Source organism: Tubulanus polymorphus, chromosome 6 (genome assembly GCF_964204645.1).
Source record: "Tubulanus polymorphus chromosome 6, tnTubPoly1.2, whole genome shotgun sequence".
In the NCBI taxonomy this organism is placed as follows: Eukaryota; Metazoa; Nemertea; class Palaeonemertea; order Tubulaniformes; family Tubulanidae; genus Tubulanus; species Tubulanus polymorphus.
In genome coordinates, this window is record NC_134030.1 from 6,437,660 (window position 1) to 6,668,439 (window position 230,780).

General features: G+C 37.7%; 28 protein-coding genes, 2 long non-coding RNA genes and 1 other non-coding gene across 45 annotated transcripts; 18 read left to right on the forward strand and 13 right to left on the reverse strand.

Moving 5' to 3' along the window:
* Window positions 1-447: 447 nt before the first annotated feature.
* Trnal-uaa (transfer RNA leucine (anticodon UAA)) lies at window positions 448-530 on the forward strand. Its single transcript has one exon. It is a non-coding gene; the product is annotated as a tRNA-Leu (tRNA).
* Window positions 531-17,519: 16,989 nt separating this feature from the next.
* Window positions 17,520-20,664, reverse strand: LOC141907389 (uncharacterized). The gene has a single exon (XM_074797011.1). It carries the CDS (start codon window positions 20,471-20,473, stop codon window positions 18,896-18,898), a length of 1,578 nt encoding a protein of 525 aa, XP_074653112.1. The 5' UTR covers window positions 20,474-20,664; the 3' UTR covers window positions 17,520-18,895.
* On the reverse strand, window positions 20,541-27,131 carry LOC141907388 (uncharacterized). Its single transcript, XM_074797010.1, has 6 exons — window positions 25,910-27,131; window positions 24,407-24,507; window positions 24,001-24,093; window positions 23,374-23,835; window positions 22,261-22,380; window positions 20,541-20,677 (listed from the first exon to the last, which is right to left on the reverse strand). The coding sequence occupies exons 1-5, from the start codon at window positions 27,063-27,065 to the stop codon at window positions 22,294-22,296; spliced, it is 1,899 nt and encodes a 632-aa protein (XP_074653111.1). The 5' UTR covers window positions 27,066-27,131; the 3' UTR covers window positions 20,541-20,677; window positions 22,261-22,293.
* Window positions 27,132-30,700: 3,569 nt separating this feature from the next.
* Window positions 30,701-31,775, forward strand: LOC141907279 (UDP-glucuronosyltransferase 2A3-like). Its single transcript, XM_074796881.1, has 2 exons — window positions 30,701-30,706; window positions 30,810-31,775. The coding sequence occupies exons 1-2, from the start codon at window positions 30,701-30,703 to the stop codon at window positions 31,773-31,775; spliced, it is 972 nt and encodes a 323-aa protein (XP_074652982.1).
* Window positions 31,776-32,310: 535 nt separating this feature from the next.
* LOC141907280 (uncharacterized) lies at window positions 32,311-32,970 on the forward strand. The gene has a single exon (XM_074796882.1). It carries the CDS (start codon window positions 32,311-32,313, stop codon window positions 32,968-32,970), a length of 660 nt encoding a protein of 219 aa, XP_074652983.1.
* Window positions 32,971-34,632: 1,662 nt separating this feature from the next.
* On the forward strand, window positions 34,633-35,292 carry LOC141907282 (putative G-protein coupled receptor 139). The gene has a single exon (XM_074796885.1). It carries the CDS (start codon window positions 34,633-34,635, stop codon window positions 35,290-35,292), a length of 660 nt encoding a protein of 219 aa, XP_074652986.1.
* Window positions 35,293-43,212: 7,920 nt separating this feature from the next.
* LOC141907283 (zinc metalloproteinase nas-4-like) lies at window positions 43,213-45,158 on the forward strand. Its single transcript, XM_074796886.1, has 9 exons — window positions 43,213-43,229; window positions 43,424-43,499; window positions 43,569-43,613; window positions 43,773-43,886; window positions 44,115-44,201; window positions 44,366-44,515; window positions 44,608-44,722; window positions 44,794-44,909; window positions 45,043-45,158. The coding sequence occupies exons 2-9, from the start codon at window positions 43,424-43,426 to the stop codon at window positions 45,156-45,158; spliced, it is 819 nt and encodes a 272-aa protein (XP_074652987.1). The 5' UTR covers window positions 43,213-43,229.
* A 94-nt stretch (window positions 45,159-45,252) lies between these two features.
* Window positions 45,253-47,247, forward strand: LOC141907676 (uncharacterized). 2 transcript variants are annotated; one of them, XM_074797399.1, is made up of 7 exons: window positions 45,253-45,460; window positions 45,649-45,813; window positions 45,897-46,067; window positions 46,149-46,184; window positions 46,355-46,501; window positions 46,746-47,008; window positions 47,127-47,247. In XM_074797399.1, exons 1-7 carry the CDS (start codon window positions 45,316-45,318, stop codon window positions 47,220-47,222), a joined length of 1,023 nt encoding a protein of 340 aa, XP_074653500.1. In that variant the 5' UTR covers window positions 45,253-45,315; the 3' UTR covers window positions 47,223-47,247. The 2 variants fall into 2 exon arrangements, with proteins under 2 accessions (XP_074653500.1, XP_074653501.1); XM_074797400.1 differs by having other exon boundaries at window positions 46,358-46,501.
* Window positions 47,248-47,528: 281 nt separating this feature from the next.
* On the reverse strand, window positions 47,529-49,736 carry LOC141907412 (mitochondrial substrate carrier family protein S-like). Its single transcript, XM_074797043.1, has 2 exons — window positions 49,705-49,736; window positions 47,529-49,211 (listed from the first exon to the last, which is right to left on the reverse strand). Exon 2 carries the CDS (start codon window positions 49,195-49,197, stop codon window positions 48,346-48,348), a length of 852 nt encoding a protein of 283 aa, XP_074653144.1. The 5' UTR covers window positions 49,198-49,211; window positions 49,705-49,736; the 3' UTR covers window positions 47,529-48,345.
* A 106-nt stretch (window positions 49,737-49,842) lies between these two features.
* LOC141907061 (large ribosomal subunit protein bL17m-like) lies at window positions 49,843-51,253 on the forward strand. Its single transcript, XM_074796626.1, has 5 exons — window positions 49,843-49,940; window positions 50,214-50,415; window positions 50,542-50,613; window positions 50,710-50,848; window positions 50,928-51,253. The coding sequence occupies exons 2-5, from the start codon at window positions 50,218-50,220 to the stop codon at window positions 51,149-51,151; spliced, it is 633 nt and encodes a 210-aa protein (XP_074652727.1). The 5' UTR covers window positions 49,843-49,940; window positions 50,214-50,217; the 3' UTR covers window positions 51,152-51,253.
* LOC141907062 (large ribosomal subunit protein mL41-like) lies at window positions 51,254-52,354 on the reverse strand. Its single transcript, XM_074796627.1, has 3 exons — window positions 52,096-52,354; window positions 51,600-51,706; window positions 51,254-51,471 (listed from the first exon to the last, which is right to left on the reverse strand). The coding sequence occupies exons 1-3, from the start codon at window positions 52,286-52,288 to the stop codon at window positions 51,286-51,288; spliced, it is 486 nt and encodes a 161-aa protein (XP_074652728.1). The 5' UTR covers window positions 52,289-52,354; the 3' UTR covers window positions 51,254-51,285.
* A 292-nt stretch (window positions 52,355-52,646) lies between these two features.
* LOC141906849 (serine/threonine-protein kinase SIK3-like) lies at window positions 52,647-77,017 on the forward strand. 3 transcript variants are annotated; one of them, XM_074796286.1, is made up of 15 exons: window positions 52,647-52,782; window positions 56,979-57,159; window positions 64,393-64,554; window positions 65,742-65,866; window positions 66,224-66,347; window positions 66,607-66,842; window positions 67,452-67,653; window positions 67,742-67,845; window positions 68,175-68,463; window positions 68,797-68,912; window positions 69,994-70,044; window positions 71,825-71,931; window positions 72,285-72,412; window positions 72,709-72,911; window positions 73,173-77,017. In XM_074796286.1, the coding sequence occupies exons 1-15, from the start codon at window positions 52,651-52,653 to the stop codon at window positions 74,946-74,948; spliced, it is 3,936 nt and encodes a 1,311-aa protein (XP_074652387.1). In that variant the 5' UTR covers window positions 52,647-52,650; the 3' UTR covers window positions 74,949-77,017. The 3 variants fall into 3 exon arrangements, with proteins under 3 accessions (XP_074652387.1, XP_074652389.1, XP_074652388.1); XM_074796288.1 differs by having other exon boundaries at window positions 73,452-77,017; XM_074796287.1 differs by lacking the exon at window positions 69,994-70,044.
* Window positions 71,035-77,062, reverse strand: LOC141906850 (uncharacterized). The gene is made up of 5 exons (XR_012619427.1): window positions 76,982-77,062; window positions 72,723-72,797; window positions 72,262-72,527; window positions 71,721-71,900; window positions 71,035-71,608 (listed from the first exon to the last, which is right to left on the reverse strand). It is a non-coding gene; the product is annotated as an uncharacterized LOC141906850 (long non-coding RNA).
* Window positions 77,063-79,111: 2,049 nt separating this feature from the next.
* On the forward strand, window positions 79,112-82,029 carry LOC141907532 (HIG1 domain family member 1A, mitochondrial-like). Of its 2 annotated transcripts, none has more exons than XM_074797206.1 (3): window positions 79,112-79,298; window positions 79,677-79,788; window positions 80,035-82,029. In XM_074797206.1, the coding sequence occupies exons 2-3, from the start codon at window positions 79,701-79,703 to the stop codon at window positions 80,241-80,243; spliced, it is 297 nt and encodes a 98-aa protein (XP_074653307.1). In that variant the 5' UTR covers window positions 79,112-79,298; window positions 79,677-79,700; the 3' UTR covers window positions 80,244-82,029. The 2 variants fall into 2 exon arrangements, with proteins under 2 accessions (XP_074653307.1, XP_074653308.1); XM_074797207.1 differs by lacking the exon at window positions 79,112-79,298 and adding an exon at window positions 79,405-79,583.
* A 4,958-nt stretch (window positions 82,030-86,987) lies between these two features.
* On the reverse strand, window positions 86,988-102,675 carry LOC141907239 (serine/threonine-protein kinase DCLK3-like). Of its 3 annotated transcripts, XM_074796822.1 has the most exons (8): window positions 102,613-102,675; window positions 98,913-99,390; window positions 92,887-92,919; window positions 90,627-92,470; window positions 90,125-90,271; window positions 89,915-90,047; window positions 89,652-89,819; window positions 86,988-89,426 (listed from the first exon to the last, which is right to left on the reverse strand). In XM_074796822.1, exons 2-8 carry the CDS (start codon window positions 99,307-99,309, stop codon window positions 89,209-89,211), a joined length of 2,940 nt encoding a protein of 979 aa, XP_074652923.1. In that variant the 5' UTR covers window positions 99,310-99,390; window positions 102,613-102,675; the 3' UTR covers window positions 86,988-89,208. The 3 variants fall into 3 exon arrangements, with proteins under 3 accessions (XP_074652923.1, XP_074652924.1, XP_074652925.1); XM_074796823.1 differs by lacking the exon at window positions 92,887-92,919; XM_074796824.1 differs by lacking the exons at window positions 98,913-99,390; window positions 102,613-102,675 and adding an exon at window positions 94,456-94,489.
* Window positions 102,676-102,763: 88 nt separating this feature from the next.
* Window positions 102,764-103,967, forward strand: LOC141907313 (protein transport protein Sec61 subunit gamma). Its single transcript, XM_074796920.1, has 4 exons — window positions 102,764-102,858; window positions 103,219-103,319; window positions 103,431-103,533; window positions 103,807-103,967. Exons 2-4 carry the CDS (start codon window positions 103,226-103,228, stop codon window positions 103,814-103,816), a joined length of 207 nt encoding a protein of 68 aa, XP_074653021.1. The 5' UTR covers window positions 102,764-102,858; window positions 103,219-103,225; the 3' UTR covers window positions 103,817-103,967.
* A 526-nt stretch (window positions 103,968-104,493) lies between these two features.
* Window positions 104,494-107,852, forward strand: LOC141906927 (rRNA 2'-O-methyltransferase fibrillarin-like). The gene is made up of 8 exons (XM_074796423.1): window positions 104,494-104,568; window positions 104,846-104,926; window positions 105,200-105,444; window positions 106,013-106,183; window positions 106,373-106,505; window positions 106,595-106,707; window positions 107,357-107,502; window positions 107,589-107,852. The coding sequence occupies exons 1-8, from the start codon at window positions 104,556-104,558 to the stop codon at window positions 107,605-107,607; spliced, it is 921 nt and encodes a 306-aa protein (XP_074652524.1). The 5' UTR covers window positions 104,494-104,555; the 3' UTR covers window positions 107,608-107,852.
* A 348-nt stretch (window positions 107,853-108,200) lies between these two features.
* LOC141907364 (ATP synthase F(0) complex subunit g, mitochondrial-like) lies at window positions 108,201-110,059 on the reverse strand. Its single transcript, XM_074796981.1, has 3 exons — window positions 109,938-110,059; window positions 109,222-109,382; window positions 108,201-108,489 (listed from the first exon to the last, which is right to left on the reverse strand). Exons 1-3 carry the CDS (start codon window positions 109,999-110,001, stop codon window positions 108,361-108,363), a joined length of 354 nt encoding a protein of 117 aa, XP_074653082.1. The 5' UTR covers window positions 110,002-110,059; the 3' UTR covers window positions 108,201-108,360.
* A 2,208-nt stretch (window positions 110,060-112,267) lies between these two features.
* On the forward strand, window positions 112,268-114,988 carry LOC141907056 (lathosterol oxidase-like). The gene is made up of 4 exons (XM_074796606.1): window positions 112,268-112,375; window positions 112,707-112,944; window positions 113,042-113,171; window positions 113,665-114,988. Exons 2-4 carry the CDS (start codon window positions 112,735-112,737, stop codon window positions 114,174-114,176), a joined length of 852 nt encoding a protein of 283 aa, XP_074652707.1. The 5' UTR covers window positions 112,268-112,375; window positions 112,707-112,734; the 3' UTR covers window positions 114,177-114,988.
* A 486-nt stretch (window positions 114,989-115,474) lies between these two features.
* On the forward strand, window positions 115,475-133,591 carry LOC141906898 (uncharacterized). Of its 5 annotated transcripts, XR_012619432.1 has the most exons (11): window positions 115,475-115,613; window positions 116,930-117,313; window positions 117,817-118,164; window positions 118,799-119,062; window positions 122,796-122,849; window positions 125,999-126,025; window positions 128,638-128,770; window positions 129,062-129,131; window positions 130,430-130,505; window positions 131,331-131,541; window positions 132,091-132,212. XR_012619432.1 is itself a non-coding variant. In XM_074796361.1 (9 exons), the coding sequence occupies exons 1-9, from the start codon at window positions 115,565-115,567 to the stop codon at window positions 132,214-132,216; spliced, it is 1,455 nt and encodes a 484-aa protein (XP_074652462.1). In that variant the 5' UTR covers window positions 115,475-115,564; the 3' UTR covers window positions 132,217-133,591. The 5 variants fall into 5 exon arrangements, 3 of the variants coding, with proteins under 3 accessions (XP_074652462.1, XP_074652463.1, XP_074652464.1); XR_012619431.1 differs by having other exon boundaries at window positions 130,430-131,541; XM_074796361.1 differs by lacking the exons at window positions 130,430-130,505; window positions 131,331-131,541 and having other exon boundaries at window positions 132,091-133,591.
* Window positions 133,592-144,380: 10,789 nt separating this feature from the next.
* Window positions 144,381-177,359, reverse strand: LOC141907012 (kin of IRRE-like protein 2). 2 transcript variants are annotated; one of them, XM_074796549.1, is made up of 13 exons: window positions 177,119-177,359; window positions 169,034-169,339; window positions 164,910-165,188; window positions 164,217-164,372; window positions 163,789-163,908; window positions 163,313-163,600; window positions 162,598-162,897; window positions 161,946-162,209; window positions 150,122-150,266; window positions 149,849-150,033; window positions 148,865-148,963; window positions 148,093-148,119; window positions 144,381-147,689 (listed from the first exon to the last, which is right to left on the reverse strand). In XM_074796549.1, the coding sequence occupies exons 1-13, from the start codon at window positions 177,219-177,221 to the stop codon at window positions 147,574-147,576; spliced, it is 2,388 nt and encodes a 795-aa protein (XP_074652650.1). In that variant the 5' UTR covers window positions 177,222-177,359; the 3' UTR covers window positions 144,381-147,573. The 2 variants fall into 2 exon arrangements, with proteins under 2 accessions (XP_074652650.1, XP_074652651.1); XM_074796550.1 differs by lacking the exon at window positions 148,093-148,119.
* Window positions 159,342-177,486, forward strand: LOC141907013 (uncharacterized). Of its 2 annotated transcripts, none has more exons than XR_012619452.1 (4): window positions 159,342-159,626; window positions 161,616-161,751; window positions 172,060-172,188; window positions 177,348-177,486. It is a non-coding gene; the product is annotated as an uncharacterized LOC141907013 (long non-coding RNA). The 2 variants fall into 2 exon arrangements; XR_012619453.1 differs by lacking the exon at window positions 159,342-159,626 and adding an exon at window positions 161,344-161,485.
* Window positions 177,487-178,949: 1,463 nt separating this feature from the next.
* LOC141907285 (uncharacterized) lies at window positions 178,950-183,170 on the forward strand. Its single transcript, XM_074796888.1, has 4 exons — window positions 178,950-179,125; window positions 179,853-180,139; window positions 180,518-180,903; window positions 181,326-183,170. The coding sequence occupies exons 1-4, from the start codon at window positions 178,950-178,952 to the stop codon at window positions 183,168-183,170; spliced, it is 2,694 nt and encodes an 897-aa protein (XP_074652989.1).
* Window positions 183,171-184,201: 1,031 nt separating this feature from the next.
* Window positions 184,202-187,507, reverse strand: LOC141907191 (putative acyl-CoA dehydrogenase 6). Its single transcript, XM_074796768.1, has 9 exons — window positions 187,289-187,507; window positions 187,036-187,156; window positions 186,814-186,943; window positions 186,632-186,738; window positions 186,314-186,481; window positions 185,827-186,000; window positions 185,125-185,286; window positions 184,875-185,025; window positions 184,202-184,791 (listed from the first exon to the last, which is right to left on the reverse strand). Exons 1-9 carry the CDS (start codon window positions 187,466-187,468, stop codon window positions 184,680-184,682), a joined length of 1,305 nt encoding a protein of 434 aa, XP_074652869.1. The 5' UTR covers window positions 187,469-187,507; the 3' UTR covers window positions 184,202-184,679.
* A 7-nt stretch (window positions 187,508-187,514) lies between these two features.
* On the forward strand, window positions 187,515-191,635 carry LOC141907190 (coiled-coil domain-containing protein 13-like). The gene is made up of 17 exons (XM_074796767.1): window positions 187,515-187,776; window positions 187,884-187,958; window positions 188,063-188,168; window positions 188,249-188,391; window positions 188,472-188,552; window positions 188,643-188,759; window positions 188,889-188,993; window positions 189,079-189,261; window positions 189,409-189,485; window positions 189,562-189,661; window positions 189,744-189,950; window positions 190,047-190,171; window positions 190,270-190,359; window positions 190,444-190,569; window positions 190,648-190,766; window positions 191,164-191,269; window positions 191,381-191,635. Exons 1-17 carry the CDS (start codon window positions 187,588-187,590, stop codon window positions 191,541-191,543), a joined length of 2,112 nt encoding a protein of 703 aa, XP_074652868.1. The 5' UTR covers window positions 187,515-187,587; the 3' UTR covers window positions 191,544-191,635.
* A 553-nt stretch (window positions 191,636-192,188) lies between these two features.
* Window positions 192,189-200,394, reverse strand: LOC141906712 (structural maintenance of chromosomes protein 2-like). The gene is made up of 22 exons (XM_074796024.1): window positions 200,174-200,394; window positions 199,717-199,866; window positions 199,154-199,315; window positions 198,407-198,517; window positions 198,178-198,315; window positions 197,951-198,091; window positions 197,709-197,858; window positions 197,443-197,632; window positions 197,072-197,366; window positions 196,849-196,987; window positions 196,254-196,400; window positions 195,796-196,000; window positions 195,402-195,537; window positions 195,196-195,320; window positions 194,647-194,840; window positions 194,421-194,564; window positions 194,017-194,211; window positions 193,584-193,784; window positions 193,340-193,465; window positions 193,120-193,271; window positions 192,901-193,048; window positions 192,189-192,487 (listed from the first exon to the last, which is right to left on the reverse strand). Exons 1-22 carry the CDS (start codon window positions 200,339-200,341, stop codon window positions 192,305-192,307), a joined length of 3,600 nt encoding a protein of 1,199 aa, XP_074652125.1. The 5' UTR covers window positions 200,342-200,394; the 3' UTR covers window positions 192,189-192,304.
* Window positions 200,395-201,183: 789 nt separating this feature from the next.
* Window positions 201,184-202,197, forward strand: LOC141907179 (26S proteasome complex subunit SEM1-like). Its single transcript, XM_074796754.1, has 3 exons — window positions 201,184-201,335; window positions 201,460-201,556; window positions 201,637-202,197. Exons 1-3 carry the CDS (start codon window positions 201,239-201,241, stop codon window positions 201,683-201,685), a joined length of 243 nt encoding a protein of 80 aa, XP_074652855.1. The 5' UTR covers window positions 201,184-201,238; the 3' UTR covers window positions 201,686-202,197.
* Window positions 202,198-203,824: 1,627 nt separating this feature from the next.
* LOC141906963 (uncharacterized) lies at window positions 203,825-207,476 on the reverse strand. 3 transcript variants are annotated; one of them, XM_074796465.1, is made up of 5 exons: window positions 207,382-207,476; window positions 207,044-207,273; window positions 206,621-206,746; window positions 205,849-206,048; window positions 203,825-205,426 (listed from the first exon to the last, which is right to left on the reverse strand). In XM_074796465.1, exons 2-5 carry the CDS (start codon window positions 207,044-207,046, stop codon window positions 203,932-203,934), a joined length of 1,824 nt encoding a protein of 607 aa, XP_074652566.1. In that variant the 5' UTR covers window positions 207,047-207,273; window positions 207,382-207,476; the 3' UTR covers window positions 203,825-203,931. The 3 variants fall into 3 exon arrangements, with proteins under 3 accessions (XP_074652566.1, XP_074652567.1, XP_074652565.1); XM_074796466.1 differs by having other exon boundaries at window positions 207,037-207,273; XM_074796464.1 differs by lacking the exon at window positions 207,044-207,273 and having other exon boundaries at window positions 207,382-207,459.
* An 863-nt stretch (window positions 207,477-208,339) lies between these two features.
* Window positions 208,340-214,371, forward strand: LOC141907546 (nicastrin-like). The gene is made up of 15 exons (XM_074797227.1): window positions 208,340-208,475; window positions 208,874-208,972; window positions 209,427-209,550; window positions 209,689-209,816; window positions 210,124-210,426; window positions 210,503-210,612; window positions 210,847-211,005; window positions 211,086-211,304; window positions 211,377-211,543; window positions 211,944-212,136; window positions 212,368-212,464; window positions 212,547-212,698; window positions 212,979-213,102; window positions 213,190-213,293; window positions 213,603-214,371. The coding sequence occupies exons 1-15, from the start codon at window positions 208,355-208,357 to the stop codon at window positions 213,702-213,704; spliced, it is 2,202 nt and encodes a 733-aa protein (XP_074653328.1). The 5' UTR covers window positions 208,340-208,354; the 3' UTR covers window positions 213,705-214,371.
* A 755-nt stretch (window positions 214,372-215,126) lies between these two features.
* Window positions 215,127-218,698, reverse strand: LOC141907312 (uncharacterized). The gene is made up of 8 exons (XM_074796919.1): window positions 218,507-218,698; window positions 217,795-217,855; window positions 217,637-217,676; window positions 217,472-217,521; window positions 217,305-217,373; window positions 216,652-216,859; window positions 216,311-216,478; window positions 215,127-215,550 (listed from the first exon to the last, which is right to left on the reverse strand). Exons 1-8 carry the CDS (start codon window positions 218,647-218,649, stop codon window positions 215,174-215,176), a joined length of 1,116 nt encoding a protein of 371 aa, XP_074653020.1. The 5' UTR covers window positions 218,650-218,698; the 3' UTR covers window positions 215,127-215,173.
* Window positions 218,699-218,914: 216 nt separating this feature from the next.
* LOC141907358 (long-chain specific acyl-CoA dehydrogenase, mitochondrial-like) lies at window positions 218,915-223,443 on the reverse strand. Its single transcript, XM_074796971.1, has 9 exons — window positions 223,263-223,443; window positions 223,040-223,186; window positions 222,321-222,351; window positions 221,869-221,975; window positions 221,624-221,788; window positions 220,985-221,216; window positions 220,678-220,893; window positions 220,420-220,547; window positions 218,915-219,842 (listed from the first exon to the last, which is right to left on the reverse strand). Exons 1-9 carry the CDS (start codon window positions 223,349-223,351, stop codon window positions 219,668-219,670), a joined length of 1,290 nt encoding a protein of 429 aa, XP_074653072.1. The 5' UTR covers window positions 223,352-223,443; the 3' UTR covers window positions 218,915-219,667.
* Between the last annotated feature and the right edge of the window lie 7,337 nt (window positions 223,444-230,780).

Below are 230,780 nucleotides of genomic sequence, written 5' to 3' on the forward strand. Positions count from 1 at the left end.
GTGAACGTAATGTTTACTTAACTGTAAAATTACTTTTTAAAAATGAAGCTCGTGGCGTGTGCGCTCTTTGTGCAGGGTAAAGCCAAGTTAATGAGATTTGAACAAAGCGTCTTTTCGTTGATGGATGAAAATGTTGGATAAGATTTTCTGGGACGTCGAATTAACCGTAGGTATTAGGTTTTAAAGTCCGAACACAGTAGATGTGTCAGTCGTTACACTACGCTCCAAATAGTACAACCTAATCTGTGAAAGAAAAACAATTCTAGACCAACTGAGTGAAAGTTATAACCTAAATCTTTATAGATTGCCCGAAGATATGATAAGGGGGATTCCCTTACTAACAATAGATTATTGCAGTGAATGGGTGAATATATGAATAAATGCTTCTTCCTGGAAGTAGATGACATTGATTAACTTCAACAGATTTTGAAATCAGCACATATATCTACCAGGATGGCCGAGTGGTTAAGGCGTTGGACTTAAGTTCCAATGGACGAATGTCCGCGTGGGTTCGAACCCCACTCCTGGTATCAAACTTTTCTTTTCGAGCAACATTGAAGGCAAGAAGTCAGTTCTAGCTCTATCGAGCTAGCGAACCTTATCCTGATAAGATGAAAAATCGCCTCTGTAATGTAGTGTAAACGCTCTGGTAAACGAGACCGGTCAAGATTTACTGCCAGTGAGGATAGAACCAACGAAAATCAATCCTGCCTAATGTACGGTGAGCCTCTAATGGAAAAAATGACACCGCAGCCGCGAATATATCCGGTATATTTATACGTCCTTTCGCCAGAAACAAAGCCAATAATGTTGAGGCATGATTCCCGGGATTTCTGGTCACTGATACGTGATGAAATTTATGGTTCAACACGGTGCCAGCAAATCAACTGTAAACTCTCTAAAAGTTGACAGTCACTCGGGCTTTCGTTAGATAGTCGATTGCTGTACTCGACTTCTCCCCCTCCCCCTTACTTGATTTATCGTGTTCTGGTCGTGGTTTAAAACAAGGCACAGTAAACAAGACGATTCGTCACCATCATAAATGTTTATGAATGCCACCGGGTTTCACAGCTTCAAGGGAACAACAGAAAGTCTGAAACACAAACATCGGACGTCATATCCGTCCAAATGATCCTTCGTTGTTAGAATTGAGAGGTACAAAGTAGATTTTTATGCGGAATTTACGACGAATTGTATCGGATTCTGTAATCTTGAGTCTCGATTCGGGGCTTTAATGGAAATAACACAGCCAACATCATCAACGACTAAGATTCGATCTTGTCTCCTCGTCATCTTCGCTTTATACGAGATTTATTTACGTATTTAAAGTTTCGAAAATTGCCTTAGTCTAGTTCAATTCGCGGAAGCCACATCCGACGCTATAACGCGAGAAACGCGGTTTGCCTCGGGCTACGCATGCGGCCTGGCAGGCAGGAAACTCGTTCGTCACTCTATCGATGATTGCAAGTCTCGAACCATCGATTGTCGTAATTCAAAAAAATGTTTCACTCACTTATGCCTGTTACGAAGACAAGTTTACATCGTTTAGTTCCCATCAGAACAGATGTGGCGACAATCAATCGAATTTGCTCTTCTGTTGAACACAGATAAGCGGCAATATTTATTTAGATCGATAGCGAATAAATTGGCCAAGTTACTTTATGCCTCCAAACGGTGCGTTTCCTGGGTAGAAACGCTTAAATTCGTGCATATACTACATGAGGAAATAGCCACAAACTGAGAATGTTCCGCTAGGAAAGGTTTGATGTTCTTTCGTACAGTTTATAGGCGCGTTAATGACGCTGTTTGTCATTAGTTTTCCCAGTTAGGTTTAAGGAGCAATGTCCATCGATGCTCCGCGAGGAAATCGCCTCATCTCAACTGAACGATACCACCCTCGGGAGTATTATTCCATGATAATCGATATAATGAAGGTCAATGACCAATAGGTTGTTGGTTTTCAGAGAATAGCATGAGTTTCAAACTAGAAGCCGCTTCACTATGGTTGTGGAACTGACTCACTGCATGATGATGAAAACTAACGTGTATCATTTCTAATTCTCGCAAAAATTCTTATGTCATTTTTCTTGCTGTTGAATATTGCTGTAGTCACCAAAATATAATCTATGATATATATTTCGCTGTATAGCTGAATTTTGATAGCTTTGACCTTTAATGTTCAAAACATCCCAGTGGGTCACAAATTAAATCCCCTATACCTGTGGTAACTACAGGAAAAAATCGCATTGCAAAATTAACATTTATTGAAAAATCAATATTTTAGCTCCAGTCGTTGGTCCGGAAGGAGTACGCAGCATCTCCTCAAGTAAGGAAACATGGCTTACTAAATACAGTGAACGTGACGATCTATGGTGCGCTGTCACAAGCCACTTCCGGTGTAAATGGATTGTATTCAATAATGCGACAAAAAAACGTAAAGCGACTTGTTAGCTGACCTTGACATCAATATATTTCGTGTGCACATCACAATCGACCAAGAATAAGTTACCTTTCAATCGGATTTGGATCATGTCATCGCAAAAAAAGTATAAACTAAATTGTCGGAATTGTGCGGTTTTTTTAATGCTTCAATCAGAAACCTTTCAGAAATCCTGAAATAGCGATGCTTTATATTTTATTGGTTTTTGAAATTCAATCTTTCCCTGCAGGTTGATAGAGTTAACTTCCATCCGAAATTCAGTTGTCTATTATACTCATTATAGCCTAATTCATCTCAAGATGACAATTCGGCGCATTCGATATTTCGCGAAAACCATGAGTAACCATCCCGCGTGAAATGAAATGAAATGGCCTCCCTACCTTCGTGCGACTAACGAGACGGTCGTAAATTGAATTGAATGTCGAAAGAAATCAATAACGTCGTCTGCAGTTGGCGAATAAACGACTTTCAACAAACGAAAGAAATCGAAAAGCTCTGAAAAACTAGTGTGGAGAGAGACACAGGGAGGTATTCTAATTAAACAAGTCCGATTTACTGCTTGCTATATCTGCCGATAACCAGCGTGTCTCTATACTTGGAGAAATGCGGGTTACTTTCCTTCGATATTTATAAACCACGCATTTATCAACATTATTATCATACAATTAAATCAGAATCGGCTGGAATGGACGACTGGCATGCGATCTAAACATGTTTCTATGAGTGTAATGAACTAATCACGGTCGTAATTTGTTACCGACTAAGTTGAGTACGGGTAGTTTCTTCTCGCTGCTGGTTAGAGGGGAAGACGGCAATTCACAGTCTCATTTCATTTCGCCTTGCATAATATGCGATGTATTAAGTACTTACACAACGAGAGAGATATCGAAAATACAGACGATGTAAACTATGAAACAACCAGGCGACACGCTACAGCACCCGTGGAATAATACTTGAAGAGATGATGGGAGAAGTTTTCGAAATTCAGTTTAACGTTACCCCCTTTGATCACATACATTTTTTTCACGAAAAAACTCTTCCGCCGTTAGAGTGCATTTGTATATTTACGCTCCCTCGATTCAAATCGTTTGTTTTCTTTCCAACACCTGTAGAGTTATTGTGTTACGGAATAGAAGAAAAACCAAAGTGAGTGAAATTTCCTGAGTATTATTACTCCCTGAGTGTTCGGCGTATCGAAGCGAGAGATAATTCAAGGCGGATATTAAGGCTGCCGTCTATTTAAAAGCATTTGAGACAAACTCCAGCTGTCAGAATGAGATCGATCTGAGACAGTTACATCTCAAAGAACCCGACAAGCAACAGACGTTTTGATTGAAATACCACGCTCAATAAAAAATCAATGCCTAGTCATAATAAGTATGCTTGATTTACGTGACATACACACTTTGGTAAAAAAGTGAACTCTAAACTTATCGAAACCAATTGACACACAAACTATGCTACATATCATCTCAGTTTGATCCACTCTTTTTCTCGATGGGTTCATAAATCTACAGCAATCAACATTGATACAAATACAGAAATAGGGGCGGATCATGACTTTGACAGGAGCACAACGGAATAAAAAGGGCATATACTGAACATTTGTTTGGAAGTTTCATCGCATTTTCATACAATTTCCAGGTATCGAAGGCCATTTAAGAGAATATAAGCTGAATCTTGTGTTGCAGGCTGCTGTCTTCTAGTTGCGAGTAGAAAAAGTGCCCTGAGAAATATTTCCATTGTACTTTCAAAAGGGCACAGTAAAATTGGGACAGGAGCTCGTGCTCCTTGTACAGCCGTCTGGATCCGCGATCCGCCCAAGGACAAGCCTGCATCAATTAGACGTCCTCAAAAATGGAAGGCGAAAATCGCAAACAACAACGGAACGAAATAGACATCTTCAACGATCCTTTATTCGAAGCTGGAGTCCTTCGTAAATATTACATTCCCGTGCAGGTTTACTCTTATAAGCACTAGAATGTCTAGTGTGTAAATCGAATCTGTGAAAAAACTGTTGCTTGAAGAAAAAACCTGCTGTGACTTGTTCGAGATCATCAGCTTATTGCATTTCATTCTTTTAGACTAATTGCTTAGTCGGTCTGTCTGTACAATCGAACAATTTTAACGCTTTATCACAATCGGTAATACGTCATAGTATCCTGTCGCCGATGTCGCAAAATTACAAATGTTTTCCAGCATAATAATCTACTGCGCTATGTATTTCGACCAAACATTAGATTACAATAAAGTAAAAATGCACCAAACACCTGGTGGCTCGATGCGGTGAAAGTACCGGACATAATAGTTTCATAAACCTATATTCAATGGCTTTTATCAATATATTGGCGGGTTTTCCTCTCCTTAAAAAAAATATTTCATATCGTTAAAAGCAAATCAATACGCTAAAAACGGCTTCCACAGCGTGTTACACTGTATGATATATAGATATTGAACTATAATCAGTACGTAGCTACTTTTTTACTCCTTGCTTCATTATCCATTTTACGCATGATGAAATAATGTTACATCTTAAAATCGTAGAATTTATATATACATATTTATATATAATTTATGAATTTATTCTTCGCAGTTTTTAACAGTTTTATAGACAAGCTTTTTCATAGGCAGGCGGATAAACAAACGTGGGCTCAATCCGGTAAAATCGAAGTGAACGTTTCATACTCATTTGCGTTGCATCAGTATCGAAATAAAAGATATTGTAACAAAAAGATTTAGTATCCCAACATCTAACCATTAGAAAAGGTTTTCATTTTTATGAGTGTGTGTTTGCGTGTAAAAGGTGGAAACAGTCATTTATGAACATGTCAAAAACACAGTGAAATCGTACGAACCGTGTTCAAACGCCGAACGTTTGATGAACAGAAAGTTTCGATATTGGCTGTTAGTTTGGAATTCCACGTTTTCTCCATTGTATTGCGACTGAATAGCGTGTTTCGAGGAAGACAGTGAGATAGAGACATCACTCGGTGTATAACAAATGGTATATATCGGGTATAGTTACTATTGCCCGGGTAACCAAATAAATCATTGACATTCAGACTCTCGCGATGTTGGAGAAACCGTTCAAGTGGTCTACGAGAGCAGTGTTCATCATTTCAATAATTGAACTAATTTGAGTTGCTGAGAATCACTTAAACATCAAGTAAAGAGTACAATCTGACAGATCTACCACGAATTTTAGGATCTAGTCTTCTATAATAAGATAGAGTCACGCTTATTGATTTAGCTTCTTACAACTATGAATCAGTGATCTTTTTAAGAAAATTGTTCATGTACTTTATTCTTCACTGCGCGCTCAATTATTAGTTCTTTCTGTGTCTTTCTGCTACCACAACTCAAGTCGATCAAGCTTTTTTGAAATAGATAATCCGTTATTTACTAGACGTCACATATCCATCACGGAATGAAATATAGGTGCCCAAAGGAAGTCTCTTCGGCTTTAGAAATAATGCAATGATAAATAAAGAGTTATTTGTATCGTAAATAAAGACATCACCGGAAGCAATGTGGGCTGAGAAGAGTATATGTTTTGAATTTTCCGAGCTGATGAAAATGAACAAGAGAACTGACTTGAAAGTTTATTGACGAGAAATAGCATATATTGCTTAATCATTGTCGACAATGAATATGCAATACAGTAATAATTGAATTAATCGGCAACCAGATACATTGATGACGTGTCGCACATCCTCTCAGAAAAATCATTAGAATTTATCAAAAATAAAAGAGAGTTATGAAATATATCTAATTACCAAAATAAACGATAAAACTCACAACCGTAATTATTATTTTGAAACGCCAATATTGATGACGTAGTGCACAATGACTAACACAGAATCCCTTAAAAAGCATACTAGGAGTCAATGCATTATGAACATTATTCGGTTTTGACGGCGTCAAAAAGCGCATGTTCTCTCTCACTTTCACCGCAATTATCAAGTTCTATAAAGCATTTGATACAATTATCGAGTTTGATAAGATTAACAGATAGCGTCTTTGCGTAATTGGTATTCCACTGAGAGTTTTTCTCCTGCTGACAATTTAATTGAACAAGTTTCTATATAAATATTCAATTGATTTGACGGTGGCACGTCTTGTCTTGTTCGCTTCCGACGACGTGTAAAGAGCGGAGCGGTAGAGAGAGAGAGAGAGAGAGAGAGAGAGAGAGAGAGAGAGAGAGAGAGAGAGAGAGAGAGAGAGGGAGGGAGGGAGGGAGGGAGGGAGGGAGGGAGGGAGGGAGGGAGGGAGGGAGGGAGGGAGGGGAGGGGGAGGGAGGGAGAGGGGGGAGGGGAGGGAGGGGAGGGAGGGAGGGAGGGAGGGAGGGAGGGAGGGAGGGAGGGAGGGAGGGAGGGAGGGAGGGAGGGAGGAGAGAGAGAGAGAGAGAGAGAGAGAGAGAGAGAGAGAGAGAGAGAGAGAGAGAGAGAGAGAGAGAGAGAGAGAGAGAGAGAGAGAGAAAGAGAGAGGGAGGGAGGGAGGGACGGCCGAATCAACAATATCTCCATATGCATTATTTATTAGTAAGTGTAGTCGCGAATATCAGATGTAGACGTTAGAACTGAAATGCCGCATAGTAAAAACAAAAACCATTTTGAAACAGAGGTCGATTCAGTTGTATTTTCCTTTCTTGGTGAATTTCCACGTCAATTGCGTGGCATAATTCTGCCCCTTTTCGTGTTGACATTAGATTAATGATGCGTGGAAGAAATATTCTCAGTAACAGTTTTACCACTTTATTGAAAATTATCTTTTGGGAAATTAATTTCGGATGAATATCTGCAAAACACGTTCGCAATATCAGATTAATTCTCCTCATTAATTCAAACAGAATATCTGCGATGAGTATAACTTGCGTATCCTCATTTCATTTTCCAGATTAAAATTACAAATACAATGAGTTTATTGCTCCACAAAAAATTACATTTGCGTGGTGTACATCGCAATATGATTAATACTTGATTATATTACGTGCGTGCGTACTTGACGCGTTTGAAAACATAATAGCGAGCGTAAAGAAGTGGCTTTACGTCTGCGTAGGGGATGATAATACAAAATCAATATTAAATGACAGATTAACATTAAATGCGATATGTATAATTTTGTTCTTTATTGTACTGTATCTCGCTTGAGACATTCATAGACATATTGAAGTGCGCACTTACCGCGTGAATATCAGTAAGTTACACGAAACAACGATCAATTTTTAATTATCCAATACACGTGCATATTTTCTGGCGTGTAATGAGCTATTTGACAGTGCAAAATTCGTATTATCCATTAACTTGTTACCAGATAATTGCTCTTATCCGATACCGACGAGTAGACGACATTTAAAGTGGTTGCAATCAGTAGTTAGAACAAACACACGGCACGATATAATTTTTTTGCGATTTTTATGTAAAACCGAAGTAGCGTCGTCCTCCGTAGAGCTAATTATTTTGGTAATCAATCTATGGGTTATAGGTTCGAATCTTGGAGGCGGCTAGGTTTCCTGGTCGACGTTTTTGATCGTCTCTAATGCGTTGTTATACATGTCGTATCGATGGTTTCCTGTATGCTTTCAATACCATACTCATGAATGAAAAAGCGAATGTTTTATTCCAATTTCAGCCAGCAAAATTCGCCAATAATGACGAATTTGAATTTAATAAGACAAGCATTGAATTTGCAACTGGTGAAGGATGATTTCACGGAAAAGGTTGCTACGACATTGATGGTTTGTTCGGGGGATGGTAAGGGGGGGGGGGTTAAATTATGATTAATGTTAGTCATTTTAATCCAAAGTGGAGGCAATCGATCATGTACATTCGTTGACGAAGGGAGAAACTGGTGAAAACTGGCTGTCACGATATCATTGACAGCCTCCTCGCTTTTGAACCCCCGGTCTAAATGTCTAAATCCTGATTTGTAAGATCGTATATATACGTAAAATTCCATATGCGCACATATCACTATAAGTATTCGCCAATCGTAAGAGCCGCCATAAGCATAACTTCGTCCCGTCTGAGAATATGTCTCAAATGTATAAGTTTCTATCTATGCATTGTAATAATTCAACTTTATTTTACATATTCTTAACAAATCTCTATACAAAATTAGCGATAGGTTAACAATACATGTTCGAAAATACGTGAATGGTATTACCGGTTAAGCACATCGCATCGTGACGACATAGCACACCCTGGAGCCTACTTTCCTACCTGCGATTATGAAACACCTACACTGTACCTACGCGGCGCATTTAGCGTCATAAGAAATATATGAATAAAACTTGATTTTATCACTAATCTGGGAACTGTATTTCTCAGTCTTTCTTTCTACGTTTTATATTCAATTAATTGCAGCAATTACGCCAGACTGCTCTAATGACAATAATCTAGCTGGAAGGTTTTTTTGTGATATTTGTGCAGCGATTGCGCACGCAACAACAACCACTTTATGCTTGTTTTCGTGCAGCCGTCGAGACACGCGTCCCGAATAAAATGATGGATTTATGCGACGGAGTGGAACGTATTTCTAACTGTCTACCATATCACTAATAGACGATCGTGAACATAAAAAAGATGTAACTCATGGAGAAGTTAATGCACGAATTGCATATTTTTTTCGTAAAATAACAACAATAGTACAATAAAACAAAAGAAAAAATAGAACCTGAATATACGCTATGGGCTAGTTGTGGCGAAATCTATAGTAGTATAGGTTTCTATCTTGAGGAAAATGCGATTGTACCCTAGCAATAGTCGCCATCCGTCTAGTTCCTTTTTATCGATTGAAAAAAATACGTTCGCAAATGCACAACGAGAACAAAACTTCATAAACAGAGCAAACACTTACCTGCTGTATTTGCGTTTGCTGTTTAGTTTCGCGTAAATATCAAATATCCATCGGCATCTGAACGTCGGAGTATCTCAGTCACAATACCACCACTGCAGACGTCACGGCTACCGTCATGTATCCGAACTGATTCATACACGCGTAAAAATGGGCGGAATCGCATTCAACTTGTTGCAAAGCGGGTGGAATAGTTGAGGCGAATAGATAGAATGGGTATCCCGCTACGATAGAATTGCATCTGGTGTGATTTTGTATAATCTGATAAAACGTTCGACCGGTGCCACACGTCAGATTGATGATTAGATATATATATATATATTGAGTACGTTCACGTGTCGCCATCGTGCAAGAACAAGTCGTTTATTACGCAAGTATAGAAAAATGATGAGAAAAGAGAACGAGCCTTTATATCTTATTTAGTGCGTCCCTCATACACCCACCAAACCTGATGGGGGCGCAGCATAAGACTAGTTCAGATCGCATAAGATTCGACCTGATCTTCCGGCCGTAAGGAATCGGCAACCAGTCGCCGATTTTTCAATTGGAGAATTTCTGCGAAGTGTGAGTGTACTTAAGGTGTTTAAAATTGATCGCAGACCAGTCGTAAGCCAATCGGACGAGTTTTATTTCTTACGATTGGATCGGATCGGGACGGATCTTATGTGGCCGTAAGTGCAGACCGCTCGTTAAGTCGTGCGTAGCCGAATCAACAGCCACGTATATGATCGTGGATCTCACGTCACACGAGTCTTGGCTGAATCAGCGACTCGACCTCACAATGTGACATTACGTACGAACCGCAGACGATCGGGTCGCGTCTGAGTTCAGCCGTTCAAATCGGAAATCGGAGTACAAAACTTTTAATAAACGATCGAACTTTTTCCTCGTGGAATATATATATCACACCTCACCACATTAACGTGGTAACCTGGGGTAAAGCAACGTGTTACCCTTTTTGCCCACAGAAAATTTCTGTCACAAAATCGTAACGACAACAATTGGGGATCATTATCGAGACATTCTATGAAATGCCTGTTGACAGAGACGCCGCGCCGCCAGCGATATTTTCCCAGTGATGAATAATTCAGAAAATTGAAAGATAATTACAACATTTAATATCTAACAAACTACACAAACAAAGAACATACTATGATACATTCACCAACCTATCCTCATCAATTATCCTAATAGTAGTTACCCGAGGGATACTTTATTGAAGTTGATTTAGATGGCGCTCCATTTGAAGAACAGTTGCACCATTAAAAAACCAAAGATCTCAAGGGCCCTTGTAGGGACTATCGATAGATATTTCAAAAAGGATGCATTCAGTTTTGAAGTTACAATGGATACTTACAAAAAAAGTAAATTGACGCGCGCACCACAAAAACGAGCGCACCTTTAGGGTAAGATATTCGTTTTCGAAGATTTAAAGGTCTATAGCTCTCATTTTCAAGATAAAAAAGATATTTTCAATTTTCGTTTGAATGCTCATAACATCCTAACACGATAAAATGCATATCACTGAAGGTGTGAATACGAAGAGTGTCGTCCTAAAATGACGCCGGGTATCGTAAAATCGGGTATAAAGTCTAGATATAATCTAACAATCAACTGTGCCAGTCGACATCCTCTCGGGAAGCCGTTATTTCATGACAAATTTAACAGCCATTCGACTGAAAATGATTTATTGTTTTCTGAGATTCGTTATCGGATCTTCGGTTGACAAATAGAGCCGGAGATTTATCGAGGTGAAACCGAAAGATTGCAACATACGACATTCATATCGAGCCAATCATAACAAACTAAACACAAAGATTGTCACCGGGAAAAAAATTGGTTACTCGTCGCTTCGTCCCTCTGAAGTTGGGAATCGTTTGAATACCACGTTGCTGCAGTTTCGATGATGCGTCTACTGGTTCATCAATATGCGATGTTATTTCACGCAGTTTTAACTTCAAAATCGTGTTAAAACGTTTCAAGTCCTTTTCATTTGCGTACCTCGGTATATGTTTTACGGTTATAGATACATATTCGACAGACCCCACGAAAAACACGGCCTCAAATGATTCTTAAAACTTATAACTTCGTTAAACTCAAAGTAAATACAGTTGAATATAAAAATTGACGTTTTCGTTTTCATCGATTGAAAAGTTTTATAATAGTTTCAAAAGTGCGTTCGTTATTACAAAAGATCCTAATCATGATTTGTGTTAGTTTTAATGAGGGCTTTGATCGACAGCCTCATCTCTCGATAACGAATCTAGTCATCATTAAAGAAAGTTATCGAGGTTTTCAAGTTAGCAATTAATTTTTTCTTAAGCCGGTTCCTGGCGTAAATATTGCCCAACGACGTCTTCTAAAGGTCAAGGATGAGCCGAAACCTGTTAAAGATATAAGCGTCGTAAATATTGCCGATAAGAAAGAAGTCTGTTGTTGCGATGTGACGTTTTTCTCCTCTAGGTTTTGTCTAATCTGTTGTTGTCGTCGACAAACGCCGAAAGAAGTCCGTTAATGAGGTAAACTTGACGAACGTCAGAAAAACTCTTTCGACGCCGCTTTTTCGGCTACAAATAGCTATCTCACGCGATTCGCAATTGTTTGTATAGAACTGCCAAAGACACAATCCACGCAGAGAGATGTGCGTGTTTAAAAATTCCGACCCGGGGAAGGTTTCCATTAGCATGAAACATCCTTCCGGATACGTGATGACTGTGCGTTCAAAAGCATTTTGTCGGAGAAAAAACGCAAGCCAGCGTCCGATTGGGCTCATCTGTCATACGATGACGCTGGTTTCTTGGGAATTGCATTATTGTCGTATACAGATTGGTGACATTGTTCCGGCCGGTGACATGATACGTTGGAAGTTTTGGATGTCCTCTCAGTAGCTCGTCCGTAAAAAGTAAGGTTTTTTAACTATAGTGACGCCAGTCCTAACAATAATGAAATGAGATGAGACCGTCGCTAGTGACCGAAAAAATGCTGCAAAACAACCGACAAACTTTGATAAACTATATACGTTATCAAACCTAGTAATACGCCTATATAGAAATGACAGTCTCACGAAAATGTTAAGCTCAATCGTTATCAAGCCTTAGTCGAGTGAAACAATATACGACTCATCCGCGGTATATGTTTATATTACCCGATCATAGTTCTCATTGATGTACATGCTTAAGTGGTAGAAATATATCATGAAAGTAGTTTTTCTGGCGAGTTTCCGATCGGAAACTGAAAAAAGGCAACTTAACTTCTTCGAAGATCGGTTCAACTGAGGTTGAAGCACTTAAGCGTAATTACTAAAGTCAAGCATTGTCTCGCGTCCATACAGTACAGTTACATTTACTAATTGATGTTCAGCTACAACGAACACTTACCTAATGAAAAATACCAATCAAGCATACATGGCTAGATTTTCAAGAACTATTGAAGCCATCCATTTATTTTTCTTTAAAAGCTTTCATAACACGAAATGAAATTTTCAAATCGAAGGCGAAACACCGAAAAATGATAAAAATATTTTTGCACAAGGAGGACAATTGAAATGTAAACTGTTGACGTGCGATCTTGAAACATGACAACATTTATCTCGAAAGTTTTCCGGGTAAAAAAACTTGACCCTTTCTATATATATATATATATATATATATATATATATATATATATATATATATATATATATATATATATATATATATATATATATATATATATATATATATATATATATATATATATATATATATATATATATATATATATATATATATATATATATATATATATATATATATATATATATATATATATATATTGTACATATATATATATATATATATATATATATATATATATATATATATATATATATATATATATATATATATATATATATATGTACAATATATATATATATATATATATATATATATATATATATATATATATATATATATAAATATATATATATATATATTTATATATATATATATATATATATATTGTACATCAGATATCGTTGTACTAGATCACAGAAAGCAAGCGTGCAGTATCCGGAATCGCTAACAAATGGCCAAAAATTCTTCCAAGTTCGTGTGGCATCATGGATGAAGGGTAGATATTGGTTGCAAGCGAGGATTCGTCACCGAGTGGTTTTTTGGCACAGCAAACACTTCACTACTGATTAAACAAAAAATACCCTCACTCCGATCTTCCCTATCAATAACGTCTGATAAAAATCATGATGAATTCAATCGATGGTCACTACACGGATATTCAGAGATTGTTAACTGATCTCTGAGAGACAGGGTGCATAGGGATTCAGGAAGTTTCTCGTGTCATTTGCCCGCGAAATTCCGCCTGGATTTGTCACTAATGAACGCGTTTATTTCGATAACATTTCATCGACCTATTTCGTGATGAAAAAAACGAAAATCTCGCGAGAAGTTTGATCTCGTTTGAAAGACTACTTTTTAGATTGATACCGTATTACCCAGCGGGGATTCAGATTGACAAACGGGGGTTTAGATTCACTGTTAATCTACGATTCGAAAATAACTTCAAAAGTATTGTAATCGTATATCTCAGAAGGGGTTCCTTTGATCGGTCAAAAGTGAATGCACGGGTGTCTCCGATAAGCCTACAGTTTCGTGTTTCCTATATAAAGCGGATTATGACGATGCCCTTATTCTGACTGCAGGAGTGGTGGCCAGTCAAGGAGCGTTTGGGTGAAAAAGATACATATGATGTACACAAAATGATTTTGTGCTTGATTACAACGTTGGCTTTCTGGCGAACCATCGAATATTCACTTGCGCTGAAACTGAGAAAAATCTATTTAAAATTTTGAACTGTTTTGGTCGCTCTCGTTTCCAATATCACGTTCATTTATCTCGGATATCAAGTGATTGCAAGCTGATTTAGGTCCCTTATAAGCGTATCGAAAAAGCAAATACCAAAAATGATAGTTACCAATAATTTTGAACTTAAAAAACAGGGTTCCATTCGAAAATCATTTTAGATGAAGTGACTATATACGACGCAAATTCGAAAAAAGAATATCAGCGATTGTCATGACGGTTTGCCACGAACTGATTCCCCGCACTCGACGAATGATAGTATGCCTATATCTGGTATTTGGCGGTTCGCCAAAATGGATTTTCTTTAAGTATTATATATGTGTGTATCATATATGATGATCCTCGATAAACGATGTTCAAAAATATACCAAAGTTCTACAAGTTCACAGAGCTCGCGCGGTTTGTAGCTAGTTAACTTCGAATAAGCTGAAGGTCGATGCATTTGTCAAATGTCTAGAAATGAGCGATTTTATTACTTTAATGCGATCGTATTATTTGCATATACCGCGGTATGGCATATGGCCTTCATCAATTCTCGCATTAAGGCGCTAAAATATCTTACGTCAATACACGAAAAACGATTTTCTTGCAAATGACGTTGTCTTCGGCTTCTGGTGATAAATGACATCATCGTCAAATATCTAGCTGCACTCCGAGCTCGCACTAATGTAACGAATAAAAAATCACCATACATAGTATGAAAGGAATAAATTTGAATTGATTTGAATGTCTTTCGCGGAGTCTATTTCACTCCGTCGGAAATCAAAATCGGTATTTCCCTAGTTCGCTGAAACGACTTTTTGTGGCGTATAAAATTCCGCGCTTTTAACACCGCGAGTTATCGGAAATTTCTTTTCAGACACTCAGGGAAACGAATAATGGGTGTCCAGAAATGAAATGAACGACCGCCCGAACGTAATAAATGGAAAATCATTTTTCGTGTTGTCAGTTTTATATAACGCTTGATAATTTTCGAGGGATGAAACGAGAACAACGAACGGAGTAAAGTGCGTAAAAGGAGACCGAGTTCTAGATTTGTTCGATGAAGATGTGAATTATTATTCGTTTTTGATTAACCGATATTATACCTCAAGCGGTTTTATTATTATTTATAAGGCAGCCACGCAGCAGCTGTCAAGTCTACTCCTAAACACCGTGCCGTCGTGGTAGTGGTATGCGTACCATCGAAAAAAATGATAATAAATCGTACACAATTTATCAAGTACAGCAATCATAGCCCGATTCAAAGAGGTTGAACGATATTTGGCGATGATGGTGTTTATTTGGTGGCTTTTGACTCGAATGAATCGACGGCAATTCTGAAATCGATGAACGACTATACACGCACGTCGTCGGCCAGACAAACATCATCAAACTGATCTTTTATTCACGAGTCTGGACGCACCGCACTATTATTTCATATCGGTCGCTGATTCGCGGGATGAGGATGCGAGCGACCGCGATTCTCGCTGAACACTCGAGCAGCCTATGTGTCCTGTAAGATAACGATGGTCTGAGAATGGTCTGAGAACATCGTATCTATATAACAAGTGGTTGCAGCTGATATAGTAATTTTCAGTGTAAACGAGATTTTAATGGCGTTACCATGTATATTTGTCAGTTAAATGTAACTAAATAATGATTGTGAAAATGGGTCCTGGTTCCAGTTCCATGAAAAAGTTTAGGCTTAGTTTTTTGAATTTATTCTTGTCCTCATTGACGAAGTAACCAACAACAAATGAACCAGAATTGTTAGTTTAACTGAACCTTGAAATTCACGTACCATAAAATGAGGTATGATAACAGAGGCTGCATCAAACAAACGTTTAGCAACTGTTCCTACGTGGTAACAACCGTAACTAGCGGGGTTCGAACCTTCTATACCTAAACGGCCGTTCTATTCCTAAACGGCTGTAAGACAACTATAAACGACCTTGAGCTAGAACGTCTATTGATTTCCGTCGGTCTGGTTATTAATCATACTGTTCATTATTTCATCTTTCGCTAGCGCGTTCGATGATGTGTGAAGAGAATTAGAGTGTTGTTTTCAGCTCGAACAAAAAAAAACACCGATATCTATACATCATTGTGTCACCCGGGACGTACATCCGATTAGTCGAAGACAATTGGACGATGAATATAGCTGTTGAAGACAAGATTATAAATCTAATCCTTTGAAAACAATACAACTTTCATCTCCACACTCTTAATAAACCCATCTGTCAGATTTTCTGAGATGAAACTTGTTGGAGGCTGTCTTGGCGACGTTGTTGGCGACGGCGATTCGTTAGTTAATTCGCTTGATGTCTCATGCGAATTAACTTAAGAATTGCCGTCATCTTTTTTGAATAAATAGATCATATTTTTTGTTGACAATGGAAAAGTTACTTTAAATAAACAACAGGAAGTATTTTACAAAGAATGAACGAAAAACATATTCCTATCATCGATATGATTTAAGAAAGTACTGTTACATCAAAATGCAAAGCGAGTGAAAGAGAAATTGATTGTGTTAATGGCATTTCGAGGTCAAACCGTGCTAAACGAAAACAGTCGAGAAATTTTAACATTCCCGAGGGCGTCATTCGCGTTGTCGAGTGACTAAATAAACACGATGTGATTTAGAACGGGCTTCCGAGAACTGCTTAAAGAGAATAGCGTGGCCATTTTGTCACCTGGCAGTCGGGCAGTGGGTGGTATTCGAAAAATCTCCAATGATGACGTCCTCACGGCGGAAGATGGAAGTTACGGAAGCCATCAGTTGTCTGCAGATATCGGAAAAATGGCAGCTACAGATTTATACGAGCCGAATCGTTCTATGCGAGTACATCATATTGATTAGGATAATGGGTTACCATCTTGTGCATCCGTCGGCGAAAAAAACGAATAAATAGATAGAAGAGTAGAGGAGGACAGCAGATGTGGAATTGCTATATGTATTAGGGGACCAATTGCACAGATCCCATTTACTTATACATAGATAGATAGATTGCTGGTATACATTAGAGCGCGTAAGAAGATTTATCCTGTCTGAGCTGTCAGTATTGACAGAATTAATTTCCGACACTCATGCCTTTTGTTGTTAAATGGTCGACTAAACTACGACGATATGTTCTTGCTCGTGTTGTGTCACAAATAATTCATATTTCCACAGGTGATGCGATACCGGTATCTTAAAGCCACACCTCTTCAAGCGGATGCATACCTATCATATTCAGAGAATCCAGCATTTGTCTTACAGTCGTTCGGAAGTAGTGTATTTCTCATAGCGAACCGGCGAGCAACGGAAAATAACGTTAATCACTTTAGATAGTTTATTCGTCAGTTTCCCAGATTTTAATTCATTAAGAAAGTTAAGAATACATAACATTACAAATAAACGGAACGGCGCCGTCAAACATGCTGTATTATACGACATATATCGTATATGTATATAAAATAGGCGCTACTTTGCAATAATAGCTAGATATATGTATAAAACCCAGTTTGAGCAAAATTGTAATATGTACTCATCAATGAGGTGGTATCTCATTCACTTCTCGAAATATCATATATAATACTTTTAGTTTTGATATACTGATATGCATTGCTTAACAAATTATCCATCACCCTTCAAAAATAAACCATATAAGTCCCGCCGATCAGAGGATATAGAAGACCCTAAGCTAAGCTACTCTCTCTGACATAGTCTCATCTTCCCTGTGTCTGATCTAAAAAAGAAACAGGGATTCGTACCTATACACGCTACTCATCCTAGATCCAGCAAACCTATTGCGAAACTTAGTCACTGAGGCCGAGGATGAGCCCACGGATAAGACGTCGAAAATATATATACCCTAATATTTCAATACTATATGAAGGGCAAATCTTTATTACTCTATATACTTTAAAACAATAACCATATGAATAGACTTTAAGTAAACAACTTTTACATTTAAAAAAACATCTAAGGCACGCTACCAATGGAACAAAATAACAGATATGTTGGTGGTGGCTGGCATGAAACTATAGTCAGATTCAAACCAATTTAAAGCAACCAATTGCAACTACTGACTAGTTATATACATAGTTATCACAGATTTGTTTAAAGCTACGAGAGAATAAATCACTATTCTCACTAAGCGAAAGGACTAGGAATAGCTTGAGAAAAACTCTGATAAACATATGCTAATAGTAACAAACACCCATACAATCTCCTACCAGGTATAGATAGATGGCAGTGACTTCCATCCTCCCTCGGTGGGGATTCGAACCTGATGGCATTCGAGCCTCGATAGTTTCCGTATAACGAATCTATGCCAAGGGAGGATGTTATTTTTCAAGCATATTCGAAAGTGGCTTACAACCGACGCTACAACCAATGAATCTATTCACCGTGGAATGTCTAAGGTGTAAGATTTGAAATGTAGTAGAATATGGACTGCCTACAAGACAAGAAGCTTGCGGAATATTACAAATATTAGATTGAAATTGATATTATTGCCATAAATTCTAACAAATAGTATACAGACATGCAGCTTGTTTCATTATGATATGAAACTTCAAAATCAGCATTTCAATTCGTGATGCTATAAGTGACACACTCTGTTCGCATGACATTGAATTAAGCAAATAAACATACATCATTTTAAACGATCTCAAATGAACACTCTGAAAGTCGTTGAAATTGTCGTCTATTGAAGTGACACAACATTAAGTGGCTAGTGATATGATAACTTAAAATATCTAGAATTGATATGCGTTAAATCTTTGGTAGCTGAAGATGTTTTGATTGTTCTCTTGACGGTTGTCTGGATGGTCCACGTGATGGCTGCACTCTGGATGGCGCTCGAGACGAAATTTCCACTTCTTCGTCGTAATACTTCTTCTGAATGTCTTCCCACCATTTTTTCCGTTTGAACCAACCGAGGTTCTCTTTGCCGGCGTATTCTTTCTCTTTAAACACGTAACCGAAACTGGGCTTATAACCGATGTTATCCAACGAGTGGATTTGTCCTTCGCTTTCCCAATGAAGTTTCTCGTCTAAGATTCTGACGTCACCGCCGTGAGGTCTGTACCCCACGTTGTCTAACGAGCGCACTTTAGCGTCGGCTTTCCAATGCAGAGATTCGTTATAAACTTTGACGTCACCACCGTGTGGTTTATAATTACGATTTTCCAGAGAGCCTACTCGCGATGAGGCATCCCACACCCGTTTTTCGTCCAATATCGCGACGTTACCCCCTTGGGGTACGTAACCGACATTAGCGAAAGAATCAACTTTCGATTTCGCTCGCCAATTTGGTTTATCATCGAATATTTGTACATTTCCGCCAGTGGGTTTATGATTTTTATTTTCTAAAGAGCCGACACGAGGAGAAGCCAGCCATTTTGGTTTGTCATCTAGAATGGCTATGTTTCCACCATGCGGTTTATAGTTGATGTTTTCTAAGGAATTAACTTTTGATTTCGGATCCCAGTGTAATTTCTCGTCATAAATACTAACGTTACCGCCGGACGGAGTATACATATAGTTTTCTAAAGACCCCACTCTCGGAGTGGCCGTCCATTGCTGCCTTTCATCCAGGATTCTAACATTTCCACCCTGAGGTTTATGGTGTACGTTATCAAACGAACCGACCTTAGCATTTGCGTTCCATCTGACATCCTCGTCATAGATCTTAACGTTTCCGCCTGCCGGTTTATGTCCAACCTTTTCTAAGGACCCGACTTTAGGTTTCGTATTCCATTCTAACTTTTCGTCATAGATTCGCACGTTACCACCGGTTGGTTTGTGGTTTGCGTTCGCGAGCGATTGAACTTTAGGTCTGGCGTTCCACCTTACATCTTCATCGTAGATTTTCACGTTACCGCCGGCCGGTTTATATCTAACGTTATCCAAAGATCGGATTTTCGACGTTGTGTTCCATTGCGGTTTCTCGTCCAGAATATGGACGTTACCGCCACGCGGTGTATACTTAGAATTTTCCAAAGAGCCTACTTTCGACTGCGCGTTCCAACGAAGCTTTTCGTCGTAAACGTCGACGTTACCGCCTCGTGGGGTATAGTTAGCATTTTCCAGTGAACCGATCTTTGCGCCAGTGTTCCATTGTGGTTTTTCGTCCAGAATTCGTACATCACCTCCACCCGGCTTGTAATGGGCATTATCTAGCGAGCCTACTTTCGCCCGAGCTCGAAGTCGGTCGCTAAAAAGCGGCACGTAGGCTTGGCCTCCGCTGGGCTTGTGATAGAAATGTTCAGTACTGTCGTCATGTCGAATTTGTCTACGACTTGTGTTTGGTGATAAAAGTTGGGTGTTCTGGTTGTTCGTTTCAGCCATTTACACCGGGTATCTCAACAGATTTACGATAAGAAACAATTTTATTTTACGGAAACGGTCAAAATGTCTTTGCAAGAAATCCAACGACCTTGAAGGTGGTAAGCGTTTTCGCGCATACGGTGGTTATTGAGATATGATAATTTTCGAATTTATATTCCAGTAGCTGTCACAAAGGATTTCCTTCAGCAACGAAATGATTTCTAACTAAAAAAGAAAATACAGTTCATTACATGAGCCAATATTTGAAGATTATCGACACATTAAGGTCGTTTTACTCTAGCAACGTTTTCGAGAATCGTGCCCCTTTTGAAGAGCGAATACAGTTCGGGAATTCAGTTTTTTAAACTTATAATCTATCATCCACGTCAGAATGTGGCTATTCTACTAGAGCTTGGGAATTTGATGAAAGCAATATACATGTATTGAGCGGTTTACGACTATAGAGTCATATTCCACACCACACGCGTATCAACATACTCATAGATTGGTGTTTCATTTCATCAAATCAACTATAATGCATTTAGAGATACCATCTGATTAACAACCTATATCAAAGACTACTACTGACCGCAACACTACATACCTTGTCAGGTATAATTTACTTACAAACCATCGTGCGAAGGATTATTCATTTCACGGATTATGAAATTATTTCATGAATAGTTGTCGTTAAGTAAACGAATCCACTTAATGACTAAATAGAAAATTCGGTGAACGCTAGCTTATATTGGTATTTCAGTAATCCAGTAGTAGTCCCCTGCGTAACGTAGAAAGCCTGCTGAATAAACGCCAACACGACTTTCATGACAACGAGCGCTAAGCATATTTAAACTGGTATGGCATTAGATTCGCTCTGTTATCAAAAGCTACCGGTAAATTACATACAATCCGTAGTTTGTTTATATCAGTGAAGTTCTTACACATATGAATGCGGTCACGGCAGATCCTACGAGCGAACGATTTCAAAATCTCAGAATTTATTTCTTAATATGATTTCGTGTATACAAATTCATCAAATTGGAAGGCGGTACGATCAAGGGTAACTGGCTTCTTTTCAAAAGTCTCTTTGGTTTATTTGAGTTATAATCAAAATCATTAAAGTACCTATATCAAAAAGGCTGTTGAATCTTGAATAACAGCTTTAGATTTCGGTTCAAATTCTAGATTAATTCCGATTAAAGAACAAAGTTTTGGTTGATTGAAGAGGGTTTTAATGGTTGTTAGCCCTTCTGGAATTCGTATAATCTACTCAATTACAAATGAAAGGCCAACAACAAAAGCCCCGGTTCATTGTGGTTCACAAGTTTTAGCGCCCTGTGATTTCTCCAGATACAATACTGTAATTCCAGTTTTTTTCACTTTACAATATGAATGCACCTGCTTTAGCAGACACATACGCAAATATAACCAATTCAATAACAAACGATATTACGCCGTATTTCTCTTTCGAATTTCCTATTCGTATCGATTATTCATACGAATATTAAAATCATTGAAATATTCTACTGAATTTTACAATCTAAATACATAACACTTTCTGAAATTGTAATAGCTCAAAGGACTCGATTTATTTCTAACACGGTAACTGAATTGATTCGGCACGTATCTATGGAACACATCCAGTCTATAGTTAGTCTAAACGGTACTTAATCATATGTATATGTATTTATTTCAAAGTCCGTCAAAGATATCTCGGCAAGCAATTTCACACTAGTACCAACCTAAACACTAAGACATAATCTATTATCCATTTTATTTTATTCTAACGCATTTATTTAGAAACGTACCTGTTAATAATTGGAAGCAAAGGTGCGGAGAATTTATTCATGCTGTTGTATTTTGTCCGCGAGGTCGTCGTCAGGGTGCTCAGTAACGCTCTGTTCCCTGCCACTGTCTTCGAAGTTAACCTATACAAAACAAGCGTTAGCTTCCGTCATTAACGGCAAATATACACACAACAACCCCTATTCACTCATTATTATACAAACACGTCACTAATAATGCCTTTTCATGTCAGAAAGTTCATATTTTTCCGCTTAAGTGGAGTTTAACATTTCAAGTACATCGAAATAACGCACGTTCTACTTTCAGAAAGACAATATGTTGTAATTATCGGCATGGCAAAAGATCTGGTTTAGAAGATGAATTGTCTAGTCATCATGTCAAGAGGTTGTTTCAAATAAGTAGTTTTAATCTTATACTGGTGTTATGAAACGAATGGTTTCATATTATCTTGAATCTCGAAAATATTGAAATACATTTATTTCCCTGTAAACAAACATGGAATTAGCCAACAACGCACAGCTAAATAACCAGAAACTCCGCACTAAAACATAACAACATGACACCACAGGGAGCAAACGAAGCAATAATAGACTTACCAGGAGGAAAATATCAAGTCCTAAAGACTGATTCGATAGAACCAGCAGTGTGTGTAAGAAGATTAATGTTTTCCGAAAGAATGAAATTGTTGAAATTCTAACGCTGAAACGTGTCTGAATGTCGATTGGAAACGTAGCTCGCTCCGTATTTACTGCATTGATTAAACAGGGGATAGTAATGGAATGAGCGCCCCGTGGGTTCATATTCATGTATTGATTAGAAAACACAGCACGACTAGGATACATATACACATACGTTAATTACATTAGTTACTGATTTTCCTGTAATGAAATTAATTAATTTCTTCCTCGTGTTTATCTAATAGTTTCATCTCGTATAGTTTTAGAAACGTGCCCTTACGATCCGACTGATAGTGTTGTAATTGGAAATTCATCATATGGTTGTTCGAATTTGATTTGTCATTTTGAGTATGGTGATCATAACTAACGCACGTAATTCTGATGTAAAGGATAATAGCAATTTGAACGAATTCAAGGCTTGTAAACACTGCGTTTTACCTGTTCGTCAGCTGCATCTGCGGTTGTCTCAGTATCTGTAGTTATGATTTCGTTTCGTTCCTGGTCTACGTTATCATTAATGTTACCGGTATTTGATGATATCGCATCTTTTGTCGATGTATCGACCGGTGTTACTGCTGCAGAACCAGTCTCGCTATCCTTCTTATCAATCGATTGTTCAGTCTTTGTATCATCAATAGCTTGTCCGATATCCTCGGTTACTGCGACATCATTGCTATCTTTCGTAGCATTAGATCCTTTTCTGCCGTGTGGCCTATTTCCTTTTCCGTTTTTTGGTGCAGAACGGTTCTGATCTTGTTTTGAAGTTGTAGATTTTTGGTCGTCAGATGGCGTTTCGATAGATCCACCGTTTTCTGCTAATTGACGTTTCTTTTGAGTGTGTTTCATTAACGCCGCTACCTTAGATACGGCATTCCACTTTAATCTGTGATGTACTACAAACTGAAAACAAACGACAAACTCTTATGTAAAATCTTTTTAAAAAATGTAGAAATAATAGCTATTGTGCCCCCACCAAGTGGTGTAATGAAAAGAAGATTCTTTCAAGGAAATCTGAAAATCTTATGCCATATATATTGCACATGATTTGTGTTGGAGACTATATACCTTCTTTTCTTCACGTTTAGGTTTATATCCAACATTCTGCAGGGAATTCACTCTTGCATCGGATTTCCATTCTACCTTGTGGTTCTCGACGTACTTGTAAAGAGAATACACATGGAAGGGGGATAAAGCAACACAACGATAAACTGGTATTCAAGCCAACAACATAAAAACAAGATGTGTCAAACTATATCTATAAGCGAAAGAAATTATCGTCTTTGCGGGAGCAGCAGCTTGCCATCATTCAGATGAAAGTACAAAACTAGGAACGAGTTCCTCAGAGGATGTATAATGGTACCCGCTACCATAATATATATTCATCGTACGACCTTTGAGCAACTGGACCTAGGTTGAGGTTGTTAATTCTAAAAGCAAAGCGTAATTGAGCCATTTTAGAAAATATGGTAACCTTTTTATCCTTCCTTATGGGAACAAAGTCAGCCTTTGCCCACGGTGTACTACGATTATCCAAACTGATCGAAGAACGCTTTAGCACTGGTTTTGGAGCTGCTGTAATAATGAAAAACAGTTTTACTACTAAACATGTGGAGGGAACACGTGGGAGTGGTACGGTATATACGATAGTAAGTTAAAACAGATCAAGTCAGCATAAAAACTACGACGCAGTATATGTATGTATATGAAAATAGAATCGATGTGTCTAATCTGTTTTGCTAATGATATATGATCTGAATAATATATGACCGGTCACAGGTGCATCAGACTACGTATCATTGCGTGACATTTTGATGACGTTTTTTTTCATTTTATTTCATCTATTTGACAAACTTATATGATCATTTATAATACAAAAACAACAGGTTATAACGTTATAACATAAGTTTGTCTGGGGATTTTGCTCCGAAAAGCAACACGTGTTCATAGGAAGTGACCCCAGGAAGGGATAAAGTTTATACGTAATGAATTCAAATAGATTTATATGCAGCAATACGACAATAAGTCATTCGAGGATTTCATTACTTGTTTTTGTCGAAATTAACGTGATTCATCAGAACGGATTGTGTGATCCACTCCCTGATTGATTTATTCGACGGAAATTCTAATATTTACATAGTACACATGTACATGTTTGATTGGGTCTATTGATTTGAAAAATAGAATAATCATACATTACAAACCGAATACACAGAACAGATGTTAGCATTATTGTTATATTATAGCAATAGTTCGTACAATGAGTAGCGAACGAACTGTTTGTGGTTAAATGGATGCTGTGCAAGTTAGGAATTTTGTATGAAACACCATAAGCAAATTCATAGATTGATTGCTAGCTCCGTGACGATGATTTCACACTACATTTGCTTCTGCAATCGCTTCAGGGTGACTTTAAAACATCCCAAGCTTGACATGAAATATTTGGCGCACAATTCGGACTTTGGATCATATGCGGTTTATTGCACTGTAAAGTTCAATTTGAAATCCGATGTATTGCATAATCCAATTGAGACAAAATAATCGATTTACATTGAGTCAGTGAGATCCACATATTCATGATTTGAATATTTAGTAAAACAGACCATAAAAACACATTGTATTGCCCCAGCTGGGAAATTAACACATAATATACAATTTATAGTCTGCGAAATATACTACATGGAGTATTAGTACATTATATATTTTACTAGCCCTGTTGCATCGTATTATCCTTATCATCAATGAAAGGTCTGATAAGATAACCGCGTTAACAATTATCCAAAACTAGTATGCGAAAACCTGGTGCTTTCAGCCCATTCGAGCTGACAGTTGGTAACATCGCAGTGCACATTTGTCTTTCATTGTCAATTAAACTGCACCAATGAAAAGTTATTTCTTGAATTTCTTGAATATTTTCAGTTGCCCGAATCTCCTGTAAAATCCTCCACCAATAACTGTTCAAATATTTATCACTTACCGGATCTTTTGTTGACAGGTTGTAATCGCTTTGTTGGTGCTGGCGCACTACTTGGCTTATCCTTATGTCTAGGTACTGATCTACTATCATTCGCTTTATCAGCTGATGCCGTGTTCGTCTTTTGAATGGGAGTTTTGTCTGCTCTTTGAGCGTCGTGGCTCTGAGCTCTGCGAATTGGTGCTGGCTTCGTAGCTCTTACTACATCCATGGATGATTTTCGGGCCTGAACTTTAGTGGTATCCGCTCTTTTATTTGAGGATGGTTTAAGGGTTTTAGATGGTACCGGAGGCGGTATTACACCTGTAGACGAATCCTGTCTCCGCCTGATTACCTTAGGAGGGGTATCTTCCTTGGGAGAAGAATCGTGGATTTTACTTGTATCCTTATCATTCTTCGTTGCAGTTTTTGATTTTGCAACAACTTTAGCTTTAGTGTCTTTGTTGATTTTATCCTTCGTAGTTTTATTCGTGGTATTGACTTGTTTTGGAGCAACCTGTTTGCCTGCTGGTCGATTTCTTATGTTACTTGATTTACCACGGTTTTGCGGTGCATCTTTACCATTGGTTTTAGTACCAATGTGCTCAGTTTCTTCTTTTGAGTCTGGAGTATCTACCAACTGTTTTAGAAAGTCCAAATTACTCTCTTGTGCATTCTCAATCGTTCCAACGGTAGTTCCATCCCTCCCACAGATTATATCCGATTTTCTACGCCTTTTCCGTAATGGAATATCGCAAACAATACTGCAACGCTTACTTAGTGTCAGCATTTCTTGTTTTTGATCGACGTACAGCCTTGAATTGCAGTTTTTCTCTTGTGATATAGGCCTGTTTTCAGCATCCAAACTGTCTTGGTCAAACCTTTCCACAGGGCCTTCCTCGATGGTAGAATTCTCTTTTTCAACAACATTTGAATTCAAATTATCTTGATTAACATTTTCAGTTGTAGAATTCAAACTATCGTGATCAAACTGCGAGCGTTCCTCTTCATTTTCTGATGGCAATATGGCATTACTCTTTTTATCAAAACTGTCCCCATCAAATTCAGTATTCGTTTTCTCAGCAAAGTGGTCTTCAGCATCACTTGATCTAATGTCCTTTTCAATATCGTTATTATCATCATCCATTGAAAATTCTTGACGTATATGGTCAAGCGTCATTTCGCAATTAAGATAGAAATCGTAAGTTGCTGGGTTGGCCTCTTCCACAACAGCGTCCACTTTCAAATCTCTGTTTTCCTCTTTTGTAGCATCTTTGTTATTTGACGGTTTGGGTTTACTTTGTTTGGATATTTTACTGATAGTTTCTGTCTTTACCTTAGATTTTTCTGTTGCTTTTTTAGTTTTTGCACCGGTGGATTTTGACATATTCGATTCCGATGTCGGCTTTAACGAGGAAGAGCTTTTGGAATTCGTTTCGGGCTTGCTTTTTTCGACAGACTGGCTTCCCGTTCTTGTACTTGCTAATTTAGTACTAACTGGTGTTGATAGTTTAATTGGATCGGATACTTGTTTCTTAAGATTCCGGCCCTTTGTTGTAGCATTACCTTTAGGTGCTTCTTCGGCAGTGACTGACTTCTGGTTAGTCTTTCTGGAAATCGGTTCTCCTTTCTTCGCGAGACTTTCTTTCCTTTCAGGCTTAGCTGGTGGTGTTGTAGTCACCGCACTTGTTACACCAGCTTTACCCTTTGACCTATCAATAGTCGGTTTTGTAGCACCATTCATTCTTGTCTGTCGTGACGTCTTAGTATCATCTAAAATGCTACCAACACTTGCATTTCTATCCGGTCTTTTCGGTTTAGTATAAACTGGTCGCTCCTCGGCCGAACGTTGCTTTGATAGGCTCGTTACTTTTTTCGAAATCTCACCTGGTGCAGATTTCTTCACGTGATTTTCCAGTTCTGTGTGCTTTTTATCATCTCCCAGATGATCTTTCTTCGGTTTAGACTTTGGTCGGAGATTATCAACGGATTCCAACTTGTCTTTGATGACCTCATCAGGGGCTTTACTCGCGGAAGACTTTTCATCGTTGGCAGATGTTTCACTTTCATTTATGTTTTCCGAATTCTGTTCCATATGGTTCCCTTCAGACGGACTCATCTTTTTAGCAATATGCTCCTCGTATTCATTCAGGTAACTCATAGTGATATCTGTTTGACAGCTAAATTCAACTTTTGAATCACTAGTGTCAGAAGATTTTAAAGTCCCATTAGCCTGCTTAGAAGGTTGATTCGTTTCTTCGACAATCTTTGCAGCGGGTTTGAGACCATTTTCCTGAATTTGGTTCGTAAGAACAACCTCCCTCAACAGTGACCACTTACGAGCTTTACGAGGGGGAGCAACTGGGGCATTATCTGTCGCTGTTTTTTCATCTGTAGCCTTGACTTCTAGTTCATTTTCTGTATCTTTGTTATTCTTCTCATCGTCAACAACGTCTTGACTTTTATTGATATCATCTTCTTTTTTAGTTTCATCTGTCGAAACCTTAAATGCTGCTTTGAATGCAGCCCAGCTAGATCGACGCCCCATTGACACTGCTGCCGGAGCCTTCTCACCCTCCTCAACTACGTTATCCCCATCAGCATTGATAGCAAGCCCCTTTTTCACTACGTCAACATCGGCCGATGGTTTGTCTACTTTACTGTCGTCATCTTTGTCACTTTTCTTTTTCCCATCAGCTGAAATCGCTTTCACTAATTTCGGACTTGCTTTCTTTTTATTAACTGCGGACGATTTGTTGTCCTTTTTAGACACATTCACAGGTTTTGCAGCCTTTGAATTCGACTTATTCACCGAATCACCTTTTCCTTCCAATACCCTTTGAGTTTCAAGCTCATCGATAAACCTTATTACGTCATCCCAATCTATACCTTCAATTTCATCGGTCTGTGTTTCCGCAAAAGGGCGGTAGACTTTACCTTTAACAGATTTGCTCAAAAGACGGGCAAAAAATCCCAACTTTGCTGCCATGTTCTTATATCATTTGATTTCCGCAGAATTAGTAAAATTTTCACACTGGTGCTACAAATCCTTTGTCTTCTTATTTTCGTCCGATTGCAAACGATCGTCAGTTGTAAGGGAAAGCTGGAGTTGAGCCATTGCGACTATTACCTTCCAGAACTTGAAATATATACTGTGATAGATATCGGATCGTTGAATTTCAGTAGTCCGTCTGAGCGATGGCATCGCAAAACACCAGCCAAACACGTTCGTGTTATTTCCGACAGTTATTACTAAAGTATCAAGCGATGGGTATCCAGGCGTTCTACAACTCTTGTTGCATCCAGCTGCTACGTGATGTACTGAACTTTGCAACCTGATACGATTATCCCAGAACAATAACGCTTTCACATCAAATTAAATTTTACTAGTGCAATGGATGTGTATGTACGTGATGCATGCATATACGGACGAAGCGTAGTGCTTACTGCTCTATATTTTTGCTTGATCAGACAGCAGATGTTCTGACTACCACTTCAGTAATACAGAAAAATATTCGTCATACAATTTACAATGTAAATTGCAGTGCTGATGTCGACTGAATCAATATAATGCCAGATGAATTTTATATGTTTTGCGATTGTTTGGTGCCTCGGATTTTTATAATCTTCGCACATAGCAAAATAAAATTATTCTTTATGTATGCCGTTCTTGAAGCCATCGATAAGAGTCGTTTATTGTTACACCTCGTTAATTAGACTACATGAAAATGCTCAACAAAACCGCTACAGGAACCAGATGAATGCATAGATGTAGGCTTCTTTATTGCATCCAGGCCAAGATTTTCCAGAAGTAAACATCTAACCACAATGAAGCAGGTTACGAAAATACTGTACATTTTGTCTTGCGATTGAATATAGCTTGACGAATTATGAATATTTTCCCTTTGCTTTGTATGCATGAACAAAATACAACTCAGAAGAATATTTTTAGCCCATTCATTGCAGGTTATCACACAATCGTCGCACAGCGAACTATGATTATCTTCAGTCGGACAAGTAAAATCTCATTACTATCGCGACCCATTATATACTGTATGTAGACGAGATATCAGTCTATTTGCTACGATACATATATACATACATGTCGACATATTTTGCTGAGCTCAGGCCAGAGGTAGGCTAAATCTATAAAATTCTTTTTAAGAGGTTAATATAACCAACGATCAAATTCGTCGTTGATAATTCAGTATTCTAACGCCAAAAAAAATCTAAATACATGAATCAACTCAGTTAATTCAGAAGTTATCGCTCTTTAGATTTGTATAGCTAGAGATTGTATTTAATCATGATCATTATCTCTGCTTATTAATTTTTCTCCCACAAAATTCTTAATATGCAACGTTTGTAATATTTTTTAGAAATGATATTTGCAATTTCAATCACTCTCTTGGTCGCCAGTTTAGAAGTTGTATCAGCGGGTAGAGTGTTACTTCTACCTTCAATATGGCCAAGTCACTTAATGGAAATGAAGCCTATTGCTGCTGCATTAACTCGACGAGGTCACCAGCCATTTATGATAATGCCAAGTACAGCCGTCCTGATTCCAGACTCGCTTAAGAAATCTGGCGTGAAATTTGTAAAGTATCATTCGACGAACGTAGACCCTTTCAACGACGAATACATGAAAAATAAGTCAACACAGGCTTATCTTGACTTTAAAATGGGAGAAAATGAGTTGTTACTTGATGTTGGTGGTAGGCAGTGTAACGACGTGGTTGGCAATATCGATTTATTATCAGATTTGTCGAAGTTAAAATTCGATCTGGTGCTCATCGATCCGTTCTTTCCATCGTTATGTTTGTATAAAGTAGCCGAGCAAATAGGTAAGCCGGTAGCTGCATTGACGTCACTTCCGTCTTGGCCGTGGTCTCCGGCATTCGCTAGATTGCCGTCTATATCACAGTCGTTTATATTCGGTGGAACAAACGACTGGGGTATTGTGAATCGTTTTATCAATGTTGCTGTCTACGTCGGCATTAGCTTCCAACCTTATCTTCACATTCGGAATCTAGAACTCCCACATCTGGCGACGAAACTTACAGACGTTTGGTTTATAGAAGCCGAGGAATTGTTAGATGCTGCCCGAGTTAGCGCCCCGAATGTTCGCTGGGTCGGTGGACTTACCGCACAGCCACCAGCGCCGTTACCAGAAAAATTGAATAAATTCGTTGAATCTGCTAGTGCTGGATTCTTACTGGTTGCATTTGGCTCGAAATTGTCGAATCTTGGAAAATCGATCAACGAAAAAATGGTGAAGGTTTTCGGTAAACTCAACCGAAAAGTGATCTGGAAAGTAAGATCTGGTTACGAAGGTATCGACAATTTGCCGGACAACGTGATGCCGTTATCGTGGGTTCCTCAGAACGACCTTTTAGGTCACGTAAATTGCCGGGCCGTGCTCCTACATTGCGGTAATAACGGCATGTACGAAGCCTTGTATCATGGTGTACCGATGATTGGTAATCCGGCTATCGGTGACCAACCATTCAATTGTAAGAGACTGAAAAACAAAGGATTCGGATTGACGATCGACGTAAGGACTGATGACGTCGACAAAATTTATAATACGATAAAAGAAGTTATCGATAATCCAATCTATCATAGAAATATAGAAAAAGCATCAGCAATTCGTAAATCGCGAATGGTTTCTCCTGTCGATGAAATAGTTCATACTATGGAACTAATGATGACGTACGGTACAAAACATTTGAAATTTCCACCCAGTGACCTAAACATCTTTCAGGTCATTCTTCTCGATGTTTTGTTTGTAGTTGCTTTTATCGTCATCTGCTTGATCTTCATCGTAAAATTTTTTTGTAAAAGATTGTGTTGCAAGAACAGTAAAATGATGAAGTTGAAGAAGAAATGAATGAAAATTTTATTAATGTTTTAAGAAAATAGAATATTTTTTCTCTTTCTCTTTTTATAAATATCAAAACACCAATTCAATTAAATGATGCATGCGCAGTGACGTGGACTAAAATCGGAGAAAATTAGGAATACAATAAAGTTTCAGAAGTCGGATTAAATCCACGGATGCGATTGGTTCGTGAATCTGATCAAATCCTATTCAGTTATGTTTATTAAACTTCTAACCGCTTTTTAGAAATATCAGATAACAAACCATGAATGATTCGGCACAGTATCGACTTCCTTTTTACACAACCATAGTCTTAGACACGCCTAAAGCTATATCCGAGACTATGAGATATTTCCAATTGATTGCGTTGCCTATAATAGCGGTAGCCGGAATTTTCGGAAATATTTGCAGTTTCCTAGTGATGGTTAGTCGTAGATTCCGTGTGTTTTCTTATTCTCAATACCTCGCTGCACTCGCCGTGTTTGACATGCTTACCTTGTTAGCTTACACGATGCCTTTTATCAACTACGTTACCTATCCCAACATGGTTATCACGTATTCTTCTGATTTGGCATGCGCCATTCATGAGTACATCGCGATGGTTAACGATGCTGTCAGCTCTTGGATGGTGATCATCATCACCGCTGAACGTTTTGCTATAGTCGTTTGGCCGTTCGCTGCCCGGACTATTGCGACGCCATCTTTTTCGCGAAAGGTCATCGTATTTTTCACCGTTGTTTTCTATTGTTATTACGCGTATTTATTCAAAGTTATGAAATACAACGTTCAAATGGATACGTGCGTTATGACACGATACGGAGGAGATCTACATTTTCAGTCCGCTACGATCTTGGTTGTATATCTACCTACCGTATCTATTTTAGCGTTCAACTTTTTTCTAGCTTTGATTTTACGCCGAAGCAACAAATTCGGTGACAGCGGAAGCAAAGCAGCCTCAACTCGCAAAGCGACGGTTATGGTAATGACAGTTTCAATATTGTTCGTAATTTTCACGTATCCCACGGCATCTTTTCTGATGATTTCGACGTACGTCCCGATTGATCAAGATATCATAATCATCTTGTCGGCGGTGACCGGTGCCGCGTATGCGATGAACAGTGCCATTAACTTCTACGTGTACTTACTAGCCGGGGACGAGGTGCGTAATTTCGTCAAAGAACGAATCATGAAATGGTGCAAATGATAAACTGGTCTCGGCTTAAATCTAAAAGTTTCAAATCATACGCGTCGTTCTGTGTTAAGTATAGTTTATTTCAATTAGATAGTCGAATGATTCATGAAGCAACAGGTTGAACATACTACATTAAGAGATGGACAATCACAAGAATATTGTGAGATAATTTCGTAGAAACGTTTCATTTTTCTGCGAGACAAAATGATTATTCGTAAAATATCGTTTCATACTACTGACACGCCCCGATCAGACATTCCTTGACCCTGAGTGGTTTCATCGGTTAATATTGGTGACAAGTAACACAGGTGATTTAGTTAGTCGATTCTTCTGTATCTATCGTCTGCACATAATTGCGATCATTGATCGACGTATTTTTCGAATGGCTTTATTATCATCAATTCAAGCATAATACGGTTTTACCATCTGTATAATTCGGTTTCATTGTTTGGTTTTGATGATTTTTAGTTTCAATAAATTCCATCGATCTGTCGTCGTATTCGTGTATGATGGAAAGATACGCTACGTATAATCGCTGATATTTCGTTTTTCATAGGACTAAAATATTCACAAGCTCATTGCTTATACCCCGGTGTCGTGTAAATTCATTCGCCAAAAGTGTTAAGAAGCCTTTCGAATTTTTACCGACAAGATTTATTTTGTAGTTTTCTTAATATCAAAATCTCAATATTGTTGATTTACGGTAACTGATAACCAAAATAAGAAGAATCTTTCACACGAACATCTCTTACCAACAAAAGATGTTTCGCACATTAAGCTTGTCAGTCTTGCGCAATTTATATCGGTCTTGAATCAATAAATGTAGAAAATCATACGCCTTTGTAACTATCAACTGAAACGTAATACTATTCTTTGAATCGTGGCTTCATTTTGTCTATGTTCTGCTTGAATGAATTCAAATTAAACCCGTCGATATTTCATTATATGTATAAGATTCACCCTATGTTTTTCTTTACATAATCATGGGTATCAAATTCTTATCAATTTGTGACAGTTCGAAGAAAGTTATCTTATTCTCCTGATTTCTAATTTCTAATATCAAGGATCTTCAAAATAAATCGGAAAATCATTTCTAAGATCAGGACTGGGTGTATTAAACTGGTACGATATTTTTTGAATACTCACTCCAGTTTCCGTAACCAAATGAATACATTTTCATCAAGTATAATAAAGATCAATCACGATAAATATTGATTTACAATTTATTTCTCCCCGTCTAATGGAATATATGGGAGTGTGACGAGTGATGCGTGAGCAGGATTTGAATCAAATTTGGAGAAAATTGAAAATACACGAAAGTTTCAGCAGTTTGAGTACATCGATGGGTGCAATAACATTGGGAACTGTCTTAGAAACATCATTGGTTAGAAAACCATGAACGAATCGGCAGTATATCGATTTCCTTTCTATGCAACCATTTTCTTGGACACACCCAAAACTATCTCCACAACAATGAGATATTTCCAAATGGTTGCATTGCCTATCATCGCAGTGGCTGGGATATTTGGAAATATTTGTAGTTTTTTAGTGATGGTTAGTCGTAGATTCCGTGTGTTTTCTTATTCTCAATACCTCGCTGCACTCGCCGTGTTCGACATGCTTACCTTGTTCTTTCACGCGATCCCTTTCGTTAACTACGTTACCTATCCTGACATGGCTGTGACGTATTCTTCTGATATAGCATGCGCCCTCCACGAATATATCGCGATGGTTAACGATGCAGCCAGTTCCTGGATGGTGATCATCATCACAGCCGAACGATTTGCTATTGTCGTTTGGCCGTTCGCTGCCCGGACCATCGCGACACCATCTTTTTCGCGGAAAGTTATCGTTATTTTCACCGTATTTTTTGCCTGTTATTTCTGTTATCTGTTCAAAGTAATCGCATACAACGTTGAAATGGACGCGTGCGTTATGACGCAATTCGGTGGAGATATGCATTTCCAGTCGGCTACGGTGACGGTCGTATATTTGCCTACTGTATTGGTGATAGCGTTAAACATACTTCTTGCTTTGATTCTGCGTCGAAGCAACAAATTCGGCGATGGTGGCAGCAAAGCGGCCTCCACTCGCAAAGCTACCGTTATGGTAATGACGGTCTCCATATTGTTTTTGATATTCACCTACCCAACGGCATCGGTTTTGTTAGTTTCAACGTACGTACCGATAAAGCGAAGTATACTTAATATCTTATCGGCGGTAACCGGTGCCGCGTATGCGATGAACAGTGCCATTAACTTCTACGTGTACTTACTAGCCGGGGACGAGGTGCGTAATTTCGTCAAAGAAAAACTAATGCAATGGTTCAAATAGCATTTCTAAAAAAACGTTCCCGTGACAGTCGCTTTGACTTATAATGCTATCACACCGATCAAATATTTTCACCGCGGACAACTAAACCATTCTCAAAATAATATTCAGTTATATATACGACAGTATTTCGTATCTACACTGCAATGGTACAATGAAGAACGTTACCGGAGATTTTTGGGAAGTTACCAACACTAGTCCAACATGGCTGCTGTTTTTCAATTATATAAGTTCTATGTAAAAGGTAAGAAGCTTCCATCTTGCGTTCTATATTTGTTCTGTATGTTGTTATTGGTAAAATCGGCAATGTATCTCGGATATGTTAGATACTCGCGTGGTTTCTGTGTATTAATGTAAGTTTTTGATATTTCCAGGATTTTTGCATGTATCAGTGTTGCTTTGTGAGCTGGACACCGATACAAGACTAATACAACAAAACCGCTGGAGATCTTTTCAAATAGAAAGTGGCCGTATTGTGTAATGGACTGATTTCAGGGATGATGGGTACGATTCGCCGTATTCACAAAATCTAAGTTCCTTACTACATATACTTTAACTACAGAGATAGTAACCAACTGAGTTAGTAAGCTTTTATGAATATGGCTTCAGATGCATAATCCCCAAAAGCACATCATTTTTCGTGACTATATCCGCCCGTTAAATTTCCAAATATATCTCTCATGTTTTACACACAGCTCTAGTTAACATAAACAGTACAGATCTGACGTTTTGTACTATATAACAAAAAAATAATTCTTTCATCTATATATGTTATGTAAAATGCAACGTGTGCATTTTTATCCTTTTAGATCGTAGCATTATATCAAATTGTGTAACAAAACCAAGTTTAAGAAAAAAATGCACATGTACCGATAATACGGTTAAGGTTCAGTTGTGAAAATGTGCATATCGATTAAAACAATTGCTGCACGAATTGTATCGAAAATCAGAAATACGGTCAGTAAAAAAATACGGTCATTTATCTATTAGGAATAACATTAGATTCCTAACCGTCTCAGAAATATTGGTTAACAAACCATGAACGACTCGGCCCAGTATCGACTTCCATTTTATACAACTATTTTCTTGGACACGTCCAGAACTATCTCTGAGATGATGAGATATTTCCAATTGGCCGCATTACCTATCATAGCAGTGGCCGGAGTTTTCGGAAATATCTGTAGTTTTCTAGTGATGGTTAGTCGTAAATTTCGTGTGTTTTCCTATTCTCAATACCTCGCTGCACTCGCCGTGTTTGACATGCTTACCTTGGTATCTTATACAATGCCATTTATCAACTACGTTACCTATCCTAAAATGGCTATCACCTATTCGTCTGATATAGCCTGCGCCCTCCACAAATATTATGGACTGGTTAACGATGCTATCAGCTCTTGGTTAGTGATCATCATCACCGCCGAACGATTTGCTATTGTCGTTTGGCCATTCGCGGCACGGACTATCGCGACGCCATCATTTTCACGAAAAGTCATCGTCTTTTTCACCGCATTTTTCTACTGTTATTACGCGTATTTGTTTGTAGTAATGAAATATAACGTTCAAATGGATTCGTGCGTCATGGCACAATTAGATGGAGATATACATATTCTACGGAAGCGATAAAGGGCCTCGAGTTGTCGCGTTCAAACTCGACAAGTCGCCATATTTATGTCGATATATCGCGATATATCGCGTCATGTCGACTTGAATATGTCGACATATCGTGACGTTTTCGCGACAAATTTCGCTTTTTTGCTCATTTTCCACGGGACAAGCCGTCATTTGAAGACATGTCTAAATGTAAGATGAGGACACCAGTAATATGACGACTGAGTTGTAAGTCGTCATGAATATGTCGACTTGTCGCGAGGAAAGTGGTCGAGAAAACGAAATATGTCGTCAAAACGTCACGATATATCGACATATTCATGTCGACTTGACGCGATATATCGCGGTATGTCGACATAAATATGGCGACTTGTCGAGTTGGAACGCGACATCTCGATGCCCTTTATCGCTTCCGTACTTATCGCTTCCGTAATATTTCCATCTTGAATCTTATTTAGTGAAAGGTGGTCTGATGAAAATTTAATCTTTGAGTTGTTCAATTCGATGATCTTTTTAACGATATTTCACTAGATACATTTCACAAATGTATTTCCTTATACAAACTGTAGTAAAAAGAATGTAAATGTCTGTAATCTTTCAGGATGGTACTTTTAGGACGATAAATGGCAGCTGGTAACTGTATCAATAGTTGACAACCTCTAGACCGATACCACGTGTATCATCGGGAGCAAAATTAATGAGAGTAATGACGTCACGAAAAAAGGAAATTTTACCAAGGCCTCTTTCAACCTAATAATCCATTTAGGATTCCCCAAAATCTCTGCGGGTGATTTGAGATAAATGAATGGATTCAAGATTTCAATTCTTACACCTGTGAATTTCAGATGTTTTGATGTATTTAACGGGAAAAAAAGAAAATATTTACCCGAAAGCTATTCCAAGCAAACCCACAAAGAATCTCTGGGTGATTTGAGATATCAAGTTTTGTGCCTTTTGATTTTAAGAAGTTTTGATTCAGTTTATGCATTCACAAAATTTCCGGGGGATTCTATATCTCTAATCGGGGATGGTGGTTGATTAATAGCAGTTTTCCGAATACAAATCTCCAACAACTGTCAAGAAGAGACCAAAAAGAAAGTAACTCCTGTACAGTGGTTTAAAATTCTTCATTCAATTTTTTTCATGAACGACGTGTGAGTATCGAAGCGTATCAAAATTGATCGAATGTTATTTTTGCCAGGTTGAATACAACCACTGGACGGTCTAACAGAAATGCATTAGATTTCAAACCACTGTCTTAGAAATATTGGTTAACAAACCATGAACGACTCGGCCCAGTATCGACTTCCATTTTATACAACCATATTCTTAGACACACCCAAAACTCTCTCACCGATTATGAGATATTTCCAATTGGCTGCGTTACCTTGCATAGCAGTGGCTGGAGTTTTCGGAAATATCTGTACTTTTCTAGTGATGGTTAGTCGTAAGTTCCGTGTGTTTTCCTATTCTCAATACCTCGCTGCACTCGCCGTGTTTGACATGCTTACCTTGGTATCTTACACGCTGCCTTTTATCAACTACGTTACCTATCCGAACATGGTTATCACGTATTCATCTGATATAGCCTGTGGATTGCATGAATATCTAGGACTGGTTAACGATGCTATCAGCTCTTGGTTAGTGATCATCATCACCGCCGAACGTTTTGCTATAGTCGTTTGGCCGTTCGCTGCGCGAACTATCGCGACGCCATCATTTTCGCGAAAGGTCGTCGTCTTTTTCATCATATTTTTTTACTGTTATTTCTGGTATTTATTCAAAGTAATGAAATACAACGTCAAAATGGATATGTGCGTTATGACGCGGTACGGAGGAGATTTGCATTATAAGTCAGCTACGATCTTGGTTGTATATGTACCAACCGTATCCATGATAGTGTTAAACTTTCTTTTGGCTTTGATTTTACGCCAAAGTAATAAATTCGGTGATGGGGGAAGTAAAACAGCCTCAACCCGCAAAGCAACCGTTATGGTAATGACAGTCTCCATACTATTTCTAATTTTTACATGCCCAACTGCATCTATTTTATTGGTCTCAACGTATGTTGTGATTAATCAGAAACATATGATAATCCTTTTAGCGGTGACCGGTGCTACTTATGCAATGAACAGTTCAATAAACTTTTACGTTTACCTTTTAGCCGGGGACGAAGTTCGCAACTTTGTCAAAGAGCAACTGCTTAAACGGTGGCGAAAATGATATTAATCCAGAAATACCTTTGTGGCCAGGTCCCTGAAATTAATTACCATGGTAGCTTAAATAATTACTATTGGCCAAGGACTCCTACTTAGCTTTCCGCAAAACTTCAGTATCTTGGGATTGTTTTAGATCAACTACAAGATGGTGTCATACAGCTGTACCGTCGTTACCGGTGGTGAGAAGGCGCGATTGAAAAGGTAAGCGTAAGATCGTATGGTTTGTCCTTAAAACTAATGACGTGAGTTTCTGTAATCTATCGGGTTATTTTCAGAGAAGGATGCGAGCTCGTCAACTTAATCCATAGGCGATACCCCGAAATGTTAGTGGATACTATTACCTGATGGAGATGTTCCTCAATATGGAAATATATATGGAAGCGGCAATCGTGATAAAAATGGAGCCAAAATAGATCTATCGAATAAACTACCGTATATTGAATCTAAATTCTGAGTACGGTTTTTAAGAACTTGATTAACTAATCACATTGAAATTGAATGAAAGCATCCTGTCTAGGGATACCACAAGAGAATTTGTTGCGTGTAATTATTTTTGTGAATCATGAATTGTACAAATACCATCCTTGTGATTGTAACATTGATTCTTTGTATATCATTTCCATTTACGAAAAAGATTTTCAATTCAATCTTTGCATTTCCTGAGATGAGATGGTCGGCTTCCTCGAATTAAACTGTAAAGAGTGCGATGGATGATTTGAGATAAATGAATAGATTTAAGATTTCAATTTTTACACCTGTGAATTTCAGAAGTTTTGATGCATTTTACGACAAAAAAAGTAAATATACCCGAAAGATTTTCAAAGCTAACCCAGTTTGACCTCAGGACAAATGTAATACGGTTTCGTTGCTCTAATCATAATCTACCGATTGAAACAAGAAGATATGAAAATATCCCCCGAAATGAACGACTTTGTACCAAATGTAACCTAGGGCAAATCGGCGACGAATACCATTTTATAATGGAGTGTACTTTTTTCGAAAGTTTAAGAAGTCGGTACATACCGCAACAAATAGTAACGTTTCCTAATATAAGAAAATTTATGAACCTTTTTACGTCAGAAAACCCAAACGTCCTAAGGAATCTTGCAGTTTTTATTAAAAAGGCACATAGCCTCATCTAGCCTCACCTCATCGCTGTTCCTGGTATACACGAACTTTTCAAAATAACTTTTCAATTGTAAATATAACTAGTTATTGTATGACTAGCAACTGTTATTGTATAACTGCAAACTGTTTATTTTGTATGTATCCTGTGCTCGCAAAAAATGTACAATTTTCTGGAGCAATAAATTTAAATCTAATCTAATCTAATCTAATCTGAGTTTCCCCAAAGAATCGCTGGGTGAATGAAGATATCAAGTTTTGTGTCTTTGATTTCCGGAATTTTGATTCAGTTTACAGGTCGGACAGGTTAATGCATTCACACAAATTCCCGGGGATTCTATATTTCTAGTCGGGGATAATGGTTGATTGATAGCAGAATTTCGAAAAATATCTCCAACAACGGTCAAAAAGAGACCAAAAATACAGTAACTCCTGTACAGTGGATTAAAATCGTCAATTCAAATTTTTTTCTGGGCGATGTGTGAGTAGTGGACCGTATCAAAATTGATCGAACGTTATTTCTGCCAGTTTAAATACAACCACAGGCTTAGTTAAAATGCATTAAATTTCATACAAATGCCTTGTAAATAGTTAACTAACCATGAACGACTCGGCACAGTATCGACTCCCATTTTTCACAACCATAGTCTTAGACACGCCTAAAGCTATCTCCGAGACTATGAGATATTTCCAATTGGTTGCGTTGCCTATAATAGCGGTGGCCGGAATTTTCGGAAATATTTGCAGTTTTCTAGTGATGGTTAGTCGTAAATTCCGTGTGTTTTCGTATTCGCAATACCTCGCTGCACTCGCCGTGTTTGACATGCTTACCTTGTTAGCTTACACGATGCCTTTTATCAACTACGTTACCTATCCCAATATCGCTATCACCTATTCATCTGATATAGTCTGTGGATTTCATGAATATGTGGGCCTGGCTAACGATGCTATCAGCTCTTGGTTAGTGGTCATCATTACCGCCGAACGATTTGCTATTGTCGTTTGGCCGTTCGCGGCACGGACTATCGCGACGCCATCTTTTTCGCGAAAGATCATCGTCATTCTCGTCGTATATTACTACTGCTATTTCTGGTATTTATTCAAAGAAATGAGATACAACATCAAAATGGATACGTGCGTTATGACGCGATACGGAGGAGATTTGCATTTCAAGTCCGCAACGATCTTGAATGTATATGTACCAACCGTATCCATGATAGTGTTAAACTTTCTTTTGGCTTTGATTTTACGCCGAAGCAACCAATTTGGTGACAGTGGAAGTAAAACAGCCTCAACCCGCAAAGCAACCGTTATGGTAATGACAGTCTCTATACTATTTTTAGTTTTTACATGCCCAACTGCATCTATTTTATTGGTCTCAACGTATGTTGTGATCAATCAGAAATATACGATTATCCTATTAGCAGTAGCTGGTGCCGCTTATGCAATGAACAGTGCCATAAACTTCTACGTTTACCTCTTAGCCGGGGACGAGGTTCGCAACTTTGTCAAAGAACAACTGCTTAAAAGGTGGCGCAAATGATATCAATCGAGAAATACCTTTGTGGTCAGCTCCCAGGAATTACCGTGGTTACTTGAATGATTACTAATCTGGCTAAGGGCTCCTACTGAGTTTTCCGCAAAATATCATTTTCTTAGCATTGTTTTAGATCACCTGCAAAATCATGCCATACAGCTGTGGCGAGAAGGTGCGATCGAAAAGGTCAGCGTAAAATCGTATGGCTATGTTAGTTAGTTACCTATCGTTGGTGGTAAGTTTTCATAATCGAATGGGCTTGTACGTGATAATATCCATTCGTGAAATTAAACCACAGACAGAGGTTACTGACTATGGCTATGTAATTTATCAAGTTATCTTTTCAGTAAAATGGAAGGGTGTGAGCTTGAAAACTTGATCCATAGGCGATGCCCCGAAATGTTAATGGATATTATTAGCTGATGGTGATGTTCCTCAATACGGAAGCTGCAATGATGGAGCCAAAATAGATTTATCGAATAGACTATCACTAATTGAATCTAAATTCTGAGTACGGTTTAAGAGTACTTGATTAACTTATCATACTGAAATTGAATGAAGGCATCCTGTCTAGAGATTCAATAAGAGAATTTGTTGCATGTCATTATTTTTGTGAATCATGAATTGTGCAAATACCGTCCTTGTGATTGTAACATTGATTCCTTGTACAATATTTCCATTTACGAAAAGGATTTTTAATTCTTTGCATTCCCCGAGATTGGATGGTCGCCTTCCTTGAATATAACCGTGAAGAGCGTCTCAAGGTTGCTGCAGTTTTAAAGATCCATATTTCACCTTGAAGAAAATCTAACAACTTACTGTGTCATGCTGACGTCGAGCGTAAGATTGTCTTATCGACTGTAAACTGTTGACGCATCGTTTGAATATCATATTTTTCAATAAATACGAATTATCCCCACTGAATGAATTCACACAAAACACAGCAGTATGAAAATAGATTTTTCATTAGCTCTCTGTGAAACATGTATATACGTACATTATTTTACAGCGATTTCATCTGCTTTTCACTTTTGTTTGTGAGACCCACCTGCATGTTCTTGTTTGACGATGAAAATTATTATGATACACGTAGCGTGAAAATAACGGCGATGAATTATGTACCGAACTGAACTTCCCTTAATGAAAAACAATGCTTTAGCAAACTCTTTATTATTCAGGATATTTCATTAGAACGAATTAAAATTTTGCATTCGAGTATTTTGAATACATTTGTTGACATTGGATGAATTTGAGGTTTTCGGATCGGTGGTCAAAAATAGCAATGAATAGTTGTTTCTAATTATCATCACTACAAAGCGTTACCAATGTGTTAGTCCATCTGCCCTATTGAAATTTACCAGGCGATTGTATATAAGGGGTCGTAAGATGATCGGTGTTATCCAGTGGATGTGATTTTTTCAACATAACCACAAGGTTTAGCTACAGACGAGGTTAGTAATTGTAAATAATTTTGTCTGCATGTTTCAATGAATGGAAGAAGTATCAAATACCCGAGCCAAAATGCAGCAGTAGGCCTAGGAGTAGGAAATAGTGAATAGAAAAGGCACAAATATAAAAAGCAGTTTTTAATTATAATTATCTACTCAAAAACGTACGTATATTTCAATTCTATTGCAATTTGCAGATGTGGACGATTCGAGCATTAGCCCTCGTGATTTTTATACAGTTTCTAATTCAACCATTCGAAGCTGTAACTACGAGTAAGTGCGAGTGAATTCCTTCTTCTACTTTTCGTCAACAATTCAACTAACCAATTTTTCTATTCGCAGGTGACATTGACGATGAATTCAATAAAGCAATTCAGAAACAAATGGGTAAGTTAATTCGTGTTATTCCAATTTATGACATTTCGCATTGAAACGCGCAATTACGATAATTACATACCTCGGTAGAAATGAATCGGTTTTGTAATTCCAATTTTGGGCATAAAACGTATAGGAATCCGTAAACTACTTCAAATGTTTTCTCTGTAGCGAAACGCGATGCGGATCCCGATATGAATGAACACGATCACATTCTGGCTATAAACGCAATCCACGCACAGCGACGAGCTAACGCAGATGATTTGATTAACAAAGTCAACGCCAGTAGGTTACTGATTACATAGCATATTCAAACTCGATTTGACTCCTCGCCTATGCAGGAAGTGTCTCTTACCTCTCCTGGCCTGTACCATAAAGTGTCTTGGTTAGGAACCGATGTTTCCATAATTCCATAGTTTCATTCCCTTCGAGATGAATATGCTCCTACGATGTTGCGTCGTCCCTAGTACTAATGGGGTAAATTCAAGACTAGCTTGTACGTTCTGTATTCAGAATCTGGTGTCACTGGTATGAGCGAAGGTGACATTGCTCCAGTTAAACGAAATAACGCAGACGATATCATTAATGAAGTGAACGAACGTAAGTTTTTTCATAACAATTACGCAAATTGATGGCCTTGGTAGGTCGATTTCAAATGACTCCAACTCGAAATTGTGGAGATCTGGATCCTAAAACACATTTTCTGAGCTATCACTTATATTACGACCATGCCCTATAATTATCAAATGTTTTCAATATTACAGATAAACCCCATCATACTAAATTATCAGAAGGTGATATTGTCACGGAGGAAGAACCCTCTACCTTGGAGAGGCGATCATCAGATGCTGACCGACGACGCCTGTGGAAATCACGAGTAGTACCGTATACCTTTGAGTATTCCATTAGCAGTCGTAAGTTCCTATGACTTTTTTCAAAGACAAAACAAATTGATACGCTTATTGATGTACTGATTACATGCATGATATGGAAACTGTTTTTGCAGAGAAAAGAGATGTCATAAAACAAGCGATGGCTGCCATTGAACGAGCTACATGTATTCGATACAGACCAAGACAAGGCAGTGATAAAAATTTCCTTAAGTTTTTCAGTGGAGACGGGTAAATCTAGTTTCTGAATCTTAGCTTCAACCTTTAAATGAATTTTTGTCTTAGTTCTTCCGATTTTTCAGGTGTTACTCATCTGTTGGAATGGTTTTTTGGAAATCGTACGAGGGTCAAAAAGTGTCTATAGGAGAGGGATGTCAGTATGTCGGAACAATCGTGCACGAAATGACACACGCTTTGGGTAAAGTATAAGAGTAGAATAAAATATTTGATCGTATTTCTCTTTAAAAGATACCACTTGATGATATCGAAAATTAAGCAATGAAAATATGTTCATTTCTATTGTACTCTGAATAGAAATTCTTGAATTTCAGGCTTTTACCACGAACAGAGTCGCTCGGATCGTGACAAATACGTCGAGATATTCTGGGAGAACATCGAAAAAAGTATCTATACCAAACAATCAATATATGTGCGAAATTCTGAATAGCCTTGTCAAACTTTTAAAGAATTAAATACTGGTAAATGATTTTAAATCGTTGAAATAAATTTCAGATGAGTTGATTGTATTTTCAGAACAACAACACAATTTCGACCTACACGCAAAATCTGAGTTACTCGGTTTGAACTATGATTTCGGCAGTGTGATGCATTACGGCAAAACGGCATTCTCTAAAAATGGCAAAGTGACGATTCAAGCTATCGGCAACCCCAACCAGAAGTTTGGACAACGCGATGGATTGAGCCCATTGGATATCGCTGGAATCAACAAACTTTACGATTGTTCGACAAGTAAGATTTGCTTAGTACTAAAAATTCGGAGTATCATTAGTTTTCGATGACTCGAATACGATGGTCGTATATACGACAGGATACTGACAATGATTCATTGCAATTTTCTTATCAACAAATAGAAGAATTGCCGCCCAACTTACATGCCTTGTAGAACATGTTTTATCTCTTTGAACTTTAATCCGAAGGTAGTAGAAATGGAATATCTCGATGGTCACCGTGGTCCTCATGCGTTGGAGCCGAAAACTGCCAAAAGCAGAGACAAAGATTCTGTTTCCACAATAGTTGCCCGAATGTCGACCAGTATGGCGTTGAAACCGAAAGAGCACGATGCTCAACAAACCAATGCCGAGGTGAGAGGCCAAGCCGTAATGAAATGATTATCCCAACTTTTTCCTCGGATAATACACGGATACGGTGGAAATATAAATTTCAGCATCGATCAATGGTCATTGGGGACGATGGAGTGGGTTTGGAGCCTGTGACTGCTCTGCCGGTACCAAGTCCAGAACAAGAAAATGTGATGATCCTAAACCTAGTAATGGAGGAGCACAATGTAGTGGATTAAGCAAGCAGAAAGTGTCGTGCAGGAATGAGTGTGGTGGCGGTAAGTGAAGTAATTCGTTTGGAATTAGAGTGATTCTTTATGGATTTGAACTTACAGCGAACTTCATTTTAAATTAAGCAGGAAATAGAGGTAGCGGCAACCGCGGTGGATCATCAGGTAATGATTGAAAATGATTGTTCATCATGTTTCAGGGGCTGATTTTATAGACCAGCTTACTGGGTTTATCAACCGAATTGATCCTTTGGTTAAGTTGAAATAAAGGTCTATGAAAACGCCCACAGACTTTCTACTGTCGTTAGAATCTTCGATGATATTTCATTTTTCAGCAGCAGGTGGTGTTTATGATACAAACTTCGAACGCGGTGTTGGTAAATGGAGAGATGTTGGTAGGATTCGCTGGATTCTGCAGCGAGGAGGAACGCCAACCAGCAACACTGGCCCGTCCAGTGACCATACTCTAGGAACGTCTTATGGTAAGCTATCCATAGTCTTCTACCAGCAGACTAAAGCGTTTTTATCAAAGTTATCGTAATTTGAGTTTTTTGATTTGACTCACCCCAAGTAGACGAACATGATATGACCTTTAGATCTCAAACACTAACTCGGTATCTCAAATTCTTCAGATTTGTCAAACTTGCGGGGTCTCATTTTCTTGCCCGGTTATACATGTATGTATATCATGCTGGAATACGATATTCGTTATTTTATCTTTCGTAGGTCGATACATATATATGGAAGCGTCTGGTAGACGTTACGGTGATCAGGCTATCTTAGAACTTACAAACTATTCATCGAGGAGCCAGAAATGTATGAAAGTTTACTTTTATATGTATGGCAGCGAAATGGGAAGTTTAAAGATTGCGTTTGAGAATAATGGCGGTTATAGAAGAAGACGTCAGGTAGTAATGTCAGTAGCCGGAAACAGGGGCCGTGGATGGCATTCGGTACAGATTGGAGTCCCACCATTACAGAATTATAAGGTAGGCTCTATTCTTTATCGAAACAGACTTTTGATTCAAAATAAACTTTATACATTATCCAAATTCAAACCGATATTACATTGATTAACGAACTACACCGACTGTCTCTTGTTTACAGATTGAATTGATCGCTACTAGAGGTTTCGGCTCAAAATCCGATATCGCTTTGGATGACATCAAATTTATGGAAGGACGTTGCCCTAATAAGAAATAGAATATTCAAATCAAATGTTTATGGGATAAATAAATACGTCTGTGTGGAATGAACAACTTTAGCTGTTTCTTAAGTTTATTTGCCTCAAGCTTTCATAACGTATAGTTTCGGTCTATAAACCCATCCACAGACAGCGAGATTGGTTCGTAACTCTTCTTCGCATCCTCCTTCGGCAGGTTCGAATACCGGCCTGGAGTAACGTTAGAGTAAAAGTAAGCGACGAAAATCTAAAGAGATGCGAGAATTAGATTGAGCAGCATTGAATCAACGATACCATTAATATAGGAAAATACGTATTTATTTTCGGATGTAACACAATTATCAATTGGTTTTTTTATAAAAAATATTCTTAGATACATGTATATCATTAAAACCGGTAAATAGTTCAACAACAACACAGCAAATATTAACATGAGGAAATATACGAAGAAAAAGACTCCCGTCAACCAGAGATATCACTGAGAATATTAATCAAGGAGATCGGAATGGCTAGACATAGACGAATAACAACATTATGACTATCGTTAGTGTGAAAGCACCACTAGTATAACCATAATATTTACAATCGAAATTTCGAATCAAGTTATAATCGTTTTTAACAACCATTTCAATCTGAACCCGACACAGCGGTTCAGTTGACGATACATTCTTTACATAAAATGAGTAAGAGTTTCTATTACTAAAACCATTGTCAGTTCTATGTTTTTAAAGCATGATAAAATACTAATATATTGTAAATACACGTAATTTGAAATACCATAAAGCCATGGAATGATGCAAGAAAATACATACAATACTTTCAAGAATATTTTCATGTAAATTCAGCTGCATCTCTCGTACAAAAACGCGATAGAACATCTCCCATGTGAGGAGTAGTGGTAAACAGTTTATAAGTATTGAGCAAAACAGGTAAAAAAAGTCCCTCTGTAACAGTTTTTCTCTCTTTGACATCATACCTTTACTACTTACTCTGACTAAAATAAAGTATACTGAAGTCAGAAAATCTACGGAGAGTTACCAAGGTCAATATCCAAAAATAAAGCTTTAAGGTTAAAACATTAGGTTATGGACCAGAACAATCACAAGCATTTGGTGCAAAATCGATGTAACGCCTACTTCAAAATTACGATTTTCTCAAGCCTAATTCAGACACTTTTTTCTGAGCTAACGTCATCACCACCATACTCGTACCATTAGCCATAAAACTTCGAATAGTACCAGGAGCTAGACCACGATACAACGCAAAAAACCCTCCTTTTTCGCGTATTACAAACTTCAATCTCTGAACGACGCTCATTTTCGAATCTCCATAATTTCCCTGAATTTGCGACTTCATGTATTCAAGCGGCCAAACCATCCACCAGGCGAGAGTCGCCGATACGCCTGATATCAAGAACGGACCGATTAACGGTTTTTTGAACTGTTCCGGGAAATGTCTTCTCCCGCTGTCGACTAGGATGAAATACGTTCCCATTAATCCTATCGTTCTCGCCCACGTCACCCCGAACCCAGTATACAGACCTCTCAGATGCCACGTTTGGTTCGTTTGTCGTCGGACCTTCGCGAATTCGAGCGGCGTTTCGATGATAGCCCGCGACGTGGCGGCGATAGCGCCACCTATGATTACGCGTAGCTGAAGCCCGAGTGTACCGGGTAATTCGTATTTGCCGAAGTCGTTATCGAGACCGGTGTAAATCGCTTCGAATACGGCGAATTGAGTCGATCGAAATATACCTGAACCGAACAGCGGAGGTATACATCCCCTGTATAGCCCGATAACACCCTGAGTACGCAAAGTCTTTAATAGAGTCTGCATCATTCCACCTTTATCGAAACCAGTTTGCGCTTGCATCTTAGTTTTTAACGTATCAAACGGGTGTCCTACACAAACACTCGTTGTACCATATAAAACGCCTACACTGAGTCCTATGATGCCTTCACGTATCCAGTGCGCCCGCTCTTCATTGTGCGTCATTTTTCAGTAATCACCTAAAAATTTCATAAATGAAATGAATTATTTGAATTACACACAATTCATATATAATTCGTCACATTCACAGGGAATCAACCATGGGGCCTGACACCTACTTGTAGTACATAGGATACTGGGGAAAAACTTTTTGTCAGTCAGGCCCGTGGAATCAACAAGTGAACCCATGATCTCGATAACTCTGGATATCTAAAGCAGTCATTGGCCTAAATATCATAGGCTTGATTTGTCTGCCCGTTAAGAAAAATTCCATAATTATTTCCTTAACCAGAAAATAATTCATAGAACTTGCCAGAATAAATTAATTTGACTTTGTGTTGGGACAGTACCAGTGGTTAATAGAATCAAATCAATTCTTTTCCCTTGGGGGACAAATCTTTAAAAACGTTAAATGTATATTCTCTGGGGTAAAAACTGTCAGTATTGTATAATGACCTGATCATTTTCAGCCGAAAACAAGCGTAGAAATAGAATTTTGTAAAATTGACTAACCTTAAATGTGCAATCAGATATTGACCGTCAAGTGCTGCCCCTATATATAACAATAGCGGTAAATATGTGAACTAATTCCACTGAAATCGATAAGCTACTGTGGCATGCGAGTAATAGGTTAGTTCACATATTCGCCGTCAACGATATGTATAGAGGCAGCACTTGACGGTAAAGATTACGCAGGTGCTAGGTATAGCATTACACTCGGAGGTTAAATCTGTGAAATTTACAAACATGTGAGTATAAATCATGAATATTTGGTTATACAACAAAATTAAAGTTTCCAGGTCATTTATAACCGATATAGACGCGGATACCCACAAGCATAGGCCTACATAGTGCATATTGATTAAATTCTTTAAAACAATTCAATTCAATGAATTCAATACGTCCTTTGCTTTGGCTTTATTGATCCATTAATGATGATTATTACAAGGAAGGAGCAAAAGAAGACATGTATTAATGTAAATAATATGAAGTTGTTCAAATGTTTCATAACATCGTTTCAGAAATATGACATCTACGGGTCCGAAATTAAAATTTGTGGTTAAGAATAAGCCGAGAAAACTATTTTGGTCGTGCGGTCCCGGAAGCGGCCCAAAAGGAAGGCTGTTGAGTTTGCGAAGGGACGTGACAAAATTGTTAAGATATGAAAGACTTGATGATTTACATTATAAGCGAGCGGATGAGGCCCGGCAATATGCAGAACGGGTAAGTAATTCAAAAATCTTTCATACAGATGAATTTCAGTGAACCTATTTGCAGGACAGATCATACCTAAATCTAACCTACATCTACGTTCTTGCATTTCTAAAATCGAAACAAATTTTTTTATAGTTGATTAGTTTGGCAGTGAAATATGGCGACCGACACAAGCCAACAATGGAAATGGTTGATCATTGGGTTTTGGTAAGTTTTATACAATAAAACCTGTTCTTTAATCTATGAAATTAATCCAGTTTGCAGATTTATCATCATTCAGATTGTTCTTCTGTGTCGTTGTAGGAAAAAGATCTCATTCACAAGCTATTCAAGGTTTTAGTTCCAAGATACGAAAACTACAGCGAAAGTTTCTGCAACGTTTATTCGCTGCCTCGAGATTTACCGGGAACACAAACTCAATGGGCTATTCTAGAATTAAAAGGTATGTTTGAGCGTAGCTATGAAAGCCTCACAATTCACATGGATGATGTTTGGTAAATCTCGATTCTATTCGCATTCAGGGAATCCATGGCCTCCAGTTTTACCGAAACAACGCAATTTCACTAACTCCCTGACGAATGTGCTTTTAAACGCAGCCAAAAAAGATTATTACGAACAAAAAGGGAAAATAGTAACGAGCAGTACTACGAAAAGTGATGACGCTGATGAACTTTCCGAACCGATGGAAAAAGTGACAATCGGGAAAACTATCGAAATCGATGGCTCGAAGGAAACGCCGCTGTGAATAGGATATTTTCCTAAATCTTCAATAGACGGCTCCACTGTGCTTTCTTTGTTAATATAATACAACAAATAAAAAATCCAGAACATGTTTATATAGGAAAAATTGCTATTTTATTGTTTATTTTTAGTTGAGTATCAAGATTCTTTAGTCATCAACTCCTGAGGAGACTTTCCGATCTGTGATTTAATTTCATCGATTGAGATTTTGCCTTTCCTAAATTGTTCTTTAATCTCTTTTGCGATCGTGGCATCGAAAAGGTTTTTGGCTGTAAATTCTGATTGGACCACTTCTGGAGCATTGTAAGGGACATACGGCTTCAACTGAAAAAATAAAATAGATTATGTTTACACAGAGACACCCACCAGAAGTATTAAAATCAACGTTCCTTCATATTTTTGGGGGTATTTGATGTTTCCCCCATGAGCTAAATTATGGTAAATTTACTAACCTTGAAATCTGACAAATCGGGAACAATGAATTCGGGAACCATTTCTGGCACTTCTTGCCACTTGCCATTATCATCCAGATATCCTGTTGGGTAACTACCACCTTGAGCTATAAAAAAATGCAAAATTCAGGAGCCAATTCAACTAATTCCTCAATTATTCAATCTAAAAATGAGTCAGTCAGACTACAGATTAGGTCAATTTCAGCATACAGATTCAACGCAAAACCTATATCTTGGGCGGACAGGTTGGTGCTAACCAGTCAACTCAATATATCTAGCTAAATCAGATGCACCCACAGCAAATCTGCCGGTGAAAAACAACCCATCTGATTGGCTTTATAGGCTGTTGGCCTCTCAACTCGGCGGAAACCTGTCTGCCCAAGAAATCTTTTGGACAATATAATTGAACCAACGAAGGAGTTTACAGCCAGGGTAAGTGTCAGCATAAACTTTAGTGGGAGACAATTAAACACTGGCAAGCGAGGATGATACAAACCTTGACCACGTCTTCCCCAATTTTCTCGAAATTCTCTGTTGCCGCCGGGTTTTCTTTCGTTGATGTGTTTAGCCGTTACTGGAAATCGCTTGTCATACGGAATACGGGCTTTTTTACTGCACAGGCATACTCCAGTTGAGACACCTCTTTTGCTCAGTTGGATATGTGGCAGCCTACTTCCCAAAAACGCCATAGTTCGCTAGATAAATGTGATCTTCAAATGAAAAAAACGAAATTGAAAAATAATTTTACTTCCGGGTTTACTAAAAAATGGCGATAGTTCCTCGTTTCCTCACTTATCGGTGTCGCAGTTGGGTTCGAATCCCGTTAAAGCGCTATCAACGAGATCGATTTTTTGTGATAAAATTATTTTCGATATTCATGGTTATAATTCATTTTCCTATTTATCGACACTCGTTTGCATCTTAGATGTTTTAAACTAATATCGTTTATAAATTCGGATCTACGTCCTAAACAATAAATTTTAATTTGGTTTGTTTGCGTATCGTTCGAGCGCGACTTACCCCACCTAGTAGAAAGGTAAGGGGTAACAAAATGGCGACTGCCAAAGGGAGCAAGTCGCACTCAGGGCCAGTTAGGGTCGGATATTACGAAATCGAAAGGACTATAGGAAAAGGCAATTTCGCCGTCGTAAAATTAGCGTCCCATGTCATCACTAAAACAAAGGTCAGTATACGAATCACTTCATTAACGAAATTATTCGAATTTCAAATTTCGAGGAGGCCATCATCATAATTAATAGGTCGGTTAGGTCGTTCAGTTCGTTCTTATTTGGTCATATTCGCGGAAATACTTTCCTTATAAGATAACCCAATCTACTAAATAATCTATCATTTTTTTTCTTAATCAAACCCTATTTAAAGATTGAAAACTATCTTGTGTGTGAAGTATGTGTGTGTTGTTTCAATTAAATGTCCACAAAAATGTCAGAGGGAGATGTATTCGACTCGGCGAAAATATTCTTTTTGGATCTTTCCGTTCTGCTTTACCATCAGGTAATGCCTTAGGCCACTAATGAGCTTCAATGTCTATCAGCAGACACAGTAGTGCAATAATCAAGTATTGTCAGGAGAAAATATTGACAGAGATAGAAATTGATGTGTCGGAATCTTCTCGCTTAATTAGAAAATTAAACTTCACCATCATCTGAATTTATCTTCGGCAAGTCATCTCCCAGTCCAGGTACCAGTTGCACAGTCATGTCCCCACAAAATTTCTCAAAACGTGAAACTGGTCTGGAGTTGTCGGATTGACCATAGAACCAAATTGGGAGTTGCTGCTGGCACAATTGATTCGTCAGGTCTGTTTTTCCCATCTCGGAACTAGATTGTTATGCTTGTCTATTCCACGGAACAATAACTTGACCTGTTGTTCCCGTCAATGTGGTTTCTGAATTTTCTTTGTCTCGTTCTTGGAATTGTCAGTGACAATCAGCCGAACCTAGCCTGGGAGAGCTGTCTTTTGTCGTACACACTCATTTCCCCTGATTATTCTACGTACACACTGCATCTCGATGCGAGCAATTTTTGCTCAGTTTCTCGTATCGTGCTAACGAAGGCACTAATGAAATGCCGCTGGTGACTTCAGTTGTCACGATTAACAGTTGACATTTCTGTAGCACTTGTCAGCTAATATTCATTATTACCCATTTCTATCATTTCCACCGTGTTCATCTAAAAAGAGAGCCAATTTTCGGGGAATCTTTTTTATTTGAGACTACCCTCCACCAATCGCGGGGTTATTGCGGTACATTAGTGTATATTCAGCATACGGGTATAATGGAACCTTATTGCTGTGCAATGGGGTCCTACCGGCACCACTACCGTGGCAATCTAGGATTCACTATGGCAGGTGAGGATCCGCCAGGTTTTGCTGGTGGTATTTTATTTTCCTACATTCGATTCCAGTAAAACGATTGTCATACACTCATCGGCAACGTCAATCTTATATCTACGTGATGACTTGTTTGACAATATTTCCATTTGGAAGCCCACAAGTCCAGTACAAAGTTCATTAAAAATGAACTAACTTTCACTACATATAACTGAGTGTATTGTTCTGCCATCTGGTATGCGCTGGTGCCCCATTGATAGAAATTTGTTCCTGAAGTCTAAAAGTTGTCGAGCTAAAACCAAAGTGCCGAAGATAGACTTTTATTCAGTGTTTAGGCATTATTCCTAGCGCATGCATGTATGAATTGAGCCAGAAATTATTTTCTCTCATTTGGAGCAAAATTACTGTTTATCATGAAAACAAGGTTCCATTACCGCTCGACTTACTACATGCGCTATAAATTGGACTGTCGATATAACTGAATTTTGCCGACAAGAGTCAATATGCCCATATCATTTTGATTAAAATTCCCGGAAATGATTTTCTATGAATCCCTAGTAATTAAGGCCTCCACACCTCATGTGGTAATAAATGTAGTTCCATCGGGGTGACCGTTTTTTTTTTTTTTTTTATAATGGAATAATTTTTTTTAGAAGATATTATTTATCTTTCCTTTTTTTATGTTCGAACACCCGATGCTTTAAAGTGTAAAAAAAGGAACCTTTAACTAGCGGTGGTTGGGAAAACGTAGAAGGAACTTTTCGATATTGCGAAGCCACTGAAGGACGTTTTTGTGGTGACGAAATCGGCACTCGGCGGAAACGTTGTTTTATACGTGGTAAATGCGTCGTTGGTTTTAAGTCGTTTGATTTCGTGTCGTCTGATGAGTTAAATTACGCGTGTATATTTCCAAATGAGTTGTTTTACTGTTCGTAATACAATCATAGTTGCATCGATGCTTCATCGATTAACGTGACCTTTTTCTCCATCCTGCTTTATATTCGTATTCGAGTCTTACTTTTTTTTTCTTTTTTTTTTCACTTGAAAAGATAGAAATTCAGGGGTGGATCTAGGAAAATTGGGTCCAGGCCAGGGTCCTGAAGATAAGAAAAGGCATTTCTAGGGTCTGAAGCAGCCACGTTATTGGCCATTAGTCCTCGGTATTAGATATTTTTGAAGAAATGAAAAAGATGCAATTTTCGAGAGGATGAGTGTCAGATTTATCGGTTTTCACGACATATGTCTTGAAGGAAAGGGCAACTTCAATAGGAAGCAGCCAGGGGTCCGTACCCTGAAACCCCTGAAATTCCATTTCTTCGCCTATCAATTTACAAACAATTTTCAACCCTTTCGTCTTTCAAATTCTACCATACCTGATATTTTGTAAGTTTTTAAATGTATTTTCTTGGATATCACGATTGCCTTTGCATGGTCTGATATCAGGGATTATAGCAGTCCTTGAAGGTTTTGAAACGGGAATGTGTCAAATCAAGGCCGTAAGTATCATGGAATGGGCTCTAAAATCCTTACATCATTGTCATGGTCTTTGAATGTCATCAGTTATCTGTAGATCCAAGATCAAAGATCGCTGTTACTGCTCTTACAAAAACTGATTATAAGAATGCCTGGAAAGTGTAGATTTCTGCATTTATACGCCTGGAATTACAGAAAAAATGTCCTTGAAAGTCATTAAATGAGATTAGCCATGGACACTATGGAATCCTGTATTTAATAGGCCCTAATAGATGAAAGCCTGGCATCATATGAGGGAAATTGTACCAATATGAGCCCACCACTCGGCCAATCAATTCATAGAAATATCATTAATTGCTACATGATGTATTTATTAGGCCATTTATTGAGTCTAGGTCTGTCAGTGTCTATATTGTTCCCATAGTTGGAGTGACATATAAAACTTTGTTTAACCTTTTCAATTCTGCAACTTGGTGGATTTAAGATGCGGTTAGGACCCTGAAACACTAGACCTTGCTCCCATTCTATATCATTTGCAAAGTTCAATTTTCAATAACGTCACATATTAGTTCAGTACATGATGCATTTTTTAATGAAAGCTCCAAAATATTTTTTGGCGGGGCGCTAAAATATTGACCAACAAGAAACTGAAATGGCGATTCATCTCGTGTAGAGTTAATGTCGATTGACAATGAAATATACGGAATGGATGATACATAGTTGTCTCGAGCGTCAAATCCATGGTTTAAATGACATCAGACATCATCGCATAGATCAACTGTATCGATTTACTATAAGCAAAGATCATCCTTATTACTGTAAATTAATGCTCATATATATGTACGGCATTCGAATGATATTGTCTAAAACCTGACTGACAGGCTGTAGTCGTTTATTATGAAAAAATAAACGACAATAGACCCGTACCGGAGCTAGACGAGGCCAAATATATGCGTTCTTTGACCGGTCGAACCAGAACCAATGAACATTTTGTGATTTAAGATTTAGATATATTCTGAAAGTCCTCACTGAGTCAGATATTACAATATTTTACCCGCAGGTTGAAAATGTAGACGGTTTGAAAAAAATTGCGGACATTTTGAGGACATATCGGAAACCAAAGACTGCCCCAGACCTAGACTAGGCCAAATAGGCGCGTCCTCAATGTATTGATAAACTATAAAATAAACAAGAATTTTGTGTAATGCAACTGAGATATATTTCACAGACGACTCTTACCTGCAGTTACTAGAAAAGCAGAGTGTTTGAAATAATTGCCAACATTTTTAGGGCATATCAGGAACTATGACAGTAGCACCTGCTCCTCTCTAAACCTGCCTCTGAGGTGTGATGGATGTGTTATATCTCATATTTTGAAATTACCCAGTTTCACTAGTTTACAGGTCAAATCCCTGAAGCTCAATCTCCTGAATTGAATGGATTTCGAATATCTTAAGCCGTAAATCAATAACTGTTCATACTTTCACTCCTACTCACTGTCTCCATTTTTGGGCCGAATTCAATGCCACTGATAATATTGTTTTCTTCGATTTCAGGTCGCGATCAAAATCATCGACAAAACGCAGCTCGGCGAGGAAAATCTGAAGAAAATATTTCGCGAAATTCAAATCATGAAAATGTTACGACATCCGAACATAGTGCGTCTGTTCCAAGTAATGGAAACCGATCGTATGATATATCTAGTCACTGAATACGCGAGTGGTGGAGAAATATTCGGTATGTATGAATATGGAATCAGGCCTGAAGTGTTTTTTTATGTTAGTGTTTTGCTTTTGATAGTGCTCAAAACCCCTTTAATTTATCTGAGCAAAATGCCTGAAACGCCATTAATTAAAACTCCTTCAATTTTGAGAAATAGGGGAATAGCAATTTTTGTAGTTTCACACAAAACCGCTTGCTTACAAAACCGTTGAATTGACGGTTTATCACCGAGATAGACTGTAATGAATGATTCAGTAGAGTTTTTTGACAGTGATATGAAAGTGATGCAGACACTTCCTCAAAATTTGAAATCTTCTTTAAAACTCATTGACAACTCCATATACAGCCAGGAATGACTGATCTGTAGGGACCGTGTTGCACCATAAAACATGTATATTTGATTTGTTCTAGGCTTTTGTTATATCAACGGAAATGGTACATAATCTGAGCATCACATTTTCAAAGTTTTCTCGGGCGAGAGCCCCCGACTCCATTCAGTTCCATTCGAGTTAGAAATGAACCCACACCCGCATAGGCCCTATCCCTCACTCTACAGGCCTGAGAATGATGAACCCCTTGAGAGGTAATGACTGGCCAAGTAAGTCGTTAAATAGCTGAGCTTTCATGAGGACTTGGTATTATCTTGAAATTCTTTGTTTTGGCAAATGTCCAGTTGATACTCCGCATGACCTTGGAGATTCATAGAATTTCCTAGCAGATGTTGGTACAGAGTTGACAACACGCCTAACGCCACCAAGATCCAGTGGCCCTATAGTCCACTGGTCTTAGGTTATAAGATTGGTATTAGATTGTCAGATCCGCAAAAAAGGAAACTACAATCCATCACCATGATGGGTTTGGATCGCCTCTACCGGGAATGAATACAGCGGCCGGTGAATAATTCAACTGTAAAACTGGCCCCTGGATCTTCTGATATATCCTGAGAATTTCTCGCTAGAAAATCGTCCGTTTTATTGCATCGACAGTCGGATGAAACGCGTTCGGGCGGTGTCAGTGTGTGGTGTTGTATCATTATTACCGCATTAAGTTGATGAGTATTTCTAACGTATGACTTGAATCTTTAGTTAACAATTATAGATATTGATCTCTCGTGATCGCAGTCGCGGTGTATGCAGCCGCATTGATCAATTATTGATCAATCAGACGACGATTGATCTTTGGATAATGTCATCATCATCATCATCATCATTATCATCATAATCGCCGCCACCCCCTCCCCCCTCCCCCGTGTCAGGCATCTCTGTGGTGCGGTTTCCTCCTCGGAAATGTGATATTTTTCTGCCTTCATATCTATATGCTGTATGAAACTAGAATTCGACGATGCTATTGGTTACAAATTGTCTCACTCATACGAACCATGAAAATAACCTTGTCCAAGAATTGTGTTTTGTGCTGAATTTTGCAACCATCGTCATTCGTTGGGCCACTTAATCCCAGTTGTTATGTTATGATCGCTACAAACCTCTTATTGGCCTGACTACCGAAGGTAACGCATTATTGTTGGCTGCCTTTCAAGGCCAAAGAGCGGTGTAAAAGTCCAATCATTATCGAAGATGGCAGTACCCATGAAGCCATGGTGCCGGGAATAGCACCAACGGTTCCGACTGGAATTTCCCTATTGTCTCCTTTTCGTCAGACATGGGTAAAGTATGATGCATTGATGAAGTCGGTGCCGCTAAAACCCACCCACAAAAACCCCGGCTCTGACCCCGTAGACTGTGGCCAGATGCGCACCAATACTGCCGAGAATACTGCCGTTTTTTTTTCTCCTTTCGTTCAACGAAAATGTTGTACGCATCACCTTGGTAAATGGCATATAATGTGTTTACTGAGGTGTGTACTCTTACGTTGTTATTACTCTTTGAACTCAACAATGCATCGCAGCATGTGAAATACCAATAAACAGAACATTAACCGTTAAAGGGCAAAGTTGTATTGTATGTCTGGCAATCATGTGTAACATTAGAACCAGTTCAACTTTTATTCGATATCGCATATATTATATTTTTGTTATAGCCTGTTGACATTCTTACCGATGCGTTGATGTGGCATTTCGTGACATTTTTCCTTCCAGCAGCGTTCAAACTTTAATCTAATATTTTACAGGACTCTCGAATGAGATAATTTGCTGCTTCCGATATTTGATACTTCAGTGATTCACCCGTACGTGTGTGTGCGTGTGGTGTGGGTAGAATCATTCTTCCCACTGAAAGAGTTCATCCTTCGAAATACGAAAACACTGAATAGTCGTCCACCTGATTCTCTCAGATTTCGTGTGTATTTTTCACCAGGTTTCATATCATCTGACACGGTCTTTCATCTATAACGTTTGTTTCAGTTATTTATTTCCATGTAATTGGCTCTGCGGCGTTCTTGCCCGAGTCTCGAAATAGTTTGGCTTCGATAAAAGCCTAAAAGAACGATGAGAAATATTTTGTCTCTAGAATTATCGGGCGCTCTTCTTGTCACGCTGACGCTACCCGTGCATTTCAGTGACTAGTCTATTTTCATGTCGCGAGTCACATGCATTAATTATTTAGTGTTGGGAGTTGATACAATCGGTGGAAATTGTTGAAATTCAATATTAATACGCGACAAACTGATGTAATAATTTGCCTATGGAATGGGTGCGTTAATATCACAGTTTCCGCAAAACGAGTTTCGATGAAACCCTCGCCGACGACGCTGGCAGGCATCAGCGGCGGTGCGCTGCGCACTCAATTTTTGATTTCACAATTGTTTAATGAACTGATGGGTGTTTTTTTTTTGCGAACGCGCGCAAATTTTTGTAACAAGATGAGGAAATTGCAATTTAGACGTTGTCTGGGTATTTCGCCGGGGTTCGTTTTGCTGTAGCGATGTAACCTGATTATAGAAGTATAGCCTCGACGTTGTTTATCATCAGTGAGAGACATTGTTTGTAGTGATGTCATCAGAATAATGATAGCTTCGGGCTTTCGCTCGTCGAGCTTTTCGTTCGCATTCTACGGTGACATATTATGCGGATTTTTTTAATAGCTGCCCGAAGGAAGCTGAAACGGTATCGCGTAGATCTATACGTACGAAGAATCCCGTTTCGCATTCATCCGCCTCGTATATGCCTCGTCATCATTGAGGTGTGGCGTCATCTCATTTCATTAAAAAAGATTCTATAGGTCTATAGTGCTTTAGTCGAGATAATGGTTGTATTTACGTGGATTGGAGTTTGAATTGCCAATCCGGGGCGGATCCAGTGGGTGAGTTTGACTATATTCCTAGGAATTAGTGCTCAATGATCTGCCAACGAAGTAGCGAGCATTGCATGTGTGCAGTTCGTTAAGAGCGGTCCTCCCCCGGAAAATTTTGAAAAATAACGCATCATATTTTGTACTGCCTATATTCCGGAATACAGTGGAATATATACAGCTTGGATCCGCCCCTGCCTATAGCCCGGTCTCGGCTCCAGTTACACTATCTAGCTTACCGGTGCTTTAAGAGCCCATTTCGGTCAACTGATACCTCGAAACGAATTTCATTTCACCTGCTCGAAAACGATATTCTTCTCATCAACGGTGTTTGTCTTGTTCGAATGAATCTAATTTCGTTTCCCGTGATGTGACGAGATGTTAATGCCATGAAATAGGGAATAGGAAACTCTGTGATAACATTCAGGTGCGCCCATGTATATTGTTGGCTATTTCGCAGTTAGATTTCAATTCTGCCGAATTTTTTTTATGGGCCGTGCGCATGGCTCGCGATGCATCGGTTTACACGTGTACCTTTCAATGTCGGGCAAAAAATGGCCACAAGCGGCACACCGGCGCGTAAAGTGAATGGGATGCTTGTAACCGTGGTTACTGGTGGATTGTATTGGATTTTGCGTTACAGTGACGTCAATGGTAACCTTTATAATGATCACGTTACAGATGAACCTTTCGCAGTGTGTTTGTATGCGTGCATGAGTGTGAACGAGCTTTTCTATTCGTCCGTCCGTCTTACACAACTCAATATCCGTCTCTGTATAAGTCCACATCGCACTATCGGGAGCGGGGTTCTGGGACTGACAATGAATTTGCAATGATCTCAACGGCCTTGTTAATGTTTTCTCTGAGGCCATTGGCTTCGTTTTATTCCGTGCAATCAGGGACGAATCTAGGAAAACTGGAAGGCCAGTGTCCGGAAGAAAAGGCATTTCTCGCATGAATTCAATAGGCCTCAATTTGAGTTCCGCCCTCTGTTTTAGGTATTTTTCTGAAGAAATACGTCTGACAGGTTGCAATTCCTGAGAGCTCCAGGGCCCAGTTGCACAGTCATGACTTCAGTCCAAAAGTGGGCTTGAATATTAAGATTGGCTTTAGAACTACGTTGGTCTTAGACTGGTCTTAAATCTAAGCCATGACTGTGCAACTGGCCTCAGTTTTTTTACTATCCCTGTCTTGACGAAAAGGTAAACCTCACTGGGAAGGCAGGGGTCCGGACCCCCGACACTGTCACCGAAATCCGCCGCCGGAAATCAGACTTCATATGAGCTGTCGACGTTGTATAACCTTGAAATTGTTCGACCTCCTTGAGATTATTCGACCTTGAGTTTAAAGTATCCCGGAGAATGTATATGAAACTCCAAATAAGTCTTGTCACATGTAGACTCAGTGTCTGCGATAGCAGCGTCATTTTTATCGCTAGCGATACAACAAATTGTACCCAGCTCTCTCATACTGCTCTCTATAATTGCTCCCACCGAGGCTGTTTCAAATTCATGCATCCACTTGTCCCCGATTCCTTCCAACTAATCTACTGCTACGAATCGGCTTGATGTCTATATATGCAGTGGTCAGCATTATTTCTATCCGTAGATTTTGTCATTCAACATCAGCGCAGCCGGGAATGAAGAGCTGCTGAAATTAACGCTTTACGTTGTCATTTCGACGTGTTCGTCCTGGTTTTGATTATCATTTTATTTGTGCCAAACCCAGTCAGATCCGAGGGTTCACCTAAAGAGGGAACATTAATGAAATAAGATCCACGATCCCGGGACATCGAGCTTTTTCTTCAGGATCTTCCCCCTCCCCAGAACATTTTTAAAGATGAAGCCCAGCTTATAGATGGATTTTAGAGGCATCTTGAAGTAATAATCCGTCAATCTGCAAAAATAACAGAAAATCTATTTTAAGAATTTGAAATAGTTATGAAGAACAAGATTTTTTGAAACAACATAGGCCTATTTACATTGGCGCAAATGCAGAGAAAACTATCCTAAATCACTCTACCTAGAATTTTGGATGTTAATCACTCTCTGTTTAGTCAAAATGGTATTTCAGAGCATTGAATCCTATATGAGAATTCGAAAGGGAACAAAAAGATATTGCAAGACGCAATGCGCTAAAAAGGTTGGTCCAGAATTTTTTCCTGACACTTTTAGAGGGTCAAGCACGTGCCCCGGTGCTGCTCCTAAATCCGCTCCTCCAGAATATTTGAAATATTCTGGGTTTATCGGTAGCCCTAAGTCAAATCTGCCAGTCGGGCTTCAGATATCAGACCCTCGAATTGTGTAATAGGAAACAACAACAACAAAAAGTCGACACGTTTACTGCAACTGTGTATATGACTTATCCGGGAGATGAATCAGATGTTTCCAGTGTGTATGTTATGACATACTTGAGCTATAGATTTTAGCCCGTGGGCGATGATGATGATTATTATACGTTTCAGACGTTTCCTTTACTCATAGTAACGAATGAAATCGTTGTTATGAAATAAGTGAACGATATCGCGTTGACGTCAATGCCCGTTTCTACGCTGTTTTCTGCGACCTTTATAGATTTTGCGGATGACTAAATTTAGCCGATTTTATTAAACAATTGCTTCTTACTGTTTTTCTTGTTGTATTCTCGTTCAATTTCATTCGATAGTAATTAAGCCCAGCTTATAATACAGCGGTGCGCTACGACTCCTCGATTCCTGAAGAACTTTCGCTAAACAGAAAGTGATTTTCAAAGCTGCTTGAAAGTCCTTGAGCAAAATGCCCAAAACCCCTTGAAAAATCCTTCAATTTTGTGAAATAGGCAATTGGAGATAATTTGTAGACTATGCCTAAATCGGTACATTGGGCACCTGGATTTTTTACTAAATTAGAAATCGAGTGTAGGTAGTGTACAGGATGAAAATTTACTTACAAAACCATTGGATTAATGGTTTACCGACACAAACTGAACAGATTTAGGAGTACATGAAAGTGATGCAGATGCTTCCTTGAAATTTGAAATGTTCTAGTAATTATAACTTCTTATAGCCAAGACTGATCTGTTGGGATCCTGTAAGTGTATTGGATGTTTACTATATATCCTACATCTTCGAGGAGGAAATCTATTAGTCAAAACACTGAATAAACTATTAACCGAAGGAAACATTTCGCTCTTAATTTGTTCATTATCGTGTGGGATTTTCTCGATATTATCGTCACAAAACAGATATAGCGTTTCAATGGTTTTAATGATTCAGTTGTCTTACACGGTGGCGGCGTTGCGTCAAAACATTGCGTATTCACCGTGTGCTTTCATACGACGCGCGCGCGCAACATCACAAGTCACGATTCTTGGAAAAGTCACTTTTCCATCTGGGAACCGAGAGGACGATGGAAAACACGTCGAATGCCTCTGGCGTGTTAAAGACTAGAGACCATTAACATCGATGGTTTAAAACGAAACCCCAAAGCAACCGCACACGCATTATAACTAAATGAAAAACAACAAAAAACTTACCTCCGCAATTTCTTTTTGGGTTCTCGGGCTTCTGTGAGACCCTTATTCTTATACTCTGTGTGTCAGACAGTGAATATGTCTTTCAGCTACTTAGCTTTGTAAATAGTAGGTCGATCTCGATGAAACTTGGGTACAATGTTAGTATGGGCGTCTAGTTGTGCAGTGTAAATAATGTCCCAATGTGCCACCTAGTGGCAGAACTAGGTACTAAAAACGCGGCGACATGAGCTTGAAGATGACCTCATAACGAAGACAATGGGGTCAAAATTTAAGAAAATTGTCTAGCTATTGGCCCTAGATACAACATATCCAAAATACAACATCCAAGAAACACCTTAATTTGAGAAATAGGCATTTAGAAATTCTTTTTTGTTTAATTTGTATTTGTACAGTAGACTACCTCTTTGAAAACTCCTTATATCCAGGAATGACTTAACTGTTTATGAAAAGTGAATACGATCTTTCTACCATTTCTGGTCTTTGATTTCAGATCACTTAGTGGCCCACGGCAGAATGAACGAAAAAGAAGCCCGAAAGAAACTGAAACAGATTCTCGCCGCTGTGTCGTACTGTCACAGTCGACACGTTGTACATAGAGATTTAAAGGCTGAAAATCTACTACTCGATGCCAGTTTAAACATCAAAATAGCAGGTACTTAAACGATCATTTGATACAGCTCAAAACAAGAGGCGACAGATTTGTGATTATAGATCATCACTTTTAATGAGGATACAATAGCCACTCTCTAACGTGGAGAATAAAAACCCTCTACGTCCAAATTTGAAAGATTTATAATGAAATTTTTTTGGAAATGTTTTCTCATTTATTTTAAACTCTTGGGTAATAAATTTCATTTTTGATCTTTTGCATTTGTTTATAGAGCCTAGTGGGTTTTCGAACTAGTGTCACTTTTGAAAAGTTTTAAGCAAAGCGAAAAAGAAGGCTTTTCATATGGTGTTGTTGGCCTTGCAAAGCTTGTTGTCAACAAGTGCAAGAGTTAGTCTCACAATCCCATAGCCCCATCGTTATTTGAAGAGGTGTTCGTAATACTAAACTTGTCGTATTGTGGATAAAACAGAAAACGAAACATTTCCCAGAAAATATATCAAATGAGAAATGACATTTTGACTGCACGCGGATGACACCTAGCGCGAAATGTCATGATTGCACTCGCCGTCTCAATGTTTTCCTCTTAAACTGGCATTCATCTGTTTGGAACGCTTCATCAGCTTATTCTAGAAGGACTGTGAATTATTATTAAGATGCCAACACAGAAGTGGTGTTTATGCCGACTAATGACCTATTATCACAGGGTAGTTGGTCACCAGTTGGGAGTCGTCGTAGCCGAGACAGTTGTGTGTCAAATTATAAGTCAGATGAATTAGATATCGCGGTGAATCATGGAAGAAATCAGAGGCGTTGACCTTCCGTTGCATAGATATCATCCTCGAATCACCGAATGAAAAGGAAGACGCCGACATTATAGTCATAACGGCAATATGAATTTCATCTTGCAGTAGATAAAAAATGTTGATTCGTTCGTATAACTGAATAATCTATATTTTGATAACCATACCACCATCACCACCGCCACCACCCAATCTTCAGTTAAAAGCCGTTCTGCCTGTGATCAATTCATCAATTCTGTCTATCAGTCATTGACATTTAGCTATAAAGTATCATGGATGGAAATGTCAATGTTGGCTATCCTGAATAACATTTGATACGCTTGAATTTATGACTAATCATCACTTGCTCAATGAGTAGGAGTAACACAGTTCGCGACTGACTATTTCACACTTTGATGTGTACTTTTACATATGTCTTTCTATTTGCAGATTTTGGCTTCAGCAATTACTTTACCCCAGGGAAAAAACTAACCACGTGGTGCGGCAGTCCTCCATATGCAGCACCAGAACTATTCGAAGGCAAAGAATACGACGCTCCAAAAGTTGATATTTGGGTACGTCTTCGTGGCATCTTCAGATACCGAGTAGACGCAACACTGAAATATCATGCGATGCCGTGTATAAAAGTTTTTAGTTTTGGTCAGTTTGTCCCGAGTTTCTGTAAAGAACGTAGCTTTATTTGTCCTCGGACAACAAAAAGAGAACCGACGTGTTGTGATACCACATGCACAAGTTGAAACCCACATCCTGACAATAATCAACTATGACGCATTATTCATTAGCAGTATAGAACAGTTGAGGAAAACTCAATTCACACTACTGATTCTGATTAATGCCTGCACGTCGGTACAAACTTAGCTTATCAATAGCCGGCATAGAAATCTATATATCATTTCTTTTTCTTCTTTCAGAGTTTAGGAGTTGTATTATATGTATTAGTATGCGGTGCTCTACCCTTCGATGGCAGTACATTACAAAGTCTCCGAGCCAGAGTTTTATCTGGACGTTTTCGAGTTCCTTTTTTTATGTCAACTGGTACGTCGTGTTTATCAGGCCACCAGCATTTTAATTTATCCGCTTAGTATAGGTCTACTCCCTGAATCTAATTTGCCCATACTTTATTGTCTAGGTTGAAGACCGTAGACATTCGTCAAATTTGCAGGTTTTAACAATCCGTCTTGACAAAAAGGCAACTTAGTGAGAAAGCTGGTGTCTGGACCTCCGACACCATCCCCCTAAATCCGCCCGAGTAAGAGTCAGTTTCCTCTTTACTATCTCTTCGTAACCATTTCAGAATGCGAACATTTGATTCGACATATGCTTGTGATAGATCCGAATAAACGCTTAACGATGGAGGAAATTATTCGCCATAAATGGATACAAGTCGGCTCGACGCCGGACGACGTAAAAGTATTCAACGAAATCTTAGAACAATATAACAATAACACGTGTTCGGAACCGGAAACTATCAACGAAGTTGTTCTCTCGCATATGGAAAGTTTAGGAATAAACCGCGAAGAAACTGTTAAGGTAAACGCTTTTTATTGGGAAGGTGTAATGGCCGAGTTCTCGTTATTCGGGCATCACTGGTTCGAATCCTGGTGTCAGAGTTTTTTTTTGTTGGTTATAGAAAATGAGTGAAAAAGAAACCTTGAACGCTGTGCATGATGCGCAGTAGATTTAGGTTTTTGCTCAGTTTCCAGAAATGGATCTTGCATAGCTGATATATTTCTTAGTATTTTCAGAGACATTTTCAATTTCTACGCGTCATGGCGCCCAAAGTGAAAAATAGATTAGTTTCGGAAATGAATCTCAATCATTTCAATGTCTGATGCTGTGTGCACATTGCTAGTAGTATACTTACTGTATATCGCTTAGAAAATGTCTTATTCGTGAGTGAACTGTGAAACAGTGTAACAGACTGATTTACCCACTTGTCGATGAATCTGAATCGTGCTGCTTGTGAAACTGTACAAATGTCTTTCGATTGGGAGAATAGTTTCAGAAAGGTTTCAGTTTATTCTGATTGACCTTCAGATGACGAAGTCAAAATACGCGCAGAGCGGCTATTCACTGGCATCACGTATCGTTTTATTTCAAATATCGTTTCGAATGAATCTGATTTTATCGTATTTTCAGTCTGTAAATAAAAAAGCGTACGATCATTTAAGCGCCATCTATCACATCGTGTTGGACAAATTAAAACGACATCAAAAAGCTGGCGGTAGCACGCCAGGCAGTTCCAGCCCTAGTCTCGGTAAAATACCGCAAAATGTGACGCCAAGTGTTCCAATGGTAACGACAAGAACTGAACGCCGGTCTAGTATAACTACAGGAGTGGGTAAGTGACCGAGTCAACATGTGTAGTTTCATTTTCCAATCCATTATTTCAATCCAATTTTTACACAAGTCTTTATTTGTGATTTTAGTCGAGCATATTGAAGTACCTCTCGGCAGCCCCGGAATAGGTTCAAATCTCGTTCCTCATGTTCAACTGCAATTTTATAATGAAAACAATCAGAAGGTCGCACAGGTTAGTCTTCAACAAAATATTTATTCTTGAAGAACAGTTTTATAGAGTGAACATAGTTCTACAGTTGTGAGTTAAATTTGAATATAACTATCAAAAAGACTTCATTTTCAATTACCTATGGTGCTTGAACTCTTTGAGTTTCTTGAATTCAACTTTCAATTGAGCTGTGTAACTTTGTCCTCATTAAAGGTACCTTTCTTATTGGTCAGATACCGTTTTTCCCCTAATCATGAGAAAGACCTTTAGTGGTTGAATAATAAAGATATAAAACTGGCTCCAGATATTACAATCAATTAGATTATATCTCAATTTCTGTTTTATTTCCGAAGGACGAACAGCAAAGCGATTCGGATGAGGAACCATCGCCTGAAGCGATGGCCCGTTACCTGGCAATGAGACGCCATACAGTCAGTGATAGTAACGCTAAACATGCGCCTGCCGATATACCGCACTGTCCCCCGCTGGTGGCGCTACCGCAGCCTATGTGGTTGAATCCTATCAATATCTTACCGCACACTAATTTGCCGTTGAATCTGCCACTCGTGCAACATGAACCGTTACAGAATTTCTCAATCAAAGATCATCATCTGCTTAAACCTCCGCAATTCCTCGGCATCGGTGAGAATTATTGAATCATCGCAAATAACAAGAAAATCATTCAATTAGTTTGGCAAATAAGCATACAGAAAATGGAAGTGTGTTATACAATTTGGCAAAAAATTTTATTGAGGGAACAATCTCTTGGTGGGGGAAAAATTTACACTTGCTGAAGTATTCATAGTTTCTTTTTAAGCCCGCTTAAAGGCTATAAGTCTATATATGAATATGATAATTATATGACTCAGTTGAACTAGTATGACTTGTTTGAATGAGGCAATGATTGCAGCAAATTTCCTAACTGATTTTATCAAAGGCGGAATTTTTGAATTTTTTTTTTTTTCTTTTTTGCAGGTGATAGTGGTCAGTTTTATCGACGTGCGTCGGATGGTGGCGCTAATATTCATTTATACTCGAACACTAGTCTGAAAGATGAAGGAATCCCGATCCAACCTCATAGCACCGAACGTGTAAGCATAACCTTCTAGTTCCCTGCATCATTCATATGAATGAATGAATGAATATATTTATTCATAGATGTCGCTTTCGTCACTTAGTCTTATTACGTGTATTTAAATTATCAAATTCAAACAAGATATTATACGTTTTGTACTTAACTACGTGTAGTGATTATTTGTTTGAATTATTGAAAGCTGCTTAAAAAACTAATAGATTAAACTTAAAAGATATCCTTCTCATATGAAATATTCTTGGTGCATAGAGAACACTTGGTAAAAACATGTACCACTTACGAAGATCTCCGTTTCTACTAGTTGTACGTATTTTAAGATAGAATAATCTTAGGTACCTGGTCCCGAAATAAGAGCTCACCACTGCATAGCGTGCTAGCGAAGTTCTCTTTTAACCTTCCACATATGCTTTTGATTCATGAAAATCAGCGAGAAACATTAACTGAATCTTTATAATTTGTTGTCCTGCAGCACGCTAGCGCACCTGGTGGATCCTCGCTTGCCTCGTGTAGAATCCTCTTGCCACAGTAGCATTGCAGGGTTCGCGTTACTTTCTTCTCAATATTCATTTCCTGATGCAGCATTTCTCAAATAGAAGCCTGAAGGTCCATTTGCACCGTAAAAGCTTAATTTTTAGCTTACATAACTACATGTACAAAAATGAAACTTGAAAACAGTCTTAGAATTTCGAAGTTAAGTCGCAGCTGTGCATTGGGCCTTCTTCTTTGAGTCTTAGTGCAAGGTTAATTGGTCCTCTCTGTTAATGCTTTTGTTTTTATTTTCATCATTAAGTTTTTATTTTCAACCCCTCAATGTCTATAGTTTGTTTGGTATACCGTGTTTGTTTAACCGTACAGAGATGCGTAGATCGTTGAGTGAACATCATCCTAAAGCTGATTCTACATAGCTGTAAACCAAACTACTACCATTCAATCATCAGTTCCACAGCTAGGTCTTCTTTCAAGGCATTTTGTGATGAACTGGCTCAGTGTAGAATCAGCTGTAAAGGCTGAAGGAGTCGCCGTATATTTCGTACGTCATTCCACTTGCTTTATTTATGTTGTGATGACTGATATTTCAGGATAACCAATCGGTGAGTTCAGTGTCGTCATCCGATTCTGATAATATGGAAGTAAGTTTCTGAACGATCAATCCTAACCACTCTATATACGTCTAATACGTATATCTACATACAATCAAAAGAACTATCCAGAAATACTCAGCATAATAGAATCGGTGATCACCGCTAAAATTGAGGGACCATCTATTTATAGTATGAGGGGGTACTCATTTTGATAATCATTTTGCACTCTATTGACCTTTAATTGTGTTTTTACTGCGTGTATGTTTCTGACAATTTTGCGGATATAAATTCTTTGCGTTCATTGGGCATTCAAATAGAAAATGAAGTGTCATCATTTTGTATTCTCTATTTATTGTACTATAGCCGCCTATCCGTTGATAAAAAAACTGTACGCTCAACGATGATAAAAATCATCATTCTGGCGTACGTACTTGGAGGGGGTAAAGTCAAAAGTACAGCTGCGTACAAGGGGAGGAGGTTAAAAATCAGCAGATTTTTGCATACGTACCAAATGGATGGTCCCTACCTCGATTCATCATTGACATGGTGGACTGGCTAGTGATCAGAACCGTGGAGAAGAAATACTGGCTTGAAATAACACAAATAAAAAAGGCATTAGATATCTTGATTACAGATTAATTTTGACGGACCATTTTAAAAGTACCATTGTCAACCCGTGCGTGCCGGCTAATATCTAATTAGTATTATGGAGACAGACAACTCAAATCAAATCCTCTTGCGATGATTGATGCCTGATTGTAATCATAAATCATGTATTGATATACGTTATTGTATGACATTTACGAAACGCAGATTCTACATAATCATAGACATTTGCAGAAAATTATATGTTTGTAGAACGGCTTGGCTTTGTGTCTACAAGCGTGAATTAACTAGAAACAAAATGAATGCTGCTATCACTTCAAACGCTGTACATTATATACTTCAAACACTTTTGCCCAATGCGAAGTATTGATTCAATATCCTATGGCTTGTCTTTATAATAAACAGCTTAGCACATGGTAACACGTATGACTTCGCTCTTAAGATCTATGCTTTTTGATGGGGTACCGGCACATACCAGATGGCGTAACAATACACTCAGTTATTCTTAGTGAAAATTAGTTCATTTTTAATGAACTTTGAACTGGACTTATAGGCTTCCAAATGGCAATGTTGTCAAGCAAGTCATCAAATAGATATAAGATTGACGTTCCCAATGAGTGTATGGTATAGTTTTAGTTGATTCGAATTTATTTGAAATGTAGAAGAAATTGAAGCTCTTGAAATGAAGACGTAACTACATGTTGTACTAGTAAACCTGGCGAATCCTCGATTGCCACAGTAGCAGTGCCGGTACCCCATTCTTTCTCTTCATCCACTTTGAATTTGCCTTATAATTATGTAACAGAGTGTATTCGTACTGATACAAGGGATATAGTGTTTTTCTTTCAACGCTTAAATCGATGTGTTGATACCGGTAAAGTTTTCGCATGAACATATTTGTTTTTTGATTTCCATTTATTTGCCATACAAAATTTGTGTTTGCATCTTTTCCGCTCTTCCTTGAGACTGGATCCTGGATTGGGTCCACCCTGAGGTGTGATGGATACTGGAATTATGAATCAATGACTTGTATTTCAGTCAGTTTCATAATGAACTTTCAAGAATTTCGCTTAATGGCTGAGCCAGAGTGGTGATTTTGTGTTTAAAAACCTTATTACCGGGATAATTCTTGTACACTCGCTGAAATCCTTTTGATACACCACGGATGTTTGTAAACTGCATTTTGTTAGTGGAAAATAAGAGTAACGCTTTTCTATTACAGTTGCAGTCATTTGGCACCAGTACGACCCACGTCCCACACAGAACTTCGATTACTCTTGAAGATGCATCTGAGATTCCTATCGACAAAGAAACGGAAGAACTTAATAGGTAAATCAAATGTGCTGCAACCTCTGGGTTTAAATCTCCCTAAAGAAACGTTCAAATTCTAGCTGCTATCGTTTCAAGCTTTGACTTTCTATGAAAAATTAACTCAAAAATAAACTTATTAAAAAAATATAGATAGCTTATAGGTAGATTGTCAACAGAAAATTGTCAAAATATCACAACAACCAAAACTACAACGGCTACAATTATTGATGAGAGATCATCACTGGTCAAACATCTATAATATTGATTGCTGATTACTATGAAACCACAGTATAGTTGTCAAAATCTTTACCGTTATTGGTAGACTAAGTCTTGAAAGCTAATATTTACCATTTATCAATCTTTGTTTTCAGATATTTGCAGACTCGACGACATACGTTAGCTATGGAACACCCCGTCCAAGAATTATCACAGGAATTACAACAGCTTCTCGCTTCCAAACAGCCAATCAAAGGGCGACGTTTTCCTGAGCGTTCTCCTAGTAAGTTTTTCAAGTTTTCACGATCAAGTGCAATTTCCTCAATAGATACACCCATACACAAGCTTGTGTCATCTATTGCATAGAAGGTTAAAGCTCTGTCAGGGTGGTCACTTACCTGAAAATCAAGGAAAAGTCAGGGAATTTTGTTTTCTTTAAAGAAAAACAGAGAATTTTTAGAAATAACAAGGGAAAAAACAACCTTCATGTCACGGAAAATTTGAGGAACAAAGCCAGTCAAATTAAAGTGGCCACCCTGTGCGATGGTTACTGATGTTAATTGGTTATGTCTGTTTCAGATCGTGATACATACAAAGATCCGAGTTCGTTACAACTTCCAAATGAGCGATACTCTCCGGTGCGACGAGCCAGTGATGGCACGACAAACCTGAAAAAATATCAGAATCATTTAGAAAAGCTTTACAATCAAACGCTAAGCAGTCAATCGGGCTCCAGACATAACAGCTTAAAGCAACTACACCAAGAGTACCACCAGCTCCAGGTATGTATAATTTTCTATCCTTTGAAGTCTCTAGAAATCATTGAATAATCCAATATAAGAGGTTATCCATTTATTATCTACATACAATTTCTGAATTATCTACCGATTCCCTGTACTCAATTTTAGTCATATGCACACCGGATATGTACAACTGTATTCATGTCCAATTGTAATTTGGTATTTGTACTCTACTTAATAAATGCATGACTTTATAGTTTGTCTATTAGAGTATAAGTTAAACTGTTAGTGTGCATGTTTCAGAACCGTTTGAAGGAGCTAGGTGGGTACATGGAGCCATGGTTTGTGGAATTTTGTAGCCAATTCCTGCAGACTATACATAAATCTCCTTGGTATCAGGGTGCATCCTCCCCAGTTCTTATGTCCACTGATGGTTCATATGATTATTCTCCACCCCCAGCTGTATTACCTCCTCCTCATAATCGATCTATCGCTGATTATCGCTCCGCGAACCCGACGAATGATTTTCCCATGCTACCAATCTTACTCGAATTCCGTTACCTGCTTTTCCTTTATCTGCAGAAACAAGTGAAAACGTCCGCCGTCGAACGCCACGCCGAATTACAAGAACAGCACCGTATACACTGTCTAATACAACAACAACATCAGGCTGCGTCTGCTCTGAATAGTCCTATCCCTTCACCGCAGTGTCCTGCATCTCCGAGTTATCAACAACAAGTTACGAATGAATTCCCTACAGCCGCGCTATATCAACAATTACAAAGACTCAATTTACATCCATATCATCCGAGTAGTCCTCCAGCTCGTAGTATACTTAGCCCGAGTATCTTGAGTCCGCACGCGAGTCCGGTATCGACGTCGCCGGCGAGTTACAGTCCGTTGCTACCGCATCGCAAAACGGAATCGCCGCCGCAAACATACTATCAATCGCAGCGCTCGTCGCCGCCGCCCGGTCCGAATTTACACATGATCGAAGAGGATACGACCGACAGTTGCGATCTGATCGTGCAGTCGGCCGAGGACGAAGAGGAAAGCGCCGCGATACAAAAAGCGAATCAAGAATGTCAGCGGCGATTCAGTCAACAAACGCCGCTGATTAACATAACAGATACTCAGGGTTACGTGATGGCCGTGTCGGAACAAGGTGCAAACGAGTCGAGTACGGACGACGCAGACGTCAGCTTTATCGATAACAGTCAGTATTTTACGACCGCTGTTCCGGTCAGTCAGCGATATCCGAGCGTAGTGCCGAGTATGGATATACCGGGCGGCGGCGTAGAACCATGCGAAGAGAGTCGAATGTCGTCCGACTCGATCGACGAAAACGTCGTTGTCGTCACCGCCGAGTCAGATCAGTCCGCCGTACAACCGCCGACGCCACCTACGCTTAATACGAATCTTCCAATGATGGGATTATTCCAGACCGGAATCGAACAAGGATCACCGACGACGATTCAAAGAACCAATCAAATCCGATCTCAATTCAGGCAGCCTATTAATAATATCAGTGCTTATAATTCGACGACTTCGAGTAGCGCGACTACCCAACATAATTACCATAACATTCCCAGTCCGACGTTGCAGTATCCGACTTTTTTCGGATTGCCGGGCAACACGATGCAGACGTCGTCGAATCCGGACGTGAATATTTCGAATAAGTGCGGAGAGTTGAGTTTAACACGGCAGTACATGAAACTATGTTCGCCGGGCGACGGCGCGCCTTCGTCGCCGACGCTCGAGGGCATCACGATGATGAACTGGAAGAACAGTCTCGGCGAAATGCCGCACGGGTTGAAGTTCGCGTTGTCCGTGAATTTGACGTCGAGTAAAAACGTCGACGATATCCTGATCGAGGTGAAACGAACGTTAGATCAACGACGCGAAGCGTACGAACGAACGGAGAACGTTTTCCGGTTGGAAAGCCGTAGCGGCGTTCGGTTAGAGATCGAAATCTGTCGGGGTACGGCGGTGAACGGGCTGCGATTCCGGAAACTTTCAGGAGATACTTGTCAATATAAAAAACTATGTAACGATCTTATTACTTGTCTCAATCTGTGACACGCGTGAAACAGATATTCCAGCTGTGAGATTCATTCTTGATATTTTTCATCCAAAGTACAGCCTAAGATTTTCCCCAATAGGCCTAAATTGAAGCCGCTTTTTAATTTTACAAATGATTCTATTTGAAAGTAGAGTCAAATGAATTCTGCGCCTGTAAGCTGTAGATGAGATAAATTTCATGCAAATTCAACACTAGACCAATTTGACCATTATCTCTCACCCCCATGGAACAGCTCTTGAATTTTACAGTCTAAAGTATTTATTTACTCCCTCTTTCTGGAGATCTATCCAAATTTCCTCATTTTAGGCTAAAAGTGATACCACGTTTCTCATTTCTGCTGAGTTGACCCGGCCGGCCGCCTATCTAGCCTGTACATAACTTTTCTTTTTTAATCAAGATCAATTTTACCATAACATACCCGGCAGCTATAGAAATTAACTGGATTACAAATTTCATTGCACTTAAAACAATAACCCAGTCAATTAGGAGAAACGAGGTATCATTTTTAATGTAATGAAATAGTAAGATAAAGAGCGTATTTGTGATATCATATTGCCATATCATTATTATTAACTTTAATAGAATGAAATACAAGTCTGAAGAATGAATACAAATTGGTGTTCTGAATCTCGAGTTTTATATCGTTATCGTCGTTAGTTTGAAAGAAAACTTTGTCATATCTATAGAAAAAGGCAGTTTAGTAATCAATGGTTTTCGATGGAAGATTAATCATATGAAAAAAACTTTCTACTAATGAGATTTGTGTTGAATAGTGTAATATATATATATATATATATATATATAATGTATCATAAAATGATGATTGTCAAACATGATATATCTCGTATGCATCTGAACAATACGGGGTGTCATTTGCTTTTTTCGAGAGAAAATGTCTGGACATTTTTTCGACTTAAATAATTCCACTGTTATTATAAGCAATTGTTTTAGATAGCCCACCGAATTTTAGTTCTATTCTATCAATCCACCACTGAAAAATGTTGCAGGATTCGTCTTCTTTTTATGATAATTCATTGTATTGATTTATTTTCTAAAAGAAAATGCCGTTGTTTTCCTAAATACAACTTACATACCCGTACGTCGTATAAATTCATTTTATGGTATGTAGTTCATTGTTTCTGATTTTGAATCATACAAATACATCAGTCATCTTGATAGAGAAAAATCTTAAGTGATATATCCATTGCCATATGTACTTTATAAATAATATAGTTAAGGAAAGTTTTATTTGACCTGCTTTATTGTGGTTCGGTGCTCAAGTGTAAATATAAACATCTGATATGATATACTCTCATTTGTATATAGGATTTTTCGTGCCTGTAAATAACGTGGTCTGTCTTTTCAAAAATTACAGAATGCATGAGTGTTTACAAAATGAATGGTTTTTGTCTTTAAAGAAATTTTTTTCTGTCATCAAGAAATCAGATTTCCAAAATTGAGATTTTCCAGTCATGTACTCTATATGATAGTGTGTTGTTAGTATAAAGAAAAAAGCTTTTGTGTGATCTTTTTTAATTTATTTATTTATTTCAATGATCAGTCAGAAGATATAGATAATGCTTGTCAGTACCAAGTGGTAAATAGCAGTTTCTATATCTATAGGAAGGTGTCGTATTAGGACCTATCTGTCCTGGTACATTCTACCACGAGGCCTAAAATTTGAACAAGATGTCTAGGAACAACATCGCAAAAGTGTACCATAATCAAATGTCATTTGTGCCTGCTTGTTTTTGCCGGGTTTGTTCAAAATGGCTTAATTCACCGGGGCAAGTTTCAAAACTATGAAATAAAACTAGGGTTTGTGAAATTTTCTCCGTTATTATTTGGGTGCTTTCACTCTCCGTTTGAAATGGAAATAGCATGTATGAAATAAGACACAATTTTTATTTGTGTTGAAATTTCTGTTTAGAATTAATTCTTTGTTTATTTTGATTTGTTGCTTACTTTTTTTGCGAACTTATGTTGGCGCAATGAGAAGGTATATCAAACAAGACTGCATTGAGTTTACCTGATTAAGTTGCTACCCTTGTCATTCCTGTCCTACCAGTCTATACTACCTATTGTTATCTGCATGTTACACTGGGGAGTTGTTAGGTATGTCTCATATGCCAAGGTGAAGTTCATGATCGACTGGGTCCCCAGACCACGCCAGATATAGATACACATAACTCCAATACTCAATTCAACATCATCATGCCAAAAGCTTCTTGACAATACTTGCAAAATCTAATCCTACTAGTAATTTTATCGTCTATGCATTACTTCACTGATATTTATGATAAGATATCTATTGCAGGCAATATCGTTCAATGGGTATCATGTGGTATTTTGTTCAATAGACAGAAAAAACTGGAAGACAGTTAATCGACAATATCATGAAAAATTGGATCTCGTAAGGTTAAGTTGAATTGTACATAAAGCTAGATAAGTTAATGGTAAATCCAAGATTTAGTTTCTGTTGTTGGACACATTGAAAGTAGAAATTATTCCTTTTCCTGAAATCAGGTTCAGAAGTTGGATTATAATAGGCCTAAAAATTTTGCATTTTGAATATATAATGTAAGCTGTTATATGTAGTACAAGCAATAAAGTGTTTATCACTGCAACTAGAGATTTAGAAAAGATGGCAGGCTCATGTTCATAAATCCTTTCAGTGCTGACTAATTAATTCCTTAAAGTGCTGGAGATAATATTAAAAATTTAAAAAATTCCACCCTAGTGTGTTGAAAAACGGGAATACCACTATTGTGCATCGTCTACACCGCGGCGCGGTACATCGTTAGTTACTAGTATTTCACTATGTTTGACCGGTGCTGCCATTTTTCAAGAGAGATAATTACTAATTACATCAATACACCACAGTGCGGTGTACTAGCGAAATCTATCACTGATTTATACACTGCACTACGGTGTAGACGCACTGAAAGGGTTAATCAAAAGTTTTACGCAAAGTGAAGAATGGCTGGTTTTTATGTGCATTATTATCTATATTATCTGACCATTCCATTAGTAAATTGCGCTCCTTGAAAAAATAGTGTTCAATTAATCTTTATGATTGTTAAGTTATTCAAGTCAAGTGTAGATGATGGTTTTATTCCCTTAACCTGTAGTGCTAATTTTGTTAAGGTCCCAAGGAGGCCAGTTACACGGTCTAGGTTAATGGGTTTTTAAAGACTAGCCCATTTGGTTCTACAGGTGAATGTCATAACAAAGTCAGATGTTACAACCCTGATTAGCTTTGTAAAAGTTAACGCTGAATTTCAATATGTGTTTGTAATTTAAGATTTTGTTAAGACCATCTTATGAAATTGAAGACTGCACAGCTAGCCGGGAGACTTCATTTTTTTCATTATTTTAATAGATATTTAGGGTACTTCGTCATAATTCAAATTTTTGGCTGAAATGATTATTACAAATAGAAAGTAAATTATTGTTATTGGGTTTTTAGTCCTCTATGGGATGAACTAAAATTACTAACTAACAGATTTGTAATATTGTGTTTTAATTTTTTTCGGCACTGTTTTCAAATGCCATGATGTTATGATTTTGTTATATTTGCAGTGTGTACTTATTTTTGGGGAGGGAGGGAGGAAAGGAGGGAAGGATTTAGAGACCATTTGTTAATCTATCATGTTGCCACACTCATGTTGAGGCAGTGTGTTGCACAGAATGTTTTTTGAAAAATAAACGTTTTTGAAGAGAAAAGAACGGAATTTGTTTCATTTGCCATTTGGAAAATGGGACCTGGTTGCCTTTTTTGTCAAGACAGATCATAAAACCTCTCAGAAAATTGCATCGTTTAGGATGGATTTCTACAAAGACCCTAGGTGGAGGAACCTCATTAGTGACATGGCTGTTTTATGTGAGATGATGTGCTGGAATTGCCATTTTCAATTGCGGTTTTACTTTTTTGCAATCACAAGATTGAATATTAAGATGAACATAATTACTTTTACTAGATTGAAAATTATGACGGACGTAACAAAAAGAATGGTTCTTAATTGACTCCATCCAACATATAATTAGTCGAAAGTGAACTACTAGTAGACTGTTTGCTTGTCGATGAATCCGCACTCCTATACTGAAGTAGAGACCGGCAACCAGTCTAATATGGAAACATGTAGTTTAAAGTCCACAGACAGTCCACAGTCCGTATTTTACTCACACCATTGCTTCACGGGTCATCTCGCGTGTACGACGTCTAGCCGCCCGGTTATAGAAGCTTTTCCTGGAAATTGATTGTTTAAAATTCACCTTAGATTATATAGCAATAGCTTGTAAAGCGATCGCAGGATCACAGCGTATTCATTCTTGGTCTGTTAAAGGTAATTCCGATGCTGTCAATCAATATTTGTCGAGGTTTAGAAGGAGGATGCGGCGTGAATGTTGTTGTTGGGTTGTATGTTTTTATCATGAATCTGCGTGACCTTGAAAAGATATTTAGGGTACCCTGGAAGAGGATTTCTAAATTCGGAGGGCTCGCCAATGCGGGGTCTGCTCTTTGCACTGGAGGGGTCACTGATGCTAAGGAGGTCATCACGCCTTTGATATGGCTGGCAAGGATGCTGTGCTGTAGTGTTGCCTTCAGTTCTCCAAGAACTTCATATAAAGTGACTGGTCTCACTGTTACTGTTCTGCTAAATAACCTTCAACTGATGATATATGCTGACCAGCTCGTCTTAATTTCTGTTTCTCATTTTCAGTTGTTAAATAAATAAATCATCATCATGAGCGGTGGAAAAGCTGGAGACTGGGATGAAGAAGTGTCTTCGAAGTTCATGCGTAAAGCAAAAGAGGCTCCGTTTGTACCGATAGGTAAGTAATTCCAAAAGCAGCCAGAGAGTAGCTTGGTGGTATAGATTATTGATAATCCGTCCAAGTTTAAGCTGCTTATAATGTGTGGGCAACACTTCAAAGGTCATTATTGAATATATCTAATATAGGGTTCTATCGTGATCCGAATAATTTAAAGCTAAACTAACAAACCTGCGTAATTCTCTTGTGTTTCAATACGACTATTGCTTAATTTGGATATTGATTATTTTCTCGGTATGGTTTCAGGTCTAGCTGGTTTGGTCGCTGCGCTCGGTTACGGAGCCTACGCTTATAAGAATCGCGGTAACGTGTCTACGTCCGTTTATCTGATGTCGTTGCGAGTGCGCGCTCAAGCGATGGTCGTCGGAGCAATCACGATCGGTGTCGGCTATTCGCTGTTTAAAACGTTCTACGAAGAACACCGCCCGCATCCGGTCGAAAACAACAAGAAATAACTTGTAGTTTACGCATCCGGTACATTAGAAGAACACTGCTCTGCTGTTTTCAATTTCATTCTGCCAACAGACACTTATTCATTTTACTGTCGGTTATAGTTATTAATATTGAAATGTTTATTCCACGAAATGTGCTAGATATAATATCATTTGTCTCTTGAGGATATTGAAATTAGTCCAAGCAAGCATCGATTATTGAATAATCCTTTTTGCTATGTGCTAGTTGTGATGTATGAAAGAATTGTCTCAAATTTTTCGAAAGTTTGATGTTGTGTTTACTGTTAAACTGCTCTTTCAAGATAAGTATTAAATATCTGTTGGTAGAAGTGTAAACTTGAATACCAGTAAATATAACCCCCTATTTTAAGATATTCAATATAAAGCCAGTAAAGCCCTATATATACTCGATCGTTTACATCGCGCTGTGTACCGGGTTCAGTTTCACGAAAAAGGTTTTGGAAAATTAATGGAGGCTGTAAAAAAATAACCGATTCATGGCTAAAAGCTCAGACATACAATTTTTTGAAACTGGTCCCTGGTCTATCGGACACAGGGTATGACGGTATGTAATGATGTATAGTTTGAAAAGAAGACTTCATCTCGTGTGCATTTGTGTTATATCTTAACATATATAAGTATAGATTTCAACAAATTAGGTGCCATCATCTGTATTATGTATGTCTTTAAAACGATAACAGTAGACGTAAGTTTGAAATTCTCTGTCCGTCGAATGGAAGAATCCTTCACCTGTGATTAGCTCCCTACGATTTTATACGATCACATTTGTATGTGTTCACAAATTTTAGATGTTAAAAAGAACTAAAATAGTTTATCTATCTATGCGTGCTTCCAAAGATTATACGAGCACGGTTTAAATTTTCAAATGAATTTACAAATGAAATGATTAGAGATTTTTTGATATTTTTGTTAAGCAGTATTGCAAGGGCATTGACGACGCAAATATATTTCTATTCAGATAGTGAAGTAAAATTGTTATATCGGGATTCTACTTGTTCTCTTTCGCTCTTAGAATAGAATTGCGAGATACACCGTTATTTTGTGAATGTATTAAGTTTAGTGGCCTGTTATTGATTGAAATTCTGTTAATCACATTTACAACCATTATGCAGTGAACTTCGCCCTTCTCTGTCAAAGCCAACTCAGACTTTTGACTTGAATTAGTCTTTCTGGCTTCCGAACGAATTGTCCTATCCTCAACTGGTAATTCACTTGCCTCGGACCAATTGTGTCCAAGTTAGGCGAGGTTGACTGTATTTCGTAGCGAGTCACATATAAACTGCAACTGCTAAATCAGAGTATGATTACCTGTCGACTTATATGCAATTGGCTTTTAGAACAGTGAGTGTTTAGATTTGAATGATTGGAAGGTTATCAAATAATCTTTTCGTCGACAGTATTATGGGTTTAACTGGAATAAATGGCTTAATTGTAACCGTATATAGAGAAACGTACGATAATCAGTAGAGATAAGATGTTTACGTGTTTTTCGTCTTGATTGGAAAAAAAAACTGGAAAATTCACAGAGATGCAGTTTCACACATGTATTGTACGTAAATGCTACACTAGTCTAACTAGTAAAATATTTTTGAGTTTAAATCATCTGATGGTTTTTTGTGTTCATTGTAAAAGGTTTTTGTGTTTGTGTCAAATGGACGTTTTATTTCAGTTGGAATGCTTCTTCGTCAAATGATTGAATTGTATATGAATTACTTGTAATGTATTGATTGACAATGCGGTGTATTGGATGAAATAAAAGATGAATTGGGATTTACTCATGAATTTTATGTGTCGCTGTCTTTAATTTAATTTTGGACTTTTCTGGTTTGGATATTTGTTGCATCTCTTTACTGCAGGCTCCAGAGCCCAGTTCCACTCCATAACAGCTTTGTTGAATTGATAAATTACTCTGTCGTTCTTGGAAACAGGTTTTGGAAATTGTTCGAAATGGTAATTTTTCCAGGCTGTGGAAAAGCTGAAATTTTGTTTTATTTTCTATGGCTATGGAAAATCAGATAAATCTTTCAAGTTTCCTGTGTATTTAGAATTTTGGGCTAAATGTCTCGCATTTGACAACAAACTTTATGAAAACACTCAATGGTATTGATAATTAGTACTTAATTACCTTGAATGGGTCTAATTGTCTGTTCTGGGTTAGCAATGTGTAATTTAGGGGTATGGATTTCTAAGGGTTCATATGCTAGTTTCAAACCTGATATACTCCTGAAAAACTATCTAGTCTCTAATCTTCCAAATAACCTCATAATTAACTTAACTAAATTTCGAACTGCAAATCATAAGCTCCCAGTAGAAACTGGTAGATGGAATAATACAGAGCGTGCTGAAAGAACATATCAATTGTGTAAAAATGGGATTGAGGACGGATTTCACTACCTGGTACATATCTAAATGATAGTAGGGAATTATATCTAGACAGCAGATTTTATACGAACCCCAACCTTTTCAAACATAAGTTATTAATGCAAACCAAAGACAGCCGAATTTCGTAAATTGTGTATTATCATTGTGGTAAAATTATGAGATTTTTCACTTTTCCTTAAAAATAGCTTGCATGTAAACGAATTTTTGATTAGGTATATACCTACTGTACGTCGCATATAATGAAATTTTTTTATGTACTGTATATCACTCAACTTGTCTTTGTATTAAGACCAAGAGTTTGTCAAATAGTAAAGTAAAGTAAAATGAAATTGGGTAACCCGTAAATTAAGAACCCTGTGACTGATTCGCAATTAGATATTTGAACATGGATGTCTTTGCGCAAGTGGTTCAGGCCACCGATTCTGAATACCTTCATTTTTTTATCTTCGGCAGTCTCGATCCACCTTTGTACAAGTTATTGTAATTCAAAAAGCGATGTTTGATACCTTTTCACAGCCCTCTAAATGCAAGAATATACAGTGAATGCAGAGTTTTTAATTTATCGCAAGTACATTGAAGCAATTACCAATTTCTAATCGCTCAGTTTAGGTAAGAATTCGACACAAAAGGTCGACACAAAAGGTAACACTATTTTCGGCCATGGAAGCGTTGTAACCTCGGAAAAAAATCCCGAAAGACTACACAATTACTGAACCATTCACAAGAATGCTTTGTCAAGTGGGATTTCTTTGAAATCATTTTTCATACTATAATAAAACTAGTTTTTTGTATGATCTATTTCGAAATGTCTATACTAAACTGAGGTTAGAAACAGATCCGACAGACGGCTTGACCTGGTTACCGTAGAAATGAGCAGCTTATTTTCACCTTTAGAAGTTAACGAAAACAAATATTTGAATTGACGTCTCTGTGTGATGAAAAAAAAACTGAAGTTTATTTTATTGATATATATGATTGTCTGATCTACTTACACGTCACATATGACGAACTAAACCGAGAATATTCATTCAATCTATACCAAAATATCCGATCTTAGTGCTTCTTTCGGCATATGTGATACTTAATTCAGAACGTCGATTTTGCATTCGGCATCATCATATTATATTCGGAAAGAGAGTGCCTAATACCAGGGGAACAATATTTTTCCTATTGCATTTTGATATACAAGTTGACGAACCCTTTGACGAAATAAACATTATCAATATCAGGTGTTTGAAATTATGAATATATATGTGTATTCATACTATGATTTGTGAAGGTCGACCGAAACCTTACCCGGAATTATTACAGTTCAAAGTCGAAACACACTCTGTTTTCAAGAATATGATCTCACGAAATACTGATAATAATATATATAAACAGTACATGAATTACAAGCAGAATTTCGCGTGGCCTTTGCTATCATAAGATATCGACTATCAAATTGGCAAAACGTTCGCACAGCAAGGCAAAATGTTCGCATAGCAGGTATTCTTCTAAATTCAAACGAAAAGTGATATGTACGAAATTATAATAAATTAAACATAATAGTTTCAATGCTCCTTACCCGAGGCTACTATCCTCTCTACGAACAAAACCTAACGAACTACAACAAAAGATTTCTCGTGTCATCTTTCACATCTATTTGTCGCCGAAAAAGTCGAAACTTGACAATAAAACACAAATAGATATTGTGTATTACCGCCTTTAAGTCGATCATTTTTAATGAATTTCTCCGAGAATGAATTCTAGTAGGACTGAGACAGACGCCGAGCGAAGTTCTGCGTCCAACTATCGCCCCTCCCGCGACTGTAACAGATGCTACGGTGGTGCTAAACGAATTCGCGGAACGGTTCTTCTATGGAAAGTGGTGAATTTCACACTTGCATCTCAACGAACACACATCATACTGAAAATGAATAATTTCACGACGAGTTACCGAATCGGCCGTCCGTATATAAGTTACATTTCGCTTAGATCAGTGGGGATAATGGCCGATGGTTTTCGACAATTTTCGTTGGCAGCTTTACCAGCTATGTTTTGCCTAGGCACGTTCGGCAATGTCGCAACTTTCGTAATAATGATACATCGTCGATTTCGACGTTTGTCTTATGCTAACTACCTCATCGTTTTGTCCGTCTGTGATTTTCTGTATTGTATTAGTTCGACAATTATGCCAGTCGTGCATTTTACAGTGACGCGTTTCTATTCGAGCGAGCTGATATTCTTTTTGAATTCTGATGCCGGCTGTCAATTCTATCAGTTACTTGTCAATACTGCGGGTGCCACTAGTTCATGGCTTATCGTAGCAATATCTATCGAGCGCTTATCAGTTGTGTGGTTCCCATTGACGGCACCGTTGATATGCACCCCCACATTTGCGAGAATTACGACGACTTTGATCCTCATTGGTAATCCAATAGTTTTATACGTTTTCCATTATGTCCCGGAGATCCATTTTTCGCGAGTTTTCGAAGGTTGTTACATAGACGAAAGTCTTATGGACTACACAAACATTTTTTACGTAACCTATGTATATGTTATACCACTGACTCTCATCATATTTGGCAATTCTATGATCATCATACGTTTGTTTTGTAGTGTGAATATGCAAGTATCTTCGACTAACAAAACGTCGAAATCGGTTCGAACTACTGTGATGTTAGTAACAGTTTCACTTGTTTTTGCATTTTGCACTGGACCTGTGACCATCGCGACTCTTTTACCGATTCCAAATCGATACTTTCAATTTCTCAGCGTTAATTTCTTGTCCCAACTCATCGCTTGTAATTACGTAGTTAACTTCTATATATACATTTTGTTGGGAAACGAAATAAGGAATTTTTTCATCAAAAATATTTGTAATTTTTGCAACAGGAATCCGTCAATGCAGCTCCAATGATATCTTTATGAAGTAAGTGGTAATATGAACTCTAACACGTTTTAGATTCAATGGTAGCACGGGATGGAATATGTCCACACCTTACCAAATATAATTTTGCGTACATATGCAATGAAGTATAAGTGAGTCATAAAAAAGATTTAGGTCGAAGATTGGTTTGCCTAAGTCTATCCGCTATTTCATTTACCGAATTTTTCGTGTTTGTGAAATGTCATCTAATCGACCAATATTGAATTAATTCCTAAATTCTTACCAAAAACAGAACAAGATTTATTTCAGCAATCAAGAGATTTTTCGAATGAAATAAGAAAAGAGAACTCTGAATATCAGGCTGGATGGGATGGCAGTCTTGCCAATGAAAGCCTTCCGACCAGCGACACTTCAGCGGTGCAACACGTGACTGCCTAAAAAGCGGGCTTCGGTTCAACTCATGTCGGTCTCGGGCTGCATTCAAAAAACCATCAGATCTTGCACAAAAGCCCAAGACACTCTATTTTAGTGTATACAAGAGATTCTAAGTGGCAGTGTTGACAGTTAGTAAAGGCAGCACAAGTTATTCCTCTCCCAGAAAATTTAAGTAATTGTTAAAGGCGGGGGCGTTGGTCGTATCTCAATGCCGATCACTGCCGAATTTTGGAATTTCATGGCAATAAAGAAGACCCCTTTTGCGCGTAATCTCAAACTCAAGCGGGTACAGATCAGTCGTCAGGAAAGATATTTTAAAAAATTCAACGCAGGCTTTAACTGCAAATAACCCTCTTTAACCTCTGTGAAAATTGGAAATATAGCTTTAAGAGATACTTCAAAATTATAAAATATTGCGATTTCTTTTACGCATGGTTAAGATATGCGGTCCTTGGTTTCACATCGTCACTGTTCTCAATTGTTGCGTTCAAAAATTCCAAGAATCGCCAGCAAATATCTGCATTTCATTTCCTTTAAAATGGTGTGTAAATTGATTTCGTCGAGCAAGGGACTGCAGAACTATATGATATTCAATCTAAACTTATGTTTTAAAAATGAGCGCAAATTATCGCAACAATGGGGACCTCGCGGGACCGCCACAAAATGGCGCCTAGAAACTGGAAACTTCTTTATTTAGAAAACAATCCAGATATTTTGATACCAAATCCTCTGAGTAGTCCTCACTTCAGTAAGTCTAATTGAGAGAAACGTGTGTACCAGTCAATCATCGCAAGTTTGTGATAGCTCGTAGATGCAACTGACAGATGCCTGTGATATGCTTATGGATCGAAGCAATATTAATTACTGGGAAAGGAGGGTTCGGGCGAACCATGCGTATGTTGGTAGTGAAACAATCACCCACAATAATAATTTCCTCGAACAAATCAGTTCCAACGCGCGAGATCATCCTTTGAGATCATTTTAAGACTAGTTAACAAGCAAACCATTTTCTGTAACTTGATCTAAACTTTATTTGAATATAAAACATTTTCTGTTATGATATAACTATTTCGTTACTCTGAAGGAATATTGCTATCTCCATTTGACCGAATTAAGCAAGGTTTACTGTATTCAAATATATACTCCCAGCAGATTTTCGATACAAAAAAAGGAGATATGAAATCCACATCATCGTTTCTTTCGTCGTCACCTTACGTTGGACGGAACAAAACCTGATTCATCGTTTAAAAAGCAACTCAAAAAATGAGTTAGAAAATCTCCACGCAACAAGATTCCTATTGAAAAGAAACAATTTCAGCAGTTGGTGACATATTCACAACAAATCGATCAACATTCAATTTAGTAATTCGAAGTTAACGTGATCTTCAATGAGTTATCGACGTGCATTATATAGATAAATGGGCAGTCTTAAAGAATTAATGTAGCTGATCAGATTTTATTCATTTCATTTAGAACTAGAATCTTCATCTAGAATTTTACCAAATGTGAATGATATTTGCTTTTCTTTTAAATTTGAAGACCCAGAGATCACCTGTATTGTTGGTATATAAGTCAAGATTGTTGGTAAATGAATAGATATTCTTCTTCAAAGCAGTGGGTACAGAAAGTTGATAGGGGCTCAATATTTTCCTAGCTATACAAGAGTATGCTAGATTTACAAATACGTGTAGATATAAAATACAGCAGAATGGACGGAAATTCCTTATCTTGTTACAAAGTCTCCAGTACCTGATTTTAAAGACTGATTCTAATCCAACCCTGCAGATTGGGGTAAACGCATCTGTACGTCTACCAAATCAACACCAGCGGTAAAACTAGTACCCCTGGTAATGTCACATTGTCAAAATGACGCATTTTAAATCAGCTAAGTCACTGTGAATACATAATCGGTCAGATACCAAATATAACCTGATATCTCGATCACTGAATATCACTCTGTTAACTATTTACACACAAAATTTACAGTTTAGGCTAAAAAATGATACTTCGTTTCTCCTGATCAGCCGGGGCACTTCTGTAAACTGCAATCAAATTTGTAATCAGTTCATTTCTATAGCTGCCGGGTCTATTATGGTTAGTTTGATCGTGATCTTAAAAAGATTAATGTACAGGGTAGATAGGCGGCCGGTCGGGTCAATTCTTAAACTCAGCAGAAATGAGAAACGAGGTATCAACTTTTAGCCTTACAGAAGCAGCGTACAACCACCGAACTGAATATAGGATAAAAATCGACGAATAAAATGAATACATAACAAATTGAACTGAAATACTACAGCTTGCCCGACAAGAGACAATAATAGAATGCATTAACAAAAACTGTGACAGCATATAACAAAACATTTATATATAATATATATGAATATATACATTATACATGTACAATAAACTATTATTAAGAAATATCACAGACAACTAACATGGACTTAGTTTAAGTAACTACTGCCATCTGGAGGTAAACATCTATTAATTATTGTGACTGAGGCCTATATTGCGATTTGTACACAAGCACAGAAAGCAGACGCGTCAGGACTTTGTGAAAAAATCATATTTTACTACATATCTGACAGGTCAATAGTGAGAATGCAGTAATTGAAATTGGAAAGCAATAATGATTTTTTCATGTTCGAAATAGAAAAATATCAGCTTTCCTATAAGAAGGAATGCTATATCATAAATGCTGAAAACACTAACTGTTGTGAAAATTTGCGTGTGCTACGTTTGTGCAAACTGTGATAAATCATTCATTTGGCACTTATCAAACTACAATATTAGTGTTTAATTACTGTTACAATGAAATCCTTTGTATTTCATCAGATCTATTACAGCTCCAACTAATTTCTAAGCTTAGTAAATACACTCGCGACTTGTAAACTTAAATCTACCGGCTTCTGATGAATCTCTATCGTGTAATTTCTCAAGGAGCATCGATACAACTACAGATAAAAAAATATCTAGTGAGATTCTATGAATGTGTGAGTTCTTTTGAAATGTTGTGAATTGGACGGATAATTTATCACAATATTTCCTCATTTACATGATAATAACTGATCAGATTATTATGACCTAGTTCTGTAATGGTGGCCTCGATACACATAGAATTACGACTCTTCGAGATCGTCCGTTCAATAAAAGATGTCAAACTTATTAACGGCGACTGCAGAACCGGGTCGTGAGTAACGACAATTTACAGATTCTGTGTTTTCTAGTTCAGAAATAAATCATCTGCTCCTATGCTATCTACTTAGTGCCGTGAAAGGCTTTACGATGCGAATCCAAGTTCAGTTTTCCTTGTATTTCGAGTTCCTTGCGCAAATTGATTCTGTAACTAGCCATCGATTCGGGCGGATGAAGGGTATTCGCTTGAGTAATAATCCACGGATGACACAATACGTCAATCGCTGTGTAGCGGCCCTTCTTTTCAACGACCAACAAATTTTCGATCAAATCTTTTGCCGCTACAAAAATAATCAAAAAAACATTTAATTCATTTATCTACCGATATGTGGTGACAGATGTCATTCTTTTTTAGTACCAATATATCTTTCCAGATGGAAGCACAATTTTCCAAGGACAAGGGCAAGTTCTATACACTAAACAACTCAAATCAAATTATATCTTATATCTTTGGGGGAGGGAGGGGGGTCGAACAAAAATATATTGAGAAATATTAAGCAACTTACATCGTGAAATATTATCCCAATACGGTGACAGGAACTCGTATACACCCTCTTTGATAAATTCAAACAGTTCCGTCTGTTTTCTTTCCTGACTTCGAAACGGAGGAAAACCACACAGTAGAATATAGGTTATAACACCTAGAGCCCACATATCCACCTCCAAACCATACCCTATAATAGACAAGACAAACAAAACAGTTCAATTCGATTACATCTAGAAGAAAACTGTTAGCTTTTAGGTTCTTAACTCAGAAAAAATCATTTACCTATTTCTGAGAGTATCTCTGGTGCTACGTAAGTAGGTGTGCCACAAACTGTCATGATGGGTTTATCAACTTCCATCGCTAGTCCAAAATCTCCGAGTTTCAAAGTCATCGATTCATCTTTATTATGACAAACCTAAATTGAAAGCGCGCATAATGAATTGCAAATCTATAAAAAAGCGGGAAACATTCAAATATTTTTGAAATACCTACCAATAGATTTTCTGGTTTCATGTCTCGATGAACTATATTGCGACTGTGTAAGTAGAACAAGGCGTTTGTTAAATCTGTCACCATACTCGCTGCTTTTTTCTCGCTAAACTTCACACTCCCCGTTATAGCATCGAATAAATCACCTCCCTGTTAAACAGAAAATGGGAAAAAATCACATCTTCTTCGCTATAAGCAGTAGTACTGCCATTGTTCTTGTCTGTGTAATAAACGTGCATTTGATTGGCGATGCCTTTTCACAGAAAGCAATCAAGCAGGTTTTCCATACAATGGCACCTGATGAAGCTAATCTTATTTGAAAATGCTTTGCAAAAGATATCTTTTGTTTTGTACTTCAGGGAATGCACTCGATGAACTTCGTATCTAGCTGAATGACTTATAAAGAAGAAGACCTACACAATCAGAATTGAAAAGCTTTGACATCATGGTTTTACATCCGAACCATGGCTTCAAATCAAACTTTCTAAATTCCTGACTCATTTACCTTCACTAATTCCATCACTAGGAAAATCTCCGACCTTGTTTCGTATTCCTCTTTCAGTTTACAAATGTTCGGATGGTTGCACATTTTCATCACGGCTATTTCACTTTCGATCATGTGCTCTTTGCCTTTCAGTTTTGCTTTATCGACGATTTTCATCGCGTATTCGTTATTAGTGTTTTTTAACTTGCACTGTTTGACTACGGCGAAATTACCATCGCCGAGCGTTTTGCCGATCTCGTATCGATCGTACACATGATTTACATTCGATATTTGTCGTTCCATTTTACGCTGGGCTGGTGTCATTTTAGCTGCCGGTCTTTTTCCATGATGATTATCCGATGAATTTTTTTTCACATTTTTTACTTCTTCTTTCGATTTTGGAGTTTTTTCTTTATTATTATCGGACTCAAACCGCTGAACTTCTTCGTCTTGTTTCCTTTTCTGTTCATTCGCTTTTTCCTGTTCCTCCTTTGCCTTTGCTCTTTCTTCCTTTTCTCTATCCTCTTTTTCCTTTGCTCTTTTTTGCTTAGCCTTTTCTCTGTCTTCCATTTCTCTTCGTTCGTTCTCTTTTCTTTCCTCCTCTTTTCTAGCGACCGCTGCTGCCTCTACCTCACTGTTATCGCCCTGACCACTATTCATCTCTTTCACTTTATCTATTTCGTCGACATTCGATGATTGTTCATTATTTTTACGTTGTGATTTCCGTCCAGTCTCTAGACCGGTATCTCCAGCTCCGATACGCTGATCCTGGCCGCGATTCTTTCTCTCGGTCGGCTCCGATTCGCTTTCACTCGCTCCGCTCTGTCGTACCTGACTACCCCGTCGCCGACGCCGATTCGCTCGCTGTTTTTCGCGATCTTCCAACATTTTCTTATATGGATCCTGATATGGACGCAATGGAATCAAACCGCGTCTTCGTTTTTCGTCGTCTAGCGCCCTCTGTTCGGCTTCGAGTCGTTTTTGCATCAATCGACGCGCTCTGTCTCTATCATCCGCGCCCGCTCGCCGTTTTTCATTTTCCAACCGCGACTTATTGATTTTCTCGCGTTCGTACGGGTCCGACGACGATGGCGCCACCTGCGATGACGTCTGTTCAGCGCTGCGTCGATTCTCTTTATCGTGATACGTATTACGCGTTCTTCTTCCATCGCGCGGATCAGTCGACGCAGCCGCGCGTGACTTACGCTCTTTCCGATCCATTGAGCTTTCATTCTTGTGTTCCGCCTCCCCCTGAGATTGTTCCCCGTCCGCGAACCCGCTATCTCTCTTATCGTCGTCGAATCCTTTGTTCTGTTTTTTCCGTTTTTGCCATTCTCGTAGACATTTCTTCGTGTAATCTCGATCCGTTCCGAGTTCGTCGAGAATGTCCTGAACGTCGCTGATTCCGACGTCGTCTTCGCCGACCGCGACGTAAATATCGTCCTCGCGGAAAAAATCGGAAACGCTTTGAATCGGTTTTCCTTTCGCCGAAAACAACTTCTTGATCTTTTTATTCTTCCACTTCGGTCCGAAACTCTCCGATATGTCGATCATGAGCTGTTCGAACGATCGTATGCTGTTGCGGTTGAGGAGAATTTTCACGACGGTTCTCGGACGATCGCCGAATCGTACGACCGTTATCACCCGCGGTTTAGCGTTTCCGCCGGGATCGCCGCGCGCTTGCGTACGCGCTGCGCCACCGAGGCCCGCGCCGGCGCGACCCCGAGGGAAGACGTTGCGATTGTGTCTATTCGGATGAAAGCCGCCGTACATTCCTTTGAAGTAACCACCGCCGGTTCTATGGGTCGGGTACGAACCGGTGAAGTTGTTGAAATCTTGGAAGTGGTCATAATTGTTTGCACGACCTACGAATAGAAAGTAGTGTTATACGATTACTAAACCGATCCCCGATATTCAAATTCTGTTGAATCTGAAATACAAGATCTTAAGTAACTTTTTAAAACTATGAAAAACACAGTGCAAGTATGAGTCATGCAAATGGATGTAAAACTGTTAATACATTATAAAATAGACCAAACAATTAGTATTAGATGTATAAAACTGTCGCATTCACCATAGAAAATTGTCATAAAATAGAAAGGCAACCTTTAACATAAGATAAAATACACCCTCCCGCCAGAAATTCAAACCTGATGGCACCGTTAGACCGAATCAAATCTTATCATCAGGTTCGAATTCCAGACACAGAGATCAGGGATGTATCATCAAAACAAAAGATCGTAATGCAAAAACAAACAGTGCTCGACGCGGCACAACTTACCATCTGATTTCTGAAGAATACGAGAGGGATGGTCTAAAATTAAAACGTTTGAACGTGAAAGCAAAAAGTGATTTCAAGCTATTTCATCTAGCTAGTGATTTATATGTGTTCGATTATGGGGTGTCCAAAAATTGCGTAACGCCTATGGGGTGGGGATGTCAAAAAGTTTGTGACGGATTGTTACAAGGGGGTGTATTACAGGAACAGGTATCAGGCGAGCCTTAAAATACACTGTAATAGGCATGAAAATGATATTGACCATAGCGTAAAGTTTCAAACTGGTGCTGTGATAGAGATTTTGGCAAATAATTCAAGGGGGGCAACATTTTGTAGGAGAGGGTATCGAAAGTTCCCCAAAAAAGTGTTACGTAATTTTTTAACAGCCCCTTATGGTTATGGCTCAGGGTCTACAATGATCTACATGACTAGAAATGCTGAAATACGGTAGCTGGTAAAATACTTAAATAAACTGGACAACGACTAAAAATCAAATGATCATCGCAGCAAGATTTAAGCCGAGGAATTGCAGAAATCGATTATCAGATGATGTTAATTATCTGTGTCTTTATTTTAACCGCATGCTCCAGAAATCTGCACATCTAACAGAACGCTATTCTTCTCTCCAGCATGAAGCGATATAGGCCCTACGCTTACGGATATGAGATATGGATATATGACATTTTTTCCTATTCAAATGTAATGTAATCCATTAAAACTGGTTTTAAAACATCACAATACACATTTCCCACGATAAATTATTGAATTCTATATGTTTAAACGGTAGAAATGTGAACAATGATTGTTTATATGTAATATATTCTTGAACCTCTTTTGAACTCTGATATCATTAAATAATATGCGTTCTCAAGCTATTTATTCCCTGTTCTCAAGCTATTCCCTGTTCACTGTAGCTTCTGACATCTTTGTACATTATACAACACTATAACTTATTGAATGCTTGGAACTTTCTAAAATCTGCTAGAAAAATAGGGAGGAATAGGGCAAAAAATACCAATGCGCTAGGCAAATTCAATCTGTACAATTCTGAAATTCAATTCAGCTTAAAAAATAAATAATTTTAAGATCGCTCACAAGTATTCTAATAACTATAATACCGAAAGATAGTTTGAGCTACTCTAGTTTTGCTGCATTTCATTTAACTTATGTAATTTTTTTCAGTAATTTCACTGGTATGCCCTGACATGAAAGCCTTGATGAGGATCTTAGATCAAATACATCATTGTGTCATTAAAACTAATAATGTTTCATAGTTACTATAGTTACTATCATGAAGCGTATGATGAAAATATAAATTCTACAAAATCCATAGTGACTAGTCTAGATATATACCAAATCTAAATCGTTAAAAATTCTTTCGAATTTTAATCAATCAGATGTTATTATCCTGGGAAAATACTTTGTCTTTCGAAAAAGGGGTTAAGCTTAAGATGCATTATAAAACCTGACCAGATCTAATGTAGATCTCTCAAAACTTATACTCAGCAATTTGTCAGTTGAGTTAGTTGAAGGCTTTAAAGCTAAGCTACAAATGATTAAACATCTGAATACCTTTAAAGAAATCATGACTGAACGCGGGATATAGATAACTACTGCTGTGATCATGAGGATGAGCTGTTAAAATTCAAAAAACGTTTCTCTTATACATCGGATACACACGCAAAATATATATAAGGTTCTCGGTATTAACACGAATGCTCTAAAAGAACGGTTGAAATACCACTTACTTTTTCTACCCCAGATATATTTGCGATATAATAACGGAGGATCAGGACCGATTTCTGGCAGATCGGGTACAAAATTATACTGTTTTATCGCGGCCATTACGCGCTTCTGATGTTAAGAGATTATTATACCATTTCACTTAGTAAAATATCGATTTCATTGTTAATTGTTAATTCAAGTAGGTTTACACGATTTACACCTGTCCCAAATCATAATTTAAGAAGCAAACACCTTTTCATGTTTGAAGTCTCAATCACTGAAGCATGTCTGAAACGTTTTAAATCAGTAAAGATCTTTTTATCCGAAATTTTGTTTGTATTTGCCTTATAAGCACCGATGTTTTTGTTGAACTGGTCAACTACGCGCGTTTGACAGGATTAATCCTTTCTAGTGTGAACTTCTAACGCACTAATTAATCCTAATGCGAGTAAATCCTGCTTACGAACGTAACTCGGACTCCGTGCGGGGAACGGCCGGAATATACGCGCTCCAAACCTCTCAGCGGCGGAATTAGCACAAAAGCGTTTGTTTTGTTGGCAAAGCGAATAAGTTTTTTCTCTGAATAGTTTCCCTTTTCGATCAATTGACGAAATGATATGTCATTGAAAACCGCTCGCTCACGCGAATACATTAAATCAGTATGAAAAAACGAGTTCTAACGAAAGAATAATAAAATCACAGTCGGAATGAAAGTAAGTTTTGAGGGTACGCGTTTATTTTTAGTCCGATGTATGACATATCGCTGAAGCCGATTTATGTCGGATTTTCAATAGTTGATTTATGATCGTATGTATTGAGAAAGAAATACCCAATCAGACATGTATCGAGAAAAAAAACAGGGTTATTTGGTTATTCAAAATAGAGGAAATAATTTATTTTGAGTCCATTTTCTGATTTTCCATAACCATTGAGAAAAAAGAAAAATTTCCATAGCTTTTCCAGGGCCTGGAAAAAATTCCTATTTTCCATAACTTTCCAAAAACTGTAAGAACTCTGAACAAAATACACATGTTCCGTTCCCAGAACATAACTTGCGTTGGGGATGGCGGTGGTTTGTCGGGGGCGGTATATCTGGGGTTGACAGTGGGGTTGACAGTTTTTGGGGTACCCAGTACTTGGAAGTTGAAATTCTCAATACAGATCAGAGTAATTCTTTTCTTCTATTCTAAGATGATATGTATTAAAGACACTTTTAGGTTATTCTAAATGACTGAAACATTTTTGCAGTTAAACGAAAAACAACTTTCCATTGTCAGAATTGAATTCCGACTTTTCTGAGAATAAGGGTTTTGACTGTAAGTGGACTAAATTCCATTAAGCAGACAACAGCCCCCGTGGATACGAACTAATACACATTTCTTTACGCTTCATTCGCTCAACTCTCTCATATCGAGAACTAATATTATCTTAATGCGAACTTCGCAAATTGAAAACTATTCCGATTAAATGAGCTAGAAAAATGTATGTATCTTTCGAAAAAAATCCGTGGGAAAATAGCTTAAAAGATTACCGGTATTCTCTATGATTCGCACACTTACCTCCGCGAAAAAGAAACATTTTATACCGAAACGATTTTTAGTCCAAAATATGATTCAAGTCAAGGCCTCACCATCAAAGCAAATTCCACATTTTAAAATAAACTCTTAGAGTTGAAATTAATAGATTAATGAATCTTAATACGGATAAATCGTCAACACACAGCTTTCGAACCAGGTTCTGGCCCTACTTGTAAAGTTATAGCTCTAAATATATATATTCTCTTAACGTTAAATTTTGATCATTCGCACAGGTCCCAATAGTGGTGGTCAAAACGTACAAGAAATATTGACTTTACCAGAATAAATAATACAGTCCTCCCGGTTGTTCAGGCCATTTAAGCTTTTAAAATCCTGAGCAATTAAACCGTCTATCGGTCAATTTGAGTTGTATCACGAGCTAATACAGTATTTATACTATGGATTTAATATCTTAAAGTCAGTCTAAAATTCTGTCCCGTCGTTGTTCGTTCGGAACCAGTAACTTATCATGCCACGTGCGCTAGATAGAAAAACAAGACGATATACCTGGTCGCCATGCCGATAATATACTATACATCCGTTTGGCAGATTATAGATTGACCCTCTCTTGTCCAGGTTACGTAAGATAAATAGATTGTTATATACATCCATATATATATATATATCAGATAGACATATCTAAACAATATCGATACTCATTACCCCCTTATATTATCAACCATCAGATTACCTAAGTAATAAGACACTGGATAACATGAATACATACGATTTCTCATTGAATTATAAATTAGTGTTAGGGCCTAACCCTTTCAGTGATAACTAATCAATACCTGAAAGTACTGGAGATAATTTGAAAATTAAAAAAATTCCACCTCAGTTTGTTGAATAACAGGCATTACTGCTATAGTGCATCTACACTGTGGTGCGGTGTATTGTTAGTTACTAATATTATGTTTCACAGTTGCTGCCATCTTCCAAGAGAAAAAACCAATTACTAATAGGCCTTACACCAAAACACTAAAATGCGGTGTACTATCAAAGACCATCTCCGCACTTTATACATCGCACTGCGGTGTAGATGCACTGAAAGGGTTAAACGAGAGACACGCGTACATGCAAATTCTGAGCAATAATCGATGATGATTGAATTGATTTGAAAGGTTAGGTATGGTAAATAATCAACGACGACAACATTCTCTACGCATGATATGAATGAGTATTGTATGATAATCGAGAAACTGGTGTGAATTGCTATGGGTTACATTAACACTACATCATCAACACCACGCAGTAATTGACTATCAGAAGGAATGTACCCAAACAAATGTAAAAAGGGCTTAACCCTTCCAGTGCATCTACACTGCTGTGCAGCGTATAAATCGATGATGGACTTGGCTAGTACACTGCATCAGGTCGTATTGATGTTATTAGTAAATAGTTCTTATCTCTTTTGAAAGATTGCAGCACCTGTCAAAACAATGAAATATCAGTTTAACTACTGATACACCATGCCGCGATGTAGACTATAACAGTAGGCTATGCCCATTATTCAACGCACCGGGGTGGAAATTTTATAAATTTTCAAATTATCTCTTGCGCTTTAGGGTATTGATTATCAATTTGTCAACACTGAAAGAGTTAAAAGAAAAGTCACCATGAACTTTGATATAAATTTCAACTTTAAATCACCCAAATTAACAACTTTGATAATTACGGAAAGTATAACAGTGGAATCTGCTTGCCCTAGAGCCCTTTGCTTGTGTGACAGTTAAATATGTGAATTCTCTGGGGCCTATTAAGAATAGATTAACAAAAAGCAGAGCTAAGTTAAATTTTCAAATCCAGTAGTACCCAACCTGAATCCATCCATCATCCATATTATTTTCCATAGTAGCGTCAGATGCTTAATGCGACCATGTTATATGTAATGGTATCTCACCACTGCACCAATAAAGTAGAATATAAGCTGCCATGGTCATTCAGCATTTAGTTTGTTTAGTGAACCTGTCTCTACTGTGTGTCTATATAGCACGTCTAAGTGTTGTATTTATCAATCATTAAGTCCAGTGAAATAATGTAAAACACACGTAGTTTAACCATTAATTCTCTAACGATCTCATCCCGTGACAGTAATCCCACGCGTTTTCCATGGCACAGGGGACATACGTTTCAAATCACTGTTTAAGTTGGATTGAATTTTAAATGACTTTAGGGATCTATCCAGCGTAATAACAATTAGATACACAGCAAATATGAATGTACTAAAATAAATATAACTTTTAAACCTATCAGTTGATACTGTTAAGTCTACTGTAAAGGGACCGATCCAGAAATTTAGCTAGGGGAGTTTACACGGATTCATTCAATGGTATTTGGCCAGATTTGCTTCTAGAATTTTGCTTTCAGAGACGCATTCTGCGCTGTTTTGATTGTGTTATAATTAGCTGAAGTATTTGTTTATGGTGGGTCGCTAGGCTTATACAATAAGTGCATTTTTACAATTGTTACCCCCTAGTCCGGGAATGGCAGATCCAAAATTTTCTGGAGGCATTTAGAGGGGGTTAACTAAAAACTAGTGAACTTGTGATAAGCTACAAGTGGACGACAAATCCTTAAGTTCAAGTTTGTGAAAAAAGAAGGTGGCAAATGCATACACTTTGAAGACATCCCTTGTTCCATGAGCTAACAGTGATTTGACTCAAAAAACTGCAAAGTTGATCTGAAAACTGCAACCATGGAACAGGAGGTTTGGGTTCAAATACTCACCATTAGACCATCGTTCGATTTGATGTTTTCCGTATTGGACCGATTTAAATGCTTCAAATCCGGCGCATACATATTCCCCGCCGTCTGCCAAATCCTCGATGTCTCTCACTCGCGTGCCGCCGACCGGCGTATAAATCTGTCGAACGCCGTACGGCAACTGAATCGTTTTCGGTAATTTCGCCGTCAAGTCGCCGAGCAGATCGTGAAACGACAGATACCGATGCGGCGTTATGTGCAAGCGTTTACCCTTGAAGTACCGGTCGCCGTTGCAGAAGAAGTGTACTTTTCGCGGCCGTCGTAATTCCCGATAACGGTCGTCGACGAGGTCGCGGTGCGTCGTCGATACGTCATTCACCGCCGGTCGGTGAATGGGAGGCAACGAATCCATCATAATCATCTTCAATGATGCATCATTTTTAAAGTCGAAAATCTGCCACCGCCGTCTTGGTCATCATAGCTAATCCAATGTTATCAAATCCTGAAAAATAAAGAATTGACTCTTGAAACCGAAATCAAACAGGGTGGCCACTTTTATTTCCCCTATTCCTTGTCAGGCACGTTGTTTTCCCTGACATGATCTGCTAAGAATCTGATCAATTAACAGTCGGATACTAATTAAAACATGTTGACAGAAACTGTTTGATTTTTCGCACGATCTAGCAATCTCAACAAATTTCACTGAGGAGCTCTGGCTTTGACGTCCAGGGACTTTGAAGAATCTGATTTTGTTAAAGTAGCTCATTTTATTGATGAAGCAGTGAAGATATCAGTTGAAGCTAAACCAAAAACAGGTAACGTAAAAATCTCCCTCGAATAGGAATAACTTTTAACTTTTAACTTTAACAGAGTGGCCACTTTCCACCAATTTAGTTTTCCCTGATTTTTTTTATTCCCTGAGGTTCTCTGGTTTTCCAGGTCAGTGGTCACCCGCGGCCGTTTTCTATATTCTAATTTGCTGATGCGCCAGCTAAACTGTTACCATGGTAGTTGCTTCCCTTAGTTATAACTTAAGCCTAGCCAAGAGCTGCATATTATTCTTACAGTAGTAACAGTGTGGACACATACACAAAATTGTGGAACAGTGGAACCTCAGATAAAACAACTTATATCAGTTATTACAAAATTTTATCTTCTTCTTATTCTTATAGTAATTTAATACTGGATATAACGAACTATTGGTTTATAAAACTATCAGGGGCCGGTTGCTCAAAAGTTGGTTTAAGTCTGACCAGTGAATAAATTATATGAACTTTTAATCGTCATTTAATGTCATCTATAAACTGTTTAACTAATTTTCTTGATTTTCTGGTCCCCTGAAGTGTGTTGTGACGAGGTTCCACTGTATAAACCCTTCAATCTGTGAAAATAACTGATCACAAAGTCTGCTTTATACACACTTACCAAAGAAAGATAAGAGTATTACTCAAAAAATTATTCCATCACTCGGACAATGGGCGTAATGTCTCCTTAAACATGAAAACGTGATGTCACCCGGTAATTTTATTTCTTTAAGAAGCACATTACCGGTAGTTATAATAAACAATTCCACTAAACATAGAGACAAAACAGCTTTATCTATCGACGTAGTATCGGGCATGAATATAGTTTCAGTAAGACACACCACTGGCAGCACTATTTAAACCTTTCAAATCTAATCCTGTTTTTATGCCGAAAAAAAAAAACACACGCGAAAACATGATTACCGGTTATGTATACGGCATATATACATACAATTTCAATATTGTAGAAAGCGCTCAGAAATTAATAACTAATCATTATGGGTAATAACGATCATATATAACAACTGGAGAAAACTGAAGAAGTCATTGGCCCCGACGCTGTTCTAACCCTTTCAATACCCGCCCGCATATATATACATAAATACGTATGTATAAACTTTCCATAGAATGCCAAGGTATTCACATTATATGGTTACTTGCAGTAAGACAATAACTGAGATCAATGAGCGTCCAATATCTTAACCTGTACGCAAAATATACTGTTCATATTTCAATGAATTACGTACAGCTATTAACCCCAGCCCCCCCCCCTCATAAAGGGGTTTAAGGGAAACGCCAAATTTGTGTCCTAATGCAGGTGACTTGATGAATAAGTGATTGAAAAAATATCTCAGCAGTTCATGAATATTTCAATGAAGCGATCAGTTGCAATGATTCACATACAGTCCCTGGAGAATTATGTTTGAGAAAACATGCTTTTATGTGATTAGTTTTTCAAAGCCAAAATCTGGCGAAGGAAAAGTTCTACAAAGTAAGACAATCAAATTGTCTATTTTCTACAAACTAAATATATGAAAATTTATCTTTATACAGGGTGACCACTTTCGTACTATATACAGGGTGAGCATTTACAAATCCAGTTTTCCATGTGATTACAAAAGTCCCTGAGTCAATTAGAGAAATCTCTTGGTTACAATTACACTTGGTGAAAATGTTACAATTAATTCACTTTTCAGTGAATCTCTAACTGATAAAGAAACACTGTGGTCAAAAGCATTAGGCCTATCCAAATTCTCTGAGATTTCCAGGTTGTTGGTAAAATTTGTCAAGTTTTTCAAGATTTTCCTCATTCTCTGAGATTCCCAGTTTAACAGTGGCTACCCTGTTATATCGCTGCAGTGAGCAGCAATGTATGCACAATAATAATAACACTGACGAGCATAAATCAATGAATGTCCCGCACGACTGGTATCCAAGTGCCTCGTGACTAATGAGGCGCTTTTTTATTTATTGCTCCTCGCGACATAACTCTGCCGCCTGTCACTGGTCCCTTGGTTATTTCAGTTGCAGGTGAAAAATCTAATTAAATTTCACTCGCGAGAGACTTATTGAAATGTCCGACGACGATATTCGTGGAATTCGCTACTAATAAATCAAACGGAAGTCATCTTGTCGCGGCAATGCAATTATTGATTTTAGATCTTTATACGCGGTAACTGGTGTTAATGCATTAAATGTTATGAAATTAATAGAATCAGACTGTAGATTAAAGACAATAAAAGTAGCCATATTCTTTTATTTGCGATTATGAATAACAGAGCATGTAGCAAACCACAAATCTTAGCCCTCCGGTTTTGATCGTAGTTACTGACTAATTGATCAATGGTGTTAAGCCAGTACAATCTGACGGCAGGGTGCAAGGTTCCGGGTTTGTGAAACTATCCGATCAAGAAATTAAACCTTCACAAGATATAGTCCTCGTATAGTTAGTTACCTAATCATACCAACTGACAATGCTGTGGAAATATCTGATCGTAAAACTAAACCACACTGACACTGACAGACAGGTTACCGACTTTAATTTTAGTTAGTCCTTTTGCCTGGCGAGTAGTGTGGTACTGTATTGATTTGTGAAAAAAGCTACATAAAATTCTGGAACAATTTCTTAGATATTTGCGATCACTGAGAGACGAACAACGAATAGTTAGTAAAAGGATAGTGAAAATCTGATAAAATATTCTGGCAGTGACATCAATAAAATATATTTACGTTGAATTGATTTTTGCTTTGAGATAACCGAAAGATAGCAATTTTTTGTTCTATTATAGTCGTACATAGAGTATTAAAACTTAACCAAAGAACAAATTTTACCAACTACTTGACATTCTTTTTCACAACGTCTTTAAATGAACCTAATTATCTGAAAACTTAAACAAGAACGTAGAAAAGTGGTGACTTACGTGAGAGAAATTAGATTATTCTGACAGATCGAGTGTGTACGCACCTGCCGCCGCCATGTTGTTTACCTCTGTATCTAACACGATTATACGGCAGCCGATTAGGCGACCCCGGTTAAACTACGGTAGACGAGAATGAGTAGACTGGTCGCCGCTTGTGACGTGGACATCCCCGAAAACCCGGAAGTGATTCTTTTTGTTTGTAGCTTTTCGCCAGTTCGAGTGTTGACACGCAATCAAACGATAAATGTAAGTTAGAGAAGCCAAAACAGAACGAAATAAATACGTCGATACTTTCATATTCCGAAAACGAATTGTCTAAATTAATTTGAAGCTATCGTATAGATCTTATGTGACTGAAATCGATGTTGACGTAAAAGCGAAGTCAATTCAATTTCAATCCACCACATATTTATTTCGTGTGTTTGATTTGACTATGTATTGGACATATCTCATGATTTAGTCAAGTACTACAAAAAGTAATCTTGAACGTGGCTATCGTTAGCATGGTGAAATGTTGAATTGTCTCCACACTTTAAACGTGGGCAAGTGTTTCTCATATTCAATGGTTGGTTTATCATGTGCATGTTGTATCATGTTTTTCATTAGATTCACCATGGATCAGGTTATGGCATATGTTGAACCTGCGAAGCAGTTCTCAAAAGATTCAATCAGATTAGTGAAAAGATGCACAAAACCAGATAGAAAAGGTATAATCCATTGTATTATATGCTATAAATAAGCCAAATTAATTATTAGAAGGCTCTCGAGCTGGCTGTCTCTTAAGAATCTCTACGATTAAAATGTTTTCTACAATTCAGAATTTCAGAAGATCGCTATGGCAACTGCTATCGGATTTGCAATCATGGGATTCATCGGATTCTTTGTGAAATTAATACATATTCCAATCAATAACATCATTGTGTAAGTAAAAAACCTTGCTGAAATCTGAATTTCTGTTGAAAGTAGATTTTACCCCTAGAATTTCTGATTATCAGAATATTCTATAAGATTGATTAGCATGGAAAATGAGAAATTATTGTCATACTTGATTAGAAATAGTTCATTCTATTAGAAGAATTTAAGTAGTGTATAAAAGCTGATCTTTGATATAGATTTTTGGTCGCAGAGATTCAGATGATCATCTAAAATCTTGAGCCCTGATTTCATTCTGTTATTGTTTTCTTATTTCTTCAGAGGATCCTAGAGAAGAGGTCACAACCCCACCTGAACTTCCTAATGTGTATAGTTTCACAACATTCTGAAGAAGAGATCGTTGAAATATGATATGTGTGTTTTATTTAAAAATGTATTGTCTCTAAAAAATGAAAATAAAATAAAGTTATCTAATCTACTTAGAAGAATATGTTGTACTGTATTTTGATTATTCGATGTATGGCATTTTGCAGTTGACTAGGAAGAAACCTATACCATGACTCCAAAATAAGACTCGTACACCAACTGATGGAGATACTGTTTTCGATGAGGCTTTATTCTCTAACTTAATCCACTAGTAGTAAAATGAACCTGGGGTCAGTTTTGGTAAGATGAGTTCAGACCCAGAGACGGCATCATGCAAAGAGTTTTCCTTAGTTGTAGTACCACCAGTGGCATTCAGTTGTATTGAGGATCTGTCGTGGGTGTAAGGCTCTCTGAGGAGGCTCAGGGGCCTGTTGCAAAAGATATCCTAGGTACACTGTAAAAATGCGTAACTGTATAAACTGTTTTAAAGGAACCTAGGATACTGGGGTCAAACGATTTGCGTCAGGCCTCGGTGGTAGTACCCGGGATCCCTGATTTGATTGTGCAATAAATTGTGAATTCAATTGTGCCGTTCGTCAAAAGTCCGGATACGGATATTATACTTTACCATCGGAACCAGTCTACTATCTCGCGCATGCGCCCAATCCACTAAAAACACGTGTGTCGAAGAACAGAAATAAATCATGGGAAGACCAGGTAAAACAACCTTTTTATACTCGCAAATCGATTTAATTCGCTTTTCTTTTCAATGCTTTGAAAATATAGACATCTTAGTACCTGAAGAACTCTTTTGAGTTAGCTATCGAGATTTGCTTACTTATTTTTTGGACAATTTTCAGTTCTAAGACTGTCCCGTCGGTGTATTTGCCTGCCTCGTGTCGCCCGTTTCATTGATTTAGAAAACCGGGTACCCTGTGGTTTTTACCCTTTTTCTTGCATTGGTAATTGATACATTTCTTTTTTTGTTTTGCAGGTTTCTCTCCGAGAGGTGGCGGTAGAGGCAGTGGCCGAGGTGGATATGGAGGTCGTGGAGGTGGTGACCGTGGTGGTCGAGGTTAGTATGATCGTCTCGGGTGTCCGGCGAGATAGATACAAAGCACACTCTTGCTGTTCAAGTTGGTCATCTCAAATTCATGATTTCAAACTTGGAATATGTGTGCCACAGAATATCTGTAAAATATTTGAAAGAAATCATCATTGAAGTGAGATAACTTTCACTTAGTCATCAGTACAAAAATTTATATTGAAAAAAAAAAAAAATTCTTTCCCTGTTCCTTTTTTTAACATTTGTGAAATCAAATGATAATCGATTTTCACAATTTTACAGGCGGAGGCCGGGGTGGTTTTCGAGGTGGCCGAGGCGGCGGTGGAGGTCGTGGTACTCCTCGAGGTCGTGGCGGAGGACGCGGCGGTCGTGGAGGACGAGGTGGTATGAGAGGAGGAGCTAAAGTAGTCGTTGAACCTCATCGTCACGATGGTGTGTTCATCGCCCGCGGTAAAGAAGATGCACTCGTCACATTGAACATGGTGCCCGGTGATACTGTATATGGTGAAAAGAAAATTGCTGTTGAGGTAATGGATATTTCTGGTTTTAGGTCTAGACTTGTAGCCTCTTAAGTAAGGTTGCCCACTATTAAACCTTGGGGAATTTAACACATTTTACCATAAACTTAGAAAATTCATGGAATTCGGATATCACTATTGAACATATGTTTCTTTATCAGTACTTGATTGAATGATAATGAATGAATTGTAACATTAGATCTAGGAATTTCTCATAATTCATTCAGGAAGTTCTCTATAATCTCAGGGGATTCATAAATGGGTGGAAAGTGACCACGGTGGTCGTGCACCTTGTCATGATAACTTAGAATGCTATGAATGAATGAAGTTGGATTTAATATTTCTTAATTTATCGACAAGTTGAACCACTTATAAACAGGTCTTTACTCGATAAGTGAGTTTTGTACTTGGTAGCGAGTGGAATAGTATGATCTTCAGCTGATGACAGACTTATTTATTTCTCAAGAAATATTGTATTTGCTCTGTTCAGCAAAAGGAACACTTTCTGCTCGGATGTAAAGATCTGATTTGAATCACTATGGACTCTAGGTCTAAAATTTATTATTGTTTCTTGCAGACTGGTGAAACCAAAACTGAATACAGAGCCTGGAATCCATTCCGATCGAAGTTAGCCGCTGCGATTCTTGGCGGTGTCGATAAAATTCACATGCCTCCCGGCAGTAAAGTCTTGTACCTCGGTGCTGCATCGGGAACAACTGTCAGTCACGTATCAGACATAGTCGGACCGGTGAGTAAATGCAAAATGCCCAAAACTCATTCAAAGAAATTGATTGAATTTTAATACGGTTTGATCAGGGGATTTTGGATCAAAAAATTTGAATTCCATGATCTGTAAGAATCCTGGTTCTGCTCCATGTGGTTAACTCAAGGTTCGATTGAGTTGTGAATTTAACAATTTATATTTTTGTGTTTGAAGGAAGGATTGGTGTACGCGGTTGAATTCTCACACAGAAGCGGCCGTGATTTGATCAACGTCGCGAAAAAACGAACGAACATCATCCCGATCATTGAAGACGCTCGACATCCTCATAAATACAGAATGCTCGTCGGTAAGTCGAGAGAAAGAATCGGTCATTCATCTGAACAACTTTTATTTTCACTCCCGAGAACGCGCGCTGAACGTTAATTATATTTCTAGGTATGGTCGACACGATATTTGCCGATGTCGCTCAGCCCGATCAAGCTCGTATCGTCGCTATTAATGCTCATAACTTCCTCAAAAATAACGGTCATATTGTTATCTCGATAAAGGTAAGCTGCGTTGAGAGCGGCGTTGACTGATCGCTCAAATGATGAAATGTCTTTAGTTCTTGAATATCAATGATAGCAACTACTGATCTAATCTGATGAGAATGTCAACGATTCATGTTTTATTATTTTACCGACCGTGTATATAGGAATGTTAGCCGAGCGATTATTCATTTGAACCAACATGTGTTAAAAACCACTAAAAAATACAGGTCTTTACTCTTGCTGATGAGTTTAGTACTTGGTAGCGAGTGGAATAGTATTATTATCTCAAGAGTTGACTCCACTTAACTTCAATTACTGTTTGGTTTAGTTGTGTTGATTCATAGGTACACAATTTCTTAATATTAATACTCCGTTGTCAATTCTTTATCAGCAGTTAATGATTCAGCAATACCCGCTTAGTTTGGATTATTTGGGGCCAATAAAATATATCTGTTTCATAAGTGGCTATAAGACATTTGTATTAAGTGGGTTTTGCTAATTCCCTCGTGTGATTGGCTTTGTATCTCAGATGATGATAACGTTAGTTCTTGAATTCATTTGTGAGAGAAACAACTGATCTAATCTGATGGGATTCATTACTGCAATATGGCGACTTGACCGTATTTTCTGTCGGAGTATTTTACATTCGGTTGTTTATGAATTGTAGGCGAACTGTATCGATTCGACGGCAACGCCTGAAGCGGTCTTCGCCGGAGAAGTCAATAAACTTAAACTGGAGAAAATCAAACCGCAAGAACAGTTAACGTTAGAGCCGTATGAAAGAGATCACGCTGTAGTCGTCGGTGTTTACAGGTTAGTATCTCGAGCTCTGTTCATTTTCATCATGTCTCCATGATTGTATTCCTATTCAGTAATTTCCTATGATGTTATATTTTTAGAGCGCCTCCGAAGAAGTGAGGTTGATCGATCATAGGAATGAGTATTATGGTCTCGATACCAGTCGACGTGTAAATAGGGAATGTTTCTGTGGATTGTAACGGCTACGAATGAATCGAACTTGCTGAGAGGATTTTAACGATGTATATCTGAACGAATCATGCATTTAGGAGGGCGACTGCGGAATATTATTGTATGTGAATACAACGTATTTTAATTTAATCATTGTATTCTACGATTTGTACAGAATAAAGGAATATACATTTTATTTCTTATGATAACTCATATAGTTCACTAGTAAATAGTTTTACTGGATTGAGAAGATGCAGTCATGATATCCCGCTCGTTGTGTTCTTGCTGAAATAGCATCAAATCCGGAAATTTCTAACGCAGAAGGCAACCCACATCTGGTCTTTGGTGTAGTTGGTTCATCGGCATGTCCTTTCCTTCCTAGATGCTCGCCTTTTAATTTTACTAGATACACGATCTGCTAAGGGGCAATAGGATGAGATGGTAGTGTGTATCATTTCTAGAGGACTGCCTGCGGGACGAGAAACATTGGCGAGACAGGGTCATACTCTCCAAAAATGAGTGAACGAACATAAAATATTCCACTACAATGAAATTTTATTTAAATAACATTAGTAACTATTATTCATACAAACAATTTGAAAGGTGACTCGTCGAGATAATTTTCAAACTTTCTTCATGGAATTCAATTAGTTATTCTATTTCATCACACAACGCACGCTCGGTATAAAACTACATGTTCGTTTACATAACAGCATCGTAATGTACAGCTCCCGGTATCGCGTAACCTAGTAGACTGCCTCGACCAATCACTTCCCCGGCGAAAAACCAGAAGAAAATTTCAGCCGTGATACAAGCATTCAGGAAACCTTCCTGTAATGAGTAAACAATAAAATACCATTAGAGTTATCTCCACAACAGATTTTAGGGGTGTCTAGTATCTGAATTTTTTTCTGCAACAGGTTTCAGAGCAGTGGCTGCCCCTTCCATTTTCACATCCACCCGTCTGAACATCAGCCACAGCCACCCCTTATAAAGTATACGCTGCCCTAACCAGTTAGTTACCTAATTGTTGGTGGTAAGCCTTCGATGGGCTTATAGCCAACCAATATGTGGTTTGTGAAAATATCTGATCATGAAACTAAACCACAGACAGGTTACTGACTACCCTAACCAGAGTACTGGTCAATATTCTATCATTTGCTGATTTAATTGCTTTGAAATATATTGAGCTAATGTGAAAAATAGATGATTACACTGCAAAGTGAAGCTGAAATTGTCTGTATTTTTGGGGGATCGAAAGCCTTGCTACTTCAGCAGCCACGATGTCAAACACTTAACGATGAATGCAGCCCTTTTAAAATTCGAGCATGGGGAACAGTGGGATCCAACGAATGTTTTTTGAACTACAATAATTTGTTCTCACTTAAAATTCTCTTCATTCTTCAATTTTCTAGCCCCAGTAATACTTGACTGAAAGCAGCCACGATGTCATACACTTATCAATAATGCAAGCCCTTTCAAAAATGCAAAATTCCAGCTTATGGAGAAAACTGGGTCTTTCCAACCCAATTCTTCACTATCTATCTATTGTAGTATACAAACCTTAACTGTTACAGTCTTCCATTTTCCGTTCTTCGCTGATTTGATAAGATTCTGGAATCCCTGTTGTACCTGAGGAAATTCAGCCGGGGTCGGCGGCATCATTTCAACTTTAGCATATTTCCAGAATGTTTGCAGACGCGGTTTAGCGAACGTAACAGCACCTGGAAGAATAAAAAAATCTGATAGTGCTTAACTCACACAACTAACAGTTTACAAGTCAGTCAAGATTGTTCACAGTTAACAAAGTAAACACCAAAATAGCAATCAATCCTGGTAAAAGATCAGCACCTCTTGTAAATATTTCAATCAATTACAAAATATCACTGTTTCAGACTAAAAATGTCATCAGCAATTCAGTGTGTGTACTGGTTTATTTCATCAACCACGAGTGAGCACCGGATCTCCACTTTTATTTCAATCCTACACGTGTTGTAGGGTCGAGGCCTATTAAGACGAAGTGGTTACTTATGATATCAAATTTGGTGGTTGGTTGACCACCCTGGCCTGTCCTGGTCAGTGTAGTAAAGTAGGTAGGCCTCCCCTCCGCACCCACTAGTCACTACTCTTTACTACTACACTACACTAGCCACACGCAACAAACACCAATAATTCAAGCGATTCATACACTGTTATCGTCAAACAAATCATACTCAAGTAACGATAAACACATCGGTGAACGTGTTAAATATCTCATATTAAACTAATTAATCACGTACCGGTCACTAATTTCGGTCCTTTCGTCGCTAAAGACCCGGCTAGATTCGCTACTTTCTGCGCCATGTTTGTTCACAATCTAGTCAAGGTCGTCGCAATACGCATGCGTCAATCTCACGCCGGTGTCCGAATCCGTTTCCTACCGGAGCCGGATCCTCGCTTGCCAGGATAGCTGCCACCAGTCTAGTTAGTTACCTAATCGTTGGTGGTAAGCTTTTTATAATCGGATGGGCTTATACTATGGTGGCTGATAAGGGCCATAGCGTAAAATTCCTGGTATGTAAATGAGGGCGCCAGAACGCCAAAACGAAAAAAACGTCAAATTTTCTCTAAAAGTTCGTTTTGGCGCGCCAAAACAAAGAAAATTCCGTTTTGGCGCCCCCACCAAAACAACGATAAACGTCCAATTTTCTCTGAAAGTTCGTTTTGGCGCACCAAAACTTTCGTTTTGGCACCACCGCCAAAACGAACTTTAAACCACGTAAAATAATTCTATATATACGTAAAATATTTTCATATATGCAAATATATGCAAATTACACACAAGATCAACGCGCCAAATTGAAAAATAATTTTACTGTGGTTGAATGCCTGTTTTGGCGGGGGCGCCAAAACGGAAATAACCGCGCCAAAACGAAATGTTCTTTGTTTTGGCGCGCCAAAACGTTCAGAGAAAATTGGACGTTTTTCGTTGTTTTGGCGGGGGCGTCAAATTGAAAGTTCGTTTTGGCGGGGGCGCCAAAACGGAATTTTCTTTGTTTTGGCGCGCCAAAACGAACTTTCAGAGAGAATTGGACTTTTTTTTCGTTTTGGCGTTCTGGCGTTCTGGCGCCCTCATTTACATACCAGGAATTTTATGCTATGGCCCTTATCAGCCACCATATTATACCAACCAATATGTGGTTTGTGAAAATATCCGATCGTGAAACTAAACCACAGACAGGTTACTGACTACCACCAGTCCAGGTATCATCATCATCGTCGTCACGGATCAATGATTGAGGCTTGGTCCGGCTCATTTTGCAATGATCAGTGAATTACTTAAGGTGACACAGGAAGAACTTCGATGTTCTCAAATATTCACTCCACACGAAAAAACGCGCTTCGCGCTGTAATCGTCGGGTCCACCATACTGGACACCGACCGGCACCCCGCCGGGGCTCCGGCGGCAAAATTTAACTGATTTTTCGATAAATTGGGGAGACATGATAATGGTTTTCAACATCATGCACGAAAACTACAATATTGATGGTAACACCATACTTGAGGTAGATAAGCGGACACGTCAGTTAAGAGGTCACAGTCAGAAACTTTTAAAACTAAGGTGTAAGAAAGAGCTTTACAGCAACTTTTTCTCGAATCGAGTTGTCAATAAATGGAACAGTCTGACGGAAAATATAGTCACTGCTCCATCAATAAATTGTTTTAAAAGTAGACTCGATAATTTCTGGGAAGACCAGAAATACCTCGTAAAATAAATTTTGTCAATTCAAATTAATGTCACAAATTACAATAATCGATGGTTTATTATTAGAATTTACTTGTATTCTAATCAAATCTTTAAAACTAATCTAATCAACTAAACAATGCTAACATCTCCTTGGTAAATTTGCGGAATGGTGCTCCTAGTGGTACAATGTCGGTGGGATTCATCCTGGTACCTCCGTAGTTGCCGATACGATCACCTTCGGCCACACGCACTTTCTTTACCTTTTCAGTATAACACTAACAACATTTGACCGAATAAATCCTTCTCCCTGTAGCAAATTTTAGAAAATCGCTAGAAATCAAGAGTGTAGCCATTAGAGACTAATCACATTTTTATAAAATTCAACTAATCAACTCTATAAACAATCTAATCTTTTAGTAATGAAAAAAAATATACCAATTATTTGTAATGAAATAAATATTATTAAGTGAGAGAGCTTTTTGTAGAAACCCTGTCACCTAAACCAATATTAATCAACAAACGAGCCGGACACCAATAGGCCACCACCAGGCCTCCTTCTCCGTGAATTTGAGGGCGACGGCCCGTGACGCAAAAAAACTCTGATCGCTCCGCGCCACGGGACCCCTGCTATTGGAGCCTGATTCCTATGTAGTGGGGACCGACGTCACCAGATTGAGGGGGAGTAAGTATTTGCTGCGTGTTATTAACAATAGAGAGAATTAGATTCATAAGAGGCGTGAGTCAGGTGCCCTAGCCGGCCCGCCCGCCTCGCCGAAAGACGTGTTAACCGCTTTCCGGGAAGACCGCGGCCAGAGTCCGTTGATTGAGTCCGCATAATAGGGTCTGCATAATAGGTACCAACAGGTGCATGTCCCGCCGTACATGCACTGGTATAACATGCGGATGTGCTGAAAATGTCAAATTTCAGCTATTGTCTTTCTTTCGTGAACCATAGATCTGACCATCAACTCTGACCGCCTTGTATAATAGGTAAGCTATTCATGCACAGTAACAAAGCGGGTTGATTTGAGCATTTTTTAATTTTTACACCACACTTGACTATTATAGTAGCACACTGTCACTGCCACTCCACTCACTGACTGGCACTGACACTGGCACCGCAGAATGAATTACAGTTAAATCGCATCTGTTTATAAAAAAAGTTAAATCAGAGAGTTATAATATCATATCTTAATTGTAATAGATTGATTTTTACCTTTTTAGAGATAATTTTAATAAATTCATTGAATAAAGATAAAAAGCTTTTAATTAATGATTTTATATTTCAATTGATGTTTTTTAATTTTTTGTCTAATTCTAGACTAGTAGGGCGGAAGAAAGACAGAATTATGGATATTGTATTGCATTTGTGCGATGCAAATATTCTGACGCCATACATCTATCCTAAAACCTGGAAGGAAGATGATCCATTGAGGCAGATTCTTGGTTTATTACTGATAGTCAATGTTGGTGGTTATTTGCTGTATTTTTCGGTCGCTTCGCTTAGTTATATATTCCTGTATGATAAGAGATTGTCACAACATCCACATTATTTAGAGGTATAGTCCGAAATTCGATAATCCAAAAGCCTGATAGTCTACATGTGAAAATGCTTATAACAAAATAATTAAATTTGCTTTATCAAATTTGATTCAGAATCAAGTGAAACTGGAGATATTGTACACAATTAAGTCGATTCCTCTAATGAGTTTACCGACAGTGTGTTTGTTCTTTCTGGAAGTTCGGGGTTATTCAAAACTCTATGACAATGTAGAATCTTCTTTAGGTAAGTTACAGGCTCCACTCTATTCAGATTATCGTTATTATCATATTAATCTGGTTGATGAGAAATTAGGATTAAGCATCATATTTCACATACATTAAGATGAAGACCATATAAATAGACAACCTTTCGATTTTGCTAATACGTGAAAGCAAGGGTGGATCCATCCACTTATTGTGAATACTGTTTTGCAACATTATCACTGGACCATAAGGGTTTGTTTGTCAGGGTCTTCCAGCATATTTTAGAATTTTATCACCTCAGATGCATTCTGAGCATTTGTAGGGATGTTAGATTTACGGTATTACTCCACACATTGATCCAAAATACTACAAAAGTAAATCTGCTTATGCATTTGATGTCTTCAAGAAAAGTCTTCCTTGAAAGAGCTACGAGTACAGTGGTAACAGCGTTAGGCTGGATCCCTGCCTGAAAATAATCAGATGTTAGATCAGGGTTTGTTAAAATGTCTATTTCGGTCACTATTATTTTTCAGGAATGGTCGGCGTTGTTTTGACGTGTTTCTTGTTTATTTTTTTCACTGATTCGTTGATCTACTGGATTCATCGGTTTCTACATCACAAGAGCATCTACAAATACGTACACAAAGATCACCACAAGTGGAAAGTTCCGACGCCGTTCGCGAGTCATGCATTTCATCCGATCGACGGATTCCTGCAGAGCGTTCCGTATCACATTTATCCGTTTCTGTTTCCGTTGCACAAATATACCTACCTCGTTCTGTTCGTGTTCGTCAATATTTGGACGGTTTCGATTCACGACGGTTACTACAGCGTTCCGAACGTGTTCAAGCCGATCGTGAACGGCTCGGCGCATCATATGGATCATCATTTATTCTACAACTATAACTACGGTCAGTTCTTCACGTTGTGGGATCGCATCGGAGGTTCGTTCCGGTATCCGTCGGCGTTCGACAATAACGGTCCAATCGATGATATGATCAGAAAGGGCATCATCGATGGCGATGAAGTTCAAAAGAAGAAATGATTCAATTGAAATAACGTGATGTAAGGCTGAAAAAATTGATACCTTGTTTCTCATTTCTGCTGAGCTTAAAAGTTGACCGGACGCCACCATACAGCTATATAAAAATGATGACACTGATTACAAATTATTTTGCAGTTTACAAAAGTGGTCCGTTCGATCAGATGAATCAAGGTACCATTTTTCTAGCCTTAATTCTTTAGTCAACTGAGATCGAACTCAATGATGTATTAAGTATTGTTTATTTCTTATCCAGACATGAATAGTAATCCTGCATTACAAGAATATTTTGAATGATTCAATTAAAAAAGTTGAAGAAATATTTCAGGCTGCTTCTATTGACTGATGAAGGCAGTAGAATCCGGCGATGATATTTTTGCTTATTAAATTGAATTATCTTAGTCATTCTTGTGATGCAAGATTCTTATTTATTTACATCTTCACGGATATCATGTTGATAATATCAGTTTGATGATTGGTCCTAGTATCTGATTCAGGATATCATCATTTTTTGAAGAAATTGTGGGATCCAAGTTAAAGAAACGTTTTGACATTCGGATTTAGAAACAAATTTGACATCCAGATAACTGATTTGACCATATGTCTCCCACCACTATTCTATTCTGTGTAGACCTACACGTGATACATAACAGTGTTTAACATTTTCTTTTATCCTGAATATTGTGATAATTTTATTTGATTTACACCAATTATACATGTTTATACGTGTTTTGTGGACTTGTATCGGTAATTGTCTTAGGATATTTTATTGTCTCCATCACAATTTATGTGCTTAACCAATATTTTTGAATAAACAAAGTTATTTAAATTTAGTACACTCAAGTTATATTTTTATCTCAATTAATATTCTCATTCGGGACCTGTTTCAATATTTCTCTGGTCAAGAGTTAAAACACTGAACGAATGCCAACTCGAAGTCAAACTTTAACGATATGGCACTGGACGCTGGCATATCACGGCCCGCTAAACATACAAAAACTATGATATCGATAACTCCTGCCATCTATATACGTATAATTCTATCCTCTGGCATGCACATGTGGCGCCTTTTCAATGAAAAATTATTTACGAAGTGTCGAATATCATTCACATCCTAAATGAGGCAGAATAAGTAAAATTTTTCATAGCTACGATCTTTGTAACCTAATTTTATTACATCATCTTTATTTTTCTGTGTATTTCATATGAATTAACGTGAAAATTTAAACCCGTCGTTGCTGCGAACGGATCTGAATTTTAGTCAACAAAGGCCAGCGCATTTCTGAATGAGTCACTAGACCCCCACTCTCTGCGCTGACATTCCTTCTTCAGGACATTCATTAAACTCGCTTTAAATCGTTGGAACGGTCTATTCTGCGTGATATTTCGCCATGGATATTATGTACGCGTGTTTATTTGTATTTCTGTGTATCACTAAAGGTAATTATCAGTTTCTGTTGAGAGTCCTCCATTAATTTTTCTTGATGATGTAAATTACTAATGTCTATTTATTAATGGATGAGACCTGTTTTTCTGGGATATTTTGCTTACTATTTTGGGGCACATACCTCATTTATGTCTTAACAGAATGCCAAAAATCGCGGACAACAACTGAATATCCGATATTATTCCAGTTCTGTACCGATTAGATGGATTGGCAAAAAGACTCATTAAGTCCAGTTGAATGAGAGAGAAAATCCTCCATTTTGTGAAATTTCTTGGATTTGAACATTGTTACCATGCCTACGCCACCCTGATTTAGTTGTTGAGACCCCACAAGAAAAATAACTTCATTTTGTAGGCATGGTGACAATGTAAAAATTCAAGAAATTTCACAAAATGGAGCATTTTCTCTCTCATTCAACTGGACTTTAGGAGTCTTTTTGCCAATCCATCTAATTGGTACAGAACTGGAAATATATCGGATATTCAGTTGTTGTCCGCGATTTTTGGCATTCTGTTAAGACATAAATGAGGTATGTACCCCAAAAAGTAAGCAAAATATCCCAGAAAAACAGGTCTCATCCATTAATAAATAGACATTAGTACTACGAGTTACGACAGCAAAAAACGTCCCACCGCATTATTAACAATTTCTTGAGTTGAGAGTAACATTGGATTCATTTCGACAAGATAAATGAAGGGAAGGCCAAAAATTAACGACAACACCCCTCACAACAAAAATAAACGCAGGCTCTCACAAATTCAAATTAATTTTTTCTTATTTAGAAGGGCCTATTTAGAAACACCTAGCTATAGGCCTAATTTTAGATAGGTATTCCTGCAATAATAATTTTGTATGATGTACGGTAAATACAAAATAGCGTAAACACATTGTTGCAACTACTAAGCCTATGGTATTTATCTACCGTTATCTTTAGCCACACTGATTCCTGCCTCTGAAATTTGAATCTTAAAACTACAACTATCCTGGAATTAACCTACACGATTCTGCGGTTAGGTGTCCAAAATGGTTATGTAACCTTACTATCATCCTAATCCTTAGATTAACACTATAGCCGTGAGGAATCGAAAAGGGACCGAAACTGCAGTTTGACCAGTTGGGCGCAGTCATAAGGCCCAGGGTCCATACACAAAGATCGAACTAGCGAAGTGTATTTAATTGCAAATTGTGGCCAATTTTCATCACAAATCCCAATTTATCCTGGCGGTGGTAATATGGATCCATAAACTGACCATCAAAACTGGTGCCACGTAGTAGCAGTCTTCTGAGTGAAACTTTCTTTTCTTTTCAGGGCTTCTGTTAGTAGACGCGCAGCAGTTGACTGCCTCGGTACTAGTTTCTCCGCCGACGCAAATAAAAGGCGACAAAACGACATTGATATTGACGTATGAACCAAAGTCGACACTGTCCACAAACATAAATGTTCAAATAAAGAAAGTTATAGTGTCGCCTAATAAGAATGAAATGGAAAACGTGGCAACTTTTAAAGGAGCAAGTAATGTGCTGGATTCTAGTCCTAAGTTCAGTCACCTACAGCTTGAATCGGTTGATAGCAATGGCATTAGATTGAAGTTCCAGCCAACAAACTTTTCAGATTCAGGCTCTTATCAGGCAACATTTGTGCGCATGTCAGATTTTGATACATTCATGGCTGCGTTCAGCATAGATGTTCAAGGTAAATGCAACCATACAGAAACCCATTCATTTGTTCATTCTTTTTCCCGTGCTTTCCTCAAATCATTTGAATCGGACTAATTTTGTGTTATTGAATGAACCCTGAAACAGAGTAGTTCGGTTGACAAATACAAATTCTAGTAGACTCGTGAACACCACTTCATCTTGATAAAGTATAAAATAATTTGTTATCGAGGCTGAAAAGTATATTCTTCAATTGAATGTAAAATCCCACCCACAATTGTCGAAAGGCTAGAAGGTTTATTCAAAATACAAGAAATATTTCGGGTGGTTGCTACACATGCTTCTTCATTCTAAAAATCATTTTACATGCGGATATTATGATCTTACTGATTCATTGTTCAATTGAATCCATAATGATGAGTTGAACTTATATAAATCAGGTCGATAAAATTATTCACCCTCGTGGAGCTGGCTGCACCATCCATGCTGTCGCAATTAGATCTCTGAAGCTCATAAGATTTGTCTCTGTTTGTTTTTCAGCTTACCCCGGTAGACCGACGATAACCGTTAACAATCAAGTCGCTACCGAAAACGACAGTAACTTGATGATTACTTGCGTCGGAAACGTCGGTAAAACCGCGACAACGGGAACCGTCCGTATGTTCACAAAGATGCAGTTCGAAACCGTGTTCAGGCAGATTCCAAACGGAGACGTGCAGACGCAGAGCGTGTTAAACCCGGATGGAACGACAACGATCACCGCTTCAGTTTTCACCGGCGTCGTCACATATCAGATGAATAAGGCGATATATCGCTGTCAAACGGAAAATAGTTTATTAAGCGCGAACGAGGAACGTTACTCGGCTGACGTGACGCTGAATGTCCAATGTAAGTTTATGTTGGTATTTTTTTCAGGACAGTGTGAATTCCCCTCCTTAAGTGTACATTTTTGGCTATGTAACCCTTATAAACACGAGTAGAGTTATGAGTACTCGAGTAGCCAATTATTATTTTCTTTTTTGAATTGGGATCTGTGAGCTTTAAATAATAGGCTCTAATGTTACAGGAATTGCAAAACCCTTTAGAAATAGGGCACGATTTGTACAATTATATAGTAAGAGTACTCCACTAATCCGCCATTGTCATACCCTGCTACCGCTTCATAGATTGGTATCTCAGTTTGATTTACGTTTCTAATCATGAAAACACAGAATTCACTCATTAGCACTCAGGAATTTCACTATGTAGTGTCAATTACTCCTCAGAAAATTGAGTGCTAATGGGTCAAATCAAACATCTTGGTGAAGTCGGGAATTTCATAAATCCTGTCGTGGTAGTTTTTTCTAAGTAAGAGTTTTAGTTGGTATCCCGACGACAAACAATAGTCCCAGGGATGCTTTTAAAATCAAGGCCACCCCCTCAAATGGAGACCTTTTTCAGTTTATCACTTGACGCTTGTAAAGTTATTTGATCGAATTGATGAAATTATTTAAGATGTGTAAATTGATTTTTCTGTTCGCAGATAGAGTACGCGATGTTCGCATTACGCCCGTCGATACAAACGTGCCCCGCAATTCGAGGATTGTGTGCGTCGCTTCGGGTAATCCTGAACCGGCCGTCACGTGGGAGCGAATATCCGGACCTGTATTCGCAGAGATCGCGCCCGGCGTGCTTCAAATACCGCTGACGGCACTGCCAGGAACGCACGAGTATCGATGTAATGCTAAAAATACGGTTAACGGCGGAGTGGCGGTCATCAATAAGTCTTACAAATTCAACATCACCGGTAAGTAATAATGATCACCAACAACGCCTCCTGTACGACAATCATGACACTACTGGCGCGAATGTAAACAGTTTAGTCACTAGATATCACGCCACACATCGCATCCTGATTACATCGAGGCATCTGTTGTTGTTTTTTAATAATACAAATTTACTTCCATAACATTCAATCTGTCACAAAAACAACCGTCGGACTCATCGAAACAATCATACTCGATAATAGGGGACAGGTTCTTCTGCGATGGTGTAGCTGTCAGTCCCCTCTTTATGCCTACCCCTCTAAGATAAAATCACAAGATCCAGTGGCTGATTTTGAAGAACTTGTCACAACCCAGAAGGGCAATTTGATGTTCAAAAATATGAGGCGCACTACTGAACTGAAATGCCCCTACTTGTTGTTGAAAAAAAAATACGGGAAAAGGGCGCTCCAAAGATCCGATAGACTTGCGCAAATCTCCCTGGAGACTATAGCCATCCATATAAAGACTTCAGGTCTCTTGTGCGGAAACGCAGGCATTTTTAAAATGGAAATGTATGACAGTCTTTTACCTGAACCTGCAGGCATATTTTATATAGACATTTTATCGCTACTTGCGGAAAATCACTTCATGAAGTCTTCACCCATAAACAGGTGATTGATACTAGGAACCAAATATGGAAAAATATTCATATCAAAATGTCCGTCCGTGTGATAAACTGTTAGCTAATTATTATTGGCATTTTGACAGAAATCTGGCCGATATTTCGCGAATAGTACGAATAAACGGAAAATTAGGTCATTTTCATCATCCTCGTTAATTATCATCACCGGGGCCTATACCAGCGCGAGTGCGATAATTATGTTGATTATCAATGATGATAGGTCACGCATATTTAAGGGTTAAATGTCGCTTAACGAGATAGAGAGAAGATATTATTTATTAGGACAAACGTCGTAATTTCGTGTTAATTGAAATATACCGAAATTAGGTAAGGATATAATTATGACTGAATAAACGTCATCATCTTTTATCATAATGTACTTGATGGTGAATCTAATTGATAGAGTTGGGCACTGTGCCGGCTATAAATCCTAGTCCCCGAATTCGTCTCTGGTTAAAATACCAGGCTGTTGACCTTGTCAGATACAGTAACCCACGCCTTACTCGGACGTGGTCAACTCTGACAAAAATCAGTTTGACTCTAATGTATTTTCATATCTTTAACTTGGATTTTGTTTATCTCAGACCAATTTTGCTGGTCCCAGTTTATCTCAAGTAAGGCATTTATTTTCAATCCTAAAGAAAAACTCAATTAGGAAATCTGTTAGTTTCAATCATATAGGTCTGTAGTATTAAGTATTTCATTTTAATGTGAATTAATAGTATTTTTATAGTAATTGTCCTTGCTCTTGATGTGACATGTATTAACTGTGCCGTGTACACATACAACTATTCAAGTGAAAACCTGCCTTCATGCACACCGCTCCCGCGTACAATAGAATTTAGTACCGTTTTTACTGGTGAAAGAATGATTTAAGTACGAACAAAAATTTCGTCTATTGTTTCGCCTCTAGCAATAGCAGGGGGGGGTTGCTCTGCTAAAAATACGTTCAGAGCTTGATCAAAATTTTTTTTAGGCGATTGTTTTCAAGTACCGGTACGTCATACGCTCGGGCAGATTTTAATGCGATATCTCGCGTTGGCGTCGATCAGAGCAATAATACGTTTCTTGTTTGGTATTCAGACTTTTGAATCGGACGTTTTATTGAAAATCGTTACCTCAGATATTCCGGCAGGTGTTCGAGTGTCTCTGTTCATAAATAATTATCGTATATACAAGTGGGACAATACTACTGTCCATGTGCGCGTCGTCGAAGTCCACACGTCAAGACAAACTGTTTTAATACCTACTTTATTATCTTATAGACGCTAGATTTGAAATAGTGTTGTCGATAGAGCGAAAACTGAATCGCGACTAAAACCAAATTCATCCTTGAAAAATAGTATGCCCCCTGTAAAAATCCTGGTAAAAAAGTGACCACTTTCATAAAGACCTGGGGGACCTTCATTCTAGTCAAACAACATACTGTATCAGTTCAGAAAAAAGTGTTGTTATTGTAGATATTAAGATAATCTAAGTTCATTACTTCGGGACTGGTTAAATTCATTATATCTCAACAAGGGAAATGACAAATAGATGTGTTATTTCCTTTTTCAAAGTCAATCCTTGTTCGATTTGTATTCTGGCTGTTATCAGAAATCTGTTAGGCGTAGAGGGCAACAACTAATAAGAACTGTACTCGTTTATTTATACCAATTAGTCATTACTAGCCAGCAGTCATCACGTCCTTATCACGTCCTGTTCTGTGGTTCGGTCTTAAAACAAAACACAATTTTTAACTTAGGAGTAGACTTGGAAGTAAGATAACATTGTTGAGATTTTTGATATAGGCCTAATCATCATCCATAACAGGCCTCTGTAACCTTAATGTCATCGGGATAAGTCTGACTAATGTATTGTGGGGCGTTGTTCGGTAGTGAGTCATTCATTCATTCATTCATTAAAATGACTCTAGGACGCTCTGTTTGTGAGTCGTTGTATCGCAGTGCACCTGTGACTGGTTCACTATATTCTCCTCATCTAGTGTGCAGCAGATTAGATTTACTATACGGCTGTGAAACAAACATCGCAGTGCACCTGTGACTGGTTCACTATATTCTCCTCATCTAGTGTGCAGCAGATTAGATTTACTATACGGCTGTGAAACAAAACCAATAGATCTAACTCAAGATAGCGACAAACCTTTTGAATTTTGCTAGGCCCCCTAGGACAGGGTGGACACTTACCTGGATATCCGGGAAAAGTCGAGGATTAATCAGGGACTTTGGTAGAAAAAAAGCTATAAGTTAGAAATTTGATGAGATTGCTATATCACACGCAGAATCAAACAGTTTCCGTCTATGTCTTTATTTATATGACTGTGTAAATCGATTGGTTCTTAGCAGATCAAGTCAGAGAAAAAGCTACGCCAATAAAGGTCATGCTGTAGGAGTACGTACCTCCTCAATCTTTTAGAAAGATTTTGGCCTCGTTGATCATTTGTAACTCAAAACCATTGAGGGATATATTTTTTCGTAGCATTCCAGTGAATTAAGTCATGATTTAAAGCAGCATTGTTTGTAGATTAGGTTTTTTTTTTCGTGCTTAAAGGTTCGACGTAATTTGCTGCGGGCTGATTTACATATAATGTGATTCAACAATGAGTTTGTGAACGGGAATCAAATTGTAAATATATGCTGATGACCTGTATACATGCACAACTACAGTACATTATCAAAATCAGTTCATTATATTCCCCGCAATAATCTGGAAATACTTCACTACTCGGCAAAAGACAGAAGTACTCGGGGTATGGGAAGTTATATGATTTGAACGTTGGTGCCTACTATTTATTAGTGCTTTTGAGTAGTAGAGGTTATTTCTGAAAATCCTGTATGAATCCCACGAACTATTCTTAATACACACATCTTTAATCTTAATTGTAATATACGGTAACGCATGTCATACTCAAAACACATACCGTCATTTACGTCTCTCTCGTATCAATATAGCACAAAAACATTCTAATGTAGAAATCTATCGGCAAAACGATAACAACAGTAGATACTCTCTCATTTTAGACAGACACACTGCGTATGATCTTCGTTGCATGTTTTATTATTATTTTTTTTCATGTTCTCTATTATTTTCAGCCTTACCGACCACGATACCACCTCCAACAAATAATCCAACTACGCCAAAAACAGGTGATGAAAAATACGCGTGCAGTATGGCTGCGATTCGTCCCCGTCATTTCGGGGGTATTTTGATAACGCCGGATACGACGGAGAACTGCACATAACCTAGCTTCATACACCAAACATAAATCATCATAGGCCTACCTAAATTTGATAAATCTAAAAAAAATGTCATTTTCTTCTATCTGGTAGTAAAGATCTTGAAGATATTGTATAGGCCTAGTAGAGAAGTTTTTGGTGTATGAAGCATGATTTGTAGGTGTATTTAGTGTTTAGATGGGTGTGGAAATGATCTTTTTAGCTGAATAACTTTCACCAGCACGCTTTCATCTTTTAAAGTCTATAACGCTTTACAATCATTAGAACCTCTATATACTCTATGTCTGCATTGATGTGTTTGTGCTTCTCTATTTCTGATGGTGATTTCGTTCAGAATTATTCTGGATTTTGTAATGTTTATGTATAGGTGATGGTTTAATGGACGTATGGACATATACATCATACAACAGGGCCGTACAGATACCCACAACCTCCCGTCCAGGTCCAGTAAGCGTATCTTTCTAGCCGTATTTTTTTCCGCAAGCTATGTTAACATATTACCAACAAATTATGTCATCGGAATTCTGTGAAGGGTAGAAGAATTATTCTATGTTTTATTGGGCTCACTTTCGGCCACTGTTCTACGTGGTAATTCTAAACTCTGGACAGGGCATCTTGGTTCGAGATAAGACTCAAATATCCATACGAGAGAACTCTCGCAATAATTCAAAGATGTACGTGAGGTTCTTGAGGAAAAGAGTATATCATTTGAGTTATGGTTCGGCTAAAGACTATCAGCCATCATCAGGCGTACTCGTATTCATTAACTCAAGAACGTAACATCTTTGGCCGATTTATTGTGGGATTTCTCTCATATGTTAACCTTACACGGATATTATCGTGTATCATCTCGACTTATCAAATATCCACGGATAAAAAACACCAGCATTTATTCATGACCCAATAAATAGAACTATTTATATAACGGCGGGTATGGAAGAACATTTCGATCTCCCCTCAATCTGGTAGGATCAATGATATGTCAAGTGCGTCGGTTTCCTTCCTTGTTTCGACTCGCCTTTCCGCGTTGCGTTGTGACGACCCATTGAACAGTAATCGTAATCGATATATTCTATTCGTTTTGCCGGCGACTAATGCTACGAATGGCAATTAAATTCATTTCAGCCTTTTCAACCTCCGCCACTTTTCCATAATGAATACGGCGATATATGCGCGTGTTAAGCAATCGATTGATGAAAAATTCTCCGATATAGATCAGCCATTCGGAGTTAGAAAGATGATATGGGCCGAGGTGAATAGCATCCGCCCTGCCTTTATTTCCGCAGCGCCTAGAAACAAACTGCCGGAATTCAGGTGTGCGTATTTCACCACCCATCAAACAACAGCACTCATTAATATAACAGCGTTACAAATAATCACTCCTTTTATACAGTACATAATGGTGTTTAGTCTGTCAACGAGAGTTTAATAACTCATTGTAACGAGTGTGTATCTAACATTAGCAGGTTCTCTATGGAATTACATCATCGAGAGTGTTGTCTTGGAACAGGTCTTTAAGTTTCCACCCAGTTTGTTTCCTAGCATAGCGCGCTTTATTAGCCTACGAATTAACTGACATAGTCTTGAATCTCTTACAATATTATAATCGCTAGTCTTCGATTTTGTGTAGACATAAGAAATAAGTGAAGATTTGTTCTCGTTATCAAGTAGTAATAGTACTTGTCCAATGAACCCGCTCTATATTTTACATGCACTGTCTCTACGCATAGGTTGACAAATGGTTGAGGTATTCATTCAATGCTTGAGTAAACAAACCAAACTCGAACACCTCACACATATTTCTCGGTATTGACCGCAGTTCACGGGGAGTTGCTCGCGAACCAGTTTCTCTTATTATACATCCATTGTCGATTTTTTCGAACACTTTCGATCACAACTTTCCTGTTATTTATGAATAGAAGATGAATGGAAATGTACACGAAAAAGAATCTAACGCATTTGCTAATTTTGGACTCGAGCTAAAGCTGGATGCTTTCAAAGTTTGATATTGGATTCAGTTGTTTTTTAGTACTAGTAGGGTTTGATATTACTATTAGTATATTCACCGCTGAACTAACCCTCCTGGCTTCAAAAGCATTCCGAGCACAAATTCTTATGTCATTTAAACAGTAACAAACCTAACAAAGATTTGCCTTAACTGGAAATACTCCACATATATATACATATATCTGTATGTATGTGTGTGTATATGTATATATGTATATATATATATACGTTCTTTTATTACCAGTTACTATATTAGATAATGATTTCGATAACCACCACGCACCAAATACTAATAACACGATAAATCTATTGTCTCGCTGGAGAAATCTCTTTAAAATTCATGTTAATACAAATTCATTACTAGTTTATTCCAGGGGAGCTTTATGCTTAATGAATCAATTGAATCAAAAATAGGCGAATAACAATAATGATCGACATTCTACTAAAGAGTGCATATTCAGTTAGTTATGTAATGAAACTGTAGGGGTCGCCACGTCCTGAGCTCGTCGTCGTTCCTAGGTTGGCGAATGTTCTGAATTCTCTGAATGCGTTGCTGTTCAGATATAAAATCTTGATTTCTTTGACGTCTGATAAAGCTATAGCATTATTGGCGATGAAAGCATTTGTTCTTTAGATATGGTTACTTGAAATAGGCTGTGAATATCTAATTGTCTGGATTAAATTCCGCATCGTGAAGCCAAAGGATGCGATATCTTCAAACATAGCGTCTTCGTGCCTAATGCATATTTTCTCTTGGCCTATATGTGTCATTAATTTTCAATTTTAGGCATCAGCTGAAACCATGCTACCGGTATATAAACTTAGGGAACCTTGTCATTTTCAATGACCCAAGATTAAAATCCTTGTATTCTGACTGAATTTGAATCGTGATGTTTTCTTTGCATTGGCAATTATCTATACTGTTAGGTGATAAGTGAAATCGTGTGATTTCTATATTCTGCGGGTATTTTTGGTTCCTTCCTCCGCCCAAGTATTCCCGGTATATAAAATATATATTGAATATATGAGATTGTCCTCTCTTCTGCTTACAGGAGGAAGTACTGGAGATGATAAAGATGGTATGTATTTATGTACAGCATGCTTACACCCTGATTTCCTTTCCCCGATGACTCGTTTCTTTAAATCTAACACATTTTTTCACGTTCTTTAATGAACGAACATTTTATTTGTTGTAAAATACGTTTTTCTAAAAATCATATCTGGACTACTGTCGATTTCGCATTAAATCGTTCCATTTTCATTTGTAAATGATTCTCTTCGAAAAAATATTTTCGTGGCAGACATTTTTTGAAACATTAGTAATTAATTCTTCAGTTTCCCCGTTAATGCCAAGAAAAACATCGTAAAAGTGTTTGGTTTCACTCGTGAGTTGGCTGTATAAATAAGAATGGAATTTATAACTATACGTTCGATATGTATGAAAAATGTCCAGATATGAACGAACCGGATATAATTGAAGATATTGACACAGCGGGTGATGATCCCTCATTCACCTCGGCAACTAGTCATTGTTTAATATGATAGTTTTTCTGAATGCCCTCGAAAGATGGCAGCACATGGATACGAAATTTACTTCTCGCACGGGAGAAGACTTCATTTAAACTATTGATATAGAATATAGATGAATCTGCGTACTGTATATTGAACTGATGCTTATTCTACTATTTTCACCGGTCAACTTTCACTGTAGTGTTGATTTTAGTTTGTGGCATGTGCGAACTGTAATCTTCATCTTTGTCGCTAGGTGGTGCCACGTGTACGTGTGTATGTCGACTGATATGGCCACCAGGTAACACGCACCACACGTCGATTCTCTATTCACTGTTACTCTCTGTCAGTCACGCTATTCAAAATTCTGATGTCCGATTATTATTATTAACAAGCTATCTTATATACCGTAGAAAATCTTAAACCGCCGATAAATTCAGTCAAGACTGGGCGAGGCCATCGATCAGAATTTTGAATTTTTAGTTCGATTCTCTTCTAGATAGTTATTAAATATCTTGAATATTATCTTTTTAGTTTTAGATTAGTATAAAGTGATTTCACGCACTTACAGGAAACCTTTGATACTAAATCCTTTATCTAGTACGCTGTGTGTTAGGTGCGAGAGGTCGTCCATCATGTGCTGCCATCTATGTTGTGAATTATTCTTTTGCGGCCATATTCTCGCAAAATTACTCCTCCCTTGAGCCTGACGTACTCAGCGCAGGGAAACACGGAAGCAAGAGACAGAAACATGTTTCCGAGCATTTCCTCGTGTCGTGTACGTAAACAAGAAACATGATTTAGGGATCGATGTTTCCGAGATCGAACATGTTTGTTTCCATATTTCCCTGTTTCCGTGCCACGCCTGGTTGGGCTCGATGCAGCGATTCAGACCCTGGGGCTGGTTGCATAGTCATGGCTTAGACTTAAGACCAGTCTAAGACCAACTAAGTTCTATAGCCAATCTAACAGCTTAAGACCAGTCTTAAGATTTAAGACCACTTTTGGACTTAAGTCACAACTGTGCAACTTGCCCCAGGTGACATTGCAAGATTCTGGTATCGTATAGTGACAGTCTCATACAGCCATCAGGTTCAAATCTCTGCTGAGAGGATACTTTTTCAATACTATAAGATACATTATGGAATATGTACTCTTTGTTTTGCACTTCAATACATGTTTGATAATAATAATAATAATACATTGTCCCCCTATCATTCTTGAATCGTACTGACTTCCATTAATTTTGAATTTATAACAGATGATGATGCCCGACCTATCATGTATTATCATAATTTCGAAGCTGGTACTGTAAACATTGAAATCTACTCGGGCTATGTTTTCTCTTTATGTTATCTTGTATTTTCTATTCAATGCCGAGCTGCGTACGCAAAATGCTACCTATAATACTAAAGTTTATAACGATAGGTAACGAATTGCTGCTACTTTGCATGGATTTCTTTTATTTCAATTGAAATAATGATGAAGATTCTTGCGAATTTCATTTTATTTAGAATTTCAAGCCACATTTTAGCAGTCTTTCAACTTATTTATTGTTTTTATCTGACCATCTTAAAATCAGAAATCTTACCGGTATTTTTTAAAGAATTTCTTTATTTATGATCTTTCACATTTCATGATGCATGATTTCAAAAGAATATTTTGTTTAAGATAGACTTAAGCCCAACATCCTCTCTAGTTCATTCCGGTAGTTTTATGAATAATTGAATTAGTTTTTCATTGATGTATATATTCATATATGGTCCTCACGATTTCACACAGTAACTTAAAGGCATTTTGCACAACGGTGTTGTCCGCAACAGGTTTTAGGGGGGCAGCCATCCCTTTCATTTTTACATCTTCCCCTCTGCAAATCAGCCACCCCTTATAAAATATCTGCTGCCCCTAAGAGAGTAGATGTCAATATTTGATCTATGCTGATAAACTGCTTTGAAATATATGTGAAAAATAGATGACTAAATGAAAATTTAGCCCTGCTGCTTCAGCAGCCACAATTTTATGATGCAGACCCTTTAAAATTCCAGCATATGGAAAACACGGAACATGTGTCCTGAAAAATTGCCTTTATTTTAAGACTTTACGCTGTCTTAGGATTATGAACGTTTTAAATAGCCGCCAGCATTCATTATTTACATCGATTTTGTTTTGGTTTCTATTTTAGGTACAGTTTTGTACGCTTCAATAGGCGGTGTATTGGGAGGTTTAGTTTTGGTGGCTCTCATTATTCTAATTATATACTTCTGTTGTATTCGGCGTCGTAAACAGCCCCCGTTTAACGAAGATCAAGAAAAAGGGTAAGAAATCAGTTTGAATTTTTCTATCCTTTCCTGATTTGCCATTCAATCATCCAACACAAGCTCACGCTAACAGTCTCTTCATTGGTCTATTAGACCGCCCAAGTTTTCTTGGGCAGATAGGTGACCGCTGGGCGGCCACCTGTCCGGCCGGTCAAGAAATCTTGAACGGTGTCAACAGGGTTTGTGTAGGCGTGAGCTTCGGCATGAGGCAATCGAACCCTGGTAAGCAAGGATGCATTTAATAGGCTTCGTATGTATTGTATTCGCTCTATTTCTGTTTATTTGTAGAACCATGGCCAATAATAACGCTCCCGTCGGTAAATATGATATTGATATGGACGAAAAGCCAGCAACCGATGTAAGTATGAAACGTTGTCACCTGTTTTCTCCCTCCCTAATAATCTTTCCTCCTGACAGGAGTCGGATTGATATCAGAAATATGAAATACTAATGTAGAATCGTGGAAGATTTTAACAATCTGTATAAAATCATGGAAAGGTGTGAAAAATTTACGAAAAGTGTCTCATCAAAATAGTTTGATCCCTTTTTGCAATATACTGTGGTGCTCCGGAATATGCTGTGGGATTTATCCAGCGCAGAAGCTGTGGATAAGTTTGTAAGAAATTTTAAGTTTTCATCCGTACAGATTGTGATCAGTAACTGCTTGTTTTTGTTAACTACAAATTTCCAAATACCTTGAAGAAATAATGCGAAAAAATCCTGGTATTTTCTTGTGATAAATGAAAGCCAATTGGAAGCAGTTAAAATAATGTGAAAATTCCAGAGTTCATCAATCTGACTCCTGCTACATGAAAATCACGATTTAAGCATGAAAATCTGATTTACCTCTAATCCGTTTATATATACGAACGTATAGAACATCGCTGTAGTTCCCGGTACGGTGCGATTAATATCGAGCAGTCGATTTACGAGCGGCGATTTCAGCGACCCGGGATTCAGTCATTATCAGTTATCTTCATCGCATCCGGGAGCGGGAGCGGTAGCTGCATCGACCTACGACTCGAACAGCGACGTACATAGCAGTACGCACGACTCCAGTACGCAGTATAGCACGCGCGACTTGGTCGACGACGTCGACCCGGAGGATAACGACGATACACCGACGGTCAGTTACACAAACTTACCGAATGATCCGTCTCCCGAACCGGAGAATGTTGCGCCAGCAGGTGGAAATGAACGGGACGATGTCGATAACACTACGGATGCCGCTGCTAGCGACGCTGCTAGTACGAATGATTCCTTCACCGAAACCCCGGACATGGGTCGACGACGCACTTTATTATACAACTATTTAGTGTAAATGTTTACTCATTGGTTTTGCTGCGGTGTCCGGGAATTTTATCGTCAAGTTTTCAGCAGTTCGCTCTTTTCAGTCGTTCTTTAGTTTTTGTAGCTAGCTTCGCTTATGGACCAGTTATATAATTTGGTTTAGATGTGAACCTAGCTCAAAAATAGTAAAAAACTTTTCAATGAAAACTGTCTATTGTACTTTATATCATGATTCAGATTCGCTAAATTTCATTCTTTTTAATTCATTTTCTTCATTTTCATCTTTCTTCGTTTTGTTATTCTTTTTTTGCAGTCTGTTTTTTCAAAAAATTATTTTTTGTTTGCATTGTTTTTTATTATTTCTAGGAGCCATTATTGATAACCGAAGTGGTGAACTAAGACTGTGCCTGGCTTGCGTCATTCTATCTATATATCATTGTTTGTATGTTCCATCCATCTCTCAAACATATCCGAGGATTAAATGAAATTGTTTGTTTGCATTCAAAAATCTGCATCCGAGAATGATAGTCGAGCTTGATTTTGCTCAGTTTTCAATGCATGATCACTCGATCTCTGACCTCCGTTCAGTTTCACCTGAATCCATCTCTGAATGTATATCTTCTATGCAAGATCTCTGATATAATCTAATACATCTATAATCTAGTACATCTTTTTAAGCAGCCATTCTTTGCTGATGCTGCGGCAAAACAAACAGTCTCATTTCTTGTATTGGCTTTCTAGTAACGGCTTCTGTAGCTATAGGGTATAGGCGCCTGTCAGCTAACATACTTAGTTCATTTCATCTACCCTTGTTAGCGTTTTGAACTTTATGGAATCTTGAGACTCTGCCACAGTATAGAGGCCCAGGTGAACAGCTTTTGTATTTAGCTAATAAGAAGTTGTGTTATGCTTTAGTATGTGATATACATGTATAATGAGAATTTTGATTGCCTGAGTATGTCATTGCGTGGTAATACTGTACAGTCAACCGGTCTACTAGAGCAGTGGTTTCACTGGCGCCATCTAGTTCAGAATTCTGCAAGGGAAGATGAATTCATAAAGATAATTAACATAAAAACTACCTATCATTTCATCGTTAAAACGAACACAACGCCACATAGATGTAAATCAAGTAACTTAGGTTCAGGTCACATTAATCCTATAAAGATAACGATATTCATGTATAAATAAGATGTTTTCATCCGGATTTATTGAATTGCTTCGTGCAGTTTATTGTCGTGTGTATTTTTTGCACTTTATTTTATAGTTAGTAATTTTCATGAGGCTTCGCGCACTACTAACTTACCGTAAACTCAGAGCGGATCTTTTCGAAACTGAAATCGCGGAGCGATGGCAGATCATATGAACGTGAAATTTCGGGGCGCATAGCAGCAGCCAAGTTTCAGTTCACCATTTCGCGTGATTACGTTAAAGCTATAATGATGATGATGGATGAAATAAGATATCTTCACTTTCAGGTTTTGTCTATCATATATAGAGATATGGCGCTTATGTATTTCTTGTGTAGATTTTGAGAATGATAAACGATGTAGTGCTCGTGGACATCGCTCTCTTCTAAAAGGAAAAAACTGCTCGTCGAATAGTAGATTCCTACCTTTATCGCAGAGGAACCTCGAATCAAACAATATTTGACCCAAAAAATAAGAAAATTTTATTCATCTTTGATCAGTTGTAAAAACCAATTTACACCATGAATTGAGGTTCCGCTGTATCGGCATGTTGTATATTCATAAAACTTGACGATGTACGGTAGATTTCCCCTTACTCCGATTACATTGGGGAAGTAAAATGGTTTTAGTAAAAGCAAATTTCTTCCAAGCACGATCAGCGTAGGAAGGAATCTACTGTACGGACTATGATGTTACCATCAAAATTTAATCGATCCTTCTAATTTTATCGCAAACTAAAACATAAGGAGCCATTGTTCCATTGTAGTTGCTATACTACCCTTTCGCGTTGTTTTATCATCACAAGCGTTACGACAAAGTTTTTGTTTCTCATTTCAGCCCAAACATCTAAACGCCGAAAATCTGGTGTACGCCGATCTGGCGATGGACGACACGCCGCGCAGTCGAAAACCAATACAAGTAATAGACGATCGCGTGGATTACGCCGATATTCGCCGAGTATGAGTTTGTTCTGCCTTGCCCCCCGAAAATCCCTGGATAGAAAAAACTATCGACAAGTTTCACTCAGACGCCAGTTCAAACTGTTATCGATGATATACTAATGACAGCTACGTGTATATGTGTCTGCAGTCAGTCGCATTTTTTTTTTTTATACGAACAGTTTTTATATTGGAAAAGAACGAATACGCGGAGAAAGGAACGGGTCACGCCCTGAGAATGATTCAGCGATGCGTAGATCGAGATCAGCGAGATGCGAATGAAAGACGTCTGATGAATGGACCGACACCGAACGGGTTCAGAAATCGACACGTTTGTTTTAAAACTTAAACTTCCGCCATGCGAAAGTCATAAATCATTCTGTGCTATGCATGTTTAAGATATAAGTAGTATAGTGTATATGAATTGAACGACAGCCGAATCGTTTATTAACACTCTCTCGGCTGTCTGTCCGGTTCTATTTTTTATAACCGGTAAAAAACAAACAACATTTCGTCCACTAATTCCACAGTTGAAGAATAAATGGTTTAATTATTTTTGAGAAAATTTGACACATTCCTAAATGTTCTTTGACCTCTGATGAATTATATTTTTAACAGGTTTGTCTTGATTTTGATAAATCCGTTGTCGCGACATTTCGATGTTGACCGACACAATTTTAGCAATAATTACTAGGAATTCATCGTTTTGATAATCTGACTGTGACATCGATTCTAGATCATTCATTTGTCCCTTAAACGTGGACACTAAATATAAATATTTGTAGTTGCAGACATATTAACGATGCTACTCCAACATGTCTTCATTCGTCATTGATTTTATACTGACTGCTGAAGTTAGGTATATGTTTTTAACAAAATAAAACTCGATAATATGATAGTTACTCAAATTTTCAATATGATGTCAATTCAATAGCTATGTTTGTATATATGACTGATGCTTCTAGTATGAACTGATAATTTGAGGAGAATGATTTTGAGAATACATTCCGTTGCCATCATGTGCCTACAATTGTGCAGGTAGATTTTGTTACTGATTCTGCTCCAACCCCGGGACAACCCTTGTCACGAGTAGTCCTTATTTCATAGCTATTCGATATTAAACGGTAATCACATTCAATTCAGTAAAACAGATTTGCAGTGAAATTCAATTTTATGAAAAAAAATATGAAATAGCGTTCATTTATTGGCGCAGTCTTCCTAAACACTCAAAACATGAATTCTTGTCGTAGAAGAAAAGAAAACTACTTTAAACTCACTCATTTCATTTCATTGACATCTGTATAAAGTGAAAACTGTAAATACTAACTATATTTTGTATAAAATCAGTATTATTTTGTTTATGGTCATGTTTACTGTATATTATAATGATATTATTATTATTATTATTATTATTATTATTATTATTATTATCATTTCTAATAGGATTTATACATAGCATGGTGATTTAGGTATTTTGTATACTCTCAATATTCTCCCTTCAAATGATTTTATACGAAAACATTTTATGATACTACGTTATAATGTTGCCATCTTCGACTAACTGTTCCATCCATATAGAGCATGTCTGTGGTGATATACACGAATGATGTCCTGTCATATTTTAGCGATCGCTTGACAAATTTTTTTACGCCAATTCCAATACGTGTAGTACATCTTTCCTAAACAGTCCAAGTAGTATATTTTTAGAAAGCAATTTTGCTTATCCCGGCCAATTGAGGATATTCAAGCACTGTGGTAGTTCTGAATTTGGAAGTTCAAGTTATTGGTATGCTGGTAATTTGTACGATATGATATTTTGGAAACCTCGACAGCCTGCATCGGGCATTTCAAATTTCTTTTCAACACTGCTTCGAAATGCTGCCCTACTCAAGCTATCATTGGCTCCGCACGCTTGATGACGAAAATAAGAATATGACAATCAGAATTCTAAATAACCGATGGTTAACATACAACTTAGTATGAAGGGTATATACTTGGTATCGATAGAATACAAGAATGAATCTATGTAGAATAATAATCTCTGTGAATAATAATCCATCCATCCACACCTCACTTATCTGTCCATGTATTGTATGTCTTTCTGCGTTTACTATAAATTCTATCCGTATTTAATACATGTTGATATTCCATTGTTGTATATTTTTACATCCGTTCAGTTCAAATATTCACTAGGATAGGCAAGTACAAGTACAGTTGTTCTACCTCCTTGAAATATGCGAATTTCTCTAGAAAAATTTATACGTACAAGAACACTCATGTACCATATATAATCTAATTAAGTAGATATTTCCCCAATTTCATTGCTCTTTTGAAATTGGCGCATCGGTATCAAGTTATGGTTAGAAATCCTGGATATTTTCGATCAGACACAGTTTTAATATTCTTTTAATTGGTGTAGTTACGCTAGTGTATTTTTGGCACCGCTTCTTTGTGTTTTAGACTGTACTTTCATACTCGCATTATTTATTGTAAAAACTTGTAATGTAGCTTAAATATTGTAAAGAATTGTGGAATAAACCATGTTTTAATTATTCATAAGAATTGTATTTTCTCATATCACTTTTGAAGGTTTCACTGTTGTTCAATCATTGGGAGACTTGAAGCTTCATGGAGGCTGTGGTGCAGTCTGGAGCTAAGACGGAGAGCCGACATGACGCTATATATGATTATGAATATGGCGACTTCTGAGTTGGAACGAAACAACTGGAGGCCCTTATCGCTTCCGGAAATACATAAACCCCTAGAAGATGGATATATTTGAAATATATTCACAATCCTTCTTGACTAATAGAAATTATATTCATTAGTTTGTAGCATACAAAGAATAAATCAAGATCACTTTGATAAACTACACACACACACACGCCACATGGCCTTCGAATAGGTGTAATCTACAAGAAAAGTGGACAGGGCATGGTTCGCCGATCTCTGAAAAAAAGTTATGCAAGACCTTTTGAAATGAATGATTTAAGTGGAAAAGAAAATGCGTGTTCAAATTACCTCTCTGTAAAGGAACGCCTTCAACTTAAATCTCACATAATGTTAAGAATCCAGTTTCCTTTTGCTTTGTGATGATCAAGCAACGTCCCATAGCCAAACATATTTCTCGTTATAATTATTGCTAGTATTTTATGAATCAAATATGGTGGCTAATTCGGGCCATGTAAGAAACATTATTCGTGCAATACGCCATGCAAGAACAAAATTATCGCGCGGAACCGAAACTATGTACGTTGAACGAGTTACTTTCGAAACGGAGGCAAAAATTAAGGTTTTGAGCGGCACACAAAACGAAACGCTTTTTCACATGGCTTATTGCACGAAATACCATTTTTACTTAGCCCGAATCAGCCATCATAATCTAAGAACAGTGCATTTAATGAAATATGATATAGATTTACATATTGTTCAGATGTTGGAAAATGAATAAATTCTGACCTGAGACACTGTAGAATAGTGCGAATGCGACATTAGATATTCGACACATCGTGGCAAACATAATCCATCCCGTCGACTCGTCAATTCGTATACGTACAACGCGAAGATTCGTATAATTTCGAAATTCGATCAATGAATGAATAAATGTGACGTTTCGTTGGAAACGTAAGTTAAAGCTTTTACTAAAGAATTTTCCATTTATGTGTCTACGTGATAAAAACAACCGTGTATATGCCGTTATACAATTTACGCCATAAGTATCATTAAACAATACAGTTAAATTCCTTCGTAAAGAATCCACTGGGACCAACAGGAAACATGGCGTTATGATAAATTTGCCGTTACAAAGAATGGTAATTTATATTGAATTTTAGTTGTTCTCTGAAAAATGTTGGCGTTAAGCGAGCAATGGTATTGATGCATTATAATGGACTTTGACCGTGAAATCATATGTAAAGACTCCTAAAGACTTTCATTTTCTTTTATTGACGAAATAGTTAGATATTCCCAAGAATTAATAGTAAATACATAATGAATAATGACAGAAATAATGATCATACAACATAAAGTATAAAACTTCGATGTCTTTACGGCTGACCAATATAGATTCCATTCCCATGCACTGGTTTAACTTTTTTTGTAAAGAAACTGCATAATGATTGATGCTAGACTTCTAGATCTAGATGAGTTCTACAATTCATGGTACAACGAAATAGGGAAATGATGATAAAATTTCGAGTTTTCGTCACATCACTGTTGACTTTCATACGCATATCAATACTATGGATTCATCATCTTCACGGATAACAAGTATAGTCAATTTGGCTAACAAAGACTCCACTCGTGCTTTGCTTTGGTTCCTCTGATTTTTGATAGAAACTGCATAATTTTGATGCTCCATTGAATGAAACTGCGGAGCAAGTTCTGAAGTTCATAGTACATTCATTAGCACAGCGGAATAGTGAAGAAGTGATAAAACTTCGGGTTTTCGCCACACCACCACTGACTTTCTGCGAGTAGGTGTAACCTATGTGAAAATACGGTAAACCTTATACCTCAGTTTTAGGCAAATATTTTCTGATTTCGATACTTGTATGCTTCTGCTGTGGGATCGTCCAATCTCAGAGAGAAGCCGGGTATAGGGTGCGAACGGAAGGTGAACTCTGCGATCGACTAACGATAGTTTAACAGGAGCATACAACGTACGTAATTTTACCTCTCTGAAAATGCAAAGCGACCTCAACTTTGACCTCACATAATGATAAATGTCCTGTTGATTTTGGCTTCGTGATGATCAAGTAACGTCCCGTGGCATAGGAACAAACAAACCTCTTCGTTTGACCATTTCGAAAAGGATTTGGTTCGTAGTAGCAAAGGTCTCCACGTGGTACTGGTGGTGCCGAATGATTCGATAGTATGATACTAAATTTCTTCAATCGGTAACCTGTAATCAATTCAAATGCCTAACTATCGAAACTCCCGGTTTTGGACAAAACATAACTAACATAACTTTTTCTTTGAAATATATCTTACCGCAACAATCGAGCCTGCTGCTTATGGACACAGATTTGATCGTGCGAGCAATTCCTAGATCTATCTGCCACCAGGGATCCGTTTCGGGTGTGACACATGCGCATGTTCTTGGATTTTTATCAAATGCCAATTCAGCTGCTCCTAAATAGCGAGTAGGTCCATATCGTTTACTGAGTGATGCTGATTTACCAATCAAATCGATGAAATAGCGTTCACATTCGATGACTATATTGATAAGATATGAGCAGTACATAGATATGTAATCTTATGTATAAACAACATGATATTATCATTTTCACTTAAAATAATGATTATTGTTTCGTTATGATAATTGATTTCTAACCTGGTAAAATGGAGACAAGACAAAACACGACACCGACTATCCGAGACATTACTCCACACGTAATATGAAGCGACTAGATACCATTATGAAGAAACAAACAAACGGTTTTGTTTCCGTTTCATTTCATTCAAAATATTTTGACAGTTAAACGATATCGAATTGTGCTAGATATTTCAACACGCAGGATGCAACCGTTTTGAAAGCAACCTGTTATGAGGAGGGCAACCCTTGTAGATACTTTACATACTCAGACGTGCAGGAGATTAAAACCAATCATATGTAAATTTGAAAGATTGAAAAAGAAATTGAAATGTGCTCTCACTAGGGACCACCGTCAGATGTGAGGAAATACGCAGCTAAACTAGAACTAGAACTAGAACTCAAATAACAACGAAATCTTAGAATTAACTACTGCTGTTCCAGTGGAACACGCGGAAAGTTCTGTCCTTCTGATCACCAAACAACAATGTCTCTTTATCGTTGAACGAATCGCGAATCGCGAATCACGAATCATAGCCGCAGAGTCATCTTTCAGCTTATCATAATGACGAGACATTAAAATCCGATCAACATTTAACTACTGTGATATAAGACTGGAAAAATCTATTTGGAACACTAATGTACAAAACGAGTATTACAATTGATGAAAACCTGGTGTCGCAGTTATTACGCATCTCAACAATCCATGTACTCAAAGAAATTAATCCGTTTCAAATCCTTGATAGATTAGACAATCAATTATAACAGTGATATAACAATCGCATGATATTCCTCTATTAGGAAAATCGAAGAAAAACCGGGAGAGCCGTGTGGCGACCCCTGGTGCTGATTCAAGATCCAGAACTCTCTCGCACTCCGCTCATCTACAGGATGTCACATACCTAACATTCATGGAAATCCAAGTAGCACTCATAAAGAGGGTAAAATGTAGTCCCGATACAGTCAATGATAAGCACGTGTAAATAATACAGCTATAACGTAAATTTTGTAATTGCGTCACAAAAGTAACTATTGGTTGAATCTGGTTACGTTAGATTATATAATTCATAAATGAAGTGTATAAGTTTGCAATATAGTGCTTTATCTAAAAAGGATAATCATCTTGTTCTGCAAAGCAGCATTGATTACAATTATCAAATTAAAAAAATTCGACAGTAACACACAAAAAGAGAACGGAAAATTCCCACCCCTAGACTATATGAGCAAGATACAACCCCTAAAATACAGCCTAAATACGGCAGCAAAGAACGGTTAGTTATATTCATTAGCTCAACAAAATTGTGTAGGAGTGATAAAACATCGAGTATGATACCATGGATACTTCATTTTCACGGATAACCAATATAGTCAATTTGCCTGACAAAGACTCCGTTCATATTCGGATTTGGTTTCTTTGATTTTTCAAAGAAACCGCATAATTTTGATGCTTGATTGAATGAAACCGCGTGACAAGTTCTGTAGTCTCTGCTGCATGCATCTGTGCAGTGAAATAGTGAAGGACTGATAAAACTTTGAGTTTTCGCCACACCACTGCTGACTTTCTTCGAATAGGTATAATCTACAAGACGAGAAGACAGAATATGGTTCGCTATCTCCGGAAAATTATGGACACTTTAAAGACCTTTTAACATGAATAATATTTGGTAGAAGAAATAATTTTGTGAATGAACATGTAATCAAGATGATGCGTTGATTGTAAATCAGCCGTCGCGAGGAGAAATTTGGACGAAAAGACTATCCATTTTTGAGTCTCAACATGATTTCCAAGTTGTGAATATTCGAAAAGCTTTGAATCTTTTTTACGCATGTGTTCTAATTACCTCTGATCTGTAAAGGTGCACTTTCAACTTTGATCTCACATAATGATAAATCCGAAGTTTCTTTTGGCTTCGTGATGATCAAGTAACGTCCCATAGCCAAAGAACAATCCAATTTCCTAGTTTCGGCATTTTTAAATGGATTTGTTTCGTAATAGCAAAGGTCTCCGTTTGGAATTGGTGGCGCTGGATAGTCCGTCAGAATTACACTTAATTCCCTCAATCGGTCTCCTGTAAGTAGTTAAAATTTCAAATATAGGCTACGTAGTATATGTAGCGATATTAAAAAAGCGATTAATCTTTGGATGGAATAAGACAATCTAAAATATTTCTTACCACAACAATCGAACCTGCTCGTTATGGACACTGATGCAACCCTATATGCAATTCCTAAATCTATCTGCCACCAGGGATCCGTAGTGCTAGAGGAGTAGGCGCATGTTCTTGGATTGTTATCAAATGCCCATTCGGCTTCCCCCAGAAAGTCATTGATTTTTCGCATTTTGCTGAGTGATGACGATTTACCAATCAAATCGATGTATTGAACGCATTCAATGACTGTATTGGTCAAGGACGAATAAAATATCAAAAACATATTTTCCGTTAAAATTACCGATGATATTTCATGAATTATATTTGGTTGATATATTATCATCTTATTCGCAAATAACTAAACGTGGTATTTTCATTTTCACTTGAAATAGATTAATTTTTTCCAATGTTAAAATTAATTTCTAACCTGTTAAAATGTAGACATAACAAATCACAGCACCGACTATCCGAGACATTGTTCGGCAATATGAAGCCGATTGCGCTAGATATTTCGACACGCCAGGATGCATTTTGAAAGCAGCCCGTTTTGAACAACTCTTGCGAATACTTTACAATTACGTATATACGTAGGCAATAGCAGTCGTCTTTCAAGAGTGCTTGAATAAAAAACATTTAACGTGTGTATCCTTACTCGCACTCTCGAATTCAACCGGATGAGACACACAATTCAAACCTTTCGAGCAAATCTATCATTGAAGTAGCAGAGTATAGTCACACTCTGACGTGGAGAATAGATAGATAATAAGATAAAAACCCCAAAATGTACAAATTAAAAGAATTTTAAAATCGAGAATCTATTTAGTCAAAAACACGTGAAAATGATTTGTTTTTCCACGTATATGAAAACAAAATTAGTAAGACTTTGGAAAAAACAATCATTCTAAACCACACAGTTGGGTCTGCTTGAATTGCTCGTTACTCGGATATTAGCATCAATTTCAGTTTTTCTCCGTATCATTCCCTTCTTTACTTGCTAACCGCTAATCTGTTCGGCCCTGTGTATTTACCCCTCGTTTAAAGGTTATTCCCTCACACCTGACGTTGATCTCTAATGAGACTTCGAAACGTCGTGTCTTATGATTTTAGATTTGATAAATAAAATTCGTTTTTATTCTGTTAAATTCTTTTCGAACGCGCTCTCTGACTAATTAGGCACGGGCCAAATCGTCTCCGTGTGATCGCGGCTATTGAATCCTTGCTTGCCAGGGTTTGATTGCCCCCGCCGAAGCTTACACCAATGCCTGATTTAAGTTCCTAGTGACCAATAAGTGCCAAACAGGTCATAAACAGGAGCTTCCATTGTTCGAACCCATTTCATTGGTCCAGGTAATTGTTATAGATTTAGTGACGACATCATATGTAAACCCTTGAAAATATTGGCAATACCGCTCTGAGATTACCAGTGATGCGGACGCAATGGATGAGTCAGGCAACCTCTGCTGAAACAGTGACGCCACGAAAAACACCAGAGAAATACTATAAAGGACATATTCAACATATCAAGAACTAATTTTTATTATAAGCACCGAGTACTAACAAATATAGGTGTATTCCATAAAAAAGCATCTGTTTTCATATGTACATGCATCATAATGTTAAAAATTCATAGCGTAGAAATGTCATGTGCTTCGAAACAGGCGGCCCAACTTCACCGCATGGCATTTTACATTCAGTATCATCTTATCTAACATCTCTACACTCACCCCTCAAACTAAAACATCATTTCAAAACCATTCACTTCAAATAAAACAGATTGAAACAAGTGTTATTTACAATATGGAAATCTCTGTTGTTTCGACAAGTCGTGAGCGTCCAAGAAAAGATATAGACGAAAAAAACAATATTCGTTGATAAGATACATCCAGATATATATACATTGTATCATATTTCATGAAGATCACGAAGAGGCACGAAGACCCGCATGCGTGGGACATCTTTCCTTATTAATATGTATGAATCGCATGCAAATATTTTTGGAATGGTGAAAAGTTTCTCGAATAGTGAAAAAAGGTTTAAATTTCATCTAAGCAGATGAAACCGGACAGATTATCACAGGGTCAACAAGCTGAAACCCGAATTTATTTTGACCAACATCATCGTTGTTATTTGAAACATATATCAATATCACATGAAAAGTTATATCGAATAGATTCGTTGTTTTTAACGGATAGGGTGTATTCTATAGGATCAGTGTGATCGGTGTCTCGGTTGTCGCCCCTGACGACATATCACGCATATGCATCTGTGAGTGGATATCTTCGTGTCGGCGATGGGTCGACCTGTAGTTGAACGGAGGATGCCCGCCGCCAGGAATCCCGACGTGCGGTATTTCAGACCTGTACTGGTTATAACCGGGGTGAAACATATCTCCACCAGTCGCCCACGGGTTGAAATTAACGTGTCTGAATTCGTGGTCGGCCGGTTTCGTCGTGCGAGAGTCCCACGTATCACCGTGTACGTTACTGGTTAAAAGATCACTATCCACGGAGCTCAGTGTGCTGATGGACGGCCTTCGTTGACTTTTGAATTTGGATGCGTTTGTCATTTCTTTCATGAGATTGGGTACAAATTTGGCTTGGGTGTTCGGATTTGGCATTGATATTTCTGGTTTGGGTTCGTTGCGGTGGACAATGCCCGGTTTCTGAGATGTGGTAGGTGGTGGGTTTCGGGGTTTAGTAGCTGGAGGGTTATGGATGATGGGCTGTTTTCTCGGTTTTGGTTTTGGAGGTGGTGCTGACTGAGGTTTAGATTCGTTTGTACTCATTAATCGTTCTAACGTAGTGTTAAAACTTGTGTCAAATCTGGGTATTCTTCTGGATTGTTTCCCACCGTTAGTCCCTCCTAGTCCTGATGGATTGACAGGCTCCGCAAAGTGTTGAGCCCCCATCGGAAACTGACCGGCCGCTGCGGCAGCTGCTGCGGCATACTGCGGAGCAAACCGAGATGGACCAGGCATCGCATACGGTCCAGCGGGCATATATCCCCCAAACGGTGACTGCATAAATCCAGCCATAGGAGCGAATTGTGCATTGAGCGGTGGTCGGCGTATCGACTCGTCGTAATCCTGATGTCGGGTAAACCCGGGCAATTCCGGTGAATCCCGATTAATCTCTTCAATGTCATCTTCCCCGTCTGCGTCATCTTCGGTATCGGGGTTATAGGCGGCGTTATAGGAAATACCCCGAGTTCTGGCGTTCCATTCAGCCACGTGTTCGTGTAGCATTGCTTCGTTGAACATTTTCTTATATTCGGTGTAGTTAGCGTACCCAGGTGGTACCGGGCCAGGAACCATGCCCGGGTACCAGCTCATCATCTGACTCATCATTGCCGGATTCAACCGTTGCCCGAACATATTGAACGGATCGGTCGGGGTAAAGAATCTATAATCGATATTCGGAAAAGGCATGAAATTTCTGAAATCTCGAGGATCCATTACGACCCCTTGGTTGTGAGTGTTGCCTTCATCCAGTTCGCGCTCGATTGCATCGTAATCCGTGTCCAACAGATTCCCGTATTCGTCGTGGGCGTGTGAATCCTGCGAATCTTGAGAATCCTGCTGATTCAACTGTCCCCCTTCACCGAGGAACCAATTCCCGTTACCCTGTTCTGACGGGTATAGAGTCTGATCGCGACGGGTCAAGTGGTGATCCAGCACCTCTGACGCTAACTGTTGTTGCCTCTCTTTCGCCGCCTGTTTTCTCACCGAATCCGATTTCACGATCGGTTTCTTGCCCTTTTTATTCTTGTCTTTCTTGTCCGATTGTCGTTTTCTGTCCGATTTGCGGATGTGGGTGTTTCGTTGTAACGTCGTGCCTTCGTATGGCTTAAAAGTGCTCATATCGGGTCGTCCTGTACAGCAGGGTAGGGTACACTGATGTCCAGCGGGATCGTGGGCAAAAACGCTTCCATCGTCACCGTAATACACGTCATGGCCGCCACCGTGCTTCCCTCTCTGAAAATCAAAATATAAATCTATGAATTCTATGCACACTTGAAATATGATACAGTGAACCTCGCCGAACTGAGACATGACAACAACGAAATCATTTTCTGATTTTCCTTAACGTATTTTTCAATAGGATTTACGCTTCACTTGGACCAATTGTGTCGGTCCCAGTTTGTCCGAGCTAGGCGAGGTATACTGTATTTCTTTATCTTCAAAGCGCCTCGGATGAATATTATCTTTTCACTTGCTGCGTAATTCGGATCAATCGTTTTTAGCAATTGGATTTCGAAAATTAGTTTCTTTTCTCTACTAGGAAGAGTATATATTTCGAGTAATATTAGTTTTATGTCATTAAAAGATGTCTAGAAATACAAAATTCATTACCTGGTTGAGAACAGGCATATTATCACAAATAGAACATCGAACGAAGAAGAACAAAAAGAACTTCTGTCCTAGCCCTAGCCGGGATTCGAACAGGGTCGACCGTACCGGTTCGATTCGCGGCAGACTCAATGTCATGTTAGAGTCCCTACTAGCGACGACGCGATCACTTACACTTGGTTCGAATCCCGTCAGATATTTGTGGAAACGAACAACAGCAGTCTGAGCACATCACAGTAACACTGAGCCACATATAGAAGCAACATTTAATTAAAAAACATCGAAAGACTAATCAAGAAAAATCAACACGAAACAATAATAATTCTTAAACAATGTTCATTTCTTTTATTATTATTACAAACCAAAATGAACTGTTTATAAAAATACAAGTCGAACAAACATCATACACAGTCTTTATACAAACGAGTTGTTGCACAATAAAACAAACAATATACATTTCAAATATATATCTTTATATACATATATATAAATTATATCATATTCCACATTTTACACATAAACACGTACTGATATTAGACATCATAAATAACTACCTTATTAGTTACGTCCTGGATGGAAATTCTGATGATCATTTACAAAAAAACTCCAGCATTTTACAGGAAGGATGATAGGGAGACAAGATAGGGGTCATTCATTTATTACATTAGGAGAGGGGGAGGGGTCAGTGCAATTGCGTACTGTAATGCTTCATGTATACGAACAAATGGCCGATTTTGCGTACAGAGGGGGAGGGGTTGACAAATTCAAATTTTATGCATACGTAATGAATGGATGATCCCATACAAGATTTGGTCAATATTGGTAGTAAAAAGTTAGCATCATAATCCTGGACCGCAGATTGGTCAGGTCCCAGTAGACTAACTGTGATGTAAGCCGCGATCACACACAGCGACAAGTTGGCCCAGGTCAAATTGGCACGGATCAGACCCAAGTCTAATTAAGCCCGTGCCTAGAGATCTTGAGCCAAACAGGTACAGGCCATTTGGCATCCATGTGAACAGTTGTTCCGAACAAAATTTGGCCCAGGCCAAAAATGCTCATGTAATTGGGGCTAATAAATGTATCGATAGTGCTGATGAGACATTTAGTCATCAACAAATAATCACTAGTTTTTCATTATATTCTTTGGTATTAAATGGACCACAATGCACAATGGATTGCACCAAAACCGTAAATATGAATTCCGAATAAATGAATGGCGCTCTTATCATAGTCATAAAATCCATTTAAAAATTCAAAGAAAAACCATTGAATATAATATGAATCATAAAAAGGCAACTCTAAAAGAAAGATTTCAACTAGAAATACTAATAAATTGAAAGAATTGTAAATCTGAATTTGAAAAAAATAGTAATGGAAAAAATCTTTTTCCAAGTTAAAAACGTAGAATTTAGAACATTAAATTTTAAAATTCTGAACTAACTTTAAACCAAGCTGAATTTTGTGACACCGTGTGTTTATTCAAATAGGAAAAATAATATCGTATGTAGCAGGTTACATGAATTTCAGTTAAAATACATGTTTTGTATATAAAACTGTAATAAATCTAGTCCCTATTCAAATAGCACCATGCGTCAAAACGTATATAAAATAATCTATTTATATTTACATTGTTTACATTATACCTATAGTTACATTTGACTATTTACATATTTATTTTTCTTGGGAGTGAAAAGATGAAAAGACTTGAAAATCATCCCATATACGTACAAATATATCTTCAGACCAGGAAAGAGATTTGGATTTTAAAACCCAAGACCCTGTTCAATAGTTGTGAGTAAAATTTGACTGCTGATTAAAATATTTAAAATCCAAACACAAGGGTCGAACTCTAACAACACTCAAACTAAGTTTTAAAACAGTACCCAGTCCCAGTGATTCGTGAACTTCGTTCATTTCAAGTAAGAGCTGAACTAAAATTGTGGAGCTGGCACCAACATGCAGAGTAAAATAATTGAAGAAAAACTATTTCTTGGTATTGGAAGCTCCAGTTGATATTGTAGATGACTGAATGAATGTATATATACAAATGAAGATGCGTACTTAGAAATTACATATTCACGCCAAACCATCTAAACCTATATCTATCATTGGTTACATTTTACAAAATCATACTATTCATCAATTTGATATGCATACTATGTTATAAATGCTTGTAAGGAAATAATCCTTTTTTCTCCTTAGCTGCTTATCTATTATCTATAAGCCTAAACTAAACCCCCCAAACTAACACTATGGCATAATCTAACCCTTAAAACTGATATGTGTGAAATCATAACTTACATACGAAACAGTCCCATGATTTCAGAAACATTTAGCGTGGACGGTTTTGGAGATGAAGTTGATAATGAATTTGTTCTCGGGGGCAGATTGTGAAGGAAGAATTCTAAACAGCATTTGCCAGTGATTGCATGAATTCAATTTGATTTACTGAATACCATTGAATCTGTTGCCAAAGTTTTATATATAAATTCATGAACAATTTGTAACTATTTACTAACTATTTGCCATCGTTTACTGACCATAAAATCCTTTTAATCTTAGTTCTTCAACTAAATACTATACAAAATCATACATCATAAATATCCATTCATTTGGTTCTTACACACAAATTGCACAATCTACCGTATATCTGATCATGATCGTGTAATCAGTTAGTACTTCTGTCTTTATACGGCATCGACAGTATCCTGGCAGATTTGAGTCCGATCAGCAGTCCACACGTTATTACCAACATGTCGCCATTCGTAGGTATATCGTAACTAGAAGATTTCTACGGGTACTTCTAAGCGATAAAGAATGTTCCACAAAGCGACAGATTGTTTTGAACAGTTTGCGAGATGTTCGCCTGATTTTAGCAGCGTTTTACAACAAATGAACAAGAACTATTCATGCAACAAGTCTCACGTCTCGCTATGACCAAATTAGGCAGAGATGAATCCAGCAGCTTCCCAAAGGTTTAAATCATTTGAGGTTTTCATAACGCCTCATTTGATTGACGCAACTTAATCAATCTAGTCCTGAGTTCAGCCAATTTTTTGTTTATCTCGAAGTAGACGCGCAAGTAGATCACAGTGTTTTCAGCACCATGAGATACATCATAAATACCTATAATAGGTATCTGAAGGTTTACAGTAGTTATTTTGGCACATATTTGTACCCGGTCTCAATACACATACGATCTGTACTGTTTCTGAACTGTTTCTTTACACAGTTCTGTGATATATTTCAAACGTTACACACGAACGGATTTCGAAATCGCTCTTAGCTAAATTCTAAGCGATCCTTTTCGATGTCAAAGTTCACACTTATCGTTTGATTTAGTCTCTAATCTCATATATTCAGTACTACCGGGAGCCGGTACATGAGCGCGCGACGGTATCGCCACCAGATTTGGTCAGCAGCTCGAGAGAGAGAGAGATAGAGAGAACATTTCGGTCATCATCACGACGGAAACACAGAGCATGCAACGATGACGACAAGAGAACCGTATGTGATTACATTGAGAGAGAGAGTTTGTGCGACAATTGAATATGACGACGACGGTCGCTACACGACCACTTCGTATATGACCTTTTTCGGTTTCGTCGGATCCGGAGTCGAATAGCCGCTCTCGTTAAAACTGCGCGAATCATCTCCACGTATTTCACCGTTAGAATCAACAGCTGTAAATATACAAATAGAAACAGCTTACATTAGTAACTGAGTTTCATGAAAAAAAAAAAAAATACCGCACTTCGCGTTTAATGAGGTTCGAACCATGCATGTTTAGTTAGAAGCAAACGGTTTAAGCTAAATCTGATCCGTAACCCTCGCCCCAGGATGGTTCAACGCAAAGAAGCTATTTGAAAGAGTTCAAACAAAGATACCCGGAACTAATACAATACAAAAAACACAACAAACAGGTCGAAACAGAATTCAGTTGATTCAAACAAGAAAAGATAAACCGAATAGAGGTAAATTTCAACTAAAATCAGAAATAATTCTGAGACGATTATTGAAATATGGAAATATCAAAGATTATTAAGCAGTAGCACAACACAGCAGTTCTATATATTCTGTACTTACTGTTATATTTTCCATTACGAAATGTGTCTGTAAAAGTGCGAAAGTGCAGAAAACATGAGTTAGAATCATAGTGCGACAGTTAGAAAGTTTACATAATTATTAGCTGGCTGAATAAACGGCGCGAGAGTTATCTGATTAACTTATTAGAATAGTAGACAGACTAGATGGTACGATAGTCTGTCTAGTTAGAACACACACAAACTGGTCGTTTTTATTGAACATCCACAAATCAGTTGTCTCAATACATCAATGTTTGCAGTAGAGAATAGTAGCAAATAGCCAAATATCTATATAATAGTAAGTTTATCTCTGAAATTCTGATATGAGACTGACAGTGATTGCGTGGACTCAGTGAGGAGGTCGGGGAAGGGGGTTAAATTATTGCTGGTGTGTTGAGAAATGTGTTGTATATGGTACAACCATGACTCACTGTCACCAATATCTTCTACATCTGTAAACATCAACATCATTCATACAAGTCCACGAGAAATATAAAATCAACCACCCCAGGGGGAGGGGGCTATGATAATTCTGGAGAAGCTCTGACTGTCAAAACTCAGAAACAAATATGCAATTTCGGATAGAGACGTCTGTTAATAACTTAGTAAATGAAAAATCTTAGTAGGATCATAGACAAACCATAGCGAACTATAGTATGTCTCTGAATATGAATTATTCTGAAGTATTCTTTGAACACATAAACTTTTTGTTAATACGCGATCAAACTGTTTCAAACAATTAGTTGTGAGAAGATCTATACGATAATACTTACTGAATAGATACGGATCGTCTAATTTCATCACGTTGTCTAATTCATGTTCGTACGGTATTGAACCGTTAGGATAACCATTCATATGCCCATAACTACCATCTAAATACAAGTAAACAGAAATATGTTAGCAATTCAGTGAATATTCGAAAACACAAAACCATTTTAAATTCTATATCTGAGGTTGGCCAAACTAATGCTGGTTTCCAGTATTGGGTAAAACGCTTACGGTGGGTTCATAAGGGACACCAAAACAGAAAATAAAACGAATTCTACCAATCAAATAAACAACAGGGTCAATCCCTATTTTAAGATCAAAAACGCTTAATGATCTAAAACAATGACGATGTACAACTGCGAAGACACTACATCGAAAGCTGAATGAAGCGTTGCCTTTGCCTTATGGTGGTGCGCGTTTAATCCAACCCATAAGCTTACAGTGATATTGTTATGCCACTCACCAAATACCCGGTACTTTCACGGGCATTAATTATATTTGATAATGATTTCGAAAGATTATTTTCAATCGATCTAAAAGAATCTATCTCTACGAGATGTAAGTAAAGTAATATAGAATAGAAATAGACAGATAGGAAGATAAAGTAATCAAGATAGATGATAAACAATTGACAAATATAGATTAGATAGAGATTATCATAGACTTAAAGTCAATTATTTCAGATAAAAAGAGACAGACCAAATTTGATTGAATCATTAATTTAGGAGCACATGGACTAGGAAGCTTCAAGCAGTGTGATCATTTGCTGTGCATAAGCTGCACAATAGAGTGATCGTAAGCAAAATAATGACCCGTCTCCACAATGAGTGAGGTTACAGAGACATCTTACTTTAATTCTTGAATTTCGATTGAGAAGGGGGTGGGGAACTGCGCATACAGTCTGCTATAGAAGACCAGAGCCCCGGGACTACTGACAGACTGCAGAAGGCGCCTGTATAAAGTATTGATTATGGTAACGGTGTACTCACATCCATTCATGTGCATATGATGATGATTTGGTTGTTGATTGTGGTGGTGGTGGTGGTTAGTGTGAAATACAGTGGGATAATTCATACCACTACTGTCTATAGTATCTAAACCAGGATTATCTAAACCCTGAGGCTTGTTGAAACGCTTACTGCCATTTTGTAAAGGCACCGGCTTCGGACGTTGACTGAAACAGAAAAACGAAAGCGATTTAGAAATTTTCACACCGTCTTTTCTCCATAATTTCCAATTATCATTTTCTAATCGATACTTACTGCGCCGCTTCCGGATATTCTTTCTCCGGCTTTTTCCGTCTGCAGCAAACGACGATGAGAATGATGACGAGGATGATGACGACGAGCGCGCCGACTCCGGCGACGATGTAGATCGTTTGCGTCGACACAAGCGGAGGAGGTTCAACTACAATATATAGAAAACAGTCTGTCATATTACAGATAGAGAGATATAGAGCGTTGATTGTAATAATTGTGCCCAAGAGCCATATGAGGAAAATCTGCCTCAACTAGGGTAGGGGTACAATGAACCAACTACAAATGACAAAAGTTCTGAAGACATAAATTCCAGTAAATATTCACAGCAGCCAGTTTCATAGACCGGTATCAACTTTCAGCCACAGGCTTACTCAATTGAAAATGAATTGAGTTAGTCCGTGAGTTAAAGTTAATACCTTTACAAGTCTGTAAAACTGGTCCCTGGTTTTTGATAAAAAATGCCTTCAGCATAAAAATTACCACAAATAAACCCACAACTTTGTGGCCAAAAACAGGCTCCAGTATATGGTAGTAAAAAACACTCTTAAAAAATATTAAAACTAAAAACTTAACAGGCTCCTTTACTATTCACTTTATCTTGCACATCTAAGGTTAGCTACGAGATCTTAAACCCGCCATTTAATAGTTCTTCGATAACAATTTTCGCTCAGACAAAGGGCCTAACCTATTGTCAATAAGATAACGCTTATTTTACGCAAATCCACACAATATTCAGACAAAGGCTAGTTAAGCATTTAACCCTGTAATCGACCAGGAGTTAAGTGTAAACTTATGTTTTCCTTCTAACGCCACGGGTTGAAAGAAAGTTAGTTATTTTTTCACCATAGTGTTATCAGAATTCTACAAGAAGTGTTGAACTGGCGATGAAACTCATTACAGAGAACCTGTTACAGCTTCCGAAACAGCTGCAGTTTATTCTCAATTCTGCTTCCATCAATTTTCCCTTTATTCAGGTCCATTCATCCGTAACTAACATTATTACTAGGCAGTGAACCCGAACAAAACACTGAACAAAACAGACCCAAATAATGTTTGCATAAGAAACATAAATAATAAGATTCTAATGAAAAATTACTCTGAGATGCGCGATAATAATTTTCAAACTGCTAGGAATGTTCCTACGTGGTGGTATTCTCATACAAAAAAAAAAACTCAGAAAGGAAGGTAGGAGAGGTAGTTATAAAGATTTATATGTTTGTATGGGTTAAACAGGTGATACAACATAAAACAAACCTTACCTGTATCAGGTAAAGTACGTATAGTGCTTGTACTAATAGGATACTTCTATCAAAAAATACTTCAACATCTCAACTAACAAAATACCTTGCTTTATTCTTATAGTTACATTTCTTAATATTTGATAGGTATACATGTATACATTTCACCAACTACCAGAGATTTTACTGATAATCCACAATAAAACACCAAGTCAAAATTTGTTTGTATTGTCAATACCAACAAGGCATCTGAGTTAGGAAACCTGGACGAGAAGATGGACCTTTGACAACAATCAGAGATCTCTTTGACACACCAGACTACCTGTTATCCCTTATATTAGTAGTTTTCACCAAAGAATTAGAGTAATTTAATACATAGTAGCTTAATTGAAAATGAACCAGAAATTATTCTGATTTTGAGAGTATGTTCATATTTTTGGGAGAAGTTGAGGTCTCGAAAGGAGTAGAAACTACTCTCAAATAATAATCGCAGTAAGCTTCGACCGAGGCACTTCTACTTACGAGTCAATATCGAACATCTATCCATGGTCTCTATACAACAACAGATCAGTGAGAGAATCCTGACCACATAGAGAGGGAAAGATACATCAAACAAATATCACTTTCTTTACATATATATGTATATATAGATCTTACGATATGTTCGTCTATTATCGTGGCTACTCTAGCTATTGTCCGGGCAGCCGGGCATTGTCTGGGGCACGTGTGATAAAATCCTGTACACGCGTCCGCGGATATATATCTCGCCTATATATTCGATTATGACTAATTCATGAACGACTGCACCCGGTCGGTCGGCTACAAACCTGACACGATCCCATCATTAATAATTAATCAAAGAACCCCTGCTCAATGTGATCTGGTTAAGTAGATGAATGAACTATATAATATAGACGATTTAGTAAATACTAACATTTTAGTTCAACGTCGAACAAATACAGGGGCAGATCTAGGGAATTTGGAAGGCTTATGTCCAGAAGAAATGAAAGGGCATGAAATGGCATTTCTTGGATAAAGCAGCCTCAGTCAAAGGCCTAGGGTTTTGTATGGTTGCAGCCCACGGTTTTAGATATTTTCGTTTAATACACGAGAGGTTGCAATTTCTGAGAGAATGAGTGTCAAATTTACAGGTTTTGATATTCTTTGTCTCGATGAAAAGGGCTACCTCAATGGGTAAGGCAGGGGTTGGGACCCCCGAGAACACCTCCTAAATCCGCCCCTGAAATAAAATCACTATAAATCATGACAAAATATAGTAAGAATTGCAGCTCAAAGACGATAGAATTTTGAAATGAAGTTTTCTAGTTTAGAACAATGTCCCCACAACATTCTGAATTAAGGAAATGGAGCAAAGCATTGATTTCTATGTTAAGTCAATTTGTCAAATATTTAACTATCTTAAGAATTCATAAGAAGTAAACTCCACGAAATTGTCATAGAAACTCAAGTTGAAGTATATGATACTGTTTGTTTGAATTGTTTAATGTTAGGGGTAAATAATTCATGTAAATTTATTCAACGTGTTCATAATGTTGACTTTTAAACCACCAGTCGCAATGATATCCCAGCTATCCCCGCGCGGTGACAACAGAAAACAACGTTCTGAGAGCCACCCACTCCATGACATTTCCGAAATCGAATACTTAAAAACAAAAATCATAATTCTGCATCAACAACAACACACAATCCCGCCGCAATGATTCCATACAACTACGTCTGATATAGATCTGGATAATGTACAAAAAAGATGTATTCAGCATTTGTAGGATTTTCTTGCTAGAGTTATTGAAGATTGGTACCAGCATATTTCTAGTTGAACGTGAAAAAAAATTCACTAGCACAATACTCGGGGTCATTCGTTTCATGTCATGAGGGAAAATAATGATAATTGCAAATAGGTTTTTCATAATTTGCCACACGCTTTTGTTGAGTGCCTTTGTTCAAGCGGGTGAAGGGAAAAAGGAACCAATTCTGGTTTGCGCTTTTCTACCCGCAGAAATATCGACGTCATATCAAAATGGCCTACTTCAAACTGATATTTGATATTCACGTACAAGGCTTTCTAATCAAAGCAGATGTTTTTGCGTATAGACTTCTGGTTCAGGGGGTGGATGAGGATGATGGAGAAAGCAGGATTTCTGTCTCTCTAGAATCTGAAGAATGTTCTAGATATAACCGACTGAATCTTAGAGAGGCATAAATAGCGCCGAGCGAAAACTGCGCTGAAAGTACAAACCAGAAGATCTACAACAAAATGAAGCTGAAATCAGGTCAGATGACCTTTCATTTCTGAAAGCTTTGTCAGAATGTCTTCTAATTTGATAACATGTTTTTAGAAATTTTCATATCGAAAGGTTGCATATCTTGAGGGTATCATTTTTTTTTCTCGGGACATTTTCCCAGTAAGAGCATTCTCTAGTTTCTATTTTCTTTACATCGTTGAACCTTAAGCGATTCAATTCCATAATGTAATATTACGTTTCAGATAATTTTGCATTTCACGCGAGAAGGATATTGAACAAACTATGTTTGATATAAAAACACCAAAGAAATTTAACATTTCATACTGAGATCAGCACAAACACATTTTGATCACGAATATTTCTATGCACTCCAATATATTAATCATACTCCAGAATTGGTTGTTGAACTGAGATGGATTCTGTTTTGAAGTGAGTAAATCATTCACCTATCGATTGAGACCGATTAGCGATGGCGTACCCAGTAGCCTATATCGTATTTATTCCGGAGAGTAAGTTACATGCTCGGTAATCTTGTATCTCTTTTCGAATAACATCGCGTTTCATCTTCTGTAAACGCAGCACATGTAACTAAATACATCGGAGTTTCTGAGTAGAGTGCTTTTACTTTGAGATCGAACCGAAGAGTCAGAAAGATGACTTAAAATTGATACAAAAATTTCTCGCTTCGGTAAAAGAAAGTACCAAAATCACTCCCATTTCTAGACAAAAAAAAAAACAAAAAAGCATCTTCTCTTTTTATCATGAAAACAACGCTTTGACTACCTCTTGATACCCGGTCCATCTTGCATCCGAATAATTGGGCCAATAAAGTTAAACGAGGAATAAAAATAGCCGAGACTGAACAATAGTAATTACAGAAAATGAGTCAGATGTTACTCAATAATAGAGATCGAGATCTTAAAATGTAGCATATTGTGAAAAATTCACATTACGATTGAATGAAGAATTCTGAAAATGGTGCGCGAGAAGATGAATTGGAATCGTCACGGAATAACGAGATGGAAGAATGAATTATTTAAAACTCTCTCAGACATCATCTCCTTTTATCAACGGTCGCTCGATATATACTGTATAGATGAATAGATATAGATATCTATTGGATTTAGTTTGAATTAATGATGAAACTCTGTTAAACGATGTGGCTGCAGGATACAATACATCCATCATGAAGTATCAGATAAGCGTGTTCAGCTCAGTGCTAAAACAATGGAGCAATGCTCCAAAATGCTTCAGAGGAGGTGGACAATATTTGTTTCAATTTGCTCCACGAGATTACACTTGGACTGGCCAGAATATCTTCAAATTCTAAGCCCAAAATGACATGTCATATGAGAACAGTCAATAATGAACTAATAAGACAGTGGACACGTTATAATTGATGTGGACACAACGTGCTCAGAGGGGTAGAAACTGGCACAGAACAAAACCAGCTGACAGGAAACCGGCCTAAATTATGGGTGTAGACATGTCGGTTCTGGGGGGTAGAATAGAAGAAGAATAGAAGAGTATATATTGAACCCTTCAGGGGACCAAATAGATACTCTTTTGGCAGTTGTAATTACGTGAACCTACGGACAGAAGGTAGCTACGTCTATTCAGGAGGATATGTAGAAACCTCCCTCGGTTATTATGGATGGAAGGATGAAACGTGTTGACACTGAATCTGAATAATGGAGCAACAGATTTGATGAATTAGGATTTTATTTAACTATAGACAACAAGCGGCCCTCAATAGGTATGAAGCAGCTGACAGAGGAACTACCCTGACTGACCAATACAACTACTCATCAGTTTAGACAAATACTCATAGCGTTTCATAGTAAACTGAACGTTATCATCATTCATATTTATAGAACATATGAGTGAGATAACTGAAGTATTTATTCCGTAAATATATAAACACTAGGAATGAATTGTTCTCGAAAGCTGCCCCAGTTAAATCATAATAATTCGATAATATAACGTAAACATGGACTTTCAAATGCAAATATAGGCATCTTTGTCCGTTTGAAAATATGAAATTCATAAAATTTGCCATCAAAATGATAATAATTTTCGACAATATTGCAGGATATATTGAACTATAGGGAATTGGTTAAGATTCTGGATTCGAGTGTTTGTTTGAAAGGTTTATTGCCCCCCAGTAATACTTCAGGGGTGAAACACTAAAACAACTTCACAAATCACTGTTATTTTACTAGACATAAAGGACGGTGGTTTTTCTACGCTACCATGAAATGTATGTTGACGATTCTTCTTCAGTGAACAATGAAAATTTGAGCGAACGTGAAATTGATATCATAAAGGAAGCTTTTAGACAGGGCTATTAGACCCACGCTGAATAAAAACCATAACACGGGTTGAATAATACCCATTGGCTTGAGGCCTTTGCCTTCAGCTATTCTATGAAAATGAAGATCAAAAGTTTTCCTTTTTCATCCTTTATTCCATGACTAAATCATTCTCTTATTGCTGGGTGAGGATTTACCGTTGAATATCAAACTGTCTTCAGATTCCAGTTCCACAGTTAGAAATCTGAGGCTGGATATGAAGTAAAAAAAAAAACCTGGACTGTCTTTTCCAACCAGTAATGGACGACACGTCGGGCATCCACCATAAAACGTGGGAGAAATTAATTCTATAAATCCTAATTCAAGACAAACAATTTCCGCGTGTTGAATACAATTACACTTTCTTCCTAGAAGTACATTACAAGGTTTAGTGAATACAAATTGAATCCTGTCGAGATTATGTGAACTCCCGGTCGTACATAGACGGTTTGTCACCGGCACAAACAAAAACTAACTGTGAAATGGAACGTTTTAATTGCGATAAACCTCATTTACCGTAGGGTAGAACTCAGCAGAATTTATTAAATGCAGTCTTACGAATTCTCGGTAAAATGCACACAAAGATTTGAGTTGGAAGTATGAAGAAATTCTTGCGTCGCTTGTGTTTCGTGTTGAAATATTTAAATACTTTCTAATGCGACCAGAGGTTTCTTTGATGTTCGAAAACTTGTCGTGTTAAAAGCATAACTCCAAGGATCGTATACTTTTGTAACTGGCGAATACCGCAGAAATCACTCAGGTTCAATCGAAACCACTTGAGGATGAGAAATAGACCAGCTCACGCTAATAGCTGTAACATGAATCCCAGAAACTCGAAAAAACGGCATTTTAAATCTTGATAAAATCACGATAAATCTCTGAGAGATCAAGAGTAGAGAAAGCGCGAGGAGTGGAGAGAGATATGCGTCTGCAGAATGTGAGTCAATTTTTTAACCGATCGATTCGGAACTGAAATCCAGAGCAGATACAGTAGAAAAAAACACTTTGACATTAACGATTTATGTTTATGAGACAAATCCGATCCAGAATTCTCATCTCGCGTAAGAGCCCACACTGATTGACCACCGATAACAACCCACCACGTCTAGAATTTCACTCGAAAAAATAATATGAACCAAGATATATTTCGATTACAAATTAGCGTACCACAAAAAATATCTTATTAATACACGATACAAATGGAAAATTGAACAAACTCATGATTCGAGACCTATTGATGATAATTACCCACATTAATTTGTTAAATACCTCGCAGTTACTGAGATAAAGTCTTACCATCAATCATGATGAAATTCTTCTCAAGTCGAATTGAATCTCATTAGATTATCCACAATTAACTGTTTTAAGACTATCGGACGTCTTTAGTTGCGCTGGTGGCCGACGCAATCGTAAAACTAACCCACTCTCCCTTTCACCTGGCGTAATACCGGAATAATCCACTACAGGTGTCGAGGGGTGTGAAGCGTACGCAGGGATTCCCACACTACTCGAGGAAACGCAAATTACTATCCGTTAATTACGCGATAATCTACTGAGAAAATAATTATCCAATCTTCGAATTAATTCTCGGCCACGGGAAATTATTCGTAATTCCTGACACTGGAAAAACTGTGGAAATCTACGTAATCATAATAAATTCAGCTAACAAAACAATTACCGGGTAACCTAATTGAATGTAATTAATTAGATATATGACTGACAAGACAATTAGTCAGTAATTAGTCAGTAGCAGTAGAGTGTTTTAGTTCTCTTCTCAAAAGAAGCGCTGCTGTCAATATTTTAACCTTGATCTTAGTGTCTCATGTCAAATTATCAACCAATCGGAACAAACTTACGAAGGGAACTATCGAGGATTCCTCAGACAGTCAATGTCAGATCTCATTTTCTGATGCCGTCAAAACGGTTACAAATCTTTATATATATGTTGATACCTAGTATGCGTTATTGAAGGGGTACTGTGTGAGTCGATGTGCAATACACCATCGATATTGGTGTTTCAAAATAACAATTGAAAATGTAAATATTGACATTTGTTATTAATTTATTATTTATTGAATTTAATGACTCATATCTTCTATTCACCGAATCTTCATGTTTTATATCAAAGCGTACTTACAAGTTTGTATTCCTGTCTTATTTTTTCGATTCATCAATAAATATTGAAATAAAAAATGATTAATATCTGGGCAGCAAATTTCAAGCCAAGACATCCTAATCAATAAAAGGTATATAGCGCAATGAGCAGTAAATGAAATATTCACCCCAGCGTTCATAACCAGGGAGATGGGAGAGTATGTAATACGTAACAGTTATTAATAATTCAGTTATTCAATAATTCAATATCGTCTGAAGCTGCTTTGACCAGTTCATACCAGTAGTTTTATTGAGGCTGGATTTACAAAATCAACTCGACGGAAACCTCTTCATATCTATAGCCGAAATTCCTTTTGAAGTTTTCTATAATGAAGTCCTCATTGCCTAATTCAATATGATAATCTTTGACACTATTAAAGTGTGAGGACCTCTTACTGTTTATGAGAATGACACCTCTCTCTCTCATTCTCTTTGATGGAGCTCGAATCAAGATTATCTCAGTATGAAACCAAACGATTGATTTCGAGAAAATAATCCTTCTATCTGAGCTGAACAGAACTACAACATACAAGATTAAAAAGGCAAAAATTACCGGTAAAACCGAATCTCTTTTACCAGTAATAGATTTCCTACTTCAGGTGCATACTAGGACAAATCCTTTAGAAGTTGAAATGAATTTTGTGCTTCCTGATATTTCTGACGATAGGAAAAGTTAATGGAAGGAAAAGTGACAAAAATAGAAACCAGATTGAGAATCAATGATCGTACAACAAAACATCTCAAAATCTGCATCATTTTACAGTTAATTTTAGATGAATGAATTTATTTGCAAAAAATAAATATATCAAGATATCAGCGAACCGGATAAATATGTAGAGGATTAATGTTTGTGATGGTTGGTTGTTTGGTTGGTATACGTGGCCGGGCGGTTGGTAGGTATATATTGATTTTAGTAGTCCATTATGTTAAGTACACCGCGCGCCGCGCAACATTCGTCTGAGATATATATATATATATATATACACAAACAGACAGACGAACGGAAACTGAAAGGCACGTGAAAGTGGAGACAAAATACAAGACAAATAGTTCGCTATATTTTTCGAGTGCTCAAGTAGTGTGAAAACTGATACATAAGTGCGCCACACGTTTACGGCGTGCTTCGTTAATTGCTACTTTTTACGTAAAATAATCGGTAAAAGATACATATATATATATATATATATTATGCATGATGCAGTCGTTGTCGGAGCGGAGGCTGGTGTAGAGAGGATGCAGAGTCTCTTCAGCTGGTGGAACAGACAATCGGTTAGATATACACGTGTCTGAGCGTTCAGAAAGCGAGGAGAGAAGACCATGCAAGACGATCGCGCCAATGGCTGCAATCATCGACTGATATTTGAGATTAGTTTATTTCGTTGTGTCCGGATGCGGATAATAATAAGATTTTTATGAGGTGGCAATAAAAACTCAGCTGCTGAGGTGATGTTTAATAGAGACAGCGCTGATCGGCGAGAGACGCTTTAACCTGTCCATCGCAGTAAGTACTAACCTCTCCCTGTCCTAGCCGTAGTTCTCAGTGGATACACCGCGGTCGAATTATCTTTAAAACAGCAATTGAACAATTCAATTTCAACCAATCGAAACTTCCAAAACATGGCAAATTCATTTTCAAAACGTTCTTTCTTTCTTGTTCCGCAATATGAATTTACTGATTTTTATCATTGATTGTAAGCCCAACCTTTTCCATGGACGTTAAATGGAAAATTTAAAAGTACGGGTAACTAACTGTCTTTGTTTCACCTACGCAAACTAAAGATTAGGTAAGATCTTTTTTCGCTGATGGTTATTTCGATTCACTTGTTAGGAATGTTTTAACATGTGGAAGCTACTAAACTGTTATCAGTGAACACGATATTTCAATATTAGTAAATACAAGCCACATGTCAAACACGACGCGATTGGCCATCCCCTGCCAAGCATTTTCATCTCGGGAAATGTAAAAGCAAGATTTAATCGAAAATGAATGAAAGTCCAAGATATGATTTTTTTAGATCTTATGAAAAGCAAGCCGAAACCATCCAAAATCGATGCAAAATTCGAATAGGAGAAAACCTTGTTTTCACGGAACCTAAAAGGATTAGAATAATGGACCTCTTTTGTTATTCAAAACTATACTTTTTCACACAATTTCTTAGTATTGTAGCTAATCAAAAGTCATACGGGAATGAAAAATACCTACATGACTTTCATAAGTTTTCAGGTCCTTAATAAACATTACATTTAGCTAATATTCATGACTTTCTCTCTCATTTCATAGATGGTGATATTTACACAACACTAATCCACAGGTCTATATTACACGGTTGTTTGTATAAACCGAGGGCATAAACCAACGCCATACATTTACAAGTCTTTCACAAATATACGCCCCCCATTTCAAACCCTAAGAGCGCCCAACAATTCCTTAAGTGTCTTTTTGTATCCGGAGATCAAACATATCTGCGGAGGATATAATGCCAAAAACAACATTATTTCATGCCACTCCTAAAACAACAAACGGACTGGCGTATTCTTGAATTCTTTTTAACAATTGATCAGTAAGGCTTACTATTGGACCCCGGAGTAACAAGTTAATATTTGATCATTTTAACTTTTAAAGAGTCAAACTCAACTCATATGGACATGTCTCTAGATACTGAAACTAATGAAATATTCATAACTCTAAAGACAACTGTAATATACACAGCTACAGTCATCAATTAGTTACTCAAGATTGACAACAGTTTGCATGTGTCAGTAAGCACTATTACCAGGTTTCAACACTGGCTCTGTCAAACTGTTGATGATCCAAACTATATGAGCAATTAAGCTATGGCAGGTTTTTGAAGAAGGATGCATTCATAATCTAATGAGCAACGACATGGAAACTTAATCAAGAATTACAGATTGCATCGCGTTAAAGGATATAGAGATGGAACCAAATTTTGTGAAAATGTTTCTAGCATTGAATAATGGATGACGGAGTGGCGGGGGGGGGGGGATGTACAAAAAGTATTAATGAGATTAATGACTATGTTAGTGTAAAGACGATGATGAGCGAATTAAAGACCGGGCACATTGTCGATCAGTCAGGGGTCTGACTAACTACTGATTATAGGATATATTCAATATGAATCGATCGGTTGTTTATCTGCATTCAACCAGGAAATAATTCCATCTCTTTATTCGATATATTCATTGATGTTGCGAATTCTCATCTGATGATGATGATATGTGATGTGAGCTCAGATATTTAGGAGTTCTACGATATAGGCAATGTATAATGTATAATGTATATATCGGGAAAATAGAAATGGACCAGCTTTCTGAACAACGCGTGTAACCGAATACAGTGAAGTGTGTAGAATACCTGTTTTATATGTTAATTACCAGTCGCGGCTCAAATTACGGAAACTAATCAAATTGAAACAACTCTCCGCGCGACAAATTATTCATGAAATTTCAACATTGTTTGTACCCTTTTCAGTGGAAATGAACTCAACCTCGATAACTGTTCGGCAATAACTGCTACGTGAAGATGATCATGTCATTCGGAAAGTGGACTCTGAAAGACGTTCTATTCCCGAGAATGTTGGACTTTATAGGAATAATCATTAGATCAGGTAAGATTGAAATATATTGATACATTGAAAATTCCACAATTGAAACATTCTAAATCTATCAAAATATTCATACTGTCAGTAAATAAACTTGAAATAAAATAAACTTGTCTCAATTGTGGAAGCTTTAAAGGAATCACAGTCGTAGGGACCCTGTATTGTATGTGTATAACTCGAAATGGTATTTATTCACTCACCTCGTTCGGCTTCAACCTTTTCACCACACATCTTTCTCAACCTCGATGGCGGCAAACAAAAAGATATATTTATCTGTTTAATGTCTTCGTTTTCGATTTTCACCGAACCGCCTTCGGTCGACGCGCACTGTTCAATGACTTTCCAGTTTTCATTGTCAGTCGTTGCTTCGATCTGGACGCAATATTGTCCGGCAATACTTTTAAATTTCAACAGGCTCTCGGCGACGATATACCGCACATCTTCTGGCGTCGGCAAAACCACAGCTGGAACAAAAGTGACAAAATACATTATTGGTACTTTGAAAAAACTCTTCACAGGGTGGTCATCTTCTGTCAATTTACAAATTCCAAGTTTTCCCTGATTTTTTCATGTTGAATAAATCCAAGGAATTTTTTTGGTTTAAAATGTAACAATTCATTCGTTTTCTATGAATCATGTATCGATAAAGAAACACGCGGGCAATCACATATCCAAATTCCCTAAGTTTTCCCTCAGATTTTTGCTAAATTTGTCAAATTCCCTGTTTTTTTACCACAATTTTTCTGATTCCCTGAGGTTTCCAGATCTTCCAGGTTTTCCAGGTCAGTGGCTACGCTGTCTGAAACTATATAACTACTTTTTCATTGATCAGAATTATCACCTCAAACTTACTTTTTAAGTTAACGTCGACATTCTTCGATTTGGCACCGAGCATGTTCACCGCTCTGCACGTGTATTGACCTAAATGTTGTTTGTCCGTTATTTTCAAACTAAGTTTCGAAAGAACGGAATATTCCCCAGTTGTATCCGTCGTTTGGATATTCACATTAGCACCGTTCGACGCAATCGGTCCTTGCGGTCCGCTCCATTCGATAGTTGGTTTGGGTAAACCTTTCCCGTGACATTCGATCGTCACTGTTTCATTGACGAAAGCGCTGTATTGAGTCTCCTTTACGAACGCCTCAGCTTCGTCTGTAAAATACATTATAGTTGAAACCAGATATTTCTAATGATCATTACGTTTATGCAAAATATCTCAATATTCCGTTGAACTTTCTACCATAGGTGCCTGGTGCAAACATTTTGTGACCCCAGTATCCTAGGAACGGTAAAGAAAGGTTTTTTTTGAATGGTACCTAGGATACTTGGATAAAAAAACCTATTGCGCCAGGTCTCTCAAAGCGGACTACCTGATATCTGTAGTAGTTTTTACCAACAAATGAGAGTAATTTGACATAATAAATAGTAGTTTAATTGATATTCAACTAGAAATTATTCTCATTTTGAGAGTGCTTTGATATTAGATACTACTTGATTTAGAAACTACTCTTAAACAGTTATCGTAGTCAGGTCTCGGTCCTTGTGTTTTCTACAATAATAGACTTACACTGCACTCGAACTAGGATGGATTTCTTTTCGATACCAGTTTTTACCGGTTGTCCGGACGGTTTCAGAGAATTCGACGCAATGCACGTGTACTCGCCGGAGTCCGCTCTTGTCACCTTCTCTTTGAACAACGTGACGCCGTTGACGCCTGAATTCGGATCGCCGCGTTTCTCCCAGCGAACCAGAGCCGATGGATTTGCGCTCTCTATTCGACATGGTACCTTCAACTCGTTCGTTTCATTCAGTAGTAACTCCGGCCCGGACGGAAAATTTTGAATCGTGGGTTTATCTGAAATTTACACCAAAATTACTAAACCTGTGAATATCTTTATTCAGAGATGGCTATCAAATAGGCTTTAAGATCTGGAAACGATATTCAACCTCAGTAACCAAATTTCGACAAGCAGGTACATTTTAGATATTGTGAAAAATGGCTGAATTCCTACATGTTCACACTTTCATCCACCGGATACTTACACTGAACTTCAACCTTAATCGTAGCTTCTGTTGTACCAATTTGATTAGAGGCTGTACATGAGAATTCGCTACTGTTTGTTCTCAGATATGTCGGCGAATACTGCAAATTCACTTCCGTAGCTGAAAAATCAAGCGATATCATTCACGATGAAACAACTGAAAAGCAATCAAAGCATACCCAGTCCACCATGGCAGGGTTTGTACTTCAGCGGTCTCAGGGCATCCTCCCTCAGCGGGGATTCAAACCTGATATCGCTAGACTCATCCACGGCACAAACCCATACCACACTAGACCCGGTGCGCAGGTACATGCGCAGGTTAACCGCACGAAAACATATAGCTGCGCGCTCGGTGCGGCAGGGATTTGTACCGAGGCAATCTCAAGTTCGAATCCCTGCCTGAAGCGTTACTTCCAACTGTCTACTTACGCTGAATAACACCTTGTTTTTTCCAGACAACATTTCCAATTATTCCTGGGTTAGCGGCAATATTACATAATAGCGTGGACGGTTGATTTTCCACCACAACTAAAGGATTATACACTTTTTTTGTACTTTCTAAAAGTATCGAAACTCGAGGCTTATCTGAAAATATCAAAACAAGAATTACCTTAATCAATTCGAGAGCTATGCAGGGCAATAGCGAACAGACCAATTTTCGCTTTACGTCAATTGTTTCCCACGATTAACCCTATTGGATTGTTCATTTACCCTCACGTGGCGGGACGCCCTTGGGTGTATTGCCCGCATATTGTGAGCAGCCAGCAAGACTCAAACCTACTTGTCACCCAGCAATGAAGGCAACAGCATCTCACCTTTTCTTCGCTGAGCTACTGAGGCCGCTTACAGTAAGCAGAGGTGCTGCCTCTACATGGTCATTAGTGGGACTACTAACATTGCAGATGAGGCACCATCTGATGGGCAAAATAAAAACTACATAAGTTGAAGATGTGCTGCCACCTTATGGGCAATAGTAAAACTACTACTACTTAAGTTGATCATCTAATGGGTGATTATGATATCATTAACATGAAACGCGCTATCACAGCGTGTTCAACACAGGAAACTACCTAAGGAGCTGTCATATAGGCCTATTTGAAATGTACTGAATCATATACTTACATTGAACACTGATCAATTTAGCTGTTTCTAAAGTTAACAGTTGATTAAATACTTTGCAGGTATAGTTCGTTTTATCGTCCTCGTAGGAAACTGTTTTTGTGGCTGTAGCAGTAGTCGTCTCCCCTACTGTATTGACAGTTGTCTGCAGCGGTCCGGACCGATTGTAAATCTCGATAGTTGGGGTCGGGTTCCCGCCCGTTGAACTGCAGGTAAATGTCACCGTGTTACCTTCCGTGATAGCGCCTGAACCGGCGTTAAAAACTGGTGGCCCCGGAGGTACTGAAATAGAAAAAACACATCAGTACACATGAAAGACATTTAAACAGCAAAAGATGGATGATTACATCATATCATATCACAATCATATCATATGTTAATGGTATATCAACAGATTGCTTGTATAAAATTTTTGAGTCATGCGGTAGATGAAATATAAGTTCCTGACAGCTATCGTTATAATAGAATATTGGACCTGGGAATCTATTCAAAGGTCTTTTAAAACCTTATTTGATTGCTTAAATTGAATTTTTTATCATGGTTACAAATAATTGCCTAACAACTATATGGTGTTTAAGATTGCCTCAGACCAGGAAGTGTTTTATAGCAGCCATAAAACATTACGATTTATAAATTCAATCAGTTAATGGATAGATTTATCTCAATTATAACAGTCATGGTCAATGTTTCATTGTCATGAAGTATCTCTTATATCATATATAAAGGTGTTTGTAAAACCCAAGGGGCAAAATCCCATCCACTAGGCAACTGTAGACCTTCAATAACAATAATTATAAACTTTATTGTCAAAGAAATATTTCTTTTATGACAAATTATCATGATACATACCCCAGTAAATATTATAGGCCATATAGATGACGGAGGACAAAGCATTAAAATACTAGAAATAATAACTAATTGACAGGAGGGAAATTGAAACTATAAATTGACGGACTAAAGCTTTAAAATTCTGACCATTAGGAGAAACAAGTGGAGAGCATTGCATGGATTCTTCAGAAAACGTAGAGGTTTATAAATTTTTGGGTTGTTCAAAGCACTTTGTGGGACTTGTCTCATTCCTTTGTACAGGGGGCTAATTAACAGAACATGATATTAATTTTCAACAACATTTAGATCATAGTCATTATAACTCAATAATCCAATAGAAATTTATTCATAAATGCTGTGATATTTATTTTTAGAGCATGAATATGATATGTCTCTGAAATCAGGCCTCAACTGGCTTTTTCATATCCACAAAAGTAATCCTTATAATAATAACAAATACATATATAGACCTTATACAAAAATCAATTAGATTAATTGCAGGATCAGATAAACTCAAGTGCTCAATTCCATAAAATCATAAATTAGCATTTTAAACCAATAGGGTCTGATAAGTGACACAAAGGGTTAAGCCTACATAAATCTCTCCCTGATATAATAATCCCTATCAGGATTAACTAAATCCCTATATTTCCTACTTTCAAACCAGGACCCTGCACTTGCTGAAACAAGATCAAAAATAACATATGACACAATGTAATTACCTACAGATTATACAATATGTAAACCAATATATTGAACGATAATCCAAGCCACTGATTTCACAGTCATGGCTCTTATTCAAACAAGTGGCTATAAACACTTATCTAATCTGATCTTATAAATGCTGGGTTTTCTTAGGGATTAACTCTATTTTAAAGCTGCTCCTTCAGGGCACACAATTTCAAACATGTCAGATATCTTGTTTTCGGGATACATTTCCAAAATCCAGGGCACATTTTCCCGCTGATAATTCGAATGATTTTCTATTCAGGCAGATGTAAACTGCGAACGTTTCGAAATTAGTATTGGGATTAGTTAAACTAGTCGTTCACAGATGGCACCACCCGCTAGTGCTGTACGATTCGCCAACTTTCTGAAAGGATTGTTACTAATTAAATGTCATAAATCGTGTCACACTTTTGTGCGTAGTTATATTCAATATTTGAATGTGATCAGATTTTATGACCTATAAAAGACGAGAAGGTATTTACTCAAGTACTGAGCAGTATCGCTGCTGCCTAATGCAGTAGTTTAAGCAGTATATATATACATATTTTTCATAAAGCGTGTACCTTGTATAATTATTTTTCATACCGCATAGAAAAGATTTCTACACAATTGATTCGCGTGTATGTAAGACTGATCTAAAGAATAAATAAACGTATTATTTCAAAATCTTACACAAGATTTCTGATGAATTAAAGTGCGTAGAAAGTCGTAGAAAACACCTGGGTATATCAATATCATATCGAGATCAAAAGAAGTCCCTGATTACGGAGAAAGGAAATCGTCTATATAACTTTTCACCGGTGACTTAAACAACTTCTTATATCAGTAATAGAAATGTTTAATATCTCTTCCTTTAACATCCTTTTATTGGATTGAAAGACGTTTTTAACATTTAATGGATCTAATTCCTCCATTGATATATTTCTCTGTTTGGGCAAATCTACAACACGCGAATATGGCAATGTTTTTTTTATTTTAATTCTTTGTTTACTTGTCAATCGATCATAAATGTCTATAGGGTCAAACAATGAACCATGTAAAAAATATCAGATGGGGAAAATATTGTTTGGAGAAAACTTCTTAGATATGTTGGGGCTGGAGAATATGTTATATACATATGTAAATTTTATGAAAAATATTCAAGTAGAAAAGTGAGCCCCATTAGCTGACGGTTTAGCCTTGTTTCGTATTGGATTAGTTCATGAATACACCAACCAGGCAACTGAATACCGTGCGCTTGAATACAAGATCTCCCGTGGTACTGCGAGAAACCATTGAAAACCCGATTCATATAACAAATCACACTACAGGAATCGCACCACAAAAACAAGTGTCACCGCAGTACAAAATACGTCAGAAATTACCAAGACCTAAACATATGTCCGCTTAATAGATTATCAGATCGAATTCCTTCGCGATCATATTCAATTACTGATACGCCATTTTTTTATCGAATAAAGAGTTTGATTTCATAACATTATCATATACTATCGGACTTTGCAATTACGGCTAAATAGAATGCAATGAGTATCGCGGAGATAGATTTATCATTTTTATTACATGACGCATAAAGAGTAGCTATACGTATGCGCTATCATTCGCTGCGATTTTTTTTTTGTTTTCTTAATAAACTACACAACAGTTACAAAGAAAACATATCACGTTTTATCCCCAGTAATATTATGTAACTATAGAGTAAGTTAGGCTAAACTCCCAGCAGTTTTTATACAGTCTAAATCGCATTTTACTCGGAATTTGGACGAAAATGAAATCTCGAATTTTTGCGATACCCTAACTTATCTTTCCTATCATCAACTCGGACCAATTTTTTTGGTCCCGGTTATTCTGAATAAGGCGAGGAGGTTTGCTATAATGGCGGCATCTTAGCCTGTTATACTAGTCATCTATTGGATTATAGAAAATAAATGGCTGTTGAAACTAAAATTAAGAGGGTGTCGCATTTTGATATTTGCGTGTTTGGGCGCGGTAAATGCTCACCATGGTAACCGATTTACGAACTCCGCGCACTTTTAAGAATTAACGCTATATATGATATCCCGTAACCATAGTTACCTGGATGAGTTCAGATGAAAGGCTGAATTCGTCCGATCAGTTCGATCATTTCAAATATTTGTTATTATATTACATTATTTGTTATTAGATATTCAGACTGGTCACCTGTTAATCTCGAAATTTCAACCTATAGAGTTATATAGGCTACTAGTTTATAATCTTTTATAAGATTATATTTCAATTAGTCTGCAAGCAGTTTCAGAAAACTGAAAACCCGAAGAGCCGCGATGGCTCAAGCATTTTTGGCCAAATTTGACTCTGGTCTGATTTGCACCAATTTGACATAGGCAAAATCATCTTCATCGCATCGCAGCTTAGATTTGAAAATAACCAACCTAACCAACAACAGTGGGACTGGATCCAGTTCCATAGTTTGGAGTTAAGATTTGACTCGGACTTAAAACATTCATAATGAACTAACTCTAACTCACAACTGTGGAACCGGATCTTGGGTGTCTTGCGTTCGCCAACTGAACCAACTAACAAAAAACACTTACCTAATACAGTTAAAACAGCCGATCCGGTCACTCCACCGAATATCTCACATATATAAGTACCGGCGTGCGACTTCTGCGCGAACTTGATCGTCAAACTGAACGTCCCGATTTTGTAATGAGTCGGATCTCGATTGCTAGTGACGACATTCTGACCGTTGATGACGGCGATCGTGTCTTCGCCTTTCCTCCAGAAAACCTGCTCCGACCCTCGACCGCTCACCTCGCACGGTATCGTCACGTTTTCGTTCAGCGGCACGCTGGCGTCAGCGGGTTTACTGATCCACGTAATCGCTGCATCCGTAAATCCTTAAACGAGAAAAAAATAGAAAAAATATGTTCAGAGATCAATACCGAATATACCGGACAAATCATCTTAATAGGTTACGTAACAATGAGGAATCCATGCCAACAGTTATCCCACTAGATGGCGTGCATATCCACGCTGCAAAACCTTGGACCCAGTTCCACAGTTGTGAGTTAGAGTTAACTCTGAGTTAAAGTTAGTTCATTTTCGATGAGTTAACGTGGAGTTAAATCTTAACTCAGAACTGTGGAACTGGACCCTGTATAGTGCTTTCAGTAATAAGTTGAAATTTGTTCATTTACATTTCATTGAAATATGAAAGAAATTCTTAAATCAACATTGATACCAACACTACATCTTTATAACATTTCCGTACTAAATCAACCCATCATAATCGAGTTCATATTTGTTGAATTTCATCCGATTTCAAGCAGCTCACATCATCAATTAGGCAAGTTGTGTCTGATAAAACCTAGATTTGATTGACATTATCAACGTGACTTTTGTTCATCAGTAGAATTATCAGAAGAAATTATGAATCAATCTTTATTTAATCAAAGAAAAACAACATCATTGTCAGGATATATGAACCTGGCGGATCCTCACATGCCACAAAAATGGTGGACATATCTCTCAAATCTAACAGGTGTAGTAAAACGATGATTACACCAGCTGATCAGTTAGTCATTGTAGATTTAAGTGCCTTTTTCAATATCACAGTCGACATTAAAGTTGCAAAAGGCTGATAATTGAAATATCAGTGTAGACAATACCCAGCGGGCGGCAGATGTCATGAACGGACTTCTCCCTGTTAAACTGATGACGTGTTATGATGTAATATGATTAGATGTCACCCCCACCCTGTCTATTATAGAATATGTAACACCCTGATCACTATCTATTCAACTTGGAGTACTCCAAGATTTAACCGAGATTTCTCGAAACTAGCCAACAACTGATTTTTTCTAGTACTACGCAGAAATACCTGTGCTAAACGAACGCGAGGTCTTGGCTGCTAAAACAGAAAACAATAAGGGCTATTTCTAGCAGGAAAAAATATCAATTCTGTGAACTATTTGACTGAGTTAAACTGTGGAACCTGACATACAATAGCTAGCTTTCACATCGCCTGGGTCCAGGTTGTCAAAATACGTAACACAAGTCCTACAGGTGATGACTATTTTCAGTCAAGTTGATTTCGAGAGCTCTTGCGTCAACTGGGCTTCGACATTTCATGCCATAAACGCGCAACACGTATACAGTTTTTGAAAATGGCTCATAGAATTGAGTTGAAACGTTAAGCTACAAGATAGTTTTTTCTTTTTATTGTGGGTTTTATCTACTATTGATATTGGACAGCCACTTGTCTATGGAAACCAACGCAACACGTATGATCGCGTAGACTAGAAATATTAATCCATATAAAGTGGTAATTTGATCAGTTGTACGGAGTACTGCATGTACACGCAACATGGCCCCACTGGGATACTATATACCTGAACGCTCGACGCGCAGAGGCTTACAAAAAAGAAAAATAGAACTCCCGTTTATTTGATTCACTGATGAAGGGTACTTCATATACAATTCATCAATGACAAGCCATATAGAATGAATAAATTATCACCTTTAATACGATGGACCAGGCATATGTACACGACTATAGCGATGTCTATATCATCATATACCAATTTTTGAAGAAGGAGCTTAGAAATTCAGATAGCATGTCACTTTCATCCCCCGAGTTTATTAATACTGGTCTCTGTGGAACCTGCACGCGTATTCGCTGATGCGTGCACACTCTCGATAATCATTATAACAAAACCTGTATCCATAGAAATCACGAACTCGTCTACTGCCGGGGCTGGCTGGGGAGGAGGCTGTTGATATCAATATTCAATAATTCTCCTCTATACTGAACCATAACAACGTGATGCAGTCAATGTATTAAACGATCAGAGCTCATAATACACTGGTTGAAATTATTGAATTACACTACAAAACTACAAACTCCTTAAATGTCGACGCCGCCTATTGAGGTAAATTCTTAAGATGGCAATAACTTTGTCAAAAATGAAAGTCAAATGCAGGGTCTTGTATGTGATTTTGTTTCAAAATTGGAATCTTTGGTCATGGCCATTTCCACAACCAATTACATGTAGTCTAGATTATGTTATTCTACAGCTCATAACTTCCTCCACTAGTGTGATGTAATGGAGCTTTTTTTTGGTAAATTAAACAAAAGATTTTTGCAGAACCAACACTGCTTGAACTTCATCAGTCCAAGTTATAAGGCCGTTTATGCAGCTATTTTATAGCTAATTAGATTTATTTCGTGACGTCTCGTATCTCGAAGGAATGTTATTGTAACATTTCATATACATTCTATCACTCATCATTTAGGTTGTATCATCATACCATAATACAATATCACATTTCGATTACCATCATCTAATTTTTGTAATACTAGAAAAAAATCTATAGCTCACTTCACCATAAACCAATTCCGATCTTTTCTATCTAGAAATACACTCGAAAATAGTATCGAAAATAGAAACATTTTATCGGGAAACAACTGGCAAACAGGATTATCGAACAACTGCCGAGATGCCAAAACTTAACCCAAAACCGAAGCCAAACAGCTGGAATGTAGGGTCCATAGTTGACCACGCGGAACAGATGTTCGGCTTATTTCTCATTATCTCTAATTTCGTTTTATTTATAGGCAGCTGATGATGATGAAGTAGCTACAAAAAAGTCCGCATTTCAAGAATTCTGTTCTCTAAAAGAGTGACAGAGACAGCTGATAGCCGATAAAGCAGCCAGCAGCAGCCAGCAGCCTATATTTCACCTGGTATGCTATGTTTTCTCTTGATTCAAAATACACCGCGCACACGCCTCAACACACATACAACACGAGAATATAAGAGTTTTTTAATAGTCTGTATACAAAATATGACAAAACAGGAGAATTATTATCGAAAATGATATTCCTATAAATTCATTCATAGTGACGGCGCAAGGTGCGACTGGCTGTTTACTAAATATGACAAATATAATTATGTAGTCTAGTAATTTTTGCTTCGTTTTGACACATGAGAAAATGTGTCATATCTTGATAAAGTTCCTAGAATATTCAGCATACCTAAATAATCGAATGAAGTTTAACCGCAAAATCCCCGAGGAAACTCCATCAGCCCATGTCACCCTGCACGAGTCAATTAGGTCTATTCGAACCAGGTGCGAAAGTCATGATTTTTATTAAAATCTTCTTGAATCCGATCGTTACAATCATAAAATTGTAAACGCCCTGTGAAAATATGACTCATCGGATATTAGTGTGGATGTTGAGACATATCCATGGTCACCGGAACGTAAAGCCATCCACCTCCACTGCTAACACCAGGCAGCTGTTTATATTGTATTTGATACAGTGACTCGCTGTGTTATAATGGATTTGAGGCAGATCTGAAAATCATGACCTTCATAATTCATAAAAGTGAGGTACAATTATCGATCGGTAAACAATGCGAGTATAGAATAGATTTTCCGGCATTCTTTGAATGTTTAAACATTCGCTAATTCTCCAAATACGAAACGATTGTCTACATCGTATTAATGAAATACATATGCGCGACGTAGAAAAGAAAAATATTCATAGAATCGAAGTCAATATTATTCTAAATATCATTAACTGAGAGATATTGGATATGTAACACGGGCGGGAACAGCGTGTGAAGTACAGTCATATTTAAACATACGGTAACAATCATATATAGTTATGTATTGACAATAGATCAACAGATGTCTAAACCCTTGCATCCCTGGGAAAACAGTTTTCACGCTGGTCGGTTTAAATCTTCGTGTCATCAGCTTTTGACGGATTGTTTTTTGCCACATCTGAACTCAATTTAGTTTATGCCACTTTTTTGCTAGAGCAGTTTCCAACTCGTTGATTCATTTCATTTGAATAAAGATGTTTACTTTCGTAAACAATTTTTCATTGTTTTTCACATGTTATCAGTACCAGTGAAGAGGGTGGAGTCATTTGTTGCTCAGTACGCGCCTGCAGTCATCCCTATTACGTTATGCCTGCAGAAACAACCAATTACGCCAGTCTTTCATACGAACCGCACATAAACAAACCAGTTACATCGGATTCATTTTCCCTGAATTATTTCTGGACTGATAAATACTGCACTATGTAGTAATACAAAGTGACAACTAGATAATCAAACCATATATATCTTTCTACATGTATATACATAACAGCTTTCATGGGTTTTCTGCCGACAGCTTTTCTATTGCGCTTTATTTAAAAGAAATTAGGAATTTTCATTGTAAAAATACTTAACCTAAATAGGATTTAACACATTTATATATTTTTGATGAATAATGCACAGACATGACTGTACAGGCCGTGCTGTGTAGGGGGTGTGCGCGGGGAATGAATAGGATTGTTATTAAAACTAATATATGACTGAGATTGGAATGTTTTCGAGTATTCTGCGGTTCCAATTGAACTTTAATGAAAGTCGCGCGAAGCAGAACTTTTCAATGATTATGATAATTACTGGAGCAAAACGACTTCGACAATGAGTTTAGTCTTACTAATTTTCAGATAATGATTCTTTTATTCTATAGCGTTGTAGTTGCCGGTATTCGAATAAAAAGCCAACACTAACGAACTGAAGTCACGCTCAGTATTGATAGAAATTACAGTGTAAAAATACTGCCATTCTATTAGCAGTATAAGTACACATGTTTAATGCTATGCAAGCAAGCTTTTTGAACTTGATTTGAACCAAAAAAGTGTCTCTCCTTTGTAAAAATGTGGTTTACATGTGACTAAATCTGGATTTAGATCCACTCAGGACTCATCCATCAAAGGCCTCTTCAAACAAATAGGCTTGAAAGATTTTGGAATCGGTGCAAGACCCAGCATGGCGGATCATGGTCCCACTTCTATTAGCGGAAGGATTGAGAAATGATAGTAGGATATTTTGAATGATAGCAAGTTAAATGAAATGTATGATTACATACGGTGCTGTATAACCTGCCACAGTGGAAAAATATTTTCTTTGATCAAATTCTTCGGAATTCAATTTTTGCAATGACGTTAATATCGACGCGCAAGAAAGAAATCATATTTAAAGGCGATATCATGTCAATATTATTGCCTGTACAGTTTCACCTGGGGCTGAATATTTACACAAAAAATGTAAAACCTTGATCGAATAGAATAAACTGAAGTCCTTGTATATAAAGTGTAAAACCAGTAGTCCTAGATGTTCTAGAGCCTGGGGGGTAACATACCCCTACTGCGCCGGGTAACTGAGCTACTTAACAGTTAAAGCTATAGGCAGAATACGATTGTCTCATAGAACAAATTCAAAATGTTTTTTTATACGTATGAATAAGATTCCTCGAAACCAGTTCACCATAAATAATAAACCCGGCCCCAGCCACCCCGCGATAGAATTAAAGCCCTTTTCATTTTGATCGATTGTTTCATAAGAAAAGCAATAAAATGTAGCCAATAATTCGGTTGAAAATTATTCTATTTAGGACGTGTTTTTCAGCTCTCGAGGTGTCCGGCTTTGTTTTTTCTTCAGATTAAATACAATCCGGCCTTGTACCTCAAATATTGAATAGTCATATCGAATTTCTACTAATCCACAATTTCAAATTACGTTTCCTATAATTGATTTCCTCTAGGCCTTAATCACTTGTAGGGAAATTCATCAAACAAATTACCTAATGAAGAGCTTCTGCAAACAGTTTAACGGGATATGTTCATACCTCCAATTCTCAGTGAAGTCTGGCCCCACAAATTGACAGTTTACTTCAAGGCATTGAATGTATTATTAGGCCAGTCGTTGGTGTTGTCTCAAGTCAAATATACAACTGATAAAGCTCTTAGTTCTAAACTAAACATCCCCAAATCTATATTCATGTATCGTATTTCAACACACGTCTAAATATGGAGACATCCACAAAAATAATCAACCTAATGAACTAAAATACTATGGAACAAGGTAACCGTAGTATAGGCTAAAAGGGGCTACCTTTCGATCAGGGAAATAAACTTTTGGAAATATGAATTTATTCCATACACTGAATAATTCAGCTAATTTAATGAATTTGTCATTAGCAAATCGAACCCCCATGCATTCCGTGCCGATTCCAACTCATTCATAAAACTCACTGAACATTATAATAAAGTTAACAATCGACTATAAACTCTCAGGTAGTTGACCACCTAGGGATGTGCGGGAATGCTAGGGGCAACACGCGTTCTATCATAACAATCGTGCAGCTATAGGACAGTGGGGTTTATGGTCAGGAGCAAGTCAGTCACCTTTCATAAAACAGCCTAGTTAAACGTGTAGAAGGACTAGTCTATCTCAAGTGAATAAGGTCTATCCAACTTGAGTTAATCTTACTCCAACAAGATTCCAACAGGCCCATACAATGTTATTTGGTTAAAATTACTTGAACATAAATTGTTTGACAATATTGCTTTTACATCAGCATAGTGTTTAACGAAATGAAGCGAAATTTGTTGAGAATCCGATATCTACAGAATAACGAAAACGAAACGTCGAATTTATTGTCTGAGTTTCAACTATCCAGATGTGAAGAATCAGTCCAACGTGATGAGAAGAGCAATAGAAAATGATTGACGTAAACATAATGCTTTCAACTGTTTACAAATGTTTTTACAGAATGGAAACATTTTCAAGAGAAACCTATTCGCCGCGATCTGATTTATACCAAGATCTGATTTCTACACTGGCTCCTTAAAGACTTCTTCATTTTTTACTCAATAAACGCCTTATCGTTACATTAACTCTCAAGAGAGTTATGTTTTACGATATAACCATCTCGGTATTTTTCATCATGTCATGATACCAGTTTCAAACAGGTCAAATCTGATCAGACGCGTTGAATACAGTAGAAGGGGGTTAAGCCCCAAAAACTGACTCCTGCTGGTAATTCGTGATCTACAAATAACCCAGCCCCTTTCACTCCACCCAAACGGAACAAAACAGTTATTAGGAAGGTTCATAATTAAGGGATAATGGGTGTAATGTTTATATGGTGACACTGACCATCACTTCAGGAGGTGTCATCATAGTCAACATAATGAACATATTAACAGTTAATCAACCACTAGTAAGTTGTTTGTGAGTAAATATCCATTGTTGTCTAACTGAATAGGAATAAAAACAAGGCACCTCCTAATGAGATGAGTGCTTAATTTAGGGCTTAATTATAAACAATCAGGGGGTTGTGTTGAAACATGTGTGAATCTTAGTCCAGTTAATTAACGGATTAGTGCATCAGATCAGTTAGGGCAAACAAGATTTTGTTTGTATCAAATAAATATCATGTTGTCTAGCAGCATATCAAAACAGAAGTCATTCTTTCATTGGTAAATCTTTCATAACAAACATGTTTTTTTTTCAAAAGGCTTCAATCTCAATCGATTTTTACATTCAGAGGTTTTGTTTTTTCTCACCGTCTTAAATCACAAAAACAAGCTAGAAAAATATTAGAGATAAGTCTAAGCTGACTATGATAAAATGAACTTCGATATTCCACGGAGCAGTGTCTGAAATACTTAACTACCTTTTCGTAAAGCTAGATGGAGGGAGGGGGTAATCGAAGATATCCTATTTATTGGACCTTTTAGATTTGATGTCACAAACTTGTTGTTAGATTAACTGTACTTAGTGAAAGTATGAAATGCTGATTACTTAATGATATCACGAACTTACCAATATTGTTAAATAAACACGCCGAAATTAGCACCAAAACGGAAATAATCCGGTGTGAACACTTGTTGGCAATGTGACAGGTCTCGAACTCCATTTTTTTCATCGTCGTCGCCGCGTTTTAGTTGACATAAATAAATCCGTTGTCGCTTAACGCCGTTATATCGTTAAAATACTGACTTAGCTCATCATCACGATGAATTCATCTATCGCCTGGTTTCCTATATTTCAGATGACAGTTCGGATGAAGAGGCGAAACGCCACGGCTTTCAACTTAGTAGCGACTGATACACACGTCAAATCTATAAGAGCCGCACAACACAACTGTCACCCGATAACACGACCGCCGCTTTAAGAAGTAGTTCCACGGATCCTATCATATTCCGACCACAGCTGGCTATTCTGCCTTGTTTCAAAATAAATGACCACTTAAGAACCTAATTACAATTGTTTTGTTAATTGTTCATGCGTCTGGACAGAGTGCTCTTAGAAGACTTGATTCACGCTTCGCCGGCTGGCGCATATATACTCATCCGGTTCTGCGACTATTTCGCCGCCTATCAAATTTTAAGTGAACTAACGGCTCTTGAGAGAAATAGCAATTTGTAGTAAATCAAATTTGCATTAATGGTTCCAAATTTCAAATACCCTTCATTAACTCTAGCTTAGCACCGAAATTTAACACTGCCTTTCCATTCGGGATGATGATGATGACGACGAACCAAACGCGGACTCGAGCCCACCCATAATTTAATGTTTCAGAATAAATTACGGGTTCGAACCCAATCGTTCATATCACACGGGCGCATGGTATTTCGCGCGCCAATACACACGTGGGCTTATAGGATACGGTACGTATTTCCCGGGCCTAATTCATAATCGCGTAAAATCTTGTTGCCTGTAGATTTGTTCTACGTGATAATTCACTTCAAATGTCATTTGAAATACACAAACGTTCGATGGTATGATCGTTTATTTGTCAAGTTAAAAAAACGAAGAAATAGCAAATTTAACCCCACGGCCACAACGCCAACGGAGTTCGTTGATGGCACGCCAGTTACAAGCGTCACACAGGCTGCGTGCGCATTGACGTGAATAATTTCCAGACAATAAAATGATCCCCTTTCTGATTCTTATGTAAATTTGGAGAATTACTTAGTGTTTAGTTAATAGATTTTAAAGTGGTTACAAAATTACTTGCTTGATAATTAATAGACTTAAAAATAAATAATAGATACGTAGTAGTAGACCTAAAATTAATCTGGTAACCAAAGGCAAAGCTAAATTACTTGTAGAATTCAATATTATGGATTTTTTTTCAAAGAAACATGGGTGGGACGGGTGAAAATGGAAAAAAAAATGAAAAAACTAGAAAAATTTTCTACTAAACTTAGACCTAAGCGAGTTCAGGGAGCGTTACCGGACCCCTGGCAAGCGAGGAAGGTAAAGAAATGGAAGGGGTCCTGGGGAAAAATATGAATAAAAAATAAAAATTTGATGAAAGGGAAAGTGTTGAATTTAATTCAAATAATGAAAACTAATTTTGCCTATCAACCAAGAATTAAGATGGAAAAAAATTCTTTTTAAATTTATTTTTGTTGAAAAAAATTATAAAAGGTCTTATGAAATCACCAAGCAGAAAAGTATCAATGAAGAGATTTTCCTTTGTGTTTGGTTGATTACCAAGTGCTGGATCTCTATTCCCAAGTAGCTAATTCAAAAAATAAGGCATGATGAGTTAATTCAAATTGCATCAATAATGAAAAATTGCGAAAAAGGTTTTTTGATATCCTTTGGTGGAATAATTGTGAAAATATTTCTTTTTCCAGTTGAAATGTCTGATACAACCGAGGCTGAGATTGATGTGTGCAATATTGGTCCTGATGACAGCAGTTCGTTAGTCGACACACCTGCTCCGCTTAAAACACGATTTGTTCTACCTGAAAATGTCCCAGTTCTCAAATGTCCACATTGCCCGTATCAAGATCGATTACCATATAGTTTCGAGAGGTAGGTATCTATCTATCACATACATACCAAATCAGCTCCGGGATCTAGGATTTCTTTGAAGGGGGTGCAGAAAAAAGGGCGACTATGCTTCGTAGCCGGGGCTGTGCCAGCACAAAGTGGAAGGTCCCTAGGGAGTCCCGGTTAAAATTCCGAAAAAACTTCTTATTTTAGTGACTTTTCAGGGCATCTGAGGACTTCTTTCTGTATTATGGCAACTGTGAAACTATAAAGCATATTAAATGAAACATTGGGGCCAGAAAAAAAAATGGCCGGGGATCTGCACCCCCCTTTGGATCTGCCCCTGCTAATCCTATTAAGAGTTAAAGTATTTTCAGGAACATTGAATTATTTTTTCAGTCACACTTCTCTGATTCACCTTTGAAATTGTCAAAATGCAAGTAGAATTCATATGAAAATTGATTGTTCATTTCTGGTTTTTAAGAAGTCCATTTCACAAAAGTAATGTTAATTTAAGCAAGCTACAAATATTTGCCTAGGTAGTGTGTGAAATTGGCTTCAATTTTTTTTATCGCTTACAAGTTATGATTAGTTGCTCGTAACATTTTCCAATTTATGCCTCACTCAATAGTGACTAGGACAGTGAGATAGCTATTCAGTATTTTAGATTAGAAAGTTGACCTTTTTGAAGAAACTTTAGTGAAATCTATATATAATCCAATTCCTGTGCAAAAGAATTTGAAATTGAAAAATTCTCGTATGTTTACAGGCACTTGAAGTTCCACAATCCTCCGACGAAAAGGTTGCACTGTTCTCACTGCAAATATTCGACCAATAGAAAGTCCGAAATTCTCAAACACATGGAAGAACATGAACGATTTTTAGCTGGAGAAAAACTTGCATGTCCAGATTGCGATTTTGAAACGGACAAGATTACGTCGTACAAGCTGCATCGAACATTGAAACATTCGCCGAGGCTTGTGAAATGTCCTAACTGCGCTTTCACTACTGATAGTGATCAGATTATGAAATTGCATGTATACCAACACTACTCCGGTAAGGATCTAGTTTTCATCTGTCTAAATATTTGCAGTCCGTACGAAATCCACCCCTGAATCTTGATGAGGTTCTCAACAAACAGCCTGAGTCGGATCCAGGGGGACTTGAACAACTCCATCAAATATTTTGAGTGCCCTTTTTTGTTTTGTCAACAAACAAAAGATATCAGTGCATTTCAGTGCTGGAGTGCGCCTCTATTGCCTTTTTGGACATGAAAGCGCCCTTTTTGGATACGTTGAGTTCTTCCTGGATGTGCCCCTGACAGCATTGAAAAGCATCTGACTTAGTCCTAGACATCTTTTTAGTAATGATATCGTAAATATTTTTCCATGCAGATCGAATTTTGAGTTGATTATGTCTCTTATAAAATTTCAGCTGTGGAGTCATACAAGTGTGAAGTGTGTAATGCTCGGTTTCTTTATCGAAGTTGGTTGTCGCGTCATGTGAAGTGTCACAATCCGTCGATTCATAGATGTAAGAGGTGCAGTTTCGTAACATCGGAACGAGCGCAGTTAGACGCACACGCAGCGAGCTACGACGGAGTTATCTATTTGTGTGAACTGTGCGAGTTTAAGGGTTGTTCGAGGGACGACGTCGTGTCGCACATGAAAGAAGTTCACATCCCTTGCGAAGAGAAATCGTCGACTGACCAGTCGAAACGCGCTGATCAGGCATCGAAATTAAGTCATCTGTTCGAAAATAAGTCGCACGAACAACAGACGTTAATACCAAATTTAGAAAACGATACTGCAGCAGCTGAGGTTAGTCAACTATAGCACATCCTTGCTTGCCAGGGTTTGATTGCCTCCCTCTCTACACTGACAAACCTTAGCCGCAGACCCATCATTGGTCTATTAACGCTGCCCGAGATTTCTTCGGCCGCCAGTCTACGGCCACCAGTCTATATATCTAGTCAATCAGACGCATTGTTCCTCATTGGCAGATTCTTTCTATCAATACCATCTCCTTTGATTGGCATGACTGGTGGCCATTGAGCAGATCAACCTGTGCGCTGAAGAAATCTTGAAATCATAGACCAATGAAGGGTCTGTGGCCGGGGTTTTGTGTTGGCGAGAGGCAAGCAGGATGCTACATCATATTGTGTATCTATATTGTGTAGTGATTTTGACATTTCAGTTTCATCCAGAAATTGCTCTTAGTTTTATATATTTCCTTTCTTTAGACTGAAAAACGTGGACAACGAATGTTGCACGAAGAAATCGTGAAAGCTTTCGTCGGCGAAAAATGGAACGATCGAATGAATAAACCGTTCAGCAGACTATCGGAAAATTACTATATGGATGAAAGCAGCAGAGTTAGCGTTCCTGAAGTAACTGTAAACAAGGAAAAATCATCGATCACTTTACCGTTTAAAGTCGGCACATTTTCATCACTTGTGTTTCCGATTAATTATAATTGTCAATCCGATCATAATATCTCGGCTTCGAATAAATTACCGAAGAAACGATATAATCATAATAACGATAATGACTACATTAATGATAATAATAAGAAGAAGACTGATGGGGTGAGACCTAGAAGATGTAGATTAGAAGGAACTAATAGCTGCAAGTCGAAACTGCCCAAGGTATCCAGGGCTGCTCGGAAAAAGTCCGATCCGATTATCTCGGCTAAACAGGCACAAGTCTGTGCTTCAGGGATCGCACAAAGTGATCAGTTGAAAGCGTCAGCTGCAAATGCTGGTAGTAATAGTAAATTGAATCAAAGAGCGACCATTGCTTCATCTCGACCTGTTATTAATTGTGCTATGAATCAGTCTGTATCCTCCAGCCCTAACGTATCGACAAGTCAGCCATCGAATGTACCGTTTGTTGCCAATCCACAAATGCCAATGATTTATGTGCCTGCGTCTATGAGTGGGAAACTTCCGGTATATCCAATGGGTCAGCCTTGTCAAAGTGGTACACTTCCAACCAATAATCAAGTGATGACTCTGCTGTGCTTACCTTCGAATTCTCAAACCGTATCCAGTCAAACTGCATATGCTTTACCTTCACATGGGATGACTACGATGCCACTGTTTCAGATCCCTTCCATCGCTCCACCTACTCAAGTTTTAGGTCGAGGTTTAGTGCCTATTCCCGTAATGAGATTTCCCATCTCTCAAGGAAACCAGCAACGAACCCAAACACCATTTCAACAGATCGTATTTCCGCCGCTGGTTCCTGTTTTGCGAGAAACGAATGTGAAGCACCCAATCATTGAATCGAGACTCGACAGTAATAGAAAAGCCTCTGATGTGGCCCCCCTCAACTTGACGGCTGTTGATAGAAATAAAACCAAGCCTTTGCCTCATAATAGGACGAAATCGGTAATGGTCATTTATCCACCGCAAGTGAGTAAAAAACGTACCAGTAAAAGAAAAGCGATGCTTAAAACCGCTGCCGGAGCAAGTGAGAATATATTTACTGATTCTGAGGAGCTCAATTTGAGTTTGAAAAGAAAAGATTCTCCGCATACAACTGAAACTGGTGTGAAGAAAAGGCGTACAAGAAAATCAACTGATAAAATTCGTGCTGGAACTAGTCAGTGTGGAAAAACGGTCTTAAAAACTAATACATCTAAAACTGGAGTAAAGAAAAGACGTACAAGAAAACCAACTGATAGAATTTGTGTCGGAATCAGTCAGTGTGAAAAATTTCCAATTAACACATGTGGGGATGACCGAGCGGATGCTAACGATGAGCTTGAAAATAAAGATGGTGATGGTGATGGTGATGTGAAAACTAATACGACTCGAGAGAAAGTGGCAGGTGCTAACCGAATTCAAATTAAGGCAGCAGCTCCCGTTATTAGTTCAGTAATGACGGTGAATGCTGATGTGAATCGGACACACGCGGGGAATTCTGATGTAACTAAGATATTGAAATCTCTTTTAATTCAAACCAAGAAAGAAAATTCTGGGACTAGCTCGAATTCAGCCGAGAATGCGAGAGAGAACATGAATCATTTAGGTTCAACCTGGGAGATGAGATCTTGTGCAGTAGAGGTGACAGGCAGAAACTAGTGAGCATTGGACAATGGTTGGAATCTTACTACAACTAGCACATATAGTTGTAATATGATTTCTGGTAGAAGTACCAGTTCTATTAAGAAAAGAAAGTACAATCGTTGATTGGCTATCAGATTTCTATTACAAAGAGTTTTTGCTGTCCCCAATTTTATTGCTGGTTCAGGCACAATACCAGTCAAAATTAATTGTTCAGACGAAGTTGTCACTATCAAAGGAAAATCTTAACACCACCAGTGAAATGATAAAACTTTTATATATTGTCGGTTAAAAATACAGAATTATGTTCAAATATGGCATTTATTTCTATATATAATAGTAGCAAAATTAGCTAAACAAGAGGAAATTTCCAATTTGGGTAATAAATAACTGCAATGTATAGTATAAACGAGTAATGTCGCACTCAATCAATGCAGTATTTTCGAATAGAGTAGAATCATCAATAGTTAGCCATAAAATTGCATCAAGAGATTTAATGCAAATTCGTTCAATAATTTGTTTAGTATTTTTTTTTGTCAAATGATTCAATATATTTTGTTAGTGAATTTGTTTGTATTTGATGGAGTTTTCAAGTTCAGTTCTCTTTAATAATGCAGTTGTCTTTACGATATTATAAAAAGAAAATCATGTACGTACGTTGTTGTTCAAATTAGAAAGCCTTCTATTAAGAAAATTATCATTTAAAGCTTAATTATTCTCTTAGTTCTTGATCTTCTTATGTTTCTTAATCTTGGTTTGTTTTGCAATACTGATCCAAGAAGACCATTAGGCTAGAAAAATTGATACCTTGTTTCTCATTTCTGCTGAGCTTAAAAGTTGACCCGGCCGGCTGCCATCATGACCAAGCTTACAGATCCGGTAGCTTCTACATAAATGAACTGGATTTCAAATTGTATTGCACATCATAAAATGACCTCTGGCCGATAAGGAGAAATGAGACATAATTTCATGGGCTCATCCTCTACAAGACAAAGATGGGGGATTCTCAAATTTAAACAGCTCCACAATACGCGACTGAAGTTTTTACTTATGAAGTTTATATTTATTTCGTGAATAAAATTTACAATAGAGTTAGAGAAAAGACTACATATCATGTATTGTATTAGGTATTTTATATTCATGTAGGTGCATTTAACATAGTGAACCAATCACAAGCCAAGGTGTACAGTTTTATTTCCGGTAATTCTACCGGTGAAATTTCAGTTTGGGTTGATTGTATATTAAATGACTAGTTAAACAACGATATATAACAAACGAAACCTAAACCTTGCTTTACTTGTTTTGTCTACAATTTAACTAAATTTTGTGGTCCCAATTCATGCCAAGTTAAACAAGGTTTATAGAGTTAATGCACAGACATGACCTGTATTCTTCACTTGCGTCTTTTAAGTAACTAAAAGATGCTTGCAGTTGCACGTGCATGTACTAAATACATGTATATATGTAAATAAATTAAAAATCAAGCCATTAATGGATTTTTTGGTATCTTCATGTACTTCCATTTGTTCACGAAGATTTCTTGGGTTTTTTCAACTCTGGTAGAATACCCATATATTTACAGATGATTGACAGCATTACCTCATCAGCTCCACCTCCGATTGACACCAAACGGAAATCCCTGAAATAAATCCAATAACTAAGTCAATATTCTCGTGAAACGGATTTAGAAGATTATCTGAGGCGTGAAAGATGTAGACTTACCTGTATAATCTACTTATTAAGACCTCGTTAGTGAATCCCATTCCACCCCAGAACTGTAAACAAGCATCAATCAGCTCGCGAGATAGACGACCGATCTTCAGTTTACACATCGACGCCATCTTAGTTACATCATGTCCTTTGAGGTACAAGCCTGTTTGAAAAAATTAATGAATTTTAATATCGAGGATCATAAGAACAACCGCGTACGATTATGCTAAGAAGAAATATAGCTTTATCCCTAGATACTAACCCAATGTTCGGTAAAGTAAAGCTCGAAGAAGTTCCACTTCCGTTTCTAATTCGGCCAATCTAAAGTGTACAGTCTGATTGTTTAGAATCGGTTGTCCAAATATCATCCTTTGTTTCGTATATGCAATGGTTTGCTGTATCGTCTTCTGCAGTGGTATTAAACCTACAAAACATCGGTGCAAAGTATGAGAAATTTTGCATACAACACACGATTTTAACATTAAAATATTCACTGTCAGCTCGATAATACGCTGCTATCCCCAATTGCCACCACCAAATATACTCGTAGTTGGCACGTGAATTGTAACGTAGTCAGCCTTTGCTTGAAATTGACCAATGAGCATTCAGAACGAGTTTATTCACATTGCCAGCGTGTAAATCCTGTATGCCAAAGTGCAAATATATAACTGTAAATAGGAAGAATCAATTGGGGTTTTATTTATTACGTACGCATTAGGGGAGGGGTCCGTGCAATTGCGTACTGTATAATGCTTAATGTATATGGAAAAATGGCGTATTTTGCGTACAGGGGGAGGGGTGGTTGAAAAATTCAAATTTCATGCGTACGTAATAAATGAATGATCCCATTACGAATATATTCGTAGTGGCACTGGTGACGGAACCGGAAGTACAATTACCACATATTCTTAGCCATGACAAGATTTGTCAGATATTTCAAGGATAAACTAGTTTGAATACTTACCTACAGCTGCAGCAAACATTCTCTCTTCTTGAAATTGAAGCATTTGATACGTAAAACCTTGTCCTTCTTCACCGATCACAAAACTCTGCGGTACGTGAACATTGTCAAAAAATACCTGCGCCGTGTCTGAACTTCTCATTCCTAGTTTATCGATCTTTTTCGCCAGAGTTATACCTGAATATAAAAGAAAGAAATTATCACAAAATCGAGAATGAACTCTTCAAATTGATTGAAAATGAATCGGTAAGATCACAATATCTGTGATGAAACAATTAATGTAAAATTCAACAATTGTTGAAAAACTGTTAATGGTATTTAACAAAACTAAATACTAAAAACAAAAATTGTTTATTTAAAAATACTAGAAAATCTAGTGTTTTTGAATAAACAGTCTTTCAACAATTTAGGGATTTTACATCAACTGAAAACATGAACAAAAATTTGCTCTGGCTCGAATAATTGCAACGTTGATTTTCTTTTGACAAACCTTTCAAGTTCATGGGTAAAACGATGAGTGATTTATTTTTGTGAGCCGGACCTTCACTGGTGTTTGCCAATAAACACATCCAATCTGCCTGGAATCCATTTGTTGTCCACATTTTGCCTCCATTTATAACATAATCTCCATTTTTCTTAACCGCGCTAGTTTTGATACCTGAAAAACAATAAAATAACAGACAACTCAATGAAATCAAATTTATATCTAGGTAAGACTACAAGATGATACAGAGATTGGCAAATTTTCTAGCAAGGAACAAGCGAAAGTGAAGATATAGGTAACAACAAGTCGAAGTTAAAGACATACTTGCGACATCAGAACCAGCACCAACTTCACTGACGCCTAAACACGCAACCATATCACCGGCAATTGAGGGAGCTAAATAGTTCTTTTTCAGTTCATCACTCCCAAATCTACAATTTATACAAACTTATAATGGAAAACTTTTCCATCTTGTTAATAGAATTCCATTCAGACACTCGGGTTACCTTGCCAGGGCAGGTGTTGCCATATCAGTTTGTACGCCTATTGCCATTGGAATCGCTCCACAATTGATGTTTCCAAGTTCTTCAGCTACAGCAACGCTGTACGAATAATCTAAACCAAGTCCACCATATTCTACAAGAAAATGACAAAGAAAAATTTCTAAAAATGAATTTTACATTTTTCAATCTCTTACCATAACGTTAATTTTCGCAAACGATGCTAACCTTGCGGACGATTAACTCCCAGGAATCCAGCAGATCCTAAAGTTTTAAAAACTTCATGAGCTGGAAATTGTCCTTTTTCTTCCCACGAATCGACAAAGGGGTTTATGTCTTTTTCGATGATCTGTTAAGATAAAATAAATCACCGTAAAAAACCTCTCATTAAGTGCGCAAAAATCACCGCTTCGTACATGGATTTTCTATTTGCAGCCCGTCGAGACAGTTAATAGTTTGCCTTTTCAGGTAGGCTACGTACTTTGTTTAGACTTTGCTTCAGCTGTCCGTGTTCTTCCGTAAAAAGCGAATCGACATTTTGTTCGCCAATTTTTGTCCCGGTATCCGATGATAATTTCGATGAGGTAGAGAAAGCTTTTAAAGTTCGTTTACCCAAATTTTGAACCAGTGTTGGTTTGCAGCACTTTGCCCACGGTGCCATTTTCTTATTTCTCCAGAAGGAATTCCTTAATGACGTCACCGTGCAAGGGATTCCACTTTGTCAAACAAAACTGAATTCTTTTTCGCTTTCAACTGATACACGTCCTAAAGGGACGAATTATGGCGAGTCAAGATGAAAATCTAAAACAACAATTCCAGCTGCTGCAAGAGCAACAGCAGAAAAAACTCCTACGACGAAAACAGAAAAAGGAAATCAATGAAAAGGAAAAACGGAAAAATGATTCCAAAAAAGAAAAAGAGGTGGCCCTATCCACTGCATTTAATGTCGATGACGATCTAGGATTAAAGGTATTGTAGTTGTGGGCTTTTCATCCTTTTCTCTACCGCAATTTGGAAGCCAAAAAATGCACGCGAAGGCATTTGAAATATATTTTTCTTGGTGTTCTTAATTTCAGCTTGCTGAGCCTCCACTGGCTGAAGAGTCGTATATTTCTGAAGAATTGGTCGAACATCTCAATAATGGACTCCGCGTCAGTCACCATTTTATGCCGTTAGACTATTGGCCAAGGGTTATGAGTTTTAACCTAAAGCAGCTCTGACTATACTATGACTTCATGTTTTCTGTTGATTTCAGGAAATGAAAGATGAAAATGGTCGACTTTATAAATTACTGAATGAAAGGGAATTTGAGATTAAACAATTAAAGAAGAAAAGAGAGGGAGACAGAGCAGCCCTTGCAGGTATTTTTGTGTCTAAACTGATGAAGAATCTACCGGTGTGATACAGAGTATATATTACAGTTTCTATACATAATTTCTAGGAGGAGCTGGAATAGGGAGTGATGTGGCTGCTACAAAAATTGTCGATCTGTCGAAAAAAGTTCGTGAATTGACATCGGAATTGGAATCTGAGCGCACAAAATCTAAACAGTTCCAAAGAAAATGTATTGAACTCCAACGCGATGTGAGTTAGAAACTTTATAGCCTGTCAGTTACATTTATAGAAAAACCTTTGTGATAACTAACTTCTCTTACCTATTTCAGGTCAAGAATCTGTCGGAACAAGCTAAACAAGTAGATGGTACTGTACCAGAAAAAAATGTGAGATCGATTATTGAAGATAAGGTTTGTATCTTTAGATCTCTTTATATCGAATAGAATATGGATGAAAAATTCTTCCAATCCGTTATCTCTCTGTATTCCCTTTGCTTGTAGAGTGATGAGGTTGAAGTGAAAGGTCTACAAGATAAACTCAAATCAGCGGAAACAAGAATGGCTGAATTCCGGATGCAAAATCAAACGCTTAAACTAGAATTACAAAAAGCGATGAAGGTTTGTGTTTTGTGAAGCAATCTCGTAGAAACAATAATCAAGTTAACCCCAGTGGAAACGAGTACCATTCAGATATAAACATGGACCTATAATTCCACTCTTGGCAGATGATTATTTGATGTGTTTTAGGTTCTCAGTCAAGAAGTCGGTGATAATGTCAATGTTCAATCTTTGCTCAATAATCCTGGTAATTGGAAGGGCCGAGCACAACAAGTTTTACTATTACAGAAAAAGGTAATTATCCAATCCTATAAATCCACTAACCAAATCCCTGCATATTTTTCTGTATGATACAGCTGCATCGTTGACCGTTTTCTAGGTTTCGGAATTGAAAGGTCGTTTGAACGAGAAGAAATCTCAATCTCAGTTAGATCTCGATCTGGAGGATGAGTTTATGGGATCGAACGCGAGTGTATCGATGGCGGGAACGAGCCGTCGCCCAGACGACAAAAACCAGGAACAACTTCGGAAATTGCAAAAAGAAAGAAAAGAACAGCAAGAGGTTTTAGAATTAATTTCACTATTCTCCCATGAATTGATAAATTAATGTTAAAGATCACAAAACACATAAAGAAGCCCTCTTTATGTATTTTCGATATAACATATTAATTGCTGTTGATAATTTACGTGTTTTGGTGGCATGTTTTAGAGAGCAGCCGCCGAACTGAAAGCTTTAGAAGAGGATTATAAGCAACTGAAAAGCAAAATGGAAGGAGTCAAAGCCAGGTATGAATTGAGTGAAACTAAAAACATCAGGTATCGATTTTCTTATAATTGATTGATTTCTAATTGGTTATTTCAGGCATAAAGTCCTCGCCAATGAGAATAAATCATTGAAACAACAAATGCAGACTCTGCTACAGAAAGGACAGCATGACGATCAGCTTATCGAGGCTCTTATGGTTAGTTGGAGTTGATTCAGTTATTCGAAGGTGATTTAGTTATTTACTATACTAATTAGTGTCTCTATTTTCATCATCTCAGAAACAACAAGAACAGCTGCGATCTATGCTGGATGAGAGCACGAAACTACAGCAACAGCTGTCCGTGAAAACGGAGGAGCATCTGAAAGAAATGTCGCAGAAGTCGATGAAAGAAGATAATCTTGTTGATCAATTGAAAAAAGTCATCGCCGAAAAAGAAGAACGAATTCAATCTCTAGAAGAAGATTTCAATGAATTAAAACTCACTGTAAGTCTACTGATCGATTCTTTATCTTACAATGCCCAGCCCACTGGGCTAGTGAATGAACTATTTTTTGAGAATATCGGTATGTTGTCTTTGAAGACGTTGTACAAGACTCAAGCGAATGGCGTCTCAACTTTGTTTGAACGTTCAGCTCAACCGAGCACAGTGGCTGAAAATAACGTGAATGACATGACAACAGAATCTTGTTCACCACCAGTAACTAGGTATGATATTCATTCATTTTCTGTTTCATTCAACTGTTTTTTTTTTAAATGAATGCTGCCTGTGAAAACTGTGATGTCTTCTTTATCTATTTTTTCAGTCGGCATCAACAAACATCAAGAGCCGCCTCTAGAATTGAGACAGACCGTCCTATATCTAACCGCTCGAACAGACCAAACAGTGCTACAACGTAACAACAATCGCCCGAGTTCAGAAACTTTCCATTCTTGCAGGGAGCTCATGAAAAATTTGACGTTTTCTCTCTTTATTCCAGAAATAAGTTTAATTTATCCGGATTAGAAGATTTGGAAAATCAGTGTCAGGAGTTCAAATCGTTACAAAAAGCAGCAGAGGTTGAACGTGATAAACTGACAGAACTGGTTAAATTATTACAGATCAGGTGAGCTTCTAAACAGAACACTTGAAATCTAAATCCATCCATTTTGTTTTACTGGATTCGGGGTTTGTTTGTTTTTAGGCTCGACGAATCTACGCTCAAAGTGACCGAGGCACAGAGTGAGCTTCAAGGACAAAAGAGGCGAAATGTGCTGCTGGAAAAACAGCTAGGAAAAGCGAAGATTGAACAGAATAAAACAGGTATATCTCATCCTGAAGATTTTCGTTATGACAAACAACAGAATATTTTTTCACCCAAATGAGAATATTCGATTTATTGCACACTGTTTGGTGAAGAACAAGACAGAGTTCCTACGATTCCTTTATTCCTCAAACACTCCTTCTAAACAGAAAATGCTATTATTTACAAAAGCACTGAATCAACGGTTCACCGAGATAAAACAGTACTGATTTATGTATGGAAGTGAATGTGATGCAAATGAAATACCTCCTTGAAATTGAAACTTTTAACTTAAAATCTTGAAAATTCATTATATCCAGAATGACCAACCTGTAGGGACTGTGTTAAAAGACAGCAGTATTGAGTGAATTACGCTCTGAAATCAATGTAACACAGCAGAGAATTGTTTATTTACAGCATCGAGTAGACAGAGAAGCAGTGTTGGACGAGGTACTGCAAGAGATGAGACAGCAGAAACAAAAGCAGAAATTTCAGATGCAAACTTCGAGGAACTAGAAACAAGGTAAACCTGATCACACAATATGATAGCGTTACAGATCTGTAATTCATCTAAGTCTCATGTTATGTATCTGAAATCTTATTGAATGTTATGTATATTTTCACTGTTGATTAGACTGGCGATTCAACAAGATGAAAACTCGGCACTGAAAGCAGCTTTAAAGAGCACATTGAAAGCGAAAGAGGAGGACTTAAATCTGTATCATCAAACATTAGAGGAAACAAGAAAAGTGTTCATACAAGGATTACGTCAATTTAAACATAACAATTCATCATGATTGAGCTAATGAAAAAAAAAAATCCGTCCTTAATTCATTTTGTACTATTGATTACCAGTATGCCGTCCAGTTATTGAAAATACATGAAATATAAAATTCTAATGAAATAACATAGTGATTTTCTAAATTCCTCGGATCTTTAGTTATCAATTCATGGACAATGCATTTATTTATTGTTAAGTGGAATGTTTAAGTCCTAGTGATTGTGGGTTGGTCGTGGAACTGATTTCTTCGAGTAATTTCAAAAACTCTGAGGGGTTTGTCATAGGTATAGATGCTACCTCACTACACCATAAAGTGCTGCCGCTATACTAATTAATCATTAGCAGATTTTTCATACACTAACATGAATCGACCGTCGATTGCTAAGTTATGTTCTTGTTAGTGTATAAAAAATCTGCCAATGTTGAACATCGCGGCAGCACCTCACGGTATGGTGTAAGTCAGCGGGTTGATTGCAAGACATAGAGCCAAATGCTATCAATGTCCCGAGATGTAAATCCACCTGCTTCCATCAAATCTACTGCTAAAATGTATGTAAAACTCTAACATCCGGTAGTTTATACGACATTGCGCCAATTGAGAGTTAAGAAGCCTGCTGAACCTAAAGCAGAGATAACAAATACATTAATTTATTTACACAAGACAATAATGGTTGTATTTACCTATGAAATATGGTTTATGAACACAATAATGCGGTATATTACAGAAAACATGTTTGAACAATTACAATAAAGGTGAATTCAAATGAAGTCTTTCACCTAACCAGTCACTTCTTCAATCCTTGCACGTTTACTGGTTTTTTTGCCATCTTTACTAGATGTATCTCGCGAATATGGATTCTGTACGTAACGAGTTACCGTGGAAACGCCATCGACGAATTTAGTCTTGAACAATACGTTGGCATTGTTAAACATTCCGTCTTTCAGCGACACAACAATGAACTAAAAAATAGAAATGGTTTGAACAATGAACTTCTAATTGTCACTGTTATCTGCTGGTTAATTCTAACCAAATTTGAGCAACTTTCGAGTGTACTGAACTGATTTCCAATAGATGGGTTGAAAGATCCAGATTTGTCTCGCTATATATGGTCCTAAGGATGATGTGTTCAATCTTAGATGGGTTGGGGTGTACTGAACTGATTTGCAATAAATGGGTTGAAAGATCCAGATTTTCTGGCTACAAATTGCCCTGAAGATGATGTACTGGTATTCAATTTCAGTACATGGGTTCGGTTGGGGTGTACTGAACTGTAGCCTAAAATATTGGAACTGACTGGGGAATTTTATATCTTTTTATCTAAAGCATTGCCCCTAGCTAAAAGAAGCTACATGAAAGATTAAAAGTGTAGTACCTGAGAATGTTTGAAATGCGTACGCAGCATTTGTCCGATATTTTGAGTATGAGATAAATCGAGAGCGGCGTCGACTTCATCAAGAATATACAACGGAGCCGGCTTAAACAACAGTAACGACAAAATCAAAGACAACGCCACCAGTGATCTACAATACAAATCAACCACTATAGATACCTATAATTGACACTTTGTCTCATACGTAATAACAACAAATACCTTTGTCCTCCGCTCAATTCGGTAAGAGATTCCTTCCACACGTCACCAAATGCTACTTTAACGGTTAAACCTTCTAGTACTGTCTGTCCTTCGGGTGCAACCAGTCGAGCTTGCGTACCCGGTAACAACGATGAAAATATCGAACCGAAATCCTGCAAATCGACATATTCAATCAGAAAGTGTTTAGAAATAAGGTTTTTAAGTGTATGAATACGCATACCTTATTCACTTGCTCATGAGCTTTTCGCAGCGCTTCGTTTTTCTTCTTATCGAGTTCGCTAATGACTTTGGCAATTTTCGCTTTGTCATTCAGTACGATCGTTCTTTTCTTAATCAATTCAGCGTACTAGAACAGAAATCAAAATCAACAGTGAATATATCTATCGATACTAGAGAATGCATTACTATCTTTACACAGAAGGGTTATGGGGACCAACAAACGAAATTTTCAGAAGTTCACCGACCTGTTCTTCCGCTTTACCCAACATGTTCATTGCTCTCATGTTGACATTTTTCGCCAATTTATCTTTAGTTTCTTGTAGTTTTTTGATGCGTTGTCCAGCTTCGCGCGGATTATTCGCTTTGAAATCGTACGCGGTGTCTGCCTGACCGAAATATTTCCTTTCATCGGCGATCCATGGATACTCGTTCAACAAATAGTCAACCTGTTGATTAAACATTATATTGAAAAGTTCAAGCTATGAACTAATGACTTTATTGAAAAAATAACTATCATTTAAGTAACAGGCTACAGGTAAACAGTATATCAGAATTTTTTGTAAAAAACAAAAAAAGTATTGTAACTAGCTAGGTAACAATCTTAACTTAAACAATTTAGTAACAAAAATTTTTTTAAGTATGGCTCTTTTTCGAAAAAGTGATGACGATGATGATTACCTTGTTAGCTGCATCAGCTGAATCTTTATGGAATTTCTGTTTTTTATGCTCGAGTTCAGTCAGTTTACAGTCCAACTGTTGACATTCTTTAGCCAATTTCTGTTGCTGGTCGTAAGTTTGTTGAATTTCTTTATCTCGTTCGCGCAGCAGATCCTTCTGTTTGTTCACTTCTGTTTGTGCGTCCTTCACTGCTGCCTATGATCAACAAATATTCAGCTCATAACCAGTGCTTATAGAATGATTAACAAATCCATAATTTTTATTTTAAAAATTCTTTACATAGGATTCTTGCTTAACTAAGTTATGTTCTTAATTCCCCTCAAACGGTTGATAATTCATCGTGGATGTATTGTAGTGTTGCTAAAAAGGTAACGGGTTTAGAGGAGCCGGCATTTTCTACGAACCTTTGTATTCTGTCGTTCCTCGTCGAGTTGAGAACATTGACTATCAATATCTTTAATCGACTCCTCTATGGTAACGAGCTGTTCTTCCAGTGAAGTAATCTCTTTAGTCAATTCTTCCGCTTCTAAACGCAACGTTTCCATATCCTGAAACAACAGCTCAAGCATCAACAACCATTAAATATCATCCAGCCAGAATGTACCCACAATCTAATTGCAGTACTTTTACCTGTTGTTTTTGTTTCAGTTTTTTCTCCGATTCGACCGCTCGTTTCTTCGATGTTTGCACGTCTTGTTCGGCCTGTTTTAACTCTCGTTCGCGATGTTCCTTTTCGTTATTAATCTTATCTTCCAAATCGGCGACTTTCTTTTTAGCTTTCGCGACCGTATCTTCCGACTCTTTCAACACTCTTTTCTGTTCATCTGAAATTACATCCACAACATACATATATTACTGCTGTCTCTTGAGCCTTATTCCCACAGTAGATTGTCCACTTTCCGCCCATTTACAAATAAATCCCCTGATTTTTCCATGTGATTACACAAAATTCCTTGAGTGAATTTTCTAGGTTTAAAATGTTACAATCAATTCATTTTTCATTGAATCATGTACTGCTAAATATGTGGTCAATAGCGTCATCCGAATTCCCTACATTTTCCAGATTTTTGGTAAAATTTGTCTAATTCCCTGAGTTTTCACTGAATTTTTCTCGATTTTCTAAGTTTTTCTGAATTTTCTTGGTTTTCCAGGTCAGTGGCCCCCCAGTGGCCTACTCACCGATAGTAGTTTGTAACTGATTGATTCCCTCGAGTCCGACATGGTGACTACTCGATTCTAAACGTTCTTTCAGTAAATTAGCTTCGTGTGATTTCAGTCCATATTGCTGATTTAACTGCTGAAACCTAGAAATATAGATCAAGATACAGTAAGTGCCTCAAATCAATCAATATCTATCACCGGGTCTGGTCGTAGTTCAGACAAACCTTTCAGCCGTTCGATTAATAGACGACAATTCTTTCTCGACGTGATTCAATTCTGCTTGTTTTTGTTGTAATTTTGATTCGGCTTCGTTCAAATCGGTCAAACGAGCTAATATTGCCTGATTCTGTGAGCGAGAACCTAAACATCAGAGATATAAAACAAATTTTCATTTGTAATACTTGAACTCACTTTATTTAGATGACTTCACTAACGGACCGAGAAAATTTATCCCGTTCATGGGGAATATTGATTAAACATATTTCATATATGTTTATGTAAAGGTGTACCATAGAAAGAATCCAGATTAGATCAAATTCCTGATTAAAATAAATCAAATTAAGCGGGTTTAAATGTATAACATTACGAAAATTCTAAGCCAGTCATTATTTCACCAACCTCCTGTCAGCGTGCCAGACGGATCGAAACTGTCACCGTCTAGTGTCACCGTTCGTTTCATGATTTTCGGATCGAAAGTAACTTTACGAGCTTTATCCATATCAGCACAGACAAAACTACCTCCGAACACGTACTGCATCGCTCTCTCGATATCCTTATCATAACCAACCAGCGATAACGCAGTCTGAGCATTTCCTTTACCAACCTGAATTTGAAATTAAACTTAATGGAAAACAAGCGCGTAATTAATTCATCCCGAGGGCTAACTATCTTTTAACACACAAATAAGAGGCACAATATTTTTCAGGATCATTTCATTGAAGTACAAGAAAATGTTTACGTTGGTCAGTATTTTCGATGGTAAAACCTTTTGTAACATCAACATGAATCGCAAATTTCACATTCAGGATGGATGCGACTTCAACTAGCTTAGTAGGGAGGTTACCCCGGTAACTCACCAGGTTCTCAGCCGTTCTAACTGTTGCGTTGTCGATCGGCCGACAGTTGATTTTATTCAGCGGAATGATCGTTACGCGGCGCCGAAGTTGACCGTTTTGTAAGAGTTTCTTCCCGGTAACTTCCGAATCGACGATCACGTTGTATAACTGTGCGAGACAAATAAATCAATCGTTTAAAGTTTCCGTTCCATTAATCAATTATGACAGACTAGATATTGTAATGAAACATGAAGATGTATAAATTCTAGCTTACAAAGACAATAACTATCAATAAATATTGTCAACCCCCGATATATTTCCCCCCGTCTAAACACCAGGGGCCAGTTACTCAAATGTTGGCTAATTTAGCAGTAAATAGTAGACAAATAAACATTAATTGTTACTATGGTATCTATCAGCTGGTTAAATCATTAACCAACTTTGGAGCAATTGGTGACAGGTTTTTTTTTTTTGAGAACAAAACTGTTGTATTCTATCTTGGAACATTTTAAAATTAACCTCCAATATCGCAATTCTCTCTATAGCACCCACATTTTCAATCACTGATGATATGGGCAGTATATCAGGGGTTGTCTGTTAATGTATATGACTGTACCTTTCCACCAGCTGCTACCTCCAATGCAGTAACTGTTTTCGGATCTTTAACCTGAATCAATTTCGCGACGAGACCTTTCACTTTCGAACGATCAAAATTCTTTTCCGGATCACGATAATCGAACTGTAAATTTGCATTCCTAGAAAACAACAAGGGAGGTATATGGAGATTTGCACCATGACCCAATAGAAATTATAGAAACTGAAGTTAATTGATACCTTACCTAGCTCCTAACGTTTCAACTCTATCTCGAAGTTTTCCAATTTCCTGAGATAACGTTCTCTTCTGCGCAACGAGAGTCTCTTCTTTCCCTTCTTCATAATTCAGATTTTCCAGCTCAGCTTTCAATTTGTCCACTTGTTTTTGCACGGCTTCAAACGCCTGTTGATCTTTTTTATATCCTTGTTCGGATTTCTTCATTTCCTGTTGTTTTTTCTTGATTTCCGTCTCGGCGTGAGTTAGTCGCATTTTCGCCTGTTTTTTCTCCGTTTCAGCTGTGCTTATCTCTTTCTTCGACACTGAAATGAAGCGAATAAAAAAATATCAAAAGTTGTGCTATAAGATCAGCCAACTGATGATTGCAGTAAAACTCACTAATAAGTTGATCTTTCAGTGAAGCAGCTTTCCCGTCCTCGTTGTTTGAAAGACCGGCTGAAACTGCGTGAAAATGTTCCTGAGCTTCAGTTACGGCTGCTTTGTCATTTTCATGTTCTTTCTGCAGTTTCTCGAAATTCGTAGAAAATTTTTCGATTTCTTTCTGCTTGGAGGTTAGCACTGATTTATCCTAAATTAAGTAAGTAGTAACATGATTTTATCTATTTCAGTTGCAATCTAATTAAGCTATTTGAAACATTACCAACCTCATCTCTTGAACGAGTTAGCTCCTTGTGTTTTTTCTGTTCGGCTTTCAGACTTTCTTTCTTATGTTTAAGGTTTGTTTCAGCTTTCATGTCGGTCATCTGACATTCCTTCAACATTTTTTCTAAAGTGGCCATAGCGCCTCCGGCTTCCTAGATCGATCAAAATCAAAATGTTCGCAAATGATTACATGTATTTCGTTGAAGACTGAAAACCAATCGAAATCCTAATTTCCAAAATATACCTCATCCCTTTTCTTCTGAATATCCTTCATAACTTCGATGAATTCGGCAATTTTCGTGTTGTTCTGTTCCAATGTAGCTTTGTATTTTTTTTCCTGCTCTTTCATTTCGATCAAATCTTTTGCCGTATTTTTCTTCATATCCTGCAAACAAACAACAACTTAAAAATACAATCCCCTATAATTTTGTGGAATCCTAACACACATTTTCAAACCATTAAAAGATTTACCTCAGCGCACATAAATTGGTAAGCTACGTAGAGCTTCTGAAGATGTTCGAGTTCGCGGACAATTTTCTGATATTCGAGGTAACTTGACCGTTCCTCTTTCAGTTTCGTCAACGTTGGAGTGATTTCTTCGCGCAATATCTGATAATCGAACCAAAAAAAAACCCATGATTTCCATCCAAGACCCACCGAATCGACGATAGGTTTCTTCATTAAGAAACGCCATTCTTACCGTTTCTATTTCTCTCAGTTTAGCGTCTTTCTTCTCGATAGTTTTCTGAGCCGATTCTTTCTTGCTTTCGTACAATTTCGTTCCAGCTGCTTCTTCAATCATCGACAAAATCTACGCAAAATTCAATTGCCAATTTAGATAATCCATAGAATGGCAATAAGAGCTAGTACATAATCAGCCAATTGTTCAAAATTGACCAATCATAGTCAGCCAATTGTTCAAAATTGACCAATGACAATTCAGAATGAAGCAGAGTTTGTTCGCAATACCAGCCAATCAGGAACTGTGTCATTCACATGACGGTGTGCAGCGAATAAGAAATATCAGCTATGAGATAACTCAGAACATTAAATGCATCAACAATAACAGGGTGGACATTTTTAGTCGACTTGCTTTTCCATTAACTATTCCCTGACATTCATGTTGTTTTTTCCCTGACTTGATTTGCTAAGAATCCAATCAATTAACACAGTCAAAAATGTACAACATAGACGGAAACTGTTTGATCTTACATGTGATCCAGCAAGCTCAAAAAATTTTCCATGCTTTTTTTTACAAAATTCTCTGACTATTCCCAGACTTTAAAAAAAAGAAAATTCCCTGGCTTTTCCCCGATTTCCAGGTATTGGCCACCCTGAATAACTTAGTAAACCCCTTAACTGCTGATATAGTGCATACCAAAACAATAACAATCAAACTGAAATCATTCTTGATTAACTTTTTTGTGATGCCGGCCCACCAACTTACTTCAGGTGGTTTCATGTTGAGAACTTTCGTGATTCGACCTTGCATAATAAGGAAGTGTGGATTATTGATATTAAGTTGAACCGATCGGAACATGTCCTGAACGCGTGTATTCGTAGCATTGCTTCCATTTATTAGGTACTTATTCTTCCCACCGATAACAACCTAGAGAAAAAAGAAAAATATTCGCCAAGATATAATCCGATACTATTCAAAATGTGATGGAACAGATGTGGTGAATCACCTGTCACCCATCTGTGATCCAAATCTATTTAAAACAATAATAATATTCAGCCTAAAATCCGTAATGCTTATTGGCTAAGTTAAAAAAGAACAAGAGAATATTTTGAATAAAATAGGTTACAAGAATAGTTAAAAATATTGATTGAAGGACTAGATCTAGACAATCCTTTCTTGGATTTTTAGCTCCATTCTTCTGAACATAATAATCAACGATTTTGTTCCGATCGCACTTCATCTATTTTAATCAAAATTTTACATTCTCTGCTGTTTATCCAAAACCTTTCACCAAATAGAGTAGTCTGTGGGTGTCAGAGAGGACGAACCTGTCTTGTAACTGTTATTTCATCGTATTGTTCATAACCGAGTGGACTTTGTTTTTTGTCTGAATTGTCGAATGTTATGCTGACAGTTGCTTTCGTTACACCACCTTGTCCACATTTGTACACCAGATCCTGAAGGTTGGTCGCCCGAACCTGAAGTCAAATTACAAATCATTGTATATATTTTAATCGGTGATCATAGATGATTATTGGCAATATCGCACCGCCCGGCCAAGATAACAGGTATGTGGTCGGGAAAGAAGTGTGCGTACATTAGTTGGCCCTTGCGAATTTAAATTTCTGGATTCTGTTCCATTTCAGCAGTCTCACAGCATTCGGCTTCTTGATTAGAGGTAAGCTAAATGTGTCACTCAACCAGTCATAACCGTCATAACATTAAGTAACTTTGCGAAACCAGAAAACATGAAAAATAATGGTTTGATGGTAGTAGAATGTATACCTGTTGGAGATTAGTTATGCCCAACAAAAAACAAATCGAATCCAAAATGTTGGATTTTCCGCTGCCGTTTAGACCGGTAATCGCGTTAAACAACGGATCAAATCCATTCACTTCAGTTCTCTGAGCGTAGGATTTAAACCCGTCAATAACGAGGGATTTGATATACATCTTCTAATTGCGTTTATTTGCCTCAAAATATCATGACCGTACGGAAATTTGAAATTTATCTATGGCGCCATAGAAGATATTACTTCCGCGTTAGGGGCAGCACGAGCGTTGAGTAACTGCAAAACACGGCTACCTTCGCTTACCAGGGCTGGTGGCGGTTGGCGGTGCAGCGCTTCGTACATGACTGATTGGACATTTCTAATTACTCTGAAAACCATTTATCTTTTATGATCAAACTTAGCTCCTCATCAACAGTAATGAATAAAGTCAGTCATTCAAATTCGCTGTAGGTGAGTCCGGCCCACCCACAGGGGCTCAGAGTTATAGGTAATGTAAAAACGATAATCCGTTATAAGAACGTATATAATATATATAAAATAATGTTAACGTTAATAATAGTTATTTTATATATACTATATACGTTGGATTAACGGATTATCGTTATTACATTACCTATAACTCTGATACGAGCCCCTTGGGCCCACCCAGACTCGGAGCCGCAAAGCCCGGCATCCGATTAAAAAGCACCACCAACGATTAGGTAACTAACTAATATCGATGAACTCCGCTGACAATTACCTAATTATGATATTATTCATTCATAAAGTTCCCTGCGCGCAGTAATTAGTATTCATCTTTGTTGAAAAATTACAGGCTTACAGGTGAACAAACGACGCTAGCTAGCAAAAATCACGGCACATTACGTGAAGGAGGCCTTTGGGTAGATTTATCCGTTATACAATTTTTATCTTTCCGATGTTGTAATTTGCCCAATGTTGCAATAAATATAAATTTAAATTGAATTTTAGTTCGATTATGGTTGTGAGGGATTCAAACGAGTACATGGTTGTAACGGATTGAAATAAGTACCTTCACTTCATCGTTTAATTTTGAGAGATGGCAAAAGATCAAACTACGACGAAAGATCCGAACAAAAAACCGGATTTAGGTTTATTAGAAGAAGACGATGAATTTGAAGAATTTCCAGCAGAGGGTAACATAGATTTCACTCTTTAAATCAACACGTTTCATCGAATAAACCAAACAATCCATCCTGTCATTGTCAAGTTCAATTCAATACTTTTTATTTGTCTAATCATTGCATATGATATTTTCAGATTGGACCGGAGCCGAAGAGGAGAGCGGTGATATAAACGCTTGGGAAGATAACTGGGACGATGATAACGTAGAGGATGATTTCTCCAACCAATTACGGTGAGAATTTGAACTGGAATTTATTGGGATAATTAAGTTAAGATAAATAACAGTTGAAATTGCTTATCTTTTCTTTATAGGACTGAACTCGAAAAACAGGGTCATAAAACGGAGCCAATGAAGCATTAATTCATCCGAGTCCTTATGGATTTATTTGGAGATGTTTTCCATAGAGTGAAATTCAAAGCCAATATGTTGATGATGATAGTCGTCATCTTCTGATTGAGACTTTTAACTAAGCGTTCTGTGTGATGCGTATTTTAGTACAGGCTGATGATTGATTCTCCTCAACTCTCGCTTATACAATGGGATACCGGCGACGCTACAAACAAGGATTCAGTGATCATCCGCCAGGATCGATGGTGGTTACTCGGTTACCGCGCTTAATTTCCTTCTATATTTCAATTTAATTTGAGTCAACTTTTCTCATTAGTAAATGAATTTTCAGTGAAATCTTCACCTTATACTGAGTTAGAAAGCGAATCTTATATCTTTTCGCATAAAAAGCATAAAAATCAAGTTCAAATTTCATCAAAAATGAACTGATTTTCACTACAAATGTCAAATTTTTTGTTTAGCTATTTGGTGAGTGCCGGTATCCCATTGATTTGTCATGTGTATCGGTCATTGTCTGAATAAAATAATCATATTGTATTTCTAAAGAAAGGTGATGTTTGTCATTGTTAATTACTTTGCCAGGGTCTTCTGCTCTTTTTGTTTTTTCATCTTTCCACTCAAAATAACCTGAATTATTTATATGGCCCAGGCTACAGAATCTTAAGTATTTAGTTCAATTCTTAGCCTGAACAGGACATATTGGAACTAAATATTCCTGTAAAATTAGTGTATCGTCTTGTGTCTCAGTTGTCGATGGTACAGATGTGTGTAACAAGTTCTTACAATTTTTTTAATTAGTTAATTTAACTCTTCATTAAGTTTTTCATGTGTTATGGTCAGGCAAAAATCCAATAGGGTCTTAGTCTTGGGAAACCAAAAGAGCAATCGACGCTAACAAGTGGGCTGAATGCATCGCAGGGACTAAATAGGACAGGCACAGAGGTCAGCAAAAAAATTACTGATAGGAAATATATGTTGTAGGAAAGTAGGCTAAAAATGCAAAAATTACCAATAGAAAATAATATTTATGGAATTCCTCAAGGGCCATACGACTTACGATTTACGAATTGCGTTTTACGAATTACGTTTTACGAGTTACTAATACATTTCCTTCAATACGTTACGACTTACGTCTTACGAATTACCCGTTTCAGTCCCGGAGTTATTTTAGATATATTATAGGCCAGTGTGTGATAGTTTTCTGAAGGGCCTGACCTACCCAGTCAGCGTTAGGATCCCGATTCTATTGTCTCTGCTGTTATTTTCTGTCATTCAACTTGTCAAGGACTCCAGACCTAAGGATCCATCACACATCAGCCGCTTTCCTTTGAACCCTGGCTAGTTTTAAATGACCCAAAGTCCGGGTGGCTCTGGAGATGACCGAAGCATCCAACCTTTGGTAATGATATCAGATGTGTCAATTGAGATATTCTATGTTTTCTTGGGATGTAAACCTATTATAGGTAAGTGCTTATCAATTTGTGGTGATAAAATGCCGAGATTAGAGGTTGTGGTTGTAGGGAACAATAAACCGCATTACCGTAATCAAGCCGGCTGGGATTCTGAATATTCTGTGAATGTTTCAGTGACTTACGATGCGTATATAAAAATCCCCTCAAAATTTTCTTTAGTGAGTGCTTAACATTTTAATAGTGTACTTCGCTAGGTCTTTTGGGGAATATGAAAAATTTGAAATTATGCCTTCAATCGGTGCAAAAATTTAATACATTTTCATGATAAGTGTACTATGACAGCGCTCATAGTGGTCCTTGAAAGTCATGGAATGAGACTGGTCATGAAGACTATGAACCCTGCTATGATTTCATTGTTAAATGCTCAATGTTCTTAATGAATCGCTTTTACTTAAAATTTTCTACAAGTCAACAAATTCAATTCAATTTTACGTAGCATGAATCCTAGGGAAACAAATCAACCTGAACAATTCATTGCTGCGACATCTTCTGTCGACGTTAGTTGAAATTATTTACTGGTTCTTCTCTGAAAATAGTATTCCATATCAGCCAATTCAAAGAGCACTCGTGGTTATATGAGGCTTACCGGTATGTATATAGGGAATCAGTTAGAGATCTGTATCAATTCAAACTCAATGCGAGCTCTGTCAGATATTTTGATTTATTTATCAATTCATCTACAGTATAACGTTACCATTATCATTAAGCATTTTTGGAAATGGATATTAATTACTCGTCTGGTGAGACTCGTTGACCTAGTTGCAAACTACATGTCATCATTGCTACTTAACTTGCGACAACGAATTCCAAATTTCTCTCGTGTTTGTGCGGTTGGTTGACCGCGTATTTCACTTGTGAACGCTGGAATGGTACGATCGAATTCTCGAACAAATCGAACCGCGCCAGACGCACTCCGCTTCGGCATTTCCAAATTTCATCCAGTTTGATGACATTTTGACATTTCAAATGAACTTGTAACATGCCACGTAGATAATTCAGAAATGTTGGCCATGTATCTATATAATTTTCATTACACAACATAGCTTTGATTTCAGCTGTTAATAGGGCACCTCGAATGACCGGCCGTCTGCCGGTCCAGTTCATCAGTGACGTCATTAAAACCGCGTGTTTATTTTCGGCATTCAAACGCGGCGCCATGTCGTCGACGAGCTCGTATAAACCGTTGTTATAATCTGCCAGGTTCGACGTGGCGATTCGGTCGAATTTTCGGTCTTGCGGCACATATCGGTCGATGTATCTGTAATCGTCGACGACGAATTTGACGTCGATGCGGCGATAGTTTTCGATCGCTCGGCGTAAAACGTGTCTGAAATACGCGTCGAACATGTCGACGATGTCGTTGCTGTCGCGGTGTTGTCGTACGGCGTCGTATTTCCACCAGACCGGCGGTACGCTATCGTCCGTAATTGCATACAACATCTCATCCCGGTAGTTCGGTCGTGGATAGCGAATCAACAAACTTCGTATCAATAATGCATTCTCTTCTGATTCATCGCGCCACGGATTAATCATCGTTAGGGTCGAATTCGGGAATTTCATCATTTCTCGTTCATCCGTGTCCCTGGTCCGCGCGAATAATCCGTCTTCGAACCACTTTTTGCATGAATTCACGTGACGTTTGGGTATCGAAGCCAGATAAACATCCATTCCCACTCGGACTTCATCTTTGCTCATCATTTCCTTTCTAGATGATTTCATTGCTCCCACGGCTCTGCCATCAAATGCAAGGTCCTTCCATTTTCGCCAAATTTGTTTTAACGATTCAAATTTTCCTCCCAATACATCTGAATTTTCCTCCTGCACGATGAGCATATCCAGAGCTGAGACCAAATAATTGCGCGCGTCCAGAGACAGACGGAGGGAATACATGATCTGTGACATCAAGCGACATGCCTCGTCAGTTGTAAATGTGTCCTTGCTGCATTTTGTACCACTTTCCTTGCTGCATTCCTGGTGTGTTTTTGCTTCAGTCATTATCATATAGTGAAAGAGCACATTTCTAGCCATTATGTGCGGACAAACATCGGCCAAAACGAAATTCACCTTGTTCCGGAACGCGTCTGGTATGTTCGCCGTCGTCAACAGTACTGAACCAAGGTTACCGCATCCAACGCTCAGAACGCTGATGTCGCATTCGTAGTCGGCGCCTTCTTTATTCGCTAACTGTAACCAATCTACGGCGGTCTGATTGCCCCAGTACCATGGCAAATCAGCAGATATGAATGATAGAGCATCAATAATCATACCAGCTCTTGAAATCCTGGAAAACAGGAAATTAGTTGTAATTTTTTCAAGGCTTTGGAAAAATATTGCGACTTTAAGTTAACTGTATGAAGCTATGGAATTATCAGAAACCTAGTTCCTTCTTTGTGTATTATGATGTTTTGTTTGTCATTTTCATTTATGTGTTGATTAGTTCGTTCATCATAGTTTGAAAAAATAAATTTGTCAGGATAAGGAATTAGCATTTTTGACCCGAGTAGCTGGAACACAGGGACTTCCATGGACCAGAAAATCTGTTCATTATAACACAACATCATTATTAGGACAACAATCTTAAGTTCGTCGAATCAGATAAATCGTCAAATCAGAGTTTGTTCAAACGAGGTACCACTGAATGGACAGTTAGATATTTGGCCTTTGAAAAGTTATGAAAAATCGAAGACTGCAAAGGTTACGAACTGTACGGATGCGCGAAAATCATGGCGCATGTCGGCGTTGAATTTGTTACACTCTTGTTTATGCGACGGCCAGTGTTTGCGTTGACAATCTCTCGAACAGTAACTGACGTTTAAACATCGACTGCACAACCACGTCGGTTTCACCACCTGGCAGAAATCGCATGGTCCAATTTTATTGGTTCCCAAATGCTGGCAATCGATCTAGACGAAATTAGAAAAGAATTGAAAATACTGTTAAATTGAAATGATTTAATCTAATGTTGGTAGTTATGGGTCAAAGATGAAGCTTGGGAGATATTGACGATAGTAAGATAACTTGATGATAAATTGAAAATGAATCAAAACAGTGTATACAAAGTAACTTATGTTTTATCGACAACATAATGATTATTGAAGCTGTGCCGCCTATGCGTGAGACACGAGATGGATCTTAAAATGTTTGATCCGAGTTAGAAATAAGAAAATGTACTACAATTTCACAAAATGGACCGAGATATTTTATCCGAGTTCGACTTAATCGTATATTATGTACCATCTTATTCCCTAATAGACTGATGGGACTTAAGGGCCCAGTTTCATGAAAAAAATTCACAAAAATTTTTGGTATAATTGCTTTTGGTTACTTCCATGTTTTCAATGAGGACAACAATTCAAACTTAACTGATTTAGGCTTAAGCTTTTTCATGAAACCGAACCCTAAAATTGACCGACATCAGCGTATGTCCGAGTTGAGTGTATTCGACCTATGCGTACTCTACTGTAATATTCAATACCTTATGTTTCGCGGCGTCTGCTTTTAAACATTGGTCTGTGCAGTATTTAGCAATTTTACACCTGCTGCAGGTTTTAACATCCTGCGGTTTGTCGCACTTCCAACAACATCCCTTCGCAGTATCCATCTGAAATAAAAACAAAATGAAACGTGTTTGATTAATGTTTTGATATGGTGGGTGAATCATTTCAGCACCTTAAATTCTAGCATATAATAATATTTTTGAATACCGTTGTTTGCCTTGGTTTAAGAACAGACAATAGCCATGTTCAACTGCGTTACTTGGAACTGTCAAAATTTGTCCCGTTCCAATTTAGAACGGACCAAGTTCACTGGTCTGTTCTATTTTAGGCCGTTCCAGGTCCGTTTAAAACGGTTTAACTTTTGCTAGTATGAACATGCTTGATAAATTCGTACCTCCTACCATTAAATACGGCTTTTTGTTAGCTCGGTTGGTCCAGTAATTCAAATCCTTATCAGCTAATTAGATGGACCGCAATATGTCTTCCATTTAATGTGTTTTCAAAATGGACTGGTTTTCCCCCTTACAGAGTATGATGTGATCCTCGAATAGACTGATGTTTTGCCTGTTTTCCCCTGGTTTTCCCCCATACGCAGTACAGTTTCATATGCGGTGTGCCATACGTTTCCCTCCTAAAATCAATACTGTATTTTCAATATGAGGCCACAGGGGTTTGGCGATGGGCTTGGATTTTATTTCCGGGTTGTTGATGATCTTTATGCTTAACACTGAATACTTACGACGTCAACTTCCCTTGAAGTAATAATTTGCATGTTTTTTCAGATGCGTTTAAACCCTGCCGAAAAGCCTCCTCAATATCTGCATCGACTATAATCATTTCTCAGTGTTAAGGAGCTGGCGCGACTAGGGGACAACGGGTGAACTAGGCGTGGACAGATATGCCATCTAAATGGCCCATGCTAACTTCTATTTAACAAACAAAAACCACAGATACAGTAAACCTTGCGTAAGTCGGATCTTTCGGGACCAAGAAAAATCCCCCGACTTTTGAATGATTACGGATTTCCGGCCTTTAGTCCGAAAACTATGACTCGAGAATTACGGAAACTGAATCAACAAGAAATGCTTTATTCGGGTTTATTTTTCTTTTCTAATACACTAATCGGAACTAAAATAACAATTGTTGATGTAGGCCTATATATCGTTAATTTCAAGCCAGGGAAGAAATCAAACTGCAATAGGAAAAAGATAGCCCTCCGACGACTTTCGGTCATTGATTTTTCATTTTGGGACCAAGAAAAGGCCACTACGAGATAAACGAGTTACCGACTTTTGGAATATAAATTTCTTCGAAAAAGAAAAGAAAAATAGAGGCGCAGCTGCCCCCCAATGTAAATTAAAATTATAAAAGGACCGACCTTCACTTCACAGGCGCAACGTAAAAAGTCGCACATTGCAATTTTTTCCGTGGTTTTTACTAAAAGTTTTAGCCTTTCACAAAATGTCAGATTAAGCTAAATAGTCTTTCTACATTTCATTAATAACTTGAATTGTATTATTGTAGTCCTAAGAAAAGGATACATTCCATTTTTCAAGGAGTATCGGTAGCCGTTTTAAACGTGTATTTGTACCGTTGTATTTCTTTTCAAATTATGAAGGAAAGTCGTAAATCGTAAGTAGTAAATCGTAAGTCGTATGGCGGTCCAGGAATTCCATAGATATTAGAAAAACAAAGTTATTTTTATTTGAGGAATGCTCCGACTTATTCAGTCCATACCCTCATTTAGGGATATCCACAATATGGCCTCTTGCGACATCATGAATCACAAGTTTGTATTCTTCGCCGCAATAATTTCGATTTATATATCGCTCGGTGAGTCAAAAATTACAGTTTATTGTCGTATTGTGATAACAATAAAGTTGTTTATAGTATGATAAAATTTGGTGTGGGATATATCATCGAATTCCTACAAAATACAGTAGTTTTTTGGGTATTTCCGTTTTACTTCCGGGTTATAATAAATACTACTATTACTAACTACTAACTAGGCCTAACCCGTCAGTAGTTTATTTTTTCGGTCCGATATTTTCACAAACCACATAAGTTGATATTTGCCTATTCGATTATTGAAGCTTACTACCAACAATCTAGATAATCCCTATGTTATATAGTTCTTTCATTCATTGTTACTAACTGTGACAGCTATATGTATTGTAAATGTAAAGCCAGTGTAAGTTAGTTGTCTGATTAAATTGAATTTTATGTTGCAGGCTGTAGCGATCGAATTCATAAGAAAGTTTACGTCGACTTCAATGTAGTCGGTGCTTGTTTTCGGAGATTGAATGCCACACAAGAAATTGGATGTGCTTGTAAGTCATAGTCATAATTGCAACACTGCCCCTCCTGATAATGGTCAGTTGTTTGTTTAATGTGATCTTACAAGTAGGCCTAAAGCGTTTCTGATGTTTCACTTGAAACCCTAATCCAATGATTGATTCTGCTTTGTATAGAATTTCTATATCTAGTTTGAGTATCTCAGGCTCAGATCCATGGGGTGCTTTTTAGTACAAGAGCAACCCCTCTTTGAAAAATTTTCTTTTGTATTATTTATTTTCAGGTTTTCAACGCTGCATTTCACATGGCACATTTTAGATGTATAAGATTATTAAGCAGTGCCTAAAGACCCTCAGAATGCATGATAGACTAATTTTTCAAAATTTTCTGGTGGATAACCAGTAGAACACCCTCTTCCACCCCTGTATCCCCTAGTATAATTCGGATTTAGTGCAACTAAATGGCTTCATTTTGTTTCGGATCTTTAAGCTAGTCGAGGTGGTGATGTTGGAGTTGTACATTATGTAGAAACTAAAGATGATTTGAACTGGTTGATAAATCATGGTCCTCACAAACCGTACGTTGTCGTATTACCACAGAAAAATTTCAACATGTAAGTAACTGAAAAATAAAACAAGATATAGCCTAATTCTTATGTTTGAAATTGATCTTCCCCCTGTAACGCGGTGAAGTCAAGTTGAAAAAGTGGTTTCAATACATTTATCAATGATTCATCTTCATCATATTGTAGGCAGTTTTTGAAGAATCTAACTGAAAGCGGGAAAGTAAATGGAATTTTGTTGACAAATGCGAACCACTCTGTCGGTCACATCCCTGAAGGTTTCTCCCCTGACCACTCCTGTCCTAATGATAGATACGGTATGACGTAGCTTGTATCATTGTATCTTTATACATTTGTCGTGAAATTATTTTCTGAAAGTCTTCAAGTCATTGAATGACTTATTATTTGCTTTCGTACTAGATACTTCGACGTTAAGGGACCAGTTTCACGAAGCAAAATTATGATTACCGTAGTTGTTTAGGGCAAACTTCTAATTTTCAATGACTTTTCAGTGATTTGATTGTGCCTAGCTTTGTGTAACGGGCCCGAGGTGTTTCTAGGATGTTGAAAATCTGTTTTATTTTTCGAAAATAGGATTAAATGTGTTGTAATCTTATATTTCAGGTTTGTATAAAGGAAATTCTGAATACGGTAGCTGTAAGAAAACTGCTTGGAACAAATATGGCACCGGCATGGCATTTATGAATTTCAAAATGGCCGTAATGGCACTTTCGAATCAGTCCGAGGTCGATTTTCTGATTAACGACTGTTATCGGCGTTTCAACGAACCAATCGTTAACAAGAATGGTACGATTACACCACGAGATTTTCCATTATGCGCCGCCGAGGTGAAAACAGCCATGGACGGTGCTGGCGACACGCCAACTTGTATACGCCGCTCCAATCATATTACTAATCTAAATGCAGGTAAAAATCATTTGCTTTCTTTTAGTTGTTGTGTTGTAAAAATCATTGGCTACCTTCATTTTTTCAACGCTTACAGATCGATATTGTGACCCATTAGGAGACAATAACATATTTACGACGATGAAAACTGTAAATAAAAGCAGCGTTGAACGGCAAGAAAAATCAGTGATAGTAGTCGCGACGAGGGTTCGTATATTCTGAATACTGTGAAGTCGGGTTTAACTGTGTATGCATCATTTGGGATGGGACCAATTCACCAGGTTTATGAGAAATATGTATGAGAAATATTGAAGCTGAAAGTTTGAGGGGGTTTTTACTATGATTGACGCAACAAATTGATATATTTGCCCAGTTAAAATGGATTTCTCGAAAAAAGTTTCTGGGCGTGATAGTAAAAAGATTCATTGTTTGTATTTACAGTTGGATTCGTTCTCGATGTTTGACCAGATGGCGCCGGGTGCCGACAGTGTAGTAACCGGTGTCGTTACTGTGCTGGCCGCTGCGCAGGCCATCGGTAAGGTGAAATCAGATATCCTAGACAGCGGCTCAAAGGATATCATGTTTTCATTCTTTCAAGGGGTAAATGACAACTTCATCGATAAAGCGTGTTGGAATCGGCCCAAATTGTCAACTATGATTTTACCGGCATTTCATTGCAGGAAGCTTACGATTACATCGGTTCAAGTCGAATGGTCTACGAAATGGAAAAAGACTTTTTTCCGCAGAAGATTTCGTCCGACTGGGACGGCCTAGCTAACATCAATTTGACTCACATATCAGAGTTTATTGAGGTGTCGCAGGTCGGCTTTCCTGAAAATGGCAAACTATGGCTGCATACGGATCCTGTGAGCCAAGCCGATAGCGCTGTAGCTAAACAGGTAAAAACCCAATCCTAGTACATATAAATTACTTTGCTACAGCTGGTATTTACGATGAACCTTCTATTGCAGACTAATGATCTAATTACTAAGATGAAAGCTGAGGGAAACTCATTGAAAGTTACTATCGGTACACCAGCCCAACAGGGCCTGCCTCCCGCTTCATTCCAGAGTTTCCTGAAAAAACATAACATCTCCGGAGCAGTGCTCACCGACCACGAAGGCATCTTCACCAATAAGTAAGATAAAGCAACATCCCCGTTCTTTCTTCTGACAGTTTTATGAAAAAGTGGTCGATATTAGCTTTTAACTATTACTAGGGTGGCCACTGACCTGGTAAACGAAAACTCAGGGAAACATAAAAATCTAGGAAAAAGTCAGGGAAAACTGGAAATTTGATGAATTTTACCAAAAATCTGGATAACTCGAACTGGATAATACTATTGACTATGTGTTTAGCGATATGCGAAAAATTTTACATTTTAAACCTAGAAATTTCTCAGATACACTCAGGGAATTTTGTGAGCAACTCAGAAACTCAGGGGATTTGTAAATGGGCAGAAGTGGATGCCCTGATTACTATAGCCAATGACTTAATGAATACAACAAAATTTGAAAGTTTTCGTTTTCTGTTGGCAGATATTATAACAGTCGTTTGGATTTAGCTGAAATGCTACGGTTGCGATACCCGGCTGGTATGAGCGAGGCGGATAAATATAACTACGTCACCGATATCGCGAAACGTTTGACTAATGTCGCCACGGTCGTCGCGCGAACTCTCTACAAACGCGCTACGAATAAATCATCGAAAATAGAAGCGGACAGCAAAACTGTGAGTTTACTTTTAATCAAGATCCAGTTCTGAAGTTAGAGAATTAGTTCATCTCAATGAGTTAACACTGAATAAAATCTTCACTCTATGGAACTATGGAACTGGGTCCGGTATTACACTGAAATACTAAGTTACTTTGTTATTTCGCATTCATTGATCCATTAAATTGATGGAAATCCTTCTATTTGCTGAATTACATTCTGAAAACATTGTACTGTTGTCTTTTTAAAGGTAGCCAATCTGCTTTATTGCTATTTGATACGCGTCAACTGTGAACTGGTGCAGACCGTCATTGAAACTAAACAGGACAAATTCCTGAAAGTCATAGGTAATCATTGCGCAATCAGTTTCAACTATTCAATGATTGGTAATCTTCAGCGATCGTAAATATTTTGGTCGAAATTTTACAGAGAAACAACAAGATCCGGTGAATCTGTACGTAAGCGTCGAGAAATCATCGAATGGAAGCACGTTGATTACGCGTAGTTTGTTGGCGTATTTCACATCGGATGTCGTCGTCAATGCTACGAAGGACAGCTGTAAAATGCCTGATAACAATCAGGTAAAGATGATGTGAAATAGACGAGAGTACGGTAGAATACACTTGCTACTGAGTCTATTACTTCAGATAATCTTGTGCTCTGGAAAAAAAATATGAAATTGTATGATCGATAACCCATTGTCACTCCTACTGCCTTAGTATTTGCTGAAAATCTATTGGTCCCCATGAGATCTGAGGCAAGCGGAGTCTATGGTAGTTGGTCAACTTCTTTCCAACATAACAGAGAGAGCATTCAGCTGATACATGTAGTTTGGATTATTGTACTTTTGTATCATTTCAGATTTACAATTATTTCTGGATTCGCGGTAATCTAGAAGCGAATAGCACGAGTAAACGCATTCCCGTATGTCTACGTTCGCTGACGAACTATTCAGTCGCCGTTTCCCCGGCTTTTGAAATAAAAGGTAAATTCCAATCAATCACTACTGCCCGCGAGGTTCGCCGATGTACTGACTTTCGTTAATGTGTACCGATTATTGTCGAATATTTAGATTACGATTGGAAATCTGGTTTATATTCATCGTGGACAGAAAGCGTTTGGGCGGTCGACGCGATGAGCGCGCGGGTATTTTTAATACCTAGTCAAAAGCAAAAGGTATGTACCTATATTCAGGTTCACAAAGATTTCAACTAGGTGTAAAAAAGAATCAAAATCTGTAATATGAAAGTAACATAATAATTTGATAATAGCAATAATTTGATAGTAACAGTTTGATAATAATATTTTATTTCATCAAAGAACTTTTTATTTTTGTTACATACAATAAAGTTTACCGCATTAAGTCACTTGGTGAGGACACACCTTTAGGGAGACATTGTTAAATCATAGATTTCTAATAAAGTGTCTGCTAGAAATTTTCTCCAAAAATACTGATTTTGAAATTGTTCTATTGAATCTTTTCAGACTGTGACATTATCTGTAGGTGTGATCACGTTACTTGTTGTGATGTTATTGGTTTATTTCGTCAACGGACGAGCCGAAATTCTATTCCGTAAAGTTCTATGATCAGATCGTGAAAATTAAAAAAAGAAAAAAACTAGACGAGACATTGTTTTCCTTCCGAGTTGCCATCAATTACATAGAATTATGGTATGTTGTAATGCTTTGAACGGAGATGCTCGGGTAGAATATGTGTATAACAGTTCATATTAACTCAAGGGGCCATAAATCGGGGATGCAGGGAAAATCAAGTTAAAATTTTCACAGGTAGGCCTGTTTAAACTAGAAACGTACATAAGAGACAATTTACATTCCATGATTGTTTGATGAGCATATGAATAGTGAATGTGAATGTCTATCCGATTACGCCTAACTTGGTTTAGTCTGAACTGGGGTAATTCTAGGATAACAAAAAAATCATGGGCAACAGTGAAATTAATCCAGTTTATGATAAACTAGTATTGGAAATCATCAATAGGTCTTAGGTCTGTTTCTTTAATTGATCTGAATTTAATTGCTAGTTTTACTCTACACAGAAGAGATTAGAAGTGTTGGAAAAAGAACAATTTTAAATGTATTTCGGTGTGAATTTTGGGATTTTGAATACATGTCTTTGTTAAAAATGTATTTAAAGCGATAAATACGTAAAATAATTTGTGCTTAAAATGTGTAATTCATATTTGTGTATATTTTGTAAATATTGAACAACTGCTTCGGTAAATAATAAATTATGTGTATATGTACAATTTTAAACAATTTGTGTTCAATATTTCCATCGGTAGATATGAGAGGGTTTCTGTTGTCACCAATAATCTTTGCACAGCCCAGTCTGGTCGACTCATTGGTCCCGGTAGGCCTACCGTATATGGTCTCAAATTATTACTGTCGCATTCCTAGGTCAACGATGCCATGCAATCATAATACAGAGACAATACATTTTTCACTGTAGTGATGCAGTTAAAACAGGCTGATAAGCACTTAGGTTCAGAGAGGCCATGATCACTTATTTAATGTCTTGAGACAGGAATCCTTAATTTTCCAGGCATTCTTATAATCACTAGATTTTAAGAGCTGTAACAGTGAACTTGTATCTCGGATCTGCAGATGATAACTTTGGCATCAGATGCCAAAGCCCATGACAATGATGTAAGGATTTTAAAGCCCATTCCATGATACTCAAAGCCTTGAATTGACCCATTCCCGTTTCAAAACATTTAAGGACCTTCAAGGACTGCTATGAACCCTGACCACTGCACACAGCCGTCAATACACCAGTAATAATTAATATACAGCTCGTCACTGGTTTGAAGCACATACAATAGAAGAGAGGGAAAAGAAGTTCAAATTAGTTATATCCTCATAATTCATAAACAATTCCTCGTGATTCAAAGAAATGTTTCTCCTCGTTATCAAGAGAATCGATTCCTCGTGATCGAAAGAGAGATAAATGACGTACAATGAATATTTGAACTACTGATACTTGAAATCTATTCTACGAAAAGCTGCTTTATTGACATTGATCACAACACATTTATTTATTGAGGTAATTTTGGAATTGGTAACAGTTCGGTACTGACTTGCAACGGGTTCATCGTGTAAAATCTTGATGCCATTTTACGCATCGACATCGAATAAGGTCTGAACAAATAATCTCGACGCTTATGTTTGCCAGGCACTTTAAAACAGTCGGTCGATTCTCTTCCTCTAGTACTACGTCGACGTCTATCCAGAGTATCCTCACACTCCGTTGAATTGTTTGTTTCCGTTGCAACTTCGTTCGAATTATTCTCTGCGATCAATTCTGTGTCTGATTCATCGTCTTCGTCTTCGTCGAGCAACATCGGTTCAAATATAGACAGAATACCTCTCTCCTTCCTTTCAGCCGAGCTCGATGTCACTGGTGTACTTCCAACTGAAATCATAGAAATAGACATCTCATAAATTGCCTGAAAATGCAGAAAGTTTTCATCATATATGAGGTGGCGCTACTCTCAGCCAATTTACAAATTCCCTGAGTTTTCCCTGATGTTATAACATATAATTCCCTGAGTAAATCAGAGGAATTCCTTGGTTTAAAATGATACAATTATTCATTTTTTATGAATCCCGTAGTGATAAAGAAAGGCGTGATCAATTACATATCCAAATTCTCTGAGTTTTCCTGTTCTTTTGCAAACTGAGTTTTCCCTGATTTTCAGATTCCCTGAGTTATTCAGCATCATTGGCCACCCTATTATAAGTTTTAGGATAGGAAGCGGTTTTGGGCCATTCATTAAGTACGCATGTATATAAGGGGGATTGAGTTTGTACAATAACTTTCAGTGCATCTACATCGCAGTGCTGAGTATAAATCAGTGATGAACCTTGCTAGTACACCGCATTGCGGTGTGTTGATGTAATTAGTAATTAGTTATTATTTCTATTGAAAGATACGTAATGATAAAGCAACTTAAATACACTAATAATACAAGCCCATAGGCATTAAACAATACACTGGGGTGGAATTGATCAAAATTTTCATTCACAATCACTTTAGGGTAACAATTACTGTAGTCGGCGCTGAATGGGTTGAAATCAGCAAAATTTGTCATCCGTACTTCATGAAGTATGGATGAAATAGAGTCTAGTCCACCGTGTTTAAAACCTGTCATTGTTATAATTTTACGACTAACCTCTTAATGCAGTTTCTACATCGTTGTGATTCATTCTAATTTGATCATTATCCCAGGGTTTATTCAATAATGTGAATTTCTTCACCATCATTTCGGTAATCTGCTCTAAGTTCGACACTTTTAAAACTTGCAACAAATCATCTACCAATGACATAATGACTTTACTCTCTGAAAAGATTAAATCAAGATACAAATTTGATCGTCTTCCCTGATCTAGCTGTTTGGCCAGAGAACAGCGAGTAAAAACACAATCGGCTAATAAATATGTGAGAGTGAATATAAATTTTGTTTTGTAGAACTCTGTCCCTTGCAGAATCAAACCTGGTTTGATTAATACATACCAAGACAGTTGAGCACTGGTGCAGGTTTTCTATTAAAAAGTGCGGCGAGATAACTGTAGATGATCGAATAATCTGGTTTCGCATTCATATTGGTGTCAGGTGGAGGAGGCTTATCAGGGTTCTTTTTGGTGTAAGTCTTTTTCTTTTTCGATACAGTTGTTTTCTCCCGGGGTGGTCCGTGTTCAATAATTCCAATCGATTTTATGACCTACGAAGAAAGAAAATAATAAAATTAAATCAACTGAATTATAAACCCGTTAACCCATTTGCTCCATTTACACGCGTATGACCCAGTTCCTGGTTGGCTGGCAATGTGAACTAACTCTACTAAATTCACCATTTTGCTTGGATATCATTTTGTATATAGAATGTTGGAAATCTTATTTGTTCCTCTTGTCTTTTGTTACCGGCATATTTCTTATTCTTTTGTAATGACACTTCTGTTTTCTTTCTTTCTCTTTATGGTAAAAAGCCAATAATGTTAACCATATAGGCCTATTAGGCTACAGTGCAACAAGAATAGAATTGCTCAAAATAGAATTGGATACGCAAAGACCTCTATTACCAGAGACAACTCTCAATAAGCAATGGGGAAGAAACATGGTGGCGGCCAACTAGTTAAGCACATGGATCTACGGCAGTTTGAATCTTACCTTTCCAGTAATCAATGACAGATCAGGGACATGATTAAACACCAGATTTTCGGCAGTTCTCAACCAATACTGAAACGAAAATTAAAGAATGAATCAGTGAACGTATCAAATATGACTTGATTACTTGAAATATACTGATATATGATAACTTCACATCAGGAACTTACATCAATCGGGGCAAATTTGTACACCGGAGCTTGCGTGCTCAACTTTCTTTCTACAAAAATAAAAATATTTGCATCAGTGACATCAGTGTAGGTTTATTTGGCAACTAGACAAGTTGGCTCTCTTTAAACCATCAGCCAAGTTTCTGCCAAATATACTCTACTTACGAATATGAAATTGTCGAAGATGGCGCACATACGTAGCAATCTGGAATCAGAATATCATTGAAAATCAGCGCAATCTTACATAGGTAGCTACAATAGAACTTCAGTTATAGTTCTATGGTAGAATGAATGGTTTGAAGGTTTATTCAGAATACACGTACATCCTTAGGGTCTTTATGCGGAAGATAATTCTGAAATAATTTCACATCACTCGAAGCAAACCTGCAATATATCAATGAGGCTGTTGTCAGTAACTGGATGAGGGTATCAATCATCAGATGAAAAGGGATTACTAAATTCAACCTCAATTGGATTAAGCAATGCAGAGAGCTGTCCTAATAGTGGCAGGGCAGTGGCTTTGGTCTTCAAACAATCAAAATGGCTATTCACACGGAACCGTACGTATGACTCTGAAGGCAGATCATTACAGAATTGTACGGATTACTCAGGTTAGGTTATACATTATAATGAAGTTAGGATTAGGGTAAGGCTATAAGTAGTAACAGTTCCCACAGTAACTTTGGTAGCTCAGGTGCCGTGCTAAGAACATTCGTGGTTGATATTCGAATCCGATTCTTCATTGTCGGTTCAGCATGAATAGCCTTTTTCTCAAACAATTTATGACATGACTAGAAGGGGTTTGCTTAGTCTGAATACCAGTCGTTGTTACAGGTCCCCTACAGTTGTTTGGGGAACAACGGCTAGACTAAGGGTTTGCTTCACCAAGAAGAGCCTTATTAGTGTCTGATGTACCACAGAGTTGGTTACACACTAGGATTGTGGTGGAAACAACCAGTCCCAAGGGGTTCGCTCATACCATGGACCGGACGTATAAACTAGATAGACCCAATGTTTTACGTGGCGTCTACTCACATTCGCATTGCTGCAAACAGCTTCTTTTTGTCCTCGAGAGTCCACGACATTTTCCACGTTATATATTTCTTCGGACGTCCAGTTGGGTTTTTTTTCGATTTTTTTGGTTTTGCCATCGCATTCTGTTCTGGTTCCTTATCCATCCTCGTGTATAATGCACCACGCAAGGCACCGACCTGTCAATTTAATAAAATCGGCTCAACGACCTTGGGTGTATCCTGAATTTCACTATTAGACGTATCGGACATTACAGTTTCTCTATTAGACGTATCAAAAGATAGGCAGAATGGGTTTCGAATCCGCCATCATAGTCAGCCATCAACAATAATAATGAACAAAAACAAAAACTAAGAAAATACAAACGATTTTATATTACATTATGTTTATTGATTTCATTTTATGTATCAAAAACAAGGTTATCAGAAATTAGGAGTTTCAGTGTTTTTAATGTACAATAATCAGCATTAAATGGAAAAGAATCACGAAATACATTTTGATTCTTACAAGATCACTGATTAATAATTCAAATATAGTGTAAATAATACCAGCGAATGATAATTAGAACACTAGGTTCAGTTCGACAGAAGTGAGTTACTATAAAATCAAATTTGAACGGCCATCCTCTGGGATTAGGATGGGCTAAAGCTAAATTTTTAGGCACATTATGGTTTCTCACCGAAAGATGTTGATGATGGTGTTAACAGTGAGTTAAAATCATTTTCAATGAGTACACTCGAAGTCAAATCTCAACTCCGACAACCGCGGAACTGGGTCCCAATAACAGCTTTTACCTGAACTATTTGGAAATAAGCAGTGATAAAATTCTAACCCGGTTTATGAGTAAGTGGTACTAATAATCATATTCTAATACATCTAAGTACGAGTGGACTGTAATGCTTTTAAATTACATTGAAATCCAGATTTTTATTCAAATCAGACTTATCTCACAAAAATTGTCATCACACTGCAGGTGTGAGTTTTGTACGAACTATTATACCAGGGTTCAATTGTATAAATATAATTTGTATCGTTAACATAAATTAATATAAATGTAAATCTTTAAAGTATAACGCGCCAAATTAATTCGGTAAATATTGGTAAGTACAATTTTTCTCTCTAAAACTACAATAAAAATTGCCGGCACTAACAACACCATATAAACTACGCGGTAATCTGACGCGCGATCAATTCTTTCATTATCTCGTTACTTCCTCCGTAGATGGGTTGAACTCTCGCGTCGACGAAAGCTTTCGCTATCGGATATTCCCACATGTATCCCCATCCTCCATGAAGCTGTAAGCAGCGGTCGGCCACTTTATTTTGTAAATCGGTGACGCTGAAAGTAACAATAATTTTCATAACAATGATCACCAGTGACTAATTGAATGTCATCTTCATACCACCGCAGAGCCGTCGGAAGGAATTTTTCAGTGGCGAGGCTTATTTCTGAAGGGGTGCTGGGGCCAACCCCTAGAAAAATTTTGAAAATTCAATCGCCGGAGATGCGTTTTGGGGCTATTTCTTGGTCTCACAGAAGCATGAGAAGTCGAGAACCAAACACCTAGTACAGAGAACGACGAGCTGCTGCGCGGTACAGCGTGCTTTTGATAAAAATTTTGTTAAGCAAAAAAGTGGCTTTGGCCACCCCTGTTCCCACAGCCCTGCACCGCTATAGGTTTGAAATCATATGGGCATTGCTAGTTTCTATATAGTTTCCATAGTTTGTATTTATCGAAGATTTGTATGTTTATAGATACCAATATGTTATCCATCTTAGGTCACTTCGAATTCTACCCGATAGGGGGAAATTTTCTCGAAAACGTTCGCAATATACTTAGCTTAAGCTTACTCATTCGAAAATGAGATTTATCATCTTTCACCAGGTTGTATTGAAAAAACAAAGGTATACGCACTAATACTTAGCCATAGATGCCATTCCTGAGTCAAGTTTCTTTTTTGAGTGCAAGTCGTAGCACTGATCAACGAATGCTCGCGATACGCAAATTTCGGTTTTAATCTCAGCCAGTTTGTGTTGAATGGTCTGGAAATTTAACGAGTAGATATTGTCACCAAATTCAATGTCTAAACCTTTTTCAAACTTATTCCTAAAAACTTGTGATCGATGTTCAGTATATTGTTAATAGACCCTGAATCTCAGTAAATAAACTGACCTGTAAATGTGAAATAGTTTTCCCGAAGGCCTTTCTTTGTTTGACGTAATTTCTCGTTTCTTCGAACATGAATTCAGCATTCGCCTGTCCGATTCCCGCTATCAGTAAACGCTCCTGGGGTAACTCTTGCATCAGATAATAGAATCCTTTATTGGCCTCGCCAAGCAGAGCCGACTGCGGCAAGCGAACATCTTCGAAGAACAACTCTGCCGTATCCTGAGCGAAAAAAGACGTAACAAGAAGAATTTCTCATCAATATCACGAAGAATTTTCGAATGTTTTCATCAAAAATGTCTTCTTCACTGACTTGAGCTTTCAGTCCAATCTTGTTGAGGATTTTTCCCTTTTTGAAACCTTCCATTCCTTCCTCGACGAGGAATAAACTGATGCCGTGAGCCGGCGATTTCGATTCGGGATTGGTAACGGCGACGACGATCACCACATCGCAGTTACCGCCGTTCGTTATGAATACTTTACTACCGTTCAGGATCCAATCATCTCCGTCGCGTTTCGCATTCGTACGAACTCCTTGCAGGTCGCTACGAAAAATAGAAGGAAATCGATTCAAAACATTCAGATTGTATTTGTTAAAAAAACAAAAAATTTCATGCACTACGGTAGAACTCGTTAAATTCGGATTATTCAATTCGGTCTTTCACTTAATCGGGATGAAATATTTGGTTTCACTTATTAATAATTCGGATTTTACTCAATTTGAAGAAATCTGGGCTGTCCCTAGTCGTCCGAATTACAGTGAGTTCTACTGTACAATATACTACCCACCAGTTGAATCTGACTTTGTAAGGTTACTATTTAACTCAGATATTCTAACAACTTTCCCTGACCCTTCCGTCCATATGGCAAACATTTTGATTTTTCAGGCCATCAATTTACACAATAATCCCAAATCTTCCAGCATGGAAATTCATATTTACCAAATACCTACCTACCGGCTCCCGGTTCTGTCATGGCGATTGCACCTATGCATTTACCAGCAGTCATAGCTGGTAGGAATTTATCCTGCTGTTCTTTTGTTCCGTAGTTAGTGATGTACGTCATTATGATATCAGAATGCAGCGCAAAGCCTGGACCTGTGCAGTTTGAGTAACCCCTAAATACAAGAACGTTTTGATAATCAATGTGTTTAATGCGGGCTAATGGGTTGATAAATTCAGCTAATAAAATACATACTGTTCTTCCCAGGTGATTGCTGCATAAAGAATATCAGCTCCGAGACCTCCCAATTCAGCAGGTGTATTTACCCCCAACAGACCCTGACTGCCAGCTTTCTCCCATAACTAAAAATATAAATGTCTGACTGTAGTCAATCCCGCCAAGATTGTCTTATATTGCAAAATTGGGATATAAATATTTCAACAATGAGGACTCAGTAGTTGAGTCTGGCAATCGGATTTGTGGCAAGCAAGGATCCATCCACCAAGCGGTGCTAGTGTGCATGAGCCATAGATGCCAGATTTCAAATATCAAATCTATAATTCATAATTTTCATTGAGTTGTCGGATTTAGTGAAGTTCGGTAAGCCATCTATCTGACACAATAGCCGGTGCAACAAGGCTGAAACAATTTGTTAAACACACATCAGCAAAGGTTATTATCAAGGATCTAAACATAGGCCAACCTACCTCTTTTGGACAGCGACCAACCTTTTCCCACCTACAAAATCAAAAACAAATTCTACTACATAGCCTACAATAGAACTTGCATAATGTAAACTATTATTCATTATTTGGATTTAAATTAATGGTCATCCGAATTACAGTGAGTTCTACAGTAGTACACCCTAGATAGTCTAGAAGGCCTACCTCTAGCCGTCGTTCCCCAAACAACGTTGTAGGCCGGGAACCCATAACAATGACTGGTATTCAGAATAGCATCTAAAGGGTGTATGTTGTAGTTTAAGATATCACTAAGTTTATAGCTGGAGTGGGAAATCTGTAAGAGATCAATTTGGTACCCTGTCTCAATTTTTTGAACCCCTTCTTGCCACAGGGGCTCGTCACGATAGCTGGGGGTCCAAAATCAAAGATTTGACCCAGTATCCTAGGTACCACTTCTTTTTTTATAGGTGGTACCTAGGATACTGGGTCAAATCTTTGATTTTGGAACCCCAGCTATCGTGACGAGCCCCTGTGACAAGAAGGGGTTCGACTAGACTACACAGGGGCTTGTTACCATAGCGAGGGGGGTCGAAAATCAATGATTTGACCCAGTATCCTAGGTACCACCTATAAAAAAAAGATTATTAACGTTTTTTATAGGAGGTACGTCTAGGATACTGGGTCAAATCTTTGGATTTTGGACCCCCGCCAGCTATCGTGACGAGCCCCTGTGACTAACTTACTCATCGTGATGTGGTACAACTTCCTCTTGAAAAAACCGGCGGCAAGTTTGTCGAAAAATATCGTGGTCTTCAGTGAATAGCGATCTCGTCCCGAAATCCGTAAGGGCTGACGACTGGCCGATCTCTGGGCGGAATGATGATGAATTTCTGTTGGAAATTGGGAAAAATTGAGTGGGAAATGAGAATTATAACCGACGGCGACTTAAAGTCTATCAATAATTACCTAAGTTGCTGCAGCAATGTTGAATGGAATTTAGTGCGAGTAAAACAGCTCGATATGGAGTGTATCAATCTATAGTTCGAAATTGCCATTTTTTACAACGAAAACTTAGCTAAATCTATTGAATAGGGCCTACGTAAAAAAATTAAACAGGTTAAACTGCAGCTATGCAGCGTGTCCCGTGAGAGGACCTGGGGCCTGTGACGGGACATCCTTGTCCCGTCACAGGTCCCGATAGAAAATGAAAACTTTGCATTTCATAGACGAAATGTCGAAAGAAACTGCACTCGATTGGTTACTATATACACTCAAAATAATGTTAAGAACATGTTAATAATCGAAAGTTGTTCGTAATTTTATTATTTCAGATCAATGATATCATCAAATCGAAACATTAAATGTAATAATGAAGATCGGATCAAGAGAAGACAGAACCACAGCTATCGAAATTTCAATTTTTAGTGTATAGACTGACTCATATCGAAAATAAAGTGAATGTATCTTGACAATTTTGGTGCCAATGGTGTTAGTAACCGTTTGTTAAGCGTTACACTGCAAACAAAAGTAAAAGTGGAGGGGGCAACTTAATGGCCCTACTAGATCACTAGTCTCTCGAGAGAATTCCAAGTGAGAGGACCCGATTCAACACACTGTCCCGTGAGAAGACCCGATTTCACATACTGTCCCGTGAGATGACCCGATTTTAAATACTGTCCCGTGAAAGGACCCGATTTTGAATACTGTCCCGTGCCCGGTTTCAAATGTCCCGTGAGAGGGCCCGATTCAACACACTGTCCCGTGAGAGGACCCGATTTTAAATACTGCCCCGTGAGAGAACCCGAATCAACTTGCTGTCCCGTGAGAGGGCCCATGTCCCGTCACAGGCCCGGGTCCTCTCACGGGACGCTGCAGTTTAACTCATATGAAAAAAATGTACGCCAGTGTAGCTGTCATCAGATATTAACCGTCACGTGCTGCTCCTATACGTTAACGGCGAATATGTGAACTAGATTTATATTCGCTTGCCACAGTTAGTAACAATTTTTTTTACAATTTCAATTTCAATTTATTCATCATAAATCCAAAGTATAAGATTGTGAATGAAGAAAACAACAATAATAACAAACAGACAAAAACAAAAATGTGTGACACAAAGATGTGCACTAACAGAAAAATAATAAAAGGAGAGGGAACTAATACAATGTCTAACATATATATATATATATATATATATATATATATATATATATATATATATATATATATATATATATATATATATATATATATATATATATATATATATATATATATATATATATATATATATATATATATATATATATATATATATATATATATATATATATATATATATATATATATATATATATATATATGTATGTATATATATATATATATATATATATATATATATATATATATATATATATATATATATATATATATATATATATATACAATATTATTTAAGTGATATTTACAAGCCCATGATATATGAATTTCGCAATATTTAAGAAGATTGGTTTATTGGTATTAGTAAAGGCCGAAAGAAAAGTGTCTAGGTTTAGATTTACAATATCATATATAGTTCTTAAATTATCCTGCAGTTTACAATAAAAAAGAAAATGGGATTCATCGCCGACAGCGTTACAGTGAGGGCAAATACGATTTGGTTGAGCGATGCCGAGTCTCCTTCCTTTTTCAATTATAAGGTTATGACATGACATTCGAAGTTTTGCTATTGCTGATTTTAGAGAGTGGTCTTTTAAGAATAATAAATATGGTTCTAGCTGAAATTTAGATTTCATAGTTCTATAAAAGTTATACCGGCTGTGAGTTGGATCATTGATCTCTGAATTCCAAAAAATAAGAAATCCTGCTGCATATATTTACATACAATTCTAGTTGATCTGGTTATATTTGGATTGTGCCCTAAATTTTCCCATATATGGTTAAGATTACAGTCTAATAGAATTTTTTTTATACAAGAAACAAAATTAAAACGAGAGTCTCGGGACGATGATTCATGCATATCTAACAAACAAAGATAGAGCAGGGAGTTTTGATTATTTTTCATGCAATTTAACCAATATTTCACAGAAGATAAAATTATTTCAATGAGTATGGGAAATTGGCCAAGATCTCCAAGGAGAGGTAGAATAGGTGATCTGTTATGGAGTCCAAGGATATGACGAAGGAAACGGTTAACTACTTTTTGCATTGAGCAAACATCTTGATGTCGGGTTTAGTTCACACATTCGTCGCCAATGTAGTATTGAGAGGCAGCACTTGACGGAGAACAACTGACTGAATTGAATAACTCATAGCCGGCTGGAATTTATCAAACCATCATTCACATAGAATAGGCCTTTAGAGAATATGCATTTACCCGATGAAGCTGCTTTAGCGAAAGCCAAATAAACGTTAACCTATCAAGTACTACCCGATATCGGTTTGTACAATTTTGCTCTAATGCCGCCGAAAACGTAGGTAGTTACCGACACGCTGTGGTTAGCTTTGTGACAACAAGTTAACACAGATAACGAGTAAGCGCATCGTAGGCATTTCTTGGTAAGCCAAAGCTTAAATTGGTTTTAGCAAGAGTTCGTTGCAGCCAGGCGCTTAACACTCCAAATCGCTACCAACAACCAATTCCTGATCGTCAACCATAAATCCCAACGGTTTCCGCGTTCCCTTCGTGTGCGGTGGGACTCAATACAGTCACTAACCCGCTTAATCTGGATCGGCTTAATCCCTAACTTGGTCTCATTTGGACAATGTTTACAGTCTATTTGTTCATTAATATACAAGAAAATGACTTTTGATCTCCAGTAAACCGTATTTTTATTGGTCCAAAATGAGCGGATTCTACTGTACGCATCTATGGGGCGAGATAGGAGAATCGATCGAAGCCTCACGTCTTGCCCTTCACCTGTTGAATTTAGTTAAACCGTAACCCATCAACAGCTGCGCTGCACCGATATCGACATAAACCAGAGACCCAGCGTCCGGGCCTACGGTCAGCAATTCATCCATGACACAATAATTGCCGCAAATTATATACATTCAAAATGAACCCGATAAACTATATTGGCAAACCTATGTTTGAAACGAATCGGTCGATTCGTTGTCTTTTACAACCCAGGATGCATTCATAACTCGAAACTGCACTTGGCGTCGCTGCTCAATAGAAGATGACGCAAACACAAACATGAACTTAGACGTCGAGAGCAGTTTCGAAAAAAATCGATGATTATGTCTGAGTGAATGACAAGTACTCAGTCGTAACATGGACTTTAAGTAGAGACGTATGGTCGGAACTTGAATTTTGAGCTAAGAGTGGATAACCTTTTTTTTAGATCTTGAAATAGGGATATATATATATATATATATATACATATATATATATATATATATATATATATATATATATATATATATATATATATATATATATATATATATATATATATATATATATATATATATATATATATATATATATATATATATATATATATATATATATATATATATATATATATATATATATATATACAATATTATTTAAGTGATATTTACAAGCCCATGATATATGAATTTCGCAATATTTAAGAAGATTGGTTTATTGGTATTAGTAAAGGCCGAAAGAAAAGTGTCTAGGTTTAGATTTACAATATCATATATAGTTCTTAAATTATCCTGCAGTTTACAATAAAAAAGAAAATGGGATTCATCGCCGACAGCGTTACAGTGAGGGCAAATACGATTTGGTTGAGCGATGCCGAGTCTCCTTCCTTTTTCAATTATAAGGTTATGACATGACATTCGAAGTTTTGCTATTGCTGATTTTAGAGAGTGGTCTTTTAAGAATAATAAATATGGTTCTAGCTGAAATTTAGATTTCATAGTTCTATAAAAGTTATACCGGCTGTGAGTTGGATCATTGATCTCTGAATTCCAAAAAATAAGAAATCCTGCTGCATATATTTACATACAATTCTAGTTGATCTGGTTATATTTGGATTGTGCCCTAAATTTTCCCATATATGGTTAAGATTACAGTCTAATAGAATTTTTTTTATACAAGAAACAAAATTAAAACGAGAGTCTCGGGACGATGATTCATGCATATCTAACAAACAAAGATAGAGCAGGGAGTTTTGATTATTTTTCATGCAATTTAACCAATATTTCACAGAAGATAAAATTATTTCAATGAGTATGGGAAATTGGCCAAGATCTCCAAGGAGAGGTAGAATAGGTGATCTGTTATGGAGTCCAAGGATATGACGAAGGAAACGGTTAACTACTTTTTGCATTGAGCAAACATCTTGATGTCGGGTTTAGTTCACACATTCGTCGCCAATGTAGTATTGAGAGGCAGCACTTGACGGAGAACAACTGACTGAATTGAATAACTCATAGCCGGCTGGAATTTATCAAACCATCATTCACATAGAATAGGCCTTTAGAGAATATGCATTTACCCGATGAAGCTGCTTTAGCGAAAGCCAAATAAACGTTAACCTATCAAGTACTACCCGATATCGGTTTGTACAATTTTGCTCTAATGCCGCCGAAAACGTAGGTAGTTACCGACACGCTGTGGTTAGCTTTGTGACAACAAGTTAACACAGATAACGAGTAAGCGCATCGTAGGCATTTCTTGGTAAGCCAAAGCTTAAATTGGTTTTAGCAAGAGTTCGTTGCAGCCAGGCGCTTAACACTCCAAATCGCTACCAACAACCAATTCCTGATCGTCAACCATAAATCCCAACGGTTTCCGCGTTCCCTTCGTGTGCGGTGGGACTCAATACAGTCACTAACCCGCTTAATCTGGATCGGCTTAATCCCTAACTTGGTCTCATTTGGACAATGTTTACAGTCTATTTGTTCATTAATATACAAGAAAATGACTTTTGATCTCCAGTAAACCGTATTTTTATTGGTCCAAAATGAGCGGATTCTACTGTACGCATCTATGGGGCGAGATAGGAGAATCGATCGAAGCCTCACGTCTTGCCCTTCACCTGTTGAATTTAGTTAAACCGTAACCCATCAACAGCTGCGCTGCACCGATATCGACATAAACCAGAGACCCAGCGTCCGGGCCTACGGTCAGCAATTCATCCATGACACAATAATTGCCGCAAATTATATACATTCAAAATGAACCCGATAAACTATATTGGCAAACCTATGTTTGAAACGAATCGGTCGATTCGTTGTCTTTTACAACCCAGGATGCATTCATAACTCGAAACTGCACTTGGCGTCGCTGCTCAATAGAAGATGACGCAAACACAAACATGAACTTAGACGTCGAGAGCAGTTTCGAAAAAAATCGATGATTATGTCTGAGTGAATGACAAGTACTCATTCGTAACATGGACTTTAAGTAGAGACGTATGGTCGGAACTTGAATTTTGAGCTAAGAGTGGATAACCTTTTTTTTAGATCTTGAAATAGGGATTGGCCGTGTTATCAATTGATTGGTAGATTTGGTTTTATTTGTTTTGATTTGGTGCCACTACACATTCCCACCACACACCTGCCTGATTTTGAAATCGGAAAACAGACTCTTAAGGTAAATGAGGTTTTCCTGACACTAAGTCCCGTAGACTTAAATTGAATACGCATTAGAAAACAGAACAGCACTGAAACTTGGAATGACAAAAGATGCACTGCAATGAAATAGACATAAAATGAAAATTATTTGTAAAGTTACCTGAATTTCAAATCAATTTGAAAGGAGGCGTTTATGCGCATATTTCATATTTTAAATGGCTCTCATGTATAGCTATTGTTGCAAATATGGAAAAATTCATGAATTTCATATACCCCAAAAATGGCGGCTAGCTAACTGTAGAATGGTTACTTCTTTCTAAATAATATTTGGTGGATTGTCATACACCGCAAGGGGGCTGATGTGCACCCACAGGGCAATTACCTACACTGGGTGTGACATCTAGACATCTCAGTTACCAAGAAGCGAGGAATAAAGGCATTATATCAAAACTGCTAGACCCATCCTTGGATTATACATTAACACATTCTATGCTATTACACAATGAGTTCCAGTAATTCCTTAATTTAAGGTGAGGCCTGACTCAATCACAATCCGCAGATGTTACGCCAAATTGGAAATAACAAATTTATTGTCACACTATTATGTGACGAGATTTCTAAAAAAAACAAATTCTTTTAATCATTGGTAAGCTGCGCTACGCTGTGTGACGAATCAGTGTCGTATCAATTTTTTCGTGGCTCGGTTTCACTTAACTTAGTTCCCGCTGACGACCCGCGAACAGTTGTTGTTAGAGTTCGCTGTCTCCTCGATGTCGAGCTCATGATATGACACACCGCAGTATTATATCGATGGATTCGCATCAATGCTGAAGGTACGTAATATGTATTTTTTTTCGTTTATGTTGTCACGTTTCATTAAAGATGTTGCGTTCTTTAAATCAAACACCTTTCTTTCATGCTTTAACGCTTTTATAATAAAACGCGTGGGTAGTTACGTAGTATTCTGCAACATTTTCTCCGTTGAGTCGGCTCTTGGCTCCAAAATACAGTGCTGATTTTTATTGAATCAACATATTGTTATAGCAATCATACTTCTGACAGCGACAAAGAATGTTTCTCAAAATATATGCTCGCGGTGAAAATTTGGGCCCAGGTAAATCCCATAGAACTCAAATACATTTTCATGGTAAACCCATGCTATGGAATGCAGTGGTGAATCCGTGGGGGGGGGGGTGACTGGACAACCCCCTTATATGTCGCGGTCTTTTAAAATTCCATCTTCAAATATTCTGGACTGAATATTTCCTGAAGAAAGATACAAATCAAGATTGTACAACTGAAAAAATTACCTAAATTTTGTTGTAACAATTATAGGTATCTTACCAAATCTAGACGGTCTAAAAAACATTTTGTGGTTTAGGCCCTAAATTTCTTGATAAAAGCCGGCATCCCTCCCCCATTTCCTTTGACCCAGTATCCGCCCCTGATGTAAGTAGTTCACCGCGTGAATGCGTGCAATTAGTCCAATCCATTAAAAGAGCGATTACACGAAAGAGATTACACAGCAGCAAATCACCGCTATTAATCACCGCTCACTACTACTCATCGGTATAATTTGACACTATTATTAAATTGATCTTAATCAAATGAAACAAATCTACGATAGAAAGTAATGCATTAATGTGTTTTTTAAAGGGTTTGATGTGTGCATTATGATGAAAAGAACTATAAAGGAAAAAAAAGTGTTGGCCAGTTTATTTATTGCAACATTCTAGGCAGAACTAGGATTATATTATACCTAAAAATATGGCTTTGAAGTAACAAATAAACTGCGACCAAAACGTTTTTCTCTTTTAGTTGTTATCAGGCACATGGCCGGATCATACAAAAGCTCCCATCATTCGTGTCACAACAAAAAAAACAGGTTTATACATCATTCTCTCCAAGATTTGTGGTGATCACATC

Excerpts from the sequence above, each read along its gene's own strand:
- LOC141907061 (XM_074796626.1), top strand. The coding sequence starts at position 50,218 with ATGACATCTACGGGTCCGAAATTAAAATTTGTGGTTAAGAATAAGCCG. Across the intron at positions 50,416-50,541 it reads CCCGGCAATATGCAGAACGG|TTGATTAGTTTGGCAGTGAA; the intron begins GTAAGTAATTCA and ends ATTTTTTTATAG. Across the intron at positions 50,849-50,927 it reads GGCTATTCTAGAATTAAAAG|GGAATCCATGGCCTCCAGTT; the intron begins GTATGTTTGAGC and ends ATTCGCATTCAG.
- LOC141907190 (XM_074796767.1), top strand. The coding sequence starts at position 187,588 with ATGGCGAGTCAAGATGAAAATCTAAAACAACAATTCCAGCTGCTGCAA. Across the intron at positions 187,959-188,062 it reads ATCTCAATAATGGACTCCGC|GAAATGAAAGATGAAAATGG; the intron begins GTCAGTCACCAT and ends TGTTGATTTCAG. Across the intron at positions 189,486-189,561 it reads ATGGAAGGAGTCAAAGCCAG|GCATAAAGTCCTCGCCAATG; the intron begins GTATGAATTGAG and ends TGGTTATTTCAG.
- LOC141907012 (XM_074796549.1), bottom strand. The coding sequence starts at position 177,221 with ATGAAAAAAATGGAGTTCGAGACCTGTCACATTGCCAACAAGTGTTCA. Across the intron at positions 169,340-177,118 it reads GTGTTTATTTAACAATATTG|GATTTACGGATGCAGCGATT; the intron begins GTAAGTTCGTGA and ends TTCTCGTTTAAG. Across the intron at positions 163,601-163,788 it reads GATTAAGGTTGAAGTTCAGT|ATAAACCCACGATTCAAAAT; the intron begins GTAAGTATCCGG and ends TGTAAATTTCAG.
- LOC141907239 (XM_074796822.1), bottom strand. The coding sequence starts at position 99,309 with ATGATTATGATGGATTCGTTGCCTCCCATTCACCGACCGGCGGTGAAT. Across the intron at positions 89,820-89,914 it reads AGAGATACTCTCAGAAATAG|GGTATGGTTTGGAGGTGGAT; the intron begins GTAAATGATTTT and ends TGTCTATTATAG. Across the intron at positions 89,427-89,651 it reads TTGGGATAATATTTCACGAT|CGGCAAAAGATTTGATCGAA; the intron begins GTAAGTTGCTTA and ends TTATTTTTGTAG.
- LOC141907532 (XM_074797206.1), top strand. The coding sequence starts at position 79,701 with ATGAGCGGTGGAAAAGCTGGAGACTGGGATGAAGAAGTGTCTTCGAAG. Across the intron at positions 79,789-80,034 it reads GGCTCCGTTTGTACCGATAG|GTCTAGCTGGTTTGGTCGCT; the intron begins GTAAGTAATTCC and ends GTATGGTTTCAG.
- LOC141906712 (XM_074796024.1), bottom strand. The coding sequence starts at position 200,341 with ATGTATATCAAATCCCTCGTTATTGACGGGTTTAAATCCTACGCTCAG. Across the intron at positions 195,321-195,401 it reads ATTAATCGAACGGCTGAAAG|GTTTCAGCAGTTAAATCAGC; the intron begins GTTTGTCTGAAC and ends CTATATTTCTAG. Across the intron at positions 194,841-195,195 it reads TCAGTTACAAACTACTATCG|ATGAACAGAAAAGAGTGTTG; the intron begins GTGAGTAGGCCA and ends ATGTAATTTCAG.
- LOC141907285 (XM_074796888.1), top strand. The coding sequence starts at position 178,950 with ATGTCTGATACAACCGAGGCTGAGATTGATGTGTGCAATATTGGTCCT. Across the intron at positions 179,126-179,852 it reads TTACCATATAGTTTCGAGAG|GCACTTGAAGTTCCACAATC; the intron begins GTAGGTATCTAT and ends GTATGTTTACAG. Across the intron at positions 180,904-181,325 it reads ACGATACTGCAGCAGCTGAG|ACTGAAAAACGTGGACAACG; the intron begins GTTAGTCAACTA and ends TCCTTTCTTTAG.
- LOC141907282 (XM_074796885.1), top strand. The coding sequence starts at position 34,633 with ATGGCTGTGACGTATTCTTCTGATATAGCATGCGCCCTCCACGAATAT.
- LOC141907546 (XM_074797227.1), top strand. The coding sequence starts at position 208,355 with ATGCTCCGACTTATTCAGTCCATACCCTCATTTAGGGATATCCACAAT. Across the intron at positions 211,544-211,943 it reads GAAGGCATCTTCACCAATAA|ATATTATAACAGTCGTTTGG; the intron begins GTAAGATAAAGC and ends TTCTGTTGGCAG. Across the intron at positions 212,465-212,546 it reads CAAATTCCTGAAAGTCATAG|AGAAACAACAAGATCCGGTG; the intron begins GTAATCATTGCG and ends GAAATTTTACAG.
- LOC141907358 (XM_074796971.1), bottom strand. The coding sequence starts at position 223,351 with ATGGCAATTTCGAACTATAGATTGATACACTCCATATCGAGCTGTTTT. Across the intron at positions 223,187-223,262 it reads ACATTGCTGCAGCAACTTAG|AAATTCATCATCATTCCGCC; the intron begins GTAATTATTGAT and ends AATTTCCAACAG. Across the intron at positions 221,976-222,320 it reads TTGGTCGCTGTCCAAAAGAG|TTATGGGAGAAAGCTGGCAG; the intron begins GTAGGTTGGCCT and ends TTATATTTTTAG.
- LOC141906898 (XM_074796361.1), top strand. The coding sequence starts at position 115,565 with ATGGATATTATGTACGCGTGTTTATTTGTATTTCTGTGTATCACTAAA. Across the intron at positions 115,614-116,929 it reads ATTTCTGTGTATCACTAAAG|GGCTTCTGTTAGTAGACGCG; the intron begins GTAATTATCAGT and ends TTTTCTTTTCAG. Across the intron at positions 117,314-117,816 it reads GTTCAGCATAGATGTTCAAG|CTTACCCCGGTAGACCGACG; the intron begins GTAAATGCAACC and ends TTTGTTTTTCAG.
- LOC141907062 (XM_074796627.1), bottom strand. The coding sequence starts at position 52,288 with ATGGCGTTTTTGGGAAGTAGGCTGCCACATATCCAACTGAGCAAAAGA. Across the intron at positions 51,707-52,095 it reads TTGGGGAAGACGTGGTCAAG|CTCAAGGTGGTAGTTACCCA; the intron begins GTTTGTATCATC and ends ATTTTTTTATAG. Across the intron at positions 51,472-51,599 it reads CCGATTTGTCAGATTTCAAG|TTGAAGCCGTATGTCCCTTA; the intron begins GTTAGTAAATTT and ends TTATTTTTTCAG.
- LOC141907364 (XM_074796981.1), bottom strand. The coding sequence starts at position 110,001 with ATGGCGCAGAAAGTAGCGAATCTAGCCGGGTCTTTAGCGACGAAAGGA. Across the intron at positions 109,383-109,937 it reads AGGACCGAAATTAGTGACCG|GTGCTGTTACGTTCGCTAAA; the intron begins GTACGTGATTAA and ends TTATTCTTCCAG. Across the intron at positions 108,490-109,221 it reads GGAAGACTGTAACAGTTAAG|GAAGGTTTCCTGAATGCTTG; the intron begins GTTTGTATACTA and ends TACTCATTACAG.
- LOC141907280 (XM_074796882.1), top strand. The coding sequence starts at position 32,311 with ATGGTTATCACGTATTCTTCTGATTTGGCATGCGCCATTCATGAGTAC.
- LOC141907412 (XM_074797043.1), bottom strand. The coding sequence starts at position 49,197 with ATGACGCACAATGAAGAGCGGGCGCACTGGATACGTGAAGGCATCATA.
- LOC141907312 (XM_074796919.1), bottom strand. The coding sequence starts at position 218,649 with ATGGATAAGGAACCAGAACAGAATGCGATGGCAAAACCAAAAAAATCG. Across the intron at positions 217,677-217,794 it reads CGCATAAAGACCCTAAGGAT|ATTGCTACGTATGTGCGCCA; the intron begins GTACGTGTATTC and ends TTCTGATTCCAG. Across the intron at positions 215,551-216,310 it reads TGTAGAAACTGCATTAAGAG|TTGGAAGTACACCAGTGACA; the intron begins GTTAGTCGTAAA and ends CTATGATTTCAG.
- LOC141907313 (XM_074796920.1), top strand. The coding sequence starts at position 103,226 with ATGGATCAGGTTATGGCATATGTTGAACCTGCGAAGCAGTTCTCAAAA. Across the intron at positions 103,320-103,430 it reads CACAAAACCAGATAGAAAAG|AATTTCAGAAGATCGCTATG; the intron begins GTATAATCCATT and ends TCTACAATTCAG.
- LOC141907283 (XM_074796886.1), top strand. The coding sequence starts at position 43,424 with ATGTGGACGATTCGAGCATTAGCCCTCGTGATTTTTATACAGTTTCTA. Across the intron at positions 43,887-44,114 it reads GATTAACAAAGTCAACGCCA|AATCTGGTGTCACTGGTATG; the intron begins GTAGGTTACTGA and ends TTCTGTATTCAG. Across the intron at positions 44,516-44,607 it reads TGAGTATTCCATTAGCAGTC|AGAAAAGAGATGTCATAAAA; the intron begins GTAAGTTCCTAT and ends CTGTTTTTGCAG.
- LOC141906927 (XM_074796423.1), top strand. Across the intron at positions 106,506-106,594 it reads TAAATACAGAATGCTCGTCG|GTATGGTCGACACGATATTT; the intron begins GTAAGTCGAGAG and ends TTATATTTCTAG. Across the intron at positions 106,708-107,356 it reads ATATTGTTATCTCGATAAAG|GCGAACTGTATCGATTCGAC; the intron begins GTAAGCTGCGTT and ends TATGAATTGTAG.
- LOC141906849 (XM_074796286.1), top strand. The coding sequence starts at position 52,651 with ATGGCGACTGCCAAAGGGAGCAAGTCGCACTCAGGGCCAGTTAGGGTC. Across the intron at positions 65,867-66,223 it reads CTCCAAAAGTTGATATTTGG|AGTTTAGGAGTTGTATTATA; the intron begins GTACGTCTTCGT and ends TTCTTCTTTCAG. Across the intron at positions 70,045-71,824 it reads CCGATTCTGATAATATGGAA|TTGCAGTCATTTGGCACCAG; the intron begins GTAAGTTTCTGA and ends TTTCTATTACAG.
- LOC141907191 (XM_074796768.1), bottom strand. The coding sequence starts at position 187,468 with ATGGCACCGTGGGCAAAGTGCTGCAAACCAACACTGGTTCAAAATTTG. Across the intron at positions 187,157-187,288 it reads TGAAGCAAAGTCTAAACAAA|ATCATCGAAAAAGACATAAA; the intron begins GTACGTAGCCTA and ends TTATCTTAACAG. Across the intron at positions 185,026-185,124 it reads TTTACTTTACCGAACATTGG|GCTTGTACCTCAAAGGACAT; the intron begins GTTAGTATCTAG and ends TTTTTCAAACAG.
- LOC141907388 (XM_074797010.1), bottom strand. The coding sequence starts at position 27,065 with ATGACGCTTGACCATATACGTCAAGAATTTTCAATGGATGATGATAAT. Across the intron at positions 24,508-25,909 it reads ACCTGTCAACAAAAGATCCG|CAGCTCCAAAACCAGTGCTA; the intron begins GTAAGTGATAAA and ends TCATTATTACAG. Across the intron at positions 23,836-24,000 it reads CTAAACGTGAAGAAAAGAAG|TTTGTAGTACATCACAGATT; the intron begins GTATATAGTCTC and ends GTTTGTTTTCAG.
- LOC141907056 (XM_074796606.1), top strand. The coding sequence starts at position 112,735 with ATGGATATTGTATTGCATTTGTGCGATGCAAATATTCTGACGCCATAC. Across the intron at positions 112,945-113,041 it reads AACATCCACATTATTTAGAG|AATCAAGTGAAACTGGAGAT; the intron begins GTATAGTCCGAA and ends AATTTGATTCAG. Across the intron at positions 113,172-113,664 it reads CAATGTAGAATCTTCTTTAG|GAATGGTCGGCGTTGTTTTG; the intron begins GTAAGTTACAGG and ends ATTATTTTTCAG.
- LOC141907179 (XM_074796754.1), top strand. The coding sequence starts at position 201,239 with ATGGCAAAAGATCAAACTACGACGAAAGATCCGAACAAAAAACCGGAT. Across the intron at positions 201,336-201,459 it reads TGAAGAATTTCCAGCAGAGG|ATTGGACCGGAGCCGAAGAG; the intron begins GTAACATAGATT and ends TGATATTTTCAG. Across the intron at positions 201,557-201,636 it reads GATTTCTCCAACCAATTACG|GACTGAACTCGAAAAACAGG; the intron begins GTGAGAATTTGA and ends TTTTCTTTATAG.
- LOC141907676 (XM_074797399.1), top strand. The coding sequence starts at position 45,316 with ATGCATTACGGCAAAACGGCATTCTCTAAAAATGGCAAAGTGACGATT. Across the intron at positions 46,185-46,354 it reads CAACCGCGGTGGATCATCAG|CAGCAGGTGGTGTTTATGAT; the intron begins GTAATGATTGAA and ends TTCATTTTTCAG. Across the intron at positions 46,502-46,745 it reads TACTCTAGGAACGTCTTATG|GTCGATACATATATATGGAA; the intron begins GTAAGCTATCCA and ends TATCTTTCGTAG.
- LOC141907389 (XM_074797011.1), bottom strand. The coding sequence starts at position 20,473 with ATGGCTGAAACGAACAACCAGAACACCCAACTTTTATCACCAAACACA.
- LOC141906963 (XM_074796464.1), bottom strand. The coding sequence starts at position 207,414 with ATGCAAATTATTACTTCAAGGGAAGTTGACGTC. Across the intron at positions 206,049-206,620 it reads CAGACGCCGCGAAACATAAG|ATCGATTGCCAGCATTTGGG; the intron begins GTATTGAATATT and ends AATTTCGTCTAG. Across the intron at positions 205,427-205,848 it reads GATTTTCGCGCATCCGTACA|GATTTCAAGAGCTGGTATGA; the intron begins GTTCGTAACCTT and ends CCTGTTTTCCAG.